This window comes from Salmo trutta, chromosome 27 (genome assembly GCF_901001165.1).
Source record: "Salmo trutta chromosome 27, fSalTru1.1, whole genome shotgun sequence".
NCBI classification, from domain to species: domain Eukaryota; kingdom Metazoa; phylum Chordata; class Actinopteri; order Salmoniformes; family Salmonidae; genus Salmo; species Salmo trutta.
In genome coordinates this window covers 2012364-2270258 of record NC_042983.1, presented here as the reverse complement: position 1 = coordinate 2270258, position 257895 = coordinate 2012364, and the positions used below count along the sequence as shown (strand labels likewise).

General features: G+C 42.1%; 4 protein-coding genes, 1 long non-coding RNA gene, 1 other non-coding gene and 1 pseudogene across 8 annotated transcripts; 3 read left to right on the top strand and 4 right to left on the bottom strand.

Moving 5' to 3' along the window:
- Window positions 1-62482: 62482 nt before the first annotated feature.
- Window positions 62483-144456, top strand: LOC115164120 (serine/arginine repetitive matrix protein 4). The gene is made up of 12 exons (XM_029716297.1): window positions 62483-63691; window positions 127636-127782; window positions 134377-134469; window positions 134586-134672; window positions 134911-134988; window positions 135581-135667; window positions 137717-137885; window positions 140918-141249; window positions 141434-141631; window positions 141750-141848; window positions 142001-142159; window positions 142815-144456. Exons 1-12 carry the CDS (start codon window positions 63504-63506, stop codon window positions 143131-143133), a joined length of 1956 nt encoding a protein of 651 aa, XP_029572157.1. The 5' UTR covers window positions 62483-63503; the 3' UTR covers window positions 143134-144456.
- LOC115164124 (uncharacterized) lies at window positions 143280-147473 on the bottom strand. Its single transcript, XR_003869878.1, has 2 exons — window positions 147246-147473; window positions 143280-143479 (listed from the first exon to the last, which is right to left on the bottom strand). It is a non-coding gene; the product is annotated as an uncharacterized LOC115164124 (long non-coding RNA).
- Window positions 146799-168121, top strand: LOC115164122 (heat shock protein beta-8-like). Of its 3 annotated transcripts, XM_029716300.1 has the most exons (5): window positions 146799-147672; window positions 156182-156245; window positions 156712-156730; window positions 161076-161172; window positions 166917-167000. In XM_029716300.1, the coding sequence occupies exons 1-5, from the start codon at window positions 147276-147278 to the stop codon at window positions 166940-166942; spliced, it is 603 nt and encodes a 200-aa protein (XP_029572160.1). In that variant the 5' UTR covers window positions 146799-147275; the 3' UTR covers window positions 166943-167000. The 3 variants fall into 3 exon arrangements, with proteins under 3 accessions (XP_029572160.1, XP_029572162.1, XP_029572159.1); XM_029716302.1 differs by lacking the exon at window positions 161076-161172 and having other exon boundaries at window positions 146805-147672; window positions 166917-168121; XM_029716299.1 differs by lacking the exons at window positions 156712-156730; window positions 161076-161172 and having other exon boundaries at window positions 146815-147672; window positions 166917-168121.
- A 733-nt stretch (window positions 168122-168854) lies between these two features.
- Window positions 168855-171770, bottom strand: LOC115164121 (heat shock protein 67B1). The gene is made up of 4 exons (XM_029716298.1): window positions 171179-171770; window positions 170573-170636; window positions 170167-170287; window positions 168855-169869 (listed from the first exon to the last, which is right to left on the bottom strand). Exons 1-4 carry the CDS (start codon window positions 171627-171629, stop codon window positions 169201-169203), a joined length of 1305 nt encoding a protein of 434 aa, XP_029572158.1. The 5' UTR covers window positions 171630-171770; the 3' UTR covers window positions 168855-169200.
- Window positions 171771-175822: 4052 nt separating this feature from the next.
- Window positions 175823-230300, top strand: LOC115164123 (coiled-coil domain-containing protein 60-like). Its single transcript, XM_029716303.1, has 13 exons — window positions 175823-176322; window positions 185352-185429; window positions 185924-186000; window positions 191536-191784; window positions 207456-207560; window positions 212062-212152; window positions 212863-213124; window positions 215289-215388; window positions 215812-215889; window positions 218715-218855; window positions 222046-222183; window positions 227392-227581; window positions 230132-230300. The coding sequence occupies exons 1-13, from the start codon at window positions 176113-176115 to the stop codon at window positions 230222-230224; spliced, it is 1812 nt and encodes a 603-aa protein (XP_029572163.1). The 5' UTR covers window positions 175823-176112; the 3' UTR covers window positions 230225-230300.
- On the bottom strand, window positions 222261-222332 carry trnaw-cca (transfer RNA tryptophan (anticodon CCA)). The gene has a single exon. It is a non-coding gene; the product is annotated as a tRNA-Trp (tRNA).
- A 9047-nt stretch (window positions 230301-239347) lies between the features above and the next one.
- LOC115164118 (uncharacterized) lies at window positions 239348-242273 on the bottom strand (annotated as a pseudogene).
- Between the last annotated feature and the right edge of the window lie 15622 nt (window positions 242274-257895).

Sequence of the window (257895 nt, the reverse complement as noted above, 5' to 3'; positions counted from 1 at the left end):
CGAGGATTGGTAGGATGGTCAGTTTTACGAGGGTATGTTTGGCAGTATGAGTGAAGGATGCATTGTTGCGAAATAGGAAGCCAATTCTAGATTTAACTTTGGATTGGAGATGATTGATGTGAGTCTGGAAGGAGAGTTTACAGTCTAACCAGACACCTAGGTATTTGTAGTTGTCCACAAATTCTAAGTTAGAACCGTCCAGAGAAGTTATGCTGGACGGGCGGGCAGGTGCAGGCAGCGATCGGTTGAAGAGCATGCATTTAGTTTTACTTGTGTTTAGGAGCAGTTGGAGACCACGGAAGGAGAGTTGAATGGCATTAAAGCTCGTCTGGAGGGTTGTTAACACAGTGTCCAAAGAAGGGCCAGAAGTATACAGAATGGTGTCGTCTGCGTAGAGGTGGATCAGAGATTCACCAGCAGCAAGAGCGACATCATTTATGTATACAGAGAAGAAGATACTGACTGGTTTTCTGACCTATGCCCCTACCTTTTTTTTAAGGTATCTGTGACCAACAGATACATATCTGTATTCCCAGTCATTTGAAATCCATAGATTAGGGTCTAATTAATTTATTTCAATTGACTGATTTCCTTATATGAACTGTAAATCTTTGAAATTGTTGCATGTTGCATATATAGATATACTGGGCTCCCAAGTGGCTCTGTGGTCTAAGACACTGCATCTCAGTGTAAGTGGTGTCACTGCAGTACCTGGTTCAATTCCAGGCTGCATCACATCCAGCTGTGATTGGGTGTGCCATAGGGCGGTGCACAATTGGCCCAGTGTTGTCTGGGGTAGTCTGTCATTGAAAATAACAATTTGTTCTTACCTGACTTGCCTAGTTAAATAAAAAATAATAATAAATGTTTCTACCTGACATATGTTTGAAGATGTGTGCTATAGAATGACCCATATAGTGCACTACTTTTGACCAGATCAATATGGGCGTTGATCAAAAGTAGTGCACTGTATATGGAACAGGGTACCATTAGGGATGCACACCCTTTCTGGCTCTGCTCTCTGGTCACTGGAGCAGGGGTCCAGGGAGGGAGCAGGGCCTGCATAGCTGCCCAGTGTGTGTGCCTCTCTCTCTGACTACACACCACACCATGATTCAACCATCCTTATCCTCTCACAGAGGGAGATACTGGCAGCAGAGACAAGCTTTTCTGATTCCGCATCCTCACGCATCTCGAGCCAGAGGGACACAAATCAACACTATACATATGGCGTATTGTCTTACAGCACAACATCCTGGCATGTGCATCTTAAGCTGTCAGAATCCCAGATCATTTCTTGAGTCGTGACACAAATGGGGATTTTCTCTCTGTTGCCTCCGCAAAGTAGTTGGTTGAATGTCTGTCAGTGTCAGAGATGTGCATGTTTAGATGAGGTGGAATTCAGTGAATATTTTATAGTCACCATTTTGTTATTTGTGTTTTCCATTTCCTTGTTGCTGGCTGATGATTATGGGGTGTTTGAATCTTGTCTCTAAATGAGGGCTATCCAGGAGCTTGTCATGCAGAGAGAGTAATTGCTAAATTCTTTACATCAGGGGGTAATGACCATTATCGTTTGTCATCCACAGATATGTGCAGCGGAGACAGAGAGAGAGTGAAAGAGGGGGGGAGAGAGGGATAGCACAAGCACAGTGGATAAATAAGTAAAGGGAAGAGAGATATACAAAGATAGAGAGGAGAAACGAGCCAAGAGGAGAGAGATACAGAGAAAGAACGCAAGGAGACAAAGAATAGAAAAGAGAAAGAGAGAGAAAAAAGAAGGGTGAGGAGGTGGTGAGAGAATGAGGAGGAGCGCTATCGATCTTCCTCTCTGTTACCTGTCATACTAAAAGCAGCAGCCAAAATCAAATGTCATAATTTGGAAAGAAGAAAATCAGAGCTCTCTCTCTCTTTCTGTCTGTCTGTCTCTCTGTCTGTCTGTCTCTCGTCTGTCTGTCTCTTTCCCTCTCTATTCCCTCTCCCTCCCTCCCTCTCATCTCTCTCTCTTTCTGTCTGTCTCTCTGTCTGTCTGTCTCTCGTCTGTCTGTCTCTTTCCCTCTCTATTCCCTCTCCCTCCCTCCCTCTCATCTTTCTCTCTTGTCTCTCTCTTTCTGTCTCTCTGTCTGTCCCCCCCCCCCTCTGGCTGGTTTTTCTGAAGGACCTTTTCACCTGTCATTCGTTATTCCCTCCTACATTTATCAAAGCTCCTCTGAGTGACTTTCATTTTCAGCAAACAGATGTAAGAGAATCAATACAGTGGTCGAGTCCCAAATGGCACCCTATTCCCTATATAGTGCACTACTTTTGACCAGGGCCCATAGGGTATGTAAGGAATAGGGTGCCATTCGGGACGCAACCTCTGACTTACATGCTCTGGCATAAATCAACCATTCCATGTACGCAGCAGAAAACACTGCCTAATACATTTTCAAAGCGTAGTTAGTACGAAAATGGCTTTTGATGTCTGTAAGTGAGTGAGTGTTGTGGTACTGGCACTACAGTACTATGAACAGACTGAGATAGCAGTGTGTTAGAAAGAGAGAGAGAGAGAAAGAGAGAATGCTCTGCCTTTCAAATGTCTCTATTCTCTATTCCGCCCGGTGCTGCAGTGTTAACTGGACCAAAACATGACATAGACTCATACCTCACGTACAGTACATAGAGCACTAAATCCTTGTACATTAAGCCGAAGTGCGAGGTTCTCACATGCCTGGTGTGATTAATATTTTTATCTAGTCTCTGACTCTCACCACTCTGTCTTGTATGGCAACTGAGCTTTTTGTTTTTGTCTGAATGGCCTGTCTGAAGGGCAGTGTGCTGGGGTTGGCAGATAAGCAGCGTTGAAAGTAGGGAGAGTGAACACAGGTTACGTCCCAAATGGCACTCTATTCCTATTTATTGCACTACTTTTGACCAGAGCCATACACAGTAGGGTGCTATTTGGGACCGAGCTAGAGACACTCCTGTCTCATGTCCTGCCTGACTTTCTGTCTGGCGTCCTGACTTGATTTCATTTCGGCAGCAGCTACTATACACTGAGTGTACAAAACATTTGCTCTTTCCACAACATAGACTGAACAGATGACTCCAGGTGAAAGCTATGATCCTTTATTGATGTCACTTGTTAAATCCGTTGGAGTCAGAGTCAACATGGGCCAGCATCCCTGTGGAACGGGGGGGGGGGCTTGGTTGTGTTTTGTCACCAAACCAAGTCCTAGACTGTTGTATGGTGAGCATGCTTTTGTTCTAGCACTTCAGCTTAATTTAAACCTTCTGCTTCCATGCCGTCCGCTCAAACGAAAACCTTGTGCTGACGGAGCGGATGTTCGATTGAAGCAGAGGGTATAAATTAGACATTAAGCTACACACCTGGTTCAACCAATAAACATCAAGACCTTGATTTGTTGAATCAGGTGTCAGCTGTAGATGGTTATTCAGTCGCTCATTTTATAACCAGACCAAAGTTCAAAATAGTTGTGTATTCCACACTGGCTATGTCATAATAGAAAATAAATGACGTGTCAATTTAATAGAAAGTTTGGAAGGGCAGGTTGGATAATTTAGCATTATAATGAGGCAGGGGTTTTTTTCAGTGTAAAAGAGGTGAAATGTTCTAATAATCCACAAGCACCATCTTTTCTGAGGACTCACATTCTATTTCAACGATATGTCAGGACACTGTGGTGTCTTTTCAGTAACTGAAAACATAATTTTTATTGTGCTTTACAAATGCATGTTTGACTTCGTGTAGACCTACTTCTCTAAATCAAACATGCTTTCTCTACTCATTCCAGGAAACTGATTACTGTTTTTTGATTGAGTTTGTCTCTGAGTTGTGGTTGTCCTTGTGGATGTTGTTGTTATTGTGGGTTCCACTGTGACTGTAGTGCTGTTTATTTACATGGACTTGAGGTTGTTTCAGAGGACAATGAGGTATGTGACTTTTCAGGCCACCTTGACACCAGGTCAAGCTGTATCGCATTAGTAGCAACCAAGATTGTTCTCAGGGCAGGTCTGCCTGTTTTGACTAGCAGAAGTGACTTTTCGCAGCAGGTTGGAGAATTTACGCAGCAGGTTAGGAGAATTAACGTGGCAGGTTAGGAGAGTTAGGCTAAGGTTAGGAAAAGGGTTAGAGTTAGCCAACATGCAGAAATTTGCCCTGATGTGACTCGAACACATCTTGATACAACCAGGCCTGCCCTGAGAACAGTCTTGGTTTCCACTAATGCGATGCTGCCCAGGTCAATATACAGCAGTAGTGAATACTGGCAAGCTGCTGTTGGTCCATTTCCAGCTGACCCTACATGACCTGTGACATGTGACCTCTGACCTGTGATGCTAATCTACCAAGCATCTGACCTGGGCCTTGGGAGAAACACACCCACCTTGGGAGGGTCAGGGACAGTGCTGGGACATTACCCTCAGGTCACCATTCTCTATGTAATATTCATTAGGATGCAATGCATCCCATAGTAATAGAACTACTAGACCCTCAGCCCAAGGCAATTTGAATGGGAACGACCGTTCTAGTAATTCAAATTCTATGCTGCACCCATAGAGAGGCCTTGATTAAAAACACACTGTAGCTGACATGGTCATCTCTCAAGGGTTAATGAAGGGTTAATGACTCTGCATACAGAACATCACAAAACATGTGATCTTAAGATGCATCCCAAGTGGCACCATATTCCCAATATTGTGCACTACTTTTGACCAGAGCTCTATGGGCCCTGGTCAACAGTAGTGCACTTTAAAGGCCCCACTAGGCACCAGTTGTACACCATTAGGGACACATCCCTATTCTCCCTCAACTCTTCCTGTCACAGATTTGGTCTGTCAGTCGGTGGCCTGCATTGTGAAAGAGACCGAGAAGAGAGCATCAGTTATGACGGCTTTGATTGACACATGTCATGCCTCCTGTCGGCATGGCGATGTAATGGCCACCACTGATGCGTCAAACCACAAACGCACACAGGCCCGCGAAGAGTCACACACACGCAGAGATTCATACACACACACACAGGCATGCACGCTTACAAGCACACGTTCACATGCATGCACGCACACACACTCCCCTTACACACGCTATTGTAGCCGAGTCACCCGAGGTAACAGCAGAGAGCCGCCTGCCCGCCTGCGTGAATCCGCTCAAGGCCTGAGAGTGGAATCAAAGTGATTTAGTGAAAGATCCTTCACTCCCTTGGGGGCCAGGGGGCTGACTCTGGGCAGGGATTGATAAGAATGTCCACTGACGAATATAAAAAAAACAATATTCCTCTTCTGCACTTTGAGGCAAAATCATCAATGATGTAATCATAGGACATGTGTTTCCCCACGTCATGATTTATGCTCATAGCCAGACCACTCAAACGTTCCTGTGACATGGAAGACCTCAGATAGCTTTCGATGAGCTTTAATTTTGAAAAGCTCCTCTTTGCCGATGCTACTGTTACTGGTAGGGTGACTGCAATTCTTAGTGCTATCCAAAGGTTAGGATAGAGTTCCTCCAGGTTTTTCTCCCAGAGAAAGGAAAGCAGCTCAAAGGCAGTCATCTTATCTGATGGCAGATCAGCTAAATTCTGAATCTCGTGTGCCAGATCCATTCCACTGATGTCACAGTCATCTCTGAAAGTTAGTGTTTTCAACTTCCCTGCAGTGAGCCTTTAAAGATTCAGTGGACATCTGAGAGCCAGTGCTGAAGTTCAGCAGCACTCCATATTTGGTTTTCACCTGGTTGAGTGTTTCAAATCTCTCATCCATGGATGTCACAGCAGAGTCAACCACAATGTTGAAGTAATTGACTACAAGGTTTTTCAGTGCATCAGTCACTGGTTCATCAGGAGCCTCATAGGTGAAATGCCTCTTGCTGTTTCTAAGTCTCTTCTCTTCCAGAACAGCCTCCACATAAATTTTTTCACAAATGCTTTTGGCTGTTGTCTGGGCCTCAGAGAATCCAGTTTCCCGGTATGTAGTGAGGGAGGCCTTTGCATTTGAGATTAAATTCACTGTGATATCCAACTGCATTGAGGCAGATTGGAGGAGCTTGTTCACCTTGTTTGTCATTGTCAGTATCTCACACCATACGACACAGAAAATCAAGAAGCGGTAGGACCCAACTTCCTCTGCAAGTGCTTGTGCCTCCACTTTGGCCACAGGATCGTTGATTGTCTGTCTGGCTTCCAGTAACACCTCTCGAACACCAGAAGTCTGATACCTGATTGCATGAACTCTTTGGAGCCTACTCTCCCATCTTGTCACTCCATGCAATGACAAGGTTTAGAGTGTGTGCTCCACATGGGACGAACACGGCTCTGGGATTTTTTTGTTGTTGCAGTTTGGCTTGTACTCCTTGGTGCTTGCCCTTCATGTTGGCCCCATTCGTGTTGCCCTCCATTCATGTTGCCCTCCATTCATGTTGCCTTCTGCAATCTTCAAATGGAATCTTAAGCTCATTCAGCTTATCTAAGATGACAGTGGACATATTCAACCATGTTGTAACCTCAACATTCACAAAGCCGAGGAAGTGCTCATTGATCTCTGGCTTTCCCTTTAAAGCCCCGCTTCTCAGAATAATGGACATTTGCTCCTGGTGACTAATGTCAGGTGTACATTCCAAGATAATGGAGAAGTACTTTGAGTCTCTTTCTTGAGTCACTATTTCTACCAGAATCGTGTCACTCACAATTTGTATCAGCTCATTCTGTGTGCGCTTCCCAAGGTAATGAGCATGTATCTCTCATCTTTCATTTTGCTGAGATGATTTTCCATAACGGGGTCAAATTTGGCCAGTAATTAAACCTCTTTTAGGAAGTTTCCATTATCTGGTTGGAAGAGTTTGTTTGATGAACCCCTGAATGCAAGGTTTCTTTCAGCCAGAGACTGGGAGATACTTATTAAACGTGTAAGGACATCCCGCCATCTCTTTCTTACTGTCACACGGAGCGGAACAGGTGGACTCAAGAACAGACTCAGATGAGGAGACTAGGCTGAGGTAACCAAGGTATTTATTTAAACACAGGGGGAAGATGGGGTGCAGGCCAGGGGAAGCTCAGGGGGAATGCAGGAAGCCAGGTGCGAAGGCTGAGGCTGGAGCGAGGGGAGTTGGGACTGGGTAAGCAGGTCCGGAGAGGATTCCAAGGACGCAGTGGAGTTGGGGGTCCAGTATACAGTAGCAGGACTGACGAGACGTGGGACTGGAGACAGGGGCCAAAGTCAGAGCGGGCAGTAGCGGAGAGGAAAACAGCGTCAGGCAAGGGAGAATGTATTTACTGTACATACACAGAGTGTACAAAACATTACAAAACAGCTCTTTCCATGACATAGACTGACCAGGTGAATCCAGGTGAAAGCTATGATCCTTTATTGATGTCAGTTGTTAAATCCACTTGAATCAGTATAGATGAATGGGAGGAGGCAGGTTAAAGAAGGATTTTTAAACCTAGAGACAATTGAGACATGGATTGTGTATGTGTGCCATTCAGATGGTGAATGGGCAAAACAAAATATTTAATTGCCTTTGAACGGGATATGGTAGTAGGTGCCAAGCACACTGGTTTGTGTCAAGAACTGCAACGCTGCTGGGTTTTTCACGCTCAACGGTTTCCAATGTGTATCAAGAATGGTCCACCACCCAAAGGACATCCAGCCAATTAGACACAACTGTGGGTAACATTGGAGTCAACATTGGCCGGCATCCCTGTGGAACACTTTCAATACCTTGTAGAGTCCATGACCCGACAAATTGAGGCTGTTCTAAGGGCAAAAGGGGGAGGGGGGGGTTGTGTATGTGCTGAATGAGGTTCGACTCCAACGGTAGACAGAGCAGACACGGTCTTCGCCCCCCCTGGGGGATGGGGAAGGTGTCTGGAAGGCCTTTCCATGTTTTGCTCATCTTGTGGGACCTCAACTTTAAGAGCCTCATGAAGATATTGCTTACTTACTCTCTAAATCACACAGCCCACACACACACACACACACACACACACACACACACACACACACACACACACACACACACACACACACACGCATTGAGGCTGTTCTGAGGGCAAAAGAGGGGAGGGGGTGTATGTGCGTATGTGCGTGTCTGTGTGGCTACCTGGTTCTAAGCCATCTCTTTACCTTTACACGTCACAAAGCGTGAGAACATTTTCGAATTTAGGTCACAAAGCGTGAGAACATTTTCGAATTTAGGTAGAAAGTCTGTGAACCCTCTGATTGGCTGGGTTTTGTTGCATCGTCTCCCTGCATCACTACACTGACTTTTCATCCCAAATGGCACCCTAATCCCCATATACTGCACTACTTTTGACTAGGGCCCACAGGGCCCACCCTGTGATGTTGATGTTGATGTTGATGTCGATGTTGATGTTGATGAAACGGCTAAGGACCATGACCATCCGGTGGCACCGTCATGCCTGGCTTCAGCTGCTGTTGTGTTCACTGGAACGATGACAGCAGTTTGAATCATGGCTCAGGAATGGAATGCAATTCAGGTTTTTATTGCTTCTAACACCCAGAGATAAAAACAAGAACAGGGAATTCTGGGAGATGGAACACTGGTTTCCAACAGCTGTGGCCAAAATGGAACAGGAACCGAGAGAGAGACAAACTCTTTCAGTGGATTATGACCTTGCTTAGAACACTGATGATGCCCTAGCAGTAGAAACCTTTGTTTTTGCTCTTGTTGCCTCTCAATTAATAAAAAAGTACAAAATTACTTTTAAAAAAAATATTTTTTAGTACGGACCCTCTGCAAATGAATCTTGCTTATAATGTGGCCACGGCACTCCATTATAAAATGTATATGATACTATTTTCTTCATACCGTACTGTAGTTATACAGGTACATCTATGGGAAGACACATCTTAAAGACACCAGACATAACACTACTCAAATATATACAGTATCTCTCTGAAATGTATTTGTGTCTATTATGACATGATAGAGATCAAATGAAAAACCCAGAAAATGTCAGTCAGAAGAAACCTATTGTGGGTTGTCTTTTTTTCTTCCCTGAAATTTCCCAAAAGGCTGTTGGCTGAATGAGATTCGACTCCAGCGGTAGACAGAGCAGATACGGTCTTCGCCCCCCAGGGGATGGGGAAGGTGTCCGGAAGACGAGGGGGGAGGAGGAGAGGAGGGGAGGAGGGTTAAGGAAGGCCTTTCCGTGTTTTGCTCGTCTTGTGGGACCTTATCTCAGCTTTAAGAGCCTCATGAAGATATTGCTTACTTATTCTCTAAATCACACACACACACACACACACACACACACGCACACACACACACACACACACACACACACACACACACACACACACACACACACACACACACACACACACACACACACACACATATACACACACACACACAGGGAACTGAGTCACACACACGCACACATGCGCACACACGGGCACACACACACACACACACAAGGCCACACACACACACAAGGCCACACACACACACACCCAAGGGCACTGTCGCATAACCACCACCACAGCATTTTCAGTTTCACTCCACTAACTCCCTTCCCCCGCTGCATGGGCCATATTGAATTGTCTGTAGTGGGTACACACTGTGTAATGTAGTAGCAGACTGAATACAAGTACTGTCAGAGAGCGAGCGAGGAAATCAAGGAGAGTTTGTTGTGTGCCAAGAGGTTTGTCAATCTAGCACATCGTCTCTCACTCTTCTTAGGCAAAGTCAGTCCTGAGACCTGGTGTGAGATACACTGTATATGGTCAACTTTATAATTTCCAGCTAATCATTTATACTGAACAAAAATATGAACGCAAAATGCAACGATTTCAGTTACAGTTCATATAAGGAAATCAGTCAATTTAAATAAATTCATTAGGCCCTAATTTATGGATTTCACATGACTGGGCAGGGGCGCAGCTTGGCCAACTGGGCAGCCAGGCCCAGGCAATCAGAATGAGATTTTACCCACAACAGGGCTTTATTACAGACAGAAATACTCCTCAGTACCCTCTCCCCCCTCTAACGATCCTGCAGGTCAAGAAGCTGGTTGTGGAGGTCCTGGGCTGGCATGGTTACACGTGGTCTGCGGTTGTGAGGCAGGTTGAACGTACTGCCAAATTCTCTAAAATGACGATGCTTATGGCGGCTTTTGGTAGAGAAATGAACAGTAAATATGGATTATCTTGACAAAGGATAAAATTCTCACCAACAGGGATGTAAACACATTTCTCCACAACATTTAAGAGAAATAATAGTTTTGTGCATATGGAACATTTCTGGGACCAGCAGTTTACATGAAGTATATATATATTTTTTCAGTTTATTGATAGTTTGTTTATAGAAGTGTTGTGCTGGTTTCGGCCAACAGAGGGGACCGCTCGCTCTAGTGTTTACTTCACAAGCTCTCACTGCTGTAGTTCTCGCGCTAAGAGGAGCAACCATATATAAACTCATTGTTTTAAACATGATTTTCAAGGTGAGTGACTTGTAAAGCACATCATTCTGAAACACTAAGAGGAGCGTAGTTATGTTATTGTTGTATTGTTTTCATTGTTAAATTAGTTTGTTAGATGTCCGCTAGCATTGAAGCTAACAATAGCTAACGGCAGCTCCAGTGGCAGCGCCATCGTCATCAAGGGGCCAGGGCTCCGGTCTGGAAGCACAGTTTCGATTGCTCCTACAGTTTTCTCCAGTACTGCAGTTTAGCTGACACCCGGCCCAGAAAGCCAATTTTCATAGATGGCCACATAGAAAAGTCAGATTTGTAAATTCCTAATAAGACATCACCTTTGTGCACAAAACATCCTTTGAATTATTAAAATAATTGTCACTGAGACAATTTTTTACCATCACTCAAAGCCGAAGATATTAACATTTTATATTCATCCAATGTCTGCCATGTTTTTGGTTAGTGATGACGTCGTCGTTGCTTGCTCTGCTCCCTGTGCGCACTGAGTGCTAGTGCACATGTGATGTTGGTCTGTATAACCCGGATGCAACTTGGATATAGAAGGTCCATGAATCGGGGGAGATTACCTTGAAAACAATGGTCATACATCTTGGACGCAGTCTCCAGTTCTTATTATACCTCAGTGGTTGTAATGGTAATGGAGGCTCAGTCCGAGTTGGGCAGAGGATATAAACAAAAGGGGAAACATTGTTTCTTGCTGTGTATTGAGCCCTAGCTGAAGAATGAAATTATGAAATGTATTTGTGAGATGATGAAATGTATTTATGAAACTAGATAATTGTATTAGTTGTTTATTCATTGTTTTAATATGTGGGCTGGTTATTTAGTAATTCTATAAGAATAGAGAAGTCAGTTGAATGAGTGATAAGCCAACAATAGCTGTACTACTGACAGAGCAACTAGATATAAACTCATTGTTTTAAACTTGATTCCCAAGGTGTCAGGCTCAATCATTCTACTCACCACACCCGATTACAAAAGGGCAACATTGGGATGCAGCCAAAATGTCTCCTGATCCACAGAGCTCTAATCAATCAATCAATGCTTCCACACATTATAGCCTACCACACACCCACAAATCCTTGTCCTGGCAGTTTATCTACACTCACCAGCCAGTACATTAGGTACATCCATCTAGTATCGAGTCAGACCCCCCTTTGCCTCCATAACAGCCTGAATTCTCGTGGAAATGGATTCTACAAGTCGGAAATGTTCCACAGGGATGTTGGTCCATGCTGACGCGATGGCATCACACAGTTGCTGCAGATTGGACCAGCCTGTCCCGTTGCCACCTGGCAGGATGAACTCCATCTGCTTACTCCAAATCCTGACTCTGCCATCAGCATGAAGGGAGAGGAACTGGGACTCTTCAGACTGTGCAATATTTTTCCACTCCTCACTTGTACAGTGTTGGTGATCGCATGCCTACTGAGGCTGCTTTCTCTTGTTTTTAGCAGATAGAAGTGAAACCTGGTGTGGTTGTCTGCTGCAGTAGCCCATCCGTGACAAGGATCGATGAATTGTGCATTCTGAGATGCTGTTCTGCACACCACTGTTGTACTGCACCATTATTGGTCTGTTTGTGCCCCGCCTGTTAGCTTGCACGATTCTTGGCATTCTCCTTCGACCTCTCTCATCAACGAACTGTTTTCGCCCACAGGACTGCCGCTGAATAGACGTTTTTGTTTGTTGCACAATTCTCTATAAACCCTAGACACTGGTGTGCATGAAAAGCCCAGGAGGGCGGCCATCCTGAGATACTGGATCGGGCGCACTTGGCACCGATGATCATGCCACACTCAAAGTCATTTAGGTCACTCATTTTGCCCCTTCTAACGTTCAATCGAACAGTTACTGAATGCCTCGATGCCTGTCTGCCTGCTTTATATAGCAAGCCTCGGCCACGTGACTCACTGTCTGTAGGAGCGATCCATTTTCATGAATGGATTGGTGTACCTAATAAACTGTCCGTTGAGTGTATAACCGTATATAAGTTATTTTGTCTCTTGTGATGGAGAGATATGTCAATTTATGTTCTGTGATTGATTTTTTAAGTTGACCCCATCAACACTGCCCTTCACTGAGGCTGCTCTGGTGTGAAGGGCAAAACTCACTGTTTGCAGTTCCTGGTGCTTATGAATGATTTAGGATCAGTTTTATATATAAATTATATTACATGGACAGGGAGGACCTGATCCTAGACCAGCACTCCTACTCTGAGACCATACAGCTCCTGAACAGACTGTATTATACATCGTTACAAAGCCTCTGTGGCCATTTGTTTACATACTTACTGAGTACATAGAGTACCACAGTATGAGTCATAATACCCATAAAACCTAGCAGTCAAACAGGGAAATGTTTCCAATTGATTTTCCACCATTCCTTTTCCCCATAGGGGATTTTAGAAACACTTAAAATAATGGCTGTGTTTTGTGTAGGCTTACTCTGACGTGATGTTTTAATAACCGTGTAAATCTCTCAAGGACAAGGTGGGTTTTATCAATATATTTGCCTGTATTTAACCCCCCCCCAAAATGAAATTCTAATTAGCTACAAATGCCATGATGATCTGGATGAGACTGTGAATCAAGGCAAAGCTAAGAATCTCTGTATGAACTATCTAACCTTAGCTAAATGTAGTAATGAATAAATTGGCAATATTTCTTTAAATGGACAATTCTGTGTCGTGCAAGTTTTAAATTGAAACAATACATGTTAGCAAAGGTGTCAGCTAGAGATGATGTGCAGGAGCTTGCAGGGATTTGTAGTTTTGCATGATCTACTTTGAGGTTAATGTTCATTTTTGAATCTGAGAGTAAATAGAGCCGAATATATTGATAAAAGTCCCCTTGTTCGAGAGAGATTTACATGGTTATGAAAACATCTCGCCAAGGTAAGCCTACACAAAACACAGCCATTATTTGAAATTTTTCTAAAATCCTCTATGTGAAAAATGAATGCCGGAAAAACGATTGGAACCATTTCCCTGCTTGACCGCTAAGTTTTATAGGTAATGTGACTCCTCCTCTGTGGGGCTCTATACTGAGCAGCCGGCAAATTGGACTCACCATGAGTTTGGACAAGGAATAGAATAAGACGGAAGGAGAGAGAGAGCAGAAGAGAGAGAGCGAGAGAGAGACAGAGAGAGAGACAGACAGAGACAGAGACAGAGAGATGAAGAGAAACTGCACTGGCAGAGTGTGTGAAAGAAAGAAAGAAAGAAAGAAAGAAAGAAAGAGAGGGAGGGAGGGAAGGAAGGAAGGAAGGAAGGAAGGAAGGAAGGAAGGAAGGAAGGAAGGAAGGAAGGAAGGAAGGAAGGAAGGAAGGAAGGAGAGAGAGAGAGAGAAAAAAGAGAGCAAGTATCCCAGGGTGAGGAGCATCATTAGATCCTCTTCTTATTCCAATCCCTGTGTGTCTGTACACTACACCACAAAGAGATTGAAATGTGACTCAAGCCAGGCCTGAGCACCACTGAAAGCCCATCCCCACACAGTGACAAAGACAATTACTTATTGGTGTTGACTTTATCCCCTCCCACAGGCTCAAATATGGTTGTGAAACAAAAAAAAGCTCTCTCTTACATTCCCAAGAGTGTCCGCTCTCACTATTCGCTACGAACACTGTTGAGTGCTCTCCATCATTTTTATATGTTTTATTTATTTCACCTTTATTTAACCAGGTAGGCAAGTTGAGAACAAGTTCTCATTTACAATTGCGACCTGGCCAAGATAAAGCAAAGCGGTTCGACACATACAACAACACAGAGTTACACATGGAGTAAAACAAACATACAGTCAATAATACAGTAGAAAAATAAGTCTATATACAATGTGAGCAAATGAGGTGAGATAAGGGAGGTAAAGGCAAAAAAGGCCATGGTGGCAAAGTAAATACCATATTGCAAGTAAAACACTGGAATGGTAGATTTGTAGTGGAAGAAAGTGCAAAGTAGAAATATAAATAATTGGGTGCAAAGGAGCAAAATAAATAAGTAAATAAATACAGTAGGGGAAGAGGTAGTTGTATGGGCTAAATTATAGATGGGCTATGTACAGGTGCGTGTGAGCCGCTATCTGTGAGCCGCTCTGACAGATGGTGCTTAAAGCTAGTGAGGGAGATGTGTTTCCAGTTTCAGAGATTTTTGTAGTTCGTTCCAGTCATTGGCAGCAGAGAACTGGAAGGAGAGACAGCCAAAGGAGGAATTGGCTTTGGGGGTGACCAGAGATATACCTGCTGGAGCGCGTGCTACAGGTGGGTGCTGCTACGGTGACCAGTGAGCGGAGATAAGGGGGGACTTTACCAAGCAAGGTCTTGTAGATGACCTGGAGCCAGTGGGTTTGGCGACGAGTATGAAGTGAGGGCCAGCCAACGAGAGCGTACAGGTCGCAGTGGTGGGTAGTATATGGGGCTTTGGTGACAAAACGGATGGCACTGTGATAGACTGCATCCAGTTTATTGAGTAGGGCATTGGAGGCTATTTTGTAAATGACATCGCCGAAGTCGAGGATCGGTAGGATGGTCAGTTTTACGAGGGTATGTTTGGCAGCATGAGTGAAGGATGCTTTGTTGTGAAATAGGAAGCCAATTCTAGATTTAACTTTGGATTGGAGATGTTTGATGTGAGTCTGGAAGGAGAGTTTACAGTCTAACCAGACATCTAGGTATTTGTAGTTGTCCACATATTCTAAGTCAGAACCGTCCAGAGTAGTGATCATGAGAACATCTCATATTCAGATCACAGTAGAGCAACAGGACAGAGCTAATGTTTTGCGCATATAATACAAAATACAATATTCGATTATTTTTGTCCCCACATTGTTTTGAAGTGGTGTTAAAACCACACACAACTCAGATATGAACATGTTATATTTGATTATGATTCATGCCTACACTATGTACAATTTAGAGTCGCCACAACCTTGTGTTTTGGTATGATATAATAAAGAGCTAGCACTGTCCCTTCATGACTCACACAAGTCCCCTTTGGCAAGATGGAAGCATTATGCTGTCAGACGTGCACACGTCATCTCTCAGTGTGTGCGTGTGTGTGTGAGATAATAGACATCCTTCAAGCATGAAGGAGATGGCTTTTTCTCTTTAATAACTGTACCTGTCATATGAAAGGTGATGGTAAATAAGACGAGAGTGATTACTCAATACCTATCAAATCAAATGAAATGTTATTTAGCAGATGTTATTGTGGGTGTAGCGAAATTCTTTCCTCTCCTACCATTAGTCACTCAGTCCTTTGTCTAGTATCATCCAATCTAATCATCTGGGTGAAAAAACATTTGTGACTGCCAAGGAATAATTTGACTGCACCCCATCTTAATTTCATTTTTTGGATACTGGATTCTAATTTTGTCAGGAGTTTTGCCAGGAGTTTAAGTCTGTTCAAAAATGCCAACCGGGCCCTCTGTGGAAATGGAAAAGTACTCTCTGCATGTTGTGGTGGGATAGTCCAGCTTGATGAGCATGTGACTAGGGCTTATAGGCTATAAGATATTTATGGTAAGAAAGTTAATTTAAGTTCATGATTTACGACATTAGTGAACTTTAGAAAATGTTTAGATCTGTCTGTGTGTCTGTGTGTCTGTGTGTGTGTGTGTGTTTGTGTGTGTGTGTGTGTGTGTGTGTGCGTGTGTGTGTGTGTGTATGTGTGCAATATACTGTGAATTAATCCAGCTCTAAAATAAAAGTTTTCCTGAATACTCGTTAGATATGTTCCAAATGGCATGCTATTACCTTTATGGTGCACTACATATAATGCCCAATCATGTTTGTACCATGTTTTTGTGCTGCTACCATGTTGTGTTGCTACCATGCTTTATTGTCATGGGTTGCTGCCTTTTTATGTTGTTGTCTTAGGTCTCTCTTTATGTAGTGTTGTGTCTCTCTTGTTGTGATGTGTGTTTTGTCCTATATTTATATTGTATTAATTTTCTTTTTTTTTAAATCCCAGGCCCCGGTCCCCACAGGAGGCCTTTTGCCTTCTGGTATTCCGTCATCGTCATCTAATTTCAGAACCTTGTGGTCATTTTTCAAAACTCTAGACACAAAACTCAAAATGGTCATCACTTGTAACACAGGCTGTCCAATGTTCAAAACATTGCATTGTGCATTCATATCTTCAAGGAAACCTTGCACTTGCAGAATCATTGGTTCAAATAACTAATTTATCATGAAATACCATAGGAACATTCATTTAGATCACCCACACACAAGATACCGATAGTTTCATTGTGTAGTTGTTCGTACAATCATTAAATATTGTAGTACAAAATATGTGATACATGTTTCATTATGCTACTACACGTAAATACATCACTGTAAAAGGACTAGTAAAGAGAATACTACAGACACAGTGGAATCATTGAACAAAATCTGAAATGTATTGATGAAATACAATAAAATCACTCATAGGTTTCTTTGAATCAAAGCAAAAATAATTAGCTACAAAAAAAGAAATAAACTACTGTACTTCTATATTTCCCTCAACCCTGTCTTGTGGATTTGGCCATAGGTTCTCATCCACATCACAATGGATGTTTTCATTAGCCAAACATCTTGGGAAGAATCTTTGGGCATGGCGAATCCAGGCCTGACACTGGTCTGCCGTGATGTCATTGAATGCGTCATCCATGGCCTGGAGAAGGGTGGCTTGTTCATGAGGGCGCCTATCATATACCTTCCACCTCCATGTGGAGAAAAATCCTCAATCAGGTTTTAAGAAAGGAGAATACAAGGGCAGGTACAGGGTGGTAAATTGTGGATGGGCCTGAAACCATGCTTGCACCATTTGAGCATGGTGGAACCTGACATTATCCCACACAATGACATAGGTCATGCCATCAGCTCTACAAACCTGATTTAGCCCATCAAGGAAGGTTACATTCGAACAGCGAATCATGTGGCTGCCTGCAACTCAATATATAGAGTGGCTTCCAGTTGAAGCTCGCATCTGCTACAAGACCATGGTGCTTGCCTACGGAGCTGTGAGGGGAACGGCACCTCCGTACCTTCAGGCTCTGATCAGTCCCTAAACCCAAAAAAGGGCACTGCGTTCGTCCACCTCTGGCCTGCTGGCCCCCTTACCTCTGCGGAAGCACAGTTCCCGCTCAGCCCAGTCAAAACTGTTCGCTGCTCTGGCACCCCAATGGTGGAACAAGCTCCCTCACGACGCCAGGACAGCGGAGTCAATCACCACCTTCCGGAGACACCTGAAACCCCACCTCTTTAAGGAATACCTGGGATAGGATGAGTAATCCTTCTAACCCCCCCCCCCAAAAAAAGATATAGATGTACTATTGTAAAGTGGTTGTTCCACTGGATATCATAAGGTGAATGCACCAATTTGTAAGTCGCTCTGGATAAGAGCGTCTGCTAAATGACGTAAATGTAATGTAAATATAAATATAGAGTAGAGAGCTTTAGTTGTTGTTCGACCTAACATTAGAACGGGCAAGATGTGTAATCTAAGCAACTTTGACCGTGGTATGATTGTTGATGCCACACATGGGGATTCCAGCATCTCAGAAACAGCTGCCTTCCTGGGATTTTTATGCACTACAGTCTCTAGAGTTTACAGAGAATGGTACGGTAAACAAAACACATTCAGTGAGCGGCAGTTCTGTGGGCGAAAACACCTTGTTAATGAGAGAGGTCAGAGGAGAATATCCAGACTTATTCAAGCTAACAGAAAGGCCACAAATGCTCAAATAACAGCTGTTTAAAACAGTGGTGTGCAGAAGGGCATCTCTTCACGTACAACACCGTGAATAATTCAGGCTGTTGTGGAGGCAAAAGGGGGTCCTACCCAGTACTAGATAGCTGAACCTAATAAAGTGGCCAGTGAGTGTACAGTAATGTCGAATCTGAAAACATGGTCTGGGAAAGTGGTACATGGGACCATAGAAACAGTGTCTGATAAAAAATTATGATGAAATATTACATCCATAGATAATGTACCACGGTAAGTGGTGTCAATGGATCTCGTTATCCTGAAACTTACAAGATCTTAACATGGAATATTGTTCGTCAGTTTCCATAAAACTATGCATGAAGAGTAATGCAACAGTTACTTATCATTTTGATCAGTTGTATCAATTGATAGTTAGATCATTGTAATGAAATGAATAGGCAGTCATCTCAGATGTAATGTGTGAATTGCATTTTGAAATGGTAATACTTTGATGTTAAGTTGTGTCATTTTGAACAGGTGATTTTAGTTCAGTGAACAAATTATCTTAGCTTTATGTGTATTGTATCCAAGCAATTGGAAAAAGTGTTAGCGTTTTGAAAAATTTGCATTTTGATCATTGGTTGTGAGTTTTGTGTCTAGAGTTTTGAAAAATAACATCAAGGTTCCGAAATTAGTACCAAAGTAATTGTAAAAAACTGTAACAATTTGTTCTTAACTGACTTGCCTAGTTGAATAAAGGTTAAATAAAAATAAAAAATAAATATACATATGGAATAGGGTGCCAACTAGAGCACTACATATGGAATAGGGTGCCAACTAGAGCACTACATATGGAATAGGGTGCCAACTAGAGCACTACATATGGAATAAAGTGCCAAATAGAGCACTACATATGGAAAATGTGTAGATGTGTGTGTGTGTGTGTGTGTGTGTGTGTGTGTGTGTGTGTGTGTGTGTGTGTGTGTGTGTGTGTGTGTGTGTGTGTGTAATATACTGTGAATTAATCCAGCTCTAAAATAAAAGTTTTCCTGAATACTCGTTAGATATGTTCCAAATGGTATGCTATTACCTTTATGGTGCACTACATTCTTCAAATCTAGAGTACAACATATGGAATAGAGTACCAACTAGAGCACTACATATGGAATAGGGTGCCAACTAGAGCACTACATACGGAATAGGGTGCCAACTAGACACCTACATAAGGAGTAGGGTGCCAACTAGAGCACTACATATGGAACAGGGTGCCATTTGGGACACATACTAATTCTTCACAAAGTCACAAATCCCACAGCTGACATTGCAGCTATTATTTGTTCATTTGTTTCATTGAAGTTAATTTGAATAAATATGGAATTGGAACCAATGTTTGGCACATTTTGACTTGAGTCCATCTCGCAATATTAATGCTCACCAGACCAGAGAAAATCCCTTAGTCAAACCTGACAAGAATATTACTGTGAATGCATAAACACTAACACAATACTTTTCATAAAAATTTAATTGTATTATAGACATGGTTTAGAAAAATCTCAAATTTGGACATATCAGACCAAAGGACTGATTTCCACCGATCTAATGTCCATTGCTAGTGTTTCTTGGGCTTACCAAGTCTCTTATTATTGGTGTCCTTTAGTAGTGGTTTCTTTGCAGCAATACGACCATGAAGGCCTGATTCACGCAGTCTCCTTAGAACAGTTCAAATCAAATGTTATTTGTCACATACGCCGAATACAACAGGTGTTTCACCTTACAGTGAAATGCTTACTTTACAAGCCCTTGACTAACCGATGCCCCCGCACATTGACTCTGTACCAGTACCCCCTGTATATAGCCTTGCTATTGTTATTTTACTGCTGCTCTTTCATTATTTGTTACTTTTATTTTTTATTGATCTATTTTTTACTCAACACTTATTTTTCTTAAAACTGTGTTGTTGTTCAGGTAATTGAGGTAATATGTACATGTAGGTAGAGTTAAGAGACTATGCATAGATAATAAACAGAGAGTAGCAGCAGCGTAAAATGAGGGGGGCAAAAAAAAATTGTCTGGGTAGAAGCTGTTAAGAAGTCTTTTGGACAAAGACTTGGCGCTCTGGTACCACTTGCCGTGTGGTAGCAGAGAGAACAGTCTATGACTAGGATCATATGTTTTAGGGCCTTCCTAAAAAAGACACCACCTGTTATAGAGGTCCTGGATGGCAAGAAGCTTGGCCCCAGTGATGTACTGGGCCGTACGCACTACCCACTGTAGTGCCTTGCGGTTGGAGGCTGAGCAGTTGCCATACCAGGCAGTGAATCAACCAGTCAGGACGCTCTCAATGGTGCAGCTGGAGAGCTTTTTGAGGATCTGGGGACCCATGCCAAATCTTTTCAGTCTCCTGAGGGGGAATAGGCTTTGTTGTGCCCTCTTCATGACTCTCTTGGTGTGTTTGGAACATGATAGTTTGTTGGTGATGTGGACACCAAGGAGCTTGAAGCTCTCAACCTGCTCCACTACAGTCCCATCGATGAGAATGGGGCGTCTTGTCCTCCTTTTCCTGTAGTCCACAATCATCTCCTTTGTCTTGATCACGTTTAGGGAGAAGTTGTTGTCCTGGCACCACATGGCTAGGTCTCTGACCCCCTCCCTATAGGCTGTCTCATCGTTGTCGGTGATCAGGCCTACCACTGTTGTGTCATGTTAATGATGGTGTTGGAGTCATGCCTGGCCCTGCAGTCATGAGAGAACAGGAAGTACAGGAGGGGACTGAGCATGCACCCCTGAGGGGCCCCTGTGTTGAGGATCAGCATGAAGGATGTGTTGTTACCTACCCTTACCACCTGGGGGCGGCCCGTCAGGAAGTCCAGGATCCAGTTGCAGATGGAGGTGTTTAGTCCCAGGGTCCTTAGCTTATTGATGAGCTTTGAGGGCACTATGGTGTTGAACGCTGAGCTGTGGCGGTCCTGATGAGAGCCAGTTTCATCATAGTGCTTGATGGTTTTTGCGGCTGCACTCAAAGCAACTTTCAAAGTTCTTGAAATTGACCTTCTTGTCTTAAAGTGATGGTGAACTGTCATTTCCCCTTTGCTTATTTGAGCTCTTCTTAACATAATATGGACTTGGTATTTTACCAAATAGGGCTATCTTCTGTATACAACCCCTACCTTGTCACAACACAACTAATTGGCTCAAAAAGAAATTCCACAAATGAACTTTTAAGAAGGCACACCTGTTAATTGAAATGTATTCCAGGTGACTACCTCATGACGCTGGTTGAGAGAATGCCAAGAGTGTGCAAAGCTGTCATCAAGGCAAATGGTGGCTACTCTGAAGAATCTCATATCTAAAATATATTTTGATTTGTTGAACACTTTTTTGGTTACTACATGATTCCATATGTGTTATTTCATAGTTTTGATGTCTTCACTATTATTATACCATGTAGAAAAGAGTAAAAATAAAGAACTACCCTTGAATGAGTAGGTTTATAAACACATATATAATCATAATACAATGGAATAGGGTGCCGTTTGGGAACCAACCAAGAGCACAAAGACCTGAGTGATACTGTGAGAGCAAGACGGAGCACTTTCTAACTGTCCTGCTACTCACTGCAGCGACCCTGATCATTAACACAGCAAGACAACACCAGTACAGAACACTGAGCCATGAGGAGAATAAATACTGTAAATTGACATGGCTATCATACATGCCAATGATCAATAAAAGATGAAGGGAGAACACATTAATTACATAACAAAGCATGGTGACCCGGTAGCAAGGGATCCTGTTTTGCTTTGAGAAGCTATTCAATGTTAATTTGAGAGGGGTTGCATTTGCATACCCCCTATCCCTAGGCTATGTACCAAAATGTGTCAGGAACCCTGTTTAGATCTTTTTGTGTGCATATATTGTACTTTATTGTGGATAGAGAAAGTGATAGGAAGATGGGAGAGACGTTCCTGCCAGAAGGGCGTGGGTCAGAATCAAACCCCCACCGACACGGTATACGTGTGCGTTGAAGGCAGCGGCCCTAACCGCTAGACCACAATTACGTGCTACCTGTCCCAGACCTGCTGTTTTCAACTCTCTAGAGACAGCAGGAGCGGTAGAGATACTCTCAATGATCGGCTATGAAAAGCCAAATGACATTTACTCTTGAGGTGCTGACTTGTTGCACCCTCGACAACTACTGTGATTATTATTATTTGACCATGCTGGTCATTTATGAACATTTGAACATCTTGGCCATGTTCTGTTATAATCTCCACCCGGCACACCCAGAAGAGGACTGGCCACCCCTCATAGCCTGGTTCCTCTCTAGGTTTCTTCCTAGGTTTTGGCCTTTCTAGGGAGTTTTTCCTAGCCACCGCGGTTCTACACCTGCATTGCTTGCTGTTTGGGGTTTTAGGCTGGGTTTCTGTACAGCACTTTGAGATATCAGCTGATGTAAGAAGGGCTATATAAATACATTTGATTTGAAATTTGATTTGAATTAGATGTTTTTCAAATCCCCGATTGTAGCTTTTTAGAATAGTTTTACTGTATTGTCCCCCTTCAGATGATAACTTATAAATAATTTATGTGGAAGAACATTTTATACAAAAAAAACATGTATTTATAGTTTTTAGTTTACATGTAACACAAGTTTAACAAAAGAGATGTTATCTTTTCCCTCTGTATCGCATACTGTTTCAAAATGTCCTCTTTTCTTTCTGTTCAAACCAGTTTTTGAAGGTGTGTAGAGGGGTTCAAACCAGGTTTGAACCCCTCTACACCTTCTTCAACATGCTCCTGAAGTCAACAACTTGTACCTTGGCCAATGTAGCAAGTGAACAAAATCATTGTCCTGAATGCAGGTTTATTATAGAAGGGTGATTAACAAAAACAGATTTTTAATTGAATCCCTGTATACACTGGAGTCTGTCTGTACATTTGCACAGTTGTACATGTTGAACGTCTATGGTGAGGTTTTGATGTCTGAAGAATTGTAGGTTTTAGATACATTTTCTTCTGTCCTGCAGCCCTTCATCAATTGTGTTGTTTGCAAGAATCTTGGTTCACACATCTTCATTGACTATATAAGAAACAGCAATATATGTGTCTAAGGAATGAGCGTCACTATCTATGCTCTTTCACTAAGAGATAAGTACTTACAATCACATCATTAACACCATTAAGCATTTCTGTTATATATCCTTTGTAAACGGTTTAGGGCAGGTGTGTCAAACAAATTCCATGGAGGGCCTAGTGTTTGCGGGTTTTTGGTTTTTCATTTCAGTTAAGAGCTAGATAACCAGGTGAGGGAGTTATTTACTAATTAGTGACCTTAATTCATTAATCAAGTACAAGGGAGGAGCAAAAACCCGCAGACACTCGACCGTGGAATGAGTTTGACACATGTGGTTTAGAGGATGTAAAGAATTCCTCCCTGGGGTTGTCCATCTCAGCGGCACACATGGCTCCTGAAAGTGAAAAGCAGAAGAGAACTTCACTGGATGAAATTATATTAATGAATGATTATTGGTTTTAGTTTCACAAAGCTATTGTAGAACTGGATTGTTTTTACAATATCATCTTTATTATTAACAGTAAATAGAGTAATATCTACTGTTAAACTGTGAACAGATTTCACAGTATGTACAGTAGCCTACTGTGTAGAAACGTACCAGAGTATCTTGAGAGAAAAGCTGAAGCTTGGAGAAGCTATAGTGATAAAGACAGTTGATGATTTACAAGCAAATCTATTAATTTCAATAACTACTGCAATTGTACATAATTGATGTTTCCATATTAGCTTGCTTTGACAGTATGACTAACGTAGATATCTTCTTTAAGGCAGCGTCTTCCTGTCCATCAGAATTCATGACCACGGGGTAGATTAGATCAACTGAGAACTGACAGTACAGAATGAGGCCCTCAATAAAAAAAGCCTGTATAAATTTTCTAATACCTTTCTGGAGACGAAATTGGGAGATAACCTACCCATCTGGATGATTCTGCAGAAGTCCCAGAGAGAGGGCATGGGATACTCTGGAAGTCAAACTACAATATAAAGCAAATACACTTTCTTGCGTAGCTAGCTCAGTTCGAAGCATGATAATGCACTACACTACTATTCTTTTGATCACTGTGAAAAGGATAATCAAGATTTTTCAATAAAGACAAAAGATTTGAACTCAATTGATGTAGTCTTTCTGCTTGAACATTTTTTTTCTCTATCTCGCTTGCTACTTACTGTAGAGACACAGACAAAAATACACTTGGGCCGAGTTGCCTTGTCATGTTGCCCACATTCTACCAGAGAGAAAATGAGTGCAATAAAGAAAATAAATGGACTCATTAATTTCATGTCTTGCTGTGCGAAGTCTCTGTGCGAGGTAGGCTAACAGCAATGCCGGGACTTTGTATCACAAACAAGGTAGTTAAGAAGACACACCACCCAGTAAGCTTTAACCCACCAAGCTGAAAAATTTGAGGGGTTCCCTGGGGTACCCTTGGCTTCATTTTGAGTTGAAACTGCGGGAATCCAAGATCAAGCTCCATTTTCATACTTATGATGCTTACGGGCAAACAAAAGAAGAGAAGAGAGGGGAAAAGGTAAAGATAGATAGAGACATCTTAACTTTGTCTCACAAAAGCTTGTTTTGTTCTGTGTAAAAGGAGGAACAATTACCATGAGTTCTTCAAAGCCATTGTGTACAGCAGTCAGGGCTTTTTGCTCCGAGGGGACCTTCACTCCAAATTGTAGTCATGCAATACTAGAAGAGTATGCAGTAGACATCTTAGTTTAGATAAAACAGTGCAGTGTAGAAGCATCCATAGAGCTTTGAACATGAAAGCATTTCACATTGATTCACATATGGAATTACAGCATCTTTGATACACAGGATCTCTACTAATCATTTTAAATCATCATGCAATAATTATTACAGCATAATAATCACGTGTCAAGGGATTGTGCTACAGTGATGCACTGTACTTTGGCATTGTAAAGGTCTGCCACATCTCAACTGAGTCATTGGATTATGATATACTTTTAAATAATAATTTCAACACCAAACCCCATCGTCTTGTGTTCTGAGTCTGACAACAATTGTAACCATGTTATTATTTTATTTTACTGAAATGTACAGTATATATGTGTGAGTGTGAGTGTGAGAGAGAGTAAGAGTGTGAGGGTGCTTGGGTAACTGTGGGATTCTTTAAGAAGTTTGGCTCATTGGATAGGTCAGAGTATATTTGAAGTTTTTAAGTGGTATGGAGGTTTTTGGCAATACACTGTAGATGTATGTGTTCTAAAGTAGAGAAACCCACAGTAGGTACTGTAATTGAAAACTGTCAGTGTCTGCTGTGGCAGGTGGGAAGGTGCAAGTTACCTGAATGTCTTGCATTGTACTTATATTGTATTGGCTTTTGAATATAATTGAGTGGATTCTTCTTGTATTCATTTTTTTTTACAGCATTCTTAGTAGATTTTATCTCTCAATGTCCATCTCAAAGTGCACCAGATTGATGCTTTTAGTTCTTTTTTTCCCTTCTTTGTTTTTTGGGGGGGGGGGGGGTGACCCCCCAGACACCCCTATTAGAGTTGCCCCTCTGGCTTTGGGCTAAGCCCCCAATGTGCTCAAATTCCCAGCAACGTTTCTGTTTAGCAGTACAGAAATTTTAACATCACAGTGGAAAATAAACACAATTGTACTCAGCAAACAAGACAGTACATGTAACATAACTGTATTATGTCATCATTGGAAAAAGTACCCAATTGTCATACTTCGGTAAAAGTGAAGATACTTTAACACAAAATGACGCAAGTAAAAGTGCTACAAGTCCTTTTCGCATGCTTCCACATGGAATTATTACACTGTCCTTACCTGTATATCTTGTACCTAGACCAGCAGTAGACCAGCAGTAGCTAGTCATTAGACCAGCAGTAGCTAGTCATTAGACAGCAGTAGATCCAGAATGATCCTGACAGGTGGCAGGTAGTTTCTGTGCGTCTTACAACCCCACTGGGAGATCCCTGGATGAGGGGATGTTCTTTCTGCATGCAGGGGTGACAGGAGAGGAGAGGTGTGAGATGAGATATCCCTACACTGTTCTCAGGGACACTTCAAATTACACCAGGGAGAATCTCCCCACTGACAGAGACTGTGACAGTGGATATGTCCCAAGTGGTACCCTATTCCCTATATAGTGCACTACTTTTAACCTGGGCCCAAAGGGCTCTGGTCAAAAGTGGTGGACTTTATAGGGAATAGGATAGGATGCCATTTGAGATGCAACCAGCAACAGTTCCGCCCCATTGTTGGGGCTGTGGGATTCAGTATGTGGATGTGTGGGTGGAGAATGTCATGTGCCCTGCCTTGACTGACGTTGTTTTAGCAAGCGAAGGCCTTTCTTGTTTTTTAGACCAGGGAATAGTGCTTATCACAAGCTCTGTAATCCAATATCATCACAATTATCGTACTAGATACAGACATTTACAACATTTATTTTAATATTGTTGCGTGATTGGGTACGTTCATGGGAGCCCTTCTCGCTAAAAGCCAATAAAGCCAGAAGGTAAAAGTACGAAGAAACCCTCAAATAGCTCAAAACCTTTCATCTGAGTACTTACCCTATGGAGGGAACAATGGGAATCGAGAGGCAATTATGGTGAACAGCATGTAACAATGATTAATTATGTCTAGATATTGCAAGATAAAGTAGCTGATATATAATTAATCGCTAAGCAACCAGTGCAATTGCAGTAGGACACTGATCCAGCAGCCTTCCACCTACACATTGGGCTCAAAGCTAGATACCACAATGGTTATTTGATTGAACTATATACATTTTTCCTCTCACTTTTTACATTGATATATGAGACTGTGGGCTCTATTTTCAGCTGGCGTTAACGCAGAGCTAGTGTCAAACGCACACTTGTTGGCAATTTTGACTTATTAAAGCTGATGCTCTGCTATTTTCCAACACTTGCACCAAGGTTGGTAATTTACCTGTCTAACATCAGTTCACTTGTGCCGATGTAGGTGGGGTGGAAATATTTTATGTGTTTCCTTAAAAACATGCGCCAATGTGCTAAATTTGATCAGCGCAACTAGGAATATTTAAAGACATCCTATAGCGGTTAAAAAAACGTTTACTGTTGAAAAGCGATATCCCATATATAAATACAGCAAAGTACACACAGTAAAGAGTACAAATATTTTGAGCAAAATAGTGTTTTTAAACACAACTACAAACTTCAAGGAGTAGGGCATTCAAGGAGTTGGTCTGATGGGAATGCGTGATGTCCTAGGCCTCCCCCTTGCTTGAGGAACAATAGAGAAGCAATAGAGAACAAAAGAGGAAAGGCAGGAATTTGATTAAAACCCTCCATCAAGGTTAAGCAGCTTCGCCTAGGTGCGTATTTCTATCCTAACCAATGCATAAGCCAAGTTGCCTATCGATAAAGGGGTTTTAAATGGTCTACTGAGAGTGGCTTAAAATAGACTATTTTTGGGGGTTTTCCTTTTCGCAATTCACATACCTGCATACTTAATTTCGCTTGTTCAAACTTGAATAAGCTTTAATATTATATGCCCACAGGGAGCAAATGTTTGGCATGCCCATAGCTCAGACATAATGCAATTTACAGTAGGCCTAATGCCCTGATATCAGTGTGAATGCTATATATTTCTATATTACTGAACAATGTGGACTGAAAACATGTTCAACATATTTAGCAAAGATGGGATAGGCCTACATTTTGTTATTTTGTTTCTGTAGGCTATTTTACAAACTAGGCTTTAATGACTAACAATGGAATTGGAGTTGATGACAAGGAAATACATAAAAGACCGTAAATACACAACTTGAAGCAACCACATATTTAGCCATGGAGCACGTTCTGAGGGGTGAAGCCTCGACACACGTACAACCTATTTATTCATCAAAAGCCAGCCCTTGCACGCCACCGCCAGCTCTTGTGCTCATAATTCCCGCTGTGAAAAAAGCACACATATTTATGACACACCCCTGGACCTATAGTGCAACTGCCAGCGCTAAGATTTACCATTGCTTTAGGTTTGTTGAAATAGAGCCCTTTATAGCCCCCAACCAGGACAGCCAGTTGCACCATGCCCAAACCAACATGACATTCACTGAGTGTACAAAACATTAGGAACACCTTCCTAATATTGACTTGCACCCCCTTTCGCCCTCAGAACAGCCTCAATTCATCGGGCATGGACACCGGTGTCAAAAGCATTCTACATTTTTATTTCTATTATTGGCCCATCCACCCCACCTTTTCCGAGGACAAAATTAAACTTTGTTTTTACAGCTTTTTATTTTGTTGTTACATGTACATTCTATACACATTTTACATACATGCCACTTTTTTTTCTCCACAGTAATTACATAGCAAGAATATAGTTATTTGATATACATTACATCTGGATAGATAGTACTTAAACATGTGGTATATAATTTACATTGTGTACATTATATATTGTGTTTTCAGTCATAACTATTATTGAACATGAGCTTTTAAACCCACCCCTCAGCTACTCTCAGCTCATCCCACCTATCTCTGTAAACCGCCCTATTATGATTTCCATGTACCATATACTGTGCTGTGATGTTTCACATGAATTCTGAACCTTTCTAATTGCATACAGATTGTAAATTAAAGATGAATAATTTTACTAAAAGTATTATTGTATTGTTGATTGTTTGACTATGACTTTCCAAATCTCCCAACAGAGCTATTTGTAGGTTTCATTTGAGGTAAATGTGATTTTTCAACCATTCCTGAACCTGTGACCAGAAACAAGCTACATAGGGGCCCGTGTTGACTCCAATGCTTCCCACAGTTGTGTCAAGTTGGCTTGATGTCGTTTGGGTAGAGAACCATTCTTGATACACACGGAAAACTGTGAAAAACCCAGCAGCGTTGCAGTTCTTGACACACTCAAACCGGTGCGCCTGGCACCTACTACCATACCCATTCAAAGGCACTTAAATATTTTGTCTTGCCCATTCACCCTCTGAATAGCACGCATACAAAATCCATGTCTCAAATGTGAAAAGTCTTAAAAATGATTCTTTAACCTTTCTACTCCCCTTCATCTACACTGATTGAAGTGGATTTAACAAGTGAAATCAATAAGGGATCACAGCTTTTAGCTGGATTCACCTGGTCAGTCTATATCATTGAAAGAGCAGAGAGTAAGAGAGAGAGGGTGCTTGGGTAACTGTGGGATTCTTTAAAAAAGACAATTTGCTCTCTGCTGATATTTGTAAAGGGCTGTCCTCTGTGAGTATAATTCACTTCCAGCAATCATCTCTGTCTCTCCCCCCTCCTATCTCTCTATCTATAACAATGAGCCACGGCACACACAAGCCCCAGGCCTAGGGACTCATCAATTAAAGCTGAGGCAGAGTCAAGTCATCCTCCTCAATCTCCCCTCTCGGTTCCTTCTCTGTACATAATATAACACAGGAAACTGACACACTGTGCCCTCATAGCCTCACAGGCAAAACTGGAGCACTTGTGTAAGAGTATATTTGGTACAGCCAGATAAGCATGAATAATATAATTCTAATATTACATAATTATTTGAGAATTTTCTATAGTTATTTAGCAAATTTTTGCTATTTTTGAAATTGTTGCTATCTGTGTTTGTTCAGTTATGAGTTGATTCCAAGGTAAACCTGCTGACATTTCAGTAACCAAACACTTAATTTTCCAACTCAGGGGGTCATTGGACTTGTCTTGTCTTGATGTGACTTTAAGGTGTGAAAGTCGAAGGGTATTTTAGGGAGTGCCAGTGAACAGACATAGTAATATATTTGTCATAGTACTTCAGGGAGACACATTTTATGTGCTGTCAGATTTCATCATCACATTGTAACCCACAAGGTTCCATGGTTCATTATGTGGCAGGTAGCCTAGTGGTTAGAGCATTGGGCCAGTAACTGCAAGGTTGTTAGATTGAATCCCCAAGGTAATAAGCTGTTGTTCTGCCCCTGAACCCACTGTTCCTAGGCTGTCATTGTAAATAAGAAGTTGTTCTTAACTGACTTGCCTAGTTAAATATAACATAAATGTGTATGCTGCAAACAAAAATGTGGATAGGATGTCCACTGATTGACATAGTCTAATTTATCTTATAAAGAAAGTGATATTCAGTGATGACTCAACTCGCAACTACAAATGCATTCTCAAACAGTTAAGTGAATTGTTCAAACTTCAAAGTACTGTCGTGTCTTTGGCTATGCCGGATTAAGGGATATGACGTGCTATTCTATAAAATCCTTTCTCTGTAATTAATATTACCTGATTAAGCTAATCATGTAAATGTAATTAACTAGAAAGTCGGGGCACCACGAAAGAGTGTTTATAGAGCTGTTATCTTCCGAATAAACTCTTAAAGACCTAGTAATATTTTCCATCAATAGCATTCAATATTAATCGTCACCTTATTTCAGTCTCATCTGAAAGTTGTAAATTCTTGGTTATCTTCACAAACCCTGGCTGACAAGTTGAATCAGCAATACAAAATTGGGTTGAATTATTTATTTACTAAATACCTAACTAATCACACAGAATTACATATACACAGAATGGATCATACATTGATTACTAATGATGTCCTACAAGAAAATGTCCCTGGGGGACGGAACCTGTAAGACGGCTGGTTACACAAAGAGAAGGGGTTGGGCTTGAATGAAAGCGTGGGAGGACTGAAGAACAAAGGGAGAAGCTATGCTATCGTAAATACAGAATCTTATGCATCCTAGGGGGCCGGAGGGTGGGTTGCCTTCTGAGAATTCGTAGGCGATCGAATAAACCCCCACTTCTTTCCATTCTTCTAGCAAACGTGCAATCTATGGACAATAAAATAGATGACCTACGAGGAAGATTAAACTACCAACGGGACATTCAAAACAAATATATTATGCTTCACGGAGATGTGGCTGAACGACGACACCATCGACATACAGCTGGCTGGTTATACGCTGCACCGGCAGGATAGAACAGCCGCGTCTGGTAAAACAAGGGGCGGCAGACTATGTATTTTTTGTAAATAACAGCTGAGGTAGAGTATCTCATGGTAAACTGTATACCACACTACCTACCTAGAGAGTTTATCTGTATTTTTCGTAGCTGTTTTACATACCATCACAGTCAAAAGCTGGCACTAAGACAGCATTGAAGGAGCTGTATTCTGCCATAAGCAAACAAGAAAACGCTCACAGTGACCGTACGTACTGTACATACCCCAACCAGAAGCCATGGATTACAGGCAACATCACTGAGCTAAAGGCTAGAGCTGCCGCTTTCAAGGAGTGGGACTCTAACCAGGAAGACTATAAGAAATCCCGCTATGCCCTCTGACGAACTATCAAACAGGCAAAGCATCAATACAGGACTAAGATCAAATCGTACTACACCGGCTCTGACGCTCCTCGGATGTGGCAGGGCTTGCAAACCATTAGAGACTACAAAGGGAAGCACAGCCGAGAGCTGCCCAGTGGCACAAGCCTACCAGACGAGCTAAATTACTTCTATGCTCGCTTCCATGCAAATAACACTGAAACATGCATGAGAGCACCAGCTGTTCTGGAAGACTGTGTGATCACGCTCTCCGCAGCCGATGTGAATAAGACCTTTAAACAGGTCAACATTCAGAAGGCCGCAGGGCCAGAAGGATTACCAGGACGTGTACTGCGAGCATACGCTGACCAACTGGCAAGTGTCTTCACTGGCATTTTCAACCTCTCCCTGTCTGAGTCTGAAATACAAACATGTTTTAAGCAGACTACCATAGTGCCTGTGCCCAAGAACACTAAGGTAACCTGCCTAAACACCTACCGACACGTAGCACTCACATCTGTTGCCATGAAGTGCTTAGAAAGGCTGATCATGGCTCACATCAACACCATTATCCCTGAAACCCTAGACCAACTCCAATTTGCATACCGCCCCAACAGATCCACCGATGATGCAATCTCTATTGCACTCCACACACCCCTTTCCCACCTGGACAAAAGGTACACCTATGTGAGAAAGCTATTCATTGACTACAGCTCAGCGTTCAACACCATAGTGCCCTCAAAGCTCATCAATAAGCTAAGGACCCTGGAACTAAACACCTCCCTCTGCAACTGGATCCTGGACTTCCTGATGGGCCGCCCCCAGGTGTTAAGGGTAGGTAACAACACATCTGCCACGCTGATCCTCAACACAGGGGCCCCTCAGGGGTGCGTGCTCAGTCCCCTCCTGTACTCCCAGTTCACTCATGACTGCTGGGAGGTCAGACACCTGGCCGTGTGGTGCCAGAAGAACAACCTCTCCGTCAACGTGATCAAGACAAAGGAGATGATTGTGGACTACAGGAAAAAGAGGACCGAGAACACCCCCATTCTCATCGATGGGTCTTCAGTGGAGCAGGTTGAGAGCTTCAAATTCCTTGGTGTCCACATCACCAACAAACTAACATGGTCCAAGCACACCAAGACAGTCGTGAAGAGGACACGACAAAACCTATTCACCCTCAGGAGACTGAAAATATTCTTCAGCTGCACCATCGAGAGCATCCTGACTGGTTTCGTCACTCCCTGGTATGGCAACTGCTCGGCCTCCAACAGCAAGGCACTACAGAGGGTAGTGCGAACTGCCTAGTACATCACTGGGGCTAAGCTTCCTGCCATCCAGGACCTCAATACCAGGCGGTGTCAGAGGAAGGCCCTAAAAATTGTCAGACTCCAACCACCCTAGTCATAGACTGTTCTCTCTGCTACCGCACAGCAAGCGGTACCAGAGTGCCAAGTCTAGGGCCAAGAGGCTTCAAAAATAGCTTCCATCCCCAAGCCATAAGATTCCTTTACACCTAATCAAATGGCTAACCAGACTGTTTGCATTGCCCCCCTTACACCGCTGCTACTCTCTGTTATTATCATCTATGCATAGTCACTTTAATAACTCTACCTACATGTACATATTACCTCAACTAACCGGTGCCCCTGCACATTGACTCTGTACCGGTACCCCCCTGTATATTGTCTCGCTATTGTTATTTTACTGCTGCTCTTTAAATACTTGTTACTTTTATTTCTTATTCTTATCCATATTTGTTTTTAAACCTCACTGTTGGTTATGAACTCGTAAGTAAGCATTTCACTGTAAGGTCTACCTGTTGTATTCAGCACATGTGACTAATAAAATTTGATTTGATAGTGATCATGATAAATTATAATGATGTCTTAGAAGTTTGCCCTACAAGATAATAAGCCCACCATCTATGTCTCTGTACATATTGGCTAATATTTAGAACATTGTGATGGCCACCTCCGCTGTAAAGTGTCCTAGCTATAGTTCAAGGGTGAGTTTAATTTGAAGGGCCAAGCTAATTATTATACTTTGTAAAGAGAGTGAGAGGTGGTGATATTTTAACTTCTGTCATCATGAAGTGCTTTAAGAGACTAGTCAACGATCATATCACTTCTACCTCACCTGTCACCCTAGACCCACTTCAATTTGCTTACCGCCCCAATAGATCCACAGACGATGCATTCGCCATCACACTGCACACTGCCCTATCCCATCTAGTCAAGAGGAATACCCATGTAAGAATGCTGTTCATTGACTATAGCTTAGCTTTCAACACCATAGCTTAGCTTTCAACACCTCCAAGCTCATCATTAAGCTCGAGGCCCTGTGTCTGTACCCCACCCTGTGCAACTGGGTCCTGGACGTCCTGACATGCCGCCTGCAGATGGTGAAGGTAGGAAACAACACCTCCACTTCTCTGATCCGCAACACTAGGAGGGTGGTGCCAGGAAAATAACCTCTCGCCCAACATCAACAAAACAAAGGAGATGATTGTGGACTTCAGGAAACAGCAGAGGGAGCAACCCCTATCCACATCGATGGGACAGCAGTGGAGAAGGTGGAAAGCTTTAAGTTCCTCGGCGTACATATCACTGACAAACTGAAATGGTCCACTCACACAGACAGTGTGGTGAAGAAGGCGCAACAGCGCCTCTTCAACCTAAGGAGACTGAAGACATGTGGCTTGTCACCTAAAATCCTCACAAACTTTCACAGGCACACAATTGAGAGCATCCTGCCGGGCTGTATCCCTGCTTGGTATGGCAACTGCACTGCCCGCATCCGCAGGGCTCTCCAGAGGGTAGTGCGGTCTACCCAATGCATCACCGGGGGAAAACTACCTGCCCTCCAGGACACCTACATTACGATGTCACAAGAAGGCCAAAAAGACCTACAACCACCCGAGCCACAGCCTGTTCACCCCGCTATCATCCAGAAGGTGAGGTCAGTACAGGTGCATCAATGTTGGGATCGAGAGACTGAAAAACAGCTCCTATCTTAAGGCCTGCTATCATCCAGAAGGCGAGGTCAGTACAGGTGCATCAAAGCTGAGACTGAGAGACTGAAAAACAGCTTCTATCTCAAGGCCATCAGACTGTTAAATAGCCATCCCTAGCACATAGAGGCTGCTGCCTATATACATTGACTTGACATCACTAGCCACTTTAATAAATGGAACGCTATCTTGCATTACCTATCTCATATGTGTATACTATATCCTATACTATCCTACAGTATCTTATTCTATGCCGCTCTGACATTGCTTGTCCATATATTTATATACTCTTAAATCCATTCCTTAACTTAGATTTGTGTGTATTGGTTATATTGTCTGTAATTGTTAGATATTATTGCACTGTCAGAGTTAGAAGCACAAGCATTTCGCTACACATGCAATAACATCTGCTAAACATGTATGTGACCAATAACATTTGATTTGAAAATCAGAATCTCGGAATGTACAGTAAATAGTGCCATTGTTCCAGACAAAGGATGGCTGTCGTCTGCCATTCTCCCAGACAAAGGATGGCTGTAGTCTGCCATTGTTCCAGACAAAGGACGGCTGTAGTCTGCCATTGTTCCAGACAAAGGACGGCTGTAGTCTGCCATTGTTCCAGACAAAGGATGGTTGTAGTCTGCCATTGTTCCAGACAAAGGATGGTTGCAGTCTGCCATTGTTGCTCAGACAATCCACTAGCTGTCCATGAAGTAGGCAGACACAACCTCTCAGAGGAGAGGAACTGACAGAGAGGGAGCACTGACGGGCAGAATCAATTTGGCCAAAATAAATAGAGTGGCCGGGGTCAATTACATTCAACCCACCTACACGTACTCACGCACGAACACACACCACCTGCAAATACTGTATGCTTACACACACACACCAACGCACGCATACACACATGCACACACACCCCACCTGCGAACCTACACACACACACACACACACACACTGTCCTGCCTGAGAGAGAGAGAGAGAGAGAGACAGAGAGACAGAGGGAGATAATGAGAGAGAGAGAGAGAGAGAGAGAGAGAGAGCGAGTATGTGTGTGAGAGAGCGAGAAAGAGAGAGAGAGAGCGAGGGGTTGTGTCTGACTACCCATACTTGCTCGCTAAATAGTGGGCTGTTTGAGTATGCGAAAAAATTACGTTTATTAGTACGCAAAATTTAGAAAATCAAGTATACTGTGCCAGGATGTTATACTCATTTCGATTTTGACAAAAGCTGATAAATTAGATATGGGGATGCAGTACTGAAATCAACAAATAGCTGAAAACTACGCAATCACACATGATGCATTCTAATAGAATTCAAGGCACACTTTTCCCAAATTCATTGGAAGAGATGTGCTGCGAGTGGTAGGCCCTAGATCTATTCAAGTAGCAAACCAAAAAACTAGACTACTTAATTGGGAAGATGCCGTTTCTTGTTCTCTTGGCCTTCGAATTGGAAATGTGCTGTTATCAGGCTGGTTAATGCGATGCATTTCTGTTGAAATGGGAAAAGTCCACCCGCACTCGGCCTCGCCCCACCTACTTAGCCAGTCAGGAGCCACTACTGCGTTGCGGAAGTGGCATACTACATACTACGTGCATCGATATGTGCTAAATAGTATGTGACGATGAGTACATTGTATGCCATTTAAGTAGTTAGTATGCTAGTATGGGTATTCGGACATGGCCAGGGTCTCTGTCTCCACTACTCAATGCAGATCAGGTTGTGCAGACTGAGGCAGTCAGTCTATAAATGAAATATCATGCAGGTGCCTCATCTCCAACCTTCTCTTAATTGCCATCAGTATTTATAGATAAGGGCCACCATCCTAAGGTGCTGTAGGTGATGCTACAACTGTACCATGTGAAACTGTGCCATCTGTCAGTTATAATACAGGCATTTAACTATGATTTCAGAAAGGTTTTATACTTACAACCTTTTACATCCTGTTTTTGTCCCCAGAAACACCCATATTGAATAGTATTTTGTTTTCCTACCTCACATACAGTACAGTAGCTACATCCCTCTTGCTAAAACCTGTTCAACTCCAGACGATGAGCCATAGCCTGAATGAGAACGCTATCCTTTCTGATGACAATGTTTGGAGGGACCATCAGTGTATCTTTAGGGGCGCTGGCTGGCTGCATGGCGTGGTGATCACTATAGATGACCATTATGTTATTTATATGCACTCTCTCTGTCTAGTCTTTCACTCTCTACTCTCTCTCTCCTGCACTCTCGCTCTCTCTTTCTCCCTCTATCACCATAAATGAGCATTATATTATTATCTCTCTCTCTCTCGCTCTCTCTCTCTCACCCTCCATCAAGACAGTTCAACAATATGTTCTATCATGGGACCTCTTCTCAGCAGATCTCCTCCTCCTCGGAGTTGTCATCCCCTTGTCTCCCCCACCCTAGAGTGAGTTTATTTTCCATGACGGACGGTCACTAATTCTGATTTCATTTGGGGAGAAGGGAGGAAAGGGAATGCATTCTCACACCCTTGTCCTGGTCTGTGCAAGCCGCCACTGCTCCTCAGCTGGACATGCCTGCCTGCCAACTTACCAGACCTGGGTCCAAGTACTATATAAGAAAAACACTCACCCTTTTCTTTTTCTTACTAGCACTGACTTTGATGATAACTACTTTATTGAGGAAAACATTTACTAACTATGATTGCGATATGCGGTCGTCTTACCTAGCTAACTGTAAGTCGCTCTGGGTAAGAGTGTCTGCTAAATGAATACATGTGTAGAATGTTAATTATTTTTTGCAAATTCTACAGTCGGTCTGGAGTGCCAGAGGGGTGGGGTTTGCCTTTTGAATCTATTCTATTAGTTTCGTTTTGCCAGGCCAGCTCAAGCCCAGCTAAACTATTTGAAATGATTTTGAATAGAATGTGAATCCATATCTGTTGCTGAGTCACATAACCTCCTGTTTCCCTGGTGATTACACCTCTGCCTGTCTGTCTGTCATGTAAAGAGATCCAGAGACTGTCTCTTAGGTTTGGACTGTCTTCACATGAACGCAGTTCAGCCTGTTAAGATTGGTAGTAGTTGTGCCAGGGCTGTATAAATTTGATCATCCTTCTAAGAAAATGGCACAAAATACACTAAATTACATTTTATAGACCCCTGATTTAGCCACAATGGTATCTGATCTGAAGTTCAACCCAAAGTCAACCTACAGTAGAGCCAACTGTCAATGTCATGGGGGGGGGTTGAACTTCCTGATTTGGCCTCGTTTTTCGGCTTGGCCATAATAAAATGCAGCGGTCGTGACTTAAGCCATACAAGAGTTGTGTTAGGGGGGGTTTAATGTGGGTGTCTCGTGTGTGTGTGTGTGTGTGTGTGTGTGTGTGTGTGTGTGTGTGTGTGTGTGTGTGTGTGTGTGTTCGCACGTGGCAAGCGTTTGCACATTCATTCTACCAAAACAGTACACAGTTACAGTCACTCACCTTTCTAGACAACTTGAAACAATATTTTCATGTTGCACATGTTTCAGTTGTCTCATTAAATGATTTCAATATTTGTATAAGAATTTCTAAAATGTATAGTTGGTTTGCGGTTTTAAAGTAATTGAAAATTGGAGCTATTGACATTTAAAAATATCCCATGTACATTGTGTAATTTATTGATGGTCCCTTATTAGCCCCATAGGTCGAACCAAATTGACCATGGGCATTACAATCCAGTCACACGCAGCTGCGCTCCGAATTGATGATTACAGCTGTTGTGGTACCCTTCATTCCGTGATGTACCATTTTTTTTCTTATCATCTCGCCTATTTCAGTTTTGGACGAGACTGATTTTATGACCAAAATTATCCTATTTACACTTTGTAGTCAATTTAAATATTTCTGACTCATATTGATGCCACATAGGCCATTATCAAAACGAGAAGTTGCTTTTTAGGGGCAGTCGCTCTTCAAATGAATCTGCACTGCATAAAGCGAAATCTAAGCAAGAATAAATATCTTAAATTCACTGATAATTCACTTAAGTGTTTTGTTTTGTTCTTGTTTTTCTTACCAAGCTAAATTATCTAACGTCATTGACAGATGTTCTGAACTTTAGCACTGCACGCGACAAGTTGGTAATAGAAGAAGCTTTCAAATGATGCCCAGCTGACCCAAATAGAGATTTATAATGGTCCGTTTTTGGATTGCGTGAACAGCAACAGTAATTGTGCGACGGCAAGATGCAGCGTTGGGTTCCAAACGAAACAACTACATGTGTGCTCTTGTCCCTCAATGGCACAGCTAGGAAAGTGAAAAAACTAACCTTATTGTTGCAGTCTTATAGTTGAAGACTTATTTGTATCATACAACTGCAATGAAATGAATTAGGAACTGTGCACGCTTTGGAGAGGTGTGGCCACTTTCAGACACCGGTTAGTCCTCTTACTCAAACCCTTGTCATTTCTTTGTCTACCCCACATTTTCCATTAATGTTCTTATCATGTTATAATGTATTTCATTTTTTTGTGTGTTATTTCCTACGTTATTAGCCCATAATTTTGTTTCAAATCAAATCAAATTTTAGTGGTCACATACACATGGTTAGCAGATGTTAATGTGAGTGTAGCGAAATGCTTGTGCTTCTAGTTCCGACCGTGCAGTAATATCTAACAAGTAATCTAACAATTTCACAACTACCTTATACACACAAGTGTAAAGGAATGATTAAAGAATATGTACATATAAATATATGGATGAGCGATGGCCGAACAGCATAGGCAAGATGCAGTAGATGCTATAGTGTACAGTATATACATATGAGCTGAGTAATGTAGGGTATGTAAGCATTATATAAAGTGGCATTGTTTAAGTGACTAGTGATACATTTATTACATCCAATTGTTAATTATTAAAGTGTCTAGAGATTGAGTCTGTATGTTGGCCGCAGCCACTCAATGTTAGGGATGGCTGTTTAAACAGTCTGATGGCCTTGAGATAGAAGCTGTTTTTCAGTCTCTCGGTCCCAGCTTTGATGCACCTGTACTGACCTCGCCTTCTGGATGATAGCGGGGTGAACAGGCAGTGGCTCGGGTGGTTGTTGTCCTTGATGATCTTTTTGGTCTTCCTGTGACATCGGGTGGTGTAATTGTCCTGGAGGGCAGGTAGTTTGCCCCCGGTGATGCGTTGTGCAGACCTCACTACCCTCTGGAGAGCCTTACGGTTATGGGCGGAGCAGTTGCCGTACCAGGCAGTGATACAGGCCGACAAGATGCTCTCGATTGTGCATTTGTAAAAGTTTGTGAGTGTTTTTGGTGACAAGCCAAATTTCTTCAGCCTCCTGAAGTTGAAGAGGCGCTGTTGAGCATTTTTCACCACGCTGTCTGTGTGGGTGGACCATTTCAGTTTGTCCATGATGTGTACGCCAAGGAACTTAAAACTTTCCACCAACAGCACCTAAATACATTCTATTACAGCATTTCAGCACATTAAATTAAGCTATTCTCATTCCCTTGGCCTCAAAGTTGTGTCCACGTACACAACAATGCTACCCTTGATGTCTTAGTTCAGTTGATGAAGATTTAAATTGAGCAATCTTTGACTAAATAGGACAAGACCTACTTATTTGTTTCATCTCTTGACATTCGTAACCGCTGAATGGTTTCTATGGCGATGACTGCGAAAATGTAGTCAGGTTGTCTTGTGAGGAAGGGATCATGTTTTTTTGTATCTCTCTACAATAGCTTGAGGGAGGAGAGGATAGATGAGGGAGAGGCGAGAGGGAGAAGAGATGTATAAGCTACAGGGTAATTACATTGAGAGATTGACCGCTTGGCTGGTTTTACACAATCATTACACAAGAGGAAAGATACTCCTCTTTCCTCTGTCTCTGTCCCTCTCTGCTTCAGTCCATCTCTCCTCTCCCCATCTCTGTGAAGGGTGGATACTGTAGGAATGGAGACTGTAGAGGAGAGTATTTCATAATTCATATGATTACCATATCTTTGTGAAAAAAATAGATTTATAGACATCTCTAGTCTAATCTTGTCAATATTCCAACTCTATAGTGCACAACTCTACTCTACTTTACTCAACTACAGTATATTCTGGACCTTTTCCACATTTTGTTACGTTACAGCCTTATTCTAAAATGGATTTAATTGTTTTTGTCCCCTAATCAATCTACACTTAATACCCCATAATGACAAAGCAAAAACAGGTTTCTAGAAATATGACATTTACATAAGTATTCAGATCCTTTACTCAGTACTTTGTTGAAGCATCTTTGGCAGTGACTACAGCTGCAACTCTTCTTGGGTATGACACAAGCTTGGCACACCTCTATATGGGGAGTTTCTCCGATTCTTCTCTGCAGATCCTCTCAAGCTCTCTCAGGTTGGATGGGGAGTGTCGCTGCACAGCTATTTTCAGGTCTCTCCAGAGATGTTCGATCGGTTTCAAGTCCGGGCTCTGGCTGGGCCACTCAAGGACATTCAGAGACTTGTCCCGAAGCCACTCCTGCGTTGTGTTGGCTGTGTGCTTAGGGTCGTTGTCCTGTTGGAAGGTGAACCTTCACCCCAGTCTGAAGACCTGAGCGCTTTGGAGCAGGTTTTCATCAAGAATCTCTCTGTACTTTGTTCTGTTCATCTTTCCCTCAATCCTGAGTAGTCTACCAGTCCCTGCCGCTGAAAAACATCCCCACAGCATGATGCTGCCACCACCATGCTTCACCGTAGGGCTGGTGCTAGGTTTCCTCCAGACGTGATGCTTGGCACTCAGGACAAGAAGTTCAATCTTGGTTTCATCAGACCAGAGAATATTTTTTCTTATGGTCTGAGAGTCTTTAGGTGCATTCTGGCAAACTCCAAGCGGGATGTCATGTGCCTTTTACTGAGGAGTGGCTTCCATCTAGCAACTCAACCATAAAGGCCAGATTGGTGGAGTGATGCATAGATGGTTGTCCTTGTGTAAGGTTCTCCCATCCCCACAGAGGAACTCTGGAGCTCTCTCAGAGTAACCATCATGTTCTTGGTCACCCCCCTGACCAAGGCCCTTTTCCCTCGATTACTCAGTTTGGCCAGTCGGCCAGCTCTAGGAAGAGTCTTGGTGGTTCCAAACTTTTTCCATTTAAGAATGATGGAGGCCACTGTGTTCTTTGGGGCCTTCAATGCTGCAGAACATTTTCGGTATCCTTCCCCGGATCTGTGCCTCGACACAATCCTGTCTTGGAGCTCTACGGACAATTCCTTCGACCTCATGGCTTGGTTTTTGCTCTGACATGCACTGTCAACTGTGGGACATTATATAGAGGTGTGTGCCTTTCCAAATCATGTCCAATCAATTGAATTTACGGCAGGGGGATTCCAATCAAGTTTTAGAAACATTAAGGATGGTCAATGGAAACAAGATGCACCTGAGCTCAATTTCGAGTCTCATGGCAAAAGGTCTGAATACTTATGTAAATAAGGTATCTGTTTTTTGCAAAAATTTCAAAATCTGTTTTTGCTTTGGCATTATGGGGTATTGTTTGTAGATTGATGAGTAAAAAAAAAGATTGAATCAATATTAGAATAAGGCTGGGGTCTGAATACATTCGGAATACACTGTATCTACTACTACTCTACTACACACTACTCTACTCTACTTTATACACTACTCTACTTGGTATAAGTCTATAGTGAATCCCATTCCCAAATCTTCAAAAAAATGACCCAAGAGTGCCACTGAACTATAGAGGCATAAGTTTATGAAATACGGTTTATAAATTATATTCATCCACCCTCAACAATAGCCTAATTACATTTTTGGAGGATCAAAACATTCTGATGGAAAAACAAAATGTTTTTCGTAAATCCAGAGCCTGTATAGATCATATATTTTCTCCGTCTGTACAATAATCAGAAATAGAATACATGAAGAGAAGCCTACTTTTGCATGTTTCATTGATTTCCAGAAAGTTTTCGATTTTGTAAATAAGGATGTTTTGGCCTGTAGTTTGTTAAAGACAGGGGTTGATGGAAAATTTTATCACGCAGTCCAGTCTCTTTACAAAGTACCAATTGCTTATGTGCGTGTTAATGAATATCGTACAGATTGGTTTCCCACACACTCGGGTGTAAAACAAGGACATGCCTTATCCCCGACTTTGTTTGCTTTGTAAATAAATGATTATGCAAAAGAAATGAAACAGTTAAATATTGGAGTAAGATATGATGATGAAATGCTAAGTATCCTTTTATATGCTGATGATATTATTTTGATGGCAGAAACTGAACAAGACCTGCAGAACATGTTATTATGTGCAGTCAATTTGTGTAAAAGATGGAGACTCATGGTCAAACAGACAAAAACACAGATAATGCATTTTAGAAGACCAGGTACTAAGAGAAGTGTTTTTCAGTTTTGTTTTGGTGAAGACATTCTTGAGTTTACTAGCAATTATAAATATTTGGGTCTTTTTATTGATGAACATTTTACCTTTCTATATGGAACATCTGCCCTGGCCGACTCAGCAAGTAGAGCTCTTGGAGGAGTTATAGGAAAAACAAAAACACTCAAAGATATTGGGTTTTGCTACGTATTCCAAACTGTATCAGACATGCGTGTGTCCTGTTCTGGACTATTCAGCAGGAGTGTGGGGTGCTAAGAGGTATTTTAAAAATTAACATGTTCATAAGAGAGCAGTACGTTACTTTTTAGGTGTCCACAAGTTTGCACCTGTACTTGCAATAACTGGGGACATGGGCTGGAAACCCTGTGAGGTGAGATGGAAGGCATGTGTGGTGAGACTTTGGAATAGATTGCTAGATATGCCAACTGCCAGAAAAGCTAGTCAAGTTTTTCAATGGGATCTATCTATAGGCGGAGCCTGGGCAACTGAAATGTCCGACCTTTTTCAACAGTCTGACTGTGAACATCTGTACGAAAACCAAATGAAGGGAGACATAGATATGATTAAAAAACAGCTGTTGATGCAATATGAAAGAAAAAGGTGGAGGAGATGAATCATAAACCCACATTGAGAACCTTTTGTTTGATTAAGGGTGAATTTGTGTGTGAGAGATATATTATGTATAACCTACCTAAAAGCAAGAGATCTCTATGTAAGGTCATGGATATTGCCTCTGCGTATTGAAACAAGTCGGTATTGCGGTGAAATGGAAGAGGAAAGACTATGTAACTATTGTGACCTCGAAGAAATAGAGAATGAAACTCATTTTATCCTCCATTGCCCCTTCTACCACGATATACGCTTGCTCTAATTCCAGAAAGCCCACCCTGGCATTATGTGGCTGAGTGATGAGGAGAAATTGAAATGTTTTTTTGTCCATTGTGTATTTCCGTTTGCGGAATATTTAAATAAAGCCTGTAATAAAAGAAAAAGGCTACCTATAATTAAATTGTAAAAATATATATTTTGCTTCTATGTGGTTAATGGCATGTGTATATAGATTGTTTATAGGTTTGTCTCCCATATGAATCTCCTTTTTGTGCCAACCTGTTTTTTTTTTTTGTAAAAAAATAAACAATGTATTTAATTTAACCTTTATATAACTAGGCAAATCAGTTAAGAACAAATTCTTATTTACAATGACGGCCTACACCGGCCAAACCCGGACAACGCTGGGCCAATTGTGCGCCACCCTATGGGACTCCCAATCACGGCCAGTTATGATACAGCCTGAATTCGAACCGGGGTGTCTGTAGTGACGCCTCAAGCACTAAGATGCAGTGCCTTAGACCGCTGCTCCCAAGTGACTTCTGTTTCTTTTCTTCTCTGTATATGTTATGTATGTATGTATGTATGTATGTATGTATGTATGTATGTATGTATGTATGTATGTATGTATGTTTATTATTTTACTGCTCTAGGGATGTAATTTACTATTATTTATTGATTTGTACTTTTTTTTATTCACTCTTTATGCGATGTGCAATGCAGAGAACACCAGAAGAATAACAATTATTTAATTCCCATAGTGAACTGTTGTAATGTTTGTTTCAATTAATCCCATAAGTGATGTGTTGCCAATTGGAGATTTGACATTCATATACTCAACCCTACTCTACGCTAGTCCTACTCTACTCTATACACTACTCTACTCCTACTCCTACAAAATACACCACTCTACTCCTGCTCTACTCTGCTGTACGCTACTCTACTGTACTCCTACCATAATCTATTCTACTCTATACTCTACTTCACTCTACTCTTCTCCTACTCTACTCCTACTATATTGAACTCCTACTCTACTCTATACACTAGAATAATCTACACGATACTATACCCTTCTCCTAGTCTACCCTACTTTATTCCTACTCTACTCAATACACTACACTGCTCTATTCTACACACTACCAGACTTTACTGCTACTCTACTCTATACACTCGAATACACTACACTACTCCTACTCTACCCTACACACTACTCCTACTCTATACACTACATTATTCTACTACTACTCTACTTTATTCACTACTCGAATCTACTCATACTCTACACCTACTACAACTCTATACACAACTCTACTATATACACAACACTACTCTACTCTACTCTGTACAGTACTATACACCTACTCTACTCTAATCTATACACTACTATTTTCAATACACTCCTCTTATCCAGCCCTACTCTACACTACTCTACTCTACACACTACTTTACTCTATTCTACACACTAATCGACTCTACACACTACACTACTCTACCCTACTCTTACTCAAACTGCTCTATACACTACTCCACACCTGGTCTACTCTACTCCTACTCAACCCAATACACTAATCTATACACTACTCCACTCCTACTGTATACACTACTCTACTCTAAACACTACACTTCTCTACTCTATTCCTACTCTATACGCTAAACTACTCCTACTCTACTGTACAGTACTCTACTCTACCCTACTCTTCTCCTACTCCTACTGTACTCTAAACTACTCTACTCATACTCTACACCTACTACAACTCTACCCTACTCTATACACAACTCTACTCGACTATATACACAACACTACAGTACTCTGCTCTGTATACTACACCTACTCTAATCCCGCTCTACTCTATACACTACTCTACTCTATACACTACTCTTGTGGTTGGTCCACACAATGAATGGATGTTCCGCCCCCTCCAGTAAGTGCCTCCACTCCTCCAACGGCATTTTCACTGCAAGAAGCTCACGATTCCCTACATCGTACTTCCTCTCTGTGGTGTTGAGGCGGTGGGAGGAGGCGCAGGGATGTAACTTGAGGTCCAGGGCAGAACGCTGGGACAGGACAGCCCTCACTCCAACATCTGAAGCATCGGCCTCTACCACGAACTGGCGGGACGGATCAGGATGAACCAAGATGGGAGCTGTGGTGAAGCGGTGTTTGAGATCCCGGAACGCCCGGTCAGCAGCCGGGGACCACGTGAATGGAACCTTAGGAGAGGGGAGTGCAGGGAGGAAGCCAGGTTGCTGTAACTCTGGATAAAGTGGTGATAAAAGTTGGCGAATCCCAGGAAACGTTGCAGCTGCACCCTGGAAGTAGGCTGGGGCCAATCCACCACCATTCTCACCTTTCCGGGATTCATCTGTACACTCCCTGCAGCGATGATGTAACCCAGAAAGGGGATGGTGGAGCGATGGAATTCGCATTTCTCTGCTTTTACAAAAAGCTGGTTCTCCAGGAGGCGTTGGAGAACCTGTCGGAAGTTGAGCACGTGTTCTTGGGCGGAGCGGGAGAAGACAAGGATGTCATTGAGGTAGACGAAGACGAACCGGTTCAACGTGTCGCAGAGAACATCATTATCCAGATCCTGGAACACAGCAATGGTGTTGGTAAGGCCAAATGGCATGACCAGATACTCATAGTGATCGCTGGCCATGTTGAAGGCAGTCTTCCACTTGTCCCCTTCCCGTATCCGCACCAGGTGGTAGACGTTCCATAGGTCCAGCCTGGAGAACACGGTGGCCCCCTGGAGAGGCTCGAAGGCAGAGGAGATGAGGTGTAGCGGGTAACAGTTCTTCACCGTGACTTCGTTGAGACACCGGTCGATGCAGGGGTAGAGTACAGTAGAGTTGGTAGAGTACGGTAGAGTCGGTAGAGTACGGTAGAGTATAGAGTTGAATAGAGTAGTTTTTAGCGTAGAATATAGTATCGTAGACTAGAGTAGTGAAGTGTATGAACTCTATTTACCACCCTACTCTACTGTACCCTAATATACTCTACTCTATACACTACACTATACTACTCTACTCTACACTACTCTAGTCTACCCTACTGTACCCTAATCTACTCTACTCTATACACTACTGTACTGTACCCTAGTATATTCTATACACTACTCTACTATGCTCTATACACAACTCCACTCTACCCTACTCACATTCCTATTCCTACTCTAATTCACTCTATTCCTTTGCTACTCTATACACAAATCTACTCTATACAATTCTACCCTAATCCTACTCTACTTTACTCTGCTCCTACTCTATACACCACTCTACTCTATACACTACACTCCTATACTCTACTCTGTACTCTACTCTACTCTACTCTATACACTACACTACTCTACCCTAATCTACTCTATACACTACTCCACCCTACTCCTAATCCTACTTTACTCTACTTCTTTGCTATTCTATAAACAAGTTATACTCTATACCACTCTACTTTACTTTTACTGCTACTGTACTTCTAACATGCATCTACTCCTACACTACTCTACACTACTCCATCCTATTCTACTCTACGCATTACACTACTTCACCCTACTCTTCTCACACCCTACTCTACTTCTACTCTACTGTACTCTGTACAATACACCAATCTAATCTAGTCTACTCTTTTCTTCTCTTATCAAGTGATCTCTACACCATACACAACTCTTCTCTACTCAACTCTACTCTACTCCTATTCCTAATGCACTCTACTTAACACCACTCTACTCTTCTCTATCCTTCTACTCTATACACTACTCTGCTTTACACACTACTCTAAATTACTCTATACAATACTCTACTCTACTCTGCTCTATTCTACTCCTACTCTCCTCCACTCTTACTCTCCTCACTCTTACCCTACTCTACTCTACTCCTACTCCACACTACTCCACCCTACACTGCTCTTCACTTCTCTATAAATTACACTGCTCTACCCTACTCTTCTCACGCCCTACTCTACTCTTACTCTACACAATACACCACTCAACTCTACTCACTCAATACTTTACTCTAGTCAATACACTACTCATACACTACTCTACTCTTTTCACTAGTCTACTCTTCTCTATTATATACTACAATACATCTACTCCTACACTACTGTAAACTAATTTATACACTACCTAACTCTACAGTACTTTACAAACTACTCTACACACTACTTTACTATATACACTGCTCTACTCCTACTCTACTATATACACACACAACTCTACTATAACCCCAATATACTCTACTCCTACTCTAAGCACTACTCTACTCCTACTCTCCTCCATTCCTACTCTACTCACTCTTACCTTACTCAACTGCTACTCAACTCCACAACATTACCCTACTCTACACACTACTTGTACCATAATCGATACACTACTATACTCGTCCACCACTCTACTTTAAACAATACTCTACTCTTTACACTACTCTACCCTACTTTACCATACATTTACTCAACACTACTCTACTTTGTACACTACTCTATACACTACTCCATGCTATTCTTCTCTACCCTACTCCTTTCCTACTCTACCCCTACTACAACTCCACACACTACTCTACACCTACTCACTCTTACCCTACTCTAATCCTGCTATACACCTACTCTACACTACTCCACCATTCTCTACTCTATACATTACACTACTTTACCCTACTCTACTCACTACTTTACTCTATACAATACACTACTTTATACACTACTCTACATCTACTCATACACTACTGTACTCTAATTTATACACTACTCTACTCTATTCCTACTCTACCATACTCCTACTCTGCACACTACTTTACTCTACCTTACTCTACTATATTCCTACTCTACTCCTACTCTACCATATACACTACTCTACTCTAACCCCACTCTACTCTACTCCTACACTACAGACTACTCTACACACTACTCAACTCTCTACCATATATTTACTCCTACAATACTTTACTTTGTACAATGCGCTACTCTACTCTATACACTACTCAACCCTACTCTTCTCTACCCTACTCCTTTTCTAGTCTACTCTACTCCTACTCTACTCACTCCTACTCTACATTACACTACTCAACCCTACTCTACGCCATTCTACTGTACCCTACCCTACTGCTATTCTACTCACTACTTTACCCTACACGCTACTCGTACACTACTCTATACACTACTCTACTCTAATCTGCTCTACTCTTTACACTACTCTAATCTACTCTATTGTACCCTAATCTACCATATGTTTACTCCTACACTACTCTAATTGGAGTTTTCTATTTTGTTGCATTACAACCTGTCATTTAAATTGATTTTTATTTGGATTTCATGTAATGGACATACACAAAATAGTCGAAATTGGTGAAGTGAAATGAAAAAAAAAGTGTCACATGATCTGTCACATGATCTCAGTATATATATATATATATACCTGTCTGAAAGGCCCCAGAGTCTGCAACACAACTTAGCAAGAGGCACCACCAAGCAAGCGGCACTATGAAGACCAAGGAGCTCTCCAAACAGGTCAGGGACAAAGTTGTGGGGGAAGTACAGATCAGCGTTGGGTTATAAAAAAATATCCTAAAATTTGAACATCCCACGGAGCACTATTAAACCCATTATTAAAAAAATGGAAAGAAATGGCACCACAACAAACCTGCCAATAGAGGGCCGCCCACCAAAACCCACGGACCAGGCAAAGAGGGCATTAATCAGAGGCAACAAAGAGACCAAAGATAACCCTGAAGGAGCTGCAAAGCTCCACAGCGGAGAGTGGAGTATCTGTCCATAGGACCACTTTAAGACGTATACTCCACAGAGCTGAGCTTTACGGAAGAGTGGCCAGAAAGAAATAAGCAAACGTGTTTGGTGTTCGCCAAAAGGCATGTGGGAGACTCCCCAAACATATGTAAGAAGGTACTCTGGTCAGATAAGACTAAAATTGAGCTTTTTGGACATCAAGGAAAATGTCTGCCGCAAACTCAACACCTCTCATCACCCCGAGAACATCATCCCCACAGTGAAGCATGGTGGTGGCAGCATCATGCTGTGGGGATGTTTTTCATTGGCAGGGACTGGGAAACTGGTCAGAATTGAAAGAATGATGGATGGTGCTAAATACAGGGAAATTCTTTCAGTCTTCCAGAGATTTGAGACTGGAACGGAGGTTCACCTTCCATCAGGACAATGACCCTAAGCATACCGCTAAAGCAACACTCGAGTGGTTTAAGGGGAAACATTTAAATGTCTTGGAATGGCCTAGTTAAAGCCCAGACCTCAATCCAATTGAGAATCTGTGGTATGACTTAAAGATTGCTGTACACAGCGGTCCAACTTGAAGGAGCTGGAGCAGTTTTGCTTTGAAGAATTGGCAAAAATCCCAGTGGCTAGATGTGCCAAGCTTATAGAGACTTACCCCAAGAGACTTGCAGTTGTAATTTCTGCAAAAGTTAGCTCTACAAAGTATTGACTTTGGGGGGGGGGGTAAATAGTTATGCACGCTCAAGTTCTGTGTTTTTGTCTTATTTCTCGTTTGTTTCACAATAAAAATTATTTTATATCTTCATAGTGGTAGGCATGTTGTGTAAATCAAATGACACAAACCCCCCAAAAATCAATTTTAATTTCAGGTTGTAAGGTAACAAAATAGGAAAAATGCCAAGGGGGTGAATACTTTCGCAAGCAACTGTATACTCTATACACTAATCTACTCTGGCACCACTCTACACCATACAATACTCTACACACTACTCTACCCTACTCCTTTCCTACTCTACTCGACTCTACTCCTACTGCTACACTAAACACTACTCTAATCTACTCCTACTCACTCCTAACCTACTCTGCTCTACACTTCTCAATACATTACACTACTCCTCTCACAGCCTACTCTTCTCCTACACAATACACCATTCTACTCACAACACTACATTACTCTATACAATATGCTACTCGTACACTACTATACTGCTACTCTAATCTACTCTATTCTACTCTACCCTACCATAAGTCTACTCCTACACTACTCAATTGTAATTTATACACTACACCACTCTCCTACTGCTACTCTACACACTACTCCACTCTACTCCTACTGTAAAATATTCTGTACAATACTCTACTCTTTACACTACTCTACTACAGTTGAAGTCAGAAGTTTACATACACTTAGATTCGAGTCATTAAAACTTGTTTTTCAACCACTCCACAAATTTCTTGTTAACAAACTATAGTTTTGGCAAGTCAGTTAGGACATCTACTTTGTGCATGACAAGTCATTTTTTCAAAAAAAAATGACAGACAGATTATTTCACTTATAATTCACTGTATCAAAATTGCAGTGGGTCAGAAGTTTACATACGCTAAGTTGACTATGCCTTTAAACAGCTTGGAAAATTCCAGAAAATTATGTCATGGCTTTAGAAGCTTCTGATAGGCTAATTGACATAATTTGAGTCAATTGGAGGTGTACCTGTGGATGTATTTCAAGGCCTACCTTCAAACTCAGTGCCTTTTTGCTTGACATCATGGGAAAATCAAAAGAAATCAGCCAAGATCTCAGAAAAACAAATGTAGACCTCCACAAGTCTGGTTCACGCCTGAAGGTACCATGTTCACTTGTACAAACAATAGTACGCAAGTATAAACACCATGGGACCATGCAGCCGTCAGACCGCTCAGGACGGAGAAGCGTTCTGTCTCCTAGAGATGAACGTACTTTGGTGCGGAAAGTGCAAATCAATCCCAGAACAACAGCAAAGGACCTTGTGAAGATGCTGGAGGAAACAGGTACAAAAGTATCTATATCCACAGTAAAACGAGTCCTATATCAACATAACCTGAAAGGCCGCTCAGCAAGGAAGAAGCCACTGCTCCAAAACCGCCATAAAAAAGCCAGACTACGGTTTGCAACTGCACATGGGGACAAAGATCGGACTTTTTGGAGAAATGTCCTCTGGTCTGATGAAACAAAAATATAACTGTTTGGCCATAATGGCCATTGTTATGTTTGGAGGAAAAAGGGGGAGGCTTGCAAGCCGAAGAACACCATCCCAACCGTGAAGCACAGGGGAGGCAGCATCAAACATGGGGGTGCTTTGCTGCAGAAGGGACTGGTGCACTTCACAAAATTGTCCATCATGAGGAAGCAAAATTATGTGGATATATTGAAGCAACATCTCAAGACATCAGTCAAGAAGTTAAAGCTTGATCGCAAATGGGTCTTCCAAATGAACAATGACCCCAAGCATACTTCCAAAGTTCTGGCAAAATGGCTTAAGGACAACAAAGTCAAGGTATTGGAGTGGCCATCACAAAGCCCTGACCTCAATCCTATTGAACATTTGTGGGCAGAACTGAAAAAGCTTGTGCGAGCAAGGAGGCCTACAAACCTGACTCAGTTACACCAGCTCTGTCATGAATGAATGGACCAAAATTCATGCTTGTGGAAGGCTAGCTGAAACGCTTGACCCAAGTTAAACAATTTAAAGGCAATGCTACCAAATACTAATTGAGTGTATGTAAACTTCTGACCCACTGGGAATGTGATGAAATTATTATCCTGACATTTCACATTCTTAAAATAAAGTGGTGATCCTAACTGACCTAAGACAGGGAATCTTTACTAGGATTAAATGTCAGGAATTGTGAAAAACTGAGTTTAAATGTATTTGGCTAAGGTATATGTAAACTTCCGACTTCAACTGTGTATACACCCACTACTCTACTCCTACTCTAATTCTACACTACAGACTACTCTACTGCTACAATACTCTATACACTCCTCTACTACTACTCTACAACACCACTCTACTCTTACACCACTCTACGCTACTCTACTCTATACACTCCTCTAATCTACCATACTCCTAATGTACTCTACTCTCCACACTACTCTACCCTACTTCTTCTCCTACTCTACTCTAACCCCACTCTACTCCTACTCCACACAGTACTCTATTCCTACTCTCCTTGATACATTATTATACTCCTACTCTACACTTTACACTACTCTACACACTACTGTTCTCTACCCTACTCCTACTCTAATTCTACCATACCCTACTCCTATTCTACCTACTCTATACAATACACTACTTTACCCTAATCTACTCACACCCTACTCTATACCCAAGTCTTATGGGCCCTGGTTAAAAGTAAGCTAAAAGTGCCATTTCGGACGCAGCCAATATGCGTCTCTGCTGCGGATCATTTATGCATCATAGATTAGAGCTGTATTCTGGTGGTGCTTTCTTTAAAACATCATTTTTTTACTCTAAACAATACACTACTCCTACACTACTCTACTCCTACTCTACTCTACGCAGCCAATTTGAGACTCAGGCTACTGACTCTGGTGTGTCTCTGCTGCAGGTAATTTATGCATCGTGGATTGGAGCTGTATTCTGGTGGTGCTACTTTAAATGTCATTTTTAACTCACAATTATTCCAGGAGCTGACACAAATGTCAAATTTGTCAGGTGAACCGGCCCATAATGAAGTGCATAAGCAATAGGTGAGGAAGGAAATAATGTAAAAAAAAATACAGATTCTTCATTACTCACTGTCTGGATCTATTTCATATGTTTTGATATGGGTATTAAGTTGTACTTTAATTATATTTTTTGTATTCAAAATGAATACAAGATTTACAAAGGTATTACAACCTTAGGAATAGCTGACTATCTAAAAATGCTCCAATTATACATAAAATAAATATTGTTTATTCAGTGTAAAACTTTATGACAGGCATCGTGTTTGAACGAGCTGAGCCGTGTAAAAACTATTGACCAATGCATACAGGTACAGTACCAACATCATTGTCCTAAAAAAAATTTGTAATCAATACCAAATAGGCCTGATACAAACAGGAACAAACAAATCAATTATTTTGAGCTAGATATTTCATTTTGTGTAATAACTGCAATTATGGACATGTTTGTCCGTTCCGGTGTTCCGGAGTGAGAAGCAATCTTGCTTTACAATTATATTCTAATATTTTACCAACTGTTTTCAGTTTATATAGTTATTTTCTTTGGATGAATGTAAAGAGAGTATCAGCATGCATTCATGAAAGCTGTCTTCCCAGAAAATACATTGCCAAGGTAACAAACCCATTTCAAATAATATTGAGATTTCAATCCATGATGTAAAACTGGATTTGAAACACTACCATCAGGGGCAGTTAGATAGGCTGTCACGCTCTGACCTAGAGACCTGTTTTTTCTCTGTCTAGTTAGGTCCGGGTGTGATAGAGGGTGGGCTTGCTTTGAGCACTCGGCCCTCAGTGCGTCTCCCCAGTCCGGTGAGACCTGTTCCAGCTCCACGAAGAAAGCCTCCAGTGATAATCGATGGTCCGAAGCCTGTAGAGATGATCCAGGGCACGAAGCCTCTAGTGATGTTCCATGGCACGAAGCCTCCAGAGGTAATCCATGGCCCGGAGCCTGTAGAGATAATCCATGGCAAAAAGCCTGTAGGGATTATCCATGGTCCGGAGCCTGTAGGGATAATCCATGGCCCGGCACCTGTAGAGATGATCCATGGCACGAAGCCTCCAGTGATGATCCATGGCATGGAACCTGTAGAGATGATCCATGGCAAGGAGCCTGCAGAAACAGTCCCTAGCGACGGTCCCCAACGGTGGTCTGCAGCCCAGAGTCTTCAGCGGCGGTCTGCAGCCCAGAGTCTTTAGCGGCGGTCTGCAGCCCAGAGTGTTCCTCCGGACACACAGAAGTGGGGGGATCAGTGGGAGGTGGGAGTGCTATGCCCTGAACCAGAGCCGCCGCCAATTATAGATGCCCACCCGGACCCTCCCCTATAGGTTCAGGTTTGCGGCCGGGAGTCCGCACCTTTGGGGGGGTACTGTGACGCTCTGACCTAGAGAGCTGTTTTTTCTCTGTCTAGTTAGGTCAGGGTGTGATAGAGGGTGGGCATTCTATGTTTGTATTTTTATGTTTTGGCCGGGTATGGTTTCCAATCGGAGGCAGCTGTCTATCGTTGTCTCTGATTGGAAGCCATACTTAGGCAGCCTTTTTCCCTTTAGTTTTCGTGGGTAGTTGCTTTCTGTTTAGTTTGTAAACCTGACGGAACTGTTGGCTGTCATTTTGTTATTTTGTCTAGTGTTCGTTTCCATTAAAGTATATAACGATGAGCACTCTACACGCTGCGTCTTGGTCTCCTCTATACGATGGCTGTGACATAGGCTTAGTCCCAGATTTTTTTTTTACATGCTGCACATCTGACCCTTCAGAAAGACTTGATGATTTCATGATATATTCTAGTTCATAATCAAAACATATTCAGCAGTCATTAAGCTGGCTATGTCTCTGTCTTTGACCTGGGTTCATATACTATTCAAAATCATGTCAAATACATTACATGACCAAAGGTATGTGGACACCTGCTCGCCGAATATCTCATACCAAAATCATGGGCATTCATATGGAGTTGGTTCCCCCCTTTGCTTCTATAAAAGCCTCCACTCTTCTGGGAAAGCTTTCCACTAGATGCTGGAACATTGCTACAGGACTTGCTTCCATTCAGCCACAAGAGCATTAGTGAGGTCGGGCACTGATGTTGGGTAATTAGGCCTGGCTCGCAGTTGGCTTTCCAATTCATCCCAAAGGTGTTCGATGTGGTTGATGTCAGGGCTATGTGCAGGCCAGTCAATTTCTTCCACACTGATCTTGACAAACCATTTATGTATGGACCTCATCTTGTGCAGGTGGGCATTGTCATGCTGAAACAGGAAAGGGCCTTCCCCAAACTGTTGCTAAAAAGTTTGAAGCACAGAATCGTCTAGAATCACCATTGTATGGTGTAGCGTTAAGATTTCCCCTTCATTGGAACTAAGGGGCCTAGCCTAGCCCAAACCATGAAAAACAGCCACAGACCATTATTCCTCCTCGACCAAACTTTACAGTTGGCACTATGCATTTGCGCAAGTAGCGTTCTCCTGGCAAACCTAGATTAGTCCGTCAGACTACGAGATGGTGAATCGCGATTCATCATTGCAGAGAACACGTTTCCACTGCGCCAGAGTCCAATGTCGGCGCTTGGCATTGCACATGGTGATCTTAGGCTTGTGTGTGGCTGCTCGGCCATGGAAACCCATTTCATAAAGCTCCCGACGAACTCTTCTTGTGCTGACATTGCTTCCAGAGGCAGTTTGGAAGTCAGTAGTGAGTGTTGCAACCGAGGACAGACGATATTTACGCACTACGCACTTCAGTGGTCCCGTTCTGTGAGCTTATCTGGCCTGCCACTTTGCCCGCTGAGCCGGTGTTGCTCCTAGACGTTTCCACTTCACAAATACAGCACTTACAGTTGACAGAGGCAGCTCTAGCAGGGCAGAGATTTGGCTTGCTGTAAAGGTGGCATCCTATGATGGTGCCAGGTTGAAAGTCACTGAGCTCTTCTGTAAGGCCATTCTACTGCCAATGTTTGTCTATGGAGATTGCAAAGCTGTTTGCTCGATTTTATACACTTGTCAGCAACAGGTGTGGCTGAAATAGCTGAATCCACTAATTTGAAGGGCTGTCCACATACTTTTGTATATATGGTGTACTTTAGCTGAGCTTGTTTGAGCTTGCCTGGTGCAATGGAACCCAATCAATAGTCACACAAATGCAAATGTGAATACCATTTGAACCCAGGTCTGTTCTGTGTTGGCCTATGGTTTCTTTAGTGAGTGCTTCAGAGCTTGTGTCCCAAATTGCCGTTATGCCCTATATAGTGCACTGCTTTTGACCACAGCCCAATATATGCCCTGGTCAGAAGTAAAGCAGTGCACTTTATAGGGAATAGGGTGCCATTTGGGACACATCCTGATTTTAGCTTTATTCAAAGCACAGTAATGATGAGTCAGGCCAGGCTGCCCACATCATTAAGTGTCTGGTGTTGTTGAACATCAACTTTCATGTTATCAGATAATTTATGCATTATTAATCTAACTGAGCTTGGCTTTAGTGTAGAGACCTCCATGCACAACTATTAGACTAGGCGGGGGTCTAAAGTGTGACCAATTTGGTCGCATATGGGACAAATTATTTTGCTATGCGACCTGGAGTTTTATTTTGGGAGCATCAGTGTGACAGTATTTCACAGCAACACTCTTCTCAGGCTGAACAAAACATTCAGATAATAATTATTGTAACAATTAGGCTTTGCTTTACCTCAGCCATTGTGTGCCATAGAGTCCTCTCTCTCCCTCTAGTGGCTGCTTGCACAGACCAAGCCCTTCCCCCTGTCACTCAAGCAGGCAGCACACAGTTCTTCCATGCCACGTGTCAAACTCATTCCATGGAGGGCCAAGTGTCTGCAAGTTTTCAGTCCACACTTGTACTTGATTGATGAATTAAGGTCTCTAATTAGTAAGGAACTCCCCTCACCAGGTCTTAATTGAAAGGAAAAAACTAAAACCTCCATGGAATGAGTTTGACACCCCTGCTCCACGTTGTTTATTCTCTCACCGTGCTCTCAATTCATGCACTCAACAGATTCTTCCAAAACAAAAACGATGGTGCTTTCCACACGACTTCTAAATATGAATCCACATGTTTTCTCTATTATACTATTAGTTTGTGTATCTTGCTCTCTGCACAATGCAAGTTAGTTAGTCTAAGGAAGCTGGCATTTACCTAAAATAAGCCAATCGCTAATGCTAATCTCTAACTAGTTAGCTAATTGCACTATTTAGGGCAAAGCAAATGTTAGCTCTAATATAGGTTACTACAAGTGGTGGTGTACTGTATATAAGCATGTTTTTTAAATTCTGAATCAGAGCCTATTCTAAAATTGTTGTCTTCTAAATGTAACATTTATTCAAACTTGATTAGGGTGTCCTGGGAAACACTGACCAACACTTTGGTTCCTACCCTGTCATAACTCATACCTGGCTTTTTCATTGGTTGACATACCAAAAAGAATCAACCGTAGAATTAGAATAATCATTAGATTTCTATGATTGCAACAGTTCACCCAAGTGTATTAATTTAGAGATAACTGCCAAAATAAAGAAAACACTTGAGTAAATGAGGCATACTGTCATGCTGGCATGAAGGATCGGGAGACAGGCGCAGAAATGCGTTCTTTTTATTTTTATTAAGCCCAAATTACGGCGTGCCGTGTAAAGGCACGGGGATGAAGACCAAACAAACACGTAACAAAACACAGGGTAGAAACCAAAAACAAAAAAGCGAGGAGTACCTCGAATAAATAACACACGCGCACAATGATTAACACACGGGACGAGACCCGTAATCATCTGCACAATCCACAAGGGCACGAAAGCCCAAAACACAGGTACTCACACACACCAACGGACAAAGTAACAATAATCGACAGGACAATGGTAAACCAAGGACACACTTATACAATTACTAATCACTGGGAATTGGGGCCAGGTGTGCGTAATGAAAGTTCCGGAGGGATCCGTGACATGTACAAAGTGTATTGAAAGCAGGTGCTCCCACACAGGTGCGGTTCCTGATTTAATTAAGCAATTAATATCCCATCGTGCTTAGGGTCACTTATAAAAATGCCCAGTTGGCCATAGTTTTGGCTACACTCTTAGAGTAAAGGTACTTTCTAGAACCTAAAAGGGTTCTTTGGCTGTCCACATAGGACCACCCTTTGAAGAACCCTTTTTGGTTGCAGGTAGAACCCTTTTGGCTCCAGGTAGAGCCCTTTTGGGCTTCATGTGGAACCCCTTCCACAGAGGGTTCTGCATGTAACCTGAAAGGGTTCTTCCACCTGGAACCAAAAATGGTTTTCCTATGGGGAAATTCAAACAACCCTTTTGAAACCCTTTTTTCTAAGAGTGTAGCATGGCTAGAATAAGAGATCTCAGTGACTTTGAAAGAGGGGTCTCAAAGGAGCATAGGGGGTTTAAAGGCTGTGTGTGTCTCAGTCACCAGATCTCAACCCAATTGAACACTTATGGGAGATTCTGGAGCAGCACCTGGGACATCTTTTTCCATCACTTTCAACAAAACACCAAATTATGGAATTTCTTGGGGAAGTTCAGAGTTCAAGACACTTGTAGAATCTATGCCAGGGATACTCAACTAGATTCAGCAGCGGGACGATTTATTTTGTTGAGCGGATGTTCGGGGGGCCGGAACATAATTACAAATAATTTGTGATTCAAAAGTAAGTAGGTTTCATAAAGGCTCAATCAATTTAAAAAATGTATGTGGTGTTCTTAACTTTTTTAATTTTAGAGCATCAGTGCTACCAATTACATTTTTTTTTATTTGGAGCCCTGCAACCAGGCCAGGGCAAGAGATTGTCATCCCCATTTTTAACTGAGCAAAAGTCTATAGAGCAAAAGGGGGTCTAGAAAGTGAATACTTGGGTAAAGTCATAGTTAACACCTGCCTGTTCTAAACAGTTATATGAACACAATGGAAGGACACTTTTTTGTGTTTTGTTTCTATCTATGTATCTAATATATCACTGACACTATAATGGCACCGGAAGAGATGGCTGCCGTTTTACGGGCTCTTAACCAATTGAGCTATTTTTTCGCTTTGTTTGTAATTAATTTTGTACATAATGTTTCTTCCACCATCTCTTATGACCAAAAATAGCTTCTGGATATCAGAACAGAGATTACTCACCTTGAACTGGACAAATATGTTTTCTCTAACGAGTCGGATGCGAAGGATTTACTGCAGATACCAGACCAGGCCCAAATCCCCATCATTCACATGAAGAAAAGATGCAGATACAGGGGACGCAGGTCCGGGTGCCTTATGAGAATTAGTTGGCGAGTGGGTAACCCCCCTCCACCATCCGTCCTATTGGCCAACGTACAATCATTGGATAATAAACTTGATGAGCTCTGTTCAAGACTATCCTACCAACGGGACATTAAAAACTGTAATATCTTGCTTTACCTAGTCGTAGCTGAACGTCGACATGGATAATATACAGTTGGCTGGGTTTTCCGTGCATCGGCAAGAGAGAGCAGCTACCTTTGGTAAGACAAGGGATAACGGTCTGTGTCTATTTGTCAATAACAGCTGGTGCGCAAAATCTAATATTAAGGAAGTCTCAAGGTTTTGCTCGCCTGAGGTTGATTATCTCATGATAAGCTGTAGACCACACTATTTACCAAGGCAGTATTCATCTATATTTTTTGTAGCTGTCTATTTACCACCACAAACCGATGCTGGCACTAAGACCGCACTCAATGAGCTGTATAAGGTCTTAAGCAAACAAGAAAATGCTCATCCAGAGGCGATGCTCCTAGTGGCTGGTGACTTTAATGCAGGGAAACTTAAATCCATATGACCTAATATTTACCAGCATGTTACAATGTGCAAACAAAGTTAAAAAACTCTAGACCACCTTTACTCCACACACAGAGACACTTTCAAAGCTCTCCCTTGCTCTCCATTTGGCAAATCTGACCCTAATTCTATCCACCTGATTCCTGCTTACAAGCAAAAACTAAAGCAGGAAGTACCAGTGACTCGGTCAATAAAGAAGTGGTCAGATAATGCAGATGCTAAGCTACAGGACTGTTTTGCTAGCACAGACTGAAATATGTTCTGGGATTCATCCGATGGCATTGAGGAGTATACCACATCAGTCACCGGCTTCATGAATAAATGCATCGATGATGTCGTCCCCACAGTGACCGTACGTACATACCCCAACCAGAAGCCATGGATTACCGGCAACATCCGCACTGAGCTGAACGGTAGACCTGTCGCTTTCATGGAGCGGAACCTGGACGCCTATAAGTAATCCCGCTATGCCCTCCGATGAACCATCAAACAGGCAAAGTGTCAATAGAGGACTAAGATTGAATCCTACTACACCGGCTCCGACGCTCGTCGGATGTGGCAGGGAGTTTTAACTATTACGGGCTACAAAGGGAAACCCAGCCAAGAGCTGCCCAGTGACACGAGCCTACCAGACGAGCTAAATGACTTTCATGCGTGCTTCGAGGCAAGCAACACTGAAGCATGCATGAGAGCGCCAGCTGTACCTGACAACTGTGTGATCACACTCACTGTAGTCAATGTGAGTAAGACCTTTATTAAACAGGTCAACATTCACAAGGCCGCAGGGACAGATGGATTACCAGGACGTGTACTCCGAGTATGCGCTGACCAACTGGCAAGTGTTTTCACTGACATTTTCAACCTGTCCCTGGCCAAGTCTGTAATACCAACAGGTTTCAAGCAGACCACCATATTCCCTGTGCCCAAGAACACCAAGGTACATAGATGACACAATCTCAATTGCACTCCACATTGCCCTTTCCCACCTGGACAAGAGGAACACCTATGTGAGTATGCTGTTCATTGACTACAGCTCAGTGTTCAACGCCATAGTCCCCTCGAAGCTCATCCCTAAGCTAAGGACCCTGGAAATAAACACCTCCCTCTGCAACTGGATCCTGGACTTTCTGACAGGCCGCCCCTAGGTGGTAAGGGTAGGCAACAACACATATGCCACGCTGATCCTCAACACGGGGACTCCTCAGGGATGTGTGCTTAGTCCCCTCCTATACTCCCTGTTCACCCATGACTGCCTGGCCAAGCACAACTCCAACACCATCATTAAGTTTGCCGACGACACAACAGTGGTAGACCTGATCACCAATAACGATTAAACAGCCTATTGGGAGGTGGTCAGATACAGTACCTAGCTGCCAGGACAACCACTTCTCCCTCAAAGTGATAAAGACAAAGGAAATGATCGTGGACTACAGGAAATGGAGGGCCCCCATTCTCATCGATGTGGCTGTAGTGGAGCAGGTTGAGAGCTTCAAGTTCCTTGGTGTTCACATTGCCAACAAACTATCATTGTCCAAACACACCAATAGAGTTGTGAAGAGGGCACGACAATGCATATTCCCCTCAGCAGACAAAAAAGATTTGGCATCGGTCCTCAGCTCCTTAAAATGTTCTAAAACTGCACCGTCGAGAGCATCCTGACTGGTTGCATCACCGCCTGGTATGGCAACCACAAGACGCTACAGAGGGTAGTGCGTACGGCCCAGTACATCACTGGGGCCAAGCTTCCTGCCATCCAGGACCTCTACACCAGGCGCTGTCAGAGGAAGGCCCTAAAAATTGGCAAAGAACCTTAGTCATAGACTGTTCTCTCTGCTACTGCACGGCAAGCGCTACTGGAGTGCCAAGTCTAGGTCCAAAAGGATTCTTTACAGCTTCTACCCCCAAGCCATAAGACTGCTAAACAGCTAATCAAATGGCAACTGGGACTATTTGCAATGATTCCCCCCTTTTTTACACTGCTGCTGCTCGCTGTTTATTGTCTGTGCATAGTCACTTTACCTCTACCTAAATGTACATATTATCTCAATGACCTCGACTAACCTGTACCCCACGCACATTGACTCGGTTCCGATACCTCCTGTATATAGCCTCGTTATTCTTTTATTTTATTGTTGCTCTTTTGTTTTTATTTTTGACTTTAGTTTATTTAGTAAATATTTTCTTAACTCTTATTTTTCTTAAAACGGCATTGTTGTTTAAGGGCTTGTAAGTAAGCATTTGTGGTGTATTGCGTTGTGTAGCTGGAAGAGTTGGGCTGTCTAGGATAGCTGGGGAAACTGTTATTCTGTTATTGTGTAATGTGTTGTGTAGGGTTATGTTATGTATGGCCGTGTAGGCTTGCTGGGGAAAACTCTGGTCCCTGGGGGCATTGCGTCAGGCACATGCACCGGCTGCCCCCCGCAGACCAGCCTTTTGTTATGCTGATGGCGGGAACCAGCTTGGCCTTTTGTCCAAGACACAGAGGGAGACGGAGGGAGGGAGAGAGGCAGTGAGAGACTGAAAGAGAGACACTGAATAAGAGAATGAAAGTAAGGGGACGGAACAACGAGGCAAAGAAGAATTGGTAAGATAATAGGAGGGGAGACAGACAGACAGACAGACAGACAGACAGACAGACAGACAGACAGACAGACAGACAGACAGACAGACAGACAGACAGACAGACAGACAGACAGACAGACAGACAGACAGACAGACAGACAGACAGACAGACAGAGAATACACAAGGTGTCCTACTCTCCTTGACCTATCCCAGCCTCCCAACACAGCGTCACAGTCTGAGAGAGACAAAACAAGCAGCCGTTAGCTAGGCTCCTCAGTATCTTTTAAGACACACCGCTCGTACAGAACACACGCATACATACACACTCACACTCACTCATGACCCTGCACAAACTCAGACATACACAGTCAGCGAAACACTCGCCTCAGCTCTCAGAACTCATCCACGTGCTGGTGTGTTGAGAAACACTCTGTCACACACTCCGTCCGTCACTGGCTCCTTGGCTCAGACCGGAGGGAATGCTTCTGCTGTATCGCATATGACTCCATGCCTGCTCTAACTGAAGACTGCTACAGAACACAGAGCAGAGCGGAAGCAGCAAGCAGCAGCTGTGACTGAGGAACAGAGGAGGATAAACGCTAACCCCCCTCTGAGAGAACAAAAAGCAGCCTGACGTTGTGGCAGCAGCAGAAACAGCCTTTGTCTTGTCCTGCTTGGTTCACATGCTCCCCCGTAGAAGAAATCAGAAGAGAGGAGACCAGAGGAGAGGAGCCGAACTGAGCACTGACACACTGGCCTACTCTACCAGAGAGAGAAAGGTTTTGCTGTTTGATGTGTGTTATCCTGTTGCTCTTCCCTGTGTGGATTCAGTACTTGGACAGCTCCAGAGCACTAGGTCCGCTCAGCAACACAGTGTGTATTTTTGCTGGTCGTGTGTTACAGTCTATGTGAAGTCTCACTCGTCGAGACACCATCTCCAGGGAAACCCTGGACCCCCATCCGCAGCCCTCCATGGCTCTCTCCCTGGCTCCCTGCAGCCCTCTCTCCCTGGGGACAGCTGACAGCATGGCCAGCCTGGAGCACATGGGGGAGAAGCAGCTCTTTGAGAAGTTCTGGAAGGGGACGTTTAAAGCTGTGGCCACACCGAGACCAGAGAGCATCATCGTGGCCAGCATCACCGCCAGTAGGAAGGTTATCAGGTCAGTTACTGTATCTCGCTATCTCTCCTACTGTAACTAGTTATTTTACCCTTTGTTTTGTATTGAACACATCTATAGCTCTCTGAATTCAAGTTATATTTGTGCCTTGGCTTATCTTAGAATAGTGCAAATAAATGATGATAGCTAGCAAGCAGGTGATTCGATTTTGAATGAAGCAGGTGGTTGGATTTCTTGTAGCTATGTGCACACAGCACTGTCCAACATCAAGAAACGCATGAATAATAATCTAACTGTTTTGGGAGATTTCAAGGGCATTTTAATTTCATGCATTTAACATATCATATGTAAATAAAGGATTCTATCACATAAAGGGAATCCCTCACAGCAGACATGCCATGTAAACATGACAGAGGCTTCAGTATAATTGTCCCAGGCAGGCTTTTAAAGGTTACGTGCATCTCTTCTCTTCTCTCTCCGAGTCTCTAATGTCAGCCACGTCCCCTCCAGTGGCATGGTGGCCGTATGTTGCTGCCTCTCTGTGAAGTGCCACCGCCGTGTGTTATGTATTCATGCCCCTTGTCAGTGTGTGTGTGTTATCTATTCATGCCCATTTCCATCATTGCAAAGGTTATCCTCTACGATCAGCCCTCAGAGCAGACAGGCAGGCAGGAGAGAAACAGACAGGGAGAGATATGTGACATCAGTGTATCACTTTTTATCTATTGTCTCTCTCTCCTCCTCTTGTCCCGCTCTTCCTGTTCTCCCTGCTCCCGTCCTCACAATCAGACACGATCCCCCAGCGCTAACAACTTTATCCCTCACCCTACCGCCCCACCCCGACGAAAGGGTTTGTCAAACACTAAGGGCTTTTCACACTACTGAGCCGAACCGAGTCCAGCCAAACCAAGCTGTATTGAGCTGGCCTGGTTATGCATACAGTAGGTTGCTGGAACCATGCAGAAAAGGCTAAATAGTGAGAAATGGGTATAAATATCTGTAGCAGTGTCTTTTTGGATATGGCCCTAACACACGAGTGAACAATCACTGTCACAATCAACAGTTCTGAAGTCCCAATCACATAAGACAACCATTTTCTCTGATAACCTTTGTGGTTCTTCGAGTGTGGCTCAGTTGGTTGAGCATAGCGCTTGAAATGTCAGGATTGTGGATTCAATTCCTGCTGGGGCCACCTGTATGAAAATACATGCTTGCACTTCTGTAAATCGCTTTGGATAAAACTGTCTGCTAAATGGCATATATTACGATAATTATTGTATTGTTTTGACACCCACCATCATCGCAAGAATCTTATTTCACACTGTGTGTTCCTATTAGAATAATAGTTATTTTAATGGGGATTATGATGGTTCATTTCACCTCATATGCAACATACGTGGGGAACAGGCACATTGAACCGTGAAATAGGTCATTCATGGATTTAACTTATCCCTTTAATAGACTATTCCTCATTCACACAATGAGTGATACTGTATTTCTCTGAATATTTGGTTTGTCATCCAACCTGTGGCTCGATTAAGGGTTATTTTGTGTGTTGAATGTGAAACAGACAATGCAACTGACAATGTAACGTCATCATAGCCAGCCAATTCACTGTCTGTCCCAATCAAAATGAGGAAGACCGTTTTTCACTATTTCTGGATATATATATATATTTAAATCCCGCAAATATACCATCACTCATCTAACATGGGCTTATAAGACACAATATATTCAGAAAGGACACAATTCTCTGAGTTGAACTGAGCAGTGTCATTATAATGCCCAGCATTAGAGGAGACTAAAGAGGCTGTCTCTTCTGTTTGAGCCCTTCCACAAAGCACGTCCTCCAGCAGCGTCTCTGCCTCTCCTCTTCTCTCATCTCCTCTGGAGGGGCTGGCTCTGAATGACATTGACATTGACGCAAGCATCGCGGGGAGAGGGGAGATGACAGACAGATTTACAACTAGCTAACTAATGTTGTTAATTCAGCTCCAACCAGCCAGCCAGCTAGAGCCTAGGCTGACACTTAATTGTTTTCTCTCTCTTTCTCTCTCTCTCTCCCTCTCCCCCTCTCCATCTTCCTCCCTATTTTTCCTTACTAGTTTCTCCCCAGGTCTATAACACAGGCAGAGCAGAGTGAAATGGTCTAATGTGCTCTGGCAGAATGTGTAGTGTAATGTAATGAGATAGAACAACGCACAAAGACAACACAAGGAGATTGTAGATGGGTGGAGAAGCATCCTACCTGTGCGCTGTATGTATGCTGATGATGTTCTGTCGCGTTCTGACGGTGACTGGGGAATGCTTAACCCGACAGAACACATAGCCCCGGGCCTAGTTCCTCTCTTCTAATTGTGAGCTTTCTCTCTCTGTTTATCCCTCTCTCTCTCATTCTTTCTCTCTTTCTATGCACTGTAAAACAAATCTACTTAATTCAACTAATTATTATTTAGTATCTGGTTCCACAGCCTTTTTAGTTTATTCAACTTTTCGTCATAGTGTTAACTGAACTCAAAATATTTAGTTTGCCCAAACTTAGGTTAGGGACACCCAGACATCGTGCCTTTAACATACAATGTTTACAACGTACCTATTTGCCACAAATTATTACACTGTGCATATTTATTTATTTATTTTACCTTTATTTAACTAGGCAAGTCAGTTAAGAACAAATTCTTATTTTCAATGACGGCCTAGGAACAGTGGGTTAACTGCCTTGTTCAGGGGCAGAACAACAGATTTTTACCTTGTCAGCTCGGGGATTCGATCTTGCAACACTGTGCATATGCATTTATACACAAATTATTATTCAACATGTCCTCCCCTGGGATTTGAACTCACAACATGGCGTAGCAGGAAAATAGGAATGCTTTGAATCAAGAGGATGTGAGTTCAAATCCCAGGTGTTGAATAGTAATTACTGTATAAATGAACATGCACGATGTCATCCTATATGTCAGTGTGTGTCAAATATGTAAAAAATTTAAATAAAAAAAAAAGAACTAAGTTTTCTCAAGTTGCAGCCAACTAAAAAATGTTAAGTTCAGGTAATACATTGACTGAACAGTTTAGTAAACTAGAAAAGGCTGTGTAACCAGTTACTGAATCATTATAAGTTGAATCATTAATCTCGCTCTATACCGCCCTCTCCCCATTCCTCTCTCTCCCTGTCCCTCGCAGAGAAACATCATTATTCACTGTGTATAACCGAGGGGTGATGAACAATCCTAGTCAACTCCAGGGCAGTGACAGTCAGTGTAGAACAGATGGAGAGAGGGAAGAAGGGGGGAGAGCGGGAAGTGGGGAGGCAGATAGAGAGAGATGTTTAAGTTTAATCAGCGTCTTCCCTTCTTCCTCCTTCCCCCCTTTTATTTTCCTTTTATTTTTCATTCTTCTCACTGTCTTTTCATTCTTCCAGCATTACTGGAGCTTGAGAGTCACAGAGCAGTAATTAGAGCTGGTCATTCCATCTCTTCTTCCCCTCTCTTCTTTCCTCTCTACTCTCTCTTTTCCCCTCTTCCATTGTCTCCCCTCGCTCCTCCCAGTCTTCCCCTCTTTTTCACACGGGTTGGCAGAGGGAGGGACAAGGTTACTAGCTCTGCAGCTGGAGGGTCACGCCCTTAGCTATTATAGCCCTGCAAGCTGTTTTGTTCAGGAGCTCTCTTCATAAAAAAATGCAGGGTGCTGTGGTTTAGAGTTGGGGGTTGTGATGGTTTGTGTGTCTGACCTGCATGCCTGTGTGGGCTTGTTTGTGTGTGTTTGCAGGGGTTAACGGATACTTGTCCAGCACTGAGGCAGATGGCAAGCTAGGGGAGCTGTGGGAAGAGTAGCAGGGGGCAAGACTCTTACCTCAGCCCTCAGCAGATGCTGCCCTAACGAGCAAAGGAGATGAGAGCTAAGGGATTGGGAGCGGTTGCATCCAAAGGCATTGGGGATACACTTGCTAACACACATAGAAACAGCTACAGCGTAGCCTGTACTGTAAATTAACTAGGAATGAACTGCTGTTGCATCCAAAGGCTTAGGGGAAACACTTTGACACAGAGGCATATACATGTGGATGGACATTGATATAGAAGCGTGATATGAACACTTCTCTCAGCTCTAGACCAGTGGAACTACTCCCTCTTGCATCGAAAAGCATAGAGAGGGGATACACTTTCTAACACGCATGGATACAGACTCAGTGTAGCTGTAAATGAACAGGGAATACTCCTTGTCTCAGATGTAGCTAGACCAGAGGCAGTAGTACTTTCTGGGGAAAAGCTGCTCTAGTCTGAACAACATGACAAAGTTGATTCAATGATGTATGAGGTGGTGCTGCCGGAGTCCTGGCTCTGTACATGCGTCCCAAATGACACCCATACGGGCCTTGGTCGAAAGTAGTGCACTATGTAATGAATAGGGTGTCATTTGGGACAAAGTCTGTATCATGTACAGTCCTTTTAACAGACTGGATTCGATTCCATTATTGATTTTTACATGGCCTTTAACATTGAATCAAATCAAGCTGGGGTCTCTTCCCTGACACGTTATTTAACATGGCTGTGTATTTGGAGGTTGTTCAGATTATCATTGAATATCATGCCACGTTGAAGCATTTAATGGTAACTGTGGAACGTCTTATGTACTACAGCTTGCTAGTGTCTGTATGCATAGATGCTGCTGAATCTGTACCTGTACATACATTGACTCATTGACATTTTCTTTATGTTATGACTCTGGGGCCACTGTGGTGCTAAGCCCTCTCTGTGCAGTATTGCTGGGACGGGTTGGATTTCCATGGTGTTGGGCTGGAATGCTCCTGGCTGTGCTGCTATGGTACAGTACAGATCTGTAGAGTGGCTGATACCCAGGCCCTGTATTTTCTCCTCCAAACCTAGCTGGGGTTCTGTGGACTCTCTCAAAGTACAGAAATGCTCAGGGTTGAGCTGCTACGCTACAGAGCTGTAGAGCAGCTGATACGCTAGTCCCCAGAGGGTTCTCCGCAGTAATTCCTCCATAATCTAACAGCAGCATTTCAGCAGTATGTCACAGGATGAGAGGAGAGGAGAGAGACACATTTAACCCTTTCAGTAGGCAACAATGTCGCAACATTTTTAGACTATTTTCAATAAATGTATATTATGGAGTTGTCTCTTGAGTCTATGAATGGTTTTGTTTGAGTATATTTATTCTTTTTTAGATATATTATGGTTCCACTTAGCTACTGTAGTTCACCCACTTTTTAACCATTGTCTAACTTGGCCTTGATTTCCCAATATATTTTTCTGCTTCAAGTACAGCTGTGGGCTCTTGAGTGAAATGTTTCGTTCATACATACCAAGCTCCTTGTGAACGGAAAACATGAGGGAAACCGCGTGTGAAGTCTTTGTGAAGAGTGACTGACTGACGTAGCCGATGGGGCTGAAGTGTTTTAAATGGGCCCTCTGCAATAATTCTGACAAGGCCCTGACAACTATATTTAACTTGGAGGTAGGTAAAAAATAATTATGGGCTGGTGAGGTCGCCATTTGTCAGCTCACAGTGCACTTTTGTGTAAAAATCAAACATTGATATTTAAAGAGTCTCGTGGCATTTGAAGGATGTGCTCTACTAGCATAGGTACCATGAAAGATGTGTTCCAGTCTGTCAGTATACCAACTTCTATATAAACTGAGTTTATAAACTGAAGTGTATAAACCCTTATTTTACCAGGTAAGTTGATTGAGAACACATTCTCATTTACAGCAACAACCTGGGGAATAGTTACAGGGGAGAGGAGGGGGATGAATGAGCCAACTGGAAGCTGGGGATGATTAGGTTGCCATGATGGTATGAGGACCAGATTGGAAACTAGCCAGGACACTGGGGGTTAACACCACTGCTCTTACAATAAGTGCCATCTTTAGTGACCACAGAGAGTCAGGACACCTGTTTAATGTCCCATCTGTAAGACAGCACCATACACAGGGCAATGTCCCCAATCATTGCCCTGGGGAATTGGGATATTTAGACCAGAGGAAAGGGTGCCTACTACTGGCCCTCCAACACTCCAGCAGCATCTGGTCTCCCATCCAGGGTTAACCCTGCTTAGCTTCAAAAGCAAGCCAGCAGTGGGATGCGGGGTGGTATGCTGCTGGTGCAAAATAAGGGAACGGAAGACATACCGTATGTCCTTAACTGACACGTTGATATAGACTACAGTCTCTAACCCGCTGAGAAATTCTCTAGCCTTCTCAGAACCATATGTTCTCGTTGGGGTTGGAAATTTATAAAACTCAGACTATTTTTGTTTGACATTGAACCACCTACGTATTAATCCTCTTTGACAAAGTGAAGAAGTTTGATGCTGCTTACTCAAAGGTGATTGTGTACCCAAGGACTCTACCAATTTCTTTCTCCAGAGAGAGAGAGTGAATGAGTGAGGCACTTTGTATATAAAAGAGAGCGATCAACTGTGGGTCATTGTGCTTGCTTGCACAAAGACATTCACAGACAGAGAGGGAGGGAATAATGTGACTAAAAAGCCATATCAGTATAGGCAGAAAGGGAAAGAGAGAAAAAAATAGAAATAAAGAGAGATACATAGAGAGACAGAAAGAGAGGGAGTAAGACAGACCAAAAGAGAAGTAAAGAGAGAAAAGGGAGAAAGAAAGTAAGAGAGGGAGGGGCAAATCAAGCTGGACTTTTAATAAAGTGGCATTGGCGCTCAATACTTTATGTAGTGGAGTAGGCCGCAGGGAGAAGTATAATGAGTGTCAGAGAGAGAGAGGCAGGGAGGGACGAGGGAGGGAGGTAGGGGAGGGAGGGAGGGAGAGAGAGACGTGGACAGAGAGGGAGACAAGAGCGAGAGCGAGAGAGAGAGGACAAGAGAGAGAGACAGAGACGGAGTGAAGAGTCAGACCTTACAGTCAGAAATGTGAGTGAAAGCATTATAGTGTTATCGTGAGTTAAACCTATTTTGAGTCTGGCAATTTGCGGAAATGGCAACTCCACACAAAGTCATTATACTCTATTATGTATAAATAAATGTTACAGTTTACGATGTGCACATCAATTCATTTTTCTCAGCTGGATGACTTAAAAAAGGTTATGATCACACAGTAAAATGTGTATAGAGGAATAAACGTAATAATGAAGAAATGAAGAGGGTAAGAGAAGGGATGAATCTCCTTTGTCCTTTACTGATATTGCATTAAATTGAAGGTATGACTTCTTCCTTTGAGCTATTCATTATGACTAATCTTGCCGTGGTTTAGGGGGAGAGGGAAATCTGGTCATTGTTTCCTATTAGATATTCATAATCCAAAGAAGCCTAGGTCTCTGCACATGTTCTTATCTGCCGCAGAACATACAACCAGCGGCCAATTGCTCTGCTATATACCAAAGACAATTTGCCAAGATGATTTGGTCAAGATGATATTAAGCGTTAAAGACAATATTTGAAATCTTGGTTAGAGCTCTAGCACAGCACAATTATGATATAAAGAGAGTAAATAGCCCACATTGATTCACAAAGCGCCCTAACCAAGGAAGGCTTACATTCACACCTCAATTTGATATGACATATTGCAAAGGGCTCAACTTGAGTATAGCAAAAAGATGTGACAATCCTGAAGAGCTAAGGGTCAAAACGTTTCTTCTTTAACATTTCCTTGATGTACTTAAATTGATGATGATCGGAGCATTTTATGGCCTGTTTTATTGTGGTCAGAAGACTCAGTGGGTGTCACTAAAGGTCACTTGCATGGTGTGACCAATGATGTATATACGTAAACCCTGGTATTCATCTGGGATTTATCCGATAGCTCTGATGCTCGTCGGATGTGGCAGGGCTTGCAAACTATAACAGATTACAAAGGGAAACCCAGCCGCGAGCTGCTCAGTGATGCGAACCTACCAGACGAGCTAAATGCCTTCTATGCTCACTTCGAGGCAAGCAACACTGAACCATGCATGAGAGCACCAGCAGTTCCGGACGACTGTGTGATCACGCTCTCCGTAGCCAATGTGAGTAAGACCTTTAAACAGGCAAGCTGGCAAGTCTCTTCACTGACATTTTCAACCTCTCCCAGATCCAGTCTGTAATACCTACATGTTTCAAGCAGACCAAAATAGTCCCTGTGCCCAAGTACGCCAAGGTAACCTGTCTAAATGTCTACACCCCATAGCACTCACATCTGCAGCCATGGAATGCTTTAAAAGGCTGGTCATGGACCCACTCCCTGGACCAACTCCAATCCACAGTTGATGCAATCTCTATTGCACTCCACACTGCCCTTTCCCACCTGGACAATTTGAATGCTGATGGTATGTATTGGCCAATGATAGGCTTTGAAACCACCGGTTGGCCACATTGGCACTCCTCAGAAGAAGCAGTCCTCCATAGGAATGAATGGAATTCTACAGTATTGAAATTAAATGTTTCAAGGACAAAATGGCATGTATTTAAGTATGTTGTTGTCTAGTGGGGACAGTAACAGTATAACAAAAAATTATACTTTAAGGAAAACGTTTTTAGATATTTTTTTTATTTGTAATTTTATATTTAGCTAACATAATATAATGTAAAATTATGCATTAAGGTGTCTGTAATAGAATACAGGTGGCAAAAACAAATGTAGACATTAATAAAGGCATTTCCATAGCTTCCAAAATGTTTTTTACAATAGTGGGGGAGCGCTAAGATGGAGGCCCGGTGGCTTCAAAACAGCGCTCCCTGTCAGTCATGTAGTGTATATATATATAAAGCATTGGGTGTGACCCGTGCCATGGGGGAGTTAACAAGAGGGAGAGCGAGAGCGAGAGCGAGAGCGAGAGAGAGAGAGAGAGAGAGAGAGAGAGAGCGAGAGTGTGAGAGCGAGAGCGAGAGCGAGAGAGAGCGAGAGCAAGAGAGAGAGAGAGAGAGAGCAGCACTGCATTGGGAGAAAGCACAATACTCACTATCCTCTGATAAACCATTCCATTGAAACACTGCACAGGGCCCTTACATACATCACTTCCTCCCGAGCACTGCTCCCACGGTAACTCATGTAAAGTGGAAGGGGATTGGCGATCTCTCTGCATGCTATGGAATGCGTGAGATAATGAGCAGCATTACTTCCAAGTCTTGGGTTTTTGTCACTGGTTATTTAGACATATCAGGATCAGGCGAAGGCGGTGCTAAAACATCGCTTCGACGGATGAGAAACACAGTTGAAAATATGCTTTGGCTGAGAGTTGGAGACTCTCAGCCAATCTCAATTTCTAATATGCTCCCCACCTGAACCCAATCGAGCATCTGACCAAATTACACAAGATTTTAGTTCCAGGTTAACTGAGATTTGGTGGGATTAGGGAAACTTCTTGAACCGTGTCAATAAACCAACCCACTTTCCACCGCTTGTCATAATTAAGATCTGGGGATGTTTTTTAATGGCTGTCAACTCATCGTTAAGAAACACATTTGCATCAGTCTCCCATTTGTAATGCAATGAAACTGTCGTGTTGGACAGATCTCCAGTAAACGGGATGCTGAGAAAGTATTAATTGTAATAAGATCAGCAGTGCTTTGAGGAAAGACAAATGATGAGAGATGATGGTTTGTGTCCCAAATGTCACCTATTTCCCTTTATAGTGCACTACTTTTGACCAGGGCGCATTATTACCATTAAGACTACCATTCACCCATGGGTTCCCGGACAAAAGTAGTGCACTATAAAGGGAATAGGGTGCCATTTGGGATGCAGACATGGTTATTGCCAGTTCCAACTGGAACATTCCACAAGGTACAGCAGCACCATCACTCATAATGACTGTGCAGTGGAATGACTCCTAGCCAAATAGATTGCACAGAGACCCAAGACTCATTAAAAATACATACACTCTGAGTCGACATATTGGAAAATCCAGAAAAATCTTGCATAATAACTTGACACCGCATCTCCCCAGTGGCAAATTCAGGTCTGAAGGACGAGGAGGGTAGAAAAAAATATATCCGTCCCAAATGGAACTGTATTCCCTGTGTACACTCTTAGAAATGTCCCGTGTGGCTCAGTTGGTATAGCATGGTGTTTGCAACGCCAGGGTTGTGGGTTCGCATTCCCACGGGGGACCAGTACGGGAAAAAAATGTATGAAATGTATGCATTCACTACTGTAAGTCGCTCTGGATAAGATTGTCTGCTAAATGACTAAAATGTAAATGTGTTTTTTAAATTCAGAACCTAAAGGCTTCTTCGATTGTCCCAATATGAGGAACCCTTTGATGATGCCTTGCTGATCCAGGTAGAATCCTTTTGGTTCCAAGTAGAACCTTTTCCACAGAGGGTTCTACATGGAATCCAAATGGTTATACCTGGAACCAAGAAGGGTTTTTACCTGGAACCAAAAAGGGTTATCCTATGGGATGAGCTGGAGAACCATTTTGGAACCCTTTTTTCTAAGAGTGTAGTGCACCACTATTGACCAGGGCACTATGTATGGAATAGGGTGCCATTTAAGACACACACAGTATTTACAACAGGTTTAAACACTGGAGACAGACAACCAGACAACCAAACACGCTGTGGTCTTTCAATAAAACAGATTTGACGATCCTCAAAGTTTTGTCCGAGGTCATTGTCTCTGTCAGCTTGCGAACTAAAGCCAGTCCCTCCTTATAACGGCTGTCGTAATGAGGGGACCAAGATGCAGCGTGGCACGTGTTCATGATCTTTTATTTGAATCAAACACTCAAACAAAAATAACAAAGGGAGAACGAAAGCGCACAGTTCTGTCAGGTACAGAAAACTAAACAGAAAACAACTACCCACAAAACACAGGTGGGAAAAGGTTCCCTAAGTATGGTTCCCAATCAGAGACAACGATAGACAGCTTTCTCTGATTGGAAACCATACCTGGCCAAAACATAGAAATATAAATACATAGAATGCCCACCACATATCACACCCCGACCTAACTAAACAGAGAAAAACGGCTCTCTCAGGTCAGGGTGTGACAGTACCCCCCACCCCAAAGGTGCAGACTCCCGGCTGCAAACCTGAACCTATCGGGGAGGGTCCGGGTGGGCATCTATACTTGGCGACGGCTCTGGTTTGGGGCGTAGACCCCACTCCGCCCGCTGATCCCCCCGCTTCTGTGTCACCGGAGGAACCAGACCGTGGATCATCGCCGGAGGCTCCGAACTTCCGACCGCCGCTGAAGACTCCAGGACTGTAGGCCGCCGCTGAAGACTCCGGGCTGCGGACCGCCGCTGAAGACTCCGGGCTGCGGACCGTCGCTGGAGGCGCCGGACTGGGGAGCGTCGCTGGAGGCGCCGGACTCGGGAGCGTCGCTGGAGGCGCCGGACTGGGGAGCGTCGCTGGTGGCGCCGGACTGGGGAGCGTCGCTGGAGGCGCCGGACTCGGGAGCGTCGCTGGAAGCGCCGGACTGGGGAGCGTCGCTGGAGGCTCCGGACTGGAGAGTGTCGCTGAAGGCTCCCGACCGGGGACCATCGCTGCAGGCTCCGCGCCATGGATCATCACTGGAGGCTTCGTGCCATGGATTATCACTGGAGGTTTTGGACCATAGATCATCACTGAAGGCTTCCTACGTGGAGCTGGAACCGGTGACACTGGACTGGGGAGACGCACAGGAGACTGGGTGCGCAGAGCAGGCACAGGGTAAACTGGGCCGTGGAGGCGCACTGGAGGTCTGGAGCTTAGGGCTGGCACACCCCGTCCTGGCTGGATGTTTACTTTAGCCCAGCAAGGGCGGAGCGCTGGCACAGGACGAACTGGTTTGTGCTGGTGAAAGGGGGGTACCGTGCGTAGAGCTGGCGCAGGATAACCTGGGCCGAAGAGACGCACTGGAGACCAGGAATGCTGAGCTGGCACACTTCTTCCTGGCTGACTGCCAACTCTAGCGCGGCAACTGTGGGAAGCTTGCACCGAGCGCACCGGGCTGTAGCTGCGCACTGATGACACAGTGCGCATCCCCGCATAACACGGTGCTTGCTCAGACACTCGCTCCCCACGGTAAGCACGGGGAGTTGGCTCAGGTCTCAACCCCGACTTCGCCAATCTCCCTGTGTGCCCCCCCAAAAAAAAAAATTGGGGGGGGAGCAGCCTCTCGGGCTTCCGTCGTTGGGCTAGCTCCTCGTAATGTCGTCATTCCGCTTTCGCTGCCTCTATTTCCTCCTTCGGACCGCGATACTCCTCCTGCCTCCAGGGTCCCTTCCCGTCTAGGATTTCCTCCCAGGTCCATTCATCCTGACCGCACTGCTTGGTCCTTTGGTGGTGGGTAGTTCTGTAACGGCGGAAGGGGACAAAAGAGCAGCGTGGTAAGTGTTCATAATTATTTAATACTGAGAACACTAGAACAAAGCAACAAAACGAAAGCCAACAGTTCTGTCAGGTCACATATAACAAAACAGAAAACAACTACCCACCAAAACACAGGTGGGAAAAGGCTGCCTAAGTATGGTTCCCAATCAGAGACAACGACGTTGATTGGAAACCATACCTGGTGAAAACATAGAAATATAAATACATAGAATGCCCACCTCATATCACACCCCGACCTAACTAAACAGAAAAAAACGGCTCTCTCAAGTCAGGGCGTGACACTCCTTGCAGAATTCTAGCTTGGTCCGCACAATATTTTCTTTGTGGCTGCTGAACGGACCCCCGAAGCGATCGGAGAGCCATTTTAACAATGCAAACTTATCAAAGTCAAACCCTCGTCACTAACATTAAATAATTTCACTTTATCCCGGTGCTGGGTCTGCCCCACACATTTCCATGTCATTTCCATTGTTTTGGTCAAGTTCCATTGACCACTTCATCGCATCTATCTGATTGCATTGTGTTTTTCCGTAACCAAACATTCTAAATGAATGGGGGAATAGGTTGGGATTAACAATAACTTTACAAATGAATATACATTTCACAGGGCATTGATAAACATTGACAAATAATTAACACAATGGAACAAGTAGTGCACACGAATTGGCGGGAGTCTGTGCGCCTTTTAGCCTTTCTTCGCCACACACCCATCCCCTTATTCTGGTCTCGACATTTAAAATGATGCTCGAGACATGTTCCTCACACATATGCAGCAACGTCATTAACATTGTCAGGACGTAGCAGTGGTCATTTTCCCTTCAACTGAAATCATTACTGTTCAGTATTCCTAACCACCCCCCTTAAACACACACACTACCCAAACTAATGGACATGTGACAGCAAGGCAGAATGGCACATTCCAAACAAGCATGTATGGTTCATTGAAAAAAAGCTTAGCTAATATGCTTAATAAGGTAGTGTGAGGATTAGAATAATTATGTAACTGCTATGGGCTAGGACTGCTTTCTTTCTTTTTATTTTCTTCAACAGGGGAATGTTATTTTCCTCCCCGTGCCCTAGAGAAATCAATGAGAGAGGGCAACGGGAGTTCACATTACACACAACATATGACTGCATAGTTTGTTTACATCATTATTTTGTACAATTATTAGAATAACCAGACCCTATCTCAGTCTCTGGGACCATAGTTTTCTTTGTTGGGTTTAATGGCTTAACATACACTACATGAACAAAAGTATATGGACACCTGCTCATCTAACATCTCATTCCAAAATCATGTGCATTAATATGGAGTTGGTACCCCATTTGCTGCTATAACAACCTCTTCTGGGAAGGCTTTCCACTTGATGTTGGAACATTGCTGCGGGGACTTGCTTCCATTCAGCCACAAATGAGTGAGGTCGGCACTGATGTTGGGCGATTAGGCCAGGCTCGCAGTCGGCGTTCCAATTCATCCCAAAGGTGTTCGATGTGGTTGAGGTCAGTTAAGTTCTTTCACACCGATCTCAACAACCCATTTCTGTACGGACCTCGCTTTGTTTTAAAAAAAAACATTATTTCACCTTTATTTATCCAGGTAGGCCAGTTGAGAACAAGTTCTCATTTACAACTGCGACCTGGCCAAGATAAAGCAAAGCAGTGCGACAAAAAACAACAACACAGAGTTACACATGGGATGAACAAAAGTACAGTCAATAACACAATAGAAAAATCTATATAGAGTGTGTAAAAATGGAGTAAGGAGGAAAGGCAATAAATAGGCCAATAGTAGCGAAGTAATTACAATTTAGCAAATTAACACTGGAGTGATAGATGTGCTGATGATGATGTGCAAGTAGAAATACTGGTGAGTAAAAGAGCAAAAAAAAGTTAATAAAATCAATATGGGGATGAGGTAGGTAGTTGGATGGGCAATTCACAGATGGGCTGTGTACAGCTGCAACGATCGGTAAACTGCTCAGATAGCTGATGCTTAAAGTTAGTGAGGGAGATATAAGTCTCCAACTACAGCGATTTTTGAAATTCGTTCCAGACATTGGCAGCAGAGAACTGGAAGGAAAGGCGGCCAAAGTAGGTGTTGGCTTTGGGGATGACCAAGGAGATATACCTGCTCTAGCGCGTGCTACGGGTGGGTGTTGTTATGGTGACCAGTGAGCTGAGATAAGGCGGAGCTTTACCTAGCAAAGACTTATAGATGACCTGGAGCCAGTGAATCTGGCGACGAATACGTAGCGAGGGTCAGCTGACGAGAGCATACAGGTCGCAGTGGTGGGTGGTATGTGGGGCTTTGGTGACAAAACAGATGGCACTGTGACAGACTGCATTCAGTTTGCTGAGTAGAGTGTTGGAGGCTGTTTTGTAAATGGCATTGCCAAAGTCAAGGATCGGTAGGATAGTCAGTTTAACAAGGGTATGTTTGGCAGCGTGAGTGAAGGAGGCTTTGTTGCGAAATAGGAAGCCGATTCTAGATTTATTTTTGGATTGGAGATAATTAATATGAGTCTGGAAGGAGAGTTCACAGTCTAGCCAGACACCTAGGTATTTGTAGTTGTCCACATATTCTAAGTCAGAACCGTCCAGAGTAGTGATGCTAGTTGGGCGGGCGGGTGCGGGCAGCGATCGATTGAAGAGCATGCATTTAGTTTTACTAGCGTTTAAGAGGAGTTGGAGGCCACGGAAGGAGTGTTGTATGGCATTGAAGCTTGTTTGGAGGTTTGTTAACACAGTGTCCAAAGAAGGGCCAGATGTATACAGAATGGTGTCATCTGCGTAGAGGTGAATCAAGGAATCACCAGCAGCAAGAGCGACATCATTGATATATACAGAGAAAAGATTTGGCCCGAGAATTGAACCCTGTGGTACCCCATAGAGACTGCCAGAGGTCCGGACAACAGGCCCTCCGATTTGACACACTGAACTCTGTCTGAGAAGTAGTTGGTGAACCAGGCGAGGCAGTCATTTGAGAAACCAAGGCTGTTGAGTCTGCCGATAAGAATACGGTGATTGACAGAGTCGAAAGCCTTGGCCAGGTCGATGAAGATGGCTAGACAGTACTGTCTTTTATCGATGGTGGTTATGATATTGTTTAGTACCTTGAGCGTGGCTGAGGTGCACCTGTGACCAGCTCAGAAACCGGATTACACAGCGGAGAAGGTATGGTGGGATTCAAAATGGTCAATGATCTGTTTGTTAACTTGGCTTTCAAAGATTTTAGAAAGGCAGGGCAGGATGGATATAGGTCTGTAACAGTTTGGGTCTAGAGTGTCACCCCCTTTGAAGAGGGGGATGACCAATCAGCTTTCCAATCTTTAGGAATCTTGGACGATACGAAAGAGAGGTTGAACAGACTATTAATAGGGGTTGCAACAATGGCGGTGGATAATTTTAGAAAGAGAGGGTCCAGATTGTCTAGCCCAGCTGATTTGGATGGGTCCAGGTTTTGCAGCTCTTTCAGAACATCTGCTATCTGGATTTGGGTGAAGGAGAAGCTGGGGAGGCTTGGGCAAGTAGCTGCGGGGGTTGCGGAGCTGTTGGCCGGAGTTGGGGTAGCCAGGAGGAAAGCATGGCCAGCCGTAGAGAAATGCTTCTGTAAATTCTCGATTATCGTGGATTTATCGGTGGTGACAGTGTTTCCTAGCCTCAGTGCAGTGGGCAGCTGGGAGGAGGTGCTCTTATTCTCCATGGACTTTACAGTGTCCCAGAGCTTTTTGGAGTTAGAGCTACAGGATGCACATTTCTCTTTGTAAAAGCTAGCCTTTGCTTACCTAACTGAATGTGTCTATTGGTTCCTGACTTCCCTGAAATGTTGCATATCTTGGGGACTATTCGATGCTAGTGCAGTATGCCACAGGATGTTTTTGTGCTGGTTGAGGACAGTCAGGTCTGGAGTGAACCAAGGGCTATATCTGTTCTTAGTTCTACATTTTTTGAAAGGGGCATGCTTATTTAAGATGGTGAGGAAATTACTTTTAATGAACAACCAGGCATCCTCTACTGACGGGATGAGGTCAATATCTTTCCATAATACCCGGGCCAGGTCGATTAGAAAGGCCTGCTCGCAGAAGTGTTTTAGAGAGCGTTTGACAGTGATGCTGGGTGGTCGTTTGACCGCGGATCCATAATGGATGCAGGCAATGAGGCAGTGATCGCTGAGATCCTGATTGAAAACAGCGGAGGTGTATTTGAAGGGCAAGTTGGTCAGGATAATATCTATGAGGGTGCCCATGTTTACAGATTTATGGTTGTACCTGGTGGGTTCCTTGATAATTTGTGTGAGATTGAGGGCATCTAGCTTAGATTGTAGTACGGCCAGGCTGTTAAGCATATCCCAGTTTAGGTCACCTAACAGAACGAACTCTGAAGATAGATGGGTGGCAATCAATTCACATATGTTGTCTAGGGCACAGCTGGGAGCTGAGGGGGTCTATAACAGGTGGCAACGGTGAGAGACTTATTTCTTGAGAGATTCATTTTTAAAATTAGAAGCTCGAACTGTTTGGGCATAGACCTGGAAAGTATGACAGAACTTTGCAGGCTTTCTCTGCAGTAGATTGCAACTCCTCCCCCTTTGGCAGTTCTATCTTGATGGAAAATGTTGTAGTTGGGGATGGAAATCTCAGAATTTTTGGTGGCCTTCCTAAGCCTGGATTCAGACACGGCAAGGACATCAGTGTGCTAAAGCAGTGAGTAAAACAAACTTAGGGAGGAGGCATCTGATGTTAACATGCATGAAACCAAGGCTTTTACGATTACAGAAGTCAACGAATGAGAGCGCCTGGGGACACACAGGGCCTTGGTTAACCTCTACATCACCCGAGGAACAGAGGAGGAGTAGGATGAGGGTACAGCTAAAGGCTATCAAAGCTGGTCGTCTAGTGCATTTTGGGCAGAGAATAAAAGGAGCAGATTTCTGGACGTGGTAGAATAGATTCAGGGCATAATGTACAGACAGGGGTATGGTAGGGTGCAGTGGAGGTAAACCTAGGCATTGACGATGACGATAAGAACGGTGACGATAAGAAAGGTTGCATCTCTGGAGGCACTAGTTATGCTAGGTGAGGTCACCGCATGTGTGGGAGGTGGGACAAAAGAGGTGTCTGAGGCATGTTGAGTGGGGCTAGGGACTCCGCAGTAAAATAAAACAATGATAACTACCCTTAACAACAGTATACAAGGCATATTAACATTAGAGAGAGACATAAAGTGAGGCATAAAGCAATCACAGGTGTTGATTGGGAGAGCTAGCTAAGACAACAATGGGTAAAACAACAACAGCTAATCAGCTAAGACAACAACAACAGGTAAAATGGCGTTGAATGGGCAGAGAGGGTCAGTTAACTACACACAGGGCCTGAGTCCGAGGCTGGGGCCGACAAATAAACAAAATATACAAAAATGGAGTACCATGATTAATGAACATCCCAGCAGGCATCAGCTGTGTAGCCAGGTGATCATAGGGTCCAGTGAACAGCAATAGATGAAACAGGGAAGCCGTTAGGGAGTAGTTACTACGCTAGAAAGCGGGAGACACGGCGTTCATAAAGTTAGCTGGCCGGGGCTAGCAGAAGCGTCTTCACCGACGTCCGACAACGGCCGGTTGAGGGCACATCAGATGGAGTTATGTTGGCAGACCAGTCGTGATGGATCGGTGGGGCTCCGTGTCGACAAAGGGTCCAGGCCAATTGGCAAAAGAGGTATTGTAGCTGGAGTAATTTTGTTTGCTAGCCAGGAGATGCACCTGGCTCGAGGCTAACTGGTGCTAGCTTCAGGACAAGGGAGTTAGCCACTATAGCCACATGGTAGCAGCTAGCTAGCTGCGATGATCCGATGCAAAGGTCCAGAGCTTACGGCAGGAATCCGGTGATGTAGTGGCTTCTAGTCGTGTTAGTGAAGAGTCCGGGAGGCATCAGATGTGTAGCCGAGTGATCATAGGGTCCACTAAGCAGGCCGGGCGAAGGGCCTGGCTCAAGGCTAGCTTCAGGGCTGGGCCACTCGGTAGCAGCTAGCTAGCTGCAATGATCTAGAGTAATGGTCCAGAACTTACGGCAGCAATCTGGTGATGTAGTGTAGAAAAGCAGGCCGATATGCTCAGGGTTGATATCGCGCTGTGCAGACTGGCGGGTATTATCCAGGCTAAAAGCGGCTGGTGTCTGAGCTAAAGGTAAAGGCCGCTAGCAGTGGCTAACAATGACTAAATAGCTAGTAGCTAATTAGCTGGTTAGCATCTGATGACTAGCTCTGATGGAGGTTCTAGCTCTAAGGTCTAAAAATAGCATATCTGTATCACTTTGGGTGAGGCGGGTTGCCGGAAGGTATATTTAATTTTAAAATGGGTAAAGAGATTGAAAAACATTGAAATACATACAAAAAAAGACTGGGGCACTGGGGCAGTGTAATGCTGAAACGGGAAAGGGCCTTCCCCAAACTGTTTCCACAAAGTTGGAAGCACAGAATTGTCTAGAATGTCATTGTATGCTGTAGCATTAAGATTTCCCTTTACTGGAATTAAGGGGCCTAGCCCGAACCATGAAAAACAGCCCCATACCGTTATTCTTCCTCCACCAAACTTTACAGTTGGCACTATGCATTAGGGCAGGTAATGTTCTCCTGGCGTCCTCCGAACACAGATTCGTCTGTCGGACTACCAGATGGTGAAGCGTGAGTCATCACTCTAGAGAATGCGATTATACCACTCCAGCTGACGCTTGGCATAGCACATGGGGATCTTAGGCTTGTGTGTGCCTGCTCAGCCATGGAAACCCAATTCATGAATCTCCCGACGAACAGTTATTGTGCTGACATTGCTTCCAGAGGCAGTTTGGAACCGAGGAGAGAGAAAAAAAACTGCACTCGGCGGCCCAGTTCTGTGAGCTTGTGTAAGCTACCACTTTGCGGCTGAGCCGTTGTTGCTTCTAGACATTTCCACTTCACAATAACAGCACTTACAGTTGACAGGGGCAGCTCTAGCAGGGCATACATTTGACAAACTGACTTGTTGGGAAGGTGGCAGGCCTCCTATGACGGTACCACATTGAAAGTCACTGAGCTCTTCAGCAAGGCCATTCTACTGCCAATGTTTGTCTATGGAAATTGCATGGCTGTGTGCTCGATTTTGTACACCTGTCAGCAACAGGTGTGGCTGAAATAGCATAATCCACAAATTTGAAGGGATGGCCGCGTACTTTTGTATATATAGTGTATGTAGTTCATATATATGCATGACAGACTGAAAAAATATATAATTTCAGCAAAGTAATGTTCGATCAGAAGTAAAAGAAATGGGAACACAAAAATAAGTAACTAGTGTAAGCCTTTGAGAATGTTGTCAAACAGAAACGAAAAAAGGGACACTGCTGAGGGTGTATGTAAAAGGCATGTGTTCTCCAAAGCTGCATGTTACATACAGTAGTGATGGGCCTGGCTGAGGATCTACAGGCGCAGTGTGACTGTTATTCTCAGTGACGTTCCAGTAGCTGACAGATCGTGCTGAGGATGATTAGGAAGAATGAAGCTGACAGGTTAGCTATCTTCCAGGGCCTGCCTGGATACGTTGGGATACTCTAGGAAGAGCAGTAGTGAGTGGAGGTATAATCAGTTCTTATTGTGTCTGGCCAAATCACATTTAGGCTGGTTTATTAACCACCTATGACACTCAAAAAAATGTTGGATTGGATTTATAAGAGCATGGATCCTCTGTAATTGGTTGACCTCCTATTAAATGTATCTATATGGATCTGATGGGGATTTGGGGATAGTTTGTCAATTATAGAAAAAAAGTTTAATTAATGTATCTTATATAATTTCCATGGCTTAATCATAATCACAACTGAGTTAGAATGGGACGAGGGATGGACTCAATTTCCAAACGTCTTAATAGCCTATCTATTACATTTTGTGTCAATGGGAAAAAATCGGTTATCACACTTTTCTCTCAGTTCATTTGGAAAACATGAAAGCCTTTGCAGATAATCCCGTAATTAAACAGTTATTTTAGGGGTTTCAATTAAAATGTTGAGCTCTGCAGTGTCCTTGTGGTGAAAGAGATGGAATTGCTTTGTCTCAGCAACTCTCTTTGACTCTGAACTGAAGACAGTGGCGGTGCATCACAAATGACACCATATTCTCTTTATAGTGCACTCCTTTTACCAGAGCCCTATAAAAGTAGTGCACTATAAAGGGAAAAGGCAGCCATTTGGGATGCAGACAGTTTAAGGACATCAAATTGCGGTAAAACCCCTAGATCTGCCTAAGAGGATAGGCTCAGAATGAATGGTGCGGCTTTGATCAGAAGGCAGTCATTTCTGGTGTCCCATCTAAATGAGTTTCAAATTCTTCTCTCTGGATTTCTCTCGCTCTTTCTCTCTCTCACGCTCTCTCTCTCTCTTTCTCACTCCCTCTCTCTCTCGGTAGATGTTGAATTATTTAAGCTGAGTTTGAGATTGGAGTTTTTTTATTTTCCGCCTTTCTCTGTTGTTCTTTTCTGAGTAAAACCTCTAAGAAATGATACACAACAAAACTAGAATAACGTGAAATATATATAAGGTATGGTATGTGCTTCAGCCATACATATGAACTGGGTTTTCAATGCACTCATGAATACATTGATCAGTCACAGTAGTGAGCACCTATTCTTGCTTTTGTCAATACTTATTTCAAGAATTTATAAGATATATTTTGTTAACTGTCAAGTAAAAAGTAAGCAGTATAAAAACTTTAGCTGTGGACACTGAATTATATGCAGTCGAGTGTGATCCTGATCCCACCTCATTGAATTTAAAATATTCAGTTAGTGTTAGAGGGACGATGGCCTTTAAAGTGATGATGCAGCTAAACTAATGGATCTTGACTGGTGGCATAATTCCACTCATGATGGCTAAAGGGTATCTATAATAGACTTAGATATCAAAGTCAAGAATGCAGGGAGCACACACATATTCTTGTGTATAATGCAATAATCAAACCCTCTGACTTTTCATATTTGCAAGCTTCTAAATTGCTTTCAACACCTAATGCTCATACGCATTGCATAACAGTGGGTGCAATGTAGCCTATCAGAAGAGTCGGACGCGTTGCCTATTGGGGGTGTGACTTTCAGTTTGTACCAGCACTAAATTTTAAATGATACCTGCGTAAGTACTTTGATACTAAAGAGCCTGGAAAAGTTCCCATTGATGAGATGGTCACCATTTAGTTACAATATTTTAACCAGTTAATGTGAAAGTCTTATGTAAGAAAATAGTTTCTGAAGTCATTATTTCATGTTATGGAACAAACGTAATATCTTGATAAACAGGAAGTTGATTTAATTGCTTGTAACCCCTGTGAGTAAGAAAAATTATGTTGCAATTACGTGTCAAATACGCATTTCCAGACGTTGAAGTTAGGTTCAATTTTGGTTCTGAATGAAAGATGAAAATACATATTTTCCATACCTTTAAAATACATATTTTCCAGGATGTTGAAAAGGCATCTTTTCCGGACATTGAAATCAGGTTCATATTCGGTTCTGAATGAAAGTTGAAAATATGTATTTTCCCAATGTTGAAATCAGGCAGATTTTTGGTTCTGAATGAAAGTTAAAAAGACATCCTTTATAGACGTCAATGTTTAGGCCAAATCAAGGCTGGTCCAGACCGGACAACATCTGAAACAAACATAGACTAGATTTTGTCCGGATCAACAAAAAAACAATGTCCGTGTATGTGGAAGATGTCCAAAAGACGGCTCGTGCTTGCTGGGGTGTAGCCTACCATGTCGGCCACAATGGAATTCTTTTTTACAAATGGTGGTAGGCCCATGGGTCTCCCGGTCGAGGCCGGCTGTGACAGAGCCTAGACTCGAACCAGGATCTCTAGTGGCACAGCTAGCACTGCGATGCAGTGCCTTAGACCACTGCACCACTCGGGAGGTCCGACCTGTCCTGTTATTATTTTTTATTAACGTGACAGTGCAGTTTTTATTTGATTGGGTGCCATTTAGGTTAGAGAAACCTTGCATGATGTAAAAAGTGTCCATCTCATTACATTGTCATACATTTTATCTCCAGCCTGTAGGCTACAGAAAAGGCCACATACTCTTTCTTCTCTCCAACATCACCCTGGAGAGGCACCCTGGAGAGGCGTGCTGGGAATGGACAAGCAACATTTTTTGCGCCCCTACCTTTGACAAAGTGGCCACTGTTTATCACAGGCCAGCTCATCTAAAAAGCCCATATGCCACTGGTTGAGAGAAATGTACATTGTTTTGGGGCATAATTATGTGAGGTTGTATGTGTTGTTGTTGGAGTTGTGTCTTGGTCAGTTTAGCTCACAAAATCCCGCACTTGTTAATGTTCCGCCATAGTCGGCCGACTAATCCTGCCTATTGAGCGGGCCGGCCGTGTTTGTTAATAATCAAATATAACAGTTGGTATTGAATCATATATTTGGTTTCAACAAATATAAATTTTCTGTACAAATTAAGTTTGGACCAAGAACATGGGGTATAGATCTGTAATAGTAAGACTATAATGTGTACATCTGATCCTGTTTAATAAGACCCTTCTCTGGATTCCAAGTTCCCACAGGACTTGGAGATATTGACTTCCCACTGGGCACAGATGTCAATTCAACATATCTTCCACCACGTTGGTTCAACCTAATTTCATTGAAATGACGTGGAAACAATGTTGATTCAACCAGTGTTTGCCCAGTGCTCTTCATCCCTCAAGTACTTCACTGTGCCTCTCTCCTCCCATCACTGCCTCAGCAGCACCCCATCTTGTTGAGAATATAGCTTGGGAAGATTGAGAGAAGGAAAGATTAGGGGTGATACGGGAGAGAGGGAGAGGAGGAGAGGAGGTCTAATCTCAGAGTAGCACTATCTAGTGTGCAGCGTTCCTCCAGCTCCCTCCCTGCACAAACTGACAGACACTTCAGAGCCATTGAACTGTGTGCATGCGTACATGCATGCCCGTGTAAGTGTTGAGCCCAATGTTAGGCTCTCTTACATCAGCTTGAAAGACATCTCTGGCTCTGCTCAGCTCAGTGTCTGAGGCTAGGTAGAGAGGCTACGTCGACACTCCTCCTTCCTCCGACCAACGCTGCCGTCTTGCCTATTACTACTGATTGAGCCCACATTGCCGCTTTGTCACCCCCCCCCTCCCCACCGCACACACACACAGTCCTGCCCTCCTAATCTCTCCTTCTTTCATCTGCAAATCCCATGATGGGTAACACTTTATTTTAAGGATCTGTAATAAACCATTTATAAGGCATTTATACATTGGGTGTTCACCATTTATTAATCCGAAGTTCCACATTAATGAACAATTTACTGATCATTAGTAGTCTGAGCTGATCATTAGTAGTAGACCCTAATCTAAAGTGAGCGCTATTTATACTTTATAACTACTTTATAAATGTTTGGAGTGAGCAGTGTAATTTCTCACAAAAAGATGGGCATGCCATTGGTAGACATTTCTGCAGAACCTGGTAAAAGAATAAGCACACAACACAGGATTTTCTAAAGATGAAATATGTCACTTTTTGGGTGATGCGAACAAATTCATATACAAATGTTAGTTATAGATCTGTCATTCTCATTGAAAGCAAGTCTAATAAGCGGTAGATCTCTTCTATGTGCACTATATCTATGCCTCCCATTCTTTATTATTATTTTTCTTTGTCTTTTACTTTTAGTTTTGTACACCAAATTCAAACAGCTGAAAATACAATATTTGTGGTTATTCAAAAGTTGTTTCACAGCAGTTTAGATGGTACAATGATTCTCTAAATTCTTTAAACTTGTTTTATCACAAACTAAAATTAGGCTATTATAATTTTAGCAACCAGGAAATGGCGGAGCAATTTCTGCATAGTGCACTTTTAAGGAAGTATATACAGTATACATACGTGAATAACTAGCTTACTAACATTTAGAAATGTAGTAGTAAATATTAATAAATAGTGAGCAAACGGTTTGTTAATGCCTTATAAATGCCTTATAAATGGTTTATTATGGACTCTTAAAATAAAGTGTTACCCCACTCTGTAACCCGCGTGAAACAGAGTGCATCATAGGACATCTCCGGCTGCGAGAGCTCTGCGAGCCTCGCACTCTTTGCCTTTTCTTTAGGGCTTTAATACCCTGTCCTAGAGACAAGCTGATGGGATCTCTTTACAAAAGCAGAGATTAGGTGTACATCCAGATACAGCATAGAGAGAAAGCTGTCTTACGATCTCGTGGTTGTCTGTCGATTTTACTGTGAGACGATTTCAATGAACCCGTTAGGTAGGGAGATGGTGAGGAAAAAGTCCTGTCAGTTTTGACACCGGGTGTAAGGAGGCTGGGAGGATTTCTGCTCATCTGTTCTGTTTTCCCCACTTCTCTCTCTCTTGCTGTCTCTCCGTCTCTCGCCTTGAGGATTATTTTTGGATAATATCGCTCCTTCTATACATTCATCTGTCTGTGGGAAGAGCCAGCGGAGAAAAGGAAATTAAATATGTTATTCATGTCATTGTGCCTCATGCTCAGACTCTCACATACGAGGTTGTGTCACTGTTCAAAGTGCACTCAGCCTGCATACAGAATTCAAATAGAGTGTCAGGGTTATATGCTTCTTCTTATTGAACTGATAGCACAGAACACATGGTGCACTTTCTGCCTTGAATTGACATTAGCCTGGACATGTTCGATGGCTGGCCAGTTGACCTCACAGTCATAACATGCAAAAATCTAATGAATAACTTTCATACTGATATACTATTTTGTAAAAAGGCAACGTTCCTACTGCTCTTACCACAAGTATCATGGTGCAGGAGAAGATGACTGACGTTTTACGTGCTCCTAACCATCTGTGTTTTTTTATTAGTTTTTTTGCGTTGTTTGTAACTTATTTTTTTACTTATTTTGTACATAATGTTGCTGCTACCGTCTCTTAATACCGAAAATAACTTCGAGAAATCTGAACAGCGATTACTCACCATGAACTAGCTTTAACGAGTCTGATGAACCCGACGTGAATGACATACTGCTTTCTCGGGAACAGGCCCAAATCCCCGTCATTTGCGTGAAGAGAAGACGGAGAAAGAGGGCAGACGTCGAGCTGCCTTCTGAGAATTCGTAGGCGATTGAATAAACCCCAACTGCCTTCCGTTCTACTAGCTAATGAGCAATCATTGCAAAATAAAATCGACAACCTACGAGGAAGATTAAACTACCAAAGGGACATTAAAAACTGTAATATCTTATGCTTCACGGAGTCGTGGCTGAACGACGACATTATCAACATACAGCTGGCTGGTTATACACTGTATCAGCAGGATAGAACAGCAGCATCTGGTAAGACAAGGGGTGGCGGACTATGTATATTTGTAAACAACAACTGGTGCACGATATCTAAGGAAGTCTCAAGGTTTTTTTGCCTGAGGTAGAGTATCTCATGATAAGCTGTAGACCACACTATCTACCTAGAGAGTTTTCATCTGTATTTTTCATAGCTGTCCACATACCACCACAGATCGATGCTGGCACTAAGACCGCACTCAATGAGCTGTATTCCGCCATAAGCAAACAGGAAAACGCTCATCCAGAGGCGGCATCCTAGTGGCCGGGGAGTTTATGTAGTCTGTATGTAGCCTCGCTACTTTTATAGCCTCGCTACTGTATATAGCCTGTCTTTTTACTGTTGTTTTATTTCTTTACTTACCTATTGTTCACCTAATACCTTTTTTGCACTATTGGTTAGAGCCTGTAAGTAAGCATTTCACTCTAAGGTCTACACCTGTTGTATTCGGCACATGTGACAAATAAACTTTGATTTGATTTGATTTAATGCAGGGAAACTTAAATCTGTTTTACCAAATTTCTATCAGCATGTTAAATGTGCAACCAGAGGGAAAAAAACTCTAGAGCACCTTTACTCCACATAGAGAGACGTGTACAAAGCTCTCCCTCGCCCTCCATTTGGCAAATCTGACCATAATTCTACATCAAAAATTAAAGCAGGAAGCACCAGTGAAACAGTCAGATGAAGCAGATGCTAAGCTACAGGACTGTTTTGCTAGCACAGACTGTCACGCCCTGACCTTGGAGATCCTTTATTCTCTATTTTGGTTAGGTCGGGGTGTGACTAGGGTGGGCATTCTAGTTTATTTATCTCTATGTTGGCCTGGTATGGTTCCCAATCAGAGACAGCTGTTTATTGTTGTCTCTGATTGGGGATCATATTTAGGCAGCCATTTCCCCACTGTGTTTTGTGGGATCTTGTTTGTGTATTGTTGCCTTGAGCACTGCAGAGCTTCACGTTCGTTTTTGTTCTTTATTGTTTTTTGCCGGTTCACGTAATAAAGATGATGAACCCAAACCACACTGCATTTTGGTCCAATTCTTACAACAACGGTCGTGACACAGACTGGAATATGTTCCGGGATTCTTCCGATGGCATTAATGAGTACACCACATCAGTCATTGGCTTCCTTAATAGGTGCATCGATGACGTCGTCCTCCCAGTGACCATACGTACATACCCCAACCAGAAGCCATGGATTACAGGCAACATCCATACTGAGCTAAAGGCTAGAGCTGCCGCTTTCAAGGAGCGGGACTCTAACCCGGAAGACTATAAGAAATCCCGCTATGTGAACCATCAAACAGGCAAAGCATCAATACAGGACTAAGATCAAATCGTACTACACCAGCTCCGATGCTCGTCGGATGTGGCAGGGCTTGCAAACCATTACAGACTACAATGGGAAGCACAGCTGAGAGCTGCCCAGTGACACAAGCCTACCAGACGAGCTAAACTACTTCTATGCTCGCTTTGAGGCAAATAACACTGAAATATGCATGAGAGCACCAGCTGTTCTGGACGACCCTGTGATCACGCTCTCCGCAGCCGATATGAGTAAGACCTTCAAAACAGGTCAACATTCACAAGGCCGCAGTGCCAGAGGGATTACCAGGACGTGTACTGCGAGGATGCGCTGACCAACTGGCAAGTGTCTTCACCGACATTTTCAACTTCTACCTGTCAGAGTCTGTAATACCAAGAGCACAAAGATAACCTGCTTAAATGACTACCGACCTGTAGCACTCACATCTGTAGACATGAAGTGCTTTGAAAGGTTGGTCATGGCTCACATAAACACCCTTATCCCAGAAACCCTAGACCCACTACAATTTGCATACCGCCCTAACAGATCCACAGATGATGCAATCTCTATTGCACTCACCACTACCCTTTCCCACCTGAACAAAAGGAACAGAATGCGAGAATGTGAGAATGCGAGAATGCTATTCATTGACGACAGCTCAGCGTCCAACACCATAGTGCCCTCAAAGCTCATCAATAAGCTAATGACCCTGGGACTAAACACTCCCTCTGCAACTGGATCCTGGACTTCCTGACGGACCGCCCCCAGGTGTTAAGGGTAGGTAACAACACCACGCTGATCTTCAACACAGGGGCCCCTCTGGTGTGTGCTCAGTCCCCTATTGTACTCCCCGTTCACTCATGACTGCACGGCCATTCACGACTCCAACACCATCAGTTTACCGATGACACAACAGTGGTAGGCCTGATCAACGACAACGACGAGACAGCCTATAGAGGAGGTCAGAGACCTGGCCGTGTGGTGCCAGGACAACAACCTCTCCCTCAACGTGATCAAAACAAAGGAGATGATTGTGGACTACAGGAATAGGAGGACCAAGCACACCCCCATTCTCATCAACAGGGCTGTAGTTGAGCAGGTTGAGAGCTTCAAGTTCCTTGGTGTCCACATTGCCATCAAACTAACATGGTCCAAGCACACCAAGGCAGTCATGAAGAGGGCACGACAAAACCTATTCCCCCTCAGGAGACTGAAAAGATTTGGCATGGGTCCTCAGATCCTCAAAAGGTTCTACAGCTGCACCATCGAGAGCATCCTGACTGGTTGCATCACCGTCTGGTATGGCAACTGCTCGTCCTCCGGCTGCAAGGCACTACAGAGGGTAGTGCGGATGGCCCGGTACATCACTGGGGACAAGCTTCCTGCCATCCAGGACCTCTATACCAGGTGGTGTCAGAGGAAGGCCCTAAAAATGGTCAAAGACTCCAGCCACCCTAGTCATAGACTGTTCTCTCTGCACGGCAAGCGGTACTGGAGCGCCAAGTCTAGGCCCAGGAGGCTTCTAAACAGCTTCTACCCCCAAGCCATAAGACTGCTGAACAGCTAATCAAATTGCTACCCAGACTATCTGCATTGCACCCCCCTCTTTTCCGTGGCTGCTACTCTGTTATTATCTATGCATAGTCACTTTAATATCTCCACCTGCATGTACATATTACCTCAATTACCTCGACTAACCCCCGCACATTGACTCTATACCGGTAACCCCTTTATATAGTTTCGCTATTGTTATTTACTGCTGCTCTTTAATTACTTGTTCCTATTATTTTTTATTGTTATTCCTATTTTTTAAACTGCATTGTTGGTTAGGGGCTTGTAGTAAGCATTTCACTGTAAGGTATACAGCTGTTGTATCTAAAGAATACCTGGGATAGGATAAAGTAATCCTTCTAACCCCCCCCCCCAAAAAAAGATATAGATGTACTATTGTAAAGTGGTTGTTCCACTGGATATCATAAGGTGAATGCACCAATTTGTAAGTCGCTCTGGATAAGAGCATCTGCTAAATGAAGTAAATGTAAATGTAAAAAAAGTATTCAACGCACGTGACTAATACAATTTGATCTTCCCTCTTTGCCTTCTGACATTTATTCAAAACCAAGAGCACTGTACTTCACAACCGAAAATAGACTAGAGGTTTTCTCACACAGCTACATGTTAGCCCTGTTCTCTCGATTAAATTTTGGATTCCACCACAGAATTAGAAGTCATTATAATTCGATGGATTCCACAAACCCTATGAACCCAACTTAAACATATGCCTTCGACAGGTTCCTTCTGTTCCGGATATTCTTCTGCTGAATATGCATGAGTGAATATTACTGTAGCAGTGCATAGTGAATTAATAGTGACTGAATCAGTGCCGATGAAGCCACGTTTAACTTCCACAAGGATTATCTCCTAAGAAGGTTTAATCCTCATTGTTTTATAGACGACTATTTAATTCAGCTAATTCAGCCAATCATTTTGAGTCGCATGGCTTTGATTTATTTTCAATTAGCTTTCATTACCGTTTCATGTCCGCACAGTCTGTTTTTGGGGCATGATCTTAACACAACAGAATGTCAGTAAGGTCGCCGGCCACCTGGTCCAATATGCGGTTGGTTCTAAATGAATCTGTTTCGCTGGATATTATTAGGGATTCACAGCAAACACCAAACATGGCGGAAAGTTTCTCTCACCATCTGAATCAAGTAGTAACCACCATCAGTATTGTTTTTTATCAAGGATCTCTGTACTTTGCTCCGTTCATCTTTCTCTCATTCCTGACTAGTCTCCCAGTCCCTGCCGCTGAAAAACATACCCATAGCATGATGCTGCCACCACCATTATTCACTGTACTGATGGTGCCAGGTTTCCTCCAGCCGTTGTGCTTGGCATTCAGGCCAAAGTTGTCATCAGACCAGAGAATCTTGTTTCTCATGGTCTGAGAGTCCTTTAGGTGCCTTTTGGCAAACTCCAAGCGGCTATCATGTTACCGTCTGGTAACCCTACCATAAAGGCCTGAATGGTGGAGTGCTGCAGACATGGTTGTCCTTCTGGAATGTTCTCCCATCTCCACAGAGGACCTCTGGGCAGCCATCTCTAGGAAGAGTCTTGCTGTTCCAAACTTCTTCCATTTAAGAATGATGGAGGCCACTGTCTTCTTGGGTACCTTCAATGCTGCAGAAATGTTTTGGTACCCTTCCCCAGATCTGTGCCTCGACACAATCCTGTCTCGGAGCTCTACGGATAATTCCTTCGACCTCATGGCTTAGTTTTTGCTCTGACATGCACTGTCAACTATGGGACCTTATATAGTCAGGGGTGTGCCTTTCCAAATCATGTCCAATCAATTCAATTTACCACATGTAGACTCCAATCAAGTCTCAGAAATATCTCAAGGATGATCAATGGAAACAGGATGCACCTGAGAACTTTTTTAAAAATCCATTCATTTAAATCCTGTAATTTAACAAAATGTGGAAAAGGGGAAGAGGTCTGAATACTTTCCAAATGCACTGTATAAAATAAATAATGATAACTAGATAGCCAATTCAAAACATATTGTATAGTCTAGTCTGGCTAGTTATCTCAGTAGTTAACTATTTAGTCATTATCAGCATGTATTATTGTCTTTGTCATGTCCTATGTTCTGTATCTGTCCTGTGACTGTCCCTGTTTTACTGCCCTCTCTCACTCACACTCCCTCTCCCTACTTTGCGCACGGAGTGAAGTGAGAGATGAATTCTGAAAGCGCAAGCATGCGATGGTTGATCAAGATTTCAAAACGTAATTACAGGTGAAGTATCAGCTTTCTGTGAGTATTAAAATTATTTCTCAACACTAAATATTGAGGAAATAGTACCACTTTACAAACTGAGAATGTAATTGAGATGATGCTCTGGCAGAACGGAGCGGAGCGCTCCATTTGAAGTGAATACATCAATTAGCCTATATAGGGCTACCAATTTACAGTGTTTGTTGGACATAAATATCATGAATTAGATGGCTATCTTGGAACAATATCATATTTAGGGTTAACTAATGTGTTTTGAGTTCTCACTTCCTCTGGTGAATTATGGAGTATATGCACAAAATAATATGCAGGCAAATGAATCTCTTAACAGCTAAAATTAATCTGATCATTCTGGATCGAACATTGACATGTTGCTCATCAAAATATCCATAATGTATTCCCTGAACATGTTAGATGAAATAGATAACTTCTTTCATGTCTTACTTGGCAGACTAGAAAAGTCAGTCTAGTGCCCTAACGGAAAGTAACTGTGCGTAAAACATATAGATTACAGTACCAGTCAAAAGATTGGACACACCTACTCATCCCAGGGTTTTTCTTTATTTTCACTATTTTCTACATTGTAAAACAATAAAGAAAGCATCATAACTATCAAATAACACATTTGGAATCATGTATTAACCAAAAAAGTGTTAAACAAACAAAATATATATTTTATATTTGAGATTCTTCAAAGTAGCCACCGTTTGCCTTGATGACAGCTTTGCACACTCTTGACATTCTCTCAACCAGCTCAATGAGGTAGTCACCTGGAATGGATTTCAATTAACAGGTGTGCCTTTTTAAAAGTTAATTTGTGGAATTTCTTTCCTTCTTAATGCATTTGAGCCAATCAATTGTGATGTGACACGGTAGGAGAGATATACAGAGAACTATTTGGTAAAATACCAAGTCCATATTATGGCAAGAACAGCTCAAATAAGTGAAGAGAAATGACAGGCCATCATTACTTTACAACATGAAGGTCAGTCAATGCGATAAATGTAATGTACTTTGAAAGTTTCTTCAAGTGCAGTCACAAAAACCATCAAGCGCTATGATGAAACTGGCTCTCATGAGGACCGCCACAGGAATGGAAGACCCAGAGTTACCTCTGCTGCAGAGGATAAGTTCATTAGAGTTAATGGCACCTCAGATTGCAGGACAAATAAATGCTTCACAGAGCTCAAGTAACAGACATCTCAACATCAACTGGTCAGAGGAGACTGAGTGAATCAGGCCTTTATGGTCAGATTGCTGCAAAGAAACCACTACTAAAGAACACCAATAAGAATAAGAGACTTGCTTGGGCCAAGAAACACAAACAATGGAGATTAGACCAGTGGAAATCTGTCCTTTGGTCTGATGAGTCCAAATTTGGGATTTTTGGTTCCAACCGCCATGTCTTTGTGAGACAAGGAGTAGGTGAACGGATGATCTCCGCATGTGTCGTTCCCACTGTGAAGCATGGATGAGGAGGTGTGATGGTGTGTGGGTGCTTTGCTGGTGACACTGTCTGTGACTTATCTAGAATTCAAGGAACACTTAACTAGCATGGCTACTACAGCATTCTGCAGCGATACGCCATCCCATCTGGTTTGCACTTAGTGTGACGATCATTTGTTTTTCAACAGGACAATGACCTAACACACCTCCAGGCAGTGTGAAGGCTATTTGACCAAAAAAGAGAGTGATGGATTGCTGTTTCAGATGACCTGGCCTCCACAATCCCCCGACCTCAACCCAATTGAGATGGTTTGGGATGAGTTGGACCGCAGAGTGAAGGAAAAGCAGCCAACAAGTGCTCAGCATATGCGACCCGATTCATGAAACTAGGCTTATGTCGCAAGTCACGAGTTCTCAGGAGAGCTGTTTGAACGTAAAAAGTATTTTTTTTAATCAAAATGTGTTTTTTGGCAGAAATCTCTTCTCGAACATGTGAACTTTAATGTGCCTTAATATCAAACTTGTATGCCATCTGTACATTTGAATAAAATTGTTATACTACGAGCCTAGTTGGTTTACCCACAGAAAAGTGAGCAACCTTCCCGCTAGCCATGATTGACTGAGATAACGAGTGGGCTGAACATGCCTTGAGATGAGTTTGGATTGGTCTAACATATAGCACACGTCTGTTTATTGGAGCTGGTCAGTATGTTTAGGTAATTGTGTCGAATGCGGCTTTGAAAAAAAAATGCCCGTAGTAAAACTGCATAAACCTAATGTCAAGTTAAAGTGTACTGTTAGCTAGCTAACGTTATGTGTATGCTCGCCACTTTCTGGAGGACCAAGTTTTGAAATTAGTGGAATTCGAGTATGATAGCTAAAGAGATGGAGAAAACACCAATCTGGATTACATTGTCAAACTAAAGCAACTATGCATTGCATCAGACAGAAGACGTGTCCAACCACGATGTATACTGGTAAGATTTTCAGATATTACACGTTTCTAATTTTGACAGAAAGTGGTTTAATTTCAAGAGCTAACTAACGTTAGCTGGCTGGGTCACTAGCTAACGTTATGTGTATGATCTTATTCTTTGTATCTCAGACACATTTACTTGACTAGTTATAGCCATATAACCTGGTTGGTTAGCTACCTGCAGATTCATGCAGGGTAGTAACGTTGTGAGTTGTGATTATGCTCCATTGTTTAGCTAGCTAGCTACATGTTTTAACAAAAGATTCCACTCTAATTTTGACAACGTATTTTTATTTCAAGTTAAAGTGTACTGTTAGCTAGCTACTTAACGTTAACTGGCTGGCTTGCTAACCTCTCTAGGGTCTGTGGGACGAAATCGTCCCACCTACTCAACAGCCAGTGAAATCCCGTGGCGCGATATTCAAATACCTTAGAAATGCTATTAATTCAATTTCTCAAACATATGACTATTTTACACCATTTTAAAGACAATACTCTCGTTAATCTAACCACACTGTCCGATTTCAAAAAGACTTTACAACGAAAGCAAAACATTAGATTATGTCAGCAGAGTACCCAGCCAGAAATAATCAGACACCCATTTTTCAAGCTAGCATATAATGTCACATAAACCAAAACCACAGCTAAATGCAGCACTAACCTTTGATGATCTTCATCAGATGACACTCCTAGGACATTATGTTATACAATACATGCATGTTTTGTTCAATCAAGTTCATATTTATATCAAAAAACAGCTTTTTTCATTAGCATGTGACGTTCAGAACTAGCATACCCCCCGCAAACCTCCGGTGAATTTACTAAATTACTCACGATAAACGTTCACAAAAAACATAGAAATTATTTTAAGAATTATAGATACAGAACTCCTTTATGCAATCGCTATGTCCGATTTTAAAATAGCTTTTCGGCAAAAGCACATTTTGCAATATTCTGAGTAGATAGCTCGCCATCACGGGCTAGCTATTTTGACACCCACCAAGTTTGGCACTCACCAAACTCAGATTTACTATAAGAAAAATTGGATTACCTTTGCTGTTCTTCGTCAGAATGCACTCCCAGGACTTCTACTTCAATAACAAATGTTGGTTTGGTTCAAAATAATCCATAGTTATGTTCAAATATCCTCTGTTTTGTTCGTGCGTTCAAGACACTATCCGAAGGGTAATGAAGGGTGACGCGCCGGCGTGTATCGTGACAAATAAATTCTAAATATTCCATTACCGTACTTCGAAGCATGTCAAACGCTGTTAAAAATCAATTTTTATGCGATTTTTCTCGTAAAAAAGCGATAATATTCCGACCGGGAAACCCTGTTTTTGTTCAAAGACCAAAAATCTAAAATGGACTCTTCACATGCACGCGCGCCCCCGTCTCATTGTTCTCAGATCAACCACTTATCAAATGCGCTACTGTTTTTCAGCCATGGCCTCCAAAGTCATCATTCAACGTTCTGCCGCCTTCTGAGAGCCTATGGGAGCCGTAGGAAGTGTCACGTTACAGCAGAGATCCTCAGTTTTCAATAAAGAGAGTGTAGAAGGCCAAGAAATGGTCAGAGAGGGCACTTCCTGTTTGGAATCTTCTCAGGTTTTTGCCTGCCATATGAGTTCTGTCATACTCACAGACACCATTCAAACAGTTTTAGAAACTTTAGGGTGTTTTCTATCCAAATCAAACAATTATATGCATATTCTAGTTTCTGGGCAGTAGTAATAACCAGATTATATCGGGTACGTTTTTTATCCGGCCGTGCAAATACTGCCCCCTACCCTAGAGAGGCTAACTAACGTTACATCATGCGTTGGGATTCAATGTTTACCTAGCTATCTATCTAGCTACATTTCTTAACAAAAGACTCTCGTCTTAGTGTGCCAGAGCGCAGAATAACTGATGCATTTTTGAAGCTCAACACCTATTGAATATGTCCGGTGTCAGTAAATGTCAGCAACAAAGTGTAATTCAATTGTTGCCAGCAGCACAGTTACAGTCACCAACACACTGGATAACAGGAAAAAAAAGCCTAACCAGCTCTGCTAGGGCGAGTAAAATGGTTAGAGTGGGGTGTTCTCTCATTATGTGTCTGGAAGTTGCTAGCCAATGTTAGCCAGTTAGCTTGGATGCTTGACTGTAGTTGTGAGGTCAGAGCTTTCGGAAACAAGCTCTGAACGCGAAACCACAGATAGAGCGATAGGGCAAGTAATGCTCAGTGAGCTGTTCTCTCTCTCTTAGACGTCTGGAAGTAGCTGGCAAGTTAGTACAGAACAGTTGGATCAGCTCTTAAAGAGAGGGGTGGGGCTAAGGCTTAAGAAGATTGTGAACAATGCTGAGTGTGTGTAGACAAAGAAGGGTTCTCCAATAGTTGTACCAAAACATTGAAAGACGGTTTTCTCAAAATTTAGTTGACAAGTTGATCAACTTTCAAAGCAGAATTACTTTCCCATTGTTTCCTCAAATGCATTGTATGATATACCATTTTGTAGCTCTTAGTCTCTACTTTTATCAAATGTAAAAAACAGAAATTCAAATGTTGCTACATAAGACAGAATCCAGGTAGTGAGTCACATATATGTGAACTCCTTCAAGACTGTTGGAAAAACATTCTAGGTGAAGCTGGTTGAGAGAATGCCAAGAGTGTGCAAAGCTGTAATCAAGGCAAACGGTGGCTACTTTGAAGAATCTCAAATATAAAATATATTTTGATTTGTTTAACACTTTTTTGGTTACTACATTATTCCAAATGTGTTATTTAATTGTTTTGATGTCTTCACTATTATTCTACAATGTAGAAAATAGTAAAAACTAAAGAAAAAACCTTGAATGAGTAGGTGTGTACAAACTTTTGACTGGTACTATAATGTATATGTTTTACGCACAGTTGTTTTATTGTGATATGACCTTTGTCCATAACTCCCCCAGCTCTAGGCAGAGGGTAGCCTACATTATTGTCTGATTCTCTGTATGGTAATAATAATGATAATCATGAATTTAACTTTGTAAAGTGGTTTCTTGCATTATACAACACAATTTTCAGACACCTTTTTACAATGACGGCCTACCCCGGCCAAACCTGGACGACGCTGGTCCAATTGTGCACCGCCCTATGGGACTCTTAATCACGGCCGGATGTGATACAGCCCAGAATCGAACCAGGGACTGTAGTGATGCCTCTTGCACTGAGATGCAGTGCCTTAGACCACTGTGCCACTTGAGCGACAAAATCAGAGGGTTTCTCATAAATGTTATTGTCAAGCCCTGTAGATGAATCCACCATGGGCAATAACTGTTTACTAGAACTGAACCGTTGGACATGGGTCAATGACCTTTAGTATGTAAACCTAATATATCTGTCCTTAGAAGCTGTGTGAATATGAAGTCACTGCAGCCTTGTCACACCCTGATCTGTTTCACCTGTCTTTGTGCTTGTCTCTACCCCCCTCCAGGTATCGCCCATCTTCCCCATTATCCCCTTTGTATTTATACCTGTGTTTTCTGTTTGTCTGTTGGCAGTTCGTTTTCTAGTCCTTCCCGGTTTGGACCGGTTTTGACCGCCTTTTTTGTTTCGTGAAACCTACCAGCGCTTGTTCCCCTGCTCCTGTCTGTTCTTGCACCTGTTTTCTAGTCCTTTCCGGTTTTGACCGTTCTGCCTGCCTTGACCCTGAGCCTGCCTGCCGTTCTATACCTTGCCCCACCTCACAGGATTATTGACCCCTGCCTGCCCTGTCCCCGAGACTGCCTGCCGTTCTGGACCTTTTGCACCCTCTCTGGATTACCGACCTCTGCCTGCCTTTGACCTGTCATTTGCCTGCCCCTGTACTAGAAATAAACTTTTGTTTCTTTGACACTGTCTGCATCTGGGTCATACCTGATATATAAAGAGCATTTGTGACCAACCACCTTGACTCAGTTTAATGTAGCAAAATTTGAACATGTGTTTTCTACATTGGAAAAAAACTGAGACACAGAGCTATACCATGGTATAGCATACACTGTATTTGAGGAACAATGGGAAAGTAATTCTTCTTTGAAAGTTGATAAACTTGTAACCTCACAAATGGCCATTGAATGTTTTGGTACCAACTGGAGAGCTCTTCTTTGTCTACACCCATTCAGCATTGTTCACACCCTCTTAAGATTTAGCCCCACCCCTCTCTTTAAGAGTTGATCCGAATGTTCTGTACTAACAACAGCAGTCAAGTTTCCAAACTAACTTGCTACTTCCAGACACAAAGAACAGCTCACTGAACATTACTCGCCCTAGCAGAGCAGATTAAGCCGTTTTTATATTATCCAGAGAGCTGGTGACTGTAACTGTGCTGCTGGCAACAATGTCGGCTTTTTGCCGACATTTACTGACACCAGCCATATTTAACTGGTGTTGAGTGTTCGTAAATTCATCAGTTATTCTGCGCTCTGGCACACAAATCAGAGTAGATGGCCAGACTGAATTTACAAACTCACCCGAAATGTTACTTGCATAGTGGAGTCTTTTGATAAGACATTTAGCCAGCTAGCTAGGTAAACAATGAACCATAATCACAATTCATGAGGTTACTACCCTGCATGAACCTGAACCTAACAACCATGTTCAATGTTAGCTAGTTAACATTAGGCGAAAACTAGCCAAGCAAATGGCTCTGAGATACGAATATTAAGATCATACATGTAACGTTAGCTAGCAAGCCAGCCAGCTAACATTAGCTAGCTAGCTAACAATACACTTTAACTTGAAATGAAAACAACTTTGTCAAAATTACAAATGTGTAATATTTGAAAATGTAATAAAGTTCAGCTTTCCCCAACTTTAGTCCCAATTGATCAGCTCCCTTGCCCATGCTCGCATCGCTCAACGGTTCCCCGCCCACTTTCCTTCCATTGAAAGTGAATGGCTTCCAATGCCGCTTCCTGGTGTAAATGTCCTGTTAGATGGCTGCACCAGACCAGTTGGTGGTACTGTAGATGTCATTGGCACCAGTGGCACCATAGGATACTAGAGCAATAACTATTGATAAAGTGGACTTTGTCTCATGCAAAATAAAAATCCACATAAAGGAAGATAGTTCCCCCATGATAGAGTGCTTGCTTTATTATCCAACTGATATTGTGTCCTTTCTGTTATCCTGTGAACCCCATTCATTGCTGCTCGCAGCAATCTTTGGATATGCTTTGCTATGATTGATAAAAATAAAATAACAAATCTATCAACCTCAGATCAACCTCTGCATTATGTTCACTCACTAGTAAATGATAAGATGAATACAGACTCAATCAAAAGTTGCTTAATCAGAGTTGATTCTAATTCTCAAGCAGTTGAACATGAGATCCCCACATTTCTTTGTATAACACCTTTTCTAATAATAGGTTCAGTAAGCATAAACAAACTATCTACCACTCATCTATTAATCATGTATACTGTATTACTGACCTCACTTATACCCAAAGGACAACAGAGGTCACATGATTAATACAACTGATCCCTCCATGGCCGCCCCGAAGGCCTTGACGTCTGTACCATTAGCACATTAAAGATAATATAATAATAATATAATAACTAACTTGTCCTTGAGCTGGCAACCTGGCACACACACACACACACACACACACACACACACACACACACACACACACACACACACACACACACATATCCATACTGAACTTTGTATTGGGCCTCAAGCAAATTTAATGAACCTCCCTCCCATAAAAACGGTAATAGACTTCCTATGATGGGCTACAAAATAACATGAATGGGAGAGGAGGAGGAGGAGGAGATGAGACAATTTATAAGTCTGCGTCTTCGAGACGAGAGAGACTCCCTCCCTATTTGGCAGGGATGTACCTCACGGAGAAGGTCAATCTCTCGTTGATCAATGGTCCCCATAAGGGAATGACAATTATGTGTACCAACATACATTAAGAAGGACCTATAGCTCTCCTCCAACCTCATAGTGTGCAGGAGAGAAAAACCACTCAGGGACATTGTAAGAGAAGTGTCTTGATTGCACTTTATGGCTGGTGTGTCTAACACACACACACATAAACACACTGTGGTGTCTGTTTGCTCACCCCTGGTCATGTGGATACATACACTCATTACATTACGTCATCAGCCTGCTCCTCTATGGAAATAACTAGCCAAGGTCTCTGAGAGAGAGAGAGAGACCTGTGGTTCTCATTAAGATGGTGGCTATATCAGGCACACAGGGTCGACATGGGATTAAATCTGCCCCGTCCATCTGCCCCGTTACACTACACAGGTGGCCAGGAGATGGCAGCTTCCTGTGGGACAGATATAGACCTGGTACCCTCGGGGTAGTTTGTGTGTGTGTGAGAAGTGGGGAGACCCCTGGTGAGAGCTCACCTGTTCAGACAGACTGTTCCTGAGCCAGCCTAGTGTGAGACCAGGTACAATGTGTTCGAAAATACACAGGTGAAGTGTTTGTTCCCGGCCCAGGTGTAGTGTATGTGTCTAACAAATAGGGTCCTATTCAAAACCAGTAATTGGGTTTGTGGAATAAGTCAATATTTGTGGAATAACTCAGGCTCCCGAGTGGCACAGCGGTCTAAGGCTCTGCATCTCAGTACTAGAGGTGTCACTACAGACCCTGGTTTGATTCCAGGCTGTATCACAACTGGCCATGATTGGGAGTCCCATAGGATGGTGCCCAATTGGCCCAGGGTTTGCCTGGGGTAGGCTGTCATTGTAAATACGAATTGTTCTTAACTGACTTAGTTAAATAAAAAATATTGTGAATGCTCCTTTGGATCCATGCACAGGTGCTCAACAAAATAATGTTTGCAGTGAGTACATAGAAACAACCTACTTTTCTGTCAAAAGGAAGATGGTATGTTTTGACTTTGTGACATACCTTTTCAGGTTTTGGGGGCCCTAAGAATGACTTTGTTGAACCTCTCAGGAAATATAAACCAAGCTGTTACTGTATGTAGTGTGTTTAGGATGCATGCAGGACTTAATGAATTACCCAGACCACAGTAGTATTACAAAGCCACTCTCAACACTTTAATGCCATTGTTTATGATCCCAGGAGTGAATACTGATCTATCCTGTCTCCACATTATCCTAATTTACACTTGGAACTTTTATAAGAAACTGACAGACACAAAAAACACCTCAGCAGTCAACATCTCCAGATGTTGCTTGTCACATCATTCATGTCTCTCAACCGCACCGCCAGATTGATCAGCTCCTATTTAGTCTCTTTTAACATTCCTGATATACTATATATTCATATTCTATTCGCTTTCATTATTTAATGACGGAGGGATCGAGTGAAGTGTGTTCGGTGGCCGTACAGTGGACTTTGAATAATTCACCGGGCTGTTTTACATAGCAAAGGCTGTCCGGGCTTAGTGAGGGATGAGAGAAGGGTGTGTTATGGTGGGGGTGGGGGGGGGGGGTGTAGAGAGAGAGAGGAGGATGAGGAGAGAGTGAGAGAAATGATAGAAGATAGATGGAGAGGGAGAGAGAATGAGGGACAGAGAGAGAGGGAGATAGAGAGTATGTTCAGATTTTTGGAACACACCAATCTCTCCCCTCATCCTCTCCCAACCCACTCTTCTCTCTAAATGAATTTCCTCGGTACATCCAGCTCCTTGCCAGACTTTGTAACTATCTTTCCTACGCACAACAATCTATTGCCCCATTGGGTTACACTCTCCTCTCTCCCTGCCATGCCTCACTGCAAGCCTGATATGTTTACTGACACAAATTAGCCCGTTACCCAAGAACCTCATTACTGCAGAGTTCTGTTGTGTCCAAAGCTGTTTCCCCCACACCATAGTCGGTGTGTCTGGGCAAGCTTTGACAGTGTGGAGACTGTTAGGGTGTGGAGTTACCCACAGAGTGGATACAAGGAAACGTGATGGGGCATAATTGGGGAAGAATAAAAGAAATAGAAATATAAAAGAAGAAGGTCTCTCTCTCTCTCTTTCTCTCACACACTCCCAATGCGGCGGTTTGCGGTTGATGGTCTGTCAAATCGCATTTTAATTTGGATACTGGATACTGTTTCTTAAGGTATGAAAAACGAATATTTATTTGTGTCTTATACAACTGCTGACAGAATGCTACTTGTCTAATTGAGGGGGGCAGTTTTACCTAGAAGGCAGTTCATAATTGTATTATCTTCTCCCTGTCTTCTGAATTTATATGAACAGCCTTTCTGGCAAGAGAAACATTCATTATTTTTTCAACTCTGGAATTAAGTATCCCTGCCCAAAGTTTCCCCAGTTTCCTCCGACTATCACCATCTATCCCCAAAGCATCCAAGTGTAAATGGTGTCCTATTTCAAAAGGAGACAGAAACTTTTCACAAAGAAGCAGCTGACAAGTAGAGCGGTCCATCTCAAGCTCAGCCATCTGCCTGTTGTTAAGTCCTAAATCCCAGCCAGGACAGGACCCCTATTGGCACCCTAGTCCAACTCTCTAGCCACTCCCTTAGCACCTGTTTGGCACTGGCACTGGCTCCTCCTTGACATGCACAAAATCTCGGAACCAACCAACACTGCTTGCTTTGCTGACACTGCACCACTGCTTTCTTTTTTCTCCCCATTAACCTCCAATCACACTAAAGGTCCAATCCTCTCCTCTGCCAGACAGCTGGCTCTGGTGTAGTGGCGTTCATCTCTGGTGCCACAGTGTTGTAATTAGAGGCAGGGTAGAGCATGCATCAGTTATTTCTGCTTGCTTCTCCATAGACATTAACACACACACACACACACACACACACACACACACACACACACACACACACACACACACACACACACACACACACACACACACACACACACACACACACACACACACACACACTGATCAAACCGGGCAGGAAGACAGGAAGAGCCACCATCATCACAAGTTGCAAGCCCTACTAATTAGACACTGTTTCCCACTTTCCCTCCTTCCTCTTTCTCCTCCTCTCCTCTTCCTCTTCCTTTCCTTCCTTCCCCTCTTCCCCCCTGCCCCTCATCCGCCCTTCTCCTCTCCTCCCTTTCCCTCCGCCTTGGCACAATATAATGCCTAATTACTTATAACTAACTTGATTGGGGGGGACAACTAATTGACACACTGTCGTATAGAGTTTATAACCCGTGAAAGAGCAGAAACACTTTAATTTTCCCTTGTTAACGATCCAAGCAAAAAATACATACAGTGCTCTGGTATTTATAGATGATGAAAATTAGCATAGTTGATTTTGACCTTGATGGCGGTGCCAATGTCAGAAGGGCGAGGATGTCAGAGGCCCATTATGCCCCGGTAATGGGCCTCTGTTAATCAGAACATTTTCATGGCAGAAAGCGATTAGTCAGGATGCTGATTTGTACCCATTGTTTTTTAGCCAGGAGGAACTGGTTCAAATTCCACGGCAATCAAATCCCTTAGTTCTTCCTGCTTGGAAGTGGAAACAGGAATCTGGAACTGGATCTGTTGGCCCTGTCTTCCTGTTGGAATCATCAACTGTCCCTGCCACTAAATTGGCTTATAAGTCATGGTAGCTTCTTTGTGACGCTATCAGAATGTTAGAAGTCTGAGGTGATAGAGGCAGCCATTTTGGGGAGTTTAGGGGAGGTGCCGTGTATTGAAGTGTCTAGGGCAAAGAGAGAGGTTGAAGTTCCTTGACACCTAGTTTATCTGACTTAATACAATTATGAGTATTTGGTTGAACTTCTACCTTTGCTGACACACAGTGATTTCCAAGTTTATTTGATTTGTGAAAAGGGAAGACTGTCAAGGTCAAATCAGATCAGAAGTGATACGTGTTATACAACGTTTATAACAGCGTTTCTCAAATGTCATTCCTCTCTGAAGCCTCTTCTCTCTTCTGCCTGCTCTCAGGCAGTGGTTGGTTTGTAATAAGAGATATCAGAGAAATAACAGCCTTTGTGAATTTAATTTAGGTACCATGGAGAGCCCTCTGAATGGCTCTCAGGGGAATCGACAGAGTTCTGCCGGTGTCTGCTGAAGCCTTTGAACTATGAGTCATATATCTGTGTAAATGCATTTTACCAGGCATAGCAATTCGAGTAGAATAGTCTAATCGTTAGTTGGTTTCACATCTTTTATTTTCACAGCTCTGATGTGTAATAGATCTGTGTCCGTGTTAAGATTATTTCGAAATTCATTCAGATAACTGTACCGTATGATGAATGACGCTGAATTTCAATGTGTTTTCAGTTGCTGGGCAGAATACGATTGCATTATATTTTAGGACCAAATCCAGCATTTTTGAAGTAATTTGAGTCTATTTATTTAGTCCAAACCACCACAAAATGTCCTAAAATAGCTCTATTTAAATGAAACCCGAAAACAACCCGAGATCTAATGAAATTATAATAGGAGTTGTAATATTTAATTCTGTGCCTAAAACCCTGTGTGTTTATTAGACTTTGTTGTGCTGTAGTGAGTAGACCTGATGGAGTGAGAGCTGGGTTCAGGGTTTGCTGTTCAGCTCTGCTCTACTGCTGTTCTGCTCATGTATCGATCCCATTACCTGTCAGACACGTCAGATCACCCAGAGCCCGGATCAAAAGTAGTGCACTATATAGGTAATAGGATGCCATTTGGGACGCCCTGGAGGCTTACGTAACACCGTTGGGTCTGTCTGCCAACTCAGCCGCATAAGAGCTAAGCCCGAGCCAATGATGCGTCCTATTCACAGACTGCCCCAACAGCACAGTCAAGTGCTCTTACTTAGTTAGTCATCTACCTCAGGAGGTTAGAAGTTTAGGATACAGGAGTCTCCTGTACTATGTGGATATTTCATCATATCACGTAATTTCATGTGGCACTATTATGGTTTTAAATGGATATGAGGTCATATTGAGTTGTGCATGCTGTGAGTTAGAATTGGATTGCAATTTCCAAGACTATGCTGCAGTAGGAAAGAGTTCCTTGAACTGCAGCACGCTACCAAGCCTTCCTTATGGTTAATTAAACACACCATTCTCCATTAAAGTCCCCCCTTCCTCTCCAGTCATGGCAGCATTCCATTCGTCCTTCCTAACTGACCTTTATTTGTCTTGTAGCGAGGAAAGAATACCGTTCTTGAGTAAACAACACTTCCATGGCCGAAGGCCCTGAAGCTAGGCAAGGGTTTGACCTAATTTGTTCTGTTTGGACAGAGGGAGTGATTGCAGGGTGTCTTTCCAAATAGCATCCCATTCCCTATTTAGAGCACTACTTTTGATGAGAGTCCTGTGGGCCATCGTCAACAGTAGTGCACTACAATAAGGTGCCATTTGGGACGGAACACAAGAGATGGAGAGTGGAGGAGACTTGCCTTAATTTGATTGATGTGTGGTTCACAGAGCGGTGTACTTTGTTGTAATTACTCTTTGTGCTAGCTGTGATAACGGAAATTAATCAGGCCATTATGTTGCCCCATTTTATCATCAAGCTGCAATAATTGAATAAACCAACCTCAATTGTCTTCAAAGTCACTTCGCGATATCGCTACATTGCGCTTTACTGGCCATCTCAATTGTTTAAAAGTCTAGAAAGGGCTAGCATTCAATGCGGCTGATAGTACAGGCAGGCGAGAAGGTTGGATTTGTTTTTTCTACCCAATAACTTCTCTGCCTATTTGCCTCTTATTTTGTTTATGCGTTCTACTTGAATTTTACCCCCTTATTCACCATCTGTTTTCCTTGTTCTTTGTGTAAATCTCCAATTATTTGTTTCTCTCTTTTAAAATCTGAAATATGTTTTGGTATTTTTTTTAACTGTTTTGTTTTATAATCATTGAAAGGGGGAGGTGCCTACAAGCCCCTCTGGATTTCTTACCTTTCCTGCACAGGTTATTTTTGTTCATCTTTTAAACCTTCATCATATATATATATATATATATTATTTTTTGGTGTGCGAAAAATAATAATAAAAAAATAAGACTTTGACTGGAGAAGTAAGACAATGAGATGTTTGAAACCAATGTATTTCACAAATCCTCAGAGTTGTCTGTTTATAGTGCATATAAAATAGTTAATATAATATATAGACATTCCTTCTAGCATAAAAGCAGAGAAAATGTCATCACCCTGTCCCTGTGCGGTGATCACTGGACCTCCTATCAAAAACCCTGTGTAGTTATATCTGAATATCTTGTCAAAATCCTTATAAGTAAAACTGGACACAAGGGTTGGAGAAAACCCTTAGAGACGAATAACCCACGTCTAGCGACCAGCGATACATCCTAATTGTGTCTGAGCGACCATTAAATCCTTGATGTCCACTTCTATCATCCTACCCTTCCAATCAGGCAGTGCAGGGGTGCGTCCCAAATGTTACCCCATTCCCTATATAGTGCACAACTTTGGACAAGAGCGCTATAGGTCCTGGTCAAAAGTAGTGCACTATATAGGGAGTAGGTTGCCATTTCAGAAACATCCCAGAAGAAGGCGGTGGCCAATTTGAGCTTGTCTCGACTGCCCAGAAGGATTTGCATCCATCCCTGTGAATAGCAATTAATTCTGGCAGCTAGGAGTGTTACTAAAAATCAATTACCCAACTACGTTCATTTGGGATTTTCTCTGAGAAATTGTCTCTTGCAGGAGAGAGCCAGGGAGTGTGTGATGAGATTTTCTCTCCCTGAGACAATGACAATGAAATAGCACTTTTACTGAAACAGACTGAGTGTTCTAGATCAGTGGTTCCCAACTCCGGTCCTTGAGTACCCCCAACATTACACATTTGTATTGTATCCCCAGACAAGCACACCTGATTTAACTTGTCAACTAATCATCAGGCCCTCAATGAGATGAATCCGGTATGTTTGTCCGAGGTGACAACAAAAATGTGTGCTATTGGAGGTACTCGAGGACCGGAGTTGAGAACCACTGTTCTAAATTGCACGTAACTGCATAGCAGTCATGGACTGTTCCAACAAAACAGCAAAGCTGGATTTAAAGCTGGATTTCATTTCTAAATGCCACATTTTCTCATTATGAGACAAAACCAATCATATAGAGGTGTATGGTTCTTCTTCACCTTGTTGACGGCGACGGAGACGATGGCTGACGTTTTACGTGCTCACCTGTTTAGGATAGGGGGCAGCATTTTCACAGCCGGATGAAAAAAACGTACCCGATTTAAACTGGTTACTACTCTTGCCCAGAAATGGGAATATGCATATTATTAGTAGATTTGGATAGAAAACACCCTGAGGTTTCTAAAACTGTTTGAATGGTGTCTGTGAGTATAACAGAACTCATATGGCAGGCAAAAACCTGAGAAAATTCCAAGCAGGAAGTGGACTGTCTGAGAATTGTAGTTCTTCTTTTGATTCTCTATCGACACTACAGTATCTGTGGGGTTACATTGCACTTTCTAAGGCTTCCATTGGCTGTTTTAAGCCTTCAGAAAGCGGATTGAGCCTTCTCCTGTCTCTGGGCAGAGTATAGTAGCTCAGTTTCTCAGTGGTCTGCCTGGGGACAAAGAGATTGGATATGCGCTTCACGCGAGCACGCTGTTTTTTTTTTTCCTCCTTGAATGAATACACTATTGTCCGGTTGGAATATTATCGCTATTTTACGAGAAAAATACCATAAAAATTGATTTTAAATAGTGTTTGACATGCTTCTAAGTACGGTAATGGAACATTTAGACTTTTTTTGTCTCGAAATGCGCTCGCGCGTTACCCTTTGGATAGTGACCTGAACAAAACGGAGGTATTTGGACATAACTATGGATTATTTGGAACAAAAACAACATTTCTTGTGGAAGTAGCAGTCCTGGGAGTGCATTCTGACGTAGATCAGCAAAGCTAATACAATATTTCTAATACTAATTCTCTAATTCTGAGTTTAGTTTGCCCCGAATTTGGCGGGTGTCAAAATAGCTTTTAAAAGCTATTTTAAAATCTGACATAGCGATTGCATAAAGGAGTTCTGTATCTATTATTCTTAAAATAATTGTTATGTATTTTGTCAACGTTTATGATGAGTAATTTTGTAAATTCACCGGAAGTTTTTGGTGGGAATACATGTTCTGAACATCACACGCCAATGTAAAAAGCTATTTTTGGATATAAATATGAACTTGATTGAACAAAACATACATGTATTGTATAACATAATGTCCTAGGAGTGTCATCTGATGAAGATCATCAAAGGTTATAGCTTCATTTAGCTGTGTTTTGGGTTTTTGTGACATATATGCTTGCTTGGAAAATGGCTGTGTGATTATTTTGGTCTATGTACTCTCCTAACATAATCTAATGTTTTGCTTTCGCTGTAAAGCCTTTTTGAAATCGGACAATGTGGTTACATCAAGGACAAGTGTATCTTTCAAATGGTGTAAAATAGTCGTATGTTTGAGAAATTGAAATTATTGGATTTTTGAGGTTTTTGTATTTCGCGCCACGCTGTTCCATTGGATATTGGCTAGACGTTCCACTAGCGGAACGCCTAGATGCAACAGGTTTTAACCGATAGTGTTAATTTTTATTTTTTTTAGCATTTGTAAATTATTTGCTGTTACCGTCTCTTATGACCGAAAATAACTTCTGGAAATCAGAACAGCGATTACTCACCACGAACTGGCAGAAGCTTTTTTTTTCTTTAACGAGTCCGACGAGCCCGACGTGAACGACATACTGCTTTCCTGGGAACAGGCCCAAATCCCCGTCATTTGCGTGAAGAGACGACGGAGAAAAACAGGACGGAGGTCGGGCTGCCTTCTGAGAATTCGTAGACGATCTAATAATCTCCCCTTGCCCTCCGTTCTACTAGCTAACGTGCAATCATTGGAAAATAAAATCGACAACCTACAAGGAAGATTAAACTACCAAAGGGACATTAAAATCTCTAAAGTCTTATGCTTCACAGAGTCGTGGCTGAACGACGGCATTATCAACATACAGCTGGCTGGTTATACACTGTATCGGCAGGACAGAACAGCAGCGTCTGGTAAGACAAGGGGTGGTGGACAATGCATACATGTAAACAACAGCTGGTGCACAATATCTAAGGAAGTCGCAAGGTTTTTCATCTGAGGTAGAGTATCTCAAGATAAGCTGTAGACAACACTATCTACCTAGACAGGTTTCATCCTTACTTTCGTAGATGTCTACATACCACTAAGATAGACTGTCTACATACCACTAAGATACAATGAGCTGTATTCCGCCATAAGCATACAGGAAAACGCTCATCCAGAGGCGGCGCTCCTAGTGCCCGGGGACTTTAATGCAGGGAAACTTAAATCCGTTTTACCAAATTTCTATCAGCATGTTACAATGTGCAACCAGAGGGAAAACAATTCTAGACCACCTTACTCCACACACAGAGATGCATACAAAGCTCTCCCTTGCCCTCCATTTGGCAAATCTGACCATAATTCTATCCTCCTGATTCCTGCTTACAAGCAAAAATTAAAGCAGGAAGCACCAGTGACTCGGTCAATAAAAAAATGGTCAGATGAAGCAGATGCTAAGCTACAGGACTTTTTTGCTAGCACAGACTGGACTATAGGATTCTTCCTATGGCATTGAGGAGTACACCACATCAGTCTTTGGCTTCATCAATAAGTGCATCGATGACGTTGTCCCCACAGTGACCGTATATCCATACCACACCCAGAAGCCACGGATTACAGGCAACATCCGCACTGAGCTAAAGGTTAGAGCTGCCACTTTCAAGGAGCGGGTCTCTAACCCGGAAGCTTATAAGAAATCCTGCTATGCCCTCCGACGAACCATCAAACAGGCAAAGTATCAATACAGGACTAAGATCGAATAGTACTACACCGGCTCCGATGCTTGTCAGATGTGGCAGGTCTTGCAAACCATTACAGACTACAAAGGGAAGCACAGCCGAGAGCTTCCCAGTGACACGAGCCTACCAGATGAGCTAAACTACTTCTATGCTCGCTTCGAGGCAAATAACACTGAAACATGCATGAGAGCACCAGCTATTCCGGACAACTGTGTGATCATGCTCTCCGCAGCCAATGTAAGTAAGACCTTTAAACAGGTCAACATTCACAAGGCCAGACAGATTACCAGGACGTGTACTGCGAGCATGCGCTGACCAACTGGCAATTGTCTTCATGAGCATTTTCAACCTCTCCCTGTCCGAGTCTGTAATACCAACATGTTTTAAGCAGACATCCATAGTCCCTGTTCCCAAGAACACTAAGGTAACCTGCCTAAATGACTACCGACCCGTAGCACTCACGTCTGTAGCCATGAAGTGCTTTGAAAGGCGGGTCATGGCCAGTGGCGGACTGGCCGTCGGGAGCACCGGGACTTTTCCCGGTGGCCTGAGGGTCGTTTTGGCCTGCCGTGAATAGTCAACTTGACCAGCGATAATATAGCAAGCAGGTATGAGTTGACGGAGTATCCACGCATCAGGTGCGACTCTCACTCTCTCGCTGCAGTGTCCCACTTGAGGGTGCGCGCGTCAAAAATGACATCAGGTCGCTCCGCGACGCACATAGCAACCATCTACCTGCTTCTCTACTGAAAACATTCTCGACAAGTTGCACGGCGAAATGTACGGTCAGAAAAGGAAAGGTGGAGCAGAGAGGGAGAGAATAAAAAAGAGAAAGGGCCCTTGCCACAGACGCAACTAAATGCCGCAAAAAACACACACACGACACCCAGCTTGGCTAGCTAAGTAGCCTAGCTAATAATAGTAACACAACGGCCTGTAGGCTAAACAGTTTGCACATCTTACGTCTTCGTGGAGGAATTATATCATAGCAATGAGTGCAACATAGCGATCATAATATGACATTGAAGGCAATATGTTTCAACTTGGTAATAATTGTAAACCTAGACTATGGACTTGCCAGCATTCGGTCATGAATCTTGCCACATAAGCTAGGGAAAGTGTGCATACACTGTACAGCGAAACAGGCTACAGTAACGTAACAATAATACATCTATGAACGTAACACAGTAGCCTGTGTGACACAGCACAGGCAATGACAAAGATCATTAGCGCCATTAGTACCAGGATTACAAGTTACTACAATAATATACATCTCTGGGAAAAATTAAGAGACCACTCCAAATTAAGAGACCAATCTTGATTTTTTTCCAGAGCTGTATTAACGTAGCCTACTGATACACTAATGATAGTGAGTATGATAATGAGATAATGAAGGAGTATGAGTATTTTCTTTGCAAAGGTGGAGAAGGAAGCAGCAATAAAGCTTCAGGTGCTCCTGCAGAACTGGAGATGGTAGTCAGTTCAGAGTCAGACTCAGAGCAGGAACCTTCAGGTACAACTTAAGAGCACAAACCTAAACATGTAGGCTATGATTTCAGATTAATATGTGCTTTATTTATGAGATTATCAGTAGGACTGTAATCGGGGGGCATACAATCGATGACTGCACAAGTAATACAAGTTTAAGTTTAGGTTATTTACCATGTTAATCTCATTCTGCAGAGCAACCAGATGTGCAGAGAGAGAGAGAGATACATAGAGCCCAGTATAAGGAAAATAGAAAGGGACAGCGAAAGCAATGAAAATCCATTTGATTATTTTGCCCGTCCCCAGTACATGGATTTTGACTTATTTTTTTCAGTACCACCCAAAACAAACCCTCCAAAGAGTCATTCCCAATGTATTCCACTCCAAAGATGGCACAAACATAAAATGGCTGACATACAATGAAGTAACTCACTCCTTTCTCTGCTCAGTATGTCTTGCATTCGCAAAACCTTCAGCCAGTGATAGTGCATTTGTCAAAGGAGGCATGCAGGCTTGGAAACATGCCCATCAGAGAGTACAGGAACATGAGAGAAGCAAGACCCAAAGTGCAGAAGCCTTTTTCCTCAGAGCCAGCAAAGCAGACATCCGTACCCTTCTGAGTGATAAGCAAGTCTCAGTTCAACGAGACCAGGTCAGAAAGAGGAGGTTGGTCATGGAACGTGTGATTGATGTAGTTAAAGTTATTGGTAAATGTGGGCTTAGCTGCAGAGGACACAGACACGAAGCTGCATATAACTTGGAAACCATGTTTCCTTATATTGTTGCTAAGCAAATATGATGTCTGCCTACAAGAGCATGTTAGTGATTGCATTGAGAAGAGCAAGAAGCAGATGGGAAGTAAATGAAGAGGGTCCTTGGTAACTATGATGTCCAAAACAACAGCAAATAAAGTAATTGAAGTCATCACAATGTCGATTCAGCAGAGAATTGCTGTTGAAGTGAGAAAGGCAGGGATGTTCTCAATTACAAATGGACACAACACAGGATTTAACATTCAAAGACCAGTGTGCAGTAGTTCTGCGATATGTCACTGATGTTGTCCAGTTGTGAGTTGGTGAGCAGAAGTTGTTGCACATGTAAAAACTGCCTGATATGCTGCTATCTTCTCCTGTCTCAGTACAATCCGCTCACGGATGCGTATTACATCATTGGTTTGGGCTACAAGTTCCTCCTCAGCCTATCCATCACTCAGGTGACTTGTGAGAGGACCTTCTCCACCCTGAAATTTGTGAAGAACTAAGAACCTCCCTCACTCAAGAGAACCTTGAAGCGTTCCTTTTGATTGCAACAGAGAAGGAGATTCTTATGGGACTTGACAAAGACGGCATCATTGACAAGATGGCATAGAGCAGTGAGTTACTGCGCCGCCTACTGGTTTACTAGTGGTAATTACTTACTGGTTACTCTGAAGTAGCTATGCTATGACTCTTCCTTAACAGGCTGACAAGGGTGAAAGAAAATTTGCTGTGAGTTAAAGCTTTTGTACAGAGGCATGTTTTTTGGACTTTTGTATTATACTTGCAGTTATGAAGCCAATGTTCAATTTCATTGACTCATCGTATAGATGTGTTTATTTTTGTGTTGTTTGCTTTATGGACACAAGTGAGTGACCATTGTAATCTACATTTTTTTGTAGAGGAGTGCTTTTTCGACTTTTGTATTATACTTATTTACTCATTGTTGTAGTCTATGTTCAAGTTCAGTGAATGTGTGTGTGTGAAGTTTTATAATACTTTTGATATGCTTGATGCTTGAATTTAAAGATACTAATTTGAACATTTGAGATAACTCTGTATATCTCATTCTTTTTTTAAAAAGTGTAGGCTAATTGTTTTGTGTGTCTAGCCTTGTACATTTTTATGTGCTATGATTGGTATATTTCTAGTGAGTTTTTGAGGGTGCACCCATAGCCATGGCATACCTTGAAAACTCAGTGTTCAGATAGGCTACTTGTTGGTCAGTCCCAAATGTTTGTATTTTGTAATGTGGATAACTTTCTTCCCAGATGAACATAGTGGCCAAATGTATAACTGTTTGGTACCGTTACATCAACAATTGGGGTTAGCCTACAAAACTAGCGGTCTGGTGGTTTGCATGAACAGGGTGGCCTGGGATGGAGTCAAATTCCCGGCCTGAATTATTGTTTCAGTCCGGCCCTGGTATTGGCTCACATCAACATCATCATCTCAGAAATCCTAGACCCACTACAATTTGCATACCGCCCCAACAGATCCACAGATCTCACCACTGCCCTTTCCCACCTGGACAAAAGGAACACCTATGTGAGAATGCTATTCATTGACTACAGCTCAGCGTTCAACACCATAGTGCCCTAAATGCTCATCAATAAGCTAAGGACCCTGGGACTAAACACCTCCCTCTGCAACTGGATCCTGGACTTCCTGACGGACCGCCCCAAGGTGGTAAGTGTAGGTAACAACACATTCGCCACGCTGATCCTCAACAAAGGGGCCCCTCAGGGGTGCTTGCTCAGTCCCCTCCTGTACTCCCTGTTCACTCATGACTGCACGGCCATTCACGGCTCCAACACTATCATTAAGTTTGCCAATGACACAACAGTGAAGGGCCTGATCACCGACAACGACGAGACAGCCTATAGGGAGGAGGTCAGAGAACTGGCCGAGTGGTGCCAGGACAACAACCCCTCCCTCAACGTGATCAAATCAAAGGAGATGATTGTGGACTACAGGAAAAGGAGGACAGAGCACACCCCCAGTCTCAACGACAGGGCTGTAGTGGAACAGGGCGAGAGCTTCAAGTTCCTTGGTATCCACATCATCAACAAACTAACATGGTCCAAGCACACCAAGACAGTCGTGAAGAGTGCACGACAAAACCTATTTCCCCTCAGGAGACTGAAAAGATTTGGCATGGGTCCTCAGAACCTCAAAAGGTTCTACAGCTGCACCATTGAGAGCATCCTGACTGGTTCCATCACTGCCTGGTATGGCAACTGCTCGGCCTCCGACCGCAAGGCACTACAGAGGGTAGTACGTACGGCCCAATACTAATACAATTTGATTTGATTTGATGTTGCTCTATTTGTGAGTACACTGGCTGAGCTTGGTCTCATCCATATGCAAAATCTAGTACCACCACAGTCCACTTAAATGGCTTGCTTGTTTGCGATGACAAGCAGGTGTATAAGCGTATGTACCTGCATGTTTAATAATTAGTGTGGGTCATGGATAGGTGTGGGTGGGTTTGTGTATTGAGAGGGAGCCACGGTGGAGGCTCCTACTGTTGTGTGTTGACAGCGAGTGGAGTGACCTCTGTAATCATCGTTGCAGCTTTCCTCCTCTGCTTTCATTAGACACTGACCTAATAGTAGCACAGTGGGTACTTACCTCTTCTTCACAAATACGAGCCACTGCATGCTGCAAAAAAAGGACAGATATGTGAGGGTTGACACAAAACACATGGAGACACAGTACAGGGTCGGGTTCAATTCCATTTCGATTCCAGTAAATTCAGAAAGTAAACCCAATTCCAATTCCCCAATTCCAAATGTTCCTAATTGCAAAGCATTGAAGAGAATTGGAATCGGAATTTCACTGAATTGACGGGAACTGAAACGGAATTGACCCCAACCCTGATACAGTAGTATTCCACGTAGACCTATTTCCCACTACTGAGCTGAACCTGGGCTTGGTTAGTCTGGTTCTGCATCCACTATAGTTACTGGAAAAATACTGGAAAAGACGTTTCGTAGTGTGACGCATTTCGCAGACCAATCCAACTCTACTTGAAAAATGTACATGTTCGTTATTGGAGTAGTGCAGTACCCCTGAGGCAAGTGTATTCACATCATTAATCTAATTGCTATCTAGGAAAGTCTTTGGGTGATAATTAAGTTGTCCCTAGAATATGGAACTTGGACAAACAATAAGCCTTAATTTAAAATAGGGTGTGCTAGTCTATCGGGTGTTTAATTGTGGTGCTAGATCATGTCTCTTCCACTCCTAATTACCATGACTTTCATCGCCTATAATAATGATTATCCATTGTTCCTGCTAGCTTTGACATGGGTAATGAACAGCATATTAGCCTTGCTGAACTTCAGAGGAGTGTCTAGGGACCGAATGAATGCTCAAATCACCCACAGCAACTGGGGAAGGAAGATCCCTAAGACACACTAACACACACATTCCCTTTATTTCGACTCTGTTACCATGTCCATATTAGCATGCCAATTTGAATAAGGCAATGTACTGGGCACACAGTGCCTTCGGAAAGTATTCAGACCCTTGACTTTTTGCAAATTTTGTTACGTTACAGCCTTATTCTAAAATTGATTCAATAAAAAAAAATGTCCTCAACCCCATAACGACAAAGCGAAAACCATGTTTTTAGACATTTTTGCACATTTATTAAAAACAGAAACCATATTTACATAAGTATTCAGACCCTTTGCTATGAGACTCAAAATTGAGCTCTGGTGCATCCTGTTTCCATTGATCATCCTTGAGATGTTTCTACAACTTTTATTGGAGTCCATCTGTGGTAAATTCAATTGATTGGACATGATTTGGAAAGGCACACACCTATGTATATATAAGGTCCCACAGCTGACAGTGCATGTCAGAGCAGAGACCAAGCCATGTGGTCAAATTAAATGTCCGTAGAGCTCCAAGACAGGATTGCGTCGAGGCACAGATCTGGGGAAGGGTACTAAAAAATGTCTGCAGCATTGAAGGTCCCCAAGAACACAGTGGCCTCAATCATTCATAAATGGAAGAAGTTTGGAACCACCAAGACTCTTCCTAGAGATGGCCGCCCGGCCAAACTGAGCAATCAGGGGAGAAGGGCCTTGGTCAGGGAGGTGACCAAGAACCCGATGGTCACTCTGACAGAGCTCCAGAGTTCCTCTGTGGAGATGGGAGAACCTTCTAGAAGGACAACCATCTCTGCAGCACTCCACCAATCAGGCCTTTATGGTAGAGTGGTCAGACGGAAGCCACATGACAGCCCACTTGGAGTTTGCCAAAAGTCATCTAAAGACTCTGACACCATGAGAAACAAGATTCTCTGGTCTGATGAAACCAAGATTGAACTCTTTGGCCTAAATGCCAAGTGTCACGCCTGGAGAAACCTGGCACCATCCCTACGGTGAAGCATGGTGGTGGCAACATGATGCTGTGGGGATGTTTTTCAGCATCAGAGACTGGGAGACTAGTCAGGATCGAGGCAGAGATGAACGGGGCAAAGTACAGAGAGATCCTTGATGAAAACCTGCTCCAGAGCACTCAGGACTTCAGACTGGGGCAAAGGTTCACCTTCTAACAAGACAACGACCTTAAGCACACAGCCAAGACAATGCAGGAGTGGCTTCGGGACAAGTCTCTGAATGTCCTTGAGTGGCCTAGCCAGATCCCGGACTTGAACCCAATCGAACATCTCTGAAGAGACCTGAAAATAGCTGTGCAGCGACTCTCCCCATCCAACCTGACAGAGCTTGAGAGGATCTGCATAGAAGAATGGGAGAAACTCCCCAAATAGAGGTGTGCCAAACTGGTAGTGTGTCGTGGAAATTCAGTACTGAGAGAGATTTGGTCATTTCTTCAAACAATCATCTTTTTTTAATATATCGATTAATTATTGCAATAATGAGGCTGGTCGACCCCCCCCACCCCCCCACCCTTGAGTGTTGGACCAAGTAACCTAACCTTTACACAAATGCAGAGTACTATATACAGCTGAACTCTAAACTCCTCCTGGTTATCTCTATCTCGGTTACACCCACCACATCTTGTCTATGTAATGCAGTCTTTAACTCGTTTGTCAGCTCAAGCCATTTCTGGTGACCATAAGCCCAGATTAACTGCAGGGAACTAGAGTGGAGACCATAAAAATACAGACACTAACAGGACAGAAATATCCTCCTATTTGTTAAGAATTGATTGCTAACTATTAATATCAAACAAATCAGGTAAATATGTAATTACCCAAAAAGATTTGAGGCTGTAATCGCTGCCAAAGGTGCTTCAACAAAGTACTGAGTAAAAGGTCTCAATACCTATGTAAATGTGATATTTCAGTTTTTGCTTTGTCAGTATGGGTCAGTGTAGATTGATGAGGGGGAACATTTTTTTTAATCCATTTTAGAATAAGGTTATAAAGTAACAATGTGGAAAAAGTCAAAGGGTCTGAATACTTTCCGAAAGCACCATAAGTAATTCTACTGTAAGTGGTATGCTAGGTGGTATGTACTCTATATTTCAACATATCCCTCCAAGTCCCTTTTTCCCCCATCTCCACTGTGGTTTCAAGGTAATAGTACATTGACAGTGGGCTTCTCTATCTGAGTTTCCATTACTGACTCAGACAGAGTGATTTGTTTATGAGACCACTGTACCAAGGCTCCCCCAAAGTCACTGATCATTCACTGATAAAGTGTCACTAATAATTCTCAGACCACCATTTTGTATGCAGGATGGGTTCCTGTCACACCATGTTTGTTTTCTCTGCCTAAATCGACTGTTTAACCTACATATACTATGTCAATGTCAATGAGGAGGACCATAATCCAAATGTTGACATCTCCTTTGACTTGCCCTCTCCCTGACCGGCTGTGGTCGTGTTGTTTAATTTATTGATCCACCATCTTGTTTTTCCTGTTTTCCCTTCCTGTTTGAGGCTAGATGTATCGATCCTTCCTGGCATCTCCTCTATTAAAGCTCTATTAGACACGCACAGGTCTTCTTGGCAATGGCAGTATGTCTCCTGTAGATGTGCACTGAAACTTAAACTAAACCTTGAATAAACTTTAATTTATATGGTAATTTGGGTATAGTCAACAGTAAAATAATCTGAAACATTTTACTGCAGCATACTGTAAATGATGGTGCCCTGTGGAAAATATTGTGCATGGGGAAAGAATTGCTGTATTTGGAATGGTACTGTAATTCAATCCTGCAGAATACAGTACCATACCGCATCTTTGGTGCACCAAAAACCTTTAGACCACTAGTGGGTGCATGGTATTGTTGTTTCTGGTGCATCAAAATATTTTGAGGTGTGCCTTGCAATAGGCTATACTTGTTGCACCTGTGAGTAGGAATGCTGTACCAATTTAACTTCTATGTGGTTTTAGTGCCCCATCAATATAAAATGTATGGGGGATAGACTGGAATTGCAGCAAGTCTTAAACCTTGGTTGAGCATTTTGCCATGTCCTTTTGATCTGTTTTGCCCTGTAGAAGCTGCTAGTTTGGAAGCCTTTGTTAAGGCCTCATTAATATGCTGTAATCTGTAAACACTTTACCTGGCAGCCAACCTGCCTGCTTGCATCAATCCCTTGTAATTACAGTAAAATGTTGCGAAATACAAACCCATCCCCCTCAATTAATTGAATTTATTAATGAATTCATACCAACTATGGTAGCGTTTACTTTTCTAACGTATAATACAGTACATTTTATGGTATTGTACTGTGTGTCATTACACAGTACTTGCTTTCATTCCGTATTTATATCACTGTACAGTGTACTGAAATATGAAATACAGAATTTTACTTGCCATTCAGCTGCCTGTAGGTTACTGTCAAATTCACAGTAACTCCTTTACAGTGTGTGTGTGTGCATCCCCGTGTGCACATGGCTTGCATGGCAGCCATAATTACCCACATCTTGCAAAACAGAACGCACATCCCTTCACAGTGACCATGAGAAGTGGATGAGACGGACTGAATGGAATCTTACATCCACGATTCATCTCGGCACACCATACCGGTTAAGAGTAGGCCTACAAAAGAAACATACACGGTACTCACAAAGCCTGGGGGGCATAAAATGCTGTAAGTTCTACTGTACTTGGAAGACTGTATCCAGTCACAGCAGGGCATCAGTAGTGGAAGGGATGGAAGTTGGAACATAATGCTGGTCTAGAATCAGAATCCCTCTTTGTTACATCCTTGTGGAGGCTCCATTCAAAACTCCGCTCCACGCTGCTCCCATCTACCATCTCGCCCTTTTTTCCTTCACGTTTTGTGTAAACACTCCATTTGGAAGTGTCTGTGCAGAGGGAAGGAGAGAGAGAAATAGACACACACCGATGCAGGAGGCAATTATGTCAGCTTTTCTTGCAGAGTGGCGTACAAATCTGATTTACTATTTCATTATAGAATTTTTTTCACACCGTCATTAGAGGTACTGTGTGTGTGTGTGTGTGTTTGCGTGCATGCGTGAGTGTGTCTATGCCTGCATGCACAAGCCTGGCCTCAGAGCCATACGAAACATAATTTACATATTTCCGAGCAACTCCAAGATGGATGATACGTACTAATGGTCTAGTTACTTTAGACAGAAACGAAAGTAGGGAGGTTGGTCGGGAAGGATGGGTGTGCGTAATCCGCGACCGTCTAGCAAAGGTTGCGTGTTCGAGTCGGGGACATTTTAGCAAACCCTTTCGCTAACCCTTATTCTAAACTTAACCCAGTTCACCTGACCTGCTACATAAATTCACCTAACCTTTGTCATTTTAGTTCTTCTAAGCTTCAACATAAAAGATCCTAACCTTTGTCATTAGTTCTCCTAACCACAGATGTAAATTCTCCCCGTAATTCTCCTTTGTTATTATGGCGCAAAAGCAACCTTGTCTCAGAGAAAGACATATAATACTATACATCCCCAGGATGTATGATAAAATACTTCCAATTCGTATTGCACGACCGGGTAAGACGTATGGCACTATATGCCCTATAAAGCATATGATATTGCACTACTGCTATTCCATTCATAATGTAACATAACGTAATATATCATACTAAATGGAGTGTCATACATTTACTTATAGAATAATACACTGTAATAGATTGTTAATTTCTGTACACAGACACAATAATGCATTAACGGGCATGTAAGAATGCATGCACACACCCCATCCCCTGAAGCCTCCCCCTTCATACACACTCTTTTGCTCTCTCTCTCTGTCTCTCTCTCTCTCTCTCTGACCCTGGGGAGTTTGCTGAGGTGAAAGTAATGCCCCCTTTAAGCTCCTCTCTCCTGTTTGTAATGTAGAATCTGCTCCATCTGTTGTTGCTTTCCCCCTCTTCCACATGATACACCACAATAGCAGCAGTACTACATAACAAAGCAACAGAGCACAGGGGCCTGTGCCACTGTTCCAGGAAGCATGAGTCACTCTGATAAAGACAACAACAAAGCTAAGCCACAGTCAGCCTGGTTATACTCCTTCTATAAGTGTTCCACAAAAGCAGAGATTGCATATGATTATATAGAATATCATTAGAGTATGTCATTAGTATGATAGGATGACTGTGTTCATCTTTATTTGGGAATGTATATGTAGGATCTTAATTTGATAACATTTTTGTTGCTGAGAATTTTCCGGCACAGCAGTAGTGTATTCAAGGTTTAAATTGGCTTTTAACGTTTGTAATTTCCATTGAAAATGTCAGACTTGATTTTCCCAAACGAAAAAATGGATCAACCCCTACAAAAGATGTTCATGAATTATAATCTAGATAATAATTCACATTTTCTGTCACACCCTGATCTATTTCACCTGTCCTTGTGCTTGTTTCCACCCCATTCCAGGTGTCGCCCATCTTCCCCATTATCCCCTGTGTATTTATACCTGTGTTTTCTGTCTGTCTGTTGCCAGTTTGTCTTGTTTGTTCAAGCCTACCAGTGTTTTGTCTCAGCTCTTGTTTGTCCCTAGTCTCTCTTTTTCTCATCCTCCTGGTTTTTGACCTTTGCCTGTCCAGACCCTTTACCCGCCCGCCTGACCAATGCCTGTCTCTGACCCTGAGCCTGCCTGATGTCCGGTATCTTTGCTCCACCTCTGGATTACCGACCTCTGCCTGACCCGAGCCTGCCTGTACCTTGGGCTCTGCTCTGGATTATCAACCCCTGCCTGCCTTGACCTGTCGTTTGCCTGCCCCTGTGTTTACAATAAACATTGTTACTTCACACAGTCTGCACTTGGGTCTTACCTTGATTCCTGATATTTCCTTTTGCTGCAGGATTATTTTCCTGCTGTAGCAAACTGGCTCAAATTAAGAATACAGAATATCATTTGAGTATATCATTAGTATGATAGGATGTCAAGCAGAAAAAGATGATTGTGTTCATCTTTATTTGGGAAAACGAATGTCTTGAGGGAATGCATGACCCAAAACTGACATACCTTTGTAATACCATCTCTGTCAGGGTATTCTTTCTAATTATGAGGGTGGGTCATGTTGGATATCTACATTAAAAAAAATATAGCTCTTCATGGCATAGGAACCTTTTTATTGTTCCTTACTTCCCTATTTGATTAACCCCTAAACAGTTTTCACCTTATTGCAGGTTTTGACCGACTCCTGTCCAACGTATAACCCCTCTTACAGATATTGGATCTTAATTTGACCAGTTTTGCCGCAGAAGAAAAATAGTCCTGCAGCAGGAGGATTTGATTATATTAAAAAAAACGGATCATTCCTACTGGAAAAAGTGTTTTGATAGGCTACAGTAAGCTACACTTAGTGTACAAAACATTAGGAACACCTTCCTAATATTGAGTTGCACCCCGTTTAACCCTCAGAACAGCCTCAATTCGTCAGGGCATGGACTCTACAAGGTGTCATAAGCGTTCCACAGGGATGCTAGCCCATGTTGACTCCAATGCTTCCCCCAGTTGTGTCAAGTTGTCTGGATGTCCTTTAGGTGATGGCCCATTCTTGATACACACAGGCTTGGCAACAGCGTTGCAGTTCTTGACACACTCAAACCCGTGTGCGTGGCACCTACTACCATACCCTGTTCAAAGGCACTTCAATCTTTTGTTTTGCCCATTCACCCTCTGAATGGCACACATACACAATCCTTGTCTCAATTCTCTCAAAGCTTAAAAATGATTCTTTAACCTGTCTCCGTGACATCAATAAGGGATAATAGCTTTCACCTGGATTCACCTGATCAGTCTACAGTATATCATGAACAGAGCAGGTGTTCCTAATGTTTTCTAGACTCTGTTTAGAGCCTGGCCAGCTCTAGGAAGAGTCTTGGTGGTGCCAAACATCTTCCATTTAAGAATGATGGGGGCCACTGTGTTCAATGCTGCATAAATGTTTTGGTACTGTACCCTTCCCCAGATCTGTGCCTCCACACAATCCTATCTCGGAGCTCTAAAGACAATTCCTTCAACCTCATGGCTTGGTTTTTGCTCTGACATGCACTGTCAGCTGTGGGACCTTATATATACATAGGTGTGTGCCTTTCCAAATCATGTCCAATTAATAGAATTTACCACAGGTGGACTCCAATCAAGTTGTAGAAACATCTCAAGGATGATCAATGGAAACAGGATGCGCCTGAGCTCAATTTCGAGTCTCATAGTAAAGGGTCTGAATACTTATGTAAATAAGGCATTTCTGGGTTTTTGAACTGTTTTTGCTTTGTCATTATGGGGTATTGTGTGTAAATTTATGATAATTTAAAAGAAAATGTAATCCATTTAAGAATAAGGCTCTAACGTAACAAAATGTGGAAAAAGTCATGGGGTCTGAATAATTTCCGAAGGCACTGTATGTCGTAGTGGAGACCAATATCTATCTTGTGTTAGTAAGCTATATAAAATGACGATTGTTGATGTGTATGGCGACATTTGAGATATTTTTTTGTACATTTGAATGTCGCAGTAGTAGGATGTACAGTAGTAGGACATTTATTCTGTCTGGTTTGAGAGAGCGAGAGAGAAAGAGGAATTTGTGTTTTCAGTGAATTTATGTGAATCAGGAGGCTCATTTAAGATACCACACCAACAAATTAAGATTCCACACCTGTACCCGTCTTCTACCTGCCTCAGAGTAAACAAATTCAGGTTCTGTCAGAATTCCCAAGCATTACAGGCCACATAATTCCTCTTCAAATACAAGACAAATCTGGAAAGATATTCCATCACAGCGCCTTCGGAATAAAAACTGGTCCATGACGTCAATGCCAATAGCAATCTAGAGAACAGATAGGGTCTACTTTTTCTCCTAACAGAATAAAAAATACATTAATCATCATCTAGTGCGTATTGAAATATTCATTTCCTCTATCAGCCTCAGTCTCCTTCCCTTGATTCCTTGATCATGTTAATCACCCAACCCAGCAAGCGTTAGCTGTCTTCATTTCACCCATCACCTTTAAAACTCACCACCGTGATGGAGACAGCCTGCACTTTTACATTATTAGTTTGACACTACAGGCCGTACAGACGGTGTGCGTGCCTACGTGTGTGTACGTGTACACTCGCTCACGTGTAATTGCTTGTGAGTGTGTGTGTTTCTTTTCTGTGTGTGTGTGGCCCCTCAGTCTATAATACCGAGGTGGGAGAGAGAGAGAAAGCAGAAAGCTCTGAGCGGAGGGAGAGGAGGCAATCAAGTCTTAATCTCAGCTCCTGATTATCTTCTCATTACAATCAGACAGAGACGCTCGAAAGAAGGAAGATGTATAATTACGCTTCAATCTCCCGTGACTAAAACACAGTATGGTAATAAGGAAAGGGCACAGAGAAGTCTGTGTCTCAAATGTCACCCTATTCCCTATATAGTGTGGTACTTCTGACCAGAGCCCTATGGGAAAGTAGTGTACTATTATCTGGACAGTCATATTACACAGGTTTGATATTGTGATGAAGCCAAGACTGTAGGAATCAATGCAAAAAAGGCTAAATCATTTTCATATGACTTTAATACAAAATTGCATAGGAAACGGTACAGTAGCTTCGTGTCCAAATCATGATCGTCCATAGTTAAGTGCATAGTTAAATGGAAATGCATGTAGTGGAATGCTGTTATATTCATTCATTACTGGTGTTATTTCCATTACACTGTTTCCATTCTACATGTTGGGAGAATGAAGTGGTCAACCTGTGAGTAATAGAGCATAGTAATATAGCACAGGGATAAAATGTGATTGAATTGTTTTAGCTTTTGGGTCTGATAGTTGCTACTATGCAATGAGTATAAGCGATAGTTTCTTCACCCCTATGGAAGGACAAACTCAAGGAGCTCTGCCTCTGTCTGTGCTTAACTGTTCAACTGTTCCACTTGCCAAAGCCTCCCCATTGCTACGCCTGCCAACCTCGAGACCTCGAGATGCAGAAAATAATTTCAGAGGATGTCAGGTCAACTGAAGCATGTAAATAACGGCATTTCAACTGACAGCTCATTTGAATGGAGAATAGCTGGCCTCTAGCTGGCCTCCAGGTGCTGTAGAGCCCATGGGGCTCTGGTTCAAAAGTAGTGCACTATATAGGGAATAGGGTGCCATCTAGTACATAGCCAGGGTCTGGGTGGGAAAAATAGAAATAAAAACATCCTGTGGAGTGACTGAAAGGAGGAGAAATAAAATAGACCCTAGTGATGCATCAATGCATTTCAAACTGTATAATGAAAACAGTTAACAGTTCGTATTCTGAGAATATTTCAAATGGAATGTGTTCCAGAGAGTCACGTGCAGCTGACAACAACACAGACCGAGAGAGAGAGCGAGAGAGAGAGAGAGAGAGAGAACTAAATCCATTCTTCTTTTTTTCTATCAATCCACAGCACGGAGGCAACAACCTGCCAGCCACTCAAAGCCGACGAGAGAAAAGGGGAGGTAGCGGACACCAAGGTGGACACAACCACAGACAGAAATGGATGCATCAGAGACATAGGACGACACAAACATAGCAGCTATCATCGGACGCGGTGGTGAGTGCCTCTCTGTCTTGCAGTCGCAGCTCCACCAAATAAATGACTGTATTGTACAAGCATTGCTTCAGCATAGCTTGTATGGGGGCTCAATTTCAATTTGGGATCGGGGGGGGGAACAATTTCAATTTCAAGCCCTTGCCACTTCTATTTCAGCATTTCAAATGGTGACGAAGGGAAGTCTTTGAAGGTGAACGGTCTTTGTAGATGATAAGGAGGTTTGAGAATTAAACATTTGCCTTCCACTTTTTACACAATGTTATCCAGCTTTCTTTGGCACAAACGTTTGAACAGCCTTGTTTGTGATCAAGTGTTGCATGGGGGATAAAGCTACGAATATCCAGAATACACCTTGGGGGATTCTCTCCCTGTCTACGTCCCAAAGGGCATGCTGTTCCTTACATTTTGCACTACTTTTGACCAAAAGAAGTGTATTATATAGGGAATAAGGTTTGATTTGGGACGCAGACCCAGTCTCTGTCTGAAGACAGAGGTAATCTCAGCTTCCTGGTGCGTCGTGCTGAGAGGGACGTAAACATTGTTATCAGCACCGGCACAGTGCAAAACACAAAGGTGTTGTGAAATATTTTGAGCCCAGTGACAGTCGGTTCCCCCCTTTCATGGACACCCCCTACACGCCCTACCCTCTCTACCCGCCACCATCCAACCCACTAGTTTGATTTCCTTCACACCTCAAGAATAGTGTGTACCTCCCAAATGGCAGCCTATTCCCAATAGTGCCCTACTATTGACCCAGAGCCCTATGGGCCCTATTCAAAAGTGGTGAACTTAATAGGGCAGGGATCATTAACAATCATTTGTAGATTGCAAATTCACTGCAAGAAGCCCAACCAGATATAATATTTGACTAAAACATAAGAATTTCAAACCTCGATAACGTTTGTATACGATCATATATATATTTTTATTATGTGTTGCTTAAATTTGGCCCGTGGGACGCCAGTTGGAGAAACCTGATATAGGGAATAGGGCCCCATTTGGGAAGCATACAGAATCCTTTGCCAAGTCATTTTAAGGTGAGAAAATCAATTTCGTCAGATATTTTAAAGCTGGAATAAGTCTTCAGACACCTTCAAAGCTGGCATGGTAATACAGCTGGAGGCGGTAGTCGACATGTAAAACACGGGAGAAGACATCTTAAGTGTTCCCGGGATCATAAGCACTGGAAATCATAGACTGGCTCGTTGAACTTTAAAGAACAGCTGCAGCTGCACTTTGGTTTAAAGCTTAACATAAAGAGAAAAAGTAGTCTCTGATGTGCTTCTGACGATTATGATCACGCCTTTTACACATGAGAAGAGTATGGATAAAAGCACTTCGTAGGGCTGTGGTTAAGAACTTGACTTTAAAAAGAGCAAACTGTGTTTTGCGTAATAACTATGGCCAGGAGTTTGTCCTGGTCAGGAGGAAAAACTCCTGGCCCTAGTAACGGCTAATAAAAAGCCTTGGCCTTAGCTATCCCTGCTTCTGTATTGAGTGTTTTAATTGGGCAACCAGGCAGCTATATCATGCCTGTGCATCAATAGCTGACAGCTAGAAGTAACACACGGGCAGTCCCAATTCACTTCCTACCCCTTCCCTTGGCCCTAACCTTACAATGCTTGCCCATCTGAAGGGTCTGGATAGGTATAGTGATGGTGCTTTCACCATATTGCTTCCACCTTACAGACTTGCATTTAAGGGAAGGGCCAAGGGGAAAGGCTAGGGAGGGAAACTGGACCAGTTGTAAACCGCACCAGTAGTCTGGATAGGTATAAACAGTGTAGTTGTGGACCTCTCACCACATTGCTTCCAGGGAATAGGGAGCGGCTATAAACCTTGCCCTGGCTGTGTGCATCAGTATCTGACAGCTAGAAGTAATGGCCTCCATCAGAGGCCTGTTTATCCCGACTGTGCCCTGAAGGTCAAAGCGCTGAGGAGAGAGGACAGAAGCTAAAACCAAACCTGACACCACAATCATTAGAGTCCCACCCCACCGCACCAGCAAACATCACACAGTGGGGAGCAGGGGTAGCCCGGGAACATGCAGGAAATACACAGAGCTACGATGGCAAAACTGCTGACTGACATCGACCAACTTACCTCCGAAAAATCTGTTGGAACAGTGACAGTCTGTGGAAATGAGCTCTGACTGCTGTTATTTCTGTAGATGGCTAGCTAGCTGCTAATGATATACATATAGCTAGCTACAGTTGAAGTCGGAAGTTTACATACACTTAGGTTGGAGTCATTAAAACTCGTTTTTCAACCACTCCACAAATTTCTTGTTAACAAACTATAGTTTTGGCAAGTCGGTTAAGACATCTACTTTGTGCATGACACAATACATTTTTCCAACAATTGATTACAGACCTCCACAAGTCTGATTCATCCTTGGAAGCAATTTCCAAACGCCTGAAGGTACCACGTTCATCTGTACAAACAACAGTACGCAAGTATAAACACCATGGGACCACGCAGCCATCATACCGCTCAGGAAGGAGACGCGTTCTGTCTCCTAGAGATGAACGTACTGCGAAAAGTGCAAATAAATCCCAGAACAACAGCAAAGGACCTTGTGAAGATGCTAACCTGAAAGGCCGCTCAGCAAGGAAGAAGCCACTGCTCCAAAACCGCCATAAAAAAGCCAGACTACGGTTTGCAACTGCACATGGGGACAAAGATCGGACTTTTTGGAGAAATGTCCTCTGGTCTGATGAAACAAAAATAGAGCTGTTTGGCAATAATGACCATTGTTATGTTTGGAGTAAAAAGGGGATAGGCTTGAAAGCCGAAGAACACCATCCCAACCGTGAAGCATGGGGGTGGCAGCAGCATGTTGTGGGGTGCTTTGCTGCAGGGGGGACTGGTGCACTTCACAAAATAGATGGCATCATGAGGAAGCAAAATTATGTGGATACATTGAAGCAACATCTGAAGACATCAGTCAGGAAGTTAAAGCTCGGTCGCAAATGGGTCATCCAAATGGACAATAACCCCAAGTATACTTCCAAAGTTGTGGCGAAATGGCTCAAGGACAACAAAGTCAAGGTATTGGAGTGGCCATCACAAAGCTCTGACCTCAATCCTATAGAACATTTGTGGGCAGAACTGAAAAAGTGTGTGCGAGCAAGGAGGACTACAAACCTGACTCAGTTACACCAGCTCTGTCAGGAGGAATAGGCCAACTTATTGCGGGAAGCTTGTGGAAGGCTACCTGAACCGTTTGACCCAAGTTAAACAATTTAAAGACAATGCTACCAAATACTAATTGAGTGTATGTAAACTTCTGACCCACCAGGAATGTGATGAAAGAAATAAAAGCTGAAATAAATCATTCTCTCTACTATTATTCTGACATTTGCCAGGGAATTTTTACTAGGAATACATGTCAGGAATTGTGAAAAACTGAGTTGAAATGTATTTGGCAAAGGTGTATGTAAACTTCCGACTTCAACTGTACATTTTGATTAACTGTTGATCCTGAAGGACGAAGTAACTACAGTTGCTACAGTGGAAGGGAACATGAGTTTTTCATCCATCTTTATTTTATTCAATCACCATATCCTCCCTCAGTGCCAAACCAAAAATTACACTTAACTACAAGTCTAGGATTAGATTATCAGACCCCAATCCTAACCTTAACCATACGGTGGATGATAATTAATCTTACTGTAGATCAGTGGTAAAGGTAAACTTCCCTCCTAATTTTTATTACTGAGCGAGATGCAAATGATTTCTTTCTTCTGCAGGGATGGAGTTAGTGCGAGAGAAGTGTTAATGAGTAACAAAGCTTTCTCATTACCGAGACAGTACTTGGGTTCCTTCCCTATAATCAGCCCTTAATGTATTTCAGCTGCTACTATTTAATGCTATCCAATGCAGCCTCCAACCGACATCGTTTATTATGGCGAGACAGACGGCCGCGTTCCATCTACTTGGAATGGTGTGTGTGCGTTTGTCCGTGTATGTGTGTGTACGCGTGCACGAGTGTACTAAACGGACAGACACAGCAAGGCTAGGCATTCCCGGAGGGAAGGATGGGGAGATATTGTCTGCCCACATACGTTTTCATCTGAGAGAAGGAACGATATAGACTGCAGTCGGTCACACACAAACACACACACACACACACTGTGTTGTCATATGATCTAATGGGTTTTCTGCTGGAGTGGCATTTATGTCTCTATTATATCCCTCAGTTGCTCGCTGAGTGCTCTGTTGCACCGCAGCATGATGTTTGGAGCCACTCAGATGCTGTTAGACGACGTGTGTTTACACTATTCAGTAGGTGATGTAAAAGGGAGCTAATTTGTAAATCAACAGTGTTTTGACAAATCTGATCACACACTTGACATATTTCACATCTATACTGAACAAAAATATAAACGCAACATGTAACAATTTCAAAGATGATATACATCTGTTGGTCACAGAAAAGGAAGGGGTGTGGATAAAAAAAAACAGTAAGTATCTGATGTGACCAGCATTTGCCTCATGCAGCACAACACATCTCCTTCACATAGAGTTGATTAGGCTGTTGATTGTGTCCTGTGGAATGTTGTCCCACTCCTCTTCAATGGCTGTGCGAAGTTGCTGGATATTGGCGGGAACTGGCACAGATCCTTGTTGATAGGGCCATGCATTATCATGCTGAAAACATGAGGTGATGGTGGGGGATGAATGGCACGACAACGGGCCTTAGGATCTCGTCACGGTATCTCTGTGCATTCAAATTGCCGTTGATAAAATGCAATTGTGTTTGTTGTCCGTAGCGTATGCCTGCCCATACCATAACCCCACCGCCACCATGGGGCCCATACCATAACCCCACCGCCACCATGGGGCCCATACCATAACCCCACCGCCACCATGGGGCCCATACCATAACCCCACCGCCACCATGGGGCACTCTGTTCACATGGTTGACATCAGTAAACTTCTTGCCCACACGATGCCATACATGTGGTCTGTGGTTGTGAGGCTGATTGGACGTACTGACAAATTCTCTAAAATGACATTGGAGGCGCCTTATGGTAGAGAAATTAACATTCAATTATCTGGTTACAGCTCTGGTGGACATTCCTGCCGTCAGCATGCCAAATGCACACTCCCTCAAAACTTGACATCTGTGGCATTGTGTTGTGTGACAAAAATTCACATTTTAGAGTGGCCTTTTATTGCCCCCCAGCACAAGGTGCACCTGTGTAATGATCATGCGGTTTAATCAGCTCCTTGATATGCCACACCTGTCAGGAGGATGGACTATCTTGGGAAAGGAGAAATGCTCACTAATAAGGATGTAAACAAATTTGTGCACAACATTTTAGAGAAATATATTTTTTGTGCGTATGGAATTGTGTTGGCAAATGGGCACGTATGCGTACGTGCCTGTGTGTGTGTGTGTCCGTGCCTGTGCGTGATTAACAGTGGCTCACCTGTGACTGCAGTCTCTCTCAGCTCCACCTTGTTTGCCAGACATATTTACGACTCAGCGAGTCCTACATAATTTAACCATCTAATTTCATCTCCTCCAGACACCCAGATAATGCTCATTTTCTACCTCATTATTGAAGCCAAGGCAAGGCTGCCCAAATAAATTGCAGTTAACGGCCCTTTCCTAGGCATCTCTCTCTCTCTCACGCTTCTCTCTATCGCACTCTCACAATTCCTCCCTTCTTTACCGTCTCTCCCTCTCTCTATATTTCTCTCTCCCTCCCTCCCTCGCTCTCTGTATCTCTCTCACACTCCCTCCCCCTCTCCCTCCCTTCTACCATCTACCTCTATCTCTACCTGAAAGGCCAATTTAAGGAGTATGTAGTGCTTAAAAGGGCCTCGTTGCCCTGACGCATTAGCCATTTGCAGAGAGCAAATGAAGTGGACCTTTCAGGAGCATTCATCCTGAGAGGCAGATGGTCTCCGACAACAGTTCCATCTTTATTGACTAATTAAAAGGCTCTGGGTGGAAAGACAATGCCTAGGGGAGAGAGAGAGAGAGAGAGAGAGAGAGAGAGAGAGAGACTACTTGGCTGGAGATAGAGAGTGAGGGGTAGGGAGAAAGGGTGGGAGGTGGAGAGAAGGGTGGGAGGTGGAGAGAAGGGTGGGTGAGAGGGAGGAAAACAGAGTGAAAGAGCAAGAGAGAGAGAGTGAGCGGGAGAGGGAAAAAGAGGGGATAGAGAGTGAGAAAGGGAGGGAAAGCGAGATACATTTATTTGAGAGAGAGCTAAGTAGAGAGAGCAAGAGGGCCCCTATGCCATGCCTGTAAGGTCCTGGCAGGAATGTAAAGCTCAGAATCCATCAGGGCTAAAAAGGTACTACTCCCTAACTTAATTGATTGCTTTGGGCTCTGGAAGTTGTCAAGTTGTAATACCCCGTTCGGCCACATTTTGTTTTTTATGTGCTACTAGTCTTGACTGCTGAGGAGTGCTGTGGCTATGACTGAACTTTGTGTTTACTTATAAATCACATAATGTGCTACCAAATAAAACATTTTTGACATTCCTGTACATGACCATGAAAATAGTGCATTGGCAATGCTGTCATCACTAAATATTTACTATGTCAACAATCCCTGTCTTCTGTCTCCTGTTCCAGTGTGTCATTTGATGACGATCTCTCCCCTTGGCCCCACGCTCCCAAAGGGAAGAAAAAGAAAAGGAAATCGGAGAGAAAGAGGAAGAGGAAAAGGTCCGTACATAAAAGGAACCAGCACTCTGGTGGCCCGGTGGAGGGTCTATTGTTGTACGTGTGTGCATGTGTTTGTATGCGTGTGGTCATAACTGTTTATGTGCTTTTTGTCATAGGTCTCCGTCCTACAGCCTGTCACCAGTGAGGAAGAGGAAGAAGAAGAAGAAGAAGAAGAAGAGCTCTAAGAAAAGCAAACGCCACAGGTAGCTACTTTCTATGTAATGTTGTTGTTGATCTGTATTGAAATTGTACCTTTGATCTTTTTCACCAGAAGACAGCATGAGCCTGGCATGCAAGATTACTTTGGCAAACACTATAAAATGTATAATATGAGGTTTGAGTGAAGCAGAAGTTTCAATGGTATGCTGTTCTGTCAAGGAAATAGATGAACACACATGAAAGCGTCAACAACAACGTTTTGTTTTTGTTTCTCTTTTCCAGGTATACCTCTAAAAAGACAAAGCACAGCTCTTCAAGCTTGAAACATAAGAGGAAGGGTGATCGAAAGCACAAAAAAAGGTTGGTTGATGTAATTTTCCATCAATTCAGAGCTTTAGATTAATGTTGAGAAGCAACTAGTATGGATGAAACTGCACTGATTTTGTGTTCTGAAACTGAAAGCACCATGAAAGCACCCACTCTGAAAGCGAAAAACACGATTGAAAGCAAGAAACACAATGAAAGAGAAAAATTTACCAAAAGAGAGTAAGAGAAACCAATTTCACGCTATGAACCGACAACATTTATAATTCTGCTGCAGTGAGCAAAGCAGAGCCGATCGTCGTTGCTGAACATAGAACGAGGTTCAGACGTTGTGACTGCTTACAGAATGTCAGACCACTGCCTTTAAAAATATATATATTTATTTATTTATTTATTCTCCTCTCTGCCTTTCAATCTCCTTTTTTATCTTGTTCTCCCTTCTCCCTCCACCACAATATTTTGTCTTCTTTATATGAAATATATTGATTTGGTGGCAGTAATCAGGGAAGCAGAATATGGAGGAGTAAGCAAGTGCAATATCCATCACAGCAACATTTGGCCATTTCTTCCTTACTAAGAAAATACTCATTCCCTGGTCTCTCTTCCCTCCTCTCATTTACTCTTCCAGCTCACGGAGTCACACGAAGCGAAGACGACGCTACCAGAGGTCAGAGTCAGAGAGTTCCACCTGGCGCTCCTCCAGCACCGAGAGCAGGTAAGGCCTAGCCTCAACACACACACACTGCGACGGAAGCCGCCATTTATCTTTTCAGCCCCGGGCATCCTGCCTGGTCTGGTCTGGTCATGCCACAGTGATGACTGATGCCAGAGGTGACTGTCTGATCATAGGAATGAGTAACGGGTGTAGCGGTAGCCTCCTTATCACATCTTCACAGGAAACGGCTGGGAAACGGCATCCACAGATCAATGCCCACTCAATTAGAGTGACATATGGCCAGATCACTGAGATCGGGCTGTGTTGCGGTGGCGCTGATAGAGTTTGATGGATTTGGCGGATTAATATTGCAATTGGTGTGGACTAGAGTTACGATTTTGAGGTGATTGGTTAGGTGATAGGATAGGTTCTAAATTATTTGGGCCAGCAGTTTAGTTTATGCATTTGACTCTTCCATTAGGTTGTAGCCTGCGTTAAGTTTCAATATGACTGTAGTCTGACAATAAATCATTTCATTTTCATCATCTGAATCCTCAGAGACAGACAGAACAATTATATTAGACCTCCCTTAGTGTCACCTCTGCACTACAATAATTAACTCATCATCTGACATAATCCACTCTTTCATACATACACCCCTCATTCATTAATGAATTAATGAATTCATCCATTCATTCTCTCATTCATTCACACTGGTAACATGGGGAGACAGAATTGAGAGCCAAAGGTTTCAAATTGAAATAATCTTAAACCAGAGATGATTGCTTTTAAATCCCTTCTGGATCTCTCCATTATTGGGAGTTTCCCTGGGATATTCAGCAGAGGAAATCATTACTGAAATTGAATAGCGGCAAGCTTTACCCCGACCGACCGTGCTCCACTGAAAGGTGCCGAGAGTCTGTTTGCGTCGCAAATGGCACTCTATACCCTTTATAGTGCACAAATTTTGACCCCATATAGTGCACTACTATATAGGGAATAGGGTGCCATTTGGGATACATCCTCTGTCGTAGGGGGAGACAAGGGGGGAACAATCAGAATCATTTTCAATACCCAGGGATTCCATACCAACTGTCCCCTGGAAAACAATTATACACCAACTGCATTCCAGAACTGTATAATTATTTTGGAATTGTATAACCGTCAAGTCCACCAATAAAACCCCACTGAGTTCTCCAGGATCGTGTTCACAGCTCTAGCTCTAGCTAGTTTTGAAATGTGAAATGCCATGGTTTGGCAAGGCTGTCTGTGTAAGTTCTCCTTCCCCTTAGCTCGGCTGGTGGCAGTATCTGTGCTAGCAGTGTTTGCCTGTGTCGGAGGGTAAGGCTATATATCAAGCCGGTTTGTCTGAGCTCTGCCAAGCCGACACACACACACACACACACGCACAAGCACACACACACACACACACACACACACACACACACACAAGCTGATGCAGGCATTAGTCTGTAATCAGATAAGGGTTGATCCCTGTTCAGCCTTAGATCACATTCACTATGAGGGTGCTGCCTGGTTCTCCTGTACAGTCTGGGGTATATCCTGAGCTGGCCCTCTGTCCCCGCACAGTTTTTACAATGGCAAAGTAGGCCATAACCAGTTACAACATCATTTTGGTTGGTTGGTGAAACAACTTTCATCACAAGATGAGGGGAAATCGCATTTGAAGTCAATTTGAATACAGTTGTTCAAACAGTAAACATTGAAATAGTGAATACATGAGGCCAAATGTGTATTCTCAACACTGCACAATAAGTGCTATTTTGAGTAAACAGTTTTGTCCTAACCTATCCCTAACACACACAGATGCCAATTTTGGCCAGACAATTGTGGCCAGAAAATACTGTCAGCTGGCAAGCAAGTTTTGCTTGCTTTACATTTTAGTCATTTAGCAGACACTCTTATCCAGAGAAACTTACAGTGAGTGCATACATCATTATTTTATTTGTATTTAGTTATTTCGTACTGGTCCCCTGTGGGAATCGAACCCACAACCCTGGCATTGCAAACACCGTGCTCTACCAACTGAGCCACACGGGACTATGATGAAGTAGTGAGGTTTTAACTCCTTAAAATCTGTGTCCACAGCCATCATCTGCACAAATCAGTGAATCACCCTGTGTTGGGAGGCCTAGCAGCCCAGAGGGAGGACCCTAGTACAGCGCACCTGGACCACAGAGGGTTTGAGTGGGGGTCCGCCGCCAAGTCAGTCTGTAAAACGACTCCAATCTTTCGCTCCGTCCTTTCTACTGGCACTGTAAGTGTTCATCGGGATTCTGAGCCTTAACAAATGTACCAGTGGTGTAGTTTTTATTACTCTATTATAAGGCCATGTAAAACTGCCTCAGTATCTCGAAAACAGTTGAATTTATAACAAATATGAAAATGTATTCAAAGCAACCGGACCGTGTCCTCCCCCAAGATCAAAAATGGCTATCAGAAATACTGTGCTGTATAAAAACACACATATAGCACAGATATTCATTGTATTTTTGGAAGATATGGTCTTTTGAATTCAATTTGGTCCTTTGTGGGTGAATTCCAATCACTTCAGAATCAAATAGATTTTACATGGCCTGTCTGAATCATGTTGTTTCCTTACCTATTTTCTATGAACGCCACATTTAGCGGTAATGTCATCTGTTCTTGTTTTTCCATTTTATCTAACCAACATCATCAAATAAATACAAACATAGCAGAAACAGCACCCGAGGAACTTGCTGGAGGTAGGCAGATATTGATAATGTGCCGAGGATGCATTCAAGCTGTTTTGTGAAAAGCTAATGGGGCAAGAGTGAGATGAAATGATCAGCACAATGACTGCAGGCAAGATTACAACACATACTGTAGCAGTTCATTGTTTCTTGAATTCAGCTGTTTTTCCTGAGCTCAAGCCCATCACTAATTGTTGTCATCAAAACAATACTCTTATTAACTGTCTATGAATTGCTATTGGCCCTGCACTGTAGCAGTATTAGAAACTATGTCTTGGGTGATAGTAATTGATCAGGTATTTCAGATCCGAAATAGGACGTTGGTAACATCTAACTTTGCCAAGTGCCGTTTCTCTCTTTATTACTTGAAACTGCTTGGATTTGAAACCCAGCTCAGCTCTGTCCGTTCGTTGACTCATTGTCTCATGCTTGCTGAGGCATGAAATACATTCCATTTCTTTCCAGTGATCATTAAATTATGCTAATTACACCCCAGATTTTTTTAATCGCAAACCACAGGTTTTGTAATTTAAATGTAATAAACTAGGCCTATGTTGACGCATGCTTTGTATTCTAAACTCAAACCTTTTTTCTGAGAGGGGTTTCTACAATTGGTTATCTAATATAATTTTACTATGTTTATCACTTTTTGTATTCATTTTATACAGGATTTAATTGAATTAAAGTAATATTGTTGCAGGAACCTATATAAACTAACTCTTTCATAGAATTTATTTTCACAGGTTTTAAGTGAATTAATCATCAGTGAAAGTATAGTCCTTTCTGTAGTTATATCAAAAGGAACAGAAATAAACTATTTCATACTTGGTCTTTAGAATTCATTATTTGCTGGGGGCAAACTTCGGAACAATCTTTTGAAAGTTATTAGAGCAATGCATGATGGGTAGTGGTGTTCTACACTGCATTTTTTTGTGTCCCACATTTGTTTATATAAAAAACTAAGCCGTTAACAGCCCAATATTGTTAATCAACCAGGTTGACACTGAAATACTCATAGTATAATAGTAGCCTTACGTTTTAATTTTTTTTAAATTAATGCAAATACTGTTCTATATGCTTGTTTTCGCTTATGTTGAATGATCAAACCACTGCACAGAAGGGCAGAATTTTTTTTTTTTTATTAAAATGTCCAGGAAAGCATTTTGTCTTCATAACAGATCCTAGTGAAGCTAAACTATGTGGGTATTAGGAAGATTGAGGAACAAGATTGGATAGATTGAAGCATATTTGTCAGTAGCCTGTGACGGATGGTTTGGTTTTGATGTTTCCCCTGGGGTTTTCAGTTTTAATCTGGTCTGATGTTGCAGACCGGGGACTCGATTATCTGAAAAAGACTTAGGGCAGGCAGAGTTTAAGTAATCTACTACAAATAATTTGCAAATGAAAGGTACAGAGAGATTATAATCTGTTCGGAGGGAATTTAGTTTCGCTAAACATTCAATCATTTAGTATCTTATTTCCCATGAGTTTCATTCCGCAGGAAAACATTTCTAGCATTTCTGTATAGTCCTCATTGACAGCAACCACTCTTGCTATTTTAGAGTAAAACGAACTCACTTACTTTAGTAAAAAAAATGAAAAAGCTACAATGTAGTTTACAAAGGTGGTTTGAATACCTATTCTAAAGTAGATTTAGTTTGTAATAAAAGGCCTTACAGACATGCGGTGTAACTATTCCAGATTGAGTGCATAATAGAAACTTGTTATGAGCTTCTAGCCCCAAGAAAACGCCTAAACAATCACACTTAAGGGAAGAAAAAGGAACATGCCAATAACAGTCTAACTGGCTCTGGGTTTGAAGAGAGGGTTGTTGTCTTTTTCTTGCAATTTTCAACTCTAATGATGCACTTATGTTGCCCGCTCTTCCCTTTTTCTTACACCTTACCTACTTAAGGAGGAAATCTTGATTGGTAAGTCGATGCTATCCGCAGACGTAGGGATGTACTGTACCTAGGGTTCGCTGCAGGGTAATTATTTTCTTCTTGCAGGGAAAAAGCACAATCATCTGTCCTATTCTGAGGGCTTTCTTAGTTAGACTGATGGGATATCTCTTTGTCTGCAATCCTTTTCATTTCTACATAATACCCATTTTGTGATGTTTGTTCAATGTTCTATAAAACAGGCTTTGTAATGGGGCTATTGTTTTTTTGTTATTTTCTTCTTCTTTCTTCTATCTTTTTCTCTCAGTCGACTTGGCTAAAGCCGTTGGTAGTTTTATTCACACATTAGTTTCTCTCTTTCTTTTCCGTTCTTTTGTTCTTCCTTTCATATGTTTGTTTTAGTTCCAAATTAATTTACTTTAAACCTTTTTTGTTAATTTATTTCTATTTGGTTCAGTTTTGTTTTTCTTTCCAACTTATTTGCATGCCACAAATATGCATGACGTCTTTAATCTTTCCAAGTTCTCTGTCCCAAAATAATAATTTATTCTCTGTGTTTTGAAGGGAAATACGTGCCTTTGTAGAGTATCACAGTGCATCGTACAGGTAATTGCTTGAACCTATCCAAAACATCTCTAGAAGTAAAGCAATATCCTCTTTCTGTCTGTTTACAGGTCTTGCAGTCAAAACCTGGCAGTGAGGTTTTAAACACGACAGTGGTTCACCATCACACTCTGACCAATCAGAGCAAAGGACCACAGGATTACGATTCCGGGAATGACACGTCTTCACCACCGTCGACCAAAACCAGCATTTCACGGACAAACGTCATCGGTGACAAAAAGGTCTTGTGTCAAGCGCCGGCTTCCCCAGAGAAGCTGAAGTTTACAGATGGCGATAACGCATCCGACTCTGGGAACTCTGTGACCAGCTATGCTTCCCTGTGTAAACCTCTGCGTGTGGAAGGTGGTTTGTCTACTCCCATTTTCAATGGGAACGGCAAGAGGTGGGCTTCCTATCTTTGAGGAATATCATACTGTAGATGACGTAAAGTGCTGCTTGAAGTCAAAGATCAGAAATGTTCCTTAATTTAAGCCAGCCATGTACATACTGTAAGGAGGCCATCAACATATTTTTACAATTGCAGCAGAAATTGATACATTGGTGTAATTCCACTGTTATTGTTGCAGTGAGCCGGTAACAACCTCAGTATGTGGGGCCAAGGTGGGGAGACCTCAGAAGACAGTCTCTTCTCTCTCTCCTTTGAGGATGGTGGCCTCTTCACGTAAGCGGACTAGAGCCAACTCGTCGAGCAGCAGAAGTACATCCTCAGGGAGCTCAAGACACTCCGGACGCTACTCTCGAAGCCGATCACTGTCATCTGCCAGGTTGGTTTCATTCAGGTTTTAATGTTCTAATGTACTTCACTGATACCTTAAACAGCCACTTGAAATATGTGGGGTTCGCTGAGCACCGTTGAAGTAAATCTGTTCTGCTTGTCTTAAGGTCGTACTCCCGTTCACCAAGCTACTCTGGTTTGAGAAGGAAATGTAGTGAGGGCAGTGGAAGGTCCAGAGGAAGCTACTCCAGATACAGTAAAGAGAGGTAAAACATGTTTCACCTATCTACTTGCTCAACTAACTACTTCTGGCATAATGATAGCAGGATGTGCAAGTGTCGTGGGTTTAAAATGTGTCTGAATTACAGAATTGCTTATGAGTGATGCCTTACTGTACTTCTTTTGCCATCTAACATAGGATTCGAGAGAAGAAGAGGGACCCCAGCTCCTGTGAGAAGGATGTGAAGCACAGCAGTCAGAAGCGAAGCGGGAAGAGGCATAGACGCAGGTCCTACTCTCCAATGAGGAAAAGGAGAAGAGATTCACCCAGTCACCTGGAAGCCAGGAGGATAACTAGGTATCCTTTTCTCTCTCTGTCTGATACACTTTCACATTTCTTACAATACATGCATTCTTTCATTTGTGCACCATAACTCTTTTATTTGACTTTGTATCAACTTATTTACTCAAACCACGGACTCAACAATGGTTTTCCCGCAGCAGAGTCCCTCTTCTTTTAACCTTCGACAATGGCCTCCAGTTTGCCTCAGAGACTTTTGGCGGACTGTGCTGTGAAAAGAAGGCCATTTACCTGATACATGTTCTACTCGTCTAAACAAGCTACAATGGATGCAGCGAGACAGCTAGATGAAACAGTTGTGCTCATGATTATGCATTGAAATGTTCCAGGCGTAATGTTGTTTCGAGGTGTGACAGTAATGCTATATCTTAAAGAAGTTTATCCTGACATGAACACGAGCTGAAATACAATGTTGTGAAGAAAGTGTAACATAGCAATCCAGGCATGAATACTTAGGCCCCTTGTACTGTATGTTAACAATAAGGTATTGGCTTTGGCATCAATATCCAATTAAGCATTCTGAATGACACCACAATGATTTTTTTTAAACTTTATCTGCAATTCATTGCTTTGGGACTTAAATTACTTACTCTTGATATATTGATTCACACAATCTCTTTAATGCTAACCATACCTCCCTGGTTTCCCATAGTGCCAGGAAGAGACCCATCCCCTACTTCCGGCCCAGTCCTTCATCCAGCAGTCGCTCTACCAGTGTATCCTCTTGGAGCAGCCTCTTCACACGGAGTCGCAGCCCTAGGCCCAGTCCTGGCCTCTGCCTCAGTAGTTCAAGGAGTAGGAGTAGGAGCAGGAGCCGAGGAAGAAGTAGGAGTAGGAGCTACTTCTCCTACCGGAGCTACAGTCGCAGCTCCTCTTGGAACTCCATCTTTGGTCGCCGGAACCGCAGTCAGAGCCGGAGTCGCAGCTATGACTCGTTGGACGGTTACAGCAAGGGCAAGAACCGGCACTGAGTTTTTAACAGACTGAGGAGGTTACAGAGGAGACTGCATTATTTCCCAATCTCCCAGCGGAAGTATGAGGTAATGTTTTCATCTCTTTGCGTATATTTTGTGTTAGATGCCTGAGCCAGACCCTTCAAGTAAGTGTATTTTTTTTGGTGTCATTATTTGTTCAACGATGTCTTGAATAGAGGCAGTTGTCTTGTCCATGATGTATTGAAGACAGAAACCACTGGAAATAGATTGTTTGTTTTCTTTGGTTAGTTTTTTCCAGTCCGCTGTGTCCTCGTCATGCATTAGCATTCAAAATGGCCAGAGACTGTTTTTCCTTGTGACACTCTTCCTCTGACGTCTGTGTCTGAAACGAAGGATGGAGGAGCATTGTTCAATTTAACCCTCTGATAAACTCTTATTTTATAACAACTCTTAAGTTTCCGACCATTTCATTTCAGATCTGGGATGTGCACTACAAAGTTGTTTCGGGGACAGAGGGAGGGTGAGAGGGAGGGTTTTTCAGGAACGTAGGAAAAGGTGTATTGCTTCTCTGATCTCAGCTCTTAACAATGTGGAGCAAAAACATGCCTCTGAGAAATGATGAGAAGGTGGAGGAAGAGGAGGAGGGGGAGGAAGTCACGATGCCAAACAAACTGCCTATCAGCTCAGCTTTATTTATCCTCTAATCAAGTGGAAAACAATTGAAATGTAATTCCTTATAAGATGATGGTGAATGATCAAACCACTGCACAGAAGGGCTGAAAAAGTGGGTTTTCATAAAAATGTCTGTCTTCATAACAGCTCCTCTAGTGAAGCTAAACTATGTGAGTTTACAAAATGTTTTGTACACTGTTTTAGTAGCTGCTAGGTTGTCATATTTATTTATCTAGGTAGTTATTTATGAATTAATGCATTTCTTTATTTATTCAAATGATCTGTGTTCTATTTATTTTATTATTTTGAATGAAACTTGAATAAGAGTGCAATGAGAGAGGGTTCAACTGTTTTACTTTTCAGCATATGTTTGACAGAGAGGAGATTCACTATTGGATAAATCTGTTATTTTGTTATTCCGATTTTTTGTGTAACGGTCCCAAATAGCACTGTTCAATCATGTGTTTGGTATTTCAGAAGCAGAATCAAACACATACTTCACCTGTCTTGTTTGCATAGTCCGCCCACCAAAGGTCAAGTTTTGAAACACACATTTTTGCGTCATGCATATTTATAACATGTTTACAGTAATATTTATGCTTTTGTGTTGCCTCTCAGCAATGGTCTATGTTTCTATGCAATGCCATTATATTGCTGGGTTTATACAATTATGAGTATGTTGCGATTAAACTATACAATGGACAGTCTGACTAGCCCATGTGTCTGTTTGTGCTAGCATGCCAACTCATTGTCATCCATTGACAGTAACAAAGTTGGCAAGCGAACAAGCAGATCTGGAACAAGGCTAGTCTGACTTTGCACAATAGACAATGTAATAGCATATCGATACAAAACAATGTTACTTTACTTCACTCCATCTCAACTATTCATTCCTCTGTTCTCTTTTGGGGAGAATGCTATTTCTTCAGAGGCTATGCTATAAATAGCCACATCAACAGAGATGACAGAAAAAGCAAATAGGAAAGTACTAAAAGCCTGTGTGGCAGACTTTTCGCCTCAATGGATACTCCCATATACTCTTTCAAGGAGATCTATGTGGGTAGATTAAGCAAAAAAAAAAATGAAAACATTAGCATTTAGAATAACTGTCTTTGCCCTTATGTTTAATTTCTCCATTAGGTCCAATCTATCACCCTATCTATCTACGTTCAGAATCTGCTCCAGGCATGAGGGTCTGCTCTCTATGCATTGTACATGTAACAGTCTGAAGTTATTTATCTGAATGTTCAGTAACTTATTCAAAGGTTTGAAGAGCTTGGAAGGAAGATGATGACACAAGAGTTTGACAACCCATTTGCTACTGATGACATGCTTTTGCGGTAGTGCTGAGTGATTAACCGAAATGTAGGTTTATTTTCATTTTTTAAATAACTAATTGATCAATGTCAGTTCAATTATTTTAATTCCTTTTATTTCAATTTTTTTCTGTGTGCTCAAAGCGCGCATTGGTTCTTGCCGGGCAAGACTGAGGGGCCAGCAGACTGACCCAGCGAGAAAGAGCAGAGCGATAGAGAGACAAGAGAGGGAGAGAGAGGTATCTCTACCCAACAAAAATTGATTGGGGTCACTACCATCATTGGAGTTTTATTAATGATATAATGAAGTCATCATCATACAATCTTAGAAAAAAGGGTTCCAAAAGGGCTGTTTGGTTGTCCCCATAAGAGAACCATTTTTGGTTCCAGGTAGAATCCTTTTTGGTTCCAGGTAGAATCCTTTTTGGTTCCAGGTAGAATCCTTTTTGGTTCCTGGCGGAATCCTTTTTGGTTCCAGGTAGAATGCTTTTGGGTTCCAGGTAGAACCCTCTGTGCAAAGGGTTCTACATGGAACCCAAAAGAGTTTTACCTGGAACCAAAAAGGGTTCTTCAAAGGGTTCTCCTATGGGGACAGCCAAAGAACCCTTTAAGGTTCTAGATAGCACCTTTTTCTTCTAAAAGTGTACTAAAAACAAATATGTAATTTATTCAAGCAAAATATTTTAGTTAAGTAAAGTAATGTGAATAAATGATGGCTAGAGCCCAATAAAGAATAGTAATGGGCAGTCACTACCATCAATTGTTTTATTCTGTGTTGCAGCATTGAACCCACATAATGCATTTATTGTACAAAAAAAAAAACATGATTATTTTTCAAAAACTGAACCGACCTAAAAAAAAAAACTATTTGCTGAGCACTACTTTGAGGTGAACCACTCTCCCTTTTGGCCCTGATATACCATTCCATGATGTACAGTATGTACACTGTACAAATGAATATGAATTATTACTGTGGTGTAAATATGCATCTGCACTGTATAGATTCCTTATATGAGGGATGTGGCAAAATTCATTCAAATTTGTGGAATAGTCAATCAAATGATCGATGCAAAATGATGCACTGTTACCGTATGGTTTCTCTCCTACTGTAAATACTTTGCCTCATTGTTGTCAACTCATCTGTAAGCTCTCTGATTTTAGTGTTAAATAATGTGCATTCATTCTTTAATTTTCCATGTGAAAGAAGAATGAGAGCCAGGATGCGTTTTCCCGCTGGTGTCAGTGTGAGCTTGACTTGTTGTAATGTGTCAGCTGAAATTGTATTGTCCTTCCTTTGAACCCTTAACTAAACCCTTATGCCTCCCCTTCCTCTATCTTGTAAGTCTGTAAAATCCATGTAAAATCCTAAATAAAACTGTATTTCAATCATAGCCTACAGGGTTTACTTGCCATCTTATTTGTTTCAATACCTATACAAAAAAAGCTTAACTATAATGTAGGACGATAGTAGTTGCTTACTGCTACTTTACTGTTGGGCCAGATACAAAGATACAGCAAATACATGTAATTTGCATACTGACGAATTTGACTCATTAGCAATTAGTTTTATCCATATAGTGACATCAGCGTGTTCTCCCCTTGCTCTCCTCCGCGTCTCCCCCTTTCCCTCCCTTCGCCTCTCCCCCTTTCCCTCCCTTCGCCTCTCCCCCTCAGGCACGCTTGAAGCCATGCGTTATTTTCTATTAAAAAGATGAGTCGCCGGGGAGCGATCATTTCAACAGACAAGAATCTGTTGGACTAGTAACACACCAGCTAATGGCTAAACTTGGACGGAGAGGGAGGGTCTTCTGTGGTCAACTGTTGCGTCGCGACCGGTTGCGCCCAGAGGCACTACTTTGCACATTCACCGCCAGGGAGAAGGTAGCCATATAAAACGGTTGACCAATCGGTATAATGTCAGTTCAACTCATACAGGATATTACACTTCTAGGATACTAACTGGAGGGGTAGTTATAAATCAATGTCCTTGGTTTGAAACCGTTATTTTTGGTGATCCAATCCGTAACTGTCATGAGCCCAACACAGGAAATTATCAAATTAACAACTTTTTCTCTCTTATAGACTACTCAATATTTATAGAATTCGTAGAGGTGTCAGCTTGGGGAGAGTAAACTTGGAAAGGGTTAAAAAAAATCTTACTTTTCTTCTTTGGGACAACGACCGGTAAACATGGCAGAAGGAGACTTCTACACTCTTGGAAGTAGGCAGAGGGTCCCACGAGATCCGTTCAGAGAGAGTCCGTCTCTCGCCTCCCGATTTATGGACGATGACTTTGGGATGTCCCCTTTCCCCGAAGACTTGTCAATGGACTGGCCCGGCTGGGCTCGGCCTAACCGGCTCAGCACGCGGCTTTCCGCACCGTTTACTGGCACTCTGCACACTGGGTTTCAGCCAACGCGCGCATCGACTGGGCAGACGCCGGTGTATTGCACGAGATACAGCGAGTCCCCCCGCAGCTCTCCGACCCAGGCACCGGGAGAGCCCTGGAAAGTGTGTGTGAACGTCCACAGCTTTAACCCAGAGGAACTTAATGTCAAAACCAAAGATGGGTTTGTAGAAGTGTCAGGTGAGGAAATCTTCGAATCTTAAATAACAAAAATTACTAATATCGCCTTTATAAATCCAAACTAACCCAACTAATACCACCAGAATTGCTTGGAGGATAAATAAGAAACACTAACAATGTTATTTTCGTTTTAAGTTGTACCCAGCTAGCACATTTAGTTCCTTAGAAATTGTGGAAACATGTGTTTTTGGTTTCACATTGGTTGTGGGAAAGAAGCCATACTTCCCTGACCAAGTTAACATTTGTTCTGGGGTTCGGAGGTTCGGAGAACGTTTTACTCTGGTTCCTTGAAAGTTTTCCTGGGAGGTTTTATTAACGCTCTGAGAACAGAAATTATAGGTTATTTGGAGGTTTTTGAATGACTTTGTAAAAAAATCCACTCAATAACACTGCTAGCTTATTTTGTGTAAACCTTTGTGAACTCCAAGCAGAGATAGGACATGGAAATTAATGCAAATACATTTATTTTTTATTGTGACATCAGTACCTATAATCTTCTGTTCTCTATCCTTGGGTTGCGGTCCAAACACTTAAGACACACCCTCGTCCACTTACCCTTGCCTTATTTCTTTGGGGGAATCCCCGTCGTCATCTTGGCGGGTGGTCTAAATGATTAGCCAAGCAAGGGAAGTTTGCAGCGTAAGCCCCTCAGCCCTTGTTTTTAGTCGGCTTTGCGAGTGTACAATTATGTTCACTCCGGCCCTGAAACTCCCCATAATTAAATTTGCGACGATTGTACATCCGCTAAGAAAAGTCCGCCAAAAAAATAAAAAAAATACATAAATGGAGAAGTCAACATACACGTGTAAGTAAAAACGAATGAAAATATTTTAGAAATTGTGCTACTAATGCACAAATACTTCTCACAAAAAGTAAATATGTTTTTCTTTGGTTATCTTTTGGAAATTATAGAAATAAAACATTTTCCTTCTTCAGAAGTTCCAGCTAGGCAGGCTAACGATAGTTAGCTAATTAATGTGCTAGCTATCATACAGTAGGTGTATATTAATAACTATATATTTAATAAGTAGACATGCACTCATAATTGACTGTAGCGCATATAAAGCACCTATAAGCTACCGGTGGCTGAAAACACAATCATCGCAGGGTGAATGAGTGACGAATTTCCGGCCAAGGATGGTCAATTTAAAAATCATTCCTTCCTCCCTCGCCCCTTGCCCTGCAAGTGTATACTTGTCAGACGTCATGATACGTCATCAGAAGTGTCCACTTAATTTGAGGGCTGAGGGGATAGGGTGTGTTTTTTAAGTGTTTGGATCGCAAGCCACGGAGTTAGTCCACTGTGCCACCAGGATAGAGCTAGCATGCCATGTTTTTTTATGCATACAAAGCTGTTATTTTTTTGTCTATTCAAACAGTCTCCATTTCAAAGGAAACAAGCACTCATTAAGATCAGGTGTGGCTAATTAGTGGGTGCAGCCAACACACCTGAGCACACTTAACAAGATAGAGGAGACAGTTTTGTTGATGAGTTTTGTTGATGCTGAACAGAATGTATAGGTTTTTAAATAATATTTTTAAAACGTTCTCTGAACGCTACCAACATTTTCTTCTGGTTTTGATGGAACATTTTCTTCACATTCTGAGAACTTAATGTATGTTTTTACATTTCTGAAATTCCCACAGAAGAACATTGTTTCTTAACGTTCTCGGAACAATTTGAGAACATGACTTTAAATGGAACCATGAGGAAACCTGTAGGAAACGTTATGCTGAAGTACTGAAATTCACACAGAAGAATGTTGTTTCATTAACGTTCTCTGAACTATTTGAGAACATTCCCAATGTCAAACCAGTTGGAAAACATTCCGAGAACATTACCCACATGTAAATACAATGTAACCATGTTTGAAGTTTTATGAAACGTTCTGTTAAAGTATTGAAATACAGTACCAAGAAAATAAAACATTTTTGTCAAGTTCCTTAAATGTGCTAAGAATGTTCCAAAGCCAAGCAACTATCCTGCACCATTCCTAGAAAGTTGTGGGAAGGTTGTATGCAAAATTACCATAGGAAAACCACGCTTTCACCAACTCTTATAAACATATGGTTATCAGAATGTTGTGTTCTAGCTGGGTAAAGTACCACAATAGATAAAGTAACACAATAGACATTATTGACAAAATAGTTATATTCATATTTTAAATATTTACATAAATTATTCACATAACCAGCTCATATCAGCTCATATCAAGGGATGTTATGATATCCTGCCCTATAGTATGGGCAGTAGGACCCATGACTTGCAGATTGCTAGACCAGTTCATCAAGCCTCGGCACCTGTTTAGATTCCTTCAGAATCACTCACCAATACGCCAGATATAGATTTAAGTGAGGAAGGCCCATGACAACAGTATCTGTCCACAAGAAGATAAGCAACACACTACTGTTAGTGTTTAACACTGGAGAGCGAATGTTCTGGAACTATTATTCTGCATGGTGATAGCTGACTAGACCCTTCAGCATTTATTAAATCAATAGCTTGTTGTACTACCATGCCCTGATTCTAGGAACCAAAAACATGAAACAGCTAGGTTCTGGAAGTATTATTCAATTTCTGGCCATTGATGGCTAACTACATCCCTTCAGTATTTAGCCAATTCATATACCAGTAATTTTTGAGATGGTTGTGTTACCATGCCCTGAACTGATTTACAGAACAGAACTGCTCTGATTGTTGAACCAAATCATTTTAAGGGCTATATTAATCTCCTGTCCAGGGCATCCATATAATCTTTGAGTTTGTTATGTATAACCAGGTCCAGATTGTACAGACAAATAAGCGTAAAGAATATTTCAAGCTCTCCATGGCTTCTTTAGAGAGTAGACTAAATATTTAGGGAACAACTGAAGAATGCCAGGGATAACCAGCACCTAGGCAAGGTCTGAGGGAAGTAGAGGTTAGTGTAGGCTACAGAGAGAAGATACTAGGCCCTATACAAGCTTTATATAAACACGTTGGTATGCCAGTTGGGTCATTTAGTCAGCTAGCTGCCTATCTCCGTGGCTCTGCCTGCCTGCCTCAGTGATCTCGTTCTAAAAGTCTGCCTGTGTGGGGGTGTCACAAGCATGTTCAAGCCGGTGTTGACGTGGCCTCTCCGGGCTTTCTCTCATGTCACAGTTTGTACAAAGCAAAAGTTAACCTAACATTGGCTGAACAGGGTTTTGCCTCATCATAGTTTCTAAGCTATCCAAAGCAGTGTGTCCTTGAGGCTGCAGCAAAAACTATGTTTAATTAATGGGTGTAGCCTACTGTATATTTGCAATTAAGGTCTGAGTGTGTTACCAGGGCAGTTTGGAATGTGACATCTGTACCACAAGGGACTGAGGGAGGGTGAGAGGTTCTGGGAGACTGAGAGAAAGCCTGTGGTTGTGTTTTTATTCTCTCTAGACCAGAGCTCACACTGCAGGGGTATAGCGTTGCACATAGCTGGGCGGGACCGAGCAGAGGGGTGGAGGGCAGCGGCTGCTACACTGACATTTAGCATGTAGAGCAGCTGCACAGACAGAAGTCATAAACAGAACATTGTTAAGATGATGCCTTCATTCTGGGGCTTTCCAGATCTCTCTTTATCTCACTCTCTCTGTTTGTCAGGAATATATGTGTTTGGGTTGGTGAGGTCATACTTTGAGAAGAAGCAGGGTTAAAATGGGAGGAGATGGAATGGTGTCTTTCGTCATCATTCCTGTGAATATATGACCCACCCTTACACCAGGGACAAGACTATGTATATACTCGGTGTTTACATCAGTCCACAATCCTGGGAATTAGATAATGACACTGCTATAAATATCTTCAGAAAAATATTTGGGAAATATTTTTGCCAATTATTGCAAGGGTTTGGATTTCAACACCCAGACCCACTTATCAGAAGCTGTCTATTATGTCATAAAAATGATATGGATAATGTGTTTTAAAAGCTTTGACAGGGCGCATATATATATATATATATATATATATATATATACAGTTGAAGTCAGAAGTTTACATACACTTAGGTTGAAGACATTAAAATTTGTTTTTCAACTTCTCCACAAATTTCTTGTTAACAAACTATAGTTTTGGCAAGTCTGTTAGGACATCTACTTTGTGCATGACACAAGTAATTTTTCCAACAATTGTTTACAGATTATTTCACTTATAATTCACTGTATCACAATTCCAGTGGGTCAGAAGTTTACATACACTAAGTTGACTGTGCCTTTAAACAGCTTGGAAAATTCCAGAAAATTATGTCATGGCTTTAGAAGCTTCTGTTAGGCTAATTGACACCATTTGAGTCCATTGGAGGTGTACCTGTGGATGTATTTCAAGGCCTATCTTCAAACTCAGTGCCTCTTTGCTTGACATCATGGGAAAATCAAAATAAATCAGGCAAGATATCAGAAAAAAACTGTAGACCTTCACAAGTCTGGTTCATCCTTTGGAGCAATTTCCAAACGTTTGAAGGTACCATGTTCATCTGTACAAACAATAGTACGCAAGTATAAACACCATGGGACCACGCAGCCGTCATACCGCTTAGGAAGGAGACGCGTTCTGTCTCCAAGAGATGAACGTACTTTGGTGTGAAAAGTGAAAATCAATCCCAGAACAACAGCAAATGACCTTGTGAAGATGCTGTATGAAACAGGTACAAAAGTATCTATTTCCACAGTAAAACGAGTCCTATGTCGACATAACCTGAAAGTCCGCTCAGCAAGGAAGAAGCCACTGCTCCAAAACCGCCATGAAAAACCAGACTACGGTTTGCAACTGCACATGGGGACGAAGATCGTACTTTTAGGAGAAATGTCCTCTGTTCTGATGAAACAAAAATAGAACTGTTTGGCCATAATGACCATCGTTATGTTTGGAGGAAAAAGGGGGATGCTTGCAAGCCAAAGAACACCATCCCAATTATGAAGCATGGGGAAGGCAGCATCATGTTGTGTGGGTGCTTTGCTGCAGGAGGGACTGGTGCACTTCACAAAATAGATGGCATCATGAGGAAGTAAAATGATGTGGATATAATGAAGCAACATCTCAAGACATCAGTCAGGAAGTTAAAGCTTGGTCGCAAATGGGTCTTCCAAATGGACAATGACGCCAAGCATACTTCCAAAGTTGTGGCAAAATGGCCCAAGGACAACAAAGTCAAGGTATTGTGTGTGGCCATCACAAAGCCCTGACCTCAAACCTATAGAAAATTTGTGGGCAGAACTGAAAAAATGTGTGCGAGCAAGGAGGCCTACAAACCTGACTCAGTTACACCAGCTCTGTATGTAGTAATGGGCCAAAATTCACCCAACTTATTGTGGGAAGCTTGTGGAAGGCTACCCGAAACGTGTGACCCAAGTTAAACAATTTAAAGGCAATGCTACCAAATACTAATTGAGTGTATGTGAACTTCTGACACACTGGGAATGTGATGAAATAAATAAAAGCTGAAATAAATAATTCTCTACTATTATTCTAACATAAAATAAAGTGGTGATCCTAACTGACCTAAGCCAGGGAATTTTTACTTGGATTAAATGTCAGGAATTGTGAAAAACTGATTTTAAATGTATTTGGCTAAGGTGTATGTAAACTTCCGACTTCAACTGTATATACAGTGCCTTGACTTTTTCCACATTTTCTTACGTCACAGCTTTATTCTAAAATGTATTTAATAGTTTTTTTTCTAATCAATCTACACACAATACCCCATAATGCCAACGCAAAACAGGTTCAGAAAATATACAGTTGAAGTCGGAAGTTTACAGGTTCGATGGGTTGCTGCACAGATATTTTCAAGTCTTTCCAGAGATGTTTGATTGGGTTCAACTCTGGGCTCTGGTTGGGCCACTCAAGGACATTCAGAGCCGTGTCCCGAAGCCACTCCTGCATTGTCTCTTGGCTGTGTGCTTACAGGGTCATTGTCCTGTTGGAAGGTGAATCTTCGCCCCAGTCTGAGGTCCTGATCGCTCTGGAGCAGGTTTTCATTAAGGATCTCTCTGTTCTTTGCTCTGTTCATCTTTACCTCGATCTTGACTAATCTCTGAGTCCCAGCCACTGAAAAACCTCCCCACAGCATGATGCTGCCACCAATATGCTTAGCCGTAGGAATGGTGGCAGGTTTCCTCCAGACTTGACGCTTGTCAATCTTGGTTTCATCAGACCAGAGAATCTTGTTTTTCATGGTCTGAGAGTCTTTAGGTGACTTTTGGCAAACTCCAAGCGGGCTGGCATGGGCCTTTTACTGAGGAGTGGCTTCCGTCTGGCCACTCTACCATAAAGGCCTGATTGGTGGATTGCTGCAGAGATGGTTGTCCTTCTGGAAGGTTCTTCCATCTCCAAAGAGGAACTCTAGTGCTTTGTCAGAGTGACCATTGGGTTTTTGGTCACCTCCCTGACCAAGGCCCTTCTCCCCCGATTGCTCAGTTTAGCTGGGCGGCCAGATCTAGGAAGAGTCTTGCTGGTTACAAACTTCTTCCATTTAAGAATGATGGATGCCACCGTGTTTTTTGGGACCTTCAATGCTGCAGAATTTTTTTTGTACCCTTCACCAGATCTGTACCTGGACACAATCCTGTCTCGGCACGCTACGGACAATTCCTTCAACCTCATGGCTTGGTTTTTGCTCTAACATGCACTGTCAACTGTGGGACCTTATATAGACAGGTGTGAGCCTATCCAAATCATGTCCAATCAATTAAAATTACCACAGGTGGACTCCAATCAAGTTGTAGAAACATCTCAAGGATGATCAGTGGAAACAGGATGCACCTGAGCTTAATTTCGAGTCTCATAGCAAAGGGTCTGAATACTTATGTAAATAAGGTATTTATGTTACTTTCCAATGGCACTGTATATACAGTTGAAGTCGGAAGTTTACATACACCTTAGCCAAATAAACTCAGTTTTTCACAATTCCTGACATTTAATCCAAATAAAAAAATCCCTGTTTTAGGTCAGTTAGGATCACCACTTTAATTTAAGAATGTGAAATGCCAGAATAATAGTAGAGAGAATGATTTATTTCAGCTTTTATTTATTTCATCATATTCCCAGTGGGTCAGAAGTTTACATACACTCAATTAGCATTTGGTAGTATTGCCTTTAAATTGTTTCACTTGGGTCAAACGTTTCGGGTAGCCTTCCACAAGCTTCCCACAATAAGTTGGGTGAATTTTGGCCCATTCCTCCTGACAGAGCAGGTGTAACTGAGTCAGGTTTGTAGGCCTCCTTGCTCGCACAAGCTTTTTCAGTTCTGCCCACAAATCTTTTATAGGATTGAGGTCAGGGCTTTGTGATGGCCCCTCCAATACCTTGACTTTGTTGTCCTTGAGCCATTTTGCCACAACTTTGGAAGTATGCTTGGGGTCATTGTTCATTTGGAAGACCCATTTGCGACCAAGCTTTAACTTCCTGACTGATGTCTTGAGATGTTGCTTCAATATATCCACATAATTTTACTTCCTCATGATGCCATCTATTTTGTGAAGTGCACCAGTCCCTCCTGCAGCAAAGCACCCCCACAACATGATGCTGCCACCCCCGTGCTTCACGGTTGGGATGGTGTTCTTCGGCTTGCAAGCCTCCCCCTTTTTTCTCCAAACATAACGATGGTCATTATGGCCAAACAGTTCTATTTTTGTTTCATCAGACCAGAGGACATTTCTCCAAAAAGTACGATCTTTGTCCCCATGTGCAGTTGCAAACCGTAGTCTGGCTTTTTTATGGTGGTTTTGGAGCAATGGCTTCTAGGAGACAGAACGCGTCTCCTTCCTGAACGGTATGACGGCTGCGTGGTCCCATGGTGTTTAGATCTGCGTACTATTGTTTGTACAGATGAACGTGGTACCTTCAGGTGTTTGGAAATTGCTCCAAAGGATGAACCAGACTTGTGGAGGTCTACAATTTTTCTTGGTCTTGGGTGATACCTTTTGATTTTCCCATGATGTCAAGCAAAGAGGCACTGAGTTTGAAGGTATGCCTTGAAATACATCCACAGGTACACCTCCAATGGACTCAAATGGTGTCAATTAGCCTATCAGAAGCTTCTAAAGCCATGACATAATTTTCTGGAATTTTCCAAGCTGTTTAAAGGCACAGTCAACTTAGTGTATGTAAACTTCTGACCCACTGGAATTGAGATACAGTGAAATAATCTGTCTGTAAACAATTGTTGGAAAAAGATCTGTGTCATGCACAAAGTAGATGTCCTAACTGACTTGCCAAAACTATAGTTTGTTAACATGACATTTGTGGAGTGGTTGAAAACGAGTTTTCATGACTCCAACCTGAGTGTATGTAAACTTCCGACTTCAACTCTATAAATATGAAGTAATGTTTAGTGTATTGGTCTGTTTTCTGTGTCTAGTAACAGAGATATGTTCACGGTCTTATCTTCCTCCTTGACCTGATAATGACCAAGCAACAGAGGTTACACCATTTGACAATGTATTATTGGTTAGGGTTATTGAACTCTGCTCATTGGATTTCATGTTGTTTTTTCCACAGGGAAACATGAAGAGAAGCAAAAGGAAGGAGGTATAGTGACAAAGAATTTCACAAAGAAGATACAGTAAGTATCCATAGCCACATGCAACAATGATAACAACAGCAACAACAACCAATAAACACATACTCCCTTAGGATTACTTTGCCTAGCGTCCATATCTCACAGGTAATCAAACATTTCAAACACATCATATGATCCCATTTCAAAGTTGTCACTCGTTCCTCGATGAGCAAAACAACAACCTTTAGCCTCCCCACAGGGAATCTATCCGACATTTCAAACATCTATTTTGATACGATCCAATATAACCAAATAAAACAAATGGCTAAAGGAACACCTTACTGCACAATTGGGGACTGTGAATAGACACAGCCATTTTATATATCTTGTATGGTAATTTGCACTGTATTATGTATTAGACCTAGATATTGTGTGAATGAACTGAGATGTAGGCTATGTGTGAAGTTTTAAATGTATGTAGTTCAGTCCTTGACTAATAACGTTCTTGTCACGGTTGTCGTCGGTTAAGGAGGACCAAAACGCAGCAGGTATGTGCAGGCTCATCTTGATATTTATTTGCTTTCAAACTGAACGTACAAAAATAAAACACGAACGATCAAAAAACAGTCTGGTAAGGCACAAGGCTAAACACAGAACAATCACCCACAAATAACAAACACACCCTAATATATGGGACTCTCAATCAAAGGCAGATAGACAACACCTGCCTTCAACTGAGAGTCTCAACCCCAATTAACCAAACATAGAAACAGACATACTAGACTAAACATAGAATACCTGAAAACCAAACAGTGCCCAAAAACCCCGGAATACTTAAACCAAATGCCCCTTCAACAAAACACACCACCCCGAACCACATAAAACGAATACCCTCTGCCACGTCCTGACCAAACTACAATACTAATTAACCCTTATACTGGCCAGGACGTGACAGTTCTGTACTATGTATGATGTCATGTTTCATGTGGACCCCAGGAAGAGTAACTGCTGCTTTTGTAGGGATCCTAATAAATACCAAATATCAATATCAAAAATTATCACCAATTCAGCAACAACTGATAAACAGTTGCTGCCTCAGGATTAGTTACTGTCTCCCCACAGGCAATCCATCAGACATTTCAAACATCTACTGTCAAATGATCTCATATCAAAATGCCAGCTAAGTGGCCCTGTAACCCAAGGCAGCTAGGGCACAGAAGTTTCCATACGGCCATGCCCCTGTTAATTAGGACTATGGAACATCAAACAGTGGTGCTAATCACAAGTATGGGAGCACTGGCTACCTATCAAATGGCACCCTTTCCTTACATACTGCACTACTTTTGACCAGACCCTTATGTGCCCTGGTCAAAAGTAGGGAATATGGTGCCATTTGGGATACAGCACTGTCTTACAGGCACGGTGGAGGTGGCGTCACTTCAATGTTATTAATTTACTCTTGGCTAATTAGTAGGCAGCTAGTCTGCACTGGCACCAGCACTACTCTCTCTCTTCATATCACCAAGTCTTGTAATTGTAATCCCTCAGATCACACAGGCACACACACACACACACACACACACACACACACACACACACACTTAGACACACACACACACACACACACACACACACACACACACACACACACACACACACACACACACACACACACACACACACACTGAGACACACACTCACAGACACATTCACACACATCGTTCTCCAGCTAAGCGAAACCCAAAGCAAGAGACAGACTGAGAGATAGAATAGTGGGTATATAAATAACTGTCCTCAATACAGAAATCCTCTGGCTGTAGAGTACAGTAGGCTACCCCCAGTGGAGAGAGAGAGGAGACATTCCTGTACTGCCTAACTAATCTAATCTGTTGTTATTAGTGAAAAAGACAAGGGGCTTGAGTCAATCTGTAGCGCTGAAGATCCGCGAATGAAATTCCAAGGTAATTTCCGATTGAGCCGACATATGCAGCATTTACCATGAATGCAATCTTTGCAAACAAGGATAACACTGCCTTTGATTTTATTTTGCGCTATACTGCGGATCTTCAGATCTATGGATTAAATCGAGCCCCAGAGCTTGTTATTCCTTGCAGAATAAAAAATTCTGCTGTGCGTCGGAGCACCCCCTCCCACATTCACCGGATAGGCACCGGATAGGTGCAGTGAAATGTGTTGTTTTATAGGATTAAACAATTTTTCACCTAGTCAGCTCAGGTATTCAAACCAGCAACATTTTGGTTTCTGGCCCAACATGTTAACCACTAGGTTACCTGCCACCCTTACAACAATTTTTAGCTGTGACTATGTTCATGATATAACACAGCTTCTTGTGCCTTTATTTCTTAATTAACTTATTGTGGTCTTTCTAGCATAGGATCTTAGAGAGAGGAGTGCGTATAAATTATTAACTATTTAGGATTTTTCTCTGACTCTTCTGTGCATCAACAAGGTTAACTACTTATGTTATTCCAACCTGGGGTAGACGTAACATAGTAAACGAAAATCCGGGATACTTAAATGAGTATGATATGTTACGTTTGGAATTGTATCATTCGTTTGTGGGTGTCCATCATTAGTTTCGTATGATATGTTACGAATTATAATTCATGAGATATGTTACGAATTACAATTCGTATGATATGTTATGAATTGCAACCTATACAATATGTTACAAATTTGCAATACGTATGATATGTTATGAATTCCAATTTGTTGTGGCTAACGTTAGCTGGGTGGCTAAAGTTAACGTTAGCTAGGTGGCTAACAGTAGCTAGGCTAGGCGTTAGGGTTAAGGTTAAGGGCTAGGAGTTAGGTTAAAAGGTTAGGGGAGGATTTTGCTAATATTCTAAGTAGTTGCAAAGTAGCAAATTATCTAAAATGCTAAAGTTGTCCGTGATGAGATTCAAACACGCATTATTTGGGTTTCTAGACATTCATGTTATACACCTACCCATCCACCCCGACCAACCACCCTACTTTAGTTGTTGCCTTATTAAGTAACCTTCTGTCTTATTTAACCATACCAAACATAACATATCATACTCATTTGAGTGTCCCAGATTTTTATTTACTATGTTACGTCTAGTCTTTGAGACCAGGCTGGCTATTGTCATAACTCTCCTGCGAAGATCTGAAGGATCAGGTTACAGTCGGTCCGCTCTACAGCGCCCTCTCTCTCCCGCAGAGGTGGAGGGGGCCACTTTATGGCGGTCCGTAAAATACTCTGCTTCTGGGCTCTGTAGTATCGAGATTGGAATGTGACTGTGGAACACAGACACTTGGACGTCAAAAAGTTGAATAATTGAACAGTATTTCTGTATTCCAAGTAGTTTGGGTGGTCCATGGACACTTAAGGAACAGTCATGTCGAGTTTGTTTCATTTGGTGACCTCATGAAGGACAGGAGACACACAGTACTGCTTCTTTGTTTGTATACACTTCTCAATTATGGGGTTTGCATCTGATGTTGTATAAAATAAATTATTAAGCATAAGAATACTTTTGGAAAGATAATAATGTGATCTTAGTCTTCTAAATGAGAATTGTTTTTCATAGTAACTTATGATCAGTCAGTGGCCACGCCCCTGTGAGCACAGACATTACATGGCGTCATGGAATGCCCCCTTTTCTACTCCTGTATAAAGCCACCCGTGCCAAAATTTACATTAGACCAAAAAACATGGAAGCTGCGGCCTCATGTTGAAGTGGTTGGCAACTCTACCAAAGGACAAGACCAGAGAACGTGGAGATCATTCCCACGTTGAAATGGCTAAGAAATCTACAAACTAAAGAATAAATATTCAGGCTGCAGCTGTTTAAGTACTTTAGTCTGGTAAACGCAACTGGTCGAACGACCGAATGGTACTCTGACGTATCCATTATAACAAGCTACAACTACGAAAGACTTTGATCTCTGGGGGAATGCAACCAGAGACTCTCTGATGAACTATTATCCAGCAGACGGATCAGCAATCACAGAGAGGGACAACAAAGGCATACACTCATAAATATGTAAATTGCAATTTCTTTTCGAATGAGCGGCTGTTCATGTTCAAAGTATTAGCATTTCCATGAGTGTAATTTCCCGCTCTTGAGCTGTCCCCACCCCTTTCCTTTGTCTGCCAAGCTGTCATATCGGTTTCGTCCACTAGGGACTTTTCTTTGTGTCATGTTAGTAACTGACCTACTGTGTGTGTGTTTATGTAATTCTGTGATTGATTAGTTATTTAGTAAATAAATAAGCCAATTTGTATATCACTGATTCATGATTTATGATGCTAGGGTTCGTGCAGATATCCCAGGGTTTGCCACATTCAGGAGTGAGACTGATGAGGTAATAATACATTGATAGAAGACTGTAATCGATAAGATAATAAATTACCTGAAGAGTTATATTCGGGAAATTGTAACTCTATAAACAACATTTTCCATAGGTGCCCCGACTTCCAAGTTAATTATCATTCCATGATTCGTTTAATCACAGAATAATTACACAATGAGAATTTATTTGATAATATAACAGTCTACACATTTAATGACAGCTAATGCTACGACACTATTCTAAAAAACAATACTCAATGTGTATCTCTCTCTGGAATATAATTCCTATGTGTTTTTTTGTGAAGGTCTGTCTCTATGCTAGCTATTTGGTTCGTTATTCGGGGCTGTGGGTGGATTGTATGATTCGTCTTTGAGACCAGGCTGGCTATTCAAGAAACAAATACTCAATGTCTCTCTGTGTCTCTCTCTGCAATGTAATTCCTATATGTTTTTCTGTGAAGGTCTCTCTCTGTGCTAGCTATTTGGTTTGTTATTCAGGGCTGTGGGTGGATTGTCATTGTCACTTTACCTCCTGTCTCTCTCTTCCCGCAAGCCCTGTTTCACTGCCTCTCCCCCCAAAAAAGCATATTGGACAGTTTTGGGCAGCCATACAGAATCAATGGGAGAGATAAAAAGCAATGTAGCCAGAGGTGAATAAAATCCCCAGCCGGACAGATACTATTATGCAGTCGGGTGTGTCACGTAATAAGCCGGCTGAGTGATTTGACTTTGTCAGAGAGACTTGCTGCATTTGGCTCCCTGAAAACAGGGGACTGTGAATTGGAGCCTTGAAGCCTGGGATGATTTATTATGGGGTCTTCATTCATTTCCAAGTTTCCACACATGAGTATGTCTGTGGTTTCTCTTTCCCCTTGATGTGCCAATCTTTACCCTTGCTCTCTGGCTTCCTCAGACTAGGACAGGCAATTGCCAGTTGTGTGTAAAATGGTAGAGAGACTGTAGAGGGGTTATGATAATGAAATGGAGGCTGGACTCTAGGTCTGAGTCTACGAGGCTCTGCCCTTTAAAAAAAAACACGTCAAATTTTCAGTTCCCACATCCAATTTTTGTGAAAATCGGGTATGCAGATTCACATGTGGGGTTGAAATCATGTTATTCTCCTCACATGTGAAAAGATGGTGTTAACATGTTGCAGTAGCAATGTTTCCATCTGGGATTTAGGGTGACCACATCTAAAAAGCCCAAATGCGGTACAAAGGATTTAAACGATAACACGATTAAATAAACCCTCTTTCCTGCAATTCTCCCTATCTTTGGTTATGTTACGCTGGCCTTTGCTTTCGCTGGCTTTTTTCCAGTTGCAAGTTTTGGCACATTCATTTCAACAACATAGCACACTGCATCTCACTGCTGTTTTGCCTCTGAAGCTACAGTAAGCAGGGTCAGTCCAGGTCAGTCTCTGAATGGGAGCTGAAGTGGTGAAAAATAAACATATGAAAAAGAATGTCACATGTGGGGAAAAAAAAATGTCACAATGGAAAAACGTGAAAAATGTATGTGAAACTTCACACGTGTCCCAAAACCACGTGTCTGACTCGTGAAAATTTTAACAACAACAAATGATTAATTTGTTTCACGTGAATTCGGTCCTATGTAGCAACATTTTAAATTGTGTTTTTTACATTGGATAAAAGTAGAGACCATAGAAAATGGTACATACACTACAGTTGAGGAACAATGGGAAAGTCATTCTGCTTTGAAAGTTGATAAACTTGTCACCCCACTTTTGAGAAAATGGCCCTTGAAAGATTTTTGGTACACCTACTGGAGCTCTTCTTTGTCTACACCCATTCAGCATCCTTCACACCCTCTTTAGCCTAAGCCCCAACCCATCTCTTTAAAGATTCACATGTGAGGCCATGTGCTAAACAGAGTGAGTAGTGTAGTAAACAAGTTTTTAAGACAAAAAAATGTAAAAGTAGTAGCCTACAATAAGGAAAGATTCCAGGTAAAAATATATTTTATTGTCCTTGGCCTATATCCTAATCTGACTTTAGTGCAGGTCATGTTGTTCTTCACATTACCGTCTCTGGTAAACACACACTCAAATAAAATAAAATACAGAATACAGAAGGTGTAAATGGTACAGTGAAATGGTTACTTGCATATTTGCATAGTAGCAATATCAAAAACAGAAAGTGTCCAGATAATTGTTAGATGACGCTTACCCAGACACATTTGTCTAAATTGATGGGTCATGTGAAAGAAATGCTATAACCACCCCCTAGCCACATCTAGCTTAGTGGATGGGTCACTATTGTCTAGACATGTACACATGTTCATGAAATACAATAGGTGGCTGTAATCACCCCCAGACACACCTGGCTGACTTGATGGGTCTTGTTGTTTAGCTAAAGTCTTTTTGTTTAGCTAAACATTGAACTGACATAATCTCAACTCATATTAAACTGATTGTCATAGCGGTAGTATACATATACATGTTGCCAAAGCTAACCAACTATGTTCAATGTTAGCTAGCTAGCTAACATTAGGCTATTACAAGCAATGCATATAGTTTTCTGATTCGAATAATATTACTACACAGATCATACACGTAACTTTAACTAGCGAGCCAGCAAGCTATCGTTCACTAGCTAGCGAACAGTACGCTTTAACTTGCAATGAAAATGACTTTCTGACTAAATTAGAAACTTATAATATATGAAAATGTAGCTAGACTCTTACATGGATGAACGCTTTATGGCAGACTGGAACCATTTAACTCTGTTTGTAGCTACATCTTGTTTGGCCAGTGTTGTGTCAAGTCACTCCGGTTCACACTGACCGTGGCGTGTGCAGAAAGTAGCCTATCACAACTCTTTCCAACTGATCTGTCGATGCTAAATTCAGGGCATCAATGTTGTTGAGAAAAGTAGCAAAACCTTTGTAATTTTCGATGGCTAATGTTATATCTTTCAAAAAAGCAGTGTTTGAAAGGATAATCAACACATACTGATCAGCTCACGTTATAGACAGAAGCGTGCTACATGGCAGACCAATGCAAACTCATCTCCCGGCATGTCCAGCCCATCCATTATCTCAGCCAATCATGGCTAGCGGGAAGGTTCCTGACTTTTTCCGTGGCTAAACCAACTAGGCTCATAATGTAACAATTTTATTCGATTTACAGATGGAATACAAATTTGTTATTAAGGCACATGAAAGTTGACATTTTCCAGTAGGCATTTTTCTGGCCAAAATATATATTTTTTAGATATGTTCAAATGCCTCTCCTCTGAAGTAGTGACATGCAACATACATACGCCTATCTTCCTTAAAGGGTCACATATGTGTGTTCACACATGTGTCTGAAAACCATGTTTTTTTTCTTATGTGATTTTTTTCATGTGTTTCTTTTGTAATGATGTTGTTTATTTAAGCATAGGAACACTTGGCAGCTCATATGAAAACTCCAGCGACGGACTTTATATGGCTTTATATGGCTTTATATGGGGGGCTTTATATGGCCAAGCTGCTTGACAAAGACCAGAGACCCGTCTGTCTGGGGTCTCTCTCGCTCTCTCTCTCTCTCTCTCTCTCTCTCTCTCTCTCTCTCTCTCTCTCATATAAATATATTGCAGATCTTAACTCGAACCAGTGTGCCTGGCACCTACTACCGTACTCCATTCAAAGGAACTTAAATTGTTTGTCATGCCCATGGCACACATACACAATCCATATCTCAATTGTCTCAAGGCTTAAAATCCCTCTTTAACCTGTTTCCTCAACATCATCTAAACTGATTGAGGTGGATTTATCAAGTGACATCCAATAAGGGATCATAGCTTTCACCTGAATTCACCTGGTCAGTCTATGTTGTGGAAAGAGCAGGTGTTCTTAAAAAGCTGTAATATGTAACTTTTTGGGGCAACCCAATTAAATCATTCTCATTAAAAGCAAGTCTAAGAAGCGGTATATATATGTTCTATGTGACCTATTTCTATGCTTCCCGTTCTCAAGTTTTGTTTTGTTTTCTTTTACTTTCAGTTTTGTACACCAGCTTTAAACAGCTAAAATACAATATTTTTGGCTATAGAAAATATATTTCACAGCTATTTAGATGGTACAATGATTCCTACGCTATATTTGCTTGTTTTTTCACGTAAACTGAAATTTGCCGCACTATTAGAATTTTAGCAACCAGGAAATAGCAGAGCGATTTCTGCATACTGCATCTTTACTGTTTCGTACACTCAATGTATTTAAAATAAGGAAGAGAATGTATGTTTAGATCATGCTTATGAAGTATTATATAACATGTGCTACTACAGTGTCATAAACCTGATTAGACCAGATAAAACTCAGCAAAGGTTAATCCCATGCTGACCTTTGATAGGAATTGATAGCAGAGAACACAAGACCTCTAACTTTACCCAGAGCCATATGCTTCTGTCTGGGCTATATACTCCAAGGATATATCCTATCTAGCAACCAAGCTAATCTTTAAATCTCTGTTTGTTTATCTCATATTGGTCCAATCATATTAGGGTTTTGTCCAAAATGGCACCTTATTTCCTACTTCTGACCAGAGCCCTATGGGCCGTGAATAGGGTGCAATTTCAGAAGCAATCTCTGTCTGTTTATCTCATATTGGTCCAATCATACCAGTCCTCCTCTCTCCATCCTTCTCTCTTGTCCCTCTACTATTTTCTATTTTTACCAATGACCTGCCACGGGCATTAAACAAAGCCTGTGTGTCCATGTATGCTGATGATTCAACCCTCTACACGTCAGCAACCACAGCTAGTGAAATCACTCCAACCCTAGAATGGGTAGCCTGTAATAAACTGGTACTGAACATCATTCCCTAAGTTCTAGACCTCAGCTGAATCTGGTAATGAATGGTGTGGCTGTTGAGCAAGTTGAGGAGACTAAATTCCTTGGTTTTACCTTAGATTGTAAACTGTCATTGTCAAAAATATATGGATTCAATGTTTGTAAAGATGGGGAGAGGTCTGTCCATGATAAGAGATGCTCTGCTTTTTTGACACCACACTCAACAAAGCAATTCCTGCAGGCTCTAGTTTGATCTTATCTTGATTATTGTCCTGTCATATGGCCAAGTACTACAAATAACCTAGTTACACTGCAGCTGGCCCAGAACTGAGTGGCACGTTTTGCTCTTCATTGTAATCAGAGGGATAATATCAGTAATATGCATTCCACGCTCTCTTGGCTAAGAGTTGAGGAAAGACTGACTGCATCACTTCTTCTTTTTATAAGAAACATTTGTGTTGGAAATTCCAAATTGTTTGCATTGTCATCTTACACACAGCACTGACATACACACATTTACCCCACCAGACATGCCACCAGGGGTCTTTTCACAGTCCCCAGTATTATACAGAGCCATGAGTGCATTGAACTGCCTTCCATCTCATGTGTGTACTGACATGTGTAACTGACAGATGCAAACGCACATGCACACTAGATGTTAATGTTTTTAAATGTATGCACATTTTTTAAGTATTTTGTCTATAATGTATTTTCCATTATGTGTCGGATCCCAATAAGCCTAGCTGTCGCCATTGGCGTCGGCTAATGGGGATCGTAATAAAATAAAATAAAATCCTCCAGAATCCTCATAAACATTTTTGACAGGCGGTAATGATATCTCACTCTCTCTCTAAACTATTTTTCTCTGTCTGTCACTCTGTCCATGTCTCTTTCTCTCTCCCTCTTTCCCTCTCTCTCAAAACACATTTATGAGGAAGCCATTTATGCTAATTTAGTCATAAACTAGTTCAAAAACCAAGGGGGGAAAGGGAGAGGGAAATTGGCTGTTACCTGTCTGTCTGGCTGTTGAGATGAGCTGATTAGAAAAGTATGCAAATGGGAATTTCAGGTGATAATAAACTTTGCATCAGACAGCCATTTTTAATAATTGGAATCAGCCCTCATTTCTCAATCCTGCACCTGGAGCGAGTATGTCTCTTTTTTCTCCTTCTTCTTTTTTTCTCCCTCACGGCGCTGCGATGGTGACGGCAGCCAGAACATTTTAATGAAAACCTGAAAAATGAGCGTTGGCCAAAGAAAAAGAAAAAATTGCTTTCAACATTAATTTAATCTGGAGCCAAGGTTTCTACTTACGGATTGTGTTAAATCCTATGTTTATAACTGGAGGCTGTTATAGGTATCGACAAGATGTCAATCAAATCCATTTGTTAGCACCAAACAGTAGTTGCAGTACTGCTGAGGTAATTCAGAAAAGGTTGCAAAGTTTTTAAAACCTCCAAGCACAGTTGCGTACACCATGTTTTTCCTTTCCTTCCACACCTGTTCTCTCCGTCTTTGTAGTTACCAACTTTTTCAAGACCCTCAAGCTTAAAGTTGTATGTACAAGTCTCTCAAATGCTCTTTCTCTCCCTCTCAGGATTCCAACCGACGTGGACCCTCTGACGGTCTTCGCCTCCTTGTCGCCAGAGGGTGTGTTGATCATCGAGGCACGGCAGAGCCCTCCCTACTACCTCTTCAGTAATGAAGGTCCTCAGGGAGAGATGGAAGAGGCCAGCCAGAGCCAGGAGGCCACCATGGTCTAGGATGAAGCCCAGGACCGAGCTCTCTCCCCTGGGGAGACACAGGCTCACCCCGGGCCCCCCTCAGGACATAATAGAGCATCCAGCAGACTAGAGAAAGGGCTAACACAGGTTCAAAGCCATCGAGACCTTCCGCGTTATGTTGTTGGGGTGACTCCGAAATGGCACCCTATTCACTATTAAGTAGTGCACTGAATATGGTCCCAAAGAAGCACTCTGATTTTCTTTTTGAGTGTTAAGTAATTACACAATTACTCCCCTAAAATATATAATAATAACATGGTGTTTGTGTATCTCTTGGCAGCAAAGGCTACTTGGATCTGTCACAGATTTAATTAAAAGTCACAAACTAAATCAATTCTAATGTCTCACAGTAGAGTTGCTATATACAGTATGCATCCAGTCCCAGATGCAATACTGAACTGACTCCAGATCCTAAACTGAGCAGCCTAGAAGCAGGCTGGGGCCCATGCTGTCTGAATCATCCTGAATCATCCTGTGGTTTTCTATCCATATCCCATTTGTGATGAAAACGTAATTTGACAGAATGCTTCATATACACCATATTATGTTAAATGTGTAATTGAAAGAAGCACATTCAAATGGATAATCAAATAAAGTCATCCCATATGCCTTAATTTCTGAGTGGGAAGACTTAATGAAAGGGATATTCCCATCATTATAGTGTGTAACCAACTGTACGTGTGTGTTGAAACTGTATTCTACCCTAATGTAGGCCTACTGTCTGTAAATACATTGCACTTAACAGTACGTGCCAACCCATAGACACATCTATTTGAGTGCCATGATTACCCTACCTAGAGGTCTTACAAACTGATGTTCGTTGCATTTTTCTGTTTGTACATGTAATGATGACGCTGTGTTCGTTCTTGGTGCAAAGGGAATTCATTTTTGCTAGACTTCTCCACTCCACTCCCTCCCCCCTCCTTCCTCTGCCCTCCCTCATCTCCTCCATCCCTCTCTCCTCCTTTCCGTCATGTCTTTGTATTTGTTTATGCAATAAAATCTCCCATCAATCCCAGTGTGTGTTCACATCTGTGTGTTTTGTTCTGTCTGCCATGTACAGTATGGGCCAGAATCCAAGATGTCTGCCCAACAGTGCCCAACAACAGTAATTGGGTAACAGCTTAGTGTGAGTGTGCATCTCAAATGGTACTTTATTCCCTTTTATAGTGCACTACTTATGGTCCATAGGGCTCTGGTAAAAAAATAGTGCACTTTAAAGGAAGTTGGGTGCCATTTGGGATGCAGACAAAGGATTGATTAATACAGGGGAGGTCCTGTGTAAACACAAACTCACTTCCTTGACAACTTCCTTCACAACAGCATTCCTTAACAGCTCTGCGCTGGTCCGCAACACGCAAGAAGTATGACTGTCCTGACTTCTACAGAGGCCATATCACCGTAAATGCTGCACGGCCAATGCAGACATCGGATTGACCATGCAGTGACTTTAATACTGCCCGGCTGTACAAACACAGGTTACTGTATGATAATATGTATCATGAAACATATCTAAACCATGAAACGCCATGATTAAAAATCCATGTTCCTATGTACTCATGGCAGGTAAACAATTACTGTGTGGATGTGATAATCAACCATCTAGAAAAGTTTATTTGTAGGTCAGCGTGTCAATATGATCACAAGGAATACCAAAGCATATGGAATATTGATTGTAAATCGCTCTGGAAAAGATTGTATGCTACATGACTAAAACATAATGTAAGTGAATGTGACACTACAATTGGACATAGCTTTTGCCTTTTTCTTTTGCCATTGGTTTATTGGAGCGCCAAACATCGCATGGTTACAGTGTGAGTATGTATGTGGGTCTTCACATACATACAGATTCAGGTTATATTTAGTTAGGCAAGCTTTTGCTGCTGGCTGATGATGAAGTAGCCTGGTCCCAGATCTGTTTGTGCTGTCTTGCAAACTCCCTATGGTCATTGTCGGCAGTGGGCAGAACAGCAGATCTGGAACCAGTCTAGTCATGAGGAGGAAGACTGTAGAATGTAGGCGCGATGGGAAGGATGATTTGATTCATAGGGAATCCCTGATGGGATGATGAAATGATGTCCATGGCTCTTTTTATTTTTACTTGGTGTACTCCTGTTGCTCCATATCAGGGTGCTCTTGGGTTTCCAGCTCCTGGGAGTGGTGGGCCACCTCTTCTGGTGGACTCATGCCTGGCTCAGGATCCTCAGGCTGAGGGAGCTCTTCAGCTGTCTCCCCTGTGCCCTCCGGGTGCTGGAGCTCTCCGCCATGGTCATGAGCCTGGTCTGTGTATTCCCCCTGGTCAGACGTGACTGTGTCTGGGGTGTCTGGGCTGTCAGGAGTCTTGAGGTGCTCAAAGGGCTCTGTGGAAGTCGGAAGACCTTCCTCTTCTCTAGCTTCATCACCTGCGGACCCAGAGGGATGTCTCGCCATCTCCCCAGCTGGCTCAGTAGGGGCCCTCTCATCTGCATCTCCTCTCACCTCCTCATGCCTCTCGGGTCCTGCCGCGCCGCTGTCTGGTTGAGCCTCTGGGTGAGCCTCTTCTCCAGGGACTTCCCGTGCAAACTCATCCCAGCGCTCGAGTGCCTCTGTTGGGGGTAGTGTGCCAGGCTCTGTGGGGGTGAAATCAGCGGCCTCCAGGGACACAGGAGCCACAGCAGGGGCAGATGGAGAAGGCTGGGGGTCCCGGGTCTCTGTGTCTGGCTCGGTAGTCCTCTCTGGCTTGGCACCACCCTTCTCTCCCTCTTCTCTTATGGTCTCCTTCTCCACCTAAATATACATGTAGCGGTAAAGAACATAAAATAAACATACAGGTTATGATTAAGGGTCATGTGTCTGTTTGTGTTCTAATGTATGTGACAGATAACAATAAAAAGGACATGGACAGACACAGAGATACAGTTTTGTTATTACACCAAACTAGGATATACCTCCTATGCTTCCGACTTCCTATTCCGTACCGTACTTTATTTTAAGCGTCGAAGGCAAGGAATTGTCCAACACAGACAATGAGTACTATATACAGTTGAATTTCATGTTTTGCCACTAGTTAGTTGTCCACTTGACCTGAATGGGAATGATGACGTCAGCAGGGATGGTGGGATCAGGAAGTGAAGCTTCCACAGACAGGATGCCATCACCAGACAGAGAGGAGCGGATGATCTTAGGATCAATACCTTTTGGGAGCCTGGGACAGCACACAATCATGTTATCATACACATACAATGAATACAATATTACAATACATAATATTTATAATTCATCATGTTTATAAGTACAGTACTCATAAGATTCATTCATAATGTCATAAACATTAGTATTGCTTTATGTTGGTGTAAACAGTAGTGTCAAATTTGTATTCTAAAAATGATGTGTCTCTTCTTGCTACATTAAAATGTATAATATAAACTGGTGAAGCTTGAATACATTTCTCAAATTATGAATATCAATAAGCTTTCTTGTGGAAACTTACGTGTATCTCCTGGTAAAGCACCTAGCAATAAAGCCATGCTTGTCTGGTCTCTCCTCGTGTTTCCCTAAGGAAGAAATATCAATTACATTAGCAATATGAATACCCACAGTGGATCTAGACATCAACACCGAGGATGTGTCCCAAATGACACTCTGTTCTCATTCTATTGCACTACTTTTGACCAAGGCCCATTGGGTAGTGCACTATATAGGGAGTAGGGTGCCATTTTGGAGAAATTGATTGCTGTATGCCACCATAGTCCTACTCTCTTAATTTCCCTGAGCTGTTGTGTTCCACTAACTCACTCAAACTCTGTCCTGTGGGCATCATGTCTAAACACCAGACTGTTTATGGTTTGATGGTTTGAAGCTTCTCCATACATCTTTAAAACACTGAATCAAATCAGTCTCAGTACACACTATTGCTGTATAACATAACAGCAGCGTTTTGTTCAACACAGCAGCCCTTTACTTTACAATATACTTTATCTGTGCTATAAAATAAGCATATAATGTCAGTTTCATTACACTGTATGCATCTATTCTATAACAAAAGAGTAGCATTTCAGTATACATTTCGATAGCTTCACTACAGGTGTAGGCCTACCTCCGATTTCCAGGAAGCCTTCCCGGGTCCTAAGAGTGATCTCTACAGGGGAGAAGTGACTGACGTCCAGGGTGATCCTCCACTTGTACCCCTCCTCCCGGACCTCTGACAGCCCTTGCAACCCTGCAGACTCTGCCCTGCTCAGCCTGGGGCCTGGCTGGTGCATGGAGGAGGCCGGGACCAGGAAGGAGGGCACCAAGAGGGGGAGAGAGGGCGTGTACCCAGGCCAGGAGCTGGCCACCAGGCGTCTATGGTTATCTATCCAGCTAAATTCACGGAGGTCTCCGGCCTCTAGGAACAGTGGCAGGCCAAAGTCCTGGTTGGGGAGGAGGCAACTGGGGCTCGGGGACTGCCACCAGCTCTGGAGGCCAGACCAGAATAAGTCCCGGGAGTAGTGGGGACGTGATGGTGCCGATGGGGCCGCTGTGTACGCTTTGGTCTGCTCGGTCATGATTCAGAAAAATATTAGAGGAGCAAATAAGAAAGGCAGAAGTCGTCTTTAATGAGGAAGAGTCGCAGGAGGATTAATTCTTATAACAAAGGAGAGGAGGGGTTTCAGAAGAGAAGAAGCACTGTGCAGTGAAGACCGAGAAATCTCTGGGGTTCTTTATATACCCTCCCTGTCTGTTTTAGCACTTATTAAGCACTAATGGTTATCCTATGAGAGGGGAATGTGAGGGTGAGGTGACGGGTGCGCCTCAGAGGCAGAGCTGTTTCTTATGTACACAAGACCAGGGAGAAGGGGTCATAAACTCTGGCACCCTATTCACGTCTCATAGTACACTACTTTAGGGCGCTAGTCTAAAGAGCTCTGGTCAAAAGTAGTGCACTAAAAAGGGAATAGAGTACCATTTGGGATGCAGAGAGAAACAGAACTAATTACATGTATTTATAACTGTGAGGGGGAAATGGCAAATAGCTGCTGGATGACTCCAGACTCCGTACGAGTTGGAGGAGCATAGTCCTGCCCCGGCTGTGAGAGCCCCGGCCCATCATCTCACGTCTCTGTGTGTGTGTGTGTGTGTGTGTGTGTGTGTGTGTGTGTGTGTGTGTGTGTGTGTGTGTGTGTGTGTGTGTGTGTGTGTGTGTGTGTGTGTGTGTGTGTGTGTGTGTGTGTGTGTGTGTGAGGTGGAAGAGGTGTTGCCCAGGCCCAGCCCCGACTGTGACAGACCTGGCCAATCTTCTCACGCCTTAGTGATCTTTATTCATTTTATTTATTTATTTTTATTTCACCATTATTTAACCAGGTAGGCTAGTTGAGAACAAGTTTTCATTTCAGTCAATAATACAGTAAAACAAAAGAAAACAAAGGTATATATACAGTGAGTGCAAATGAGGTAAGTTAAGGCAATAAATAGGCCATGGTGGCGAAGTAATTACAATATAGCAATTAAACACTGGAATGGTAGATATGCAGAAGATGAATGTGCAAGTAGAGATACTGGGGTGCAAAGGAGCAAGATAAATAAATAAATACAGTATGGGGATGAGGTAGGTAGATAGATGGACTGTTTACAGATGGGCTATGTACAGGTGCAGTGATCTGTGAACTGCTCTGACAGCTGGTGCTTAAAGCTTGTGAGGGAGATATGAGTCTCCAGCTTCAGAGATTTTTGCAGTTCGTTCCAGTCATTGGCAGCAGAGAACTGGAAGGGAAGATGACCAAAGGAGGAATTGGCTTTGGGGGTGACCAGTGAGATATACCTGCTGGAGCGCGTGCTACGAGTGGGTGCTGCTATGGTGACCAGTGAGCTGAGATAAGGCGGGGCTTTACATAGCAGAGACTTGTAGATAACCTGTAGCCAGTGGGTTTGGCGACAAGTATGAAGCGAGGGCCAACCAACGAGAGTGTACAGGTTGCAATGGTGGGTAGGGTATGGGGCTTTGGTGACAAAACGGATGGCACTGTGATAGACTGCATCCAGTTTGTTGAGTAGAGTGTTGGAGGCTATTTTATAGATGACATCACCGAAGTCGAGGATCGGTAGGATGGTCAGTTTTACGAGTGTATGTTTGGCAGCATGAGTGAAGGATGCTTTGTTGCAATATAGGAAGCCGATTCTAGATTTAATTTTGGATTGGAGATGCTTAATGTGAGTCTGGAAGGAGAGTTTACAGTCTAACCAGACACCCAGGTATTTGTAGTTGTCCACGTATTCTAAGTCAGAGCCGTCCAGAGTAGTGATGCTGGACAGGCGAGCAGGTGCGGGCAGTGATCGATTGAATAGCATGCATTTAGTTTTACTTGCGTTTAAGAGCAGTTGGAGGCCATGGAAGGAGAGTTGTATGGCATTGAAGCTCGTCTGGAGGTTAGTTAACACAGTGTCCAAAGAGGGCCGGAAGTATACAGAATGGTGTCGTCTGCGTAGAGGTGGATCAGAGAATCACCAGCAGCAAGAGTAACATCATTGATGTATACAGAGAAGAGAGTCGGCCCGAGAATTGAACCTTGTGGCACACCCATAGAGACTGCCAGAGGTCCGGACAACAGGCCCTCCGATTTGACACACTGAACTCTATCAGAGAAGTAGTTGGTGAACCAGGCGAGGCAATCATTTGAGAAACCAAGGCTGTCGAGTCCACCAATAAGAATGTGGTGATTGACAGAGTCGAAAGCCTTGGCCAGGTCGATGAATATGGCTTCACAGTAATGTCTCTTATCGATGGCGGTTATGATGTCGTTTAGGACCGTGGCTGAGGTGCACCTGTGACCAGCTCTGAAACCGGATTGCATGTGGAGAAGGTATGGTGGGATTCGAAATGGTCAGTAATCTGTTTGTTGACTTGGCTTTTGAAGACCTTAGAAAGACAGGGTAGGATAGATATAGGTCTGTAGCAGTTTGGGTCTAGGGTGTCACCCCCTTTGAAGAGGGGGATGACCGCGGCAGCTTTCCAATCTTTGGGAATCTCAGACGATACGAAAGAGAGGTTGAACAGGCTAGTAATAGGGGTTTCAACAATTTTAATTTTAGAAAAAGATGGTCCAGATTGTCTAGCCCGGCTGATTTGTATGGGTCCAGATTTTGCAGTTCTTTCAGAACATCAGCTATCTGGATTTGGGTGAAGGAGAAATGGTGGGGGCTTTGGCGGGTTGCTGTGGAGGGTGCCGGGCAGTTGACTGGGGTAGGGATAGCCAGGTGGAAAGCATGGCCAGCCGTAGAGAAATGCTTATTGAAATTCTCAATTATAGTGGATTTATCGGTGGTAACAGTGTTTCCTAGCCTCAGAGCAGTGGGCAGCTGGGAGGAGGTGCTCTTATTCTCCATGGACTTTACTGTGTCCCAGAACTTTTTTGAGTTAGTACTACAGGATGCACATTTCTGTTTGAAAAAGCTAGCCTTAGCTTTTCTAACTGCCTGTGTATATTTGTTCGTAACTTCCCTGAAAAGTTGCATATCACGGGGGCTATTCGATGCTAATGCAGAACGCCACAGGATGTTTTTGTGCTGGTCAAGGGCAGACAGGTCTGGAGTGAACCAAGGACTATATCTATTCCTAGTTCAACATTTTTTGAGTGGTGCATGCTTATTTAAGATGGTGAGGAAGGCACTTTTAAAGAATAGCCAGGCATCATCTACTGACGGGATGAGGTCAATGTCATTCCAGGATACCCGGCCAGGTCGATTAGAAAGGGTCTCAGCTGTATGATGAAAGGTGTGTAAGTCAGGCCCTTTTCAAATACTTCCTTCCTCCCATTCATCCTTCCTTCCTACTTTCCCTGAAGAAATCCCTTATCTGATATGATTGGCTATGTGAACGCTATGTGATAGAATCATTGCTTACACCTATCCATTTGTGTTAGATCAGTGATTACTTGAAGGTAGGGAGGGAGGAAGGAAGGGTGTGTGTTTCCAACAGGACATCAGTGTGCGTCCTCAGAGTTGAGTCACAGCTAATAGAGATGCTGTTTGTTTTGGAGCATGAAATGCCTTCCGTGGTCTTTTGGGATAGAAATGTTCTGTGTCATCAAAAAATAATTGTGCGGTGTGTGTGTGTGTGTGTGTGTGTGTATGTGTGTGTGCGCATGTGTGTGTGTGTGCTTGTGTTGACTTGGTGTGTGTGCAATCTGAAAAGCTTATATTTATTAGTTTTGGCAGTTTTCAGTGGGGTTATTAGCATTCCCATCTTTTATCAGCTATGACAGAGTTGTAATTGTTTCATCTGTGAGACGCCTTGAGATACTGCCACACTGTCCATTGGAGAACAAACCTGATTGAACAGATGTCTCTGTCATTCAGCAAGATGTCCCAGCATCAGTTTCTGCTTCAAGGATCAGGCAAGATGTTGTTAGCAGAGGTTGACTTGGGGTTTTGTGGAAGATTGCTGTTGTTTACAATTCCCCACTGTCTTCTTCTAGACAACTAATATAAACTCTAGAGAAGATAGTGAATGCATGGAGGAAAATATGTATGTCATCAAAAGGATGTTAGAGATTTACAGTGGTGAAAGTCCTTCTAGGCATGTGTTATTGTACCAACAGTAACATCCTCAAAAAGTCATTGAATAATAAATAATAAAAGAGAAAGCTATCCATATTCCCAGGAATCCCATACAAGCATGTGCATTGTTATTGTGTTTTCGAGATAGTTGGGCCTGCCCTGACATATAGACTACCACCTTGCACTTTCTGTGTGGGCTGAGTTTCTCTGTAACCACGGGAGACTGGGTCCTACAACAAAATGCGTGTGGTTCAATGCCAAAGTCTAGCAGGCCATTCTGCGGTTTCTTTTTTTCAAAGATAATCATAGCAACTTCAATAAAAAAAAACATTGAGTGCTACGATATATTTTTAAAACTTGGCTACACAACGTTTTGTCTACAACTTGAAAGCTTTGTCTGGCGTTATTACAATGACGACTCATCGAAATGCAGCATTAGACCCGCGTCACTTCGTAATAATCAAACCGCTTCCGATTCTTAAACCGACGGGAGAAATGCTCCAGGCCCGGAGCAGAACGGTGTGGTCCGCCTGTCAGTCGACCAGGGAACAGGTGTTCTGGGATAACTATCACCGACGACAGTGGCAGCTGAGCCGGCAGGGCTATAGAGCAGCCCCCTGGAGACCCTATGAGGAGGTCGGACAACCGCTCTACCTTGAAACCAAGAGACTCATACTAGAATCACTGGGACAACCTGTGGATGAGGTGATTGTTTCCCCCTGGCCTTGTATGTATCTGGAGATTGTGTCTAATTGAATAAGAATAATTTAGACTACTGAGTAGACCTAGTTGATTTATGTGACAGTTTATGGTAGGCCAGCCTAAATAGCTCACAAAGTATGCCTAAATATTTATTATCCTTCATAGGCCTTCCATGCAGTGGCAGGTCTAGACCATTTCAACTGGGGGGGCCAAGCTGGGGCCAGTTGTACTGTTAGAGGGGCCAGTTACATTAGACGTTATTGTTGTCATATCGTTTTCTTCACTGCATTGCAGGCATTAGCAGGCAAAAGACCATGTTCATAATCATTCAACAATTTATTTGCATTTCCATTATAATTTTCATTTGCATTACATATTCAGTATCAGGTCATATCAACTGTATTCTCTGGTTTTTGTGTTTTTTTGCAAAAAGATCAGCAAATTAATCTAGACTCAAGGCCTTTGCCCTCCTTGACTCAATACCTAATACACCTAAATTGCTTAATCTGTCATTGTGGACCCGAGATACGTTATTTCATAGTCCACATTTAGAGGGGCCACAAGGGGGTCCAAGATTGTTGTCACAGGGGCACCCCCCCCCCCCCCAGAACCGCTAGTGCTACCATGTAACCTACTGCCAGTTCCATTACACTAGGCCATGACACTCCACAACATGAATTAGCATTTTTGACACTAAAATGAACACCTATGTTTTTTGCCAGTATATCATAATAATGATGAGTGAAGATGAAAGTTTTAGTTATTGGATAAGTAATGTATTATTATTTCATGTTCCTTACTTCTCTCTCTCTCCCTCTCTTGTGTGCACTCTCTCTCTCTGTCTCTCTCGCTCTCTCCTTTCATGTACCCTCTTTTCTTCCATTGAACTCGGTTTCTCTGTATGCAAGTAATATTTTCTCTCTGGTGGGCGGTGGTGTGTGTGTGTGATGTGTGTGAGCACTCATTTCATGGCATCCTGTCTATCTCCTCATTTATCAGTCCTGTCCCCTTGGACTGACCGGGCCATTCAGCATCTCACACACATGCGCGCGCGCACACACACACACACAAACACACACACACACACACACACACACACACACACACACACACACACACACACACACACACACACACACACACACACACACACACACACACACCCTCAGGCCCAACACATAACTCCATTTACTGTTAATGGACAGTGATCCTCTGCGCTAAACAGATCAGTGACACGGAGAGTGTATCTGTCTGTCATCACAAATCAAATACTCCCTCAGCCCCAGCTCTCATGCCTCAAAATTACATAAAAAACCCTTCACAATTCTGTCCCTAGCCTCCCAAAGCAAGAGGGTTCAGCTCAGTGAAAGATGCAGACACACATTGGCCAGTTTACTTTAACCAGCCTCTGTGGGATTCCAGTAGCTATGAGATTTTCCTCTTTAATGTTATCCCAGCTAGACCTTTTGTCTATAGAGTGAATATTCCATATCCTGTTTAGATAATGCAGAAGGCATGGAGGCCCATCGTTTGTCTTCCTCTATACACAGCCTCTCTACATAGTCCCTAATAAATGCATCTGAAGTAAGACATAAGAGGGGGGGGCACCATTTACAAGGTGATTATACCTGTCCTTTAGGCTAGCAGCAGAGGCCATCACAGCAAATCAGCAGGCTTTAAGTAGCAGCAGCAGATACATGGGGTATTGGAACCTAACACATCATGGAATAATGTGAAATAGGTGGTTTATTCCTGTGAACATTGCATTCATCATAGTTATCGGGGACGCTCAGTTGCTGAGGCAGCTTGCCTGGCGAGCAGAGCGGAGGGAGGAGGCAGAGTCCACATTAAAAGTGACAACATTAAAATGGAGAGGAGGCTTATATTCTTGAATGCTGGAACCTTGGTCTCCCCCCTCACTCTCGCTCTCTTTCTCGTTCTCTCTGTCTCTGTCTCTTTGGAGTCATCTCATTCAGGTGGTGTCAGAAGCAGTAGGAGACAACGATGATATAACGTTAATCTTACATGAGGAATTGCTATTTGTTCACCGAGTTGCATCCCTTGAATTGTGTTAGTGAAGACTCAGTTGTGTGAGCAATTGTTACAAAGGCTGTATTGAGCAGTCGTACTACACCTACCATAGGAGGCTGATGATGGGAGGACTGCTCATAATAATGTCTGGAACGGTGCGAATGGAAACCATGTGTTTGATGTACAGTGTCCTCTTTAATTTGAGGGTATTTTCATCCATATCAGGTGAACTATTTAGAAATTACAGTACTTTTTGTACATAGTCCCCCCATTTTAGGGGACTAAAAGTATTCTAAAAGGTTCACCCGATATGGATGAAAATACACTAAAATTAAAGCTGACAGTCTGCACTTTCACCTCATAGTCATTGTATCATTTCAAATACAAAGTGCTGGAGTAGAGAGCCAAAACAACAGAAAATGTGTCACCGTCCCAATAATTATGGAGGGCACTGTATTTGATACCATTCCACTCATTCCGCTCTAGCCATCACCACAAGCCGGTCCTCCCCAATTAAGGTTCCACCAACCTCCTGTGTCAACTACTGTGGGTGTCAGAAGTATTCACCACCTTGGATTGTTTTCACATTTTGTTGTGTTACGAAGTGGTATTGAAATGAATTTAGTTGTTTTTGTCATTGATCTATACAAAATACTCTGTAATGTCAAAGTGGGAGAAACATGTATTTATTTATTATTCACCCCCCTGAGTCAATACATATCAGAAACACCTTCGGCAGGGATTATAGCTGTGAGTCTTATTGGGTAAGTCTTTGCACACCTGGATTGTACAATATTTTCCTATTATTCTTTTCAAAATTCTTCAAGCTCTGTCAAAGTTGTGGGGATCATGGCTAGACAGCCATTTTCAAGTCTTGTTATATATTTTCAAGTAGATTTAAGTCAAAGCTGTAACTTGGCCACTCAGGAACATTCACTGTTTTCTTGGTAAGCAACTCCAGTGTAGATTTGGCCTTGTGATATAGGTTATTGTCCTGCTGAAATGTGAATTCCTCTACCCATGTCTGGTGTAAAGCAGACTGAACCAGGTTTTCCTCTAGGATTTTGCCTGTGCTTAGCTCCATCCCGTTTCTTTTTATCCCGAAAAACTCCCCAGTCTTTGCCGATGTCAAGGATACCCATACCATGATGCAGCCACTACCATGCTTGAAAATAAGGAGGCAGTTACTCAGTGATGTGTTGTGTAGGATATACCCCAAACATAAGGCATTGCATTTAGGCCAAAAAGTATATTCCTTTGCCGTGCAGTATTACTTTAGTGCCTTGTTGCATACAAGATGCAAGTTCGGAATATTTGTATTCTTCTTTTTACTCTGTCATTTAGGTTATTATTGTGGAGTAACTACAATGATGTTGGTCTATCCTCAGTTTTCTCTCTTCACAGCCATTTCATTTTTTTTAAATCACCAATGGCCTCACAGTGACATCCCTGAGCAGTATTCTTTCTGTCCTGCAGCTCAGTTCAGAAGGACGACTGAATATTTGTTGCGTATGGGTGGTTTAATACATCATCCACAGCATAATTATTAACTTGACCATGCTTAAAAGAGATATTCAATGTCTGTTTTGTTATTGTTAGCCATCTACCAATCACTGCCCTTCTTTATGAGGCTTTTGAAAAGCTCCCTGGTGTTTGTAGTTGATTCTGTGCTCATTCAAAAATCATTTCAACCCCTATTATTTCACACAAAGTGAGTCCATGTAATTTATTATGTGATTTTTAAAGCAACATTTTACTTCTGAACTAATTTAGGCTTGCCTAAACAAAAGGGGTGAATACTTGTTCAACAACTATTTGAGTAAAAAAAAAAAAAAGGTGTTAACATTTGTAGAATTTTCTTTTCACTTTGACATTATGGAGTATTTTATGTAGATCAATGACAAAAAATCACAACTAAATCAATTTCAATCCCACTTTATCACACAACAAAAAATGAAAAAAATCCAAGGGGGGTGAATACTTATGATACCCACTGTATAATTGTAAGTAATCTCGGGAAAAAAATAAGCAAATACCTTTTGCTACAGTTCTCAGTTTTGATATGACCATTTTTAAAATTTAGATTGTGAGTATGCAAACCAATTTAGATTGTGAGTCAGTGTTGTAGTACTCGAGACCAGTCTCGAGACCACATATTGAGTGTCTCGGTCTTGTCTCGGTGTTGGGTACATTTGTACTCGGTCTTGACTTGTCTTGGACAGTGAGGACCAGCCGAGACCAGCGAAGTTAAAAACTCATAATTATCAGCTTCCATTCAGTCAACGTATAAAACCGCTTAGCCAGGTCAAATATATACACTCCTTTCTTGAAACATTAATGCAGTATCTTAACAGCCTTTATATCTATTTTAGACATGTTTGGGCAGTGCCGAAACTTTAGGCCTTCAGTGTGTGACATGTTCTTGATTCTGAAGACAGCAACTAATACCAGCGCACTCATGTAGGAGTACACTTTTTGTAAAACACAAAGGGCCAGTGGTGTAGTTGAGGCTATACGCAGGTATAAGCTGTATACCCACTTTATTTTCAGTGGGTATTGTGTATACTCACTTCTTAATCCCAACTGATGCATATCAAATCAAATCAAATCAAAAATGTATTAGTCACATGCGCTGAATACAACAGGTGTAGACCTTACAGTGAAATGCTTATTTACGAGCCCTTAACCGACAGTGCAGTTTAAAAAAAATTGGATAAGAATAAGAGATAAAAGTAACAAATAATTAAAGAGCAGTTGTAAAAAATAACAATATATACAGGGGGGTGCCGGTACAGAGTCAATGTGCGGGGGCACCGGTTAGTTGAGGTAGTATGTACATGTAGGTAGAGTTAATTAAAGTGACTATGCATAGATAACAACAGAGGGTGGCAGTGGTGTGGAGAGGGGAGGGGGGGGGCAATGTGAATAGTCTGGGTAGCTGTCACGTCCTGACCAGTAAAGAGGTTATTTGTTATTGTAGTTTGGTGAGGACGTGTCAGGGGGTGTTTGTTAAATGTGTTTCGGGGTTTGTTGGGCAATGTTCTATGTCAGTCTATTTCTATGTCTGTGTCTAGTTAATCTATTTCTATGCTTAGTTTATTGGTTTGACCTTCAATTGGAGGCAGCTGTTTCTCGTTGCCTCTAATTGAAGGTCCTATTTAATAGGGGTGTTTGTCATTGGGATTTGTGGGTAGTTGTTCCGTGTTTAGCGTTTAGCCTGACAGGACTGTCTTCGTCGTCATTGTTTGTTATTTTGTTTTGTGTTCACGTTCCTTCAATAAAAGAAGATGAGTTCACACATTCCCGCTGCGCCTTGGTTCCATCTTTACGACGAGCGTGACAGTAGCCATTTGACTAGATGTTCAGGAGTCTTATGGCTTGGAGGTAGAAGCTGTTTAGAAGCCCCTTGGACCTAGACTTGGCACTCCGGTACCGCTTGCCGTGTGGTAGCAGGGAGAACAGTCTATGACTAGGGTGGCTAGAGTCTTTGACAATTTTTAGGGCTTTCCTCTGACACCGCCTGGTATAGAGGTCCTGGATGGCAGGAAGCTTGGCCCCAGTGATGTACTGGGCCGTTCGCACTACCCTTTGTAGGCCGAGCAGTTGCCATTCCAGGCAGTGATATCAAAGTAGTGTAGTGGAGGTATACAATTTATCAATTATGTAGTACAATAGAGAAATCATGCACAAAACAACCTACACAATCACAAACCATGTGCAATATATTCACACATAGCCTAGTTTCAGTGGAATTGAATCTGCAGGCAGCAAGAGTGTGCAGCTCTCGACTGGTTTTGGCATGGAGCAGCTCACAAAAGAATGACATCGGTAGCTGGTAGGGTAGGAAAGACATTTCAATTTATGATATCTACCAGTAAATGCTAACTAAGGCAATAATGGGTATGCAAACCAGGTATTGAAAAAGTTAAATCCAAACCGTTGGTTAGTAGGCTATTTGTGATGTGCAAGTGTCATCATGCACTATTTGCATCAGGGGCGTAGACATGGATTGGCCTGGGTGGACAGAGGCCCACCCACTGGGGAACCGAGCCCTGACAGCTCCACCCAATCGGATTGATGTGGTTTATGCATTGTTGTGGACTTAGACCATCACATTTTTCAAAATGTTATAATAATTTAAAAAAAGATTTTAAGAGTATAAATCTGAAAAAATCTATTCCGTACCTTCGCTGGGTGGGCGTTTAGGAGCTTTTTGGCAAAATTTGAATATACCCACTTCTCCAGGCACCACTGCATAGAGCCGATGGAAAGACAGCAGTCACAGACAGCATGATGTTAAAGGATAAGCAGTCCATAAACCCGAACATAAGAATCCAAAAACACAACCATTAAGCATTTCCCAATCGAAATGTAGAACTATTACTTCCCATTGAAAAAAACATTTCATGTTTAGCACACAAAGTAACCTGTGACCTAAAGTTTAAAGTGGAACTGACAGCATTTTAACTACTTTGCAGATATGAAACAAACAGACAATGATAATATCAGTCAAAAAAATCTAATTCCCAGTTTATGCTACAAAACCAACTTTATAAGAGGTTTTAAAAATAGACTCAATGTTCCATGACTTACACTAAGGCATTGTTGGCAGAATAGATGGATGCAGTTCAATGCATGATTAATATAATTCACCACTACATTTCTTGGTAGTTCAAAACATCTTGCTATCAGGTTGTACATCACAGCTGGCCTGGTACATTGTTTGCTGCCTCCATTCGGGATGTAATGTTTCAGTTTCAATGACTGAATATTTTGGATAAAAACTGACAAATGTAACTAAAGCTGGGAATGTCAATACAATCAAACTAGCAAGGGCAATTATCACAAGTCAGTCATAACGTGGCTAATAGGCTAGCATATCTACACGCTGAATATGACCGGTGTCAGTTAACATAGACCAAAAAAACAGTAATAGTTAGTCAAGAATGCTCCAGATAACATGCAAACAGCCTAACCAGCTCTGCTACGGTGAGTAAAATTGTCAGAGTGAGGTGTTCTCTCCTTTGTGTCTGGAAGTAGCTAGCTAGCAAGCTAGCCAACTTTAGCCAGTTAGCATGCGTGCTTGGTTGGGACAAGCATGCATTGGCATGCAAGCTGCAGAAGGCTACAATTCCCCATCATTAATCAGTTGCAATATTGACGGCCAACTAGCTTAAAAAGTTTGAGAGGGTTTATCTAATGTTCCTTCGTTAGATTTTAGCTCATCTTGCTCATCAGATGTTTTTATTCGGTTTTATTTACTGCAATTGTCCAAATGCATGGGCGCTTTCCCACTCTATATTGCTATAGAATTTTCACAAATGCCTTAGTATACGTAATTCCCTATTATTCTGAGAATTTCTGAAAATTACCATATCTAAGCTTGTCTGAAAATGTTTTTAAAAGTCTCATATTCTTCCTGGGGTTGTATATAAACAGATTTTAATAAGATTTCATGTTGCTAAAATGCTGTCAGTTCCACTTTAAATACAACAATGTTTCACACACATACATTATTTTCAAAGAGACAACAGCAAGCACACTGCAATAAAAAACACAGTTCTACTCACCAGATGATGATCAATTAAAACGTAACTTCTTGTTGAAGGTTATTCTTGAAAAGGGAGAAGCTAACAAATTAGCAACAACATCCTCTGCTGCAACCACTGCAAACTAGCCGACAACAAAAGCTAGCTAGCTAGACCGTGGGAAAACTACTGCTCGCTTTTGCGCAGTTGCCTGTTGGCCTTCAAGAAGGAAGAAGTTTCCATTCGTTTTCTAAAAACGGTGCCACTCATTAAGTCAAAATGTGATTGGCTGATTCCACTGTCACTCCAAAATCTGCCCTAATACAGTTAAATGGCAGATGCCTTTATCTAGCTTCCAATGGCTGATTTAGCTAGCTAGATGTATCTCCCCAGAGACCAGCAAAGAACAATCCTGATTGGATATTTTCTTCTGTTCAGTGTTAACCTTTTCCTTTCCCCCCAAAAAAGAGATTAAATCAGAACATCATTGAAAATAATAATATAATTATTATTATTATTATATTATTATAATCATTATTTTATAAATCCTTAGCCCTTCTATGAAGACATAGAAGGCCCATTGTTCCCCACTGTGTTATGGTTAGTAATAATTTGTAGAGTGGCTCTATTTTCCCTCAGCATGCATTTTTTCAATATTTAGAATTTCTTAAAAAATGCATATGTTGTTCTGAAATATGAACACAGAAATGCTGGACATTTTGAAATCTAATTATGGTGGTGATCTGACAAAATTACAATCATGGTCTTGAATTGGACTCGCATTTTTCTGGTTTTGGTCTTGACTCGGTCTCGGACAACTTGTCCCTCTCCCGGTCTCGGCCTTGACTCGGTCTTACCCCCACACCCTCCGGTCTTGGTCTTGACTCAAACTTGATTTGCTCCGGTCTTGGATCGGTCTCGCTTTAGGTGGTCTCGAGCACAATACTGTTGTGAGTATACAAAACATTAAGGACACCTGCTCTTTCATTGACGTAGACTGACCAGGTGAATTCAGGTGAAGCTATGATCCCTTACTGATGTCACTTGTTAAATCAACTTCAATCAGTGTGCGCGTGTGTAAGGGGCAGCGCAAGGGCAAGCCAGAGTCAGATCCGGGAGGGAGTGGTCTGCGACATGCCTCACTGTGATGAGTGAACGACCTGTCAACTCCCCAGTCTCACACCCTGCCTCTCTACTCTCTCAGAAATGATCAGAAACAGGCTAGAGTTTGAATAGGCCAAAGGGCTTTAGGGTCTATCTTTATCTGTGGAAGTCATGCCTTATGATTTACTGAGAGTTAGGAGTATGATGATTTGAACCATCCTCTGGCACCTTTGGGGCAGTTTAGGAGGCGTCATCGACATTTAGGTATGCTATACATTGTCCTGCTACTGTATGTGAATGTTGTGATTAACAGAACACATCAGCCCAGCCCTCTCTTACAGACGTTTCCTCTTGTTTATTTTATTACAGGCTTCAAAAGCTGATCCCTTAGCAGAAGAGGATGTGCCTGTTAGCACCACCCCATCAGATTCCCCAGGAGCAAACAAGGTGTGTGTGTGTGTGTGTGTGTGTGTGTGTGTGTGTGTGTGTGTGTGTGTGTGTGTGTGTGTGTGTGTGTGTGTGTGTGTGTGTGTGTGTGCGTGTGTGTGTGTGCGTGCATAAAGGAAACAAGGTGGGGCTTTTCTCAGTTTTCTTAGACCCTGGTATCTTGTATATACACTTACAGTTGCCTTTACTGCATCATTTGCAATGAATAGGCTATAGAGCCTTTATATGAAATGCTGCTCGATTATGCAGAGGGATTCATTGTGTGATTATCTGTAATTTCTATGAGCGATGTAGCATTAGCACGTTAGCAACACAATATTTTCGACTGGCCCGCTGCCTGGCTCTTAGCCATCAGAGGTCAGACGAGGACACACACAATAGTCGACTCCGCTGAGGCTTTTTATGCAAAGAAGGGTTGTTCAGAGCTACAGGGTTAAAAACTGTCTGCTTGTCCTTTTGTTTGTTGCTGGATGTTGTTGTTTGTTGTTTTCTAGAGCTTGCCATTTCGTTGCCCCCAGGCTGGGAAGAGAGAGGATGCAGTATCTCTTAGGAAGCATCTGGGACATACCAGGTGAGGCTGGTGTGTGTGTGTGTGTGTGTGTGTGTGTGTGTGTGTGTGTGTGTGTGTGTGTGTGTGTGTGTGTGTGTGTGTGTGTGTGTGTGTGTGTGTGTGTGTGTGTGTGTGTGTGTGTGTGTGTGTGTGATTTTTTTTACCAGAGACTATCTATTGACTCTGCCAAATTTAATTTCACATATTGCCATCAGCACATCTCGATACATCACATTTTCTGTAGATAAGCCAGTATATATCACACTTATACAAACATGTAATCACTCATATTTTAAAGCTCCTGAACAGTCGTTCTGAAAAGTACTTTTTCTCTAATGGCTAACTATCAGGAAGTTTGAAAAGACAGGCTGAGTGGGCGGGTGCTTATATTCATGAGCTCACCTTGACTGACAGCTCTTTGAAACACCTACAGTATGTCAAGCAACTTGGATGCAGTGAGCAGTGTTGCAGTAAAATCATCTAAAGTAAATTTGGCGATAGCAACTCAAACTCAAAGCAACTCAAACAACATTGAAATTGCATCAATGACCTATTATTATTATTTTTTTACATACATCTCCCGTTTGGCATGTCTCTTGGGAAACGGTTCACAGCAGCACTGACAGATGTGTTGACTTGACAACTGCATCAGAGTTTTGAATGACCCTTCCCCCCATTTTGTTCCATGCTGGCTGAAGACCAAGCTAGCCAGTAACTAGCTAACACCAGATACAGATGAAAGGGGAAACATATAAGTATCTTTGCCGTAGATGAAAAGGGTAAACTTTCTATTATATTTGCTGACACACTACAGTCAATTTTTGGCACCAGTAGAGTAGCTATCAAGCTGTATAAACCACGCCCCTCTGCAAACACGCCTTCTTCGATGTTAGTTACAAGGCGGTACTCATCTAAATGATGTAAGATAACATCATGTTACCATTAGTGAATTAAAATGAGAGTTAAGGTGATGTCACCTTTTATCCCTAATAATGAATCCAAGTGTTTAACATGGGGGAGGGGACCAGTAACTTTATGATTAAACTTTATCAATGTAGAAGCAACAGTCATTTTTCATACTCTGATCATCACACTTTGATCTGGTTTCTTTAAAATATCACATTTCATGAAAACTTGATTTTGACTGTTCATTACCTTTAATACACGTCTCTACATTACATAGATAAAATGTCATGGTCAGGATGATAATGCATCCACTTTCTTATATCAACAGCTGTGGCCAATGGGCTGTTTTACAAGACCACTAAAAAACTAATTCAATTATGTTTAATTCATCAAACAAACATGTAGATGTAAATGAGGTTGGATGAAGAAACTGCAAAGGCAATAAAATGCGACCCAAATGGCACCCTATTCGAAAATATAGTGCATAACTTTTGACCAGGGCCCATAGGGGTCTGGTCAAAAGTAGTGCACTATGTAAGGAATAAATAGGCTGGCAATTGGGGCACAGCCATGGTAACTATCAAGTATCATGTGATGTGAAACAGATTTCCCCATTGAAGTGCTGACTGATGTGGCATTTTAGAAACAGGCAGCCCTGTGATGTATAATGTAGATATCTGGAGAGATGCTTGGCGAGCCATGAGAAGATCTGATTATACATAACAAGGAAACCCAGTGGAGAATACATACCACCAGAGATACTGATGTATTCAGTCATACCAGAGGAATAGAAGCTCTGCATATGACTACCATGATTACTAAAGGGTTGTGTCCCAAAAGGCACCCTTTTCCTTATGTAGTGGATTACTTTTGACCAGGGCCCATAGGGCTCTTGTCAAAAGTAGTGCACTATGTAAAGGGACAGAACCCTTTAATAATCACAGTAGTCATATGCAGAGCTTCTATTCCTCTGGTATGACTGAATACATCAGTATCTCTGGTGAGACGTAATCATGTGTTTTCTGTCAACAAAAAATGGCAACATACTAATAACAAATATTGATGGTGACCATTTTTGTGATATGATAAGAGAATTACCTGGTATCATATTATATTTCATTTTATGGCTTACGAAACTACCTGCGTTATTTCTTCTGTATACAATGTGACAATACAAAAAAATGGGTATAAAGTCTTCCCAAATATAAAAAGACTGTAAAGGGTAGGCTATTGCCACTTAGAAACAAACACTGAAGCCCCTCTCTATTATTCGCACAGAGGGAAAACAGACACTATTCATTAGGGCTATTTCTCTTTTTCTCTCCCTCTGAAACGGTAACCTTTCCTCTCCTCAAACACCTGTATGAATTATTCAATAATCTGGGTTTTATAAGAAGCTGTCAGAAATGTCAGCCGTTTTAGGGACGCCCTTGGATGTCCTGAGAGGGTGTAGTCTGTCTGCACACCCTGTGGCGAGGCTGAGAGTTGTTATATACACACTCACAGACACACACACACACCAAATGCCACGTCTGGTCTGTGCCAGGTATCTGCTGCCCTCAGGACACAGGGATGAGAGAATGTGCCAGCCCCACAGCGGACAAACTGACATTCTGTTGCATTTCAACACTACATTGAGAGGATAGAATACTGGGATCAATTCCAATTTCAATTCCTGTCAGCTGAATTGGACATGGAATTTCTCTATAGGACTGCAATTCAATCCCTTAACTACCTGTAATGTAGGTGGAATTTACCCCAACCATTACCATTTAGGACAGACCTTCTTCTGAACAGGTTCTAACTGAAGAAAAAGTGGATCTTTTCCCATTTCTCCCTTTTACATGAAGAGCCATTTCAGATTGGCCTTCTCTCTGTATAGAGACGCAAAGCTTCACTGCCAAATCACTGTATCGCTCCTTCGCAACTTGTGAACTACATGCCGTTGGTTGCCTAGCAACAGGCTAACTGCTACCTAATACCTCTTCTGATCTGACCTGTTGAAGAAATCAAACACTTCAATTTCCCCAACAGTCAAGGAAGAGTAACGGTGCTCATTTACCAACCGAACACTGTGAATGATTTAAACAACTGTAAAGAGTTCCTTTCATACTCACGTGTTGGCATATCACATATATTAAACACCTTTTTTTCAGTGTTTCTGTCACCTTTGGCATAGTCTTGCTTGCCAGACTCATAACAAACTTTTGCGCTGTTCTTTATTTTGTTTTTTTGGGGGGGGGGGGTGTTTGCTAATATCAGGTTGGTTTCGACCAAGTTTTGAGGATAGCAGAATGATATTGATTGGAAGCTCAATGCTTACAGGATGTTAAGCGTACATCGCTGAAATCAATAGAACACTAGACCTGATCTGAACTCTGCATTGTGTGTTTAATAAACAAGCAGCCTTATTAGCCTTCCAATGCATTGAAGCATTGGAGTTCCAATATTCTAAAACAACAGCAATATAACCTACACACATTAGCTGCACTCCCTTGTGCACTACTTTTGATGGGCTCTGGTCAAAAGTAGTGTACTTTTTAGGGAATAGGCTGCCATTTGGGATGAAGACTAATTGATTCCGTGGTGATGCACCACAAGTGACTCTCTGGCTTCAACACCTGAGATTTAAGGGCAATGGTTGACTCAGATACTGCCTCTGTCTAGTCAAGGGCACTTTCATACAGTAACACAAAGACAAATCGAGAGATACTTGCCCACTGTCCATACACACAACACTGGGCTGTTGCTGTCAACAGTATGTGTGGAATACCATATGGCAACTGATCTGACAATGTGTTGCTGCTGTGATGCTATGATTCACTACAGATGCTGATAGATGGATAGAAAGATGCTTTGATAAAGGCATGGCAGCATTCTGGATTAAGACATTGCACATGGGGATTTGATAGGGAGAGTCACTGATCTGGAGTGGGCTGTGGTATCACAGATAGAGCAAGCAGGGGATGCTTCAGATTTAAGCAATGCTCAGCCTGAAACGAAACAGAGCAAATTAACATTCAAGAGTTCAAACACTGATGCCCTCCATGAGTGTCTGTGTGTGCCTGTGGGCGTGCCTGCGTGCGTGCATGCGTGTGGGCGTGCGTGCGTGCATGCGTGCCAGCGTGTATGAACAGTGATGCCATCCGAATATGCAGCGTTTGTCTGTTTGGCTCCACTCCTGGGGGAAGTATTGCCAGCCAGCTGCTCACTAGATGAGGAATAATGATTCATACAGGAGGGCTATAACATATACAAGGCTCTGGTTTTTTGTTGTTGTCCTGTCTGACTTGAAAAATACAATTATTCCACAGTGGTGTCTATTTATCTCATCTAGGGTCATATAACAGGCTGTCGATGACACGAGTAGAAGATGTATTGTGTTCAACATCAGTTAAATCTCCACAAGTACTCATTTTGGAGAATGTGCATTCTATTATAGCTTTAGTTTAGACCAATGCTTGACCAGCACTTACAGTAGGTCTGTACTGTAGCAGTATACTCCATTCTAGCAGACACACTTATTCAGAGCAATAAGTGCCTTGCTTGAGGACACATCATCTGATTTCTCACTTAGCCTGCATTGGGATTTGAACCAGCAACCTGTCAGTCACTGACACAATGCTCTTAACCACTAGGCTACATGCTGCCCTCTGTCTTTAAGAAAGACTAATGCGTGACCAGCAGTAATCCTGTACTGTAGTATACAATTGAGACCTATACTTCATTCTAGCAGATTATTAGAAGCAATAGAATCATGCTCTTTGCCCACCTACCAAGGCTCCTTATTCATGTGTGATGATTAAGAAACACTGAGGTGTATTACAGTTCGTTCAGCAGCAAAGTCAAACCATGGCTATGGCACTTGTGTGCCTGTATGTGTGTTCGTGCATCCATGTGTGTGCATGCCTGCGTATCCAAGTGTGTGTGTTTTAATTTCCACCAGTAGCATATTAATGCAAAGTAATGATGCATGCAGCCACCGGTGAAAACCAGCAGATATGGTTTGGAAAGGAAGGGAAAGGTTATGGGCTGGTGCTAAATCACTGTAATGAAAACATTAGTTTGTCCACACGTCACATATTTCTCCCCAAATTCTCTATTTAGGATTATAATTTCAGCCGCTGTGATGATTTAGAGACTTGGTCCACTCTGATTGGTGTGATTTAAAGACCTGGTCTACTCCGATTGGTGTGATTTAGAGATCTGGTCCACTCTGATTGGTGTGATTTAAAGACCTGGTAACTTCATAAAGCTGTGATCTCTGTTGTCTGCTTAGGAATTACACAGGTGATGTACATCCTCAATTGACTGCTGTATATAGAGTTGGTCCTATTCTATTTTTGGGTTGGGGCTATTTTCGGTCACTGTAGTAGGGATTTAACATATTTGGGACTCTTTTTGTGTTTGTAACAGAAATGGTTTCTGAGAATCTTGGTGGCATGACTAAATAAAGTAAATATTTTAAGTAAATCTGCCTGAAACCTGAACAATTGGGTTATCTTCCGAAATTATTGCCTAGGCTTCAGGTTTTAACACAATCTTGTGACATGTAGATGACCTACTCTCAAGCCCAGTCACATGCTGTATCGGTATGTACAGTATCCATATACTCATCTCGTGTGTGTGTGTTATGTCTCTATCCCCCAGCCGCTTGGTGTCCGCGGTCAGACAGGGCCGGGGTTACTTCCACCTCCTCCAGAAGAAGGAGCAGGAACACGAGGAGGCGCAGCAGAGGGAGCAGAAGAGGAGAGAGGAGTGGCAGCGTGTCCAGCCCCGACCTCCCTGCTCAGAGTCTGACTCTGACAGCGACCCAGGGAGGAAGAAGGCCCAGTCAGTTCGACCTTTCACCCCCATCCACCGCTCCCTGACTTCCCCTCAGGCCTCTGAGCCACCACAGTGAGTCCTCACCCTGTACTGTACATCACCTAATACAGTGATACCCTTCTTCACCTTATGTTTAAAGGTGCAATATGCAGAAATTGCTCTGCCATTTCCTGGTTGCTAAAATTAGATATTTTCAATAACCAAAACTATTGTAATTTCCGCTGTTTGAAGCTGGTGTACGAAACCAAAAGTAAAAGATGCAAAAACGAAAATTAAGAATGGGAAGCATAGAAATAACACACATAGAACAGATTTACCTCTTCTTAGTCTTGCGTTCAATGAGAATGACAGATCTATACCTCAAATTTCTATGTGAATTTGGTCGGGTCACCCAAAAAGTTACATATTGCTGCTTTAAATATATTATGATGTATCACTGAGATTCAAAATACACTTTAGCAAGGTACCATACAGCATCATAATATTCTATAATATATAGTAGGTGAGTAAAAAGTATATAGCAGGTGATTTAATGTTTATATAACTTACAGTGTCTTCAGAAAGTATTCACACTCCTTGACTTTTTCCAAATTTTGGTGTATTACAGCCTGAATTTAAAATTGGAACAATGTTTTTCTAAATTAAAATGAATTAAAAATGAAATGCTGAAATGTCTTGATTCAATAAGTATTTAACCCCTTTTTTATTGCTAGCCTAAATAAGTACAGAAGTAAAAAGTCACATAATAAGTCGCATGGACTCACTCTGTGTGCAATAATAGTGTTTAACATGATTTTGTAATGACTACCTCTGTAAGGTCCCTCAGTCGAGCAGTGAATTTAAAATACAGATTCAACCACAAAAACCAGGAGAGTTTTCTAATGCCTCGCAAAGGGCACCTATTGGTAGATGGTTAAAAATAAAAAAGCCGACATTGAATATCCTTTTGAGCATGGTGAACTTATTAATTACACTTTGGATGGTGTATCAATACACCCAGTCACTACAAAGATACAGGCTCAGGGATTTGGTGACTTTAAACAGTTACAGAGTTTAATGGCTGTGATTGGAGAAAACTTAGGATGGATCAACAACATTGTAGTTACTCCACAATTACTAACCTAAATGACAGAGTGAAAAGAAGGAAGCCTGTATAGAATACAAATATTCCAAAACATGCATCCTGTTTGCAACAAGGCACTAAAGTATTACTGCAAAAAACATGACAAAGCAATTAACTTTTTGTCCTGAATATAAAGTGTTATGTTTGGGGCAAATCCAATAGAACACATTACTGAGTACCAGTCTCCATATTTTCAAGCATAGTGGTGGCTGCATCATGTTATGGGTTTGCTTTTAATCGTTAAGTACTAAGGAGTTTTTCGGGATACAAAAGAAACGGAATGGTTCAGTCTGCTTTCCACCAGACACAGAATTCATCTGTCAGCAGGACAATAACCTAAAACACAAGGCCAAATCTACACTGTAGTTGCTTACCAAGAAGACAGTGAATATTCCTAAGTGGCCAAGTTACAGTTTTGACTTAAATCTACTTGAAAATCTATGGCAAGACCTGAAAATTGTTGTCTGGCAATGATCAACAAGCTTGAATAATTTTGAAAAGAATAATGGGAAAATGTTGTGCAATCCAGATGTAGAAAGCTCTTAGAGACTTACTGTCACGACTTCCGCCGAAGTCGGCCCCTCTCCTTATTCGGGCGGCGGTCGACGTCACCAGCTTTCTAGTCACCACCGATCCATGTTTCCCTTTTCGTTTTGTTTTGTCTTGATTACACACACCTGGTTTCAATTCCCTTATTATGTTCCTTATTTAACCCTCTGGCTTACCTTTCTGTTTTGTCCGTGATTGTTCGTTATCAGTGATTGTTGGAGGTGTTCTCCTCACACTGTTGTTTCCTGTTGGAGATTTTGCTTGTGTTTATGAGTAAACTAGACTGTTTCACTCAAACCTGTGTCCTGCGCCTGACTCCGCTACGTCTCCAAACCCAGTTCATTACACTTACCAAGAAAGACTAAAAGCTGTAACTGCTGCCATAGATGGTTCTACAAGGTATTGACTCAGGGGTATGAATACTTATTTAAATTAGATCTTTCTGTATTTCATTTTCAATAAATTTGCAAGAAATACTAAAAACATGTTTTCACTTTGTCATTATGGGGTATTGTGTGTAAATTGTTGAAAAAATATATACTTAAAGAATTTTGAATTCAGGCTGTAACAAAACAAAATGTGGAATATGTTAATGGGTATAAATACTTTCAGAAGGCACTGCAGAGCTGACAATTCTCACGCATTGGCCGTGAGACACGCATTTGACCCTCTTCTCATGCCACACCTCTTATATCTCACGCATTAAAAAGTACTGGTTTTAATTTTCTAATTAGCCCATTGTATAGTCAGTGCGTTAACTTTTCAACTGTGCTCCAAATCGTTTTGAAATCGTAACATTCTGCGCCTGCAATTTAACATCATGAGCTGCACCTCCATCATTGTCCTGTCTTGGCCACAACACTGTAAACCACGGCACATTGAAGCATATGATTGGTTTAGTTATGTAAGGGATCAAGGGGATTGGATGCATGTTTTAAAGAAACGCCTCTCAAGATTAGAGTGGTGCTGAATGGAGAGAGAGAACGTCCTCTGCTGACTTTATAAAACTGTAAAAAGAGCAGCACGGCAGCGCTGTTTTATGTACAATGTTGTCAACAAAGTTAGGTCCTGTCCCTATTGCAGAATGCAGCCTTTTTGACAGCATGTACTAAAGTCGATTTAATCCACACTTGCATTAGTCCCCTCATTTGGTGTTTGGCATTTAGGATGTGACAACAATAGGGCAGCAGACAAACCTACAGTATGTTTTAACAGGGAAGATTGGTAGGGTGACCTGGTTTGTAACTATGAAAAACATTTTGTCTAATAGATTGTGAACCCAAAAGTGTACATTTGATTCTACAGGGGGGGCAATAAACATTCAAATTATTTGGTTATGGTGTAGGGGTAGATATATGTAATCTTGTGTTAAGGAGATTTTATGATCTATTGACTTTAAATAGTCTGATCAATAGAACAATTCTCATTCTTAACAATGGGCTAAAATATAGGGTAATTAGTGTGCTTGTCAGCAGGAACACTACTGTTATTCCCTACACGTATTTTATTATTCCACTTCTTCCCAATGTTGCCAGTGTAAACACATATTTGAAATCTGATATGCCTACTTGTGTCTTTGGAAATGGATTACAGTTGAAGTCGGAAGTTTACACACACCTTAGCCAAATACATTTCAACTCAGTTTTTTACAATTCCTGACATTTAATCCTAGTAAAAATTCCCTGTCTTAGGTCAGTTAGGATCACCACTTTATTTTAAGAATGTGAAATGTCAGAATAATAGAATAATGATTATAGAATAATGATTTATTTCAGCTTTTATTTCTTTCATCCTATTCCCAGTGGGTCAGAAGTTTACATACACTCAATTAGTATTTGGTAGCATTGCCTTGAAATTGTTTAATTTGGGTCAAACGTTTCGGGTAGCCTTCCACAAGCTTCCCACAATAAGTTGGGTGAATTTTGGCCCATTCCTCCTGACAGAGCTGGTGTAACTGAGTCAGGTTTGTAGGCCTCCTTGCTCGCACACACTTTTTCAGTTCTGCCCACAAACGTTCAATAGGGTTGAGGTCAGGGTTTTGTGATGGCCACTCCAATACCTTGACTTTGTTGTCCTAAAGCCATTTTGCCACAACTTTGGTAGTATGCTTTGGGTCATTATCCATTTGTAAGACTCATTTGCGACCAAGCTTTAACTTCCTGACTGATGTCTTGAGATGTTGCTTCAATATATCCACATCATTTTGCTTCCTCATGATGCCATCTATTTTGTGAAGTGCACCAGTCCCTCCTGCAGCAAAGCACCCCCACAACATGACGCTGCCACCCCCATGCTTCATGGTTGGGATGGTGTTCTTCGGCTTGCAAGCCTCCCCCTTTTTCCTCCAAACATAACGATGGTCATTATGGCCAAACAGTTATATTTTTGTTTCATCAGACCAGAGGACATTTCTCCAAAAAGTCCGATCTTTGTCCCCATGTGCAATTGCAAACTATAGTCTGGCTTTTTTATGGCGGTTATGGAGCAGTGGCTTCTTCCTTGCTGAGCGGCCTTTCAGGTTATGTCAATATAGGACTCGTTTTACTGTGGATATAGATACTTTTGTACCTGTTTCCTACAGCATCTTCACAAGGTTCTTTGCTGTTGTTCTGGGATTGATTTGCACTTCTCGCACCAAAGTACATTCATCTCTAGGAGACAGAACACGTCTCCTTCCTGAGCGGTATGACGGCTGCATGGTCCCATAATGTTTATACTTGCGTACTATTGTTTGTACAGATGAACATGGTACCTTCAAGCATTTGGAAATTGCTCTCAAGGATGAACCAGACTTGTGGAGGTCTACAATTTTTTTCTGAGGTCCTGGCTGATTTCTTTTGATTTTCCCATGATGTCAAGCTAAGAAGCACTGGTTTTGAAGGTAGGCCTTGAAATACATCCACAGGTACACCTCCAATTGACTCAAAGGATTTCAATTAACCTATCAGAAGCTTCTAAAGCCATGACATAATTTTCTGGAATTTTCCAAGCTGTTTAAAGGCACAGTCAACTTAGTTTATGTACCCTTCTGACCCACTGGAATTGTGATACAGTGAAATATAAGTGAAATAATCTGTCTGTAAACATTTGTTGAAAAAATTACTTGTGTCATACACAAAGTAGATGTCCTAACCGACTTGCCAAAACTATAGTTTGTTAACAAGAAATTTGTGGAGTGGTTGAAAAACAAGTTTTAATGACTCCAACCTAAGCGTATGTAAACTTCCGACTTCAACTGTATTTGAGGCTATGTATTTTTGCAGGCTTTCATGGACAGTTTTGAATAAGTCTGACAAATAAGAATTGTATTTTAAAGAGGTAGTTCACCCAAATTACAAAATACAAAATGTTTGTGTCTTTACCTTGAAAGCAGTCTATGGACAAGGAGACTGCAATCTATGATTTGGTTACCCACTGCCATCAACCATTAATATTAATATTTCCTGTGTAAAGCCTTGGTGTAGTGATAACACTCCGTGGCATGTGTCGCATACAACCTGAGAGCAGGGATCAATCCCTTTTTCCTACCTTGCATCTGTTTCTCCCATTTGCCTGTTTCCCCATTTCATTTCATTTCATTACTGTCTGAGTAGTGTGTCAAACCTGTCTGACGTAAATGTGTCAACCCCCCCCCCCCCGCCCCCCGCCCAAAACAAATCATACTTTTTATTTAAACTTGATTTAACTAGGAAAGTCAGGTAAGAAGTTAAGAACAAATTCTTATTTACAATGACGGCCTACTTTAAATTTCATCCCCCAAAAATCTAAAGGTAACAAGTCAGCGAATTTTGAGTGTACATTTAATGTTAATGTTCAAAGCATCCTAAATACACCTAAATTTGTCATTTTAAAATGTTATTTTAAAAGTTAAATCAAGGGTGCAGTCTGTCTGCAGTTTTGATGAGGAAGTTTCAGGTTTGTTCATAAGATCTCAATATCTTTGCGTGGGTGCCATGGCGCTGTAAAGCAGCCTAAACAAAGAGCTCTTTAAATGTTGTACATATTTTTGATTTTTAAGTGTTTTTGTTTGTTTCTTAAATCAGCTATTTTGTTTTTGATAAGTTGTTAAGTTGTTGATTGGATATATCTGGTGGTTGTTACCCACAGAATTGCAGGACTGATGACAGGTTGACTTGTCTGGTTTGGCTAGCTAGCTAGCTAGCTAGTTTGTGTTTAAAAATGCATCTCAGCATCGGCTTCTTGATCAATGAGACCTGACTACATTATGAAAATGGCAGAGAGCTTGTGGTGAGGATGACTACTGCTCTGGGCTTTTTTTGCGCTGTAGCAGCAGCAGAGGCTACACTTTAGTTGTGGAGGAGTATGAAGTCCAGGCTAGAGAGAGACTGAGCTGAGGATAACATCAGAGCCAGCAAGCCAACTGCATCACCATGATCTGGCATCCACTGCATCACTGTCATCTGGCATCACCATCATTAAACTCAGTTTAGGAGCCTGAGATCGCTGATCTACTGAGGGAGTCATACTCTATGGCTATGACAATGTCATCCTGTCTTTTGTTTTGTTATGTCTTAAATGTGTTACCCAAGTATGCCTAGTAGGATAGGTTTACTATGCTTATGTTTAAACGTTATATGAGTACCACAGTGGAAATACGTTTTCAAACTTTTTTATGTAATCCTCAATGATTTTAAATGCATTATCCACATGTACGGCTGTATTGTGTTTCACATTGTCAAATAAATCGATCTATCTGTAACTGCATTTTAAAACACATGAGAAAATAATTCAAAAGTATTGGATATCTAGGAATCTCTGCACCTTGAACACCTTCCTCTTGTCTCTGTCTATGTTTATAGATTTGTTCTGTGTCAAACAGATCTATATATGTCTTTCTGTCTTGTCAGTTATCCTTTTATTCCCTCTTTGTTAGTCATTACCACAACAACCCCAGCTTTAACCGAACAAATTGTCACCAGAACGTGATAAATAGTTAATATTTCAGTGTCTAATGATTGTCTGACAACTATTCCTGGTTTTAGTCTTTTGGATTCATCTTATCTTTTTAGGATGTCCTTTCATAACAAATTCCTTTGATATATGGCAGCTGAATCAGAGTTTGACATTTTGAAAAGGTGTCAGGTTTCTTCTCAGACAATCATTCTGGTTAGATGAGTGGGAATTGATTCATTCACACAAACAACAACTGCACCACAGTCAGACAGAGAGATCCCCATACAATGGCTTATGAGACAACTTTAGCTAGATAAAGCCAGTGCTCCTCTTTTAAACAGAGTAGAATTTATTGTATTGATTTCATGATTAAAAAGTAATTAGACAAAAGGTGAACAAATTATCAAAAAAGTAGAAAGTGAGCTGTTTACATACTACAGAGAACAGGCAGAGTGCTACTATGAATGAAGCCAATAACAGTAGGAAGAGCCATTGAGGCAGGGAATAAAGTGAACCCGCCTATCTTTTCACTCACTCTCTCTCTCTCTCCACCATACTGTCACCTGCAGTCAATCAGTAGTCTGTCACAATAACCAGGTTTCCATCCAACCTTTTTATGCGAGTAAAGTACGTCAGATAATAAAAAAAATGTAATGACAGGCTTGATGGAAACAGAACATTTTTCGGTAAACTTTCCAAATGTCGACAAAACAAAATAGGCTAGACAAGGTGGGATCTTTTTATTTTGGTAAAATGAATTATAGAATAAAAAACACGAGCTGTCACGCACCCAGAAAAGAAGGCACAGTAATGTCGAAACGGTGGTAAACACCCAATAAATTACTGGGAGTTTATATATGGAGTGTGCGACTCTCTTCATTTTGATAGTAAAATGAATTATGCCAGAAATATCGGTGGAAACGCTTTTATGTGCAAATATTGATAGACTATAATAACCATTATATTGAATTAAAATTTGAGTCAGGCGATGACATGTTGTGTGGTCCTCCCACCACGGCTCATCGGGAAAGCATACAGTTTATTAGGTTACAGATGAAAGAAATAATGATGAACTTCACAGGGTGGTGAAAGTGCAAGGTGATGAGCTTGATGCTCCTTTCCAATAAATATCGAGGGTCGAATACTGGTGAGATGATAATCAATGCTTAACTGCCGTTTGACAAATAAAAATAATCTAGCTCATTTGTCTATAATATTAATAATCTCATCATGTAGGCTATATGCGTGATCTAGCCAATCTAACAACGCGCAGACAGCCTGTTGGCTAGAATGCACGTGCCATTTTCAGAGTTTGCACACTCACAATATAACACAACATTTTTGTGAGAAAATCGTCAGTAGAGTTGAAAATACGATGGAAAGCCATTTATTTTTTATTCGGTACATGGGAATGTAACCACAAAAGGTATTTTCTGTTCACCACGTCATCGCGCAACAAGTCAATTTGATGGAAACACATCTCATATTGTTTTTATGAAGATTTTGGAATATTCGCATAAAAACTCTGTCGCCAATTGGATGGAAAACTAGCTCACGCCTCAAGGCCGTATTACCACATTCGTTACGCTACACCAGGAATGGGCAACTCCAGTCCTCGGCGGCCTGAGTTGCCCATTCCTGCATTACATGGACGTCTCCTCACACGTCAAACACAATATGGCCATCTCTCCCCTCCCCATCGTTCTCTATCTCACTCTCTCTCACACGTTCTTTTTCTATCACCCTCCTCCCCATCTCTCGCTCTGTCTATCTAACGTTATCTCTCTCACTCGCTCTTCTCCCTCTTCGCTCAAATGAGTGGGTGAGGTGGCCTTGATCAGAAAGTGGGGCAATTTTTCATTATCAAGACAGGGATGTGTGTTGGCAGTCCTGGCAGGGAGGGAGAGAAAGAGTGAGAGAGGGAGGGTGGGTGGATGGGAGGCATATACAAATCTCTTAGATTAGGATCCATCAGAACACGGATAACAACCTTTGAAACATTGGTTATTTTCTGGCGGTTTCTCGGCTAACAGCAGGGGTATATTTTCCAGCGACAGTAGGCAGGTTTCCATTGACTCAGGTTTATTCTACAATGTCGCAAAAAACACTGTGACTGACATGCGTAAGGGAAACAGCAGCTATAGGAGAAATATTCTAAAGACAACATTGTTATCCATTCGGCAGCGGTGGATTTTCCTTTTGTAAAACATTTCTTTATTGCAAAAAAATCTGATGGAAACGTGTTTTTAAAATAAATGATTTTAAGGCACGTGACGTCATCACATAACTAGAAAGCTACGCTCCACATGTAATTCTAAAAGCCTACTGCTTGCTAAATCAATTGTTCAACTATAATAATGTGTCTTTGCAGGACAAGGATTTTCTTGACTTTAAAGAATGCATGAATTGCTTCGCCTTGCGTTTCTGTTTGGCTGGATGCAAGTTTTACCATCAAGTTATTTCATATCTAGGCTACCGGAGTGCAAGTTTCACTATGTCACGGACCGTGGCGATGCGTTGGCACATGATAATTATTAGAATATTGCAAATATTAGTAAATCTATCCCTGCTGGCTTTTGCGGACTAACTGAGACATTAAACATATATCCGGTAGTGCATACAGGCTGTCGCAAATTTATTAATGCGCAATTTGACTAAATGGATATTGGAAACACTTCTACAACTTAATATTTATTCGACACTAGGTTTTTGCGAAAACTTTATTTTTAATGTGACGTAATAATGTCCAGCTGCTTTTATCGACAAAAAAACAACTGGACAAGTGAATAATGGAAACGTAGCTAGCTGTGAGTGTCTGAGGAAATGAAGTTGTACATTTGGAGTTGGGCTATGGGTGATGGATGACTCATAGCCTAGCTACACCACAGGAGGCTCCTGAGGGAAGAACAGCTCTCAATAATGGCTGGAATGGAGCATATGGAATGGCATCAAACACATGGAAACCATGTGTTTGATGTATTTGATACCATTCCACTCATTCTCAGCTATTACCACAAGCCCGTTCTCCAAATGAAGGTGCCACCAACCTCTTATGAGCTACACTCCCAGAAAAAGGGTACAGTTAGGGTACAGTAGTGTTCCCTGTGGCATAGAAATATCAAAATACAAATAATGTACCTTCAGAGGTTCCTTTTTGGTACGTTTTAGGGTACATGTGCGAATAATCTAGTACATTTTTGTACCTAATATTTTTAATATAAAGGTACAATGATTATTTTTGGCCACCCGTGGTTGGAAGTGTTGTAACAGTTTAAGTGGTCTATGGTCATGTTAATTAAAGTTGAATCATGTTCTCTGCCAGTTCTGAAGTTTTTATAAAAGCTTACAGGTGTAGGATCTTAATTTGATAACTTTGTTGTTGCTGAAAATGTTCTTGCGCTGCAGATGAGCTTCGTGATTTGCATTAATTCACCAGAAATCCACACCAACACATGGTTATATTAACACTATTGTACTTTTCAAGTAGCCTAATTTTGGCCAGCTAATAGCCTAACCACCAATAAAGCAACATAATGAACTAAAAATTAAAATCCTTGTTGCTGCAGGGTTTTTTCTGCAATAATACTGGTCAAATTAAGATCCTACATACACTACTGGTAAAAAGTTTTAGAACACCTACTCATTCAAGGGTTTTTCTTTATTTTACTACTTTCTACATTGTATAATAATAGTGAAGACATCAAAACTATGAAATAATGCATATGGAATCATGTAGTAACCAAAAAAGTAATAAACAAATCAAAATATATTTTATATTTCAGATTATTCAAATAGCCACCCTTTGCCTTGATGACAGCTTTGCACACGCTTGGCATTCTCTCAACCAACTTCACCTGGAATGCTTTTCCAACAGTCTTAAAGGAGTTCCCACATATGCTGAGCACGTGTTGCCTGCTTTTCCTTCACTCTGCTGTCCGACTCATCCCAAATAATCTCAATTTGGTTGAGGTCAGGGGGATTGTGGAGGCCAGGTCATCTGATGCAGCACTCCATCACTGTCCTTGGTAAAATAGCCCTTACACGGCCTGGAGGTGTGTTGGGTCATTGTCCTGTTGAAAAACAGATGATAGTCCCACAAAGGCCAAACCAGATGGGATGGCGTATCGCTGCAGAATGCTGTGGTAGCCATGCTGGTTAAGTGTGCCTTAAATTCTAAATAAATCACAGACAGTGTCACCAGCAAAGCACCCCCACACCATAACAGCTCATCCTCCATGCTTTACGGTGGGAAATACACATGCGGAGATCATCCGTTCACCCACACCACTTCTCACAAAAACACGTAACCAAAAATCTCAAATTTGGACTCATCAGACCAAAGGACAAATTTCCACCGAAGAATGTCCATTGCTCGTGATTCTTGGCCCAAGCAAGTCTCTTCTTTTTATTGGTGTCTTTTAGTAGTGGTTTCTTTGCAGCAATTTGACCATGAAGGCCTGATTTACACAGTCGTCTCTGAACAGTTGATGTTGAGATGTGTCTGTTACTTGAACTCTGTGAAGCATTTATTTGGGCAGCAATTTCTGAGGCTGGTAACTCTAATGAACTTATCCTCTGCAGCAGAGGTAACTCTGGGTCTTCCATTTCTGTGGCGGTCCTCATGAGAGCCAGTTTCATCATAGAGCTTGATGGTTTTTGCGACTGCACTTGAAGAAAATGTTCCTTATTGACTGACCTTCATGTCTTAAAGTAAGATTGGACTGTCGTTTCTCTTTGCTTATTTGAGCTGTTCTTGCCATAATATGGACTTGGTCTTTTACCAAATAGGGCTATCTTTTGTATACCCCACCCTACCTTGTCACAACACAACTGATTGTCTCAAACGCATTAAGAATGAAAGCAATTCCACAAATTAACTAGTTAAGAAGGCACACCTGTTAATTGAAATGCATTCCAGGTGACTACCTCATGAAGCTGATTGAGAGAATGCCAAGGGTGTGCAAAGCTGTCATTAAGGCAAAGGGTGGCTATTTGAAGAATCTCAAATCTAAAATATATTTAGATTTGTTGAACACTTTTTTGGTTACTACATGATTCCATACATGTTCTTTCATAGTTTTGATGTCTTCACTATTATTCTACAATGTTGAAAATAGTAAAAATAAAGAAAAACCATTGAATGAGTAGGTGTTTCCGAACCTTTGACCGGTAGTGTACATAAGAGCAGGTGACAATAAAGAGCTGTAATTAATATTGTAGTGACCTTAATCTAACAATGAGCATTTCAATTCCAATTAATTCAGAAAGTCAACCCAATTCCAATTCCAAATGTATTTAATTGAAAAGCATTGAAGAGAAATGTGTACTTCTTGAATTGAAATGGAATTGACTCCAACTCTGGCTCTGAGCAAGGTTATTATAGTAAATTAAAACGGAAACTAAAATGAAAACTAATCATGAAAAAAGGATTTAGTAAACTGAATTAAAACAGGGAAACTGAATTTTGAAAAACGAAAACTATACTGAAAGTTTTATCTTTGACTACAAAACGAATTATAAATAAAATAAAACCATCATGAATTATGTCAATTTTTTTACAAAATGTTGGGGAAAAATCGGATGGGGTTTTCAAAGGAGTTCTCAAGCTTTTTTAATGGGGGATGCAAGCTTCTGAATCTGGCGGGTAAATACTTCAAGGAGATGGCTTTGTTTCAAATTGGGCCTAGTTTATGCATCACTATCACCAAGCTAAGGGAACAAATCCACTAGGTTCCTCCTCTAACGTTCCCCTAATATTGTTTTAACATTCCCCATTCCCCTAATGTTCCCCCCCAAACGTTGTTTTAACATTTCCCATTCCCTTAACACTCCTCCCCTAACGTTCCACCCTTAACGTTCCTTCCCAACATCCCCCTCACATTCCTCCCCTAACATTCCTCCCTAACGTTACCCCCTTCCGTTACCCTAACATTATTTTAACATTCCCCCTGTTCCCCTAACATTCCTCCCCAAATGGGCCTAGGTTGTGCATCACTATCACTAGCTATCACTAGCTAAGGTAATACATCCACTAGACTCCTCATCTAACATTCCCCTCATCTAACATTATTTTAACATTCCCCTTTCCCCTAAAGTTCTCCTAATGTTCCCCTAACATTCTTTCCCTAACATTCCCCTAACATTCCCCGAACATTCCTCCCCTTAACAGACCCCTAACATTCCTCTGCCAACGTTGCCTCTAACATTGTTTTAAAGATGCACTATGCAGAAATCGCTCCGCTTTCCTTGTTGTTAAAATTCTAATAGTTTGTCTAATTTCAGTTTATGTGACAAAACAAGCAAGTATAGTGTAGACAATCATTGTACCATCTAAACAGCTGTGAAAAATATTTCCCATAAGCAAAAATATTTCATTTTTAGCTGTTTGACGCTGGTGTACGAAACCGAAAGTAAAAGATGCAAAAATGTAACGTAAAAATGGGAAGCATAGAAATAGCACACATAGAACAGATCTACCACTTCATAGACTTGCTTTCAATGAGAATGACAGCTCTAAAACTCACAATTCTATGTGAATTTTGTCGGGTCGCCCAAAAAGTCAGATATTGCAGTTTTAACATTTCCCGGTGACCCTAACGTTTCCACCCCTAACGTTCCCCTAACATTCCTCCCGTAACGTTCCCCCAACGTTTCTCCCTTAACGTTATTCCCCTAACATTTTCCAAACAATATTGTCCCCCAACATTTTTGGGCCTAAACTTTAATAGGATTTTAAATGGCAGGTAAAAAGTTGCCAGGGGATGGCTTTGTTTCAAATGGGCCTAGCTTGTGCATCACTATCACTAGCTATCACTAGCTAAGGGAAGAAATCCACTAGGTTGCTAGCCTAACCTAAGGCCACCATACTTTATATCTGTAACACTAAAACTGAAACTAAATACACTACATGTCCAAATGTATTTGGACACCCCATCACATTAGTGGATTTGGCTATTTCAGCCACACCCGTTGCTACCATGCAATCTTCATAGACAAATATTGGCAGTAGAATGGCCCCTACTGGAGAGCTCAGTAACTTTCAATGTGGCACCATCATAGGATGCCACCATTCCAACAAGTCAGTTCATCAAATTTCTGCCCTGCTAGAGCTTCCCCGGTCAGCTGTAAGTGCTGTTTGTCACGTCCTGACCAGTAATAGGGGTTATTTGTTATTGTAGTTTGGTCAGGACGTGGCAGAGGGTATTTGTTTTATGTGGTTCGTGGTGGTGGTTTGTTTAGTAGGGTATTTGATTTATGTATTCCGGGGGTTTTTGGGCACTGTTCTATGTTAGTGTATTTCTATGTTCTGTCTAGTCTTTTGTATTTCTATGTTTTGTTAATTGGGGTTGGACTCTCAATTGGAGGCAGGTGTTTTCTAGTTGCCTCTGATTGAGAGTCCTATATATATGTATGTGTTTGTTGAGTGCTTTGTGGGAGATTGTTCTGTGTATAGCCTTGTGCATTATCAGCCTGTGAATAGTTGTTGTGTTTTCTTTGTGTACGTGTTTATTTTGGTTCTCCTTCTTGTCCCATAATAAAAAGAAGATGAGTACACATAACCCTGCTGCGTATTGGTCCACTTTCTCTGACGATGATTTCTCATTATCAGACGACGAAGAACGTTACACTGTTATTGTGAAGTGACAACGTCTAAGAGCAACAATGGCTCAGTTGCGAAGTGGTAGGCCACACAAGCTCACAGAATGGGACCGCCGAGTGCTGTAGCGCGTAAAAACCGTCTGTTCTCGGTTGGACACTCACTATCGAGTTCCAAACTGCCTCTGGAAGCAACGTCAGCACAAGAACTGTTGGCTGGAGCTTCATGAAATGGGTTTCCATGGCCAACCAGCCTCACCCAGGCCTACGATCACTATGCGCAATGCCAAGCGTCGGCTGGAGTGGCGTAAAGCTCGCCACCACGAATCTGGGTTTGGCGGATGCCAGGGGAACGCTACCCACCCGAATGCATAGTGCCAACTGTAAAGTTTGGTGGAGGAGGAATTATGGTCTGGGGCTATTTTTCATGGTTCTGGCCCCTTAGTTCCAGTGAAGGAAATCTTAACGCTTCAGCATACAATGACATTCTAGACAATTGTGTGCTTCCAACTTTGTGGCAACAGTTTTGGGAATGCCCTTTCCTGTTTCAGCATGACAATGCCCCCTTGCACAAAGCAAGGTCAATACAGAAATAGTTTGTTGAGATTGGTGTGGAAGAACTTGACTGGCTTGCACAGAGCCCTGACCTCAACCCCATCTAACACCTTTAGGATGAATTGGAATGCCGACTGTGAGCCAAGCCTAATCGCCCAACATCAGCGCCTGACCTCACTAATGCTGTTGTGGCTGAATAGAAGCAAGTCCCCGCAGAAATGTTCCAACATCTAGCGGAAAGCCTTCCCAGAAAAGTGTGGGCTGTTATAGCAGGAAAGGGGGGACCAATACCATATTAATGCCCATGAATTTGGACTGAGAAGTTCGATGAGCAGGTGTCCACATACTTTTGGCCATGTAGTGTAATATAAAAACAAAATGTGAATAGTTTATGAAACTAAAACTCAGTAAAACTATCAGGTTTCAGGTAAGACCCAAGTGCAGACTGTTGAAGTAACAATGTTTATTGTAACAGGGGCAGGCAAACGACAGGTCAAGGCAGGCAGGGGTCGATAATCCAGAATAGTGGGGCCAAGGTACAGGGCGGCAGGCAGGCCCATGTCAGTAATCCAGAGTAGGGGCAAAGGCACAGGACGGCAGGCAGGCTCAGAGTCAGGACAGGCAAGGGTCAAAACCAGGAGGACAAGGAAAAAGAGATACTGGGGAAAAGCATGAGCTGAGACAAACCGCTGGTTGACTTGAACAAACAAGATGAACTGGCAACAGACAAACAGAGAACACAGGTATAAATACACAGGGGATAAGTGGTGAAGATGGGCAACACCTGGAGGGGGGTGGAGACAAGCACAAGGACAGGTGAAACAGATCAGGGCGTGACATAAAACTAGCAAATCAGGTCTGAAAACTAACTGAAACTAAACTGAATTTCAAATGACAAATTGAAAAACTAACAGAAATAAAAAAGGAAAATAAAAACAAAAAACTATAATAACCTTGCCTCTCAGGACTTCTGCATGCACTATAAGTATTGTTCATGTTCTTTTAGAGGGCCCATATTCCGCCAGCTGTGCTGTCTGAACTGGTTGCTGGAGGCCCTGACTCTGGACAGGACTGGGAGAGCTGGACCAGTCACGTCCTGCTGGGATCTCAAGTAAGTCACTGGTCACAGGTCAGAAGTAATTTTATGGACCCCAGGCAGCTTGGGTTGGGTTAGCTATTGTGTTGTTGCTATATAGTGATTGGGCAGAGGCCAGGACTGAATCACAGTCTTGACCAGGGTTGGGGAGTAACTGATCACATGGAGTCTGACCAGAAGTTAGAGACCACTATGATGACACACCAAATGCATTTGATGGATACTTTTTGTCTTCTTCAGATGCCCCTGTTGGGGCTAGGGGGCAGTATTTTCACGGCTGGATAAAAAACGTACCCGATTTAAACTGGTTACTACTCTTGCCCTGAAATGAGAATATGCATATAATTAGTAGATTTGGGTAGAAAACACTCTAATGTTTCTAAAACTGTTTGAATGGTGTCTTGAATGGTGTCTGTGAGTATAACAGAACTCCTATGGCAGGCCAAAACCTGAGAAGATTCCATACAGGAAGTGCCCTGTCTGACAATTTGTTGTCCTTCTGTTGCATCTCTATCAAAAATACAGCATCTGTGCTGTAACGTGACACTTTCTAAGGCTTCCATTGGCTCTCTAAATCCGCCAGAAAGTGGAATGGGGTGTCTGCTGTATCTGGGCAAAGTACAGCAGCAGAGTTTAAGTGGTCAGCCTGGTGACAGTGAGACTGAGATGCGCATTCACGAGACTTCTCAATTTTTTTTCTTTCAGCCTTTGAACAAATACAACGTTGCCCGGTTGGAATATTATCGCTATTTTACGAGAAAAATAGCATAAAAATTGATTTTAAACAGCGTTTGACATGCTTCTAAGTACGGTAATGGAATATTTTGATTTTTTTTGTCACAAAATGCGCTCGCGCGTTACCGTTCGGATAGTGACCTGAACGCACGAACAAAACGGAGGTATTTGGATATAACTATGGATTATTTGGAACCAAAACAACATTTGTTGTTGAAGTAGAAGTCCTGGGAGTGCATTCTGACGAAGAACAGCAAAGGTAATCCAATGTTTCTAATAGTAATTCTGAGTTTAGTGAGCCCCAAACTTGGTGGGTGTCAAATTAGCTAGCCTGTGATGGCCGAGCTATGTACTCAGAATATTGCAAAATGTGCTTTCGCCGAAAAGCTATTTTAAAATCTGACATAGCGTTTGCATAAAGGAGTTCTGTATCTATAATTCTTAAAATAATTGATATGTTTTTTGTGAACGTTAATCGTGAGTAATTTAGTAAATTCACCGGAAGTTTTCGGTGGGTATGCTAGTTCTGAACATCACATGCTAATGTAAAAAGCTGGTTTTTGATATAAATATGAACTTGATTGAACAAAACATGCATGTATTGTATAACATAATGTCCTAGGAGTGTCATCTGATGAAGATCATCAAAGGTTAGTGCTGCATTTAGCTGTGGTTTTGGTTTTTGTGACGTATATGCTTGCTTTGAAAATGGCTGTGTGATTATTTTTGGCAGGGTACTCTCCTGACATAATCTAATGTTTTGCTTTCGCTGTAAAGCCTTTTTGAAATCGGACAATGTGGTTAGATTAACGAGAGTCTTGTCTTTAAAATGGTGTAAAATAGTAATATGTTTGAGAAACTGAAGTTATAGCATTATTGAGGTATTTGTATTTCGCGCCATGCGATTCCACTGGCTGTTGACTAGGGTGGGACGCAAACGTCCCACTGGCACAGAGAGGTTAAGGGGAAAGTGATCAAAAAAGTTATCAGATTATGTTACTGAGTTTGGGTAATCCAAAAACTACATTACAGGTTACAATTTTGGACAGGTAACTGTAACAGATTACATTTTGAAAGTAACCTACTCAACCCTGATGATGACTAACATAATCATCAGGGATTGGCTCATCAACACTGTTAACTCTTGACCCCAACCAGAGTAGAGCAGGGCAGTATGCTGTGTTTCAGTTCACCAACACAACACACAGCATCTGTAACATATCCCAATCACTTTGAGTCAGCCACAGAGCCACCGTTCACGTCAGGCTGTAGAGACACAGGCTATGTTACAGTAGCATATCAATGGAAAGAAGGCATACCCAAACGTGCTTCAGCCCAGAACATTGCTTACCCCAGGATACTACAACTGTTGACTATCCAGGACAATAAAGAAAAAGGAGCACTATGTTGCTGCATACATCAGATTTATTGACAGGACAAGAAAACAATCGGCTACGTTTCGGCATGAATCGTCTTCATCAGAGCCTTTTTCCCCAGGATAGTCACCAGTTGAAGTATCCTGGGGTAAGGAATGTTTTTTGGACAGAAGCATGTCACTTAGAATGCCCAATAAATTGTTTAATTCTACAGTAGGCGCTATGCTAGTAAGGATATTGGAACAGAGGCTCAGATATGAGTGTGGTTCATACAGGAAGCCTGGGGCTGAGGCAGACAGACAGTGGTAAATGAACTATAAACCAAACCCTCGGGGGGTAGAGCAGAGAGAAGAGATTGCATTCCTCCATCTCCACGTCCCCTCTGGTTCACTATATACCTCCCCTGATACTGACCCAACACAGGAAGGGAGGAGACAGAGATTGAGTAGAAACCCCACCCTACTCTGCCATGCTGTACAGCACCAAGCTACATAACCATAACTCAAACCCACTGTCATAACCATTTCCATTCCTTTCACTGACACTACTATTATCATGATACACAGAGGATATAGATTTCTTCCTCTCTCTCAATCTTATTTTCTCTCTCTGGCACTTTCTCTTCCTCTCACTTTTTCTTTTTCATCGTTCACTATCTTGCTCTGACTGCAGCCTTCCCATCTTTTCTCATCTTTTTCTTCTTTTCACATTTTCAATCCCTCTATATTTGTCTCTCTTTCCTAATATAGAGGTGGGAATGAGTACCCTGAAATGCTAATGATTTGAATGCTCTGCTTCTTAAGGTGTCAGACGAGACACTGAGAGGCAGAATGGATGGATTCAGGAAATGTATAAAGCGCTGTCTCTGTGCTCTGCTCTCACAATGGGGCTTGGTAGAATGTATTAGGAAATCATCACCCATCTCTCTCTGGAAGTGTTGAATTAGTGATGGGAAAAGAGGAGGGAGCGGAGAGGGATGGAGTGCAGAAAACAGTATGTCACAAAAGCGCTCCTCGGAGTATTGCAAGTAACTGCCTTGAGGCCCTTCCGTCCTCACTGACTGCTCTGAATCACATTTCCTATCAGTTTAAGCTTTATGGGAGAAATTATACAGTAGAAGTATTACAGAGAGAGACTGAAATCATATCACAAGGTTATTATAGTACTACAGCGGTTTCCAACAAATCAAATCACATTTTATTGGTCGCATACACGTGATTGGCAGATGTTATTGCGGGTGTAGCGAAATGTTTGTGTTTCTAGCTCCGACAGTGCAGTAATATCAAACAAATTACACAACATATAACCAATAATTTTTTATTCTAGGTAAGTGAGTTAAGAACAAATTCTTATTTACTATGACAGCCTACCAGGGAACAGTGGGTTAACTGCCTTGTTCAGGGGCAGAACGACAGATTCTTACCTTGTCAGCTCAGGGATTCGATTCAGCAACCTTTCGATTACTGGCCCAAAGCTCGAACCACTAGGCTACCTGCCGCCCCATACACACAAATGTAAGTAGGAATGAATTAAGACTATATACATATGGACGAGCGATGTCAGAGCGGAACGGACTAAGATACAGTAGAAAAGTATAGAAAACAGTATATGCATATGAGATGAGTAATGCAAGATATGTAAACATTATTAAGTGAATGAGATACCGTAGAGAAAACAGTATATCCACATGAGATGAGCAATGCCAGATATGTAAACAATAAGTGAGATACCGTAGAACAGTATAGAATACAGTATATACATATGAGATGAGTAATGCAAGATATGTAAACATTATTAAGTGACTAAGACACAGTAGAATAGTATAGAATACAGTATAAACAAATGAGATGAGTAATGCCAGATATGTACACTACCTTTCAAAAGTTTGGGGTCACTTTGAAATGTCCTTGTTTTTGAAAGAAAAGCACATTCTCTTTCAAGGGAGTACAGGTGGAGGCTGAGCACACACCCTTGTGGGGCCCCAGGTAGCCTTGTGGTTAGAGCGTTGGACTAGTAACTAGTAAAGGTTGCAAGATCGAATCCATGAGCTGACAAGGTAAAAACTCTGTTCTACCCCTGAACAAGGCAGTTAACCCACTGTTCCTAGGCTGTCATTGAAAGTCAGAATTTGTTCTTAACTGACTTGCCTAGTTAAAAAAAGGATAAGTGGAGGTTATGTTTCCTACCTTCACAACCTGTGTGTGTGCAGTGATAAAAAAAAATCAAGGTAGTGAATTTGGATAATGGTCAGGGTCTTGCCATTCCAAGGCTGTGTATGTGTGCATGCCTCTCTTTGTCCCCACTCCAAGGCTGGGTGGTGGAGACAAGGAAGGTCGCAGTGTGATGAATGTATCTCAACTCACACACAGAACCCCGCTAAACACTTCTTTTTTCCTGTTACCCAGGGACCCTGGCCAAGGAAAAACCACCGTAAAGACCCTGAATAAAGAGAGAGCCATTGAGACCAAATGGGACCAATTTGTGTCTCTGCAAAAGGTCTTCTTTGTCTTTTCTTTTATCTCTCTATGCCTATCCACCTCTTGAGTTTAATTCTGGGGTTATGTCCTTAAAAGGGTTGTCATTTAGTCATATTACCTGCTTCAGAGGAGGCAAATCAAGCCGTACAACACACACACACAAACACACCCATACATAGACATTGGTCGCACACTCACACACGCACACAGCCAGACACATACACACTCCCAGCCAGACACATACACACTCCCAGCCAGACACATACACACTCCTTGGGGATGCTTGTCTGTGTGTGTCTGTGGCAGTAGAGGACATTAGGAGAGCTGAGCACTGTTGCAGCTGAAGTCTTGTGCTCCTCTCCTCTCCTGCTCTCTCACACACACACACACACACACACACACACACACACACACACACACACACACACACACACACACACACACACACACACACTGATAGACAGGCTGGAGAGAGGGAAGGGCACAGGGGAAAGAGAAAAAGAGATGGAGAGAGGAAAGGGAGATACGTGACTGTCTCCTCTGCAAATCCTCGTACTGTCTGTCCTCCTCAGCCAAGGAGAGATGTGTGTGTGTGTCTGCATGCCTGTCTGTCTGTGTGTGTACGTGAGTCTCTGTGTGCCTGTGCATATGCAAGGCTCTAGGTGCGCTTTTATGAAAATCTATGCGTGGAAATCCCCTCTGACATCTCCTCCTCACCTCATCCCCCAGCCACGTAGAACAGGCTCCAGGCCCTCCCGCTCCTCCTCTGGTCGTCTGTACCTGTTGAAGGGGTCCTCCCTGAGCGTAGCCTCCTCCTCAGCTCTCACCACCCCTACCCTTCTGGGCAGCCTGTCCTCCCTGGGCCCTGGGATAGAAGACACTGGAGCTACATTAACTGGAGCTATAGTGACTGCCACTGGAACCAGCCAGGATAGTGCGGAGCAACCAGGAGCAGGAGGGGACTCCGAGACAGAGCTGCCCATGTCAGAGTGTAAGTAAATAGAGTCTTGTATGAAATATTCAGAGGGTTCTCTGTGGTAAAAATGGGTGCAATATGGTGAAACCTGAGGGGTAGTGTGTGTGACGGTTGTGTCTGTGTGCAGGGTTCAATGGGGTAGTTTTGTGTAGGAAACACCTCTCTCCTCATCTTTCTCTGTGTGTTATATTCTGGCTCCTCTTTGGAGCTGTGTGTGTGTGTGTGTGTGTAGAGGAGGTGATGTGTGTGCCGGGGCCCGCTCATTACTCTATGTCATCTGGTTCTGCGTTTTTGGAGCCAGAATGAGCCCTATCTGTTTCCCATCAGCCCTGTCACTCTGCAGGAACATCTGCGGCGTGCGCACGGAACCCAAAAGACCCACACACACACGCATCTACGCACAGAACCCAAACACCCGGATCCCGTTGTCATAGGAACAGCTCTTCCTTCTGATGTGATCGTGATATGACACACACCCTGGGCTCAAAGTGAAATGTTTGTTTTGAAGGGATGTTTTCCTCATACAACACGTCACTTCTGACTCTTACACTGCATCAGATATGGCAGCCAAATCCCTCTATTGGGCACATTGGGCTCTTGTTAAATGTAGTGCGCTATGTATGGAATAGAGCGCCATTTCAGATGCAGTATAGGAGTCAGAAGTGAGAGAGAGAAAGCCTCCAGATTTGTCTGTGTTGCGCATGCCAGGGGGGAAAGGCCCACTCGCTCTCAGAGCTTTGCGTTGGTTCCTTTGGGTTGATTTCATCCCATGCTGTTCCAGTAATGAAGCCCAACACAACACTGCTGCTTTCTACCCTGGTCACTGTTGTCGGGTCACTAAAGGGCCCGCTAGCTGGACGGCTAGCTAAAGCCTCCCTCACTACTCTCCGGCTCTGGCTTCCCAGAGTGCTTTGCATCAAAGCTGGAGGATAATTAGTCAACTGATCTATCCGAGAGCGATCAGAGCCTTCATTATGCTATCACATTCTGACGAAAGACTAGTTTTGTTTGCCCGAGTCATCGTCAGTTCGTTGTCGTATTCCCTCCCCCCATAGGTTAAAGCAATTAACTGCTCTTCTCCATGATCCAGAGTTATGCCTCAAATCCAGAAATTGGGCACCAGAGATATTCAGCTGAGCTCACACACTCCGCCCGCCCCAAGGCACATTTATGCCTGAAAAACTAAAGAATAAAAGGATGCGTCCTAAATAGCACCCTCTTCCCTATGCAGTGCACTACTTGTAAACAGGGCTCATATGGCTCTGGTCAAAAGTAGTGCACAATATAGGAGATAGTGTGTTATTTGGGATGCAAAAATTAGGGTGAAGGGAGGGACTTTCTTTTCTTTCATTTTTAAAACTCTGATGAAAAAGGAATCAACATTTGGGCACTCATTATTTGAATATTTTCATAAAAGATAATACATTCATATTATGAGCTAATTATAAAATTATATTAAATTATTGGCTATAATAATTTTTTATGGTGGGGTTTTCCTATGAGGTATCTAGCACATTAATCACCACGTGATTAATTTTGTCTCACATAATAGAAGTTGCATAATTCTTGTTGGTGTATTTTGATTAATGTGTTCCATTCTATTCGAGTGCTTTATGAAGATTTAGTGCAATGTCATTTTATGTGTGCCACTTGTGATGTATTCCACCATAGTGTGTTTCAAAGAGATCTTGTTCTGTAGCCGACCGGCTGTTCGTCTGAACTGACTTTTAAATTCATTACTGTATCTGAACAGCAGAGGGAGCTAGGGGATCATTTTTGTCTCATAAAACTCTACTCTCATTACATTTACATTTTAGTCATTTAGTAGACACTTATCCAGAGCGACTTACAGTAGTGAGTGCATACATTTTAATACTGGTCCCCTGTGGGAATTGAACCCACAACCTGGCATTGCAAGTGCCATCCTCTACCAAGTCCTTCTGGCAATTACTCTGAGCTGAGGGACACTGGATGAAAACTTGATTTTCTCATTAAATAGCCTACTATTCTCCTTTTATGATTTTGTTTCTTTTAAAATAGTGAATCATTTCTTCGTTGAATCGTCTCTAAAAAATAAAGATAACCTTTTAGCAGTGAGACGTGAGTCCTACAGGCTACAGAGGGACCAACGAAAAGTTGTCATTATAATGTTGTTAATATTTACTGCCTCTCCGCCCAGACCTTCAGAAGCTGCTGGATGCAGTCCACCAGAGTGTCACCAAAGACTTCAGTGGTCCAGAGCAGATTCATGGCGACGGCACTTTGGCTGTCGGATACCGGTAACACCCCCTAGGCTTGGCCACATTCCACTCCCCTTTATGATCACTACTCTTCTACATTTGCTCTTTCCGCTTTCATCCCTTACTCTCCTGCTGCTCTCTTTTCCTTTACTCGGCAATAGATTAAAGGGGTACCAAGACAAGTTATCTCTGGAATTAACAAATTCATAAATGGCTACGTATGTAGAGGCTGTTGGAATTGAGCTAGTGGATGATTACATAATGTTGACTGACTAAAGGCATTATTATGTCATGCCGACCCAAGGGTGACCAGGTTAGCAATTAAACATTTGCATTTCCACGCAGACTTCAACCCCATGTTAACTCCAGACCCCAGGGTGAGAGGGTGATCTAATATGTAAACGCCCTAACTAACTATACGCCCTAACTAAAAACGAACGGATTTGTTCCCTCACACAACAGGCCACCTACCCAACCCACCCCTCAGAGAGGGGACAACACAGCACGCCCCAAGACCAAAGACACACCAAGACCCAAAAGGTTGGCTTGCTACACCTAAACTCAAATTACTACTACTTTTCTACCAGCTGCAGAATAAAAATTAATTCTGCCCTGTCTGTTTTAAATGTTAAGTTTGTTTTGGGAACATTTCCGTGTTGAAAGTTGAGGCGCTTTGCGCCAGAAGAAGTCAAGTAGGTCAGGTTTGCGAGTAAGAGCTATTTTGCAGACAGAAAATGTTGCCTACACTATTTAACTATACTGCATTACATTGAGTATCATATTGCACTGAGTGTAACTGTGTTGTATTGGGAAAAAAGCCTTGTCTCTGACTCTGTGTGTAGTTGTCCTCCTAAGCCATTGTCTGTCTAGCTCTAGTCACAACTCAATCTATCAATCATGGTATTGTATAAAACAAATACATATAAGTATATAAAGTTGCCCTGCTAAGCCTGCATTGTGTGTAATTTCAGTGCATTCAGAAAGTATTGAGACCCCTTGACTTTTTCTACATTTTGTTACGTTACAGCCTTATTCTAAAATGGAAGAAATGTATTTTTTCCCTCATCAATCTACACACAATACCCCATAATGACAAACCAAAAACATTTAAAAAAAATTTATTTATTGTTCACAGAAATACCTTATTTACATAAGTATTCAGACCCTTTGCTATAAGACTCGAAATTGAGCTCAGGTGCATTCTGTTCCCATTGATCATCCTTGAGATGTTTCTACAACTTGATTGGAGTCCACCTGTGGTAAATTCAATTGATTGGACATGATTTGGAAAGGCACACACCTGTCTATATAAGGTCCCACAGTTGACTGCATGTCAGAGCAAAATCTAAGCCATGAGGTCGAAGGAATTGTGTGTAGAGCTCAGACACAGGATTGTGTCGAGGCACAGATCTGGGGAAGGGTACCAAAAAATGTCTGCAGCATTGAAGGTCCCCAAGAACACAGTGGCCTCCATCATTCTTAAATGGAAGAAGTGTGGTACCACCAAGACTCTGCCTACAGCTGGCCGCCTGGCAAACTGAGCAATCGGGGGAGAAAGGCCTTGGTCAGGGAGGTGACCAAGAACCCGATGATCACTGACAGAGCTCCATTGTTGCTCTCTGGAGATGGGAGAACCTTCCAGGAGGACAACCACCTCTGCAGCACTCCACCAATCAGGCCTTTATGGTAGAGTGGCCAGATGGAAGCCACTCCTCAGTAAAAGGCACATGACAGCCCACTTGGAGCTTGCCAAAAGGCACCTAAAGGACTCTCAGACCATGAGAAACAAGATTCTCTGGTCTGATGAAACCAAGATTGAACTCTTTGGCCTGAATGCCAAGCACCACATCTGGAGGAAACCTGGCATCATACCTACGGTGAAGCATGATGGTGGCAGCATAATGCTATGGGGATGTTTTTCAGCGGTAGGGATTGGGAGACTAGTCAGGATCAAGGAAAAGATGAACGGAGAAAAGTACAGAGAGATCGTTAATGAAAACCTGCTCCAGAGCACTCTGGACCTCAGTCTGGGGCAAGGGTTCACCTTCTAACAGGACAATGACCCTAAGCACATAGCCAAGACAACACAGGAGTGGCTTCGGGACAAGTCTCTGAATATCCTTGAATGGCCCAGCCAGAGCCCGGACTTGAACCCAATTGAACATCTCTGGAGAGACCTGAAAATAGCTGTGCAGCGACGCTCCCCATCCAACCTGAGAGAGCTTGAGAGAATCTGCAGACAATAATGGGAGAAACTCCCTAAATACAGGCGTGCCAAGCTTGTAGCTTCATACCCAAGGTGCTTCAACAAAGTACTGAGTAAAGGGTCTGAATACTTATGTAAATGTAATATTTCAGTTTTTTTTTTAATACATTTGCAAAAATGTACAAAAATAAAAACCAGTTTTTGCTTTGTCCTTATGCGGTATTAGGTGTAGTATGATGACAAAATAAAACTATTTGATCCATTTTAGAATAAAGCTAAATAAAGTCAATAAAGTGCATTCGTGCATTTGGATACAGTGCATTCGGAAAGTCAATGAATACTTTCCGAATGCACTGTAAATGTGATGTTTTGTATTGCAAAGTCATTCTGTCTCTCTCTCTCTCTCTCTCAATTCTATTTCAGTTTAAGGGCTTTATTGGCATGGGAAACATATGTTTACATTGCCAAAGCAAGTGAAATAGATAATTAACAAAAGTGAAATGAATAATAAAAACTGAACAGTAAACATTACACTTACAAAAGTTCCAAAATAGTAAAGACATTTCAAATGTCATATGTCTATATACAAGTACAAAAGGGAAAATAAATCAACATAAATTTAGGTTGTATTTACAATGGTGTTTGTTCTTCACTGGTTGCCCTTTTCTTGTGGCAACAGGTCACAAATCTTGCTGCTGTGATTGCACATATTTCACCCAATAGATATGGGAGTTTATCAAAATTGGATTTGTTTTCGAATTCTTTGTGGATCTGTGTAATCTGAGGGAAATATGTGTCTCTAATATGGTCATATATTTGGCAGGAGGTTAGGAAGTGCAGCTCAGTTTCCACCTCATTTTGTGGGCAGTGTGCACATAGCCTGTCTTCTCTTGATAGCCAGGTCTGCCTTCGGGGGCCTTTCTCAATAGCAAGGCTATTCTCACTGAGTCTGTACATTGTCAAAGATTTCCTTAATTTTTGGTCAGTAACAGTGGTCAGGTATTCTGCCACTGTGTACTCTCTGTTTAGAGCCAAATAGCATTCTAGTTTGCTCAGATTTTTGGTAAATTCTTTCCATGTTTCAAGTAATTATCTTTCTTTTTTTCTCTCTCTCTCTCTCTCTCTCTCTCTCTCTCTCTCTCTCTCTCTGTGTGTATAGTTGTCCTGCCAATCCTCTGTCAGCCACCAGTGAGTTGATCAGCAGTAAGAGGTCCATGCTGTGGGATATGAGGACAGCCTATGAGGAGAGAGCAGAGGAGCTGGCCCAGAGCTTCAGTGACATTCTGGACCACAATGCCAGGTGACTGTCCCCTCTCTGACCATCTAGTTCTGGTCACAACAACTCACCTCCACCAATGTTTTCATTAGTTTAACTAGGAAAGTCAGTTAAGAACAAATTCTTATTTACAATGACAGCCTACTACGGCCAATTCTGCACCGTCCTATGGGACTCCCAATCACAGCCGGATGTGATACAGCCTGGATTCAAACCAGGGACTGTAGTGACACCTCTTGCACTGAGATGCCACGCCTTAGACCGCTGCACGACTCGGGAGCCCCAATCTGACTTTTGTCCTTTTTCCTCAGAGAGAGAGGCCTGCCTGTGTTGTCTTCTAAAGTCATGTTTGTTCCATTACCAATTCATCTCTAGTGCTGGTCAGTTTTTAGTCTCAAAAGCATTGACCACAACATGATTTGAACACGCAACCTTGCGAACTGAAGTCAGACGCACTACTGTTGCGCCACAAAGTCTGGTGGTGTACTAACTGAGCTATCAGGCCTCTGGAAGTGCTGAACCTCACATGGTGTTCAGTTTCTCATTCCCAGCAGAAAGATATCAAACAGTCTCATACTGTCTACTTACTTAGGACCTTGTGGCGCAAGAGTAATGCGTTGGACTCCAGATCAGAAGGTTGCGCATTCAAATGTTTTTAAGCATGAATGAAAACTGGACCTGCTCTGACCAGCACTGGTCCCATGTGCCTCAGTTGGTAGAGCACGGCACTTGCAATGCCAGGATTGTGGGTTTGATTTCCACGGGGGACCAGTACAAACAAATACTAAAATGTATGTTGTCATCTACTGTAAGTTGCTGTGGATAAGAGCATCTGCTAAGTATGTCAAATGAGGTGGTCTCTGAACAACCACACCACAAGGTCATAGTTAACTAACCAGGCAGTATGAGACTGTTTCATTGAATTTGCACACATCTTTCTCTGGGGAAAGAAGCAGACAACCTAGTTATGAGAAGTGTACTATAAATCAAATGTTATTGGTCACAGAATCATGGTTAGCAGATGTTATTGCGAGTGTAGTGTAGTGAAATGCTTGTGCTTCTAGTTCTGACAGTGCAGTAATATTTAACAATTCCACAACAGATACCAAATACACACAAATCTAAGTAAAGGAATAAGAAAATATATGGATGAGCAATGACAGAGTGGCATAGGCTAAGATGCAATAGATATAGAATACAGTATATACATATGATATGTAAACATTACTAAAGTGCAGTCGCAAAAACCATCAATCGCTATGATGAAACTGGCTCTCATGAGGACCGCCACAGGAAAGGAAGACCCAGAGTTACCTCTGCTGCAGAGGATAAGTTCATTTTACCAGCCTCAGAAATTGCAGCCCAAATAAATGCTTCACAGAGATGCTTCACAAGTAACAGACACATCTCAACATCAACTGTTCAGAGGAGACTGCGTGAATCAGGCCTTCATGGTCAAATTGCTGCAAAGAAACCACTACTAAAGGACACCAATAAGAAGAAGAGACTTGCTTGGGCCAAGAAACAGGAGCAATGGACATTAGACCGGTGAAAATCTGTCCTTTGGTCTGATGAGTCCAAATTTGAGATTTTTGGTTCCAACGCCATGTCTTTGTGAGACGCAGAGTAGGTGAACGGATGATCTCCGTATGTGTGGTTCCCACCGTGAAGCATGGAGGAGGGGTTGTTATGGTGTGGGGGTGCTTTGCTGGTGACACTGTCTGTGATTTATTTATAATTCAAGGCACACTTAACAAGCATGGCTACCACAGCATTCTGCAGCGATACGCCATCCCATCTGGTTTGCGTTTAGTGGGACTATCATTTGTTTTTCAACAGGACAATGACCCTACCCAGCTCCAGGCTGTGTAAGGGTTATTTGACCAAGAAGGAGTGATGGAGTGCTGCATCAGATCACCTGGCCTTCACAATCACCCGACCTCAGCCCAATTGAGATTATTTGGGATGAGTTGGTGAAGGAAAATCAGGAAAAAGGAAAATCAGCCAACAAGTGCTCAGCATATGGGAACTCCTTCAAGACTGTTGGAAAAGCATTCCAGGTGAAGCTGTTTGAGAGAATGCCAAGAGTGTGCAAAGCTGTCATCAAGGCAAAGGGTGGCTACTTTGAAGAATCTCAAATATAAAATATATTTTGATTTGTTTAACACTTTTTTGGTTACTACATGATTCTATATGTGTTATTTCATAGTTTTGATATCTTCACTATTTTACAATGTAGAAAATAGTAAAAAGAAAGAAAAAACAAACTTTTGACTGGTACTGTATATATATATTTACCAAAACTATATATGGGGGATTGGAAGTGATGCAGACAATTGGAAGCTACAATCTATCTGCAATATTAAAGCTGATCTACTCCCTAAAAAAAGTTGACAACATTTCAATGTTAGTTTGTCCCAGGTCAGGACCTTTTACTTGAAGCACTGTGTCACTTTTCTTTGTACATTAACTCGCAGCTGACTTTTGAGTACTTTATTGCAGTGCTACTCAATATAGATTTGTTTTCACATAGGGCTCTCAAGTGGTGCAGTGGTCTAAGGCACTGCATCTCACTACAGACTCTGGTTTGATTCCAGGCTGTATCACAAACGGCCATGATTGGGAGCCCCATAGGGCGGCGCACAATTGGCCCAGTGTCGTTAGGGTTTGGCCGGGGTAGGCCATCATTGTAAATAAGAATTTGTTCTTAACTGACTTGCCTAGTTAAAGGTTAAAATTAAATAAATGAAGACTTCTCATCCAGTTTGCGCTGTGTAATAGGTGAACACAAAATATCAGTAATTGATAAAGTCAATCAAAAATCTATCTGGTTTATTACAATTTGCAACAGGGAGACCGCAGAGAAAATGTCTAGCTAGCCTTCTCTGGGCAGGCCCTTATCCTAAACATTCAGCTTCAACTCTAGTGACCATCAACCCACACCTTGAGTGTCCCAAAAATAACACTGGAAATTATATTTTTTACAGAAACTCCAGGTACTATATGTTGATCATTCTAAACTAAATAGAAACGTTACTCATTTTACATTTCCCCATTGCACCCTGTTATCTAATTATATGGTTAATGTCAGAGGATTAAGTATCTCTCCTGTATGCATCTTACTACAGTATATCCCCTCCCTTTCTTTGCTCTCACTGTGCCCACCCCGTCTCTCTTTCCCCCTCTCTGCTCTCTTCCTTTTCTCTCTGTACAGGAAGAGGCTGGAGAGTGGCATCCAGAGATTCCAGGCCCTGTGTCATGTGACCCACTCTCACCTCATCCCTCGTCATGTGACTCCACGGGTCACCGGCATGAAACCCCCGGAGACAGAGTGCAGCAACAACAACATGTGGTATGATATCTGCAATACACATGGATTGGAATGTTGGAATGTGTGTTTGTTCCCTCTGTTTTCACACACAAAACTTCTGACCCCGACGTGATTTGAACACGCAACCTTCTGATCTGGAGTCAGACGCGCTACCGTTGCGCCACGAAGTCCTGTGACTAACTAGTGTGTCTGATGCCATTTTATAGAATGCACTTCCCTATCTTTCCCCTAGGAAGTCAAATAGAGGCCAGGGACAACACCAGAGCTTTTGTTAGCCACACCACCCAGGCCCACCCATGCCTACGCCCCTAGGACAGCACCATTGCACTGCTTTGAGACAAGCATGGGGACTAGGGTGACCACATGTACCAGATTGTGTGGGACAGTCCTGCATTTTGGCCCTTTGTCCCACACCCAAACAATCATGTACTGCATTTTATCAACAAATTTAAACACCACAAATTTTGGGGAAAAAGGTAGATTTGTCCCATATTTCAGTCAGACATTCCGACCTCTCTCTTGTCTCTTGCAGTCACGCTTATGAAAATATATACATCATAAGGATGTGGTAGCCTAGCATGCTGACCAGACCGGGCACGCGTGTGCGTCTGCGTGCGCGATAGGGCATGCAATGTTGATTTGTACATCACCACAAGACAGGCAGATTGAAATATCAAACTAAACCCTGAACTCTTTGTCCTGGGATATAAACATTGGGTTGTTATTTTACCTGAAATGCACAAGGTCGTTTTTTCTGGATCTTTGTAGAATATTTACCCATTTTGAGTCACACAAAACCGTGCGTTCACTACTCCAGTAATTAATCCACAGATAAAAGGGGAATTCTAGTTAGTTTCTAGTCATCTATCCTCCTTCAGTAGTCTTCTTCTTCTTCTTCTGTGGACATTATATGTTGGTTGGAGTGTGGACCTCAGTTCACCTTTCAATCACCCACGTGGGTATATGCACCTAAAAACCAATGAGGAGACGGGAGAGGCAGGACTTGCAGAGTGTCAAACATAGAACCAAGTTCTATATTAGCGCAGAGCTACGTAGATGCTCGTGAGCAGTTTAGATTAAATGATTGAATAACATGTATGTATACATTTATTTTGGAACGCTTGCGCACGCAACCCGAGCGGTGTGGTCAGCATACTGGTAAAGCCCACTTCTCCAATCATTGTTGAGATCTGATATTCTGCGCAGCACAAGACAAAAGTAATGTCGTCTTCAACCAATCATATTTCTCAAACCCTTTCGGGCAAAAATCCAGCTGAATTTGGAGGACAGTTGGGCATTATTACTTACAAAAATAGTGCTTCTGGTGAAGAGCTATAAATATAAGTAAATAGCCGTATTAGACTGAAAGATATAAGGTAATTTTGTCAAACTTGTGAGACCCCATGCTCATTAGTTGCTCATTCAACATATTTGCTGCTACTTCACTCAATCCCGTTTTTAAAAGTCTCCCTTCCTAACTGTTTTACATTCCTTGAGACCAACCAGAAATGTTTCTTTGGCCAAATATTTTCAGAATTTGTGGTCTCTTGTTTCTGCATGACCAAATTTTGCGCAGGCAAAAGAGTAGGCAAGGTGCACTTCAATTACTTATTCGCGCTGCCGGAACGTCGCTCTGCCACTTTTCACAATGGCGTTTGTTTAGATCAAAGATGAATCAATGTCTTGGAAGATCACGGAATGATTCATTAGTGTTCTACATCAGTGGTTCCCAAACTGTGCGAGGGGTCGTTCCGGCTTTCAACTTACTCTTGAAAGTTGTTATAATAGAATGCACAAGCTGATATTTCGAAATTGGGTACTGCATCAGTTTCCCGCGTCATGTCAGACATTGCATACCTTAGAGAGCTATTTATAACTTGTTAAAAATCTCCAGATCAAGCCCATGCCAGCTAACGTGTTTTAGCTATGCTTTTTAGCCCACAGATTTGATTGTAATGTTTGAGTCACTCAAATATCACATGGGGGGAGATGTTCCCCAATGCTGGAAGGGAGTCCTGAGTGAAAAAGTTTGGGAAAACCTGTTCTACATAACATAACCAATAGCATAGTATAACGTTACTGTTACACCAAAAACACCATGTAATTTATTATGAGATTTTAGGACTGTTAGCTGAATAGTAAAACAAAAATGATAATGTGGTCAAAACTCAACAGCTAGGCAGAATTTGCATTGATTGAAACAAAATACAGGCAAAAAATAAATAATTGCGCGTTGAAGATATCTATATCGGTCCGCTAATACAGGACTAATAAAGGCCCAGTGCACTACTTTTGTGAACATTTTTAACTAAATCTATTTGAGTGTTTATCAGCATTTAGAACTTGAGTCTGATAATTATCTGTACAAAGCAGTTCATCTGATAATACTTGTGGAATATAAAAATATTTGCTTGACATGTTTTCCAGTTTTTTCAAATACTTTGCAAATGCAATTGATTTCTATGTTAAAACTTTGCTATGAACTGCTTTAAAATGGTCTAGTTCCTTTTTAATAGACACTCTTATCCAGTCAACTTACAGTACATACATTTTTGTACTAAACTCCCATAGGAATCGTACCCACAACCCTAGCATTGCAAGTGCCATGCTCGACCAACTGAGCCACATCATACTTTTGATCATGGAGTGTATGTGGACACCTGCTCGTCGAAAATCTCATTCTAAAATCATGGGCATTAGTATGGAGTTGGTCACCCCTTTGATGCCATAACAGTCTCCACTCTTCTGGGAAAGCTTTGCACTAGATATTGGAACATAGCTGCGGCGACTTGCTTCCATTCAGCCACAAGAGCATTAGTGAGGTCGGACACTGATGTTGGGCGATTAGGCCTGGCTCTCAGTCTGCATTCCAATTCATCCCAAAGGTGTTCGATGGGTTTGAGGTCAGGGCTCTGTGCAGGCCAGTCAAATTCTTCCACACCAATCTCAACAAACCATTTCTGTATGGACCTCGCTTTGTGCTCGGGGTCATTGTCATGCTGAAACAGGAAAGGGCCTTCCTCAAACTGTTGCCACAAAGTTGGAAGCACAGAATCGTCAAGAATATCATTGTATGCTTTAGCATTAAGATTTCCCTTCACTGGAACTAAGGGGCCTAGACAAACAATGAAAAAAAGCCCCAAACCCTTATTCATCCTCCACCAAACTTTACAGTTGGCACTATGCATTCGGGCGGGTATCGTTCTCCTGGCATCCGACAAGCCCAGATTAAAACGTGATTCATCACTCCAGAGAACACGTTTTCACTGCTCCAGAGTCCAATGGCAGCGAGCTTTACACCAATGCCAACGCTTGGCATTGCATACGGTGATCTTAGGCTTGTGTGTGGCTGCTCAGCCATGGAAAGCCATTTCATGAAGCTCCTGACAAGCAGTTATTGTGCTGACAATGCTTCCAGAGGCAGTTTTGAACTCTGTAGTGAGTGCTGCAACCGAGGACAGATGATTTTTACGCGCTACACGCTTCAGCACGCGCCGGTCTCGTTCTGAGCCATTTTCACTTCACATAACACTTACAGTCAGAGGTGTGGACTCGAGTCACAAATATGATAACTTGCAACTCGACTTTGACTTTAACACGAATGACTCGTGACTTGACTTGGACTTGAGCCTTATGAATCGACCTGACTTGATACCCTCCCCAAGCCCAAATATTAAAAATGATGCTATTAAAAAAAGTTTGCTGGGCATCAACTCTTCATTTAACGGATTACAGTTTGAATTGGACAGCAGCCAATCAAATTGTACCAGCTGAGAATATGTTGTGCGTGGCAGCGCAGAGGAACATCGGTGGGTGAATGCAGATGGAGCCCTTGGAAAGATGGGGTTCTCATGGCTACCCATGTATTTCCATGGAAATATAACGTTTATTTGGAAAGTAATACATATATAGATATTTTTAAAACCATTCATGATTTGCGTAAATGTAATATACTAACTATTACTCTTGTTAAAAATATGAAATGGTATTACATTTGGTGAAGAGCACATTATGACTTGTTTAGGACTCGAAACTCAACGTTTAGGACTTGAGACTTGACTTGACACTTGACGGACTTGAGACTTGACTTGGGACTTGAGTGCTAAGACTTGAGACTTACTTGTGACTTGTCAAACAATGACTTGGTCCCACCTCTGCTTACAGTTGACCGGCGCAGCTCTAGAAGGGCAGAAATTTGACGAACTGACTTGTTGGAAAGGTGGCATCTTCTGACGGTGCCACGTTGAATGTCACTGAGCTCTTCAGTACGTGCAATTATACTGCCAATGTTTGTCTATTGAGATTGCGTGTGCTCGATTTTAAATACGTGTCAAGCAACGGGTGTGATTGAAATTGAAGGGGTGTCCACATACTTTTGTCCATGTAGTGTATCATCACAAACCACTTGATGTCTCGATGTACTCAATTATTGAATTGTGTGTTGTTTTTCTTCATGGTGATGGAAAGTCTACACGTACAAAGCTAGATGACCAGCCTATGTACAATACAGTAATGTACATTAAGTGGTTTGTAAGGATGGTAAATTAATACTTCACAAAAAGTGGTTGTTTTCCATGTTATTTGATCAAGAAAAATATTTAATTTGATGTGGAGGTTTTGTGTCTTTGCCCATAACGTTGCACCTTTTGGTGTAAATGTTTGAGGACATGGTTTTGTTCTTTATGGATTCCATTATAATGACAATATAATGGCAACAACTCTTACAATTCCAACTATTGAATCCTGCAAGATACTATTCTTAATTATATAACTACCTTTTTTGCCAAGGCAGAGATGCTGCTAAAAATATTTTTGCCATTTTGTTTTGGGGTGGCCTCAAACTACCATTTAGTTTTGGGGTGGCCTCAAACTACCATTTTGTTTTGGGGTGGCCTCAAACTACCATTTTGTTTCTTTAACTGTGCCTTCTTCAGGGTTTACCCAATCAATTACTGGGAGCTTATATACAGTGTGTGACTCTCTTTATTTTTAGAGTCGATACTGTGCACTCATACATTTGTAAACGTTACTGTGCACTCATACATGGGTAAATGTGTGTGGGTGTGGGTGTACACGTTTTTGCATGTTGGTGTACAATTTGAACATTTGCACAACAGTTTGTAAATTTGTGTGAAATCAATTGTATTCCTCTACAATGTGTCCTACGTCCCATCCGGGCTTATTTATAGATTATTTATACTGTATGTATTTTTCATCCCATCCATCCAGGCTGTCCTCTCTACTGAGAAGTCTCCCTCCAGAGGTGTCTCAGGACAGAGGGGTGAGCCGAGTTCTAGAGAAACTCAGCCGCTTCGCAGATGAGCGGACCCCCAAGGTGCGACCCCATGTCTTCCTGAAGATGTTGGGGGGTCTACAGCCCTGGGAGCTCTGCCTACCTGACCTCTGTGTTGCCATTGAGGTACGAACACATCAAATAATAATGGATTTATAGTGAATTCATCATTATACTTCCTTTAACAAATAAAGCATAATAAAGTGCATTGTTTCTTGGTTGGTCAATTGGTTTAAACATGGTGCTAGTTGTGGGTTTAATTCCTGCTTGGGCCACATACAATATATAACGTTTTAAAAAGGGGAACTAATTGTGTGTGTGTACAAAATATTATTTGAAAACATGTTTCCTGACTGCAATGCCTCTGCCTCAGATAGGGAATATCTCAATTGCATACTCCTCTCATCCGCTCTCCTCATCTCCTTCTCAAAACCCATTGGAGGAAGAGGTCCGATGGGAGGAACCTCTGGCTTTCTCATCAAATGGGTTTTAAAAATGAGACGAGGAGAGAGGACGCAATGAGTTTCAGTGGTGGAAAAACTACCCAATTGTCATACTTGAGTAAAAGTATAGATACCTTTAATAGAAAGTTACTCAAGTAAAAGTGAAGCATTCATCATGTAACGAGTGCTTTTGGGTGTCAGGGAAAATGTATGGAGTAAAAAGTACATTATTTTTGTTAGGAATGTAGTGAAGTAAATAAAGGTTAAATTAAAAATGTTTAAAAAAAAAAAGTAAAAGTACAGGTTGTCAAAAATATAAATAGTAAAGTGAAGATACGACATAAGGAGGAGTATGCAATTGACGTCTTCCCATAGAGAGCTGTCGGTGGCCTCACTGTGTTAATTCAGCAGCCAATTCATCTCCAGTGCTTGTCAGAGCAGGACCAGTCTTCACTCAAGCTCAAAAGCACCCACCCCCATGTGAACACGCAACCTTCTGATCTGGAGTCAGATGCGATACTGTTGTGCCACTCAGTCCTTACTAACAACTGTAGACAGTTGGAGGCAGTTTTCATTCAATAGAATGCACCCCCTTATCTTTCTCTTGGGAAAGAAATGGAAGGGAGGCCTATGTCATGAGAAACTGACCACCTTGTTACAGTGGGAGACAGATCCTGGATAGCTTGAACAGTACCCGACTTGGACTAGGACAATAGCATCTTACCTCACATATACATACTCATGAACTGTTTATAGTACAACCATGACTTAAATTACAGTCATCATTTTGGCCAAGAAACAATCCATAGAGCATTGAACTGTACCATTCTTCAAGTCCTAGACTACCAAACCTTGTGGTGCAATGGCAACGTGTCTAACTTCAGATCAGATGGTTGTGTGTTCAAATCACATTGGGATCGGTTGTTTTGAAGTTGAAGGAAAACTGGACCTGCATTGACCTGAGGACAGAGATGTCTAAACGAACACGGCTTTGGGGGTGGACACGGAACAAATTGTAGTCAGGTATCAGAGGAGGCTGTCCAGGACATGGTTACATCTTAATTTATTAAATGGTCCATGGTTCAAGTCCCTTTTCAGGCCACAAAAGTTTAAGTATAAGTCGCTTTGAATAAAAGTATCTGTTGATTTACCATATTACATTTTGATTGTCTATATAGAGCTTTTTAAAATGTTAAAAATGTTTAACATTTTAAGGCAAGAATTCACCTCATCCACAACAATTATTCAGCACCCACGTGGGTGATGCGCAGCAGCCAGACAGACACATTGTAGGAATCTAGACACTAGACCAGGGTTCCCCACCTGGAGGCCCCGCGTGTGGTTTTATTTGGCCCCCCAATTTTTGTAATATTTTTTTTCTTTGTTGGACATTATTTAAATTGTATTTTTAAACAGAAAATCAGCTCCGGGTGATTTTAATTTGGGAAATCTGTTCCCAAGTATTTCATATACAAATGTAAGCAAGGTTTGAAATTAACATGTTTTAGTCAAATATTATATCTGTTTGGGCTTCTTGCGGTCAATTTGCAGTCTACAAATTATTTGTAATTATGTTCCAGTCCCCCAACCATCTGCTCAAGAAAAAATTGGCCTGCAGCTGAATCTAGTTGATGATCCCTGCACTAGACAGAATGTCCCTCTCCCCCCACCATCCAAACCAACATATTGAGATTAATGTTTAGGTACAGACTGCTACCCCTCCACACACACACTCACGCACGCACACACACACACACACACATACTGGCCATCGATGATGATGATGACGGCCTTCATGGCCCCTAGCCCCAGAACAGAGCAGTTTGGAATAAGTTAATAACAGGAATTCAGAGTGATAAATTAGACCGACTGGTTATAAAGATGCTTACCTCAGGGTTGTGTGTGGGGGGGGGGGGGGGACGACGACGACTTAAGACTTAAGTCTGCAAAAACACTCCAGTGAAGGCTGCGAAAACACTACAGTGAATACTATAGTATTTACAGTATATCATAGTATAAAATAGTATTTTTTTCATGTGGGCATTTTTGGTTCCAGGTAGAACCCTCTGTGGAAAGGCTTCTACATGGAACCCAAAAGGTTCTACCTAGAACCAAAAGAGTGTACTATGCTTTGGAACTGTGCGTGGTAACTCTCTCTTCCCCTCTCGCTCCCTCTCTCCCTCCCTCCCTCTCTCTCCCTCCCTCCCCCCCCTCCCTCCCTCCCTCTCTTCAGATAGCCAGAGAGCATGTTGTCCAGATGTCCAGAGAGGACTATGACTCGTGGCTCCTCTCCAGGGTCACTCTTCCACAGCAGCAGGACCACTAACCCAAACGCATATTTTTACTAATACCAGGAAAATGTGACGACCACAGGGGAATGACCCCCCCCCCCCATAAAAAAATTCACCCGCACGCAAATACGCTCACACATGTAAATACACACCCACAGACACATGCGCGCGCCCACACACACACCACCCGTTCTGCCATTCACCTTCTGTTAAAGGTCCCCAAAGCACACACATCCCTGGGTCGCTCCTCTTTTCAGTTCGCTGCAGCTAGCGACTGGAATGAGCTGCAAAAATCACTCAAACTGGACAGTTTTATCTCTTCATTCAAAGACTCAATCATGGACACTCTTACTGACAGTTGTGGCTGCTTCGCGTGATGTATTGTTGTCTCTACCGTCTTGCCCTTTGTGCTGTTGTCTGTGCCCAATAATGTTTGTACCATGTTTTGTGCTGCTACCATGTTGTGTTGCTGCCATGCTGTTGTTTTAGGTCTCTCTTCATGTGGTGTTATGGTGTCGCTCTTGTCGTGATGTGTGTTTTGTCCTATATTTTAATTTGATTTTTAATCCCAGCCCCCGTCCCCGCAGGAGGCCTTTTGCCTTCTGGTAGGCCGTCATTGTAAATAACAATTTGTTCTTAACTACAATTTAAATAACACACACACACACACACACACACACACACACACACACACACACACACACACACACACACACACACACACACACACACACACACACACACACACACACACACACACACACACACACACACACACACACACACACACAAAAATATAGTTGCCCATAGTCTCTGAAATGAGGTTAGGTTTTGGGGGAGATTAAGCTGATCCTAGATCTGTGATCCCACAGGCAACTCCAATCCAGAGTCTTCCTCCTTTATATCCACTGTGGGAAGCAGGGCTCACATTTCACATCCACTTGTTCTCCATTTCCCTTTTGTTTATGTTTCAAACATACTTAAATCATGTCTCCCACGGGAGGATAAGCTTCACTGAGCCATCAAATACCTCCCTGTCCTTGCGCCATCCCCTTATCCCTTTCTCCCTCCCTATGCCAGTCCACTCCTCCTCCCTTCCCTTCCCACACCACCCTTTACCTCCCCTTCCTCCTACCATCCTCTTATCCCCCCCTCTCTCCCTCTCCAGTTCCCAGCACATCCACCGCCCTTCCCTCCCCACAAATATCCCAAACAACAATAATAGATAGCGTGTTGTCTGTTATTGAAATCAGCCCAGTGCCACGCCTATACAGGCTCCGCTCCAGCCTAACTTTAACTCTTACCCCAGCCCCAGCCCCGGCCTTGTCTGATGGATAGCCCTTTTATTGGGGAATAAAAGAGCCTGACCCAATGCTCTTTGCCTCCTGTTAGATAAAGATAATGAACTCTGCCTGGAAACAATTGTTTGTGAAGACTTTGTGTAGACTAGTTGAGAGTTACTGTGAATGCAGTGTTTCAACAGCTGTCTGTAGAGGATTTCACAAAATCATGAATGTGACCATTAAAACAATAATGATTAAAAGGTTAAAATTATGTGATTCTGTCTGTGGCGCTATACGTCATTTATCTGTAGAAATATGACTAAATGCTGCGATGGCAATAAAATAACTTATCATCATGTGTTTTTGTTCCAATGATTGTTGTCAGCAGATAACTGTCTAGCTTTCTTATCTTCTGTGACAAGCTGTTGTGTTTTTTCTCTCTTGGTTGGTTGGATTGGGGGAGGGGGGGGTATGCTCCAAAAGATGGGAGCCCCCCCCCCCCCCCGGTAGTGTAGTGGTGTCAAAGGCTTTGTAGACTCCCAGAGGGGAGAGAGGGAGAAGGGGAGACAGGGATGGGGGAGAGAGGGCGAAGGGGGGAAAACGGGTGTCGATCACACATTTCAGGAATGCCACAGTCTGTCTGAACCCCGGAGCTTAACCTCAAAGTATGGGGAGGGGAAGACACATGCTCTCTCATTCTAACCTCATTCAGGTTAAGTTCGGAGAAAACAGTCTAAACCACACTGGTACACTCTTAGAAAAAAAGGGTTCTTTGGTTGTCCACATAGGATAACTCTTTTTGGTTCCAGGTAGAACTATTTTGGGTTCCAAGTAGAGCCCTCTGTGGAAAGGGTTCTACATGGAACCCAAAAGAGTTCTACTTGGAACCAAAAGGGTTCTAGCTTCAACCAAAAAGGGTTATCCTATGGGGACAGAAAAATAACCCCTTTCAGTTCTAGATAGCACCTTTTTTTTCTAAGAATGTAGTGTCAGGTGTTTGTCCTTGATCATGTGATCTCATCTAGGAACAAAGTCTGATGTTTAGTTTTACCAGTCTAGGTCATGAGCTCAAGAAAAACTACTTGAAAACCTACACATTGTGTGCTGGTTGGAGAGATTATAAGGTACTGGATATTGCAATGTTAGGGTTTGTAAAATTCTGTTAGTCTGTGTCTTTGTGCATTTTTAGCACACATAGCACAACAACCAAGCCGGCTGTGGAAAATTCAATATTTACATTGCAGGCCACTCTATTCCAGGGGTGAAGGCACGGGTGGGTGTGGGTGGGCCTGGGCCAGGCCCAATCACTCAGATTGAGCAACAAAAAAAGATTTTAAAAAATGTAAAGTATTTTTTTATGCTCTTCTCAGTGTTCCAAACAGGACATTATTTGTATTTTTACCTTATTTGTATTTTTACCATGCAAACACAATCAGATAGAATTCATAGCAAGCAGTGCACTGGGTTAGTCAGATTTGATGGCTACTACATGATTCCATATGTGTTATTTCATAGTTTTGATGTCTTCACTATTATTCTACAATATAGAAAATAGTACAAATAAAGAAAAACCCTTGAATGAGTACTGTAGGTGTGTCCAAACTTTTGACTGGTACTTTATGTTCCAAGTGTGTATTTCCATTTTCCTGGAAGGCCTTTTGGCCCAATGAAAGGTGATGAAAGGTTCCACTCCATGGGCCCTTTGCACAGGTAGACTTTATCTTATCACTACTAACAGAGTTGAGGGCACTGTGGACTGACTGTTCAATTAGTATTTACTCACTGGCAATGCCTGCATTAACTTCCAACCAATCTAAGCTTTTCATGAGGTTTTCCATGGATATTTAGTAACGGAACACTGTTCTGGAAGTATTGGGGATTAGAATGATTTTGACAAGTTCAACCAAGTCCAACCTAATGTCACAAATGTCACTTTTATCCAAGTTCAAAGGGACATGACGGTCACTCGCTAGCTAGCTAGCAAGGTGCCATTGACCTGAACGCTATCTTCACAGCCATGAGACTGAAATAGCCTAGTTAAAGTAAGTACACGTGCCACATTCACAGCTGAGATAGGCAGACAGAAACCACTGTTGTACACCGGCTAGTATGACAATATACTCTGTGACACTAACTTATGATTAAAACAAATGAACCATATTGTTTTTGTTCTTAGGTGGTGCAATGCATGTTGTTTATTAAAAGCAGAATGTTTGGATTTTAAATCTGTAGAATCTGATACCATTGAAATCCTTCCAGTGTGAGTTGTTTATGTTTAGTGCCCTTCCAAGTCATAGATAAAACAGATCATTAGTCCAAAGAGAAGACCTATTTATCTTTGACTCAACGTAGAATTGTTTGATATTGCAACAGTTCATTGACTTACAAACTGGGGCACTGACACAAGCTTGTCTCTACAGGATGTGTCCTGTGATGTTAGTGGGTGGTCTAGATGAAAATTAAACAAAGATAGAAGTAATATGAGGCAAGCAAATATCATTGAGGATCCTATCTTTATTGAATCAATTATTGTGTGTGTGCGGTGGTGTGTATGTGTGTGCATGTATCCTGTGATTATGTTGACTGAACATAACTGTCTCCATGTGTTCTTCACCACAGGCAGAGACAGGCACTTAAAAACAAGCCAGGGGGGAGTTTCTGTTTATAGAAACGGTGAACGAGAGAGAAAAGTAAAAAAAAAAACAGTCACAGGCTGTTTCTTCCCCTCTCTCCTTCCTCTGTCATTTGCTCAGCTACTTTACTGCCCTGTTGGTCAAACAGTCAAGCATCTTAGCCTAGAGGAAATTATATTTTTCTAGATGAAAATGGCATTTTCCTAGATAGAAAGATAACCCAGAATGTGAATCTTGTCCTGGTGTGTGTTCTGATATGGTGCTAGTACTTCTAGGTATGACAGTTGGAGTTGCTGTAGTACGGACTGGGGGTTGGAGTAACTGAAAGTTAAAATACTGTTTATATCAAAACACATTTAGCTGGTGTTCAGATATGTGGTTCCTATCCCCAATGATAGAAGATCTTGTAGTAGATGTAGTTTTGTGTTTTTGTTAGGTGGTTTTAGCTTTCATGTTGTGGATTTCCTCAGGACAATTATAGCCATACTGTTAGTTTACCAGAGAAACTCAGCTGTGAGGGGGGTTTTAAAGGGATATGTTGTTATACTGTGGGGGAGATTTTGGTTTGAGGAGAGATGCTGTAGCTTTCCAACAGACAGACAGGCTGCTTCTCGTTCTAGCAGGGTAAACTGCCACATGTACAGAACGTGAAATCATGGCGATGCTGGAGTGTGTATTAGAGTGGTGAGGAAGCCGTGTCCGGAAGCGACTTCACAATTCATTTTCTGGATTCAGGTTCAATCAAACATAGTTTTAAGCTTTGTTTTATTATTGACAGTTACAGCTGATTTTGGGATTGAACATCGATTTGCTCTCCTAAATATTTGTCATCTGATGTATTCATTTCAGTCTTTGAATTGTTTAATCAAACTTTTCACCGCCAGCTCCTGGGGCGGCAGGTAGCCTAGTGGTTAGAGTGTTGGACTAGTAAAAGTTACAAGGTCAAATCCCTGAGCTGACAAGGTAAAAAAAATATGTTGTTCTGCCCCTGAACAAGTCAGTTAACCCACTGTTCCTAGGCTGTCATTGAAAATAAGAATGTGTTGGGTGTTGAACCACTGTTGAAGAGGCTGGAGATGGAGCAGGCCCAGGAGAATCAGCAACGAGGCCGCCGTCAGCAAGCCCAACAGGTGTTGGCAGGTTAGGGCGTATACCACCCGCCACTGCCGAAAATAGTTAAGGCAAGATAAGATCACCTGAACCCTTCTGGTGGGCAAGTGTGCTCTCATGAGGACTGAGTCCGGTTCCATGCCAATAAAGGCCACCCTCCGATGTGGGTCAGGAGCATGTCTCTGTCTTACAGGACCTGGGTCCTGGTTGAGGCACAAATAGCCAATTGTCCAATTGAGGATCAACAATCCTCTGGACCTGAGAGGTGCCGGGACAGTGTCCATGCACTTTGTGGAAATGCGGGGTGCCAAGGAGAGGCCGAAGGGAAGAACCATGAATTCGTAAGCCGTCCCTTCGAAAGCGAATCAGAGGTACTGCCAATGAGCTGGGTGAACAGGAACATGGAAGTACGCATCCCTCAGGTCCAGCATCACAAACCACTGGTCCCTGGACACGGCTGGCAAAACGCGGGCTTCAAGTACCCTTTGAGGTTGTGGGGGTACAGAATCGGTCAAAACCCTCCGTCTCTTTTTGGGACCACAAAATAAGTGGAGTAGAACCCACATGAGAAAATAGCAACTCTACAGCGCACCAATGGCTGCAATGAATGGCCTAATTACTTCTGGACACAAAGGGTCCACGAAGCTCCTCCTCCTCCTCCCCACTCTATTGGTGACATGCATGTGCTAGCTCATACATAGCTCGCCAGTCACAGCTTTTATTTATTAACTGTTACATTAAGAAGCTGGAGGAGGTTGTTATGACCCAATAAAAGTATGTATTCTAATGAATCCTTCTCTCTCATTCTATCTTTCTCTCTACCTCCCCCCTCTCTCTCTTCTTCTCCCTCTATCACTCTCATTCTCCCCCTACTTTTCTGTCCTCAGGTATTTACTGTTTCTCATTGGTGAAAATACTTAAGTAAAAATACTTTAAAGTACTACTTAAGTCGTTTTTGGGGGTATCTGTACTTAACTATTTATATTTTTGCCAACTTTTACTTCACTACAATCCTAAACAAAATAATGTACTTTTTACTCCATACATTTTCCCTGACACCCAAAACTACTCATTACATTTTGACAGGAAAATGTTCTAATTCACACACAAGAGAACATCCCTGGTCAGCCCTACAGCCTCTGATCTGGCGGACTCACTAAACACAAATGCTTCGTTTGTAAATTATGTTTGAATGTTAGAATGTTCCTCTGGCTATCCATCAATAAAAAAAAAAAAGAAAATTGTGCCAGCTAGTTTGCTTAATATAAGGAATTTGACACTTAAGTACATTTGAGCAATTCCATTTACTTTTGATACTTAACTATATTTAAAACCAAATACTTTTAGACTTTTACTCAAGTAATATTTTACTGGGCGACTCACTTTTACTTGAATCATTAGCTCTCTCATGTGACACAGCGCTAATACTTAGAGAAGCAGGTTCATTTGTCAAGCCCCTACAGCACATACAGCACTTTCATGTCATGACATTTGATTTGTCAGCTCAAAATAGATAACACATTATATTCAAATGTGTGGTGCCTCTGAGTGACTGTTTTTACCCTCACCAAAACCACACCCACCGAGTGATAATATTGCTTCCTTGTTTTTATCGCTGATAGTATACCATGAGGGTTTTGTTCAACCATCATGGATGCTATACAAAACAATATGACAAATGTCTCAGTATGTGATCATGTTTCAACTATGAATTGTTTCAACTATGAATTTCCTTTCCCTGTGTGGTGGTTTGCCTTGGCTAATGATACCGAATAGAAATAGCAGTCAAGTCAGTGAGAGGTCTCATTGTTGCCAGGGGTAACAGTGGATAAGGGGCTCTTATTGTTGTTGTTTTTGGTGAGGGAGCTGGAGAGTCTGCCAACTCGTCAACACGCACACGCACGCACACGCACACCACCACTCATATGGGGGCCTTAGTGTCACGTGATTTTTTCCCCCTCGCCAGGCTTTCTGGCCCAGTTTTAAATAAGTAGCCTCTGTTTGATCTCTCCCTCTGTTTATTCCTCCTCTTACTTGGTGAAAACCTGTTCTTCCTCTCTGATTCGCGGAAAACCCTGTTCTTCCTCTTCCGTCTCATTTTTGGGAAACCCTTGCTACGAGTAAGGCAAAACAACTTCACTTCCTCAATCCTCTCTGAAGCTTTTCTGCAGCTGCGGTGAAGGGGATAAAAGCTCTACCGCTCTCACTGCTGTTCTTAGACAAATGTTTTCTATTAGACCACACTCTGAAAAGCTGTTTGAAATGGTTGCCTAAAGAAGGTATTGGATCTTGAACGCTCACCATGGAGAATGAAGATGGTCATTTACCCTAGCCAGGCAGCTTCCCGTGGTGTGTAGATCTAGCACACACATACGCGCGTGCACACTCTCACTCACTCTCACACACACACACACACACACACAGAGAGAGAGAACATGACCCCTACTGTAGGATTTATCCAAGCAAAGGTGACCACAGTGTCATATTAACATGTCAAATTGGTAGGCCTCTAATTTAAGCGTGACCTTTAACATCCAGCGCTGTGTGACATCATACGGTACACTGAAAGACACAGAGGTCCTGAGGTCCACCTGCTCTTTAGTCTCCACAAAAGGCTAACCATTAAAAACTAACCCTGCTGTAAGCTGGTAGCAGTATCTTCCGTGTGTGTTGTGTTGAATTCAATTTTACAGAACATGTGGATATCAGAGCACATAAGGAAGAATACAAAACAACCTTAGTTCTGCTTAAACCGACTTTGTCTTCCTAAACATGGCCATGACATTTCGTTGTTATTTACAGTAACAGTCAAACATTCAGGCTGTCAACTGATTTCACCACAATAGCATTTTAATGAAAGCGAGAAATGGTATGTTTTTTTTTTTACCTTTGGTTTCAGTAGAACAGCTGTGAGCTAGTTTTATTCTCTGTTGTGGTTGAGAGTAGGAGAGAGGAAATGTGCTCTGCCTCTGCTGCTAACCACACTCTTCAGAAGTTCAGTCACTACGTGTCAAAAGCACCACTAGTGGTCCCACACACACTGCAGTCTAGTAATAGGCTAAGGTACCACAAAGGACAATTACAAAATGAACGTTCTGAATAAGAAATTACCCTTGCTGTAAATTACATTTTCTAAATGTCTTCCTCTTTATAGTACCATTGTTGTTAACCCACAAGGTGAATATGCCCCTATAGGTGCAGATCTAGGATGAATTTGCCCACAAATCCTAACCTTGGGGGAAATGCTTATGCAAATCAGATGCAGAACTGACCCAAGACAAGCGGGTGCTACACTGTTGTTTAACCAGTCCCCTCCCTGATCTATACTCGTTCACAAGCAGCAGGAGACTAAGCAAACAGACAGTGAGAGACAGACACTAAAGAGTTAAGATCAACTACATCAGAAGTGTATTTGAGTAGCTGATCTAGTCAGCTAGTAGCGATAGGGTTCTATTCTGAACAAGCGGACCCTCGATACATAATAGGGCATACATTTCACGTCCCCACGTGACTTTAAGCCTACTGTACTGGACCCTAGTCTGAAATCAGTGACATCTCTAAACTCTACTCCTGGCATCTTATCTGCTCTAGAAGAAAACACTGGGGCCAGGTGGCAATTGGATATTTACCTTGAAGACATGAAAATGCCTTGCTAGTTATTTTAAAACGATCTGACAGATGGTCTGAAGAAAAGCAAAACCACTGGGCACAGATGTCAGTTCAAAGTTGGTTCATTAAAATGGAAACATTGAGTCATTGTGCCCAGTGGGAAGGCCTAGAGTCCTGCATTTTACATTTGAGTTTAATAACTTATTGCTCAAGCCACACTTTGAGAGGACCTCTAGTGAGGCCACGTTTCTTGCTTTGCATTTCCTATACGGCATTTGAGGCTTGAATCAAAGAAGCCAAATGTTGGCTCCTTGGAGAAAGCAATAGGATCACAACTAAAACGCTTGAACTTTTGGCCAATTGTATATTGTAGGCATACCATGTAGAATAATTGAGATACCACAGTAAAAATATATTCAAGAGGCCCAGGCTTGCACTGTTTGAGGGTGTATTCCCCTCCTACCCTCTGATCGAACACCTGGTCTGTAAAAGTAAGAGCCAGTGAAACCAAGAGACGGTAAGATGCAATGCAAAGTTTCTTTTAATGCAGTAATTTCGATCTACAAGGAGAGTGTTTAACAAAATTATACAGGAGGTAAAGGCCTTTATACATACGGAAACAGATTATAGAGAAGACTCCGGAGCCGAATACACAAATAAATACATTTGTCTTTTAAAACAGTCAGTCCCAGTCCCCCAGCAAAATATAACTTAAAGAAATACTGGATATTTCACCCATTGGAGTTCAAGAGAAATCCAACAATGAGTGGAAAGATTTAAAGCAACCTTACAAAACCACTAGCTGTCAATTAGTGATGTCAAATTAAGGTGTCAATAACGCTATCTCCCACAAGCCAATGCAGGATCGTGAAATCGTACAGACCTGCTGTAAAAGGAGATTAACTTTGGTTTGAACCCCCAAGATGAGGTACACGCTAGTATTAGCCTTGTCTCCAATCAGTTTACGCTCTATAGCCATTGCTAATCGGCACTGCTGGGACAGGCTACAATATAAAGCATAATGTACTGTATTCACTTAACACTACACTAAATAGCAGTGAGTTCATAATAGGTTGGATCATTGATTAATTGGGCCAATGGGATGTTCAGAATCAGATCAGACACTGATCAACTGGGGGAACAGTTCGTTGGCGAACACGTCATCCCAGGACCCCTCTGAGCAGAGTGGGGATGACATGTCGCTGATGGGGGAAGGGGACCGCTCGTATCCGGAGTCACTGTAGGCATCCATCAGGAAGGCACCAGTCTTCTCTAGGCTGCCCATGGCCAGGTCAGAGGTCAGCGAGGCCACAGACAGGAAGTCATCCAGCACCCCATGACTTTCAGGGATGATGACCACTTCCTCCGGCTCATCTTTGACACACACGTCAACCTCATCGGCCACAGAGAAGACCTCAACCATCTTTATCCCTGTCAAACTCTCCTCGTGATTCACTTCCTGCTGCCCGAGGCCACACACCACCTCCACAGGCTTGGTGTAGATGTGGTCAAAGTGGATCAGTTCATTAAGGGCCTCCAGCTTAACTGGTGTGGCCCCCAGAGCTGCAGTTGAGGCGGCAGGTACTCCTCCCCCCCCTCCAACCAGCAGCACCGCCTGCTCCTGGATCTCCTGCTCACCACACTCCCCGAGGAACAGCTCTGGGTGAAGGATGTCAAGAATGCCCAGCAAGAGATCAGACTGGAGGGGAGAGGGAGCGAGCAGGTTACAACTCTGAACAGGGAACGGCAGAACTTACCAATAGGCAAGATGAGGAGCATTATAAAAGCACTTTGAGCTACTGGAAAATGGACTAGACTAAATTAAGCCAAGCCATGACTATAAAGTGCTGAATATTCATCTCCATTTGATAAAGCCCTTATCCATAGCTCACATTAAAGTGGTCACGCATTAGCTGTAGCAGACAAAAATGGTGTCCATAGTGGTCTACGTGTCTCACCTCAGAGTCTGTAGAGTCAGGACTATCTGTATCCATTGGGAAATCTTCAGATTTGAGAATTGCTGGGCCTGCACCTGCTGCAGAGGCACACATAGCCTGAGTACTGCAGACTCAGAAGACCCGATCCCCAAACCTGCATCAATCCCATTGGACTCCAACACCTGAACCTGGGGGGGAATATGGGATGGGAGAGGAGTGAAGAGTTAAGTGCTATAAACTAATTGGCTCTGACAAGGTGGCACAACTGTCACACCCACCCAATCTTCTACATTACCAGTAACTCATAAATCTGCTTACATTCTCTTTGGCCTCAAGGGTGTCCAACCCCAGCCTCTGTCTCAGTTCCTTGTTTTCATTCACCACACCGCACATCTTTTGCCGTAACAGCCTGTTTTCAACGTCAAGTTTCTGGTTCTAGAGACGAGAGAGAAACTTACAATTTGCGTTTTAACACCTTAGTTTAGGAATAACAGCAATAAATAGCAGCCATTAACACTATGACAATTTATGGACAGATATAATTTCTTTACCTCCAGTTCCAACACCAGAACTTGCTCTTCCAGCTCACCCATTTTGGCTTTTTTTCTGTCTCTGGCCGTTTGGGCTGCAACTCTGTTCTTGAGTTTCCTGAAGAGGAAACATTATCTTTTGAAATTGCTGACAAAGCAAGATGACTGACAGGAATGGGATAGAGTTCTTGGTTATTGCACAAATCAGCCGCCATGTTCCTGTCACGCAGGCAGAACAGGATCCAAATATACAAAACTGGGTGGGACCAATAGGCTGACTACTCAAATATGTTGCTATGCAAAGCAAGGGCAACATGACAGGCCGATTCGCCGAATAAAAAGGTACAAATCTACCATAGTCTAATTTTGAATGTGCAGGACTTATTCTTAGCACAGTTATTGGAAAGACATCGAGGCCATTCATGGGAATCTGTCCATTTGTGTGGCGTAAGGAGTAACCGGCTCCCTTTGGTCAACCAATTCACCATTGTTCCCCTTTGGTATCAAGAGATCGACATGACCGCACCGAACTGTTAAATAATTTATTTATATAGCCATGAGAATAACGTTACCACCAAATACACCAAATTGTCCATTCACGAAACTAACCTGCGAAGTTGCTTTTCTTCTGGACTCAAATGAGTGAGTCTCTGTCTTTTTCGCAGGGGTGGCCCAGTTGTCGAATTTGAGTCGGAATCTGACGAATTCGCTTGGTTTTGCGACGGCAAAACGACAGAAATTGACCGGCTGTAGCCCTGTGTTGAGCTAGAAGAGCCATTCTGTTGCCCAGATATCAAGAGGACTTTATGTCCCGCTGTCCCCACAACCATATTATTTATCCTTATAAACTTCAGAAATATTGGGGTATCTTCAAAGAAACCTTAGGTTTCTTTAGGACTTTCTATCCCTGTCAGTTCTCAAATATAAAAAAAGGAGTTCCGCTTCCAATCTATTTCTACAGTCGTGGTGAAATCTGATAGGCTGAAAGAGACTGTAATGCATTCACAGTATGCTCTATGATTGGCTACAGGGCTGATGCAATTTGCATTCAACTTTCACCCTGCGTTCGCAGTAAAATGCCTGCCTCTTGTTTATGGAAGGTGTAATTTCCCGTCTAACCTACGCTTGGCACAAATAACAAACCCGACCCATTTAAACTTCTCAGCTAAAATACTTAGAGCCCAAAGTATTGAGGTTATTCACCCTGGGTTATTATTTTATTTTTCTAAATGAACTTTAGTTCTCAAAATACCCATACAGTAAACGTACTTGTATTCAGTGGTGGAAAAAGTACTCAAATGTCATACTTGAGTAAAAGTAAAGATACCTTAATTGAAAATAGTAAAAGTGAAAGTCACCCAGTAAACTACTACTTGAGTAAAAGTCTAAAAGTATTTGGTTTTAAATATACTTAAGTATCAAAAGTAAATGGAATTGCTAAAATGTACTTAAGTATCAAAAGTAAAAGTATAAACAATTTTTCTGTCAAATGTAAAGAGTACTTTTGGTTGTCAGGGAAAATGTATGGAGTAAAAAGTACATTATTTTCTTTCGGAATGTAGTGAAGGGAAAGTTGTCAAAAATATAATTAGTAAAGTAAAGTACAGATTCCCAAAAAAACGACTTAAGTAGTACTTAAAAATATTTTTACTTAAGTACTTTACACCATTGCTTGTATTCTAACATGTAGGACAATAACAAGTTGACCTCCAAAGATGTACACTAGCTTACAATTACAGTTGTTAAAGAATATTACGATGGACTATTGTAGAGGTTCTTTATAGAATACTTTATAGAATACTCATTGCAGGAGATTCAGTTGTTTTCACCTTGCCACTACAATCCCCCCATTAATTTTGTCCTCACCATTCAATAGTCAATACAGTTTGCAAATCCATATTGAATTTTGATGATGTCCCTGCCATTGCACATCTGGCATCCATCTCACTCATAGTGGATAACTTTCATGTCAAATAATGGAAAATAACTGTTTTGTAGCTTGTGATACATGGGATTTATGTGATTTTCCTCATGTATCCTACTGGGGGAATTCATATGAATTCTTATTAGTTGTTTTTGTTTTATTATTCCCCAGTCCTTATTCCCCAATCCTTAATCCCCATACCTTATTCATAGTGAGACATCTTCAACATTTCTCCAATGAAGGTGTGGCTTGGAATCCAGTTTTATATACAGTACCAGTCAACAGTTTGGACATACACTATCGTTCAAAAGTTTGGGGTCACTTAGAAATGGCTTTGTTTTTGAAAGAAAAGCACATTTTTTGTACATTAAAATAACATCAAATTGATCAGAAATACAGTGTAGACATTGTTAATGTTGTAAATGACTATTGTAGCTGGAAATGGCTGATTTTTTTATGGAATAACTACATAGGCGTACAGAGGCCCATAATCAACAACCATCACTCCCGTGTTCCAATGGCACGTTTTTATTTATTTATTTATTTATTTCACCTTTATTTAACCGGGTAGGCAAGTTGAGAACAAGTTCTCATTTACAACTGCGACCTGGCCAAGATAAAGCAAAGCAGTTCGACACATATAATAACACAGAGTTACACATGGAGTAAAACAAACATACAGTCAATAATACAGTAGAAAAACAAGTCTATATACAATGTGAGCAAATGAGGTGAGATAAGGGAGGTAAAGGCAATAAATAGGCCATGGTGGCAAAGTAAATACAATATAGCAATTAAAACACTGGAATGGTAGATTTGACAGTAGATGAGTGTGCAATGTAGAAATACTGAGGTGCAAAAGAGCAAAATAATAAATAAATACAATAGGGGAAGAGGTAGTTGTTTGGGCTATTTATAGATGGGCTATGTACAGGTGCAGTGATCTGTGAGCTGCTCTGACAGCTGGTGCTTAAAGCTAGTGAGGGAGATAAGTGTTTCCAGTTTCAGAGATTTTTGTAGTTCGTTCCAGTCATTGGCAGCAGAGAACTGGAAGGAGAGGCGGTCAAAGGAGGAATTGGCTTTGGGGGTGACAAGTGAGATATACCTGCTGGAACGCGTGCTACGGGTGGGTGCAGCTATGGTGACCAGCGAGCAGAGATAAGGCGGGACTTTACCTAGCAGGGTCTTGTAGATTACCTGGAGCCAGTGGGTTTGGCGACGAGTATGAAGCGAGAGCCAGCCAACGAGAGCGTACAGGTCGCAGTGGTGGGTAGTATATGGGGCTTTGGTGACAAAACGGATGGCACTGTGATAGACTGCATCCAATTTGTTGAGTAGGGTGTTGGGGGCTATTTTGTAAATGACATCGCCGAAGTCGATTATTGTTGTGTTAGCTAATCCAAGTTTATCATTTTAAAAGGCTAATTGATCATTAGAAAACCGTTTTGCGATTATGTTAGCACAGCTGTAAACAGTTAAAGAACCAATAAAACGGGCCTTCTTTAGACTAGTTGAGTATCTGGAGCATCAGCAATTGTGAGTTCGAGTACAGGCTCAAAATGTCCAGAAACAAATAACGTTCTTCTGAAACTCATCAGTCTATTCTTGTTCTGCGAAACGAAGGCTATTCCATGCAAGACATTGCCAAGAAACTGAAGATCTCGTACAACGCTGTGTAATACTCCCTTCACAGAACAGCGCAAACTGGCTCTAACCAGAATAGAAAGAGGAGTGGGAGGCCCCGGTGCACAACTGAGCAAGAGGACAAGTACATTAGAGTGTCTAGTTTGAGAAACAGATGCCTCACAAGTCCTCAACTGGCAACTTCATTAAATAATACTCGCAAAACACCAGTCTCAATGTCAACAGTGAAGAGGTGACTCCGGGATGCTGCCCCCCCGACAACAAAATAAAAAAGCACCATTCTGCACTAACTGTAATTTTTATTCAGACATTTGGAACTACACAAATAAATAATCAGAACATGTAAAACTATATAAATATAAAAATATATACAAAAATAAGACTCATATATATCAAAAAGAAGTACCAAAGACAAATAGAAACAAATTTGTGTTGATTTGGCACTCGAGCATCAATACATTACCCATCCTCCAACACTATCAACCAAGAGTCAAGACTAAACCAATTCACCTTGGTGTTGTGCAGACTGGTTTTATATTATTCTTAATGATTTCGCACAAAAAAATGCCAAAAAAATGCAAAAATATATCTGTGAAACTATATATTCACAGTATTATGAATGAATTGTGGTTTATGTGGTAGCATTTCGTAGTGTGACTGATTTTACTAATTGCATTAGTAGTGTACAAAGTTAGAGGTGCGATATTTGAGAAATTCCCCCGCTCCCCTTACCTCGGGCTTCCAGTGGGGAGACCTGAGGTCAACCTACCCCCGCCCCCTTCCACATCTTGTACTTCTGAGTGGGAGACCTTCCCAGGCATAAGCCTGCCTAGCCCACAAACTAGAATCAGGGCGCCCACTCCGACAAGGTTAATTGACCCACAGTCCCACACGGTGACATGATATCATTGACGTGATGTGCAAATGAGCGATAGAAAACCAATCGTGCAAATGTCACCATTCCAACATTTTTTTGTGTGGGCTCCCCGTGCCGCCCCCGGCAAGATGCCACCCTGGGCGGCTGCCCATGTAGCCTACACCTAAATCCGCCACTGTACCTACTCATTCCAGGGTTTTTCTTTATTTTTATTATTTTTCTACATTGAATACATTAAAATGATGAAATAACACATATGGAATCCTGTAGTAACCAAAAAAGTGTAAAACAAATGAACATATATTTTATATTTGAGATTCTTCAAAGTAACCACCATTTGCCTTGATGACAGCTTTGCACAGTCTTGGCATTCTCTCAACCAGCTTCATGAGGTAGTCACCTGGAATGCATTTCCATTAACAGGTGTACCTTGTGTTGTGGAAATTCATGTATACTGAGAGAGACTTGAACCACCATTCAAACGATCAATCTTTATTTAACATTGATTAATTATTGCAATAATGAGACTGGTCGACCCCACATTGTTGAGTGTTGGACCGAGAGCCTAACCTTTTCAGAAAATGCTGATTCTTATATAGCTGACACTAAAAATGCTTAGTCATGGCTGGTTCTACCCCTTCCATGCAGATCGGGGCATCATAAGCCACTTTGGGTTCATATTGTGGTTATCTGCAACTGGTGTTGTTTTAACCCCCACCCAGCTTAGTCTCCCAGATGCAAGAATGGTTTTGAGACAGTGAGAGATTGTTCTACTCCTAAGCTATCCCTAGTAAAACATATTCTTGACCATATGTCCAGATTAGCTGCAGGGAGCTAGAGTGGAGACCATAAAAACACAGCGTTAGTAGAACAGAAATGTCTTAATATTTGTTAAGTATTCATTGTTAACTATTAATATAAAACAAATCAGGTAAATAAGTCATGTTTCTCTCACACTTGTTAAAAATTCATTTGTGGATTATCTTTCCTTCTTAGTATGTTTGAGCCAATCGGGTGTGTTGTGACAAGGTAGGGGTGGTATACAGAAGATAGCCCTATTTGGTAAAAGACCAAATCCATATTATGGCAAGAACAACTCAAATAAGCAAAGAGAAATGACAGTCCATCATTACTTTAAGACATGAAGGTCAGTCAATCCGAAAAGTTCAATAATTTTGAAAGTTTCTTAAAGTGCAGTCACAAAAACCGTCAAGCGCTATGATGAAGCTGGCTCTCATGAGGACTGACACAGGAAAGGAAGACACAGTGTTACCTCTGCTGCAGAGGATAAGTTCATTTACCAGCTTCAGAAATTGCAGCCCAAATAAATGCTTCACAGAGCTCAAGTAACACACACATCTCAACATCAACTGTTCAGAGGAGACCGTGTGAATCAGACCTTCATGGTCGACTTGCTGCAAAGAAACCATTACTAAAGGACACCAATAAGATGAAGAGACTTGGGTTAAGAAACAAGAACAATGGACATTAGACCGGTGGAAATCTGTCTTTTGGTCTGATGAGTCCAAATTTGAGACTTTTGGTTCCAACCGCCATGTCTTTATGAAATGCAGAGTAGGTGGTTCCCACCGTGAAGCATGGAGGAGGATGTGTGATGGTGTGGGGGTGCTTTGCTGGTTACACTGTCAGTGATTTATTTAGAATTCAAGGCACACTTAACCAGCATGGCTACCACAGCATTATGAAGTGATACGTCATCCCATCTGGTTTGCGCTTAGTGGGACTATCATTTGTTTTTCAACAGGACAATGACCCAATACAACTCCAGGCTGTGTAAGGGCTATTTGGAGAGTGATAGAGTAGTGCATTAAATTACCTGGCCTCCACAATCACCCAACCTCATCCCAATTGAGATGGTTTGGGATGAGTTGTACCGCAGAGCGAAGGAAAAGCAGCCAGCAAGTGCTCAGCATGTGTGGGAATTCCTTCAAGACTGTTGGATAAGCATTCCAGGTGAAGCTAGTCGAGAGAATGCCAAGAGTGTGCAAAGCTGTCATCAAGGCAAAGGGTGGTTACCTTGACGAATCTAAAATCTAAAATATATTTTGATTTATTTAACACTTTTTTGGTTTTTACATGATTCCATGTGTTATTTCATAGTTTTGATGTCTTCACTATTATTCTACAGTGTAGAAAATAGTAAAAATAAATAAATAAGGAAAAACCCTTGAATGAGTAGGTGTTGTCATGACGTTGGCCTGTGGGTAAGGTTTATGACCCCCCCATAAATACCTTTCTCCCTTCCCCTCTCTTACTGACCCTACTGAAGGACTGCTGTCCTGTTAAATATAGAGAGTCTGGGAACATCAAACAAATGGGGAAAGGAACCATATTTTGGTAATAAAACCAGTTGGAAATATGCTTGATAACGTAATGAGTATAGGTCAGTTCAGTTGTTATCTGAGACATTATGACTGATGACAGGACGACATAAACTGTACCTGGGAAAGTATCCACCCTCTAGTTATCAGAGTCACATGGAATTGTTATGCAATTGAAATGTTTGATATTGAAATTGTTTGTTAGGAGATTAAATGTAATTTTAGCTTCCAAATGAGAGATTTGGGTTTTCATAAGGAAAGTGCCCTGCTTGATCAGTGGCCCACCCCTGTGAAGAGGAGGGGTTATAAACGATGAAACACATCCTTCCCCCCTCTCCACTATATAAGCCTTTGACGAAAAGATAACCAGGTAGTTCCAGCACGTGAGGTCTGCAGCCTCTACGTTAGAAGGACACACATGTCAACTAAACCATATCAAGGACAGAACTAAGCCAACCTTGGCGTGAGCTATGGTATGAACTGGTATGAACTTTGAGCTTATTCACTACAGAAGTGATACTTCCTAGCCGTTGAGTTAGCAGCGGCCGCTGTCGACGTGAGCTAGGAAAGGACGGACGACGGATCCAGTCTAACAACCAGACGAAGATACCACCACGTATCCAATTTACCACCAGAGACATTGTTCCGAGTACAGGAAGATCTGTTGGCCAACCCGGCCAGCATCTATGACCAATCTACCGAAGCGCAGCTCAGAGTAAATATTTATTGCATTTTCCTTTTCCAAATGGGCGGTAATTTAGAATGCATAAGATAATGTATTTACGATAGCATAGCTGCTGTTTGTGGTTCCTAAATCTTCCCGCTCTTTCATTCAAGCCCAACCCCCTTTCCTTTGTGTAACCAGGTTCCGTCCACCGGGACGTTTTCTGTATGACATCATTATTCTGTGTATATGTAATTCTGTGTGATTAGTTTAGGTATTTAGTAAATAAATAATTAAACCCAATTTTGTATTGCTGATTCAACTTGTTAGCCAGGGTTCGTGAAGATAACCAAGAATTTACAACTTTCATTATGAGACTGAAAATAAGATAAGGGTTAATATTGACTGCTATCGATGTAAAATATTACTAAGTATTTTAAGAGTTTATTCGGAAGATAACAGCTCTATAAACGTTCTTCCGTGGTGCCCCGACTTTCTAGTTAATTACATTTACATGATTAGCTTAATCAGGTAATATTAATTACAGAGAAATCATTTTATAAGTTAGCATGTCATATCACTTAATCCGGCATAGCCAAAGACACGACAGTGTGTCCGAACTTTTGACTGGTACAGTATATTAAATTGATTGGACCTGATTTGGAAAGGCAAACACCTGTCTATATAAGGTCTCACAGACCAAAAACCAAGCCATGAGGTCGAAGGACTTGTTCGTAGAGCTCAGAGACAAGATTGTGTCGAGGCACAGATCTGGGGAAGGGTACCAAAATATTTCTGCAGCATTGATGGTCCCCAAAGAAACCGTGGCCTCCATCATTCTTAAATGGAATAAGTTTGGAACCACCAAGACTCTTCCAATAGCTGGTCGCCCGGCCAAACTGAGCAATCGAGGGAGAAGGGCCTTGGTCAGGGAGAGCTCAAGAGTTCCTCTGTGGAGATGGGAGAACCTTCCAGAAGAACAACCATCTCTGCAGCACTCGACCAATAATGCTTTTATGGTAGAGTGGCCAGACGGAAGCCACTCCTCAGTAAAAGGCACATGACAGCCCGCTTGGAGTTTGCCAAAAGGCACCTAAAGACTCTCAGACCATGAGAAACAAGATTCTCTGGTCTGATGAAACCAAGATTGAACTCTTTGGCCTGAATGCCAAGTGTCTCGTCTGGAGGAATCCTGGCACCATCCCTACAGTGAAACATGGTGGTGGCAGAATCATACTGTGGGGATTTCTTGTCAGCAGCAGGGACTGGGAGACTAGTCAGGTTTGAGGCAACGATGAAAGGAGCAAAGTATAGAGAGATCCTTAATGAAAAGCTGCTCCAGACTGCTCCAGACCTCAGACTGGGGCAAAGTTTCACCTTCCAAAAGGACAATGACCCTAAGCACACAGCCAAGACAACACAGAAGTGGCTTTGGGACAAGTCCCTGAATGTCCTTGAGTGGCCAAGACAGAGAGACCTGAAAATAGCTGTGCAGCAACGCAGCTGGGAGAATGGGAGAAACTCCCCAAATAAAGGTGTGCCATGCTTGTAGCGTCATACCCAAGAAGACTCGATACTGTATTCACTGCCAAAGGTGCTTCAACAAAGTGCTGAGTAAATGGTCTGAATACTTATGTAACTGTAATTTTTCAGTTTCTTTATTTTTATAAACTGTCAAACATTTCTAATAACCTGTTTTTGCTTTGCCATTATGAGCTATTGTGTGTAGATTGAGGAGGGAATACAATTTTTTTTCTTTTTTATAATAAGGCTGTAACATAACAAAATGTGGAAAAAGTCAACGGGTCTGAATACTTTCCGAAGGCACTGTATATATTGTTCATTAGGTGAGTTTATTAGTCACATGCACAGGGTCGCAGATGTGATTGCAGGGTACAGTGAAATGCTTAAGCTCCAACAGTGCAGGTCAAAAAGAGAAGTGAATGGGATGGAGTTTTGGCCTGCATGGTGACATCACCAGGTGGTAAATTAGTTACTAGACCAATCAAAAATAGAGTTCTAAATCTCTCTGCCAATAACATCTAGTTTTCTGTTTTCCCCTCCCCACTCAGACCACTCCCTAGCTAAATTCTTGCTTAAGAAATTGCTCTTCGCTAAGAAGCTATTTTTGTTTATTTTTGACCATTTTAATTGAAAACAATCACAGTAAGGTACTTTTACCCAGAAATTCTTTGATATTGAGATAAAAACTGATGCATTATGACCTTAAATACATTTTGAGATGTTTTTATATTTCTTTTTCACAAATGTGGTGTAGATTGTGTAGATCTGTAGGAAAAAAATCAAATTTAATATCTTTTTAGATTTTTAAGGTAGCAAAATTTGAAGACTGTGCAAGGGGTGTGTAGACTTTCATTAGGCACTATAAGTATACAAGAGGGGGCTCTTCTGTGGAAGGACATAATGAGAACATTGTAGCTAAGTAAGTAAGCCTTGTCTGAGCCAGAACGGCCCATAGGGCAGGAGCCTATCTCCCTTTTCTGTAACATGAGGCAGCTTGATGTAGAAGTATACACCCTGGACAGAACGCTAGTCTGAGAACAATTTGCACAGAGCTAAACCAAAGTTAAACCGGCACAGGCACTGGTGCATCTCATTAATATACAGGGTAACACAAATCCTGAGCTATATTGTATGCTCCAAAAAAATATATATATAGTATTTTATATGAATACAATTGCTCAGAGAAATACATTTTGTTTAACAAGTATTTTTATTTTTATTTTTTTAGATCTATCAAAATAATTGGCACCCTGTTTTCAATACTTTGAGCACCCTCCCCTTGTGAGGATAACGTCCCTTAGCCCTTTTCTATAATGTTTTATGAGATTGAAGAACACAATGCCGTTTAGCAAACTCCAGGCCTTAACATTTGTTGGTCGCTCTCAATAAAGGCATTTTTATGGCAACACTTCCAAATAGACTATTGGCATGGAGGTGGCGTCTAATTATACATTTGCGACTTGGTGACCACAGGATGTGACCAAGTTCTGTAATTCTCTCTTTTTTTTTTCAAGGGTGCCAGTCATTTTGGTTGTGACTGTACATCCTGTATAGGTGGGTATCTACCAGGCCCATCTTTCTAACGGTTTTGTAAAGTCAATAAAGATTAAGCAAATATCCGGGTGGGGCAAAACATAAGGGTGAAAAGTTCCAGGGAAGAGTATGTGATATACAGGTATATATTTTTTGATTACTCATTGCTTCACAGTTAGGGACCAAACTTGATATGAGTGTGTTTCATTAACTTTGACAGCCCTAGCTTTAACTCATATTTTCATGTGAAAAATGCATCTCTCCATGAGGGATTGGTGTAATAATTGCAGTCAAGTTAGGATTCAGAGCATGCTGATCATGGTGTGGTCAGGAGATTTAGCACAATTAAGCCACTGTTTTATGTGAAGAGATACAGTACTATGTATGTAGCTAAAGGAGAAGTTAAAAGAGCACTGTTTTACACAGAAGGCATTGAATGTGTTTAGCCTAAAGATCCAGGGCTAGGTTAATGTACCATAGAGAGAGAGGCACTGAGAAGTACTGTGTCAACAGTAAACCTATTGACCCGCCCTATAGCACCCAGACCAGACCAGACCCAGCCTATAATCACTACGTACAAGCACCAGGAGGGAGGGAGGGAGGGAGGGAGGGAGGGAGGGAGGGAGGGAGGGAGGGAGGGAGGGAGAGACCCCAAACCTCCCCAGGCCGGAACACACCAGAGGCAAACTCTATGATTAGGGGATTAGGGGGTCTGAATTACAGACCACTATTCATATAGGCTTAGTTATCCCCCATAATAACCCTCACAGAGAGAGAGAGAGAGAGAGAGAGAGAGAGAGAGAGAGAGAGAGAGAGAGAGAGAGAGAGAGAGAGAGAGAGAGAGAGAGAGAGCACAAGGCATTTATGTTCATTTATAACCCAGAGAGAGCACAAGGCATACATCATTATTGTTCTGTTCCATTCCAGAACACTTATGGGTTCCAGATGCCCTTATTTTCCAGAAGAGCAGCCTAATGTTTGAGTTAAATGACATGGTAAAAAAAATCAACAAGGTTATGTGTGTTAAATGTTTTTTTAAATAACTATTAAAAAAGGCTAGATAAAATCAGACCACAACAATCAATCAAATTTATTTATAAAGCCTTTTTGACAAAAAGATCACCATTCCTTTCTAGATTTGTTGTAGCGTATATTTTTTGCTTTGTCTGAACTAGATTGATATGTTTTGTGTTTTTTGTGGATCCAGGAAGAAAAGCTGCTTCTTCTGCAAAAGCTAATGGGAATCTGAATAAACCAATGCTCAATGATCCACCAATGTACTGTATTCCAGTTCACCCTGGTTACTACAGTATAGGCATTGGATGCAGGATCTCTAGTTTAGTTGGTAAACATTGACGCCCATGTGTGCCTAGCAGGGCGGGTTCTGGATAGACAATAGGGGGTGATCAGGGTCACACCCTGGCCTAACCCTGGGATAGTGGCCAGCTGTGATGGGGCCATGATGTTTACCCACCTCCTGAACACACTCTGCACTACAGCACACACCCTACTATGGCGTCGTCACTGGCTCTAGCCTTCCCGGTCACCTCGATCTCTCTGAATCTCGCTTTCTTCTGTTTACATCTTTGTATTTCTGACGGTTTCTCTGTCTTTCTCTCCCTGTCCCTGTATTCCTCAACATTTCTCTGTATTTCTCTTGCAACACTTTCTGTGTTGTGAAATTCACCAACTGACACACCCGCTGACGCATGGCGGCTTATAATTTGAAGTGAATGCTTAATATGGGTGTGTGCATAACCTAATATGCATGTGCACATACGGGTATAACCTGGTTTCTGATTTAAAAAAACTCCCCTGTAAATACCTGGTGTCAATCATACAGCTTTTTAGTTTTATGATAAATGAAGGATTCATGGTTGAACATTACCTTAAGTTGCCCTTATACCCATGTAGCTACAAAGTAATAGCTGTGTTAACAATCTTGCAGTTACATAGGACATATACCCCTGAACTCTGTTACCATGTAATTACATAGCAGTTCCTATGGAAGTACACTGTTGTTGCTAAAATGATTACTCTTTAGTTACCTATCCATGTTACAAGTATAATAAGCGTTGTGCCGTGTGTGTTATGCTTTTCTTCTCCTTACACCTTCTGATAAGATGTCCACATTTTGCATGTGGATCCCCAGTAGAAAGAAGTTAGTGAACCAAGAGACTCAGTAGCGCGGCATAGTGCTTATAACCACTTATTGCAAGTTTATGAGCACTTAAGTGCTTATTAAGGGTCTTTCCAGACTTGAAAATTATGATATAGGGCTAGTTTGCATCATCCACACTTGTCATTTCTGGACCAGGCCATATTTGTGTTTGTCAACCTAATTAAATAATCAACAAAGCCCTTCGCGTTCATCTGTCAAATAGTTTCAGGTCAAAGATGACATTTCTTGCAGTTAATCGAGCATCGATTGCTGGGAAAAGGTGACGCTTTTGATCGAAGACAATTTGCTGTGTAAATTTACCTAAATCCACTAGTGGAATAGTGTTTATTGTCAATCGCCCATAATTGTCTTAGGGTCTCTGCCAGTGCTTTCTTAGCCGGATAAGCTGCGCTTTGTTCGCCGCAGAGCTGACGTAGCGCTCTTTTTGTTTCTGTGGGTCATCACATTTTACCCTGCTCTCTGTAGCTGTATACGGTCAGACTCAAAGGCAACAACCCTGACAACACCAAATGATTAGACACTGTAGGGTGAGACCCTGAAGTCACTTAGTCTCCATGACATAGTCATTTGTGTTAAGCTAGAGGGTCACTAGGTCATATACAGCAACGGGAGACTTAATAGAATGGAATTACTGTACACAGTATGTGTTTGTACATGGGGCACCAGGTGTTGAGGATCTACAACTGAAAACCTAAAGGAGGAAACGGTAAACCAACATGGAAAACGGTGGGGTTTCACACGTGCACTCATACAATATCTGCAGGATGTATTGGAGTATATTTGCGTAGATAGAGCATATTACTCAACGCGAGGTTGGTAATAGCCTACTGCATATCATGCTACACCATATGCTAGTGATAATGTGGTATCTGTGTGCGGTATGGCACAACACATGGCATTTTGGTCTAGCCCCAGAAACACAAAAAGACTGCATTGAAGAATGTCTTTGGAATGAATAGTCCATATGATCAGATATTGATGCTGTACTAAACCATTCTAATGCAACATCATTGTCTGATGCAACACCGTGGCAAAAAAAATGAGGAAATTCAGCTTTCTGACTCGTGTACCAATAATTGTTAATAGAATCTTATGTCATAAGTGTCAAATCCAGTTCTTCAAATTACTATCAGGCAAAATAAAAGCGGTCAAGAGAGGCTAGTTTTAAGGTGACAGTGGGTCCTGGTCAAAAGTAGTACACTATATAGGGAATAGGGTGCCATTTGGGGCACATCCAGTGTGAATTCATCTCATGCTGCTTGCCGCCCAGTTGGAATGTCCCTTTGAAATGTGTGGCTTACAATACAGAATGCTTTGAGTGACCCCTGGTGGTGTCAACAGTGAGATTGGGGTGAATCTCAATTGTATTTCCTTTATTACTGCACCCTCTCTCCTCACGCCTGTCTCAAAAATAATGTTTTCCTCCAATGCGTTTAGAGAAGAAGAATCAAGGATAAACAATCATAATACAGTTGTTTTCGCATACAATTTGTATGATTACTTTAATACTATATTTTTATTGAATACTTTTTTTTGTATAGATGTTGCGCTTTTGAGAGGAGAGCTTGCTGTGTAGTAGTCTATGCTGTATTCTGTGCATATGAATAAACTTCATTGATTGATCTCTTTGGGATGCTGATCCCCTCCCACTATATGGAGATGGGGCAGAAGCAGTCTCATTTTCCAAAATGTGTTCCATGCCAACAGCGACACTTTCGGAGTGTTCTCACATCCAAAACACAAGTCATATCCTGTCGCTCTCATTTTGTCACACCCTGATCTGTTTCATCTTCCCTTGTGATTGTCTCCACCTCTCTCCAGGTGCCGCCCGTCTTCCTCATTATCCCGTGTATTTATACCTGTGCTCTATGTTTGTCAGTTGCCAGTTCGTCTTGTTTGTCAAGTCAACCAGCGGTTTTCTCAGCTCCTGCTTTTCCCCAGTCTCTCTTTTTCTTGCCCTCCTGGTTTTGACCCTTGCCTGTCCTGTCTTTGAGCCCGCCTGCCTGACCACTTTGCCTGCCGTCCTGTACCTTTGCCCCACCTCTGGATTTACCGACCTCTGCCTGACCTGACCCTGAGCCTGCCTGCCGTCCTCTACCTTTGCCCCTTTACTTTGGATTGTCGACCCATGCCTGCCTTGACCTGTCGTTGCCTGCCCCTGTTGCTATAATAAACATTTACTTTGACAGTCTACCTGGGTCTAACCTTTATTCCTGATACATTTAACTCTAATATGTGTGTATGTCAGATCTGGGTTCAAATACTATTTGTATTTAGGGTATTCCAATTACTTTAAAAGACATTTGGAAGTAAGAATTTAGATATGTTTTATTTAAAAAGTAGTTGAATATTGGAATATATTAGAATACTCAAATACACTGACTTAAATACACTCCCATGTATTTGAAAAAAATTATTTGAAATAAGCATTTGAAAATAATTTAAAATACTTCCAAAATAAGTAGTTGATTCAGGCCACATTATAAAAAAAAATACTCATACACAGACAATAAGTATTTAAATAACAAATACACATGTATTTGAACCTAGGTGTATGTACAGGCACAGAACAGCAGTGACTTCAGTTATAACTGGCTTTCAATCCAAAAAACTGCAGTGTGTACTCAGTTAACTCCAGGCCAGACAAAGACTATGATTAAGTTGCATGGTTTGAAATATTCCAGATGCTTTCCTCCAAAAATGGTCTTCCCAAAAGAGATGTATCCCAGACTTAAGACATCACTTCTAATTGAACTGTTGTGAATTAAGATGACAAGGTTAGGAAGAAAGATGCCACAACATGATTTACTTGAATAAAACTGTATATTTTACAGATCTTTGTACACTTTAATTACAAAACTGTATGATACTACATTTTTTAAATCAGTTTTTGGTCAGAGAATATTTAAAATCGTCTTATGTGCAATTACCATGTATTTACAACGTCTCATGTTAGTGATTTATCAAAGAAAGCAACCAAATAACAACTCCAAAATGTTCATACACTCAACATAAGACATGGCTTAAAGATAAATATATTAGTAAATAAATATTCAGAGAACATATTTCCATTTATGAAATGTGCTGCTATACAGATACAGAAATATACAGATTGATTTCTAACCTTTTTAAACATCTGTAAAATGGTAATGATGGAGAAAATAATGATATTCTTATTGTTTTTTAAAAAGCATTTTTTTTGTACACATTTTCTTTTTATATAATCTTAAGTGCTACAAACAATTAAAACAAATTAAATAGTGACTTGCGTACCCCCAAATTTTCATTTGCAGTACATCTCTATGCAAAGGCAAGATTAGATTCTCAATATCTTTAATTTATTAGGGCTCTGGGTTGACATATAAATATTGTTATTTCAAAACGAACACCTCTGTGAAGAGAATGGGTACATTTCATAGAAACAGTAGAATACAGTCTGTAAAACAAACAGAAAGAAGGTATGAATGAACAAACAATGTTGATATTGTTTGTGAGCATGATGTGTATTGTGTGATTTAATAATCTTTAAAAAAAAATCAGATATGCTGCTTTTTTTGTAACTGCGTTGTAAAAAAAATACATCAACAAAAACACACAGCCACAGTATAAAAGAGATCCCTTGTGAATGACACTTTTTTTTCCTTTGGCCTATTTTTGAAGCAACACAAGAGCCTCATTCCGACCATCTACATTAGAGCTTAAGTGTTGAGGAGGCTAGATGAGTAACTGCCAAAAAAAAAAACATGAGCATCTAAACTAAAAATAGTAACTTAAACTGATAATGAAACCAATCCTTTGAAGATTTCCAAATCTCTTTCGAGGAACTCAGAGAAACCTTGTCACTATGTGGACCTCTATTCAACCAAAAAGTGACACAGTCCCCCCCAGATAGTAAGTATGGCTCGCTGGCCTAA

Excerpts from the sequence above, each read along its gene's own strand:
- LOC115164120 (XM_029716297.1), top strand. The coding sequence starts at position 63,504 with ATGGCTCTCTCCCTGGCTCCCTGCAGCCCTCTCTCCCTGGGGACAGCT. Across the intron at positions 134,470-134,585 it reads AGAAAGAGGAAGAGGAAAAG|GTCTCCGTCCTACAGCCTGT; the intron begins GTCCGTACATAA and ends TTTTTGTCATAG. Across the intron at positions 142,160-142,814 it reads GAAGCCAGGAGGATAACTAG|TGCCAGGAAGAGACCCATCC; the intron begins GTATCCTTTTCT and ends GGTTTCCCATAG.
- LOC115164122 (XM_029716299.1), top strand. The coding sequence starts at position 147,276 with ATGGCAGAAGGAGACTTCTACACTCTTGGAAGTAGGCAGAGGGTCCCA. Across the intron at positions 147,673-156,181 it reads TGGGTTTGTAGAAGTGTCAG|GGAAACATGAAGAGAAGCAA; the intron begins GTGAGGAAATCT and ends TTTTTTCCACAG. Across the intron at positions 156,246-166,916 it reads AATTTCACAAAGAAGATACA|GATTCCAACCGACGTGGACC; the intron begins GTAAGTATCCAT and ends TCTCCCTCTCAG.
- LOC115164121 (XM_029716298.1), bottom strand. The coding sequence starts at position 171,629 with ATGACCGAGCAGACCAAAGCGTACACAGCGGCCCCATCGGCACCATCA. Across the intron at positions 170,288-170,572 it reads TGCTTTACCAGGAGATACAC|GCTCCCAAAAGGTATTGATC; the intron begins GTAAGTTTCCAC and ends GTGCTGTCCCAG. Across the intron at positions 169,870-170,166 it reads ACGTCATCATTCCCATTCAG|GTGGAGAAGGAGACCATAAG; the intron begins GTCAAGTGGACA and ends ATGTATATTTAG.
- LOC115164123 (XM_029716303.1), top strand. The coding sequence starts at position 176,113 with ATGCTCCAGGCCCGGAGCAGAACGGTGTGGTCCGCCTGTCAGTCGACC. Across the intron at positions 218,856-222,045 it reads ATTCTGGACCACAATGCCAG|GAAGAGGCTGGAGAGTGGCA; the intron begins GTGACTGTCCCC and ends CTCTCTGTACAG. Across the intron at positions 227,582-230,131 it reads ACCTCTGTGTTGCCATTGAG|ATAGCCAGAGAGCATGTTGT; the intron begins GTACGAACACAT and ends CCCTCTCTTCAG.